The sequence below is a fragment of the Macaca mulatta genome, chromosome 7 (assembly GCF_049350105.2).
Source record: "Macaca mulatta isolate MMU2019108-1 chromosome 7, T2T-MMU8v2.0, whole genome shotgun sequence".
Taxonomy (NCBI): Eukaryota; Metazoa; Chordata; class Mammalia; order Primates; family Cercopithecidae; genus Macaca; species Macaca mulatta.
The window spans coordinates 131,502,546-131,790,903 of record NC_133412.1 but is presented as its reverse complement, the minus strand read 5'-3'; the positions used below and the strand labels follow the sequence as shown (position 1 = coordinate 131,790,903).

Genomic DNA, 288,358 nt, shown 5'->3' with positions numbered 1-288,358 from the left:
AAAATAACAAAAATTAACTAATCCAAGGCTTTGCACCTAGGCATTCAAATCACTTGGCACGGGACAAAAATGTCTAATTGTTATATTTTTCACAAACAATTTTACAAATAGAGAGCCTTTTGTGAAAGTGCAAATTATATGCTCTATAAACAAGGAACAATCTATAGAGTTTGAGGTGCAAATAACACACCAGTAATTTCTAAAGAATGAGGCTAAAACGCCCATGTGGCAGTAATAATAGAACTTCTAATCTATCCAACAAGACCCTAACATCCTTCCTACTCTGCATCCTGGAATTGCCTAGGCCCTTCAGGTGTCTGAGGAATAAGTCCAATACAGCAGAGCCCCATCACAAGACACAGACTGAAGCTGAGGGGTTCTGGTGGGGTATTTCTGATGAATTTTATTTCCCAAGTGCAGAAAAGCTGGGCAATGTTTCTAGTTCCAATAGGAAACATAGAGGCTAACGTGTTAGCAACTCTTCAGGGCTGGACTGTCTGCTCCCCAAATTAAAGTTCAATAAAGAGTCCTTCTGCCAAACTAGCTAATACACTCTCCATTCAGGCTTTTTCTTTCCTTACTCAGCTACATCCACCAGGAGCCAAGCCCTCCCAGATGAGTCTGACAGGGAGGACTCCTGTGACCGTTCTCACAGGTGTGGAAAAATAGAAATTCTGACTGTAGTCAACTAGGAAGATACTGACTAAAGGGAGAGGAAGTATCACCTGCACCAGGAAAACTATCCAAAAAGTTGGGTTGAAAGCAATATTTTGCAGCTAAGATCTCAGTTCAAGCTGCTACCATGAATGCCAAGGAGAACTCCATTATGGTCGCTCTTCAAGGTATGGTGATCCCTTCCTCTCCCACTGGACTCCATCCTCAAAACACCTGAAGCCCAGATGTTTGCCTCTTAGTGATCAGTTCACATGTATAGTCACTTCCAAGTGAGCAAGCCGACCCCAGGAAGGCTGGTTGAGAACTGGCTTCAGGATCTCAACCATCCCTCTTCCCCAGACCATGACAGCTACTCATTCACACATGCAACTAAGGGAAGCCATGAAAGCAATTGTTTTAAATAACAAGAAAAATGTGCTTCAGAATAATTTTTTTGGCCTCACCTGCATGTGAAACAGCTGGCAACTTCCTCTTCCTAAAGGAAGGGGAAGGAGTGGGAACAAAGAAATGAAATCTCTGACTAGAACCCCTCTGGTAGAGCAGCCCACCACACCACAGAGCTTCTATTCCCCTTACTGGGCCATGTTGGCATGGTGCCACCCACTGAACACACCAATTCTCAATTGTTCATGACTGTTTTGCTGAACAGTGAGATTCAGATTCCTGAGCAATCCTTGAAATGGCTTTGTGGTCCATATCGCTGGAGCTGTTCTTCACAGCCTTTGGCAATTTAATGTAGCTCACATTTCAAAAAGGAGAGTCAATCACAGTTCCATACTGTGCTTTGTATTTCTGTAATTGAGAGGAAAGATCTTCCAATACAGCACCTTAGCTGTTCTTTTCTCAGGCAGTGAGTTCCTTTATTAAAAGAGAGCTCTTTGCCCCCTCGGTCCTGGGTTTTTTTTTTCCTTCTGGAGCTACCGGGTGGATGCTGTTAGTACACACAACTTGAAGAAGTTAGAGATTGTTATACCTGCCTTTCTCAATTATGTTTTTGTGTTTGGGACTTCAAAATAAATCGCAACTTGTATGATCATATTTGAATCAGAATTCTTATTCCTGTTGGCAATTTTTCATGTCCCAAAATTTAAAAGAGAAAATCAAAGGCATACGTATTTTTTTAAAACAGCACTCTTGTTCTCATCCTACTCTCTTTTCTTTCCTCTGTCCTTAAGGAGAGGATTAAGACTGTGAATTTCCTTTGGGTCACCTCCTTGATGAAGCCTCTGATATGAACTCTGCCTTCAGGCCACTTTCCCAGGATGGAAGTCACCCTCCATTTCTCTCCTCCTCAATTACGTTTCATACAGAATCAAAAATTCCTTATGTTAGCTTTCCTTCTCTAGAATGACCGCATAGTGCCCTGGGATTTTTCTGTTCTGTGAAAGAGAAACTTAGTTGAAAACAATATCAAAACATTTTATACCAGTGATGGGAGATTCCTGAAGTAATTGGCAATTGCTTATAAAAATCAGTTAAGTATTCAGCTTAATTTAGTGATCTCCCCCAAAACTGGAAACTGAAAGGGAGCAATTTAACCTCTAGCAACTTTCAACTGCAGAGCAGCTGTAATCCAATTATTTTGGAATAACCATCAAGAGAATACACCTTGACAAAAGCATATATAATTGGAGAAAAATCAGTCGATTTTTGCCTTATCTGAAAAATGAAAACAGAAATATGATTAATGAGGAGAAGGTAAGTCCAATAATTCCTAATCCTTTCTAGATCAAGCTAGCAACACACAAATAAGTCAATAATGAAATCAGCGTGGTTGTTTGCCATCAGGACATGCATTGGCAGAAGGTGAAGCTGTCCAGTCATTTATTGAGCAAGTCATGCCTCTTTGATGAGTTATCTAATATATTCTAGTTACATGCTAGTCACTGTAGTGCTTCCTTAATATAGAAGGCATTATTTGGCACAGTGGTTAGGAATACGGACACTGGAGTTAGACTGCCCAGGTTCAAAGCTCTGCTACTTTACTCTGGTGTGTGCCATATGAACTCTGCTCTCTCTGCCCTGGTGCTAGATGGCATGGATGGCAACAGTGGTCTTCAGGACACTTGAAGGTCTACCAAAGTATGCCACTGAAGGGGCCTGTCAGGAGTGCAGAAGGAGGGCAGAGAAAGGGGTTAGGGTGTCTATTCCCTTGACTCCTTCTCTGCAAGACTGCTATAGACTGGGAGTGCACCTGCCCAGAAATCACTGCTCTGTGCAATGTGCAATTGGCTTCACACAGTTCTCTGTCTTTCTGGGTTCTGCTGATGGCTCCCTCCCTTCATCCATTCAGGCCTAGGGGCAGTAACAGCTTGCCTGCTCCTAGCTCCGTCAATGCCTCCTCTATACTCACATTTGTAGCCAGCCTGCTTTGTCAATAAACCTCCCAATTTAACTACTTTATGTGTCATCTCTGTTCTGTTTGGATCTTGATGGTAAACAGTATGACTCTGGATAAATGACTTAGCCTCTCTATGCCTGCACGTGTAAAATAGAGATAATAATAGTAATTTACCTCCTAGACGTGAGAATTAAATGAGTTATTCATATGTGTGAAATACTGAGAACAGTGCCAGGCATGTAATAAGCATAATTATTTTATTTTTATTTTTATCACCATCACCACCACTGTCATCATTATCACTAGGCAGCACGAGTGAACAAAAATGACTAAGACACAACCACTGTCCTCTAGAAGCTAAGTCAGGTTTCTAGCATACTGAGTTGGTGGTGGTGGTGGTGGAGAGCTGTTTTTTAAAGTTAGGTCCCAGAGAAATCTGACCAGCACTACAGAAAGCAGCTTATGGGTAATCCAGGAGTGGTTTAACAGCACTGGGCAGTTAAGATATACGGTCATTACCAGCAGTCCCGAAGGATTTTTACAGTCAGTTGCCTGCTCTGCTTTTTCTCAACACACTTCTGATGAATCTTACCCTAGATTCACAGACATTTTAGAGCTAAAAAAGGACTCTAACTAGAAACAAAACCCCTCGTGCAGCACTTTATTTAGAAAAGAAAACTAATTTAATCAAAAGAAACTTTTGGGCTATTTAGATGTGGACCCCGCATAAGAAAAATAAGTGGGAAAAAAAATATTGAGGGCTTTTAGTCTGGCTCAAGGGACTCTCCCCTAACCATCTGGAGGGATGTATTTCTAACCCAAGTTTCCAGGGTCTACGAAAGAATATTATTGTATTCTCTCCCTAGAGAAGGGAAATTGAGCTTAATAAAATAAAAAAGAAAAAAAGAAAAGAATAGAAAAGGAAGAAGAAAGAGACATAAGAAAACAAAGAGAAAATGGAAGTCCCTCATCCATTCTGCAGGCTGATTTATAGTACCCAGTAGGTTCAGGGGAACATAAGTTGCTATGTGTCCAAAGCATTTAACCAGGATTTATATACAACTCCGAAAGTGTTAGTAAATGGGGGGCAGGGGAACACCTCAAAAGAAGAGGGAAACTTCTAGAAGATTATGTGTATCTGAGTCAAATTATGAAAGTCCCATTCCCTTGGAGGAATGAAGAGCTAAATCCATCCTTTTAAAAATTGAAATCTTTAAGGAAAAGCAACTAGGTTTCAGCCCTAAATATTTTATTTCATCTCTCTGAGCTTCTATTTCCTGTAAAATGAGAGGGTTGAACCAGGTGGTCCCTATGGTTCCTTCTAGGTCTTTATTTCTAGAATTCACTGAATTTTAAATTGGATATTACAGATATCAAAGAGCCCCTTCTCAGCCTCAGATTATATTACCAAAAAAAAAAAAAAAAAAAAAAACAGATGAAGGCTACACCTCATGTGTGAAAGGATCAAAGTTGCTTTTTGGTTTCTTTCTTTCTTTTTAAATATAGCTGAGTGAATTTCTGACCCTTGAGTCTGAAAATTCATTTCAAACTCATCAAGTTGTCTCAAACCTCTCTTGAACAACTTTAGTTAAAAGAAATTGATTTATGAGTGCCATGCAAAAGGCCACTTTATTCATATGTCCTATTAGGAAACCCACTTGGAAGACTGAATTGAAGTTAAAAGGATGAAAAGACATTTCAAGCAATGTTAGAAGATAAGCCATTGACTGAGAGACAATACCTGCATCACAGATAACAAAGTGCCAGTAGCTGGAACTTATGAAAAACTACAAATCAACAAGAGGACAATAATCCAACAGAAAAATGGGCAAAAGATTATGAACAGCTTACAGAAGAGAAATGGCCAAAAAGGATGAAAGATGCTCAGCTTCACCAACAATTAAGGAAATGCAGATAAAAACAACAAATACAATTTCACTCCTACCACTTTGGCAAAAATTTTAAATGACTGACAGTACCAAGGGTTAATGAAGCTATGTAGACATAGGGACTCTCACATATCACTAGTAGGAGTACAAATTAAAACAACCATTTTGGAGACAAGATCTAATGAAACTGAAGACATACATACATACCCTAAGGTCTAGTAATTATACTTCTAAGTATATAACCCAATGAAACTCTAACATAATAGTTCAGGAGATAGCTTACAAGAACATGTTTATAAGGGCAAAAATTGGGTGCAGTCAAAATGTTTATCAAGTGATGAAAAAATACATTTGTTTTAATCTTACAACGGCATGTGATACAGCAGTTAAAATGAATGAGCTTTGGAGCCACACATACTGACATAAATTTGTTTAAAAAGTCTAGTTACATGCATTTATAATATTTCATTTACCTAGAGTCATAAATATGCAAAAACCCCTACTGTATTATTTATGGATACATAGACATGTAATCAATGTATGAAGTCATGGATGGAAATATATATAGGGTCGATAGGTCCCACATCAGGACAGTAAAAACATCCGCTGAGGGAAACAAAAAATAATTTGAATAAAAGCATTCACAGGTTACAGAGGATTTTTGTGATGTTTAAACAAAAAACAGAAAGAAAGAAACATTTCAGGGTAGAGTAGGGAAGGTACAAGGTGAGCCTGGAACTTCTGTGGTACCAGGGAGTAAAGAAGTACTAAAAAAAAATGAAAGGTCAGGCACGGTGGCTCACACCTGTAATCCCAGCACTTTGGGAGGCCGAGGTGGGGTGATCACTTAAGGTCAGGAGTTCAAGACAAGCCTGGCCAATATGGTGAAATCCCGTCTCTACTAAAAACACAAAAATTAGCCAGGTGTGGTGGCGTGGACCTGTAATCCCAGCTACTCAGGAGGCTGAGGCAGGACAATTGCTTGAATCTGGGAGGCAGAGGAGGTTGCAGTGAGCCAAGATTGCGCCACTGCACTCCAGCCTGGGTGACACAAACAGATTCTGTCTCAAAAAAAAAAAAAAGAGCATCTAGAAAGCACACATGAGTCATTGTAAAGAAGCTCAGTCTGGAACACCTTAAATAAAAAAATAGTGATAGCAATGGGTTATAGCTTATAGAATAAAGCAAAACAGTATACTTGCATAGTCTCAAAGTCTTTCTGAATGAGAAATTATTAATACTTACTACCTACAAAGAGGAAAAGAGTAACTTTACGTTGGAGAAACCTTAGCCAAGTGATCAAAGTGACCATCACTTTGTAATGGAGCATGTTGACATTGAGTACTTCCTGATATGATATACTGGAAAAGGCACAAAATCACTTCTGTGGTATCCTTGCTAAAAATGCGTAACTTGAATTTAAACATGAGAAAATACTAGACAAATCCAAATTGAGAGACATTCCACAAAATCACAGGCCAGTCCTCTTCAAAAATGTTCCATCATAAAAGATAAAAGAAGACTTGAGGAACTGTCCCAAGTGCGAGGTAGGATCTTGGCCCAGAAAAAAAGACATTAGTGGGACAATTAGTGACACATGAGTAAGGTCTGCAGGTTAGTTAAGAGTATTGCATCAACATTAATGTCCTCGTTTTGATCATTGTGCTGTGGTTACATAAGGTGTTAATATTTGAGAAAGCTGGGTGAAGGACATATGCCGACTGTGTATTATCTTTGCAACTTTTCAAAATCTAAAATTATGTCAAGATAAAGTGTTTTATAAATAGCTGAAGCAAACATGACCAAATGGTTAAGTGTTCGGTGATAATGAAGTATTCGTTATCTCATCTATACTTCTCTGTATGTTTAAAAGATTTCACAGTGAGACAAAAAAAAAAAGGAGAATGTGTAAATTTAAAAACTGAGAATAAGGAATTAGATAGTCTAAAGAGATATTGTTATCATACAGTAGTTCTTAAACAATGAACTGCAGTGAGGGCCCAGTCTTTGTGTCTGCTGGGCGGGAGCCTTGAAGGAAGACTAGAAATACAAACACTGGCATATTGAACAGTACTGGTCATCTGATTCCTTTCTAAGCAAAATGTTTATGTTGATTTCCTGTTCCCCTACCTGGCTTTCTCTTGTGGTTCATGTTAATTTCACTCTGATTGCTATTACCCTAATAGTTTTCCTGATTTGCTTTTCACCCAGTTCTTTGACAACCTAGAGACCTGGGTTTCAGTTTATTTTACAATTTAGAAGTAATTGTCAATTTACAGGAAAAGTTGTCTGAACAGAAATAGGGATATCAAGTGTACAGACCAGCTTTGAGGAGAAGATGGTAAGTTAACTGAAATATTAAGTTTGAATGGCTTCATTATAACCTTCATGTAGAGGTACCCTGCCAGCTATTGGTAAGGCAGGCCTCAAAATTGGGACTACAGTTGGGATATGACCTGAGTATTTGGTGATTATCCACAAAAGATGTGAGACTTGATGAGGTCATCAAGATTTGGGGACAGAACCTTGAAAGGCACCTGAATTGGAGGAGCAAGAAAAAGAGAAACCAGCCTTGACTGGGAAGGTGGGAATAAAAACAGAATTATGTTGTATTACTAATCGTGTTAAAAGTTGTAAGAAATTCAAGAAAGATGAGAGCTGAGTAAACATCAGTAGATTTGGTTATCAGAAAGTGACCTTCAATGAATCAGATTCACCTACCTGTTTCAGGGTAGTATGGGGAGAGGGGATGGGACTGCAAGAAGCTAAGGGCAAAGTGAGTGAGAAGGGAATGGAAGGAGCAGATATCTGGTGGTGTGGAGGAGAGAGATGGGATGAGTGGTAGCCTTCAAGAAATAGCTGTACTAAGGGAAGGATTTTAGAAAAAGAAACATGGGCACATGTGTAGAAGAGAAGGAGCCAACCAAGAAGAAAAAATATACCCTAAAAAGATGGACCAGCAGCCGGGTGCTGGGGCTCAACCTGTAATCCCAGCACTTTGTGAGGCCTAGACAGGCAAATTGCTTGAGCTCAGGAGTTCAAGACCTTCCTGTGCAACATGGTGAAACCTCCATCTTTACAAAAAATACAAAAATTAGCCAGGTGTGGTAATGTTCACTGTAGTCCCAGCTACTTGGGAGGCTGAGATGGGAGGATGGCTTAAACTTGGGAGGCAGAGGTTACATTGAGCTGAGATCATGCCATTGCACTCCAGCCTGGGTGAAAAAGTCAGGCCCTGTCTCAAAAACAAGGAGTAATGGAGCAACTTCAGGGAGGAGATTTAAAAAAAGAAGCAGGGCGTAGGTGGAAATGTACACCAGGATGAAGAAGTGAACCTAATATCTTCAGGGCATGTGTGAAAGGCTAAAAGTGAAGATTTTGGAAGCAGAGAACCTTGGATCAGAGCCTCCAAGAAGTCAGAATCAAATTCAGGTGCTGAATAAAGAGTACTAAGGGAAAGGTTGAAGAAGAGTAGGGAGGTTTGGAGGGGAATTGTGGTTTTAAATAGCATGAATATAAATCCACTGCTCTCCTATTTTCTCAGCTGACTGTTGAGTAGCCCTGGAGTAGAAAAGAATCTTTTCAGATAGCATTTGATAATGTTATTTCGCATTCGTTTTGTAACATTACTCCAATAACCCTGTGACATGACAGGAATGGATATCATTAGCCCTGTTTTATAATGAGGAAATCAAGGCTTCATAGTTAGATGCCTACCAAGATCATCCATCAGTAAAGGCAAGATTTAAACTCTGCTATTTTCACTATACTTTGTTAACTCTACGCACCTTGGGGAAAAGTGCGTAGAGTTTATCTGCAGCCAAAGCAATTTTTTTAAAAAGCACTCAAGAAAAGCTGCCAATGTGTGCACTGTCAACAGAAACTTGCCTAATAATCTTATTAGTTGAATGAGATTCTTCATTAAATGTGTTATATTGCTAGATAGGAGTTAGTAGCAGATGGCTGATATTGAAAGCAGCTCATCACAGCTAAAACCGTTGGCAAGAGACTTTCTAAAGTACGATGATAGATGACATGGCATTCAATTTAGAGAAGGTGGTTGACTCTAATAGGATGACCCACAGGTCACGCTCAGGGTTAATGTTACTTAACATCTATTATGATTCTTGCAGCACGCATAATAAAATGCTAGTGGAATCTGAAGATAATCATAACTGTTAGGTGATTAAAATACTAACAAGTCGGGGAAATAAAGTAAAAGGAAAATGGTTTGAAGAGAAGAGGGTAGGGAATTGCATAAGGTTTAAAGTAGGAAGAGATTTTTCACTAAAAGGAAATGCAAACATACTGTAGTGGGAAAGAATCCCTACATTCTCTGAATTGAACCCAAGGAGAACCTAGAAGATGATCAGGAGGGAGGTAACAAGTGATAATGCAGACAGTACAATAAACTATCAGCCAAAATATTTGACTCAGTCTCAGTCTCAGAGGTAAAATTGCAAATGACATGCTATCATTTGCTTAACAAAAAGGGCCAGAAGGTGAGGTGAGAATGAATTTGTGTGAGTGTGCACATCTAAAATATACACATACACTCACACATAGAATATCTCTGAAAGGATACAGAAGAAAATAATAACCTTGGTTACCTCCTGTGAAATCAGCTGGTGGCCCACAAGCTAAATCCTGCCTACATTGTTGTAATTGGCCACATATTACTGAAACTTTGAGATATCTTTAGGCAAAATATAAACTCTCCAGGTTAGCATAACACTCATCATTCTCCAATTCACCTTATATCCAGCTGATTTGACACGTTTATGTTATCGGCCTGGCTCTTGGAGGGAAATTAGTTGGCAGCATACCATATGCACATGCATGAACACAGCCAAATATAGAACAGATTAACATAGAAAAGGGGCCTATACAGATATATATGGATATATTTTGAAAGGTTAGTCACAATGATCTCAGAGTAGTTAGATTATGGGTGATTTTTCTTCTGTTTATCAGCATTTCTAAATGTTCTACTCTAAACAGATGCTATATTTATAAGATAAATTATAAAAGACAGTTTATCTTAAATTTACATTTAAATTAACAACCACTATCAGCCTGCAGCCAATGATGTGGTGGGATCATTACTGTGATGAATTTTGCTTTCTGTTACGACTTTGCAGTAATGTCTGTGCCTATGTATTTGCATCTGTCTTTATTACAACCCAGGGCAGGTGAATGTATACTATGAGTCCATCACATACTTAACAGAAAAAGCAAATCAGCCAGCATGGTGTCCCCTTTTCAATAAAGACAAAAGATATTTTAAAGGCACGTTTTGAATATTAACAGGTAATATTTTAATGAGTAGCTTTTACTTGTAATCTAAATAATAATAGCCCACTCTCCTAATCATCCAGATTCCCTTCAGAGACACTCAAAGTTACAGTTTCGTGTGTATTATTTCAAAGATCTCCCATATATATAAGTAATTATGAATATATAATCTTCAGGAAAATTTTGCTCAGAGCAAGTTCATTGTTTTTATCTGGGTATTATTAAGATGAATCAGAAATGTTTTTTATTTTTAATGATGTGAACAGACAATTGCTTTCAATTTATTGTGGAACATCATGGTGCTTGCTACGACAGGAATGATACGTTTCATTCTAAAGGTGGCCGCAGGGATATCTCCTCACCCTTCTTGCTGCAACTGCAGGAAGCAATAAGCTGAGCCGCCTAACCAAATATTTCAACCGGGCAAACAGACCACCTTAGTGATTTTAATGGTGTTCTTCTAATCTGATAATTATTATCCCATTCCTTCCCTGTTGCTGACAAGAAGCCTATAGAGAGTAGCTAGTTTCAAAAGTGAAATGGGCTTGACTGTGAAAATACGCAGCCTTATGATTTTAGTGACAATTTATCTTAGTCAGCGCTAAGTGAATTCAAATCCAATCCATCATATTTCTACCTCCAAATCTCCTAAACAATCCTGAAAAGACACGACTGTGTCTGCATCTCCTAAGTCATTTATCATTTTAAAAAGATAAAGTGGTTTCCTGCATAACTGAAAATCAAGAGTTCCCCACTGTGAATGTCTAGATTCTAAGCCCGGGTGCCTTTGCTGAGGAGGTTGGCAGGGAGCTGAGATGCATGTGTGGACGACGGCCCAGGCGAGATCAACGTCCCTTCTTTAATGGCCCATGCAAATGCCACACTCAAGGGAGTAGAGGAGAGACTTTCCACCTTATCATCAGGATGTTACCACATGACTGGTGACCTCTGTAACCTGGCCCTGACCCAGAGAGAAGGAGCTGTTTGGGAAGCAGGCGCAAGCTCTCTTCTCCCTCCTTCCTCCTCACTCCTGCTGTCTCCCTGGTGTGACTGAGGCGTGCTGAAAGGTGAGGCTGTCGCACAGATCTCTCAGACAGCCTGCCAGAATGCAGAAACGTGACGGGAAAGGTCATGACTCCCAAACAGAATGCTCCCTCGTGATTTCCAGCTGTCACTATTTAGGGTAGCAAGGCTTTCTTCTGCTTATTCCAAAGCCTGGGGATTGAGACTTTCCCAGGCTCCTCTTCTGGCAAACCCTTCCTCCACTGCTCCATATCAGGACCTCCTGCTGTCAGCTACTTAGAATGTGAGGCCACACTGTGCCCAGAACCCACCCTGGGGAGCCAGGCAGCAGGGGTCAGCCCAATTGCCGAGGATTCTCAGAAGCCTCATTAATTCATGTTGCTTTTATCCCTGGGCTGGCTGGCTCACTCCTCATCCACCCACAAGTGGCCCCGAGGACACTGCCCCTACCTTTAGCAACAAATCCTTGGCCTTCCTGAAGCCGTCTGACCCCATCATCTCAACACCTGTTTTAAAAGACGCTCTTTCTCTCCACCACTGTTCTCACTCTTAAAGTTTTGTCCTCTATCTTTGGCAAATTCTAAAACAGACCTCAAGAAGAGATTAAAGTTCCAGTCATCTTCACCCACACACCCACTCCCGTTCCTACTCTACTCTGTATCCTCAAGGCCCAAAGCCCCCAGAGCTGACAAGGAACACGAACATTGCAGACACGGTTCAGTGGTAGGACTTGGGAGAACTTGGGCAACGTATATAACCAGACAAATTTAATGAAAAGTTATGTCTTTTCAATGGCCAGGTGACAGCTCTCTCATTTTCTCTGTTAAGAGAAAGACCAAAAAAAGGTGCATTTCTATTTGGTGTAAAAATCTCTACAGAGTAGATTAATCTTAGAGTCTCCTACTTTTAACCAATTCAGGGAATAAATGCCATCTAAACTGTAAAGTGTCCAAGTGAACCTGCATGCTTTTCTCTCACTGAATGTGAAGAGCCACATGAGGATTCATAATCCTATCCAGTTGCTTCACACACAACGGATGTTGCTATCCAAAGACCTTTACTCTTAGATTTGGGAAGGCATCTAACTGAAAGCAGACTAACATAGTAAGGGAGAGGGAGAGCGTTGCCTGCACCCCAGGGTTGCAGGGCTGGATAAACAGAAAGCCTGGCACTCAGCTTTTGCCTTGGGCTATTGGCTAAAACAACATTGTCCAGTTAAGGAACATTATCATAAGACAAACAGGAGAAACCTAATGGTTTCAAGACTAGCACTTGGGGAGAATGTGAAATCAGGATGAAACAGCCCATCTAATGAGAGTACCAACATTTCTAAAGGACTTCAGGGTCAATCGAAGTGAAGGTTCATAGGGTAGACACAGCTCTGGATGCAGTCAGGTCCCCAACAATCATCTCAGTGGTTCCTCCAAAAAAGAAGGTCTGACTTGTGCTCTTTGGGCGTTTTCTGGCTTTTCACTGCCTGCCCGCCCTCACAGAGGAGACACCTCTACTCCCTCTTCCCATTCCCACCACATCCACCTGACTCCTGGATGCACAAGCCCTTCCCAGCAGCCCAGGCCCCTTGAGCCTCACCTGTCCACTGTCATCTTACTCAGCAGCATGTGGCTTCAGGCAGCACACCCTCTCCAAAGGTACCTCTCACCTGAGTGATAGGTACTGCAGAAGGCTAGCACACTTCTGAACCCAAATTCTTTATAATTTCACCCAAACCTAATACATAAAAATAAAACAAAACCATACCAAGTATAACAATTGGGGCCATAATAACTTTAGATATGAAATGTCCATCATTAGGAAATATAATGGGAAAGTCAGTAGTATGTGGGGGAAGGCATTATAGGGTGACTTAAACAGACATCTATCTGGAAGCAAAACAGTGTATAGGTGTCAAAATGTGTGTGTCATTATCAGATACAAATAGTTTCTTTTATTCAGAGGCCTTATTTTTAGTGACAACTTCATTTTTTCCAGAAAATAATCTGTTCATCACTAAAACTACTTCTGGCTGGTCAGAAACACCATCTCAGAGAAGGACTTGAGAGTGACATTAATGCACCAGAGAGAGGCCAGCAAAAAGTGAGGGTGACTTTTATTCTAATGGCTTTCTAGGGAATAAACACCCATAGCAACTCTTCTGCTCTTTCATTATAATTTTTCTGCCATGGTATATTTAGCTGGGAAACATCTGAAGTCATTTTTACTTGTTAAATACTAGATCAAACTTTTCATTGGCTTTTTTCTAGCATATGAAGAATGTCATTTAAGACGTAAGGCAGCCAACATTTAGAGCTGCTTTTGAGGATTTCATTACAAAATGTTACTCTTCCCTCCCCCCTCACACTATGAGCTGAGCAGCTTTCAATGCTTGAGTCACATGTACCTCAATGAGGTAAATGTTGAGTTTAAGGCAATTAAGGAGGAGGAGAAGGGATTAATTATTTTTCTTTTGTAATTGGAGGGTATATGTTAATTATTTTTATTTGAAAAGACAAATCATGCAATTTAAAGCAAAATAATTATCTCAAATAGCCACTGGATATCTTGAAAGCAAAAAACAACATGAACATCATATTTAATAATTTTCTAAATAACCAGCAACAAATATGTTCCAAACCTGCAAATAAAACATGAATGTACTTTGCCAGCTAGACACTGAAACTTGAGATGAGTGGCCAGAAAGGCAGAAAGTTACTTAATGGTATAATATAGTACAATATAAGCCTGAGAAAACACCAAAGAGCCTAAGAAGCCCCTTCAAACACTGCTTCACCAGAAAAAAATAAGAGCTGCTATGACCCAATCAAATACCTGCCCCCAAAATTAAGAAGGTTTGACAGGCCCTTCCAGGCCATCCTCCTGCCTGAAGACAGAGTGGACATCATTCCAGAGAGACACAAGTCACCTATCTGTCAAGTGGTTGCAGGAGAGGCCTCAGCTGTCTCCTGAAAGCCATCGTAATGCCACAGTCACCACTGCCATCACCTCTTTACTTTCATCTAGCCTGACTCCCTTTTGCTGTGCACAAATACCTCTTCCCTCTTGGTTTATCCTTAGTGAAAATAAAGAACAGTTGGTCATCATTTTCTTACACTAATAATCCACCATCTAATTAAGACCACTTTATGCACCAATAGCAGACTTTTCTCAATGAATTATCTCCAGCCCTCCAGCATCTCCTCTCTGACGTAATTTTATTTTTTTTTCTTTTTTAGGTCTTTAGTCATCCTACGGCTCTCCTTTAAACAGCCTTCATGTGTCCCCTCAGGATGTGAAGACTAGGTCTGGATACTGCATTTCAACAATGTTCTGATAGTGCTGACTAGAATAAGGTTATGCCTAACAGATCTGGCAGAGACACAGACAGGAAGCAAGACTAGAGATGGAAAGTTCCAACAGGCTTCCAGCCTTTGGTTCTAGTTGGTTCCCAAGGTCCCAGGCCACTCCTGTCTCCTAATAATAAGTTCCCCGATTTTGCTTAAGTTGTCACCACTGTTTTTTTGATACTTGCAAACTTCTCACAAATACATCTGTGTTTAACAGTTGCTCCCAGACGTGGCCGCTATAAGACTGACAAGGCTCAGGTACAAAGCCAGGCAGAAAGAAGGCCTTAAAAGCAAAATGTCAAAGCATTGGTCATTTGACTATGTCCAAGACTATGTCCTAGAAGTTCCCTCTTCCATCATTGACCTACCACCACTTAAGCTTCATGACTCCTGCAGATTTTGTACTTCTAGCTATCTCTAACTAGATGATTGGTCCATTATTATCTTAGATGATAACACTCAACTCCCCCAACAGCACAGCTCTAGCCACTCCTCAGTCTTTGCTAAAATCATGATCATGTGTTCCAAAGCCATTATTTTACAGGTAGAGAAATGGAGGCTGAGAAAAATATAAAGTGACAACATCACATGTATAACCCTAAAACAAGCTATTCACTTGACTCCTGCCAGTCGATCCACAACTTACCCTGGGGTCACTGAATTCTTCGGCAATACCTCCATTACGAAGCAATTTGCTATGCCAATATTGGCCAGTGTGACCTTCCCCAAAGTGTTTTGTGGTTCTCTATTTCCCATTTGCTTCTCAGAGTATTTTGTTTCTTCGAACACCAGCACCTTTGGACACCTAGGCCAATGGTCAATGGTTCTGACCTTAGTTCACCTAAAAAAAAAAAAAAAAAAGAGAGAGAGAGAGAGAAAGAAAGAAAGAAAGAGAGCTACACATACAGGAGGAATAGCTTCCAGGAAACCTACCTCAAAAAGATTGTCCACTAGAAACATGAGGCAGCTTTTCATTTCCCCTTTATCAAAAAATCATAAAATTGACACTTCTTCTTATTCAGAATTTATGAATCCTAATAAAACTCCTGTTTCCTAGTTGAAAACCCAAGTCAGAATTTTAAAATATCTTATTTCCACACTACATAAAGGTTATATGCATAGTTATGTCCCTTTCTTACTATCTTTTTTCTCAAGTTCACATCTCAGCATTCCCCTGTTGAATCTTTTGTTTTTATCTTTATTTACTTCCCCAGGTTACTGTTTACTACCCAGCCCTAATCTCTGCTATTCTGACTACCCTTGCCTTTTCCAAATTCCCGTTTTAGGGTCCCTTAAGAACTTAATCAGGTTTTATTTTAATTTAGTGCCCCATCAATCATGAACGCTTCTCCTAAGCATTCGCCTTATATTTTAATACTTGGTCATATCAGAGGAAAGCTAACTTGACTTTCTTGGGAAATTTTGTTGTACATGTTTTGTATCTTTTCTATTTCTAGCCTCCCGTCTGTAGGTCTACACATGTTTGCTGGAACATTACACCTAATCCATTATCCAGAAAATGGAAATATAATACTAAGTGGTTTACTGCAGCCCCCATTTTTTTCACAATGACGTAAAAATTTATGACACTTAAAAGCCAATGATCCCTGTGGTCATTTATCCTCAAGTAAGAACAAGTTTATTCTTGTGGAGCAAAATCTGTATCAGATATAGTTCTCACATTGTAAGATATGTACCCTTAATGGATAACATCAGGGCAGCCTGCAAGCACCCAGCATCCATTCTGCACCCTGATGGTGCAGAGCCCATTATCAGAAGGCAGGTGGGCTCTTACCATTCAGATGGAAGGGCCAGCCTTTCAGAAATTCACTGAAGCCTCAATGTCAAATGTGGTTTCACAGAGAGATAATGATTCCTTTCAAACAATGGGAAAATAACTGAGGAAAGTCATTATGTCACTGTTAAAAAATGTTCTCAGTGATCCTGCCCTAGCTGTTACCTAATCTGAGTTTTATTTCTAAAGGCTCCTGAGTGGGAAGACTTAAGCACTGCACATACCCAGCTCATGAAGTAATTGCTTTCTATGTAAATCAAATATCGGTAGCAGAATGTGAACAATGCTGGGGTGAAGGGGTGAGGTTACTGGGGGATGATGTAGCAGCTAAAGAAGTTTTAAAACTACACCCACTTTGACAGAGCTCTTAGTCTCTAACACCAAATGGAGAAAAGGCAAGGATCTGGCAGATGAGGGCTGTTTACAGAACACCAGCTGCTGGCCTGAGGTGATTTCTCCAGAGCCACCTGCTTTTAAAGAGGCCCTCACCTGGGCTGCCTGGGGGAGCCACAGACTATGAGAGATACCCATCCATGCTGACAGCCACATCTCCAGACAGCCTCCTTTGGGAGCAACCAGTTGTCCAGGTATTAGATTCAGTCTCTCAGCCTGGGGCAACTGTGCAACTAACCTTTTCTGATGACCTTCTTTCAAGCCTTCTGCTCCCACTTGGCTCCTGTGAGTTAGCAGCTCTCCCAAGTTCCTGATAAAAGAAGTACTGCAGACATCTTTCCTGCTACTAGAAATCGGTCTTGACATCCTCCCAATAAAATATTATGCAGCCATTTGAAATGATGACACGATTAGATTTATTGGTCCAAAAAAGTTCACACTCGATGATTAAATTTAAAATGCAGGTTATAAGACAGTAATTTGACAGTATTTTTTAAATCAGTGTTTAAGTGAATGTATTTATAAAAAGGCACTAAAAGGTCTGGAAGAGCTTACATCAAAATATTAACAGAGGCCATCTCTGGAGATTACAGGTTATTTTTTCTTTAAGTTTACCTTTATTTTCTAATTATTTAATGTACGTGTACTCTATGTATAATTTTTAAACTCATAAGTTAAGAGAAAGAAATTCAGCCTCTAAATGGACCAAAGTTTCACTCCTCCCTTTTTTATGTTACGTGTTTTTGAGACAGCAGTTACAGAACAGGGGCACTATAGTTTCCCAACTCTAAGGGAAATCTGCATTGGCCACAAGAGTCCCTTGAGTGCTCTGTGCCCTGCAAGAGAATAGAAGAGCCTTATAGAGAAAACTACAGCCTTGGTCAACCACCGATTAAACACAGCAGAACCACAGGAGGTTTGCAGGGGGAAACCTAAGTAACACGGCTTTAAAGATTTCTTTAAAGGTGGTAAAAATCTTTTTAAATAAAATATATTGATTTTAAAACTATTACTATGACCTTTTCTTGATGATCAAAAGCAGATTGAATTTTATTCTTAATCACCGTGCATTTTTTTTTTTTTTTTGGTATTTTTACCACCTCTATCTAATATAAAACATCTGTAGCCCTTGGACTGGACTCCAATTCTCCCCACTACTCTCCATGTATCTGGTTCACCCCCTCAACTATGATGCTGCCCTTCACTATATTCCTGCAGTTAATCAACCAATAGTTTCTAAGGATCTTCTCTCTCTGTGCTTCCTATCACCTGTACTACTTGTTTGATTTCAATAATATACAGTTTTATGTGGTTACTTAAAATTTAACGTGTTTATAATTTCACCTCCTAAGATTGAAGCTCATTATTAAGAGATGCCGGGAGTTGTTCCCAAAATACATTCTTTCTTTCATCCAGATAAACAGAACTCCTGATTTTACTTGGGGCACATGGCCACCCACAATAAAGTTCATGTTTCTTTTTTTTTTTTTTTTTTTTTTTTTTTTTTTGAGACGGAGTCTCGCTCTGTCACCCAGGCTGGAGTGCGGTGGCCGGATCTCTGCTCACTGCAAGCTCCGCCTCCCGGGTTTACGCCATTCTCCTGGCTCAGCCTCCCGAGTAGCTGGGACTACAGGCGCTCGCCACCTCGCCTGGCTAGTTTTTTGTACTTTTTAGTAGAGACGGGGTTTCACTGTGTAAAGTTCATGTTTCTTAACCTTGCTGCAGCTAGATGTGACAATGTAACTAAGTTCTGGTCAATGAGACATGAGTAAAAGAGTTGTGTGCAACCTCCAGGAAGTGCTGTGAAAAACAGGAAGCAAGCTCTGCTTCTTTTCCTTGGAAATGTTGGCGTGCTGGCTGGAGCTCACGCAGTCAGCTGAGATTCTGAAGTAAAAATTATATGCCAAGAAATCCAGGGCAATAAGACAGGAGGAAACTGGGCCCTGGTGGCATTAGGAACCTTCCCTGGCAGTCAGGACTGCTTTTTTCTAGATTTATTTCATGTGAAAAACAAACTTACATCCAGTTTAAGCCATTGTGATTTGGGGGTTTCTGTCACCCACAGCTGAACTCACCCTAACTGGTAAAAACAGTGCATGACCATATTTTCATTCATTCTAAAATGATTTCCTGAATATTCACTGCGTGCCAAGCATTGTCCTGGCTCTGGAAACACAGCACTGAACAAAGCAGAGCCCCTCCCCTTGTAAAGCTTTGTTCCAGTGCAGTATCCATACAGCTCCTAACACAGTGCTACACAACAGGTAGGTGCTGAAATATTGGATGAATGAGTCCACAGTGAGCCCTACTGTTTATTCTTTAGTATTAAACTGATTTTGTTTATAAATCTGAAATTCGGCCGGATGTAGTGGTTCACACCTAAAATCCCAGCACTTTGGGAGACCAAGGCAGGAGGATCACAAGGTCAGGAAGTTGAGACCAGCCTAACCAACATAGTGAAACCCCATCTCTATTAAAAATACAAAAATCGGCCAGGTGCAGTGGCTCACACCTGTAATCCCACACTTTGGGAGGCCAAGGCAGGAGGATCACAATGTCAGGAGTTCCAGACCAGCCTGGCCAATATGGCGAAACCTCATCTCTATGAAAAATATAAAAAAATTAGCCAGGCGTAGTGGCACATTCCTGCAATCCCAGCTACTCGGGAGGCTGAGGCAGGAGAATTGCTTGAACCTGGGAGGTGGAGGTTGCAGTGAGCTGAGATCACACCACTGCACTCCAGCCTGGGCAACAGAGCGAGACTCCATCTCAAAAAAATAAAATAAAATAAAATAAAAAATTAATTAATTAATTAAATAAAAATACAAAAATTAGCCCGGCATAGTGGCACACACCTGTAGTCCCAGCTACTCGGGAGGCTGAGGCAGGAGAATTGTTTGACCCTAGGAGGTGGAAGTTGTGGTGAGCCAAGATCACACCACTGCACTCCAGCCTGGGCAGCAGAGTGAGACTCCGTCTCAAAAAAAAAAAAAAGAAAAATCTGAAAATCTTTTGACTACTGTTCAAAAAAAGAATCACAACTGTTTTTTTAAAAGAAAGAAAATTATTTAGCCAACCTTCCCTGTTACCATACTCTCTGCCCCCCAAAAATAAACACATTAACAAAGTTCTATTCAGACCTTTTAAAATATAATGAACAATGATGACAGCCCAAAATAATGATTTGTAGTGTTACACAAACCCCCGTTTTTCTATTTCTTTCTTTTTTTTTTTTTTTTTTTTGAGACAGGGTCTCACTCTGTCATCCAGGTTGAAGTACAGTGACATGATCATGGCTCACTGTAGCCTTGACCTTCTGGGCCCAAGCAATCCTCCCACCTCAGCCTCCTGGGTTGCCAGGACCACAGGTTTGCACCACCACACCTGGCTAATATTTTTTTTGTTTATGTCTCCCTATGCTGCACAGACTGGTGTCTTGAACTCCTGGACTCAAGCAATCCTCCCACCTTTGCCTCCCAAAGTGCTGGGATTACAGATATTAGCTACCATGTCCAGCCCTCTATTTCCTTATCCATAATAGGAACATGTATAGGACTGTTGTGAGAATTAAATGAGATAATGTCTCAGAAAAGGTTAATAAATACTAGCTACATTCATTCAACAATAAATATTAACAGTCTTAAAAATAATCACATTCAGTAGTTCCATTTCTAGGATTCTATTCTAAGAAAATAATCCTTAATATGGGGGGGAAATCTTCTCCAAAACAGTTCATCCCAGTGTTATTTATAGGCAGAAACTAGAGATTTAGTGACCTTTTCCTTCCATCCAATGGTGAGCTAAGGCCTAGCACTCTGGCCCAAGCACAGATGTATAAACCCAGGACTAGCCAGGAAGAGGCAGACAGGATTGGAAAGAAGCAGAGAAGAAAGGAGATTTTTAAGTCCAAATTCCTGGCAACGCAGACTTACAAGAAGAAAAGTTCAAGATGTCAAGTGCATTGGGGCAGGGCCGAGCAAGAGAGCCAAAACAAAGCTTGACCCCTGAGATCAGGCCCCCCGAGGGAATGTTCCAGAATGTGGATCCTGGAGATATGCCCTGAGAATGGGTGGGGAAGAGACGGAAGGAGCCTCCGAGGAGCTTCTCAGTCCCAGTCAGTGGGTGGGCCAGTAGACACTGGGTCCTAAATAGAAATGAGAAAAATTTCCACTGAGAGAGGAATGGATAAATAATTGAATACTGCAATAAAATAGGATGTAACAACTACAAAATACTGATTAGAAAGACTATAGTAATCTGAGAAAATCCTTGACTAATGCAATCATATACGTTTATGTACATATAGTACATGTGGCATATATAAGGAATTATATGTGTGTATGTATAAGTGTACCTATATGCTTACATATAGGTACATACATATGGACATATGGTATGTACTTATGTGTAAGCATATATGTATAAACATATAAATCTCATATGTGTATATATATGAGATAATAACTATGGCATATGCATAGAAAAAAATACTTAGAGGAACCCTAGCAAAATGCTAATGATTGTTTGATTAGGAAAGTAAATGGTGATTTGCCTTTTCTGTGTATTTGTTAAATTTTATGTAACATATAGGTTTAGATTACTTTTATATTTAAAAACTTAAGTAGGGAGGCAAAAGGAAAATTAGGTACATTTATCTGAATCTAATAGCACCGCTCTTCCAGAAATTTGTTTCTTAAGAGTGAAATTTGTGTGTCTTAGGCAATGAGCCGTATTTTTAGCCTCCTAAATCCTTTCCTCTAAATGTCAATTGATGAGTTACTGGAAAAAGAATCTTTCTCTCTTGAACTAGTTGTGGCTCTTTTAGAAGAATTGTAACTCTTGACTAACATGGGACATTATTTGGAGGACAAAACTCAAAACTCATTTATGGGGTCCACTCTAATGGCCAGCAATTACCTAGGCCCTTTCCAAAGGTCCTAACTTGCTCCCAAGGTGAACCCTATTCACATGTTGCATGAGGTGTTCGAAAGAAAATAAAATGCCACAAATACAAGTATTATTACCTTCCTCTCGTTATATATTTTTTTTCATTTCTATTAGAAACTTACTGACAGAATGTCTCCTTTCAGTCCCTGGACTCACCAGAACCCAAGCAGTTCATTTGTGATTTTGGTAACTCTATAGTCATGATCAGAATCAATCTACATGACAGATTGACCATGTGATTATCAATACCAACTTTTAATTTAGAATTTTTAATTTGTTTCTAAAAGCTCCTCTAAACAATTGGGAAAAATGTGATCATATACTGGATGTTAGTTAAGACAAAAATGCATTTAAATAGCAGATATTCTTAACTTTAAAATGCAAGTGGCAAAATTCGGGCACAGTGACTCACGCCTGTAATCCCAGCACTTTGGGAGGCCGAGGTGGGTGGATCACTTGAGGTCAGGAGTTTGAGACCAGCCTGGCCAAAATGGTGAAACCCCGTCTCCACTAAAAATACAAAAATTAGCTAGATGTGTTAGTGCACGCCTGTAGTCCCAGCTACTTGGGAGGCAGAGGCAGGAGAATCGCTTGAACCCGGGAGGTAGAGGTTGCAGTGAGCCAAGATCATACCACGTACTCCAGCCTGGGGGACAGAGCAAGACTCTGTCTCAAAAAAAAAAAAAAAGGCAAGTGGCAAAATAGCAAGTAAAGTGTGACCTTATTCTCAGAAAAAATACATGTATGCGTAATTGGAAAAGGATGTGGGAGAACAGTAAACAGTTGGCAGGAATCATCCCTGGAAAATAAAAAGGAGTTTATATTCTTGCTTATATATATATATATATATATATGTATGTTGCTTATTTATGTTATTTTTACTTTCTACAATACACATATACTGTGTTTGTAATAACAAATGGTTATTTTCAATTGAAAAATAAAAGTTCCCCTTAGTCTTAAAAATTTAGATCTTTGCATTTCCTGGTTCTGTCTAGGTACCATATTCAAAATAAAATGCCAGAACCTACTACAATGCCAAAAATGTGGGAGCAACCTCTTCTTAAGTAAGGAATATAAATTTTAAAAGAAAATCTCATGGGAAAAAGTTGCTCTTGCAAGACTCCCTGCCCAACTTCAAAGGCATAATACATTTTGCATAAGATTTTGATAAATAAATATATTTTAGGGCTGTTTACTGAAACCAAATTCATACTCTGATCATTTTGATTTTGCCCACCATTAATCATTGTCTCCCAAAGAAACTCTGCAACTTTATATCCTAGTATCTATTTATAGTATTCCCTTTAAAATATAACAGCTAGATGAACTAGTGATAAGAAACACTTCCTCCTTTGGTAACCCTGAAATATTCATCTGTTATAGTTAAATATAAAAGTAAATTATTCATTGACCACTTCAGCTGTAATGATTCCAAAGCAGCTGTTGTTTACCTGGGCAACAGTCTTCAAATTAAAGTAATTCTCTGAATCAGCTTTAGGTTCCATGCTGTTAGTCCTTATGTTTAACAGATAGGTTGTAATAGCTCCAAAAAAATCCCCTGTGGGCCAAGAAGTAAAAAACCCTTTTCAAAAGCATAATTATATATTGTATTTATATTATAGTCAGAGATATTATGGTAAGGTAAATAACTAAAAGTAACAGTTCTGAAACCTAACAAAATGACTCGCAAGGAAACAAAAGGCACTTTTACACTACCTTTCCGGCAATATACATATGTATAGAGAATGTTATTTTCTTAGCCACAAAGAAAGAATTGTATAGGAATAAATGATTACATAGCTCCCCTCTACCCTCCAAATTAAAGGTTTGCACCTAGAAAAAAGTAAAATAAAACTTAATGTTCCAATCTTTGTCATTGATAAAGGATTTCCTTGCTTTTAATGACTTGCTATTACATCATATTTGAAAACCAGAATACAGAAAGCCTACATATGTTTTTCAGAGTAGGGTATGGAATCTGGGTGAAGCACATGGCTGGCTCTCCTGCAGGACTCTGCTGGGTCTTTGAATTGTATCCATATGAAAAATAAATGGGTTAGTAGAGTTCTGGTTCTGCCAGGGCTGTGTGAGCCCAAAATATCCTATCCCTCCTGCTGATTACAACTAAAGACTTGGAGAAAAACATGGGAGGAAAAAATTACCTGAGGACTGTAAAAGTAAACAAAAACAGGTGTATTGGGAGGGATTGGTGAGTTTCTACCGTTTTTTTTTTTTCTTTTCTGATGCAGCTTTATCCTGAGGGCAGGCCCCAGTGGCCTATTCATAGCTAAAATTCCAATAGAAACATGTCTTTCTGGCCAGAAGAACTGGGAAACGTTAACCAGATGGGGCAGAGTGAATGAGAGAAATTCCAAAGGGGAAAGAACTAGAGAAAGTGGTCCCCTAATTCTGTGTAGGAACCCTAGGCTCATTCTAGCATCTGAGTCAAGAATGCACAGAACAGACAGAAACTAGTATAGCAAAGACCTTGAAAATTTAACTGAGATATGAATCACCTGCATGAGTCTCAGACTAACCCCTGAACTATGCATGCACAGGATAGACCCAAAGCAGCACAGCACAGACATATAATTTAATTAAAATTTAAACCAATGCCCACAGAAGATCATCAGAACTTAGTCACAGCCTAACTGCACTGATTGCCTCCTAAGGCAAAAACATCATTCTTCTAAGGATTATAAAAGGACTTAGAACCCATGCACTATAACATTGACAACGTTCAAGATGCAATCCAAAACTCCTTGACAACCAAAGAAAGAGGAAAATGTGACCAATTTTTTTTTTTTTTTTGAGACAGAGTCTTGCTCTGTCACCCAGGCTGGAGTGCAATCGCACGATCTTGGCTCACTGCAAGTTCCACCTCCCGAGTTCACGCCATTCTCCTGCCTCAGCCTCCTGAGTAGATGGGACTACAGGCGCCCGCCACCACACCCAGCTAATTTTGTTTTTGTATTTTTAGTAGAGATGGGGTTTCACCATGTTATCCAGGCTGGTCTCGATCTCCTGACCTCGTGATCCACCTGCCTTGGCCTCCCAAAGTGCTGGGATTACAGGTGTGAGCCACCACACCCAGCCAAATGTGACCAATTCTTAAGGTAGAAACAATCAATACATGCCAACCCCAAAATAACCTCAATGTTGAAACTATCAAAGACTTTATAGGAGCTTTTATAACTATGTTCCATGAGGTAAGGGAAAATACATTTGAAGTGAATAAAAAGACAAAAATTCTTGGTACAGAAATAGAAACTATTAAAAAAAAAAAAGGAACTGTTTGGAAACTTTAGGACTAAAAAATACAATATCTATAATTTAAAAAAACTCATTGGAGGCACTCAATAGCAGAAAGCAGAATGGAGATAACAAAGGAAAGATTAAATGAAGGTGAAGATAGATCAATAGAAATTATCCAAATTATAAGACCAGGCATGGTGGCTCACACCCGTAATCCTAGCACTTTGGGAGGCCAAGGCTGGCAGATCACTTGAGCTCAGGAGTTCAAGACCAACCTGTACCAGCTACTTGGGAGGCTGAGGTGGGAGGATCACTTAAGCCCAGGAGGTTGAGGCTGCAGTGAACCATGATCACGTCACTGCAATCAGCCTGAGTGGGACACTGTCTCAAAAAAAAAAAAAAAAAAACATGATCAAGACCTCTACATTAAAAACTACAAAACATTGCTGAAGAAAACTAGAGACCAGCCAGGCATGTTGGCTCATATCTGTAAAGCCAGCACTTTGGGAGGCCAAATCAGGAGGATCACTTAAGCCCAAGGGTTCAAGACAAGCTTGAGCAACTTAGACCTCATCTCTACTAAAAATCAAAAATAGTAGCCAGGCATAGTGACATGCCTGTAGTCCCGGCTACTTGGGAGGCTGAGGCAGGAGGATCACTTCAGCCCAGGAGATCTAGAAAAAGAACCAAATAAATGGAAAGGTATCACATACTTAAAATGAAAGACTCATCTTTAAGGTAGTAATACCTTTTTTTTTTTTTTTTTTTTTTTTTTTTTTTTGAGACAAGGTCTCACTCTCACCCAGGCTGGAATGCAGTGACACAATCACAGTTCACTGCAACCTTGAACTCCTGGGATCAAGTGATCCTCCCACCTCAGCCTCCAGAGTAGCTGGGACTACAGATGCACACCACCACACCCAGCTAATTTTTCTTTTTCTTTATAACAGAGTCGAGGTCTTACTATGTTGCCCAGGCTGGCAATATCCTCATAGTAATGCATGCTCTATGGGATACCAATACAAATATTAGCAGGCCTTTATTTTTTGTAGAAACTGACAACCTAATTCTAAAATGTATATGATAATGCAAAGGATCTAGAATAATCAAACAAAGTAAGAAAAAGGAGGATTAGGAGGAAAAGGAGAAAGAGAAGAGCAAAATTATAAGACTTACCCTAACTGATTTCAATACTTACTACTATAAAGCTACAGAAATCAAGACAATTTGCTATTGGTGATATATAAACCAAAAATCATAGAACTTCTGAAAGCATAGCAGAAAATCTTTGCTAACTTGGATTAGGCAAAGGTTTCCTAGATAGGACACCAAAATAATAAACCATGTATAAAGAAATAGAAAATTGGACTTGATCAAAATTAACTTTTGTTCTTCATGAGGCACCATTAAGAAAGTAAAATGCAAGCCACAGACTGGGAGAAAATATTTGCAACATATATGCAAGGACTTTTTCCAGAGAACTTATAAAGGACTCTTATAGCTCAATAATAAGAAACCAAACAATCCAATTTTTTAAATGAACAAAATGTTAAATGGACACTTCAACAAAGAAGATACACAGACAACCAATAAGCATGTGAAAAGATGCTCATCATTAGGCATCAGGGAATTCAAGTGAAAGCCATAATTATATACCACTGATCATCCATTAGATTAGCTAAAAGTAAAAAGAATGAGCATGCCAAGTGCTGCCAGGGATATAGAGCAACTGAAACTCTCACAAACTGCTAGTAGAAACATAAAATGATAGAACCAGTTTGGAAGGTATTTTGTAGTTTCTCAAAAAGTTAAACACACACCTATGATAATACCCGGCATTCCACTCCAAAGTATTTACGCAAGAGAAACAAAGATGCCCGACCACACAAAGACCTTGCATGAATGTTCATCACAGCTTTATTTGTAACAATCCCAAACTGGAAATAACCCAAACATCCAACAAGAATGGATAAACGAATTGTTGTACATCCACAGAAAAGAACATAACTCAGCAATTAAAAGGCATGAACCACTGATACGTGAAACAACATGAGTAGATCTAAAATATTATGCTGAATGACAATTCAGGAAAAAAGTATACACTGTTTATTCCAATTTATATAGAATTCTAGAAGAGACAAAGTAAGCTATAATGACAGAAAGCACAGCAGTAGTTCCCTAGGGAATGGAGTAAAAGAAGAGATGGATTACAAAGTTCTCAAGGAAACTATTGAGAATGATGGAAATGCTTGCTATATTGATTGTGATAGTTACATCAATATAGCAACTATCTATAGGTGTGTACATATGTGATAACTGATCAAATTTTACACTTCAAATATGTGCATTTTATTGTACTTCAATTTAACATCAATAAAGTTGTACCAAAAAAGTGGAGGGAGGCGGGGCGTGGTGGCTCATGCCTGTAATCCCAGCACTTTAGGAGGCCAAGGCGGACGGATCACGAGGTCAAGAGATCAAAACCATCCTGGCCAACATGGTGAAACCCCATCTCTACTAAAAATACAAAAATTAGCTGGCCATGGTGGTGGGCGCCTGTAGTCCCAGCTACTTGGGAGGCTGAGGCAGGAGAATCGCTTGAATCCAGGAGGCAGAGGTTGCAATGAGCCGAGGTTGCGCCACTGCACTCCAGCCTGGGCGACAGAGTGAGACTCCGTCAAAAAAAAAAAACAGAAAGAGAAAGAAAAAAAACAAAGGAAGGAAGGAAGGGAGGGAGGGAGGGAGGGAAGAAAGAGAGAGAGATGGAAGGAAGGAAGGAAGGAAGGAAGGAAGGAAGGAAGGAAGGAAGGAAGGAAGGAAGGAAGGAAGGAAGGAAGGAAGGAAAGAAAGAAAGAAAAAGTGTGAGTGAAGGGAGGAGGGCCCAATTTATTGACAAAAGCAATGGGTGGCTCTATGGTTTCTGTTACCAGTCATACAGTGGAATAGAAAACCTGATATTTTCACCACTAAACATTTAGAAATGATTAATAAACTATTACAAACACCTCTTAAGTGTATACTTTGGGCTCCCCTTGAAGAGTTTGGAGAGAGGTTGCTGGTCCCTTAAGCAAGGAGCCTTGGTTTTGATAGTCACTCAGGAACAAAAACTTGGCCCTTACAGGGTAGGATTCAGGAATGAGACTGTCCTATATTCCTGAGATCTCTGAAGGGCTACACCCTTAGTGAAATACTGGACTAGAAAAAAAATTCACTCGCTGGTCCAGGATGAAAATAAGGAAGCTAGGCTGAGCATGGTGGCTAACGCCTGTAATCCCAACACTTTGGAAGGCCCAGGTGGGTGACCACTTGAGACCAGGAGTTGGAGTCCAGCCTGAGCAACATAGCGAAACCCTGACCCTACTAAAAAGACAAAAAAGAGCGTGGTGGCATGTGCCTGTAGTTCCAGCTACTGGGGAGGCTGAGGTGGGAGGATCGCTTGAACTCAGGAGGTGAAGGTTGCAGTGAGCCGAGATCTCGCCACTGCACTCCAGGCTGGGCAACAGAATGAGACTCTGTCTCAAAAAAATAAAAAAAAAAAAGAAGGAAGATTATGGGCCTTGTTTGCCTCTGGGAACATGTAACCACAACCTATCCCTCATATGCACTTAGGATTTGAATTTATACTACCTCTGTAGTCAGGCAAACCCACCACAGATAAATTAACTTAAAAAGTGGTCCAGCTTAGAAATATCCCTGAGGCACCTGGCAGAAAAAACACAAAATTTCTCCGTATGACAAAATCCTTAACCAAGCCTCACCAGATTCCTTCAATAATACCTCACTAAAAGCGAGCTCAAAATACAAAATAACCAAATACATAAGAAAACCAGAAAGGCAATAATGTGTGTATAACAAATGTATAACATTTGGGTAGCGCTTTGTTGCTAAATATTAGAATGTTTCTAAGCAGGGCAATTTCAAGTAACCTACAAAATCTGGTATCTTTTCCTCAGTGAGGAAATATTTGGAACCCCATTAAAAAGAATTGGGAATGATATTCTGCCATACAGGTCCAAGAAATGGAGGATGCAAGTTATAAAATAATAAACATAGCTTGAAACTTCATTTTGAAGAAAAACTATAGAGGTTATGTATTTGTATGTGCATATAACAGAGTATAGAAATGTATACACCAAACTTACCAGAAAGTAGGATTTGGGGAGGATTGAGGGAGAATTTTAAAAATTTACATATTGTTCAGATACAGTTTTTTGCTTTTGACAATGAGCATTTGTAATTTTTTTAATAAAGGAAAACATTTTTAGGAGCTCTTTTGCTTGTAACAACAATAGCAACTATTTTGTCATTGAAAATAATGGACAAAACCCAGTTTTCTGAGTGCAATACAACTGCTAGCTACAGGAAAGTAAGCAATGGACTAGGAGGACAAACCCAAGATTCTTTGAAAATCCTGTTTTTCACATTTCTCTTAATTTGGCATTCTGTCACCTACAATGTAATTACTCAGAAGGTGGTTCTTAGAAAGTGTCCCCTTCCAAGAATAATGCTTATTGACAACAACTTGGAAATGATTCAAGAACTGACTATAGGTCACAATTGACTTACACAATAAACTTTATAGCTATGCCCCAAAGAGATCAGATCACAGCATTAGAAAAGATGGTGAGATCATCCCCTCACTTGTGGTTGGCTTAGATCTAGTCAAGTAATCAAAGAAATTCTGAATACTAAAAGACTAGTAACTCTACATTTTGAAGAATTGAGTTGAGATGCCTTTAAAAAAAAAAAAAAAAAGTCTTGCTAAAAGATGTGCCCATTATAAGTATGGAGAAATAATTTGCTATGTTCCAAAGATAAAAGCCTTGCTAGAGGTAAGAAATATATAAAGTATAGGAAAAAAAGGAACATTTCCAAGACAAAATTTAAAAAACGAATAGTAAGGGATTTTTGCTGCCTTAAAACTTAGCATCTGAAATTTAGCATTTGAAGAGTTAATTTTAATTGGATATATTTCATAATAAGTATCTGAATTATGAGAGGCTGAACTGATTCTATAGTTTCCTTTTAACAAAATTTATCCTCCCATTGGCCAAATTTGGGACATGTTGAACATCAAAAAGAAAAGAGACTGTAAAATGATTGCAAAACATCAGATAAATAAAACTCCATGTGTCCGTAGTGATATTCAAAGAGAAAAAGAAAAAATAAAGGCTCTTTTTTAAGAATGTCAACTAATAAAAGTAGAGGGAAAGATATTTAGAAAACTATCACTTTGCATCCCCAAAGCAATCACTGATTCAAGCAAAGATCAGCCATGGCCAGGCACAGTGGCTCCCGCCTGTAATCCTAGCACTTTGGGAGGCCAAGACGGGCAGATCACCTGAGGTCAGGAGTTCAAGACCAGCCTGGCCAACATGGTGAAACCCCATCTCTACTAAAATACAAAAATTAGCCGGGTATGGTGGCGGTGCCTGTAATCCCAGCTACTCAGGAGGCTGAGGCAGCAGAATCGCTTGAACCCGGGAGATGGTGGTTGCAGTGAGCTGAGATCGCGCCACTGCAACTCCAGCCTGGGCGGCTAAACGAGACTCTGTCTCAAAAAAAAGAAAAAGAATCAGCCATGTAAGCTAAAGCCATTAAGTGGAATTTGTTGAGGGATAGGAGAGCCACAGTACCAAAGAATCCATCCCCAAGTACTATTTGCATAAGAAGACTTACTTTTATCATGAAGAAATCTATGTTCACCAACTTAATCAAGGCATCAAATAGTGGGGCAACCTGCTATTGTTTCTTGATGTGAAAGAGTAAGAGTATACAACATCATTAGAGAAATATTCTTGCCAAGAATGTTTAACCTGAATTCGATCAAGTCTCACCCAGTTTATAGGAAATAAAGGGCCCGGATTCTAAGACAACATAAGGAAACAACCAAATCCAACATGTTGGCCTTTCTACAAGAAAACTGTCCTTCCTCTTTAAAGAGCCAATTATCTGGCCGGGCGTGATGACTCACGCCCGTAATCCCAGCACTTTGGGAGACCGAGGCAGGCAGATCACTTGAGGCCAGGAGTTCAAGACCAGCCTGACCAACATGGTGAAAACTCATTTCTACAAAAAGTACAAACTAGCCGGTCATACTGGCGCAGGCCTGTATTCCCAGGTATTCGTGAGGCAGAGGTGGAAGGATCACTTGAACTTGTGAGGCAGACATTGCAGTGAGCCAGTATTGTGCCACTGCCCTCCAGCCTGAGGGACAGATCCAGACTCCGTCTCAAAAATAAATAAATAGGTCAGGCGCGGTGTCTCACACCTGTAATCCCAGCACTTTGGGAGGCCGAGGCGGGTGGATCACGAGGTAGGTCAGGAGTTCGAGACCAGCCTGACCAACATGGAGAAACTCTGTCTCTACTAAAAATACAAAAAAATTAGCCAGGCATGGTGGTGCACACCTGTAATCCCAGCTACTCAGGAGGCTGAGGCAGGAGAATCGCTTGAACCTGGGAGGTGGAGGCTGCAGTGAGCCAATATCAAGCCACTGCATTCCAGCCTGGGTGACAGAGTGAGATTCTGTCTCAAAAAATAAAAACCTAGTATCTTTTGTTTAACGTGGGGAGACTGTTCTAGACTAAAAAGAAACCTACAACCCACAACCAAATGCAATGCATGACATTGACTGAATCCTGCTTTGCAGGGGAGGTAGGAGGGCAGAAAGCCGCTATTAAAAGTTCTTGAAACACATTGGGAAATTTTCCATATAAAATTTTGATATTATGAATTACTACTGATTTTCCTTAAGTGCGATCATATTGTAGGTATACAGGAGAATCTCCTTGTTCTTGGGTAATGTATGCTTTTTAGAGATAAAATATCATACCTGAAATTTACTTTAAAATATTTTATCAGTGTGGGGTAGGGAGAGGGGAGGATTGCTATGATAGTATCTGTCTTTGATCTGAAAAATCAGTAATATAGTTAAACCTAATACATAAATACAGTTACAGCAAGCATGGCAAAATGCTGGCAACTGTTGAATCTAGGTGGCATAGAGTTGTTTATTATATTATCCTTTCAACTTTTCCATGTTTGAGATTTTTTGTAATAAAAAGTTGGGAGAGGGGATTATTTTCAGAAATATTTTCCTTAGATGGCACCTATAAAATGTATCCTAAATTTTAAAGTACCTTAACTAGAAGTTGTCTGCTTTCCTTCATTTGCTTGCTCATCGTCCATTCTAATACTAAAACCTATCTATATTGCACATATTCTAATGCTAGAATAGGTCGAATATAAATCTCACAAATAACACCAATAACCAGCACAAGATTTATAGGTGTAAACATCTGGTTTTATACCGAAATAACAAACTTAACAGCAGTAAAACAAATCGTTTATTACTGCATATGTGTTATATTAAATTTACACAATGATATATAAAAACACATACTGTTTATATTATATAGTAATTTAACATCAACAGGAATATCAACACAAGTACTACTCATGCACAAAACATGCATATATTGGTATACAAAAAGCAATTTTACACAATACTGTTTACCAAAAATTTTTTCTTAAAAAACAGCCCTTCCACATAGGATCAGCGGTCCAATCTGGACTGGATTGCACTAATATGTTCAGGTCAATGCTTAGGTGGCATAGCGCTCAGTGAGCAATTCTGGGATTGGAGTCATGCCCAAGGGTTACTTCATTAATAGTGAATGTCTCTGTGCCCAAGGACCCAAATTTTATCCCAAAAGTAAATCCTCCAAGGAATGAAAGGTTAGATTGGCTACAAATTAGGGAGGGAAAAGGCGGCATCAAAATGTTGGATAAACGGCCCTAGAAGGGGTTATTAGGAACAGGGCCTAGGCACCAAGTGTGGCAAAAGTTTTTGTGAATCCTTTTAAGGTCCCTATCCAGGCTGCCATCTCTGGATTTAAGGTCTGGCCTCCAAGTCATGAGTCTAGTAAAAAAAAAACAGTTCTGAGAATAAAGCCGAATGGGCATACATCTGAGAAATGTAGACTACATAAAAAACTATAGAATACAATGACTGCCCCTCGTACCTACTTCACACTATTGTATGTGGTGCCCCTCAACAGGAAAAGCCTCATGGAGACACTGCCCTGAAAACTCAAGGAGCAAATATAAATCCAAAAATTCCATCCACCTGACCTTGGGATCAAACGGTCTTATCCCAATAAAACTTGAACATCGAAACCTGTACCTTGCCGGATGCTCAGAAAGATTAAAATAAAAAACAGCTGGTACCACAAAACTCACTATCACCATTAAAACCTCAATATTTACTTCTAACTAGCAAAACATTCTTAACCTTCCATTAAAGGCACTAGCGTCCGTATGTGAAGATGAAACAATAATTTACCTTGGTTTTATCTTTTTAAAAAAGCATTCCATTAAAGTATTATACAAAAATGAAACCACCACCTTTTTTATTTTGGCAACTAGAAAAAAAAAAAAGACACTTTCTACACCAATGACGTCACTCAAACCGTCGTCATCAGTTTCAAAGAGCCAGACCGAAAGCGGAGGATCTTCTTCTTGAGGTTATGTGAGGCCTTAATTTTGACAAAGGTTTTTGCGTGGTGGTTGTGAAGGTCTGGCGCCGTTACCGTTTGAATGGGGAGAGTCTGGACAAACTGGGACCAAATCAAGCCACCGCTTTCTTCAGAGTCGCTGGTGGTTGTGCTCTCCCCCACGAACTCGCCCTCGCTCACACTCGACTCGCTGTCCCCGAAGCAGTTGGTGGTGTAATTGCTCTGCTCATCCTCACTGGTGTCCACCACGGTGGAGTGGAACAGGGACTCGCACTCCGCCGAGTATTCGGAGTCGCTAGCCACATAGGCGTAGGGACTGGCGTAGGGCAGCTGCACCGGCGCGGGGTACAGCCCCACATTCTCCCGGCGACCCCGCCGGGCCCTCCTCAGGGCCTCTTCATACGAAATCTCGGCCGAGGACTTCCACCGCCGGTAGTCAGTTCGCTTGTGCTTAGGTTTGGCCACTACCGCCTCCCGTCCGTGGCCGTGCGCCCTGCTCCCCGCCCTGTGGCCCCCGCCCGCGGGCCTGCCAGGAAGACCAGCCTCGGGCCCGCCCCCGCTCTTCCTCCCCTTGGAGGAGGCTTTCTTGAGTTTCTTATTTGTATCCAAGTCATCCGGGAAGCGACACTTTTTGCTCCCGGCCCGCGTTTTCTCCCTGACGGTGGGCAAGCCGTTCTCCAGCCCCTGGAGGGCTGGGCCGCGGTGCTTCAGGCTAGAGCTCTTCGCGACGCCCACGTTCCTGTGGCCCCGGTGGAGCCGGACACTGGGCTGCTGCCCCGGGATGAACTGGGCCTTGACCAGGTGCGCTTCCTCCAGGCTTTGGGAAGAAGAGCCCTCGCTCTTGAAATCCAAGGCAGGCCTCTCTTCCACCGGGAAAGCTGGAGACAGCAGGGGAGGAGCGGCCGGGGTAACGCCCTGCAGGCTGTTTTTCTGTGACATCTTTTTCAGAGGCTGGACAACTTTGTTCTCCCGCGGCGGGGCAGGGCCTATGCCGGGACTCTCTTTTGGAGAAGCCCCTGAGAGCTGAGCGTTTTCTTTAGGGGACTCCCCTGTCCCGATGGCGGGACACCGAGCATGTTCTTGGGAGGCTGGCTTGGCCGTTTTCGGCAGGTGCTTATTCTGAAGGTCGGAGGCAGCGCCTGAGGGGCAGCCCTCTGGCAGGGGCAACCTCTTGCTTTCGGCTTGTTCGGCCTTTGATTCTTTTGACCAGGGCTTCGGTGGGGAGAATGTCCCATTGTCCAGAGAAGGTATCCCGCCAGAGGGCAGACATGCCTGTTTCGAATTCTTAAGGTTCACACTGTTGCCCTGCGAGACACCGCCCGGGGCTCTGATACAAACGCTCCCGTTCCTCAGAAGCCCTTTCGTGGGGTCAGCGTTCACGCTGGTTCTTGGTTTGTTGGTCCTTACAGGGTGTGTTTTTTTCTGGACGAGGCTCAGAATGTAGCCATCCATTTTCTTGCTGGATGAAGGATGGGAAGCAGACCATAGACTGCTTGGGGACGGTAAAGAACTGTCTGTTTTGACGGCATTTAGCTCAGATCCACCGCAAATGTCATTGGCATGGTTTCCAAGCCTGTCCTCTTCCCTCAGAGGGTTGCCCGTCAGACAAAGGAGAAACATTGGACTCTGCACAGCCACAGCATGAAGTGGACTGGGATACCGATACACATCATTCCCGTTTTTGGACACCAGATCACACTGGTACTTGGGATTCACATCTGCAATGACATCAAGGGAATTAAATTGTGGTGTGGAGAGGGAACGGCAAACTGCCCCTGAGGCCTGGTCTTCACAGTGGCCTTCTTTATATTCCAACAATCCTATGAGATCTGAAAAACATTTAAAGGTACACTCTGAAGAAATGAATTGGTCAGCACCAGCTTGACTCTTCGGCCAATTTTTATGAAAAATCCATGGGTAGAGAGAGCATGCCAAGGATTAAAAAACGCTGCCCTACCATTTGACATGTAATTACTGCTACTGGATGAGGGGGAAATATTTAACAAATGTTTTGACAGCAGATAATAAATCCTCTGAAGGAAAAATACTCAGCCATTAAGAATGTTTTCAAACTGCTGCATCATAGAGGGAAAACACTTTAAAGTTTAGTGAAAATAATGATATAATACTAGAATATGATTATTTTACTATGATCACATGTATGCAAAGAAAAAACATCTGAGATGAAGCACACCAAGATTCTAGTAGTAGTATTTCAGTATGATGAGAAACAAGTGATATTTACTTTATTTTCTGTTTTCTGAATTTTCAATCATAACTGTACTGCATTTATAACTGGGAAAAATAAAATGTTTTGAATCACAGTTTTTCTAGGCTGCTCTCCCCTCTGTGTTCTATTCCTGGCTTTCTTTAGGATAAACTGTACGTTCAGTAGGCTTTCTCCTCATTTTGTGTTTTTTAAAACCTAATTCTTAATGACATTCATTCAAATATAATTGTCAATTGAAAGGTGATGGAAACCAATCAGACTTAAGTAAAAACATCAGATTTAAATAATAATTGCCTTATATTTTCAATAGTGACGCTAAAAAAATAAAACAGGGGCCAGGTATGATGGCTTATGCCTGCAATCCTGACTCTGGAAGGCTGAGGCCAGAGGATCGCTTAGGCCCAGGAGTCCAAGACCAGCCTGGACAACATAGTGAGACCCCATCTCTCTAAAAACAAATTTCAATTTAAAACTTTTTTTTAATATGATAAAGAATTCTTGATTTAAGATTTTAAAAGATTGAGTGGTAATATTAATGGATAAATTTCCCCATCTTGAAAATGTAGATGCCAAAGTACAACAAAATCAAGCTTGCTGTCTTAAATGATTTTGATCTCTTAAGTTGGCGAATATTATAAATAACAAATCCTTTTAATGACCTTCAGTTATCAGAGAAAATTAAAATTGAGTTTATCAGTAATAATTTGTCCTCCATTATATTTATTCATTCAAATACTGAGAATCTACATGTGCCTGATTCTATGTTGAGAAAGCTCCATGAACTTCAATGATAATTAGCAGTCTGAGGGAAAAAATAGTCTAGACCCAGAGATGATATGTAAAGAAAATATAATAAAACAAAAGTGCCATGTCCCCACCCACATGACCCTCCCCTCAATAAATAGCTTTTTCTAAAAGGAAACATCTAGCTAACATCCTTCCCTATCCTTCCTCCCCCAGCAACCTAAGCCCTATCTCTGCCTTACTTAAAGCCACACTGACAAACACTTCACTATTCATCCCTTTTCCCTCTTTAGAATTGAACAAAACAGATATCCCAGCCCCCAAGGCCTTGTGCAACTGTCTCAATTATGTGAGGATGTGGCATTTGGAAGAGCACAGGTCTTGAAGGAAAACCTAAACCAAAGTGCCTTTAATGGGTTTATAAAGTTTCCCTCTGAAACCAGATCTGCAGAATGAAGGGGAGTAATTACCAATGAACTTGAGGCCCAGATCCTCTAGATAACACAGTTCTGTGCTTCCCCAAATGATTGCTGCTGACAACACACAGATAGGAAGACACCAGCCAATTAGCTCCCTCAGCTGCTTAGTGTTGTCTGCCTTGCCCGGACTCAAAAATTCAGGCTTATACCCAAGTGGAGAACACAGACAAACCAGGAGAGTGATGACTTGTGCCAGCACCCAGAGCAATTCTAATCTTCATATTTTCTCTTATAAGAATTCACAATATAACAGGACTAAGGAAGAAGTCTTGAGTTCCAGCAGCAACCCTGCCATTCAGCAGATGGAGAACCTCTGACAAATGGCTTATAAGCCAAAATTCCTCTTCTGTTAGATGAGAAGTTTGAAAACAACAATTTCTGAATTCCCTTGGGATGATGGAAAACCATGGACCTGGCAGTTAGGCCTGAGCTTAACTTCTGCCTCTGCCACTCACTATCTATAGAGCCTTAAATAACATATCTAACCTTACTAGGCCTCATTTTTTTAATACATAAAATGGAGCTAACAAGACCTGTACTGTGCAGAACTACTGGGAGGATTCAGTGGAGATAAATGTATACAGAGCATCCAGCACAGTGTGCGACACATACTGGAAATGCAGAAACTCTTCTAGTATAATAGCATGATTCCTTCTGGGGGTCATTGCAAAGATATCCCAAAATAAGGAATAATGGCATGTGGGCACCCACTTACTAAAAGAAAAAACAAGCTGCCATCATGCAGAATATTCTGGAGAACATGAAGGGGCCACTGCATCCTGAAGTGCCAACCAGTTTTTGGCCAGGCTGATGGACATATTTAACTTAATGTGAGTGTTAGATTGATTGATTGAGATGGTGCCTCACTCTGTTGCCCAGGTTGGAGTGCAATGGCAAGATCTCGGCTCACTGCAACCTCCGCCTCCAGGGTTCAAGCGATTCTACTGCCTCAGCCTCTCAAGTAGCTGGGATTACAGGCACATGCTGCCACACCCAGCTGATTTTTGTATTTTTAGTAGAGAAGGTGTTTCACCACGTTGCACAGGCTGGTTTTTTTTTTTTTTTTTTTTTTTGAGCCTGAGTCTCTCTCCGTCGCCCAGGCTGGAGTGCAGTGGCACAATCTTGGCTCACTGCAACCTCCACCTCCTGGGTTCAAGCAATTCTCCTCCCTCAGCCTCCCAAGTAGCTGGGACTATAGGCGTGTGCCGCCATGCCTGGCTAATTTTTGTATTTTTAGTGGAGATGGGGTTTTACCATGTTGGCCAGGCTGGTCTTGAACTCCTGACCTCAAGTGATCCACCCACCTCGGCCTCCCAAAATGCTAGGATTATAGGGGTGAGCCACTGTGCCAGGCCAACCCAGGCTGGTCTTGAACTCCTGAACTCAGGTGATCCAACCGCCTTAGCCTCCCAAAGTGCTGGGATTACAGGTGTGAGCCACTGTACCCGGCTGAGTTTTAGCTTTAAATAATTAAAAGAAGAAAACAGTTCCAGAATGAAAGAAAATACAGACAAGTTAACCTAACAGCAAAGGCTCGGAAACAGAGCTCAATACCTACAATATTGGGACAGGATTTCTAGAGATAAACTGTCTTGCTGCTATCAGAATATATAACCAAGTAGCACCCAAAGGGTACTGGAATAGTTCTAGATACTCACCTAAATGAAACTATGAGTTCTAGCTGTAAGTATGGCACTAAATGCTGCAAACTGATGAACCTTCATTTTTCTACCAGTGAAAGGTGCTAGAGCCAAATAACCTTTTAAGGGCCCTTGACACCTTCCAATTAAAAAATTTCTATCAGTGCTAAAAATTCTTACCTGCAGATTTGGGGCAACCATCTGAGAGAGTCAAGGTCGCCTCCAAGGGGCTGCAAAAGCAGGTGCTGGAATGACAACTGGATAAACACTCACTGAACACCGAGTTAGAGGAATTGGAAAGGGATCCTGAAGCCCCATCACTCAGCTCATAAAACCCTACAAATAAAAACACCATTGGAATTAAGATCATGTCAAGGAATAATGCATATTCATGCTTAAAAGGAAAATGAATAATCATTTAGGGAAAGGAGATTTTTATTTGTTTGTTTTTTGGCCAATTTTGGTTCATTGGACTTTAGTGTCCTAATCTTATGGTCTTATTTCAAACAATCCTTAGGAAAAGGCAAAGAGCCATAAGCAGGGGTACATTTCAGAGTTACTCTCACCCTCAAACTGACCTTACTCCTTGGCCCCGCCTTTGAAGATGTCCAAGGAAAGAAACTTAGATCTGTCAAGCCTCATCTTTATCATGATTGTTTCAGAAAAATAATAAGAGAAAAATCTATTTAAGGAGCCAATGGTTTAAAAGAAAAAAAAAAAAAAACTTTTGAAGTGGTCTCAGGAAGTTGAAGTGTGACTAATTTTCTAGCCCAGTTCTGACTTACTCAAGTTTCAAAGGAGGGCAGCTCTTGCAGAAATTTGAATAGCTTTTATTTTTAAACTCGGGGGGACTCCAGTCACATCGATCTCATTACCAAAAATTTTGTTGTCTGAGTTTATTTCCCTCTTATTCCAATGAAACTGAATGGCAGGCTGCTTTTTTTTATTTTATTTTTTATCCTCTCTCTGTGCACTGGAAACAAACTCCATTGCCATTTGCAGGTCTGGGAATGTTAACCACAAGGGGCTGAGATATAACTCAAGAGTGCAGAATTCTGTCCTTGTGCTCACTCACTCACCTGAGCTAGGCCGACTGTCTGTCTCCAGGTGCTCTTCAGATGTCTTTTCTACATCCAGTCTCAGGTCACTTATCTGCTTGTCAAGCTCTTGCAACTGATTCAACAAACCAGCATCTCTTCGCCTCAAACAATTCTGATTAGGAAGAAACAAAGGAAACATGAATATACAGGGGTGACGTAAGAACCAGAAAGTCAAGTCTAAGGATTCAAATTACCCATCTGAAGAGTTCACTAAAACTTAGAAAACCAAAATTTTACTGGATGACCTGAAGTAAAGAAAGACTTCGAGAATTCAAGAATATGTCCTATGTTTAATTCCACTTTCTCACATTTTGTGGTGATATAAAGTTTCTTCATAAAAACAAGGCTTTAGTTTCAACTAATATATGCAAACTGACTTTTTATAGGTAGGGACAAGAAAAACGGACTGAGACTTTAAATCATCTGGTGTATAACCAGTCTTTTAAAAAACAATACTTCACAGTAGACTCTTTAATTTGAAGTGAGAGTAACAGATTTCCTATAATACGTTATAATCTTAGGTGAGATTTTCTGGCCAAATGTCTTGGCCTGCAGAGTTTTGTTTTCTATTAGTTGCTGTGTGGGGTTTAATCAGTCTTAGGGCCTTTGAAAGTGAGAAACTAATACTAATAGCCAGTGCCAAGTATAATGTGAGCTGGCAGAATCCAAAACCCTCATGGGAAGGCCCATCGAGATTTGAACGCCTCTGGGTTTCCAAAGGTGACAGATGGATTGTGCTAACTCACACTGCCACCTAGTGCTTCCTATTGCTGGAAAAACGGGAGAACTCAAAAAGCATCTGGTTCAAATCATGAATGCCAAGTCTACAAATGAAAATAGTACCATAAACACTGACTGGACTGGAATTCTCTTGACATACGGCTTTGCTCCCCTCAAGCGGACAATAGGAATGCACAATTACAATCCTGAGATTCGTGCAGACAAAAAGATGCAATTGCACAAGACAATAAAATGTAAAAGTCACCAGCCATAACCAGTGAGAACTGGCTCAAATCAGTGTTACACAGGAATCAGGTCTGTGACCAAAGCAGCATAGTAAAATACCAAAACAGAGATATTACACAAACCACAGTGTACATCCTTACAACACACATGCATATGAATATCTATGCCTCTTGTCTTTTGACTTAAAAAGCTTGGAGACATAAACCATATGTTTGTTTGCTACAACTAATTTCTTCAGGAAAAATGAACCTATCAAGTAAAAGCATTTGGGCGCTTAAAAAAAACACACACAGAGAGAGAAAAGAAATGATCTGAAAAGAGATAATAGACGAAAACATATGACAACCGCACAGCATCACCACTTTATTGTGGGAGGGCCACTACCCGGCATGTGTCTAGTTTGGATAGTATCACTTGGTCAGGTGAGGGCGTTTGCTGTTTCCAAAACTACATTTTAAGGTCAATGAAAACAAAGCTGCCGCCATTATTCTGAGGCGGGGTCAAAAGCTGTTCATCAATACATTAAGCTACAAAGTTCTTTTTCTTCCCCACTAATGAAGACTGCATAGAATGACTGAGACAAATCCAGTAAGATAAATGCTCCCCGAGAGCAGGTTCTCTTTTCTCCCACCTCCACCACCAATCACAGCTGGCAGAACGTATAAAATATGAGAGGAGGGGACACAGTCTCCAGCCAAATTTCCATCATTTCCATCTAGTTTGAGCTGCCTTATACAAAGGGCTTCTATTTGAAATTAAGCACCAGCCTGGGTGAAAGCTGGCATGCTGGGGAGAGCTCTCGGAGAGGCACGGCTCCCTACAGGCGCTCCAGTGTAATCGTAAAACTCGGCCTTGGACAGTTAAGCACGCCACAAACCCCCTCCTTGGCTTTTGGCCCCTCTCGGCGGGAGGAGATGAAGCCAAGAAAACCTCCAAATAAAATGGTATTTTAAGTGGGAGTTTGCAAACCTCTGGGGAGGGGGCATATACTCATCTAACTAAGGAGACCGAAGGTCAGAACTAGGCGACTCCAAGAATCCCGAAGGCAGAGGAGGAGGGAAGAGCGGCCACCCCCTTCCCGCAATCCGCGCGAGGTCGCCAGACACAAAGCGGGCACACGCCTGAAACGCGTGGGCGTCGGCAGCCCACGCGCCGCAGGCACTCAGAAACGAGATCAGGGAGGTATGGGGCGGGCGGGGGCGTCCCGGGGGCGTCCCATAACAGCGAGCATTTCCCCAGCCAGAGTTAACCTCGCGCCCGCCCCAGGTCACCTGCCCGACCTCCAGCCCCGGGGCAGGGACAGCCTTGCTCCACCTCTGGGCATGACCTACCAATTGCTTTCGTAGTAGCAAGATGTTCTCCTCCAAGAACTTCTCTTCCAGGCGGCTGCGCTGCGCCGCCTCCCCCAGTAGCTCCCCGGCGCGGGGCGCAGCGGCCCCCGCACTCCCAACGCCGCGCAGGGCGCCCCGGACCAGCAGCTCCTGGCGCTGGCGAAGGTACTCCAACTCCGCCAGCCCGGCCAGCGTGGCCTCCTGCCGCTCCCGGGTGCGCTGCCGCTCGGTGTCCGCCTCGCCCTTCTCCCGCCAGCGCCCCTCGGGCTCCGCCGTGCGCTGCTCGCCTCGGGCCGGCGCCGGAGGCTCCAGCTCCTTCGCCGTCCCGGCCGGACTCGGCTTCATGGCCCCCAATCCGGCAACGAGCGCCGTCACCGCAGCCGGGCCGCCCAGGCGGAGAAGTAGTGCGCTAGGGCTGCGGTCGCGGGTGGGCTCATGCCGCCCCGCGGCGGGGCGCGGCGCTGGCGGGGGCGGCGGCCAGAAGCCCTCGGGTCCTGCGCGCGGCAGCCGGCTGCTGCCGTCCCGGCCCGGGCGGCGCCGTCCGCTGTCGCCGCGCGTCCCTCGCCGCGGCCCGGCAGCTGATAACGCCCTGCCCGGCGCTACGTCACGCGCGGCGGCCCTGCAAACCCCCGCCTGGCTCCCGCCTCCCCGCGCGGCCCCCCGGCTGCGACGCTCGCGCCCCCAGGCTTCCCCTCTTCTGTCAGGCGCGCCGCCCGGCCCTCAAAGCCGCCTCCTCCTCGCTCGCCCCTCCCCGCCTCCTCCCCCGCTCTCTTCGCGGGCCTCCTCGCCCCCTTTTCGGGTTTACTGCACCCGATTTTGCCCTCGCTCCTCATTGGCTCTTTCCCGTCGCCCAAAGCTCGGGGCGAGCGCCTGGAGCCCCAGCATCCTGTTACAGTCGGCCGCGCAGGCAGGGGCCGCGACGGGACGCGGCAGTTGGGCTCTCCGGAGAACTTTCTGAAACTCGACCAAGTTGCAGCACAGTCTTAACCCTTTCCCCACATGGCCACTCTTCTTTTCCACTCACACCGAGTTAGGTTTCTTTCACTTCCCAGGCAAGGTATTGCGAGTGTATTCACAGACACTGTGGGGTTGGTTCCTTAACTCCACTTTGTAAAGGCAGAGCATAATGCAATGTTGTTCTAAAACTGTTAAGTTTTGTTGTCGTTTTAATTTTTTAACGTCAGTCTTAACGATGGACGGCATTTAAAATTAGGCAGGAGGATGTCGCTGTATAGCGAGAGGTTGCATCGATTCTTTTACAAGCTTACGATTTGAGTGCGCGCGCGTGCGCGCTTTGGTTTTTTGTTTGAGCTTTTATTATTACTTAGTCTGCGTTTACAGTAAGAGCTCTGACTCAGAAATCAGACTGTCTGGATTTGTATCCCAGTTTCACCCCTAAATAGCTGTGCGGGCAACTTATTCCCTTCTGTGTGTACGCTCCCGCCACTGTAAAAGGGGGCAGCTGCTATGGGAACCTGCTGTTGAAGAATTGTAATAATATGCAGCATATGATATATATTGTGCGGGCTGTGCCCTTACAACGTGGCTAGCACATAGATAATAAGGGTGATATGAGTTGTAGCTTTTCTCCAGAGGGATTTGTAAGTCTTCCCTCTTGATGTATCATGTGTTGGTCATCTCTGCTTGGAACACACTACTCCAGATCCCTATCCCACTGAAATTTCCGGTGGGATAGGGGTCTGGAAATGCCACTAGCTGGCTTCTCTGAGGAAAAGCACCACATATATCTTCAAAAGCATCCAAGAACCTCGGAAATTAAATCCAGCAAGTCACATTTGCTGAAGTTCAGGCAAAGTGTTGTGTGAAGGAGTGCATCCTATACCATTTTTTTAAACACTTGCACTTTTGCTCATCTGCTAACCCTTGCTAGGAATTCCTCTTCTTTCCTCCCCTCTCTGTGTGGTCTAACCACCCTTCCAACCTTTGAGTTCCAGTTAACTATATGAATATCTGATTCTGATCCCATGCTACCTGTGTGGTTATTTATCTGGCTGTGCACACACTTATATATGGGTGTTTATGTGTATCTCTTCTCTCCATCTACATTAGGAAAGCTTCCTGAAGGCAGGGACTGTTTTAATACCCTCTTAGTATCACTGTATTCAGCACATTACCTTGCAAGCATTCACCTGACAATTGCCAGAGAGAGACTCGAGAATGTAGATTGGTTGTAAATTGTTTTTTCATTAACATACTTTTAAACTTAATAGTACCCATTTAATCTCTACTACAAATAGAATTAAGTCGACTTTTACCAAAAAACAAAAACAAAAGAACTCCCTTGCCACCTTTCACTTTCCTCCCCATTGCTGCCTCCCACAGACATGAAAGGAACTACAAACTTGATTCATAATTAACGAGGTTGTATATTCTAAAAATGGAATTATGGTCAGGTGTTCACAAGCATACAAAATCGATTCTCTTCAGGTTATCTATTCTTTATGCCTACTGTTGCCAAACACTACTTTATAATATAGGAACTAATTTTCCTCCCTAATTTTAGTAAGGCATGAAAGGGTGATGACTTATCCTGCTTGCCAAATGCCACTCACCCATGTCCTCTGTCATTGTTTCATTCTGCTCATTTCTAAACACGCTGCTTGCTTTCTAGCTCTGAATTAGATTCCTCTGGCTGGGTGGAGTCTATTATTGTGGCCTGTGTTATGTCACACATGGACAACTATATATAGTTGAGGGAGAGAAAAAAGCTGAAACACATTTTTACACACTACTAATAAATCTTGTTAAGGCAGGCAGACAAGTCACTATGTCTCCAAACCTCCCCACCCTTCCAACCCCCCTCCTCACCAAATGGCACTTTGAGCTGGCTCATTAGTCCAAAGCAAGCCATTTGCCATAACAGCTTGTATATCTCCATGAAAAAGTGTTCTCAGCAAGTTTAAATACTAAAACTAATGTATTCAGATGGTTCCGCCAATAAAATGGTCACAAATAGGAAAAAAGGTTATGCTTTCCAAAGTATCCATTACACATTAATAAATAATGCTGTTCATTCACATGCCAATTAAAACAAACTCGGGCTGTCAAATGAAGTTAGAAGTAAGGAGCTCAATGCTGTAATTGTTTTTCCAGGAAAACTCCCAATGTCATCAGATTAAGTGAGACAGGCCGGGTTGCCCCTATTCTCTTTTTAAGCTAGCAGCCAAATTTTCTCCCCTCCAGTCTAGTTCCCTGGATTTTCTTTCCTCTTTGTTTTTCTTGCAGGTATTCCGGAAGCAGTTGAAAGTAATCGTCCACTGCTCCCTTCTGTTGCCAACAGAATCTCACTTCCCCCTACTGTTTTGATTTTTCTTTCCCTTTCTTTTTAAAGCAGGTGCTGGTACTTTTTCCTCCACTAGTGCTATTTTATTATCTCCTTTCTAATGTTGTTCAGCCCTAGTTGGTTCTTTTGCTTTCCCTGGACATGCCTATCTTCTCAGAAAAACTGTTAATTGACACTCAGAAAGTGTACCACTAAAGATGGGGTGGACCTGCTGCCTGGATGATCTGGAGTGTAAGATAAAGTTGCCAGCATGGAAAAGAGTCTTGGCTGAATATATTACAGTGGTGTAACATGCTTGAAGATCTTTCCTGGGCAGAGCCAGAACATGTCCCTCATATCATAGTCTGATGCTTTGCCCTTAGGCAGAACAGCTCCTAACAGCACCCCCACCAAAGTCTGAGCATCATTCTACAAATGCCTTGTCCAGCGGTGAATATTCTATTGCAGCCAAGCAAAGTAAGGAGCATTAGTTGCACATTTAGCCATCAAGCAAAGCAACAAAATGATGCCTTGCCACTTTTATGGCCAAACAAACACAAATGATGTAATTGGGAAAAGCTGTCTCCGAATAGAAGGAAAAAAGTAAAGGGCAATCCTTTGAGTTGGAGTGATGACCACCATTCGAGGGTCTGGGATCAAAGCCCCAGCCAGACATCAAAGCCCATTTGGGTCTAATGCCAAAAAAGCCACAGTGAATTAAACTTCATATATAAACTAATTATAGCTTGACCCCACAATCAGGCTTCAGTGAGCACACAGGGAAAAGAAAGCAGACATTGAAACAAAAGATCAAGAAAAAAGAAGCTTGGTAGCAAAACAGGGCAACATCATGGCCCTGAAAATTTTAAACATCTTTTGAGGGCAGAAGGGAATAGGGGAATAGCAGAAGAAGCAGCAAATGTTTGACAATGCTGGTCTTGTTTGAAAGGCGATGAAACAACTCCTTCCATCCTCTCTGGTGCACAACCAAACACTACCAAAGAAACCATCCTAGAAGAAAAGGTTACCTTTTAGCTGTGTTTTAGTGCTGTTAAAGAGGTTTTTGTTGAAGAAGGCCAGGGTGATTCCATGAAGTTTGGTGGTAATTTCTTCAGGAAGCTCCGGCTTCCTTGTGCAGAGCACTGTGGATTCCAAAGATTCTAGAATGTCTGGAAGTGAGTTGCATTCCCCACCGTCGTAATCACTGATTAAGGTGATTAAGGCTCCACCAGCCTCAGACTTTAGTCCCTTAGCTCTGCCGTTTCTACCGGTCATCTTTACAGATGGAAGGTGCAGAGTTCCACGTGTGCAAATACCTAGAGCTACATACTGTGGTACTAACACAATGAAAGGATTTCATTTCAAAGCAAAATTTAAAAGTGTTTCAGAGACAAGTGGCTTTTTTTCCCAGACACGGTTTTACTCTGTCACGTAGGCTGGAGTGCAGTGGCACGGATCTCAGATCACTGCAGCCATGACTTCCCGGGTTCAAGTGATCCTCCTTCCTCAGCCTCTCAGGTTGCTAGGACTACAGGCTAATTTTTATGTTTTTTGTAGAGATGGGATTTTGCCATGTTGGCCAGGCTGGCCTTGAACTCCTGAGCTCAGGCAGTCCACCTGCCTTGGCTTCCCAGAGTGCTAGGATTACACAAGTGGCTTCTTTAACCAATTGTATTAGGTGGATTTTGCTCTTACTCTGCTTTATTGGGACTACTTCTCCAATTATTTAAAAATTTTAATTTCAGGCCAGGTGCAGTGGCTCATGTCTGTAATCCCAGCACTTTGGGAGGCTGAGGGGGGCAGATGACTTGAGTCTGGAAGTTCAGGACCAGGCTAGCCAACATGGCAAAACCCCAACTCTACTAAAAAATACAAAAATTACCCAGGCGTGGTGGTGGGTGCCTGTGATCCCAACTACAGAGGAGGCTGAGGCAGGAGAATTGCTTGAACCTGGGAGGTGGAGGTTGCAGTGAGCCGAAATCGTGCCACTGCACTCCAGCCTGGGTGACAAAGTAAGACTCTGTCTCAAAAAAAAAAAAAAAATTTGATTTCACAAACTGGCAAACAATTGCATATATGATTTCATAATTCATAGAATCTTTTCAATCACATTTTTGTATATAGACATTAGTGCTTTCTTACAACAATGTCTAAATTTATAACCTGAATACTTAATAACTGAAATATTAATTTTTTTTAAAAAGGCATTTTCCTGGGATAAAAACACATATGTGCCATCATAATTACACTGCACCTCTTTGAATATTCACTCACAGATATTTATTGAGTACCTAATATATATACCAGGCACTGGGGATACAGTGGGTGAACAAGTCAGATATAGTCCCTATGTTCACAGAGCTTATGGTCTAGAAAGTAAACTGGTACAAATTATATAACCACATACATAAGTGTGTATGTGTGCATTTACAAATTGTGAAACTATCACAATTTGCAAAATAATATTTTAAAAGCAGATATATTCTATGATTATATCCAAAAAGTCATACTCAAATGAAATCACAAAAATATATTACTGACCTTTATAATCCTTAAGTTTTTTCCGGGGAAGGAGAGCTTATATTTTATTTTGTATTATCTTATTTTAAAAAATACTACTTCTTAAAGCCACATTTGAAATTTCTTTAGGAAGATACTTGCTGTATAGCAAAACGGTTCAATATTTCATCTAAATATCTTCCACTGAAAGGGAGTCACTAGTACATGTAAATAAGGTTTAAGATAACTTACTACCACACTGATCTAGCACTACCTTTTCCTCAGAATAATCCCAGAAAGGCGAAAGAGAAAGCGTCACTCCAACCCACTGTACTATGAGCAATTTCCAGTATGGTTTTCTGATCGTTTCTACATAGCATACAGAAATGATCAATAAGGTGACATTTTGTGGAAGAGCCCTAGATTATTAACATGAAAGTGGAGGATTCTGATTTAGGATATAGATATTTGGTCCAACTTTTCCATCTCCTTTGCTCCTGTGAACCAGCCTCTCTGAGGCCAGGCAAGAACTCTAAACAAGCTCTCATACTGATTTCCTGGCCGGTGTTTGCCTCCAAGACCCGCACAGCCTCTTTAATTAAGACCCCTCCGGGGCTTAGGGATCCCTGTGGAAAAGCCTGGGAATGCCATTATCACCCCGGGAGAGGCTGAAAGCGCACACTGCTGGCCCAGCTCGGGTCGCCTTGCCCCACGGGGCGCCGCCTCCTCTAATCCCGTGGCACATCCGCAGGGCGCAGTGTGAAGAGCAGCACATCCACTTCAAACAGAAGTCGGGCCCAGAGTGTATGTTTGGGCTAAGGGGAAGGATGGGGGTCGTGAAGAGCCTCAGATTCAAAGAGAAGTCGGCTGGGATGACAGTCAGTGGCTGCGTGTGGCTCAGAGACCTGAAGGGACTGATAGTAAGCCTATGGGCTCCATTTCCATCTCCCTCTGGCCGCCCCCGCCCAGGGACTTCTCCCTCCTGAGCCGAGATGCTTTGAAGTCCGGGAGGGTGGTTTTGACAACAGATGGGACAATTCGCTTCTGTTCAGTTTGGTTCTATAGAGGAATTTGGTTGACCCACTGTTGGCTTTAATAGAAGCTGTTTTCTTAGGAGAAAGAATCCGATTCTAACATGGCACTTACTGAGGTGGTGGAAAGATAGAGATTTTGGAATTTCGCCAGTTTGGATTAACTCCTGCTGCACCACATTCTGCCACTCCATTATGTTCACCATACACTGGTTTTGCCAACTTTGACCTCTCTCAGTCTTGTTTTTCTCATCAGTAAAATGGTGCCTAAATCACCACCAACCTAAGAGGGAGGTGGACCCCGAAGTTCCAAATGTTATACACACATGTGCACAAACACACTCACACAGACTATATACAATTAAGGACATTATTTTTTGTTTGTTTGTTTGTTTGTTTTTGAGACGGAGTCTCGCTCTGTCGCCCAGGCTGGAGTGCAGTGGCGCGATCTCCGCTCACTGCAAGCTCCACCTCCCGGATTCACGCCATTCTCCTGCCTCAGCCCCCGAGTAGCTGGGACTGCTGGCGTCCGCCACCAAGCCCAGCTAATTTTTTGTATTTTTAGTGGAGACGGGGTTTCACCGTGTTAGCCAGGATGGTCTCGATCTCCTGACCTCATGATCCGCCTCGGCCTTCCAAAGTGCTGGGATTACAGGCGTGAGCCACTGGCCCGGCAAGGACATTCTTATGAGATAAAAATTATCATTAGCCACCATAATTGTCTTGACAGTTTTCATAAGGCATGTATATTACATTGTTTAAAAAATAAATAAATAAATAAATAAACCTTTTTTTGAGCTATAAGTAGATCCATCCACTCAAGGACAGAAATGTGGGTACTGCATTGCTGCCGAGATAAAACACAGGGGTCCTGTTCTTTGAAACCATATTGCCCAGTAGAACAGCAGCAGGGTATATGGGGAAGAATATAAATTTTGGCCAGGGTTCAACTCTTTGAACAAGTAATTTAACCTGAACCTCAGCTGCCTCTTTTGTAAAATGGGCTTGCTCTTAATTCACAGACAGCTAATGTGAAGGGTTTGGCACAGAGTAGATCCTGGAATATGGTTTATGAAGTTTAGCCTCTTCCTTTTTTGCATAGCCTCTTATTATGGAAAATTTCAAAACAACAAAGTAGGGAAATTGGTATAATTACTCACCATAAACCCATCACCCAAATTAACAATTACAGATTATAAACAGGCCCCACTTAGAAATGAATATTTTGGCAATTTTGGTACTACCAGATATAGCTACAGATTAGAAATGTATTTTCATCATTAATTTAGTACCAGACATATAATAAGCACTCAGTGAATGCTAGATGGCATTATTATCATCATTATCTTTTTTTTTTTTCTAGAATTTATCCAAAACCTTTTTATGGACTTAATATAACACATCTTTCATCCAAAGAGCACAAGAAGATTTCCCACAATCCTTGCAATATATCATGGTGTGGGGAGACAAAGATACCCTAAAGTATAAAGCAGTGAAGTGATTCTCTCAGCCACTCAGGACGAGACTCCAGTTACTGCCCCTCTGCTTTTCATTGTTCTGTAGACAGTGAGCTCCTCTTGAGAGCTGGACCCACTGCTAATGCAGCTTTACTGTCCAAGGTGAGTGGCAGGACTGCGTGAATGCTTCATGTCTAAAATCATAGAGTCTGGGCTGGGCGCGGTGACTCATGCCTGTAACCCCAGCACTTTGGAAGGCCGAGGTGGGCAGATTGCTTGAGGCTAGGAGTTCGAGACCAGCCTGGCCAACAGGGTGAAACCTCATCTCTACTAAAAATACAAAAATTAGCTGGCATGATGGCCCATGACTGTAATCCCAGCTACTTGGGAGGCGGAGGCAGGAGAATCGCTTGAACCCAGGAGGTGGATGTTTCGGTGAGCCACTGAGATTGCACCATTGCACTCCAGCCTGGGTGACAGGGGGAAACTCTGTCTCAAAAAAAATAAAATAAAATAAAAAGTAAAAAATAAAAATAAAAATAAATCGTAAAATGTGGAACAAAGTACTTTGAGGAAAAGAACTCATTAAGCCAAATTAGCTTGCCAATTAGTTAAAGCATCCCTAAGGTCTAGATCGTGTTTCCTTTATTTGGGTGTTTCAGAGCCATTTTTCATGAACAACTAAATTTACTATTGTTAAAAGAAAAACTTTGGACAAATTAAATTTAATGGAGTGTGTTTTTTTGTTTGTTTGTTTTGTTTTGTGTGTGTGTGTGGTTTTTTTTGTTTGTTTGTTTGTTTGTTTTTGCAGGGGGGAATGGGGATGGAGTCTTGCTCAGCCTCTGGGTAGCTGCGACTATAGACACGTGCCATCACGCTTGGCTAATTTTTGTATTTTAAGTAGAGACGGGTTTCACCATGTTGGCCAGGCTGGTCTCAAACTCCTGACCTCAGGTGATCCACCCACCTGGGCCTCCCAAAGTGCTAGGATTACAGGCATGAGCGACTGAGCCTGGCATAACAGAGTTTTATTGAGCAAAGAACGATCCTGAATCAGGCAGCACCCCTCCCCACTCCATCAACACTGCCCCAACAAGAATAGGTTTAGAGGAACTCCTGGGGCTGCCACATGGTCAGATAACATTTATGGACAGAAAAAGGAAAGTGCCATACAGAAAAGAGAAGTGAGGTACAGAAACAGGGGGATTGGTTACAGCTTTGCTTTTGCCTTTCTGAACAGGATTTAAACTATTGGCTGCCTGTGATTGACTAAAACTGATCTGCTGTGATTTACAAGTCTGCTTGGACATCCAGTTAGGTTAAGATTCACTATGTAAGGAGAAACCTTTAGGCTGAACGTAAAATATGTAAGGAGGTTAAAACTCTGCTGCTAATCAGAAGTGAGATTGTACCTGTGAGTAGCCACTACACTGCAGCCTAGGCAACATAGTGAGACCCATCTCTATTTATTTAAAAATGCAAGGAGTCGGCTTTAGGCTAAAGGTAATTTAACACTATGTTACATAAATTAAAATTACGGCCATTATGCATAGAAACACTGAAGCCAAGAATGTGACTTCAAAAACTCAGAAGTGAATTCTTAGCTTAATTAATGTGGCCTCTCTTATTCAATTAAACTCCTCAAGGGCAGGGATACATTCTGTATCATCTCTAACTCTCTCAAAATGAAGCCCAAAACAAAGCAGACACTCAACAAAACCTTATTTAATGTTATCAAGTAGATTGAGATAGAATCCCCTGTGACACACCAGAAGGACTGATCTTGGAAAATTCTAGAAATAGACATTTAGAAACAAACCAAAATGGGTGCTTTTCCTGTCTGCTCCACTTTCAGGCATGTCTCTTGTGAGTTTGTGCCTCATAGGAAAATGTGAGGAAACAGGAAAAAGAGAAACAGTTCCATTTCTGAAAAGATAAGAATAAAGTCTGATAAAGACAAAAGGCATTTGGGCTCAGTGGAGTTAAAACAAACTCAGACGGCTCAGCCCCGTTTGAAGTTGAGGAGAAACAGAACGACCCATCAGTCCATTGTGGAGCACAAAGCAGCTTAATCAGCATTTCATCATGGGTAGCCCAGGCAAGGTCTACAGGCGCTGTGCAAAAAGCCCTGCCTATTTTTACCTAGAGGGCATTTCTACCTGAAAATATCTGTGTGTTGCGTTTGCGTGTGAGGATGGGGAGTGACCTTCTTATTGCTCCCAGTAATGGAATTAATTCCTAAGAACATTCTTGAACAACTGGTTCACTTTGGTTTGTCATTAATTCAAGTTTACCTCTTTGTTATAATTCCAAGCACCTCACAGAGTCCTAAGCACCTCCGAGAAGTTTAATAAATGCTTGTTGAATTGGAGGAAGGGGTAGAAATCACTAGCATAATATGAAATAAATACCATGTCCACTAAGGCGAGGGCTTTTCTAACTGTGCAAGCCCACCTGTCTGAGCACAGAAATATTTACATTAAAAAGTGTTCAAACTCCAAGCCCTCCTGTTCTGCTGAACAGGTACCCAGCAGACCCAAATATATTCTGACTGATACTGGGGTCTTCCCAGGATTTTTCCAGGAAGGCTAGATCATACCTTGCCAACTGCCAGCAGCTGCTTCAGTCAGAACAGAGGGAGGAAACCTTGGTTCTGCTGCGCCACGGGGGGTGTGCCTGTATGCATCACGCTGCACCATGCACCTGGAGGATTTCACTGGCTTAGAAAAACCAATGCAGAAAAGGAGGCCCGAGCTTCCATGCACACCTTTTCCTTCCCTTTTTAGCTCATTTCTATGTGAAGGAATTCAGTTTGTTTTTGGGTCCTTTTTTTTTCTTTTCTTTTTTTTTTTTTTCAGAGGGAGTCTCACTCTGTCACCCAGGCTAGAGTACAGTGGCTCAATCTCGGCTCACTGCAACCTCTGCTTCCCAGGTTCAAGCGATTCTCCTGCCTCAGGCTCCCCAGTAGCTGGGATTACAGGCACGTGCCACCACGCCTGGCTAATTTTTTGTATTTTAGTGGAGATGGGGTTTCACCGTGTTGGCTAGAATGGTCTCGATCTCCTGACCTCATGATCTGCCCGCCTCGGCCTCCCAAAATGCTCAGATTAAAGGAGTGAGCCACCGCGCCCAGCCTCAGTTTCTGTTTTTAATAGAGCTGAGCCCAATTTAGAATTACAGCACATACCACTCTTGTATCTATACCAGTTGTGTCTTCTGACATCCAAACCATATCACCCAACCCGTTCCTCCCTCCTTCCCTTTGGAGTATCCCCCCTCCTTTGAAGACCCCCAATAAGCATCTTGGCGATGGAAAGCAATTGCGAAATGAAAGAGGATCCTTGGCACACCAGCTCCTGTTAAAGAAACACAGAAAACTGAGAGCAGTTTAGCATGTGACCCACGTAAGGACTTTATTCGTGAATAACTCAATCAGGGAAGAATGCGGATACAAACAGTCTTTCTTCCTGTATATCACCAGGTAATTGCCCCAGGTTTCGGTCTTTACCAAAAGTCGTCATCCTGTCCAATTTATTTTCTAAAAGAACATAAAATTAGCTCTTTTTTTTTGAGACAGAGTTTTGGTCTTGTTGCCCAGGCTGGAGTTCAGTGGCGCCATCTCGGGTCGCTGCAGCCTCCGCCTCCTGGGTTCAAGCGATTCTCCTGCCTCAGCCTCCTGGGTAGCCAGGATTACAGGCGCCCGCCACCATGCCCTGCTAATATTTTGTATTTTTAGTAGAGACAGGGTTTCACCGTGTTGATCAGGCTGGTCTTGAACTCCTGACCTCAGCTGATCCACCCGCCTCGGCCTCCCAAAGTACTGGAATTACAGGCGTGAGTCACTGCACCCAGCCTCTAAAATTAATTGTTTTACCTTTCCCCCAGGTTATCAGAAAGAACAAAAGTCCAGAGCTAGGTGATGATGTTTCAGTCTTCTATGTATCCCTTCTACTCTGCATTCAGGCTGGAATCCTGTTAGAAGAATGTGAGTAATGAGGCTACATTTCCTATTGACCCAGCTGTTTATAAACAAAGCTCTTCCTTCTAGGAAAGGCAGTGACATTTAAATTGCTGCAAATTATCAGCCTCGACTCATCTGAATTTCTCTCATCTGAATTTCATCTGAGCACTGTGCTACTCTTTCAGGAAATGGGAACCACAAGAAGTTTCCCTTTTTTTCAAATTGCCTCCAGATGTGGCATACAGAGGAATCTTTATTAAAATATCACAGAGTAGCCAGGGCTCCATAATTTCTTCTGTCACCTTGGTCAGAAGATGAATAACAAACCAGTGATTGTAGAAAAGAGCTCTGGGTGTTGTCTGCAAAGGCCTCACCCAGCTCCAGCCACCTTATCTCAACTTGTCTTTGTTCCATAGTGCCTTATTACACTATATAATTTACTTATTTATTATATTGGTTGTTAATTGCCTGTCTCATCTGCTAGAATGCAAACTCCCCAAAGGCAGGGATCTTGTTTCGTTCACTAATATACCTCAAGGGCCTAGAACAGTGCCTCGCACACTTCGCTTGCTCAAATAAGTGTTTATTGAGTGAATGAATTAAAAAGCCAATCTCATTAGAGCAAGATCTCTAGTCTTGACCTCAAAATTGACACGAATGCCACATGTCCTATTCTATGTAGGCCCCTAGGTCTCATAGGAGCTCATAGTGTCATAGGATAATCCCAATATTATTTCCAAAGATCCTTCACTTTCTCTCACCCCCCATCCTGCTTCTCTTCCCAAAGCACCTATTTTTATCAATGATAACACAATCTGTTAGTCCTTACACTAAAATTCTTGTTCTTTCTGTTCCTTTTACCTCTTTTTTAATCCCCCATGTCACTAATTTATCAAATTCCTGAAGATGCTTCCTTTCAAATATCTCCAATTTGTCCCTTCCTCTCTATTCTCATTGCCCTTGTCTACACAATTATCACCTCAAATAGACTCTTAATTGGCCTCCTAACTCCTAGTCTCTCCCTCCTACAGGTTCTTTTGCATATCATAAGCATTGTTTTGATCACAGCTGTTCTCTTCCAAAGCCGTCTGTGATCCAGCCCACCTAGCAAACCCTACCTCCCTGAGTGGTCAAATGGTCAGGAGTTAAGTCTTGAAAAAATAGAAAGTGTTGCTTAGGCAAATGAGTTCCTGTGTGTAGGGTGAAGAAAAGGGGCCAGAGACAAGACCATAACTACCAGGCAAAAGCATTATTTGAACTCCGTCCTGGGAGACATGAAGGACAAACTGTTGGAAGAGGTCTAGATCAAGGGAACAACGGATGAAAAGGGTGATTTAGGAAGCATAATCTGGTGAATGGGTTAGAGATGCCATTTGAGGGAAGACTGACTGGAGGCAGAATTCATAGACGAATCATCAAAAATCAAAGATATTTGGTTATTAATTCAACAGTTACCTACTCAGTGCCCATGATATCTCAGGCAGTGTTCAAGGTCCTGGGGATACAGCAGGGAACAGTAATTTCTTGGGAGTCCAGGAAGAGATACAGACAGCACTGAAGAAGCCACCCACGGCCCTCTCTCCTTGTGCTCGCCTGGCTACTTTTCCTGGTCCCAGACAATCTCTCAGATTTAAAATAAGCTGCTAGCCAGGCTAGTCATCACTACACCAATTCTCTTGCTCAAAGATGTTGCTCTTGAAGAACTGGACCACAGGTTAGAGAGGAAAAATGAAGGAAATGTTTCCTCTCAGTCAAGAGTCAACAAACTTTTTCTGTACATGGCCAAAGAGTAAATATTTTAGGCTTGTGTACCCTACAGTCTTGGTCACAACTACTTAACTCTGTCGTTGTAGCACAAAAGTAGCTACAGACAAGTAACAAGAGAACATGAGTGTGTTCCAATAAAAGTTTATTTATAAAAATAGGTAGACGGGGCTGGGCACGGTGGCTCACACCTGTAATCCTAGCACTTTGGGAGTCCGAGGTAGGCGGATCACGAGGTCAGGAGTTCGAGACCAGCCTGGCCAACATGGTGAAACCCTGTCTCTACTAAAAATACAAAAATTAGCCAGGCGTGGTGGCGTGCGCCTATAATCCCAGCTACTCGGGAGGCTGAGGCAGGAGAATCACTTGACCACGGAAGGCGGAGGTTCCAGTGAGCCAAGATTACGCCACTGCCCTCCAGCCTGGGCAACAGAGTCAGACTCCGTCTCAAAAAAAAAAAAAAAATAGGTAGAGGGCAGTTCACTGACCTCTGCCCTAAGATACCATATTTGAATGCTCAGTTATAATTAAGAGAGGCAGCATTCGGTAGGACATAAAAAGAATCAGTTTGGGAGCCCAGAAAGCTGGAATAGAATCCTAACTTTACAACACACTATGTGGCATTAAGAAACTAAACCTGTATCTTAATGACTAAAATGAGAAATAGCATAGCAAAGTGGCCTACACAGAGAACCTGGGTTCAAATTCCAGCTCTGCCACTTTCTACCTTTGTAATACTGGGGTTCAGAAAACAATGCTCCAAAATGAAGGCCTCAGCAGCAGCTTCAGAAGCAAAAGGTTTTTTCTGACCACCTTCTCCCGTTCTCCTGTCTCTTAGTCCCATTCTCCCCCTAGCCCAGCCATAGAAACCAGAATCCCTTTTCCCCAAGGTGGGTCATACAAACCAAAACAGATTTTCCCCAAAACTAGCCATAAAACCTAAAGAGATTTTATGTAAAAACTGGCTGTAAAGAAATTATCTGACCTACTTTGTTTGACTGTAGGTCATAAGACCCCCATTCCAGGGAGGGCCCTACCCACACCCAGAAATCTCGACAGACAGGCCTTGCTGGCTTTCCCTATGCATTTTATTAGCATAAGATCATACACTTAATTTTTTTATTTAACTGTTTGTTTATTTTTTGAGACGGGGTCTCACTCTGTAACCCAGGCTGGAGTGCAGTGGTGTAATTTCAGCTCACTGCAGCCTCTACCTCCTGGGCTCGGGTGATCTTCCCCACTCCACCTCCCAAGTAGGTGGGACTACAGGCATGCACCATCATCCCCAGCTAAATTTTTTTGTATATGTAGAGATGGGGTTTCTCCATGTTGCCCAGGCTGGTCTCAAACTCCTAAGCTCAAGCAATCCACCTGCCTCAGCCTCCCAAACTGTTGGGACTTACAGATGTGTGCCATCATGCCCAGCTTGTCCAATCATATTAGGTATTTCTACACAGCTATCCATACTTCGTTGAGCCTAAGCATACAAATGGACAATTTCTTCTATATCTTGTCTTCAGTCTTTCTGTTTGTTTTTGTTTGTCTGTTTTTAAGACAGGGTCTTGCTCTGTTGCCTAGTCTGGAGTGCTGTGGTGGTCATAGCTCACTATAGCCTCAAACTCCTGAATTCAAATGACCCTCCCCGTTCAGTCCCCCATGCAGCTGGGGCCACAGGTGCATACCACCATGCCAGGCTAATTTTTCTTCTTTTTAATAAAGGCAAGGTCTTACCGTGTTGCCCAGGCTGGTCTCAAACTCCTTGGCCTCAAATGATCCTCCCACCTCAGCCTCCCAAAATGCTAGAATTGCAGGCATGAGCCACAGTACCTGGCTGGATCTTCATCCTGAAGGCTCCCGTGTAAACACATTAAATAAATTTGTATGTCTTTTCTCCAATTAATCAATCTGCCTCATGTCAGTGATTTCTCAGTGAACCCTTAAGGGGCTAAAGGCCATGTCCCCCAGTGTGGTCTTGGGCAGGCTTCTTAGTCTCTCTGAGCTCCTCTACTGTTTTTCATGGGCATAAAAAATATCAGCTTCCTCACTGAGAGGATTAAATGAGATTGTGTGTATCAAGTGCCTGGCACAAGGTAAGCACTCAATCACTGTTATCTATCATCAGTATTATATTACATGAAATTTCCCAAGGAGTGGTTATTGAGGCAATATGTGAAAGTATTCATTTTGTTATTTCAGATATTAAAAATGGAGAGGACTTGCTCTGTTTTTACACTCCTGTACTTCCTAAATATTTTTCATACAACCACAGGAAGCTGAAAAGTCACCTTGTAAGCCAGCCACTGCTTTTTCAGATGATTGCCTTTAAGTGGCTTTCAAATTCTGAAGATTATCATGCATAATGTATTATGCTTATGTCAGGATTAAATTTTTTCCATTGATTTTCTTCCTGCCTCCATCAAGGATTTTGTTGGACAAGACTCTGTCTCAGGAGGAGGCTGCTTTTGCTTCTCCAAATTGTGAGTACAAAGAGTTTCTTTTAGGGTTACTGTCCTTAAATCAATTAAGGTGATTTTTTTTTGTCTCCAATTACAGACAAGTTAAAATTCTCCAGTACACCCTAGACTTCCCAAGCATCGCAATCAGTCCAACCGTTTTAGGCGGACACTGAGGACTGGGTTATAGGTAGTTCCTTTTAGCATACCCTGTCCTCCCAGGGAAATGGTGCCAGGTCTCAGGAAAGAAAGCAGGTTCATGACCCTTAGGAAATGCTTCCGTTCTAAGGCACTGTGACCAGTTTAATTTGAATACATGCATAACCTACCCTAAAGCAAAGGTGGTCTTCTTTGAGTGAGAATCTCTAGGACTGTCTTTGTTGTCTGTTGTACTTTATTTACTAAAATGTGTCGCAGAAATCTTCATGGCTATTGACGTAGTGATCTTTTGAGCTGTGGGCATAGACTGTTTCCTCTGGTCAGGTCATCATTAGCCCAGTGTCCTTCTCATTGCCAGCTCAGAGAGTAGCAGGCTGCATTACAGGTTGTCTCCTTCTACCAGACAATCGGAGCCCCTGTATAAGTTGTGCTCTTTGATAGTTATGCTCTTAATCAGCTGCAGGGGCAAAGGCAGTAAACAGTAATTAATATGCAAATTTGCAAGTAACCTGCCTCTCTGTGCTGAGGCTTCTTTGTTTGTTTGTACAGTCTTGGACAAACTGCGGTTTGTCTTATTCGTAATTAGCAGGATAAATATAAAATTATGACATTAATTGTTAGCTAGCTTTTTAAAAATGGTAGTATACCCCTGCTGTGCCTGAGATGCTGCAGCTCAGTAGGGGGTTCCTTCAAAAATGAATTTTAAAATGCCGAAATACCCATTTTAATTAAAAGGCAAACACTGAAATGAGTTTGGAACTTCAGAAATCATAGTTACCGGGCAACAAATCATCGATGCATATATTAACAATTAGTATTTCTACGTGAGTTGACCTTATCTCAGTGCAAAAAGAGAGGATCACTCTTTCTAATAATAATAACGAAGAGTAATATTTATTAAGTGCTCTGTACCAGTTAGTGTGCTAAGTAAGCACTTTTCTTGCATTATTTCAGTGAATCTTCACAACCGCTAAGCTAGGTGGTGCTATTAATATCCACATACAGATGTAGAAGTTGAAGTTTTAGATAGGTTTTCTAAAGGTAAGCTTTTCTGGTTCTATTCTCTAATTGTGGTATCCTCATGACTACGTACAGCTCCCATTTCTTTTCTAGTTCTCACTTCTCTGAGAAGTCTACCATTTAACTATTTTCAGCTAATTCTTCATCAGCAAGCTGATGATGACCCAAACTATATCTCTAGCTCTGACCTGTCTCTTCAATTCTAGTCCACAACAGATGGTCACTTCTGCTACTGACTAAAGCCCAGATTTCGTAGCCTGACAGTGAACACTGTCCACAGTCTGGCCCAGCTACTTTCGAACTTGTATTTCCCATTTTACCCTTTCATTATTCATTTCAGCTCCCAAGGCACTAGATTTGTCCCTGTGGGTGAGGTGAGGTGGCAAAAAGGGGCAAGCGAAATTTTAAAAAGCACTTATTGTCAAGGAGTTTGGTGGTGGGGGGTAAGGGGGGAGAATTTGAAGGAAGCAAAGATCAAATTCCAAACTACAGACTCTTGATTGCCCTGAAGGTAGAAAAGTAGAAATAGGAAACCAAGGCCTCTCTCTTGGTAACACAGCCCAGTGCATTAAATATCGCATAATGCCCACAAAACGCTTGATAAGGGTTTTCTTCCAACCCGGTCTATATATCCCTAGAAGCAATTTCTTTCCTTCCAAGTCCTAGCTCGACGCTGCCTCACTCAGAAAGCCTTCCCGTGCTTCTCCAGAGCAGACTCAGGCATCCTTCTGCTCCACTAGTACCCTACAGCCTTCCTTTGCCAAGTTCAGGATGTTATCACACCTTGGTGTAACAATGTGTTTGTCGGGTCTGTCTCCCTGCTAGACAACAGTGAGCACTCTGAGGTTAGAAAGAGGGTCATTTGCCTTTGTGTCTCATGCCTAGCACAGGGCCTGGCACCCAGTTGGCACTCAGGAACTGCTGCTCTTTGCAAGCAGCCAGTGTCAGACCTGCTAACAAAGTTAAAATGCACCTTCAGAGAGGAAATTAACAATGCAAAGCAGAGGACAGTGAAAAGAGACCTGGGGGAGTAGCTGAGTAAAATCGACTCCTAGACTAGCCTTGAGCAAGTGATCTCTAAAAAACTTAGCTGACTGGTGAGGGCTAGGAATTAGAGTGGTTGCGAGATGAAGTGAAATGACTTCAGAAACCGTTTCACTCCAGGACTCTGAAACAAACAAAAAACCCCAGGCACTGCTCTGGATGCCTAGTCGTTGACTCTGGCCACTTTGGACAGGTTTTTTGGGGAGAGGAGGAGGTGTGTAATTTACTCTGGTTTTTTAGGAGACAAGGAAATAATGGCTGCACTAGAAAGCAATTTCCCCACTGCTGCCTTAGTAGTCATTAGAAATCTGTGGGACCTTGACTTCAATGCATGCTCAAACAGATACATACCATCAGCCTGAGAGCTGTGAGGTTTCTTTCTGGTATTGTCTGTGGCTCCAAATAGTTTGGTGGAGGCGGGAGGCAGGAGGAAGAAGTATGGTGAGATGCAAAGCATCTCCACGTTTTCTTTCTTTTTTTTTTTTTTTGAGACGGAGTCTCGCTCTGTCCCAGACTAGAGTGCAGTGGCGCAATCCCAGTTAACTGCAACCTCTGCCTCCTGGGTTCAAGCTATTCTCCTGCCTCAGCATCCCAAGTAGCTGGGATTACAAGCGTGCACCACCACGCCCAGCTAATTTTTGTATTTTTAGTAGAGATGGGGTTTCACCACACTGGCCAGGCTGGTCTTGAACTCCTGACCTCGTGATCCACCTGCCTTGGCCTCCCAAAGTGCTGGGATTACAGGCGTGAGCCACTGCACCCCGCCTTTTTGTTTGTTTGTTTTTGTTTTTGTTTGTTGTTGTTGTTGTTGTTTTAAGACAGAGTCTCTCTCTGTCGCCCAGGCTGGAATGCAATGGTGCGATCTCCGCTCACTGCAACCTCCACCTCCTGGGTTCAAGAGATTCTCATTCCTCAGCCTCCTGAGTAGCTGGGACTACAAGTGCATGCCACCACACCCAACTAATTTTTGTATTATTAATAGAGATAGGGTTTCACCATACGGCCAGGCTGATCTCAAACTCCTAACCTCAGGTGATCTGCCTGCCTCAGCCTCCCAAAGTGCTGGGATTACAGGTGTACGCCACCACACCCGGCTGCATCTCCATGCTTTCCATATGCCATCAACCTCCCCCACCTCCCTCCTTACGACCCTCCCCTATTAGCCACAGAAGATTGCCACTGCATCAGTTATCAGTTCTCAAAGGGTAGGAGATTGTCCCAAAACACACACTTTGGGGCTATAGCTTGAAAGCGTCCTGGGCCATTCTCCTAGGACTCAGCCCTCCTCCCTAGTGCTGACCTAGCCACTTTGTTCTCTAGTTTTCCAAGCTTCTACCCCAACTCTTTCTAGAACCTTTGCACAGAGTGCAAGGCACAGTGCAGTGGGGACTGAGGAGGAGAGGCCAGAGGGTGTTTGGGAGCAAGCATCTATTGATTCGATTTCTGCCACCTCCAGCAGCTACAGTCTGAATTCTCATTCTTCTGCCCTATACTCTTCATCCAGAGCAGGTCTACTTTTATTATTTTTATTTTTCGGTGTTCCACATAAAAGTTTATTTTTAAAAAGGAGAGTTCTTCTGTTTAAAAAGAGAGAAGGCAGAAAAACAAAAACAAAAACAAAATCAAAAACTGTGACTCTAACATCACTCATGAATCAGCAATCAGGCCAGGCGCCGTGGCTCACGCCTATAATCCCAACACTTTGGGAGGCCAAGGCAGATGGATCACATGAGGTCAGGAGTTTGAGACCAGCATGGGCAACATGGTGAAACCCCATCTCTACAAATATAAAAATTTGCCAGGTGTGGTGGCGTATCACTGCAGTCTCAGCTACTCAGGAGGTTGAGGCACGAGAATTGCTTGAACCCAAAAGGTGGAGGTTGCCATGAGCTGAGATCACATCAGTGCACTCAAGCCTGGGCAACAGAGCAAGACTCTGTCTCTAAATAAATAAATATAAAAAATAAAATAATACAATTAAAATATATATTAAAAAATCAGACAATCACGTGTAGTAGATAAGAGGAGGGATTGAAGGCCAAATAGCCAGCCAGAGCTAGATCCTGGTTTGGTTATTTACTTGCTGCATAGCTTTGTGCAAGTTACTTCATTTTTAGTAACTGTTCCTTAGTTTGTGTATCTGAAAAATGTGGCTAATGATCGTGCCTCCCTCACCAGGTTGCTGTGAAACTTTTACTATCACTAGAACCTGTCCTCCACAAGGGCAAGGATTTTTTTTGTTGTTTTTCTGTTTTGTTCATTTCTGTACCCCAAGCACCTAAAACAGTCTCTGACACATAGAAAGTACTCAATAAATAATCGTCGAATGGCCTGAATGAACACATTTTGCAACTCTCATTCCTTGTAGCTTTGGAGGTCACAAAATAGTATTACTTCCTTTGCTCCTGCTCCTATCAATTGGTCCCTGATCCTCTGTGTCCTGCAGCCTGTAAAAGTGATGCTTCAATAAAGAACATGACCTGGGAGAAAAGGCTCTGCATGAGAAGGATGAGACATGTTCTGGGACAAGCTTGTCTTTGCTTTATCTGTGGCCTCAGTTTCCCCTCACTATAAAATTCTAGGATTGGGCCAGGCTCAGCGGCTCATGCCTGTAGTCCCAGATTTTGGAAGGCCATGACAGGCGGATCACCTGAAGTCAGGAGTTTGAGACCAGCCTGGCCAACATGGTAAACCCGTCTCTGCTAAAAATATAAAAATTAGCTAGGTGTGGTGGCGGGCACCTGTAATCTCAGCTACTCTGGAGGCTGAGGCAGGAGAATCACTTGAACCTGAGAAGTGAAGGTTGCAGTGAGCTGAATTTGTGCCATTTCACTCCAGCCTGGGCGACAGAGCAAGACTCCGTCTCAAAAAAGAAAGAAAGAAAGAAATAATAATAATACAATTCTAGGGTTGGAAGCAGAAGATGCAACTATATAACTCAGCTAGGTGACTGACCATAAAAGATTCCTGATCATAGGCTGGAAGTGAAACTACATGGCTAGGCCGGGCACAGTGGCTCACACCTGTAATCCCAGCACTTTGGAAGGCCCAGGCAGGCGGATCACTTGAGGTCATGAGTTTGAGACCAGACTGGCCAACATGGTAAAACCCTGTTTCTAAAAAAAAAAAAAAAAAAAAAAAAAAAAAAAAAAATTAGCCGGGAGTGGTGGTGGGCCCTGTAATCTCAGCTACTCGGGAGTCTGAGGCAGGAGAATCACTTGAACCCTGGAGACAGAGGTTTCAGTGAGCTGAGACTGCAGCACTGCATTCCAGTCTGGGTGAAAGTGTGAGACTGTCTCAAAAAAGAAAAGAACAAAAGGAAGAAAAGAAAAAGAAACTAGATGGCTAATTTGGTAAAAATAGGTAGGCTCACAGAGTCATGGTCCCAGAAAATAATCATAAACATTTCCCAAAAAGCCATAAAAAATTATTTGAAAATCTGAAATTCTTTTCTCAAATCACAGTATGCTGCTTCTCCATTACAACTGATTAAATGTTTTCGTATATTTGTCACTCAAAATTCCAGGAAGGAAAGGGGTACTGACCTGAAGATGTAAGAGCTCTTTTAAGGAAAGCCTCCCTTGCCTCTCTGAGAACCTATTAAACCTGTGGATTCCATGTGGGCACAGAGTGAGGATGCCCATGAGCGCTGCCCTCACCTAGGAAAGAAGCTCGTCAATGCAACCACACACTCAAGCACACACTCAAGATTCATTACTGTTAGTTCAGGTGAAATTACATGTATTAGTAATTTCAGATTAGATTGTTTACATAATAATAATTACTATTGAAATATGCCTGTGGAGTTGACACCCATGAATAATGGAGAAGCACACACCATACTTGGTACACGTGATAGCCTTTTATCCAGGCATTCATGAAAAGACTGAGGAGTGGTACAAATTATTATTGATAGTAGGGCAAACAATAGTGCCTCATTGGACAATTGCATGTTGGTGAAGCCCAGCAAAGAAGCCAGTCTCCATTCTCCCCTTGCAATAAGCTGTTTTTAAATACCTGATATTTAGGAGTAATGATTTACTCCAAAACACCCTCAAATCACTTTTGAAACTTGCACAGCTCTGCTCTGGGGGATACAAAATTTCCTTTTTTTGTTTTGTTTTTGTTTTTGTTTACATCAGGAACTTGGCCTTTCCTTTTAGTTATGGTACCTATGCTTAGTGGGCTTCAGCATATTATAGACCTTGTCATCTCTTCATAATAGAAAGCAACCTTCTTACCTGCCATAATTGGGCTTACCAATTCCATGGATGTAGGTATGTTAGCGGCCTGAGGCTTATTCCGAGAATGCAGAGAGATCTTGGCATTTAAGTCTAGTGTAACACTTCTGACCTAGGTTTCTCCCACATTTGGAGGTTTATCAGCCCTTTTTTGTCAGATTTGTGATGTGCCCTAGCTGAAGTGGAAGCTCTCCTGTTGCTTTCTAGCCTCTCTCTCTCTTTCCATGTGCTCTGAACTCTATCTAGCATGTTTTGAGCATTCATTCTTTCATTCTTTAAGCAGTCCTTGAGCACCTACTAGGAGTCAGGCATTGTGCACAGCACTGAAAAATGCAGACCTTCTGGTGGCCACTGTCTCTGTTACTGCTTCTGCCCTCCCTCCATCAACCTGGACATTAGTAGTCCAACCTTTACTTTATTTCTTCATTATTATTATGATGTTAATAACACATGCTCTTTGCATAACAAATAGGACCTACAGATAGAAAAAAAAGATTTTTGAAATTTGAAATCATTTAATCATCACTTTTTCTCTCCAGGAAAGCAGAGATCATAATGCAAGATACAACATAAAAGGGGCAAAGAGTTCTTTATCTTCTTTAATTTTTTTTTTTTTTTTTTTTTTTTTGAGACAGTCTCATGCCATTACCCAGGCTGGGATGCAATGGTACAATCTCGGCTCACTGCAACCTCTGCCTCCAGGGTTCAAGCGATTCTCCTGTATTTTCACTCTGTATTTTCAGCGTCTGCCATGTCACACCTCATAGTATGTGATATGCATGTGAGGTGAACAGAGTCCTCATGTTAATCTGTGATTAAATGTGACAGACAACTGGTGACACTCTGTCTCTCTTCTCCTAACCCTTTCCATGTGACACAAAACTAACATTTCTCTCTTAAGGATACGTGCTTGGCACTCAGTGACAAAACAAAGCACACTGTGACACAGCAAGTAAGGGCTGCTGACTCCCGATTTCAGGTGGTGGCAGGGGAAGTATTTGAAACGGCAGTTCTGCTGGCCACTTGATGTGCCAACTATTTGTGCCGTGGCCAGTGCCAGAGCCTGGGAGATGCTGAGGTCAATGAAAAACATAGGATGTATGGACCCCACAGTGTAACATATGTGAGAAAGCCTAGAGATTAAGTTCTTTTTTTTTTTTTGAGATGGAGTCTCCCTCTTATAGCCCAGGCTGGAGTGCAGTGGCGCGATCTCAGCAACCTCCACCTCCCAGATTCAAGTGATTCTCCTGCCTCAGCCTCCCAAGTAGCTGGGACTACAGGCACAGGCCACTATGCCCAGCTAATTTTTGTGTTTTTAGTAGAGACAGGGTTTCACCATGTTGGCCAGGCTGGTCTTGAACTCCTGACCTCAAGTGATCTACCTGCCTTGGCCTCCCAAAGTGCTGGGATTGCAGGCGTGAGCCACCATGCCCAGCCAAGAATAAGTCCTTACACAGTGGTTTTGCCATTTATTGTAAATCTACAGCTATTTATTTTATTGATAATGTATTTATATGCATTAAATCCTTTGACAGCCATGAGAGCTATAGAACAAAATAGAAATCAATAGAGGTGAAATTTAATGAAAAATTAAGTACTAAACATCCAATTTAAGAAAGTTAATAGTGAACATGTTTCTTGGGCAAAAAGTTGGTTGATATTTGTCATTCTCCATGGGGGTCATAATGATACCATTGCCTACATGAGAATCAAAAGATTAAGTCTGCCAAGGAAGCAAAGGTATCAGTGGTTAATAGTTATTTTTAAGAATGTGTTGGCAGAAAAGTTAACCACTAAAGCTTCAGGAGGTCCGTTTACATATCACTTCGAAGCTTGACTTTTTGTTTCAATCAAATGACTGTTCTTCTAGAAATATTGTAATATGTTTTTTCATTTTAAGTTTCCTTGTGTACATAGAAAAAGTAAAACAAGAGATGTTATGTATTGTTTCCATTAACAGAAACACAGTTAATTACCACCAGTTTTATGTCAGCGTCATCATTTACTTTATTTGTTTATTCATTTGTTCTTGTTGTTGAGACAAAGTCTCCCTCTGTCGCCCAGGATGGAGTGCAGTGACTCTATCTCAGTTCACTGCAACCTCTGCCTCTTGGGTTCCAGTGATTCTTGTGCCTCAGCCTCCTGAGTAGCCGTGATTACGGCCATACGTCACCACACCCAGCTAATTTTTCTATTTTTAGTGGAGACGGGGTTTCGTCATGTTGGCCAGAGTGGTCTCGGACTCCTGACCTCGAGTGATCCACCTGCTTGGCCTCCCAAAGTGCTGGGATTACAGTCATGAACCACCACACCCAGCCTATTTATTTTAAATAGAAAATCTTTTAATGGCAATATTGGTTCGATTTTTTAAAATCTAATTCTTGGAATCGAAGTAGAGCTTTTAGATGTTTATTTTGTCACACTGATACCATTGTGAATGAGTTCAAAAATTCTATGTAAAAGTAGGAATTTGAAAATAAATTTACTTTTGTGGTAATAATAATACAAGTTTTGGTAGAGCAGAAAGTCATGATAAAAACAGTGTTCTCCAGTTGTGGAGCAGAAATATACTAAGAATTGGTATCGTTATCCTATAATTTATAGTTGTATTCAAACAAGTTGTGATACACTACCAATCAATGAAGAAGTTGTAGTTGACAAAGTGAACAAATATGATTAAATACACACAGTGTTATGAACTACAAAGCTGATGTTGAACACTCTTAATTATGCCAGCGTGGCATTATGTGCTTTCTCTTTTTTCTGTTATTTGTAGAATTTTAGAAATACTTGAGCCTTTGAAGAACTATTTTATATATTAACCTAAGTGCCTAGCAGTGATATTGAACATTTATATAGAAAAGTTTTCTGAATTTGGCCTGTATTTTATTCAAAATTATTTGGAAATATTAAGTCAAAGTATTTATTAAATAAAATGTGAAATATTTCAGGCTATTGATGTTTTAATAAATTGCAATTATTGAAAACAAAGCTTACAAATGAAAAATATTGAAATGTATTCTCATAAAAGCAAGAGGAAAGTGAATAAACTAGAAAAGAGAGTTCAAATGATCCAATATTATGCTTCAGAATATATCATCTTGTGGGAAATACCTTTTGATAACATTCCTGTTTTAACTGGATAAATTCTTATTCTGTACCAGAATGGGAAAATTATTGAGAACGTCTTCAGTTTGGGGGCACCTACATTTGGTATAACATTCAAGAAAAGATTCGTAAATAGAGACAACTTTATTCAATGAGTTTTTGTTTATAAAATTATTTGCTGAAATATTTATTTTATTTTTCATTTTTTTAGATGAAGTCTCACTCTGTTGTCCACGCTGGAGTGCAGTGGGATGATCTCGGCTCACTGCAACCTCCACCTCCCAGGTTCAAGTGATTCTCCTGCCTCAGCCTCCCAAGTAGCTGGGACTACAGGTGCGTGCCACCACGCCCAGCTAATTTTTGTATTATTAGTAGAGACGGGGTTTCGCCATGTTGGCCAGGCTGGTCTTGAACTCCTGACCTCAAGTGATCCATCTGCCTCGGCCTCCCAAAGTGCTGGGATTACAGGCGTGAGCCACCGCATCCGGCTTGAAATATTTACTTTAAATAGAGACAAGAATATAGCACTTGTGGAAATATTTGAGGTGAACTATTCAATTTGAAAATTAAATATTTTATTTGTGAAAATTCAAATAAAAAATTAAATTGAAAATGTGTATATTTTTAGCAGAATTCGTTCTGAGTTACCAAGTGCCTCAGCACCTGTACAGAGTTATTTTCTCAGACAAGAACCAACTAAAGGTGATAACAATTTCAAAATGTATTATAACCCTAAAATGCAATCTTTAAAATGAGTTGAGCAATTATATGTAAAAAATTAATTTATAGCCTGGGCAACACAGGAAAACCTTGTCTCTACAAAAAATGCAAAAAGTTAGCCTGGCGTGGTGGCGTCCATTTGTAGTCCCCGCTACTCAGGAGGCTGAGGCAGGAGGATCACTGAGCCTGGGAGGTCAAGGCTTCAGTGACTCAAGATCATGCCACTGCACTCCAGCTTGGGCACCCTGTCTCAAAAAAGAAATTTAATTTAATAAGACCATATTGAAAAAATGTATTTATCAGAAAAATACCAGTAATACATAATATCAGCACTGTGAAATGGCCTAATACACCAGAAGTTCAAGACCAGCTTGGGCAACACAGTAAGACCCCGTCTGTATAAAGAAAGAATAAGAAAAAGAAAAATATCAGTGGCATAATATTAGACAGAATACTATAAAACTGATTAAGGCACATTAATATAGCCAGAATAATTATTCTGATTATATCATTTTGAAAAACCAGATAATCATATAACTGATTTTTATCTGAGTAGCTCGGACTGCAAGCATGCACTTGGCTAATGTTTAAAAATTATTTGTAGAGATGCCCGGGTGCAGTGGCTCACACCTGTAAGCCCAGCACTTTGGGAGGCCGAGGTGGGTAGATCACAAGGTCAAGAGATTGAGACCATCCTAACCAACATGGTGAAACCCCGTCTCTACTAAACATACAAAAATTAGCCGGCTGTGGTGGCGTGCATCTATAGTCCCAGCTACTCTGGAGGCTGAGGCAGGAGAAGCACTTGAACCTGGAAAGCGGAGGTTGCAGTGAGCCAGGATCACACCACTGCACTCCAGCCTGGTGACAGAGTGAAACTCCACCTAAAAAAAAAAAAAAAATTTGTAGAGATGAGGTCTTACTATATTGCCCAGGCTGGTCTCAAAATCCTGGACTCAAACAATCTGCCTGCCTCGGCCTCCCAAAGTGCTGGGATTGTAGATGTGAGCCACCGTGCCTGATCATTCTACTCTCTACCTTCATGAGATCCACTTTTTAGCCCCCACATGAGTGAGAACAGGTGATATTTGTCTTTCTGTTCTTGGATTACTTCACTTAACATAATGGCCTCCAGTTTCATCCATGTTGCTGCAAATGACAGGATTTCATTCTTTTTTATGGCTGAATAATATTTCATTGTGTATATGTACCACACTTTCTTTATCTATTCATCCATGATGGACACTTAGGTTGATTCCATATCTTGGCTATTGTGAATAGTGCTACAATAAACATGGGAGTGCAGATATCCCTTCTAGCTAGTAGAATACAGCAAAGGTGAAGGGGCATCACTCTCACGAGTATGTTACATTATATTGCAAAGATGAAGGGATTTTCCCTATGTAATTAAGGTCCTTAGTCAGTTGAGTTTAAATTAATCTAAGAGAGATTAGTTTGAATGGGCCTGACCCAATCTGACAAGCCCTTTGAAAGGAGTCTAAAGTTCAGAGATGCTGGATTTGCAGTAGCAAACGGCCATGAATTCTATAGCTGCAAGAAAATGAATCCTGCCAACCACTACATGAAATTGAAGAGGATCTTGAGCCTCAGGTGATACTCTGGCCCCAGCTGACACTGTGATTTTAGCCTTGTGAGACTCTGAGCAGAGAAGCCAGCTAAGCAGTGCCCAGACTTCTGACCCATGGAACTGTGAGATCATAAGTGTATGCTATCTTAAGGCACTGTGTTCTTGGTAATTTGCTACAAGCAATAGAAGACTTAATAAAGAAGGCTTGAAAATTAGGGGTGAGGGCCAAATAGGAACCTACCAACCTACCAAAGATAAGATGAGCTTGATGATAATTAAAGCTAACTGGAAATGTACAGCTGCTAAGAGCCCCAGCATGGCACTGCCACTTGATGGGGAAACAGAAATGAGAAAAGCAGTACCAGATTCCTTTTCAGATCTGAAATAAAAACTATCACTCATTTGATTATTATCTGAAGCACATCCCTAGTCATAGCTGGTTTGCTATTTAATTCAGACTTCTTTTTGCAAAACAAAGAGAAAAAACTTAATCTTAAGGTTACTGATTATCTTCCGAAGTGTGTACATGCATTAGTCAGCAACTCCGGCTCCTTTGCAATGTCTTTGAAAGATAATAGTATTTACACTCTCTGTACTGCTCCCACCCAATTCTCCAACCAGCTAGAAAATGTGAAGATCTTTCAAATAGTTAAAGAAAGCAGTGTGTTAGCCCTGGGGTCACTGAAAAGCATTACCCAATTACTGATTTTTCTATCATTCTGATACTCCATTTTGAAATAGAATGAAAGGGAAGGGGAAAGAATTGGGCTCCACTGATGTGTGGACGCCTTGAAAAATCTCTAGTAATTTTTAGTATTGGAGATCCTAGGTTATAGGAAATATAGGATTATATTTAAAATTTTACTTAAAGCAGGCTGTTTATGTTATGCTTTAGCACTTAAAGGCTGTGAATAAATTTTGTCATCAATTGAACATCACTTTAAATACATCAGGGAGCTCGGCATTTGAAGAAACTCTGTAGTAAATCAAAGTAACACAAATTAGCTTTTTGGAGTGTGTATAATTAGGCAACCTAAAGCTTCTGTTATACTGATATGGATTTTTTAACATCAGGATTTCTTAAAGTGGAGAACTGGTAACCAAAAACTACTTTGGATTCATTTTCACCAAGTGCAGCTGTCCGTAGAAACCTCAGCTGATGTGGGATAGTCCCAGATGAGCCTTGCTGGAAGATAGCAGTATGAACAAAGATTGATCTAGGACACCAAAAAAGAGAGGCTGAGGGGCCTCTAGAAAGCTATGTCCACCAGGAGGGCTATAGACCCCGGAGGCTTCTGAATAGAATACAGGCCTACCTTCAAGCCAGGATGTTAAGGAAAGAGAGCTCAAGGTCTTATGAGACAGTATCTTGCATTTTGCAATCAGACTCTATGGGTTGAAGTTCTGGAACCTTGGCATACTACCTGTGTCCCCCAGGGAAAGCTCTTAACCACTCTGGGCCCACCTCTTCTCTGTAAAATTGGAATAATAAAATCCCAGTTTTGTAGGGTTAGCGTGAAGATTAAATGCAAGACTTTGATAAAGTACCCCCATACTTAGCATGTTTTTAATCATTGCTAGCTATTACTGTCTAGCACAAGATTGTTGTGGAGGCTCCAATTACAGTTATGTACTGCATTACGATGCTTGCCTCGATGACGGATTGTGCATATACAACAGTGTTCCCATAAGATAGTACCATATTTTTACTGTACCTTTTTCTCTGTTTAGATATGTTTAGACATACAAATACTTTCTACTGTGTTACAGCTGCCTACAGTATTCAATACAGTAACATGCTGTACAGGTTTGTAGCCGAGGAGCAAAGGCTATACCATATAGCCTAGGTATGTAGTAGGCTGTACCATTTAGGTCTGTGTAAGTACACTCTCTGATGTTTGCATAAAGACAAAATTTCCTAACAACACATTTCTCAGAATGCATCCCCATTATTAGGGAATGCATGACTGTATTAGAAAGACTGACACAACCCAGGAGAAGAAAAAAAAAAAGGATTTAAGGAAATAAGCATGTCATAGGGGAAGTGTTAGTTTCTCCAGCAGCGAATGCCTTGGGCATTTTTAGTTCAATGACTGCATACCATTTCTAATCATTATCTCATTTAGAATTATAATGAAGAATGTTGGGAATAATTAACCCTGTTCTATAGTCCCAGGAGCCTGTCACTGCAGTAGGAAGGATTAGGTACCAGCTCTGCGTGTCCTCAGCTGAGCAGACGCACAGGATTTCTGTCAGTCTTGGGCACACAAGCACATTTCCCCAGTGATACGATGTCAGCCAGACTCTCTTTTCAGGCAGTTGTAATAAATTCCCCACCCAGTGCATAGCAGCAGAAATAGTATCTTGCATTCGTCTCATGCCTTGACCACACTTTTACTGGCATAGAACAGCACCAGCTCCTAAAAACACCTAGCCCTTTAAAAAGCCTGGAAACTACAACAGCAATGAGTTGAGTGTCCCTTTAGAGCCCGATGTGGTAAATCCTCTCTCTGCTGAGCTGCCAGCTTAGAAGCCCACTCCCTCCTTTGTTAGGAATTCAAGTCACAAAAACCTACAATAAAATGCTGCAGGCACATCAATAAAGGATATAATGAAATCAAATGAGTCTTGTTCTCACATTTACATGCAAAGTATATCAAAGGATCATCCAGTGTGTTCCTGAGAGCCGCACAATGGATTCTTTGGTGTGAGGGGCGAGAAGATATATGAAGCTGAATTAGGAAGCAATTCCAATTAAAAGGGCTGTGTTTAAGGCTGCAAAGACAATGCAGCCTTTGCTAGACAGTTAGCGATTAGCAGTGTCTGGCTGCTGAGGTGGTTTTATGGTAATTGTCCCAGAGCTGTGTGGAAGGAGACGCAGCAACATGACCCCCAGTCCCAGGCTCCGAAGTCACACTGCCTTAGTTCCACTGTACTCCTGTGTGACCTTGGGGATGCTAACAGTACCTGCTAATAGGGTTGTTAGGGGAATGATAAGAGCTAAAATAGATAAATGGCTTTGGGCGGTGCCAAGCACATGTTAAGCACTCTAGCTAGGTATTATCTTTGTGACCTTCTTGACTTGCCCCCACACCAGTGCTGGCACCTTGCAAATGTGCATGGGTCAGAATCACCCAGATGACAAGGAAATGGATTCCCGGAAGCATTTCTGGGAGGCCACCTGCTGTGTGGTGAAGGGAAAGTTGTCCTTGGGCCCAAAGGCCCAATTTAAACAAACAGAAGTTCCGGGGTGAAGGGGCCCTGCTCTGAACTTCCCAGCAGCCGCTCAACGCTGAGTTCACTTTTTGTTTCTCCTGATGTCGATGACAAAGTGAAAGTTGAGTCCAGCTTTCTGTCCTACAGAAATGGAGTTCCTTTTGCCAATTTTGGATACCTGGACACGTATCACTTGAATGAGCTCTTCTGTTTCCTCCACGCTTCTCACATTGTGTTGCTTGGGAATCAGAGTTGGTAGACTGCACCTCAGAGAGAAGTTCTTCCCGGTGGCAGGTGGCCTGCAATTTTCCTCCGGAGTCTTCGTTCATCTTTTTTTTTTTTTTTTTTTGAGACAGAGTCTTGCGCTCTTGCTCTGTCTCCCAGGCTGAAGTGCCGTGGTGCGATCTTGGCTCACTGCAAACTCCGCCTCCTGGGTTCAAACGATTCTCCTGCCTCAGCCTCCCAAGTAGCTGGGATTACAGGCACATGCCACCACACCCAGCTAATTTTTGTATTTTTATTAGAGACAGGGTTTCACCATGTTGGCAGGGCTGGTCTCAAACTGCTGACCTCAGGTGATCCACCTGCCTCGGCCTCCCAAACTGCTGGGATTACAGGCGTGAGTCACCTCGCCCGGCCATCTTCATTCATCTTAAATGAGATTCACCTTCTTGAAATCGAGCATGAGGGCTGCCTGGTGTCAGCCCAGATCTGTAGCTGAGACATGGCAGCGGGTCTGTGTATGCAGAGAATCACACTTCTCAGGGAGTAAGGAGATGGGGCATTTGGCTGTTTCTCCCTCACCCAGATCACCAAAGGGCCTTTGGAGTTTCCTCTGGCACAGGCATATTGAAAATTCTTGGCTTTGTAACTTTTGTGTCACTCTTCATTTACCTTAGTAGAAGTGTAATAATTTGCGGTGGGGAACATGGGTCGGGGGAAGTTTGAAGTGTAAATGGAACACGGATGAAATTATGGAATACATGAGAAATTCAGAACCAAGGAAACCATGAAGGCTCTGACAGACATGAGGTGCCTGAGGACCCCCACAAGACACTGGAAACAAAAAGAAGAGCACAGTCCCACGACAATTAGTCCATCTGTAGGAAGTTGCAGTTGTCACTCTGCAAAGCATAGGCTATGTACCTGGATGCTCATTTCAAAAGTGGCTTTTATGATAGTGGAAATGTAAATGGGCCTAAATCATAATGCCTCAGATGTGAGAAAGCCCTGAGGAATAATGACATGAAGCCATCACTCGTGTGGTGACATCTTAAAACCAGTCATGAGGAAGGGAGAGGAATAGCAAAGGGGACGCTACAAAAGGGGCTTTATTTCCATCTGTAATATTGGGTTTCGATAAGGAAAGGACCTAAAGCCATTATGGCCAAATGTAAATATTTGTTAAACCTGGGTAGTAAGTCATCGGTATGGGTTATGTTGCTCTCTGCACTTGGCTAAAGGCTTGAAAGTATTTTAAAGTATTTTTTAACAACTATGTAGATTTTGAAGGAAAAGCAACATAGTTTTTGGCAACATAAAAGGGGGGAAGTCTTGGCTAAGAACAGCACAATTCAGAGCAAATACAATCAGTGTGCAAAGCTTCCCTCGAGGTAAGTTTCAGAATGGCCTGGAAGGTGCCATTCAACTGTTCATGTCAAAACCCTTCCCTCTGATGCAGAAAGATCTGTTTCATTTCTTTCTTTATTTATTTTTATTTTTTTTTCCAACAAAAACAAGTTTGGTTTATGTGAATGGTTTCATTAAATAAGTCTACAAAGGTAACAAACTGAAGCACAAAGCACAATCTTACAAGAAGCTCAACACCCAGAGTTAGTGCAAAATGTACAATTAACGGCTGCTGAGAAACCCCCGAAGTTTGAATTTGTATTTTTTTAAGCAGTGTACATTGTTAAATAATGTAGGGAAAACATTTATAATTCAGAAAGTTTTTAATGTGGAAAAAGATACTCAAAGTGTACTATTAACACAAAAATAACTTAAACAAACAGTTCAGTAGCACGAGTTCATTCCCCTAGGCTTCAGTTATTTCATCCACAGGAGGATGAAATCAACAGTAAATAAAACCAGTTCTGACTTTTTGTGAATGAGGGAAAAGTTGTCAAAATTATTAAACCCAAATAACAAATGATAATGTGCTGCATTAGGCTCCCTGCTCCTCTGGTATAAAGTATTGTTTCACTTTTAGGTGGCCCTTTTCTCAGCTACTCGGCGCCTTGTTGGTTCTATCCTTACTCTCTCCACAAGAAATATAAGCAGAGAATAAATAAGTAAATCATTTTAAAGTGGGGGTTGAAGCCCCTGCCCTTTTCCTTTCTACTTTTTAAAAACCTTCAGCTCTCATTTGCATACTTAGGGCCACAGATCAAGGAAATAAGGGAAGCAGGGCCCTTAAGGAAGGAACAGGGTAGGAGAGCCCCCAGCCTCTTTCTGTGGTGCTGGTGGTGATTCCCAGCGTATGCCACTGGCGTGGGTAAGAAAATTCTGTTTTAATTCAAACAAGCCGATGCTCTGGGATGGAGGGGCACTGTCCCAGAACTTCCCAGTCACTTAACCCAGAGTTCACTTCTTGTTTTGCTTAATATCAGTGAAGTAGTGAAATATAATTTTAAATAATCTAACAAATATCCAACAGCAACAAAACAATGATTGGGTTACGAATTGGTTCGGCCAGAATGGTGATCAAATGAGAGGTAACTTCGAAACTCCTTTTTTCTTACAAATACAGACCGACATAATCAAGAAAAAGTGCAGAATACAAATTTAAAACTGAATTGTTTTGTTTCTTCATGTGGGAAGAAAATAAAAGACAGCAAAACAAAGAGGAAACACCAGGATGGGGGAATGATTTAACCTGATTACGAGTGCCTCCCAACCCTGGCTTACTTGGCAAACAGTGAGACTGCCTGCTCTCCATCATCCCATCTGAGGCCAGGCTGCAAATGCCTTCCCTGCACACGAGAGGGAAATGAAACCTATGGACCCATAAAGTATTGATTGTGGGGAGTGTGTGTTGTTTGAGACCTTTAGTTCATTTACTTGTGATAGAAATTTCAGGGTTAAATGGCAAAATTAAGAACAACATCCTAAATCTTTTTTTTTTTTTTTTTTTTTTTGAAGAGATGGAGTCTCACTCTATGGCCCAGGCTGGAGTGCAGTGGCGTGATCTCGGGTCACTGTAACCTCCGCCTCCTGGGTTCAAGCAATTCTCCTGCCTCAGTCTCCCAAGTAGTTGGGATTACAGGCGCACGCCACTATACCCAGCTAATTTTTGTATTTTTAGTAGAGACGGGGTTTCACCATGTTGGCCAGGCTAGTCTCGAACTCCCGACCTCAGATGATCCACCCGCCTCAGCCTCCCAAAGTGCTGGGATTACCTGCGTGAGCCACTGCACCTGGCTAACATCCTAAATCATAGTTGTTCACGAAAAAGTCCTTTGACCAGTATTTCTTTGACAAATGAGACCATCTGGAATCAGACCTACCCTCCCCTAAATTGACCATATTAAAAAAAGATCTAGTTAAGTAAAATTTCCTCCAATGCAGAACTGTACACCACGTCAATTTTCGGTGTCCTTTCCACAGTCATTGCCCTAATAAGAATTTCAAACTTGTAGGCTGGATGTGGTGGCTCACACCTGTAATCCCAGCACTTTGGGAGTCCGAGGTAGGCAGATTGCTTGAGGCCAGGAGTTCGAGACCACCCTGGGCAATATGGTGAAACCCTGTCTCCACAAAAAATACAAAAATTAGTCAGGCATGGTGATGCACGCCTGTAGTCCCAGCTACTCAGGAGGCTGAGGCAGGAGAATCGCTTGAACCCAGGAGATGAAAGTTGCAGTGAGCCAAGATCGCACCATGGCACTCCAGCCTGGGTGACAGAGCACGACCCCATCTCAAAAAAAAAAAAAAAAAAAAAAAAGAATTGCAAACTTTGAAAAAGAAAATTGTTGCTATTCAAACCCACAGTTGCATTTTAACCTAATTCTTAACAGACTGTGACTTGAGAAAGACAAGAGAAATTACTGGTGCCAACCCTGATGTACATGTTTTTAGACTTGATAGACTGAATATGACTCAGCCTTCTAAACTTGCCCAAAGGATCCATACGAAACATTTTTGCTAGGTTTTTTTTTTTATGATTATAAATAATTTGAGAGACTATATTAAAACAAACGTGGAGGTTATGTTTGTTAGGGCACTTGGAGTTGCAAAAATCAACTCAAGTTAGTGAATATAGGGGAGGAAAATGTATTGTAAAGACACAGTGGAGTCTCACAGAACTAAAGGGCAAAAATCCATGAGACCCAGGAGGGGCAAACTCCAGGCAGTCTTCTCCCTTCCTCTGTCTCATCATGGCGTCTATCTGAGAAGTGGCTTCATTCTTCTTGCAAGAAGGGCTTTTTAGTTTTACTACTCATTCCTCATGGTGAATTGAAAATGGTTGTCCATAGCTTCCAAATTCACATTTTAAAGTACCAGTCACTCCAATTGCTAGCTTGTGCTCTCGCTGTGTCCCTCTCTCCCTCTCTCCAAACACATTGTCTCACCCAATTCCGTATGTGCAGTTCAGGGATGCTCCCTGGTCCAGCTTGAATCAGGTGTCTGTGGCCAGTGGGGTAGAGTCACACAGCTGCTGAGAAGGAAGCCAGCAGTCTCCAAGAAGAGGGATGTAGCAGACAGCAGGAGGAGGATGCCTTCATTCACTTAGTATTTACTGAACACCTCTGTGCCTGGCACTCTTCTAAGTTCTGGGGAGGTAGTGATGAATAAAAAGACAGAAGCTTCTATTCCATTGGCAGGGGTCAGGGGTGTGGAATAAGCAAATAATTAATAAGCATCAATTGTATCAGATGGTTATAAATGCAGTAAACAATGGTAGTGGTGTGCTGGTATATATGTCTAACAGCCAGTTTTCTGAGAGGGATTGGAAAATTTCTGTGGTGTAAATAGTTCTACCATGATCAATTTCAAGCTACCAATGCAATGTCATTAGACAGGGAGTTGGGAGAGTACACTAGGGCCTGACTGTAGAGTGTTTCCGCCACACAGATACTATAGACATTAATAATCTTAAGAGCATAAGTAAGAGAAATACGTAGTAAAAGAAGTAGGAAGTGATGAGCTTTGAGAATTTATTAACTTCGCTTTTAATATAGTTAATTTAATTGGAAGTTAAATCATTCAATTCCTGATGGTGGCTGTATTTAATAACTGGCTCATACAATTCTTGAAAATTTAACTTCCTGTGATCCAGTGTGAGCCAGATCCAAGACAGCACTCCTGGTAAAGAAAGCAAAGCAGGTTGAGGGTTCATGTTCCAATTATCTAGTGCTGGTAACACACCACTTCAAGACCTAGTTATTTGAAACAAGAACTGTTCTATGATATCTCACAATTTTATGGGCCAAGTATTCCAGCAGGCTTCAGTTGGGTGGTCCTTCTACTGAGTGGCATCAACTGGCAGATGGACCTATCTTGAGAGTCCAAAGTGGTTTTGCTCATATATCTGATGCCTTGGTGGAAAGCACCAGAAGGTAGGGCTCAGCTGAAACTGTTGACTGGAGTACCTACACTTGGCCGCTTCAGCATGGTGGTCTCAAGTCATCAAATTCAGGGCTCCTGGAGAAACTGTTCCGAGAGGCAGGAAGTGAGAGCTGCCAATCTCTTAAGGCCTCGACCTGAAAACTGGTCCAGCACCATTGCTGCTATATTCCATTGCTCAAACCACTGAACCTGCCTAGATTTAAGTGGACATAGACCTCCCTCTCAACAGGAAGAGTATTAAAGAATTTGTGGCCATCTTTAACGTGCCACAGACAGAGAATGGTCATGGTGAAGGAGCTGTGCTTTTTGAAATACAGTGGTTGAGGAAGACTTTTCTACTAAGGTCATTTTTTCCCCCTGGAAACTAAAGGCAATGAGAAGTGAGTCATCTGAACAAATCAAGGGGTTGTGCAGTTTTTTTAAGTCCAGCTCTTGCCAGGCAATCCAGATTAAACCCTCAGACACCACTCTGTTATGCCATCAGGATATCACAACAGAAAAGTTTGAGAAGCACCAATTAGACCAACTTCATTCCCCAGGTAAAGGAAACTGAAGCCCAAAGAACTGAAGTGCCTATTCCCAGCCACCAAATAAGGCCATGCTAGTGTCATGCAGGACATGGCTTGAGTTTGGCTCTTCTACTCAGATCTCCTACTTAAAAGTCCAGTGCTTTTTCTACACCTCCATATTTTTTCTTATTTTTGCGAAATTCTTTGTAAAGTCAGTGTTATTTCATGATTTAGCATTTAAAACTTTTCCATCTTAAACTACACATATTTTAGATCATCAATAAGAATGTAAATTCCTTGAGGACAGAGAGCTTACTTTATACTTCTTCAAGGTTGCTGTATACAATTGTATAGTTCCTGCACTGCACAAGATATTCAGCCAGGCTGGGGACGCAGTGGGATGGGAACCTGCACTTGGCCTGCCAGGCTATGTGTTGTGGGGTGGGGCTGCATTGTCTCAGGGGAGTGAGCATCTTTTTCCATTGCTTACAAAGGAGAGGCTGGGGGTAACTGTACCTCTCTTATAAGTTAGACATTGTGCAATACTTTGCTGGACATGCAGAAAAGTGTTCTGGTGTAGGGGAGGGGAAGTGGGGCATTCTGATTAATAGCCTGCTTGCAGATTCCTCCAGAAGTATCTCTTATGCGCATACTCCGATTATCTATTGCTGTATAACAAACGACCTCAAACTTACATAAAACAGCCATCTTACTGTGCTCAAAGATTCTGTGGGTCAGGAATTTGGATGTTATAGCAGGGATTAATTGTCTCTGCTCCACAATGTCTGGACCCCTGCTAAAAACTCAGTTGGAGCTGGAACTATCTGGAGGCTTCTTCCCTCATATATCCGGTGTCAAGGCTAAAATGACTGAAAGGCCAGATTCTGCTGAGACTGTTGACAGGAGCACCTGCATTTGGCCCTCCATGTGACGTAGATTTCCCACAGCATGACAGCTGGTCCTATAACAGAGCATCTCAGGAGGGAATGTCTGAAAAGCAAACCTTCCAGGACAGCCAGGAGAAAGCTGCATGGCTTTTTCTAGATTAACCTTGGAAGTCACACCACACCACCTCCACAACATTTTATTGGCTGCAGGTGAGCCACTGAGGCCAGCTGAGATTCAAGGGGCGGGAAATAAGACTGCATCTCGATGGGGGAGGAGAGGTCATATTGCAAATGAGCATGTGGGATGAGAGCTATTTTTGTGGCCATTTTTGGAAAATACAACAAGGCACGTGTCTTCAATAATCTTATATCACAAAAGAGATGAAGTAGTAATTGAGGGATTGAGCCCCCAAACTGCCCCACAGTGCTCACGATAAAGAGCCTCTAGGGCAGAGTTCAGATGTACTGCTCTCTGAGGCCAGCGCCTAAGTCTCCATAAGCCTCTGTCTTTTAAGTCTGTGGTCAGCGAATAAGCTCAGCACAGGCAAAGTGTGCAGCAGAAAAAGGCACCAGATGCTTTTTACCCTTCGGCTTCGTGGTTATGCCACCAAGAAACTTTGCAGACGAGCCTGATGACTGGAGGGTTTGCCTCCCTTTCAATCTGTGGGCCACCAATTAACTGCTAAAGTTGCCAGGGCTAACTCCAGAGCCAGATGTTCTTCACAGATGTGCAAAGGAAGCAGTTTCCTTATTACATCTCTTTAAGTTGTTTGATGCTATAAGATGCCTTTTTTAGTCTAATGGTGGGGGTGGGGGGTAGGGTTTGGACACCCCTGGCAAAGCAACTGTGGCCATTTCCTCTATTTCAGTGCACATAAAATAACTAGTCATGATCTCCAACCCCTTTTCTTCTTAACTAATTGGGTGGCCTTCCACAGACGGGCTATGAAAACCAAAGGGAAGTTGCAAATTGAATATGTGCATATATATTTTGTTATTGTTAAGTTCTGAAATGTATTCCACCTACCCTGCTCCATTTCACTATTCCTCTCATTAATGTAAGACTTACCTATTTGGCATAAGAAAGCAAGTAGGAGAATAACTCACCATCTGTAATTGGAAGTACATTATGTTAACCTCTTTACATGTATTAATCAGGTATCAACTCTCCCTGAACTTTATACTCGAAGGATTTCAGGAAAAGTAGAGTAGAGTTGCCATTTAGCTACACAATATCACCAAACACCACATATTCAGTCTACCCCTTCCTCTCCTTTCTTCTGATCTGGGTTGTCTGCAGTTGTGCTGAAATGAGTTGTCACCACATCAAACCAAGGAGAAGTAGGAGGAAGTTGCACACCCACAAAATAAATGTTCCTGGTGAAAACAGGATTTCTTTCCTCTACAGAGAGAGCTATCCAACTGCATATAAACAAACTGCTTTTGTTATTCAACTTACATAACATTTCCGCATGTGTTAGAGATGTATTTAGCTACAGTGCTCAGTAACATCTGCTAAAATGAGAAAGTCCTCTCACCCATTCCCATTTCTCCTCCCACCCTCGCCCCCCACCTCCAAAATTACAATGTATAGTCAAGGTGATGAAGACCTAAGCCTGAAATCAGGTACGTTTAGGAGAAGAAATACTTATGAAAGCACGTGGAACTATAGTCAAATATTTCTAAGGAATTAGAGCTTTTCCACATAGCATTTGTCGGGGACCCAGCCTGTGCCAAGCACTGTGCTGAGGCAGTTCTACGGGACAGAGCTGACTCAGTCCACAACACAGCTCTACAGTGTGCCCGTGTGCAGGCCTTAGGGGCCATAAGAAATAAAACATGGAACTAACTAGGTTTTGTGACCCTGACACAACAACTACTTTCCAGGAAACAATGTGGCCCCTGAGTGCCATGCATGCCCACACCCTCCCTCTACACCTCCAGCCTTAGAAGATGCAAAAGGCAACAACCAGGGCTCTGGGCTCTTCTGACCTGGTGAGTTCCTCCTCTGTATAAGCTGGTGAACCCACTGAACTCATCTCCATTGAATCCATTAGAAACAAACAGCCACCAGGCAGCCAGATCTGCTTGCATCTGTAACCATGTGTGATGGTTAATTTTATGTCAGCTTGGCTAGGCCGTGATACCCAAACACCAGTCTAGATGTTGTTGTGAAGCCATTTTTATTTTATTTTTTATTTGTTTATTTCTTTGAGATGGAGTCTCATTCTGTCACACAGGCTCAAGTGCAGTGGCACAATCTCAGCTCACTGCAAGCTCCACCTCCGGGGTTCATGCCATTCTCCTGCCTCAGCCTCCCGACTAGCTGGGACTACAGGCGCCCGCAACCACGCCTGGCTAATTTTTTTGTATTTTTAGTAGAGTCGGGGTTTCACCATGTTAGTCTGGATGGTCTTGATCTCCTGACCTCATGAGCTGCCCGCCTTGGCCTCCCAAAGTTCTGGGATTACAGGTGTGAGCCACCACGCTGAGCCTGTGAAGCCATTTTTAAATATGATTAGCATGTAAATCTGTAGACCCAGTTAAGCAGATTACCCTCCATAATATGGGCCTCATCCAATCTGTTGAATGCTTTAAAAGACTGAGGTCCCTGAGGAAGAAGGATTCTGTCTCCAGACTAACTTCAGATTTGAGCTGCAAACATCATTTCTTCCCTGGGTCCCCAGTCTGCCAGCCTGTGCTGCAGATTTTGGACTTGTTGGCCAATCACAGGAGCCAATTCCTTAAAATCTCTCTCTCTCTCTCTCTCTCGATATAGATATATAGATCTCTCTCTCTATGTGTGTGTATATATTTAGAGAAAGAGATAGATACATAGCAAAGATGTATGTATGTGTATATATATAAAGAGGGAGAGATAGCTTTGCTATGTTGTATATCTGCATGCAAGATAGATAGATAGATAGATAGAACATAGCAAAGATGTCTATAAACTTTGTACTGCTTATTTGCTGATTCAGTCATGTAGGGGGCACTGCAGTTTGCCTGCTCAGTATCCACTCCTTTCTTCTTTCTTGGCATCAGAATCCTAACCTTATCTGGGGTGGTAATGTTCTAGCTAAAAGACTATATTTCCCAGGCTGCCTTATAGCCAAGAATGGCCATGTGGCTCAGCTCTGTCCAGTGACAGGTGAGTGTACATTGTTACATGGGATTGTTACTCACATAACAGATGGATTCAATAGCTTTGCAGGTGGCAGTCCAATGATCATAACCAAGAAGGATTTAACAAGGGGATTGTATTACTTAGATCAAGTAAGGAGGATACCGGGGATAGTCCCACAAAGCAGCGCCTTCCCAAACACCGGTGAAAATAGGGCTTTTATTGGACTGGTTAGCTGAGTTTTTGTATGCAGAGGTAGAGTAAAGTCAACACAGTCACCGATCATGCTTCTACATACATCATGCATATAGAAAATAGTGAATAAGCTCCTCCCTGGGCAGGGTTTTTGATATGGTAATGAGGAGACTTCACTAAAGTTCATCTCCAAATCAGGCATCTCTAGATCCAACCAGTTTTTGTTTTTCTGGGGCTGAGCTTCTTTCTGGAACTTCTTGAAACAACAAGAACTCAAGATGCAACAGTTACAAGCAGGTACTTTTTCACAGTACATACCCAAAAAGCCGAGGACCTTGGGTTACAGGATTTTTAAGAAAGCTACTTGAATGGAAGACAGGAGCTAGCACGCACTCTTTCTGTCCTTTCTCTTTCTTCAGTTTCCTGTCGAGAACGCTGACATGGTGGCTCAGTAGCCATCCTGAGCCACAGAAACCAGAGACTAAAACTGGTGGAGCAGAAAAATGCCATCTCTGGGCAGCCTACTTCCCTTTCCCTAGAAAAAAAAAAAATCCTAGAGCTGCACAGTGGTGTGCATGCACCTGTAGTCCCAGCTACTCCAGAGCTGAAGCAGGAGGGTCGCTGGACCTCAGGAGTTCAAGAGCAGCCTGGACAAAAAAATGAGACTGCATCTCTAAAAACTAAACCAAAACAAACAAAAAACCCCTAAATTAGTTTCTGTAAATTACAACTGACCATGTTCCTGATTCAGGCAATACACAAAAGCTAAAGTAATTTTCTTTCCTTTTTTTTCTTTCTAGAGATGTGTTCTTACTATATTGTCCAAGCTGGTCTGGAACTCCTGACCTCAAGTGATTCTTCCGTCTCAGCCTCCTAAGTAGCTGGAACTACAGGCTCAGGCCACCACACCCCCAGAGAAAGCTAAAGTAAGTCAAGCCAAATCCAAGTCTTTATTCTCACCAGTCCTCAAACCCACACCAGCACATGTGGTCTGGTCTCGCTTGCCCTACATATTATTATTCTTCCCATTTTATAGAAGATGAAACTGAGGTAAAAGGAAGTTAGTTAAGTAATTTGTCCAAGATCACAGTAAGTAAGTGAGCTGAGATTTCACCTCAGATCTCTGCTGCAGAGCCTGCATCTGAGCCACGGTGTCTCTCAAAAGTAAAGCTGAGAATAATGGTTGGAAGTTTCAGGATGCAGATTTCACTTCAATATAGGGAAGACTCTTCTAAAGACAGCGGCTGTCTAATAATGGCATCACCTGCCTTATGAGGTAGTGAATATCCTGTCACTGGAAGTGTTTAATTAAAGACTAGACAGCCATCTATGAGGGATACTTGTTTATGGTCTATTTACTGTCTACTTCAATCAATCCAAGTTTATAGATATACTTTGACTGAACTAATTACTCCACACTAGAAGTTTTTAAAAAGAAAGAAAAAGGGTAAATGTCCTGCTACTGGTAATTTATTTATTTATTTATTTTTTGAGATGGAGTTTCGCTTTTGTTGCCCAGGCTGAAGTGCAATGGCTCGATCTTGGCTCAACCTCCGCCTCCCAGGTTCAAGTGATTCCCCTGCCTCACCCTCCCAAGTAGCTGGGATTATAGGCATGCACCACCACACCCGGCTAATTTTGTGTTTTTAGTAGATATGCAGTTTCTCCATGTTGGCCAGGCTGGTGTTGAACTCCTGACCTCAGGTGATCTGCCCATCTTGGCCTCCCAAAGTGCTGGGATTACAGGCATGAGCCACCATGCCTGGCGTTGCTACTGGTAACTTTCTAGTTCTTAGTTTGGGTCATGGGATTGCAGATGTCTATTTTGTCACTGCACTTTCTCATACGTTCCACATGTCTTTTAGTATATAGTAAATATTACACAATAACTTTTTTTTTTTTTTTTTGAGACTGTTTCACTCTATCGCCCAGGTTGGAGTGCCGTGGCATGATCTCAGCTCACTGCAACCTCCGCCTCCTGGGTTCAAGTGATTCTCGTGCCTCAGCCTCCCAAGTAGCTGGGATTACAGGCACCCCCCACCACACCCGTATAATTTTTGTATTTTTAGGAGAGACGGGGTGTCACCACGTTGGCCAGGCGGGCCTCGAACTCCTGACCTCAGGTGATCTGCCTGTCTTGGCCTCCCAAAGTGGATTACAGGCGTGAGCCACCACGCCTGGCCACAATAACTTTCTTTTGAGCAAAGTTAAGGAGGTAAATTTGTTTGGATGTTGTAAACAGAGGAAGCTGCAGCTGGTGCTCGTTCCCACACCTTTGGACCAAGGGTAGAGACTTTGTGGTCTGGGTGGATATGATGGCACCGTATCAGTTTTGACTCCTGGACCACAAGGAACTGAACTGGCCACTTGCGACTCATCTGTTTCTAGCAGAGGTGGGTCTCATGCATATGATGGGGACAGAGGCAGTGCAGCTGTATCCAGAGTGCATGTCTTTTACAGCAGCCATCCCATCCCCAACCTCTTTGGCACCAGGGACCGGTTTCATGGTAGACCATTTTTCCACAGCTGGGGCTGGGGGGATGGTTTTGGGATGAAACCGTTCTACCTCAGATCACCAGGCATTGGTTAGATTCTCATAGGGAGCATGTAACCTAGATCCCTCACATGTGCAGTTCATAATAGGGTCTGCAGTCCTATGAGAATCTACTGCTGCGTGAATCTGACAGGAGGCACAGCTCAGCAGGAATGCTCACTCATCTGCTGCTCACCTCCTGCTGGGTGGCCCAGTTCCTAACAGGCCACAGACCAGTACGGTTTTGTGGCCCAGGGGCTGGAAACCATTGTTTTATAGCACTCCCTATCTTCTCTTCTCTCCTGCCATGGCATCATCTTCTGTCCTATTAAACCTGACATTTTAGTCATTTCTTTTTCTCTGGAACCAGGAGACTTATCTCTCATTGATTTTTTTTTTTTTTTTTTTTTTTTTTTTTTTTTTTTTTTGAGATGGAGTTTTGCTCTTGTCGCCCAGGCTGGAGTGCAATGGTGTGCTTGGCTCACTGCAACCTCCACCTCCCAGGTTCAAGCGATTCTCCTGTCTCAGTCTCCCGAGTAGCTGGGATTACCAGCATGCACCACCACACCCGGCTAATTGTATTTCTGGTAGAGACAGGGTCTCACCATGCTGGCCAGGCTGGTCTTGAACTCCTGACCTCGAGTGATCTGCCCACCTCAGCCTCCCAAAGTGCTGGGATTACAGGTGTGAGCCACCGCACCCGGCCTTACTGACTTCTTTATATGATTCAGTCAGAGTTTCAGGGGCCCATTACTGATCTTCAGTTGCTGCATCTTATTCTGGAAACATGAACAGAAATTAATAAGTAAGGTGCTTAAATCAAGCCAGATAGTTTTGACCAAAATAAGAGGTTTTAAAATACATTATTAGCCAAAAAATATACTTTCTATTTGAATAACAAAGATGTCAGAATAACTTGTTTTTCTTTTCCAAAGGGCAAAAAATCAACAGTATTAAATAGATAAAATTCCTGTACACCAGCTGACACCTACGCATGCTTCTTCATTCCGGTTCTTTGGTTAGATAACACAAAAAGAACATTAAGAAAGGTCTTATAAAAAGACAAATACCATGTCGGGAAGGAAGTTGTGCATGTGACCTTCTCTTGCTAATATTCCAGAAGGCTTTTTGTTAAATGAGTGAGGGTTCTTGGTTGCAAACTGCAGAAAGTGACTCCAGAATAAGAACTTGTTGGAAAACTACCAGGTGACTCAAAGAATAATCTGGAGGGCTGGAGAATCAGGCTGGGAAAATGGCCAGAAGTCAAGGATAGACATCAGGAACCACAGCCAAAGATATATCATCTCTGGAGCAGATGGTAAAGACATCCTGCTGCCCTGCAGCCTCGGTCTCCAAATGCCACCACCATGAACAAATCCTAAACAGTCTTAGATGTTTACATCACCAGCTCAGGATTCAAAGACTTGAGAAATCATATCTGATTGCTAGGCCTTGACCATGTGTCTGCACCCTAGCCTCCAGGGGACTGGGAGAGGAAAATGTGACCTCTTTTCAGCTACCATACTGGGAAGCAGGACTCAATACAATGGGATGATTTGTCAAACAGTAAGGAGTTTTACATGCTGGATGACCAAAAGAATGATAATTATGCATTCCTATATTGCTGCTTTGCACGAAGGCACTGAAATGAGAAAAGAAAAAAAAAAACTTTTTGAAAGAGTCATGCCCAATTCTAGGTTGCTCCCCACCAAATTCTCTTCTATCTTTTAAAAATATTTCCAGTTTATCTTACCTGCAATCTTGCGACACTTACTCTGTCTCTAGTCTGCTCCCCTCCATGGCCATACCCAAACATATACGCTTCTGGAACATGTTTAGATTTGACTATGGCAGGGGTGTTTGGAGGGCGGGAGGTGTCCAGGCTATAACATCTTCAGCGTGGTTTCTAGATTTCATTCAGATCTGCTCAGATTTAAAATTATTACACACACAGTACTCATCATTTTGCCACACACACCCTCTTCCTATTCTCCAGAACCTTACCCACCTGTGACCACAGCTAAATCTCCAGGCATTGTTCAGCCTTGTCAGGCTCCTTCCAACATCCTGATGTTCTGTTCCCCTTGTCTCCATGCTGACCTGTTCTGAACCTCTGGGCTTGGATTCCTGCTCCTGTCCACTATGCATACATCATAGACTCTTCATAAGGGAGGTATAGTTACCTTCTGATATGAGGTGAAGGGAGCCTGCAGGCAGAGCCACACATATGGTTACTGAGGGAATGGGCACATAAAAAGAAGCCACTCTTCAACAATCTTCTTCACATAGTTCACAGTCTCACCACTGGCAATCCAAAAGCACATTTACATTGATGTCTTCAACATCTCTCTATCATGGTCTTAACAAGCATACTGTTGGCCAGGCAGGATAGTTCACACCTGTAATCCCAACACTTTGGGAGACCAAGGTGGGCAGATTGCTTGAGCTCAGGAGTTTGAGACCACCCTGGGCAACATGGAGATATCCCGTCTCCACAAAAAAAACCAAAAAAATTAGTCAGGCATGGTGGACGTGCCTGTAGTCCCAGCTACTTGGGAGGCTGAGGCATGAGAATCGCTTGAACCCAGGAGGCAGAGGTTGCAGTGAGCTGAGATCATGCCACTGCACTGCAGCCTGCATGACAGACCGAGACCCTGTCTCAAAAAAAAAAAAAAGCCACAGAAAACAAACAAGTGTACTGTCAACTCACTGTTAAAAACCTGCAAAAAAGTCACCCGAAAAAAGTTTCAGAAAATATGTTTCATCCACCCCTTTCCACCTCTACCAATTTCCATTCTTTTTCTGACTTCCTTCCTTCCTGTTTCCCTGGCCTTTTTATTTCTTATTCTTTTCAAGCCTCTCTAACCTACTGCCCTGGGTGCCATGTCCTGGGACCTCTGCCCAGATTTCACCTCCCTTGACTTACTTTTTTCTTACAACTTTATTGATACACAGTTGAAGTACAATAATCTGCACATATTTGAAGTATGCAATTTGCTCTGTTTTGATGTATGTGTTATATTGATTTTCCATTGCCTTATAACAATTTACCACAGACATTGTGGCTTAAAATAACATTTATTATCTCACCTCACAGTTTTGTGGTCCAGCATCCAGGCATGGCCTGACTGGGGCTTCTGTTCAGAATCTCAGGAGGCAGCAGTCAAGATGTTTGCCGGGCTGCACTCTCATCTGGTGGTTGAGTGAAGAAGAATATGCTTCCAAACTCATTCAAGCTGACAGAAAGCATTTCCTTGTGGATGTATGATTGAAGGCCTTGACTTTTCTTTATTTTGTATTTATTTTTTTTTTTTTGAGACGGAGTCTCGCTCTGTCGCCAGGCTGGAGTGCAGGGGTGCAATCTCGGCTCACTGCAGGCTCCGCCTCCCAGGTTCACGCCATTCTCCTGCCCTAGCCTCCTGAGTAGCTGGGACTACAGGTGCCCGCCACCTCACCCGGCTAATTTTTGTATTTTTTTTTTTTTTTTTTTTTTTTTGGCGGAGTCTCGCTCTGTGGCCCAGGCTGGAGTGCAGTGGCCGGATCTCAGCTCACTGCAAGCTCCGCCTCCCGGGTTCACGCCATTCTCCTGCCTCAGCCTCCCGAGTAGCTGGGACTACAGGCGCCCGCTACCTCGCCCGGCTAGTTTTTTTTTTGTATTTTTAGTAGAGACGGGGTTTCACTGTGTTAGCCAGGATGGTCTTGATCTCCTGACCTCGTGATCCGCCCGTCTCGGCCTCCCAAAGTGCTGGGATTACAGGCTTGAGCCACCGCGCCCGGCCTAATTTTTGTATTTTTAGTAGAGACGAGGTTTCACCGTGTTAGCCAGGATGGCCTCGATCTCCTGACCTCGTGATCCACCCACCTTGGCCTCCCGAAGTGCTGGGATTACAGGCGTGAGCCACTGCACCCAGCCTTGAAGGCCCTGACTTCTTGCTAGCTGCTGGCTGGAGGTCACTCTTAGGTTTTAGAGGCCACGCACAGTTCTTAGAGGCCATCCTCCTTACTTTCTGGGTTTTCCAACATGATCACTTCATCAGGCACACAAGGAAAGTCTCTAAATGCAGTCCACTAAGATGGAGTTTTAAATACTGTAATATAATTACAACAGTAACAGTTGATCACTTTTGCTATATTGTATTGGTTAGAAGCCAATCAAGGTTCCCATACACAAAGAGGGGATTACCCAAAGGGGTGAACATCAGGAGGCAGAGATCACTGTGTCATTGTAGATTTTTGTCTGCCACATATATACAACATGAAACCATCACTACAAAAAAGATAAAAATTTAAATTACCTCCAAAAGTTTTCTTGTGCCCTTTGGCAATCCACCCTTCCTCTACCCTGTCCCTGATCCATTTTTCTATCCCCATAGATTGTTCTTCATTCTCTAGAATTGTGTATAAATACAGTTATACAGTATGTGCCCTTTTTGTCTGACTTCTTTCACTCAGCATAATTATTCTGAGATTCAGTCATGTTGTTGTGTGTATCAATAGTTCATTCCTTTCTGTTTGTGAGCAGCATTCCATTGTATGAATATATCACAGTTGTTTACCCATTCATCTGCTGTCGGACATTGGAGTTGTTTCAACTTTGGGATATTACAAGTCAAGCTGCTATGAATATTTATGTGCAAGTTTTCATATGAACATATGTTTTCATTTCTTTTGAATAAATACCTAGGAGTGAAGTGGCTGGTTCCTCTGGTAGGTCTGTATTTAATTTTTAAGTAAACTGCCAGAGTCTTGCATCATTTTACATTTCCACCAGTAGGGTATGGGAGTTCTATGTTTTTGCCAGCATTGGTATGATCAGCCTTTATAATTTTAACTCATGAAATAAGTCTAAAGTGGTATGTCTTTGTGGTTTTAATTTGCATTTCTCTGATGACTAATGATGCTGAGCATTTTTTCATGTATTTACTGCCCATTAATATATCTTTTCTGAACTGTCTGTTCAATGCTTTTGTCATTTTAAATTGGATTTTGTCTTATTAATATTGAGCTATAAGAATTCCTTACACATATTGGGTATAAGTCCTCTGTCTGAAATATGACACAATATCGAAGATGGCTCTTCACAATGTCATAGGTGCTAAAACTGGACCATCCAAGGTTGTTTCTTCATTTATAGGTCTGGAATCCAACCTGAGTGGGCTGGAGGAGCTAAGCCTGGACAGGCATCTCTCTCTTCACAGCTTCTGAATTGCAGCTACCACAGGCTTCCTCACTGCATGGTGATCTAAGAGTACTTGGTCTTTTCACACAGTGGTTGAATTAACCTTGAGCAGGTTTTTCAAGAGACCAAAGCAGAAGCTATAGGCTTTTTATGATCTAGCTTTGAGAGTCCCAGACATCACCGCTGTTTCATTCTATTGGTTAAAAGTCATTCATTCTATTGGTCAAAAGTCTATTGGTTAAAAGTTCCTATTCTGGCAAGACGGCAGAATAGGAACAGCTCCGGTCTGCAGCTCCCAGAGAGATCAATGCAGAAGGCAGGTGATTTCTGCATTTCCAACTGAGGTACCCATCTCATCTCATTGGGACTTGCTAGACAGTGGGTGCAACCTATAGAGGGCGAGCTGAAGCAGGATGGGGTGTCACCTTATCTGGGAAGCCCAAGGGGTCTGGGAACTCCCTCCCCTGTCCAAGGGAAGCCCTGAAGGACTGTGCCTTGAGGAACAGTGAATTCTGGCCCAGATACTACGCTTTTCCTAATAGACCTATTAGCGGACCTAATAGACATCTACAGAACTCTCCATCCCAAATCAACAGAATGTACATTGTTCTCAGCACCACACCACGCTTATTCTAAAATCGACCATATAATTGGAAGTAAAACACTCCTCAGCAAATGCAAAAGAACAGAAATTGTAATGAACAGTCTCTCAGACCATAGTACAATCAAATTAGAACTCAGGATTAAGAAACTCACTGAAAACCTCACAACTGCATGGAAACTGTACAACCAGCTCCTGAATGACTACTGGGTAAATAACAAAATCAAGGCAGAAATAAATAAGTTCTTTGAAACCAATGAGAACAAAGACACAATGTACCAGAATCTCTGGGACACAGCTAAAGCAGTGTTTAGAGGGAAATTTATAGCATTCAATGCCCACAGGAGAAAGCAGGAAAGATCTAAATTGATACCCTAACATCACAATGAAAAGAATTAGAGAAGCAAGAGTAAACAAATTCAAAAGCTAGCAGAAGACGAGAAATAACTAAGATCAGAGCAGAACTGGAAGAGATGGAGACATGAAAAACCCTTCAAAAAATTAATGAATCCAGAATCTGGTTTTTTAAAAAAGATCAACAAAATAGATAGATTGCAAACCAGACTAATAAAGAAGAAAAGAGAGAAGAATCAAATAGACACAATAAAAAATGATAAAGGGGATATCACCACTGATTCCACAGAAATACAAACTACCCTCAGAGAATACTACAAACACCTCCACACAAATAAACTAGAAAATCTAGAAGAAATGGATAAATTCCTGGAAACATACACCCTCCCAAGACTAAACCAGGAAGAAGTCGAATCCCTGAATAGACCAATAACAAGTTCTGAAATTGAGGCTGTAATTAATAGTCTACCAACCAAAAAAAGCCCAGGAACAGATGGATTCACAGCCGAATTCTACCAGAGGTACAAAGGCACCGGAGGTACCAAGAGGAGCTGGTACCACTCCTTCTGAAACTATTCCAAGCAATAGAAAAAGTGGGACTCCTCCCTAACTCATTTTATGAGGCCAGCAGCATCCTGATACCAAAAACTGGCAGAGACACAACAAAAAAGGAAAATTTCAGGCCAATATCCCTGATGAACATTGATGCAAAAATCCTCAATAAAATACTGAAGCACCTCAAAAAGCTTATCCACCAGGATCAAGTCAGCTTCATCCCTGGTATTTAAGGCTGGTTTAATATACACAAATTGATAAACATAATCCATCACATAAACAGAACCAATGACAAAAAAAAAAAAAACCAAAAAAAAAAAAAAAAACCAAAAAAAACCGTGATCATCTCAATAGATGCAGAAAAGGCTTTAAATAAAATTCAATACCCCTTCATGCTAAAAACTATCAATAAACTCGGTATTGATGGAACGTACCTGAAAATAATAAGAGCTATTTATGACAAACCCACAGCCAATATCATAATGAATGGGCGAAAGCTGGAAGCATTCCCTTTGAAAACTGGCACAAGACAAGGATGCCCTCTCTCACCACTCCTATTCAACATACTTTTGGAAGTTCTGGCCAAGGCAATCAGGCAAGAGAAAGAAATAAAGGGTATTTTAATAGGAAGAGAGAAAGTCAAATTGTCTCTGTTTGCAGATGACATGGTTGTATATTTAGAAAACTCCGTAGTCTCAGCCCAAAATCTCCTTAAGCTGATAAGCAACTTCAGAAAAGTCTCAGGATACAAAATCAATATGCAAAAATCACAAGCATTCCTACACACCAATAATAGGCAAACAGAGAGCCAAATTGTGAGTGAACTACCATTCACAGTTGCTACAAAGAGAATAAAATACCTAGGAATACAACTTACAAGGAATGTGAGGGATTTCTTCAAGGAGAACTACACACCACTGCTCAAGGAAATAAGAGAGGACACAAACAAATGGAAAAACATACCATGCTCATGGACAGGAAGAATCAGTATCATGAAAATGGCCATACTATCCAAAGTAATTTATAGATTCAATGCTATCCCCATCAAGCTACCATTGACTTTCTTCACAGAATTAGAAAAAAACTACTTTAAATTTTATATGGAACCAAAAAAGAGCCTGCATAGCCAAGACAATCCTAAGCAAAAAGAACAAAGCTGGAGGCATCACACTACCTGACTTCAAAGTATACTACAGGAATACAGTAACCAAAACAGCATGGTACTGGTACCAAAACAGATATATAGACCAATGGAACAGAACAGAGACCTCAGAAATAATGCCACACATCTACAACCATCTGATCTTTAATAAACCTGATGAAAACAAGTGATGGGGAAAGGATTTCCTATTTAATAAATGGTATTGGGAAAACTGGCTAGCCATATGCAGAAAGCTGAAACTGGACCCCTTCCTCATAACTTATACAAAAACTAACTCAACATGGATTAAAGACTTAACATAAGACCTAAAACCATAAAAACCCTAGAAGAAAACCAAGGCAATACCATTCAGGACAGAGGCATGGGCAAAGACTTCATGACTAAAACACCAAAAGCAATGGCAACAAAAGCCAAAATTTACAAATGGGATCTAATTAAACTAAAGAGCTTCTGCACAGCAAAAGAAACTACCATCAGAGTGAACAGGCAACCTACAGAATGGGAGAAAATTTTTGCAATCTATCCATCTGACAAAGGGCTAATATCCAAAATCTACAAAGAACTTAAACAAATTTACAAGAAAAAAAATCCCATCAAAAAGTGGGCAAAGGATAGGAACAGACACTTCTCTAGAGAAGACATTTATGTGGCCACCAAACATATGAAAAAAGCCTCATTACCACTGGTCATTAGAGAAATACAAATCAAAACCAAAATCAGATACCATCTCATGCCAGTTAGAATGGCAATCATTAAAAAGTCAGGAAACAACAGATGCTGGAGAGGATGTGGAGAAATAGGAATGCTTTTACATTGTTGTTGGGAGTGTAAATTAGTTCAACCATTGTGAAAGACAGTATGAGGATTCCCCAAGGATCTAGAACTAGAAATACCATTTGACCCAGCAATCCCATTACTGGGTATACACCCAAAGGATTATAAATCATTCTACTATAAAGACAATGCACATGTATGTTTATTGCAGCACTATTTACAATAGCAAATACTTGGAACCAACCCAAATGCCCACCAATGATAGACTGGATAAAGAAAATGTGGCACATATAGTGCTACGGAATACTATGCAGCCATAAAAAAGGATGAGTTCATGTCCTCTGCAGGGACATGGATGAAGCTGGAAACCATCATTCTCAGCAAACTAACACAAAAACAGAAAATCAAACACCTCATATTCTCACTCATCAGTGCGAGTTGAACAATGAGAACACATGGACACAAGGAGGGGAACATCACAACACTGGGGCCTGTTGGTGGGTGAGGGGCTAGGGGAGAGATAGTATTAGGAGAAATACCTAATGTAGATGACGGGTTGATGGGTGCAGAAAACCACCATGGCACATAACAAACCCACATGTTCTGCACATGTATCCCAGAACTTAAAGTATTAAAAAAAAAAAAAAAAGTAAAGGTGAAGGGAATTATACATCATCCATCATCTCTCAATGGGAAGTATAACAAAGAACTTAATGACCATTAAATCTGCTACATCTAGTATAATCAGAGATCTCTACATTCGTGCAAGCTGCCAACTTATTCCGAATTCCTCAAACTCATTGACATATTTAAATGACACTTATTTGCAGAACTGATAGTTTTAAAGTGCTTGCATGTATTTTATTGTATGTAACTCTCATAGAATGTTTGATTTAGGCAGGCAGATATTAATATCCCCCACCCTAAAGAAGTTGCTGAGGCCCAGTGACACTGGTCATTTGTCCAAGAAAAAAACTCTAGAACTCAAGATCTTTTGCTTCTAGTGCAGTGCTTTCTCCATGATGTCATGCTGTTTTCACTTTAGTACATAAATCCTTTTAATTAAATAAGCCCTTTTTTTTCTGAGAAATATACTAGAACCAAAAGTTCTGTGGTTGGAAGGAATGAAAATGAATGAATGAACTTAAAATTTCACCTCTGTTCAATGTCATTATTATTCAGTTGATTAAAATTTTATTTATGGACACAAAAATGACAGTCCACTCTTAATGAGAAAATCTTTACAGAACCCTAAGTATGTTAATACACACACATACACAAACATATATATTTTCCACACATACAATTGTTATTATATGCACAAAAAGATCATCTGGGGGTTATATTACTGTTAAGTGTTATATCTTAAAGATTCTGGGCTGGGTGTGGTGACTCATGCCTATAATCCTAGCACTTTGGGAGGCTGAGGTAGGTGGATTGTTTGAGGTGAGGAGTTCAACACCAGCCTCACCAACATGGTGAAACCCCATCTCACAAAAATTAGCCAGGCGGTAACGATCGTGCCTGTAATCCCAGCTACGCGGGAGGCTGAGGCAGGAGAATAGCTTGAGCCCAGGAGGCGGAGGTTGCAGTGAGCCAAGATCATGCCACTGCACTCCAGCCTGGGTGACAGAGTGAGACCCTGTCTCAAACACATTCTGTATTGTTTGAATTTGAGTATATGTTATTCTTGAAATAATAATAAAAATGATTTAAAAACTCTTCAGTCCTTTCAGAAATACATGATAATGATCAGACTTGAAGCATTGTCATGACTTTTATAGTTCTGAGTAGAGTATAAGTACCATTGTCCTTTGGTAATGCAGGAGACTCGTTCCAAGACCCCCAGGGATACCCACACCCACACATACTCAAGTCCTGCAGTCCACCATTTGGAACTCACAGATATAAAAAGTAAGTCCTCTGCATAAGTGGGTTTCACATCCCATGAATACTGTATTGTTGATGTGCGTTTGATTGAAAAACTCCACATATAAGTGAACCTGTGCAGATCAAAACTGTGTTGTTTAAGGGTCAACTGTATAAACAAATGAACAAACAGAACTTCAGATAGTGTCACAGTAAGGACAGAAACTCTACATTTGATTTGTTCCTCAAAGAGAAGCTACTGTGAAACTACGTTTTCAGTAATCAGCATTGAGAAATTTATCATTTATTTATTGTTTCAAGGCAGCAATATTTGTAATAGTGAGAAACTTAAAACAACTTTCTAGCCAGTAGGCAATATATCACTATTATCCCATGATTTATAAGACCAATTAGATCTATATTAACCATCACAGATAAATCTTTAAAACATGCTAAATGAATAAAGAAAGTTCAAAAAGTATAAAACAGAATACTATAACAAATACATTTTTACATAATCTGAAACTAAAATACATATTATAATAAGGCATACATGTAAGTATTAAAAGTAAAGTAGAAAAACATTCACAAAAATGATAAATATCAACTTCAGGATAATGTTAAGGAGATTAAGAGATAGGGAAAGCATAGAATATAAAGCTTTATTTTATTTCATTAAAAAAAAGTTTAAGATCTCAAACAAGTACAGCAAGATGTTCACATCTATTATCTCCATGGTGGATATAGAACTATCTTTTACTTTATGTTTGAAATGTTTCATAGTTTTAATGTTTAAATTTTTAAAAAGTTGATCCTGCCAAGTTGTCTTCCATGAATAGACATTTTTAAACATGGAAGAAGACAGAATACGCAGCACCCATGTGTCTTTGAAAAAGCAACTATCCCACGATGAAAACAAGACAATTAAAAACTCAATCAGAACAAAAACCGCAGAAATAGAAAAGCCATGGAAAAGATATGATGGGAAGCACTGAATCCATTTAAATATAGAACTAAAGCTAAACACAGAGCTAGACTAACTTCTAGTAAACAGAAAGCAAATATTATATGCCCTGAAAAAGCAAAAATACAAACATAAAATTCAGAACTGAAGAAAGAGATGACAGACGTATGAATAGCACTCAACTTCATCTTTCACAATAGGGATTTCATATCTAACATCTAAATGTTAAACAAGCAGTTTTTTAAAATACTCCGATTTCCTACTGTTTTTAAAAAACTATTTTCTTAATTTTAGTGAAATCTTACAGAACCTAAGAGTTCTGTGGCAAAGAAACCTTTATCTAGAGTTCAGCATTTACCTAGAGTTTAAGATATTTTTCCCTTGTTATTAAATTTAAAAAAATCATAATTTAAATTTTTAGTTTTTAAAATAGCATAATCCTATAATTATGAAACTATTTCTGTCTGTCTACATGTAAGCATTAATAAGATGATGTTCACCAAATGTTAACATAGGTTATTACTGGTTGGTAGAGAAATTTATTTTTAAATAAAACAATAGGCCAGGCGTGGTGGCTCACGCCTGTAATCCCAGCGCTTTGGAAGGCCGAGGCAGGCGGATCACTTAAGGTCAGGAGTTCAAGACCAGTCTGGCCAACATGGTGAAACTCCATCTCTACTAAAAAATATAAAAATTAGCCGGGTGTGGTAGTGCATGCCTGCAATCCTAGCTTACTAGGGAGGTTGAGGCAGGAGAATTGCTTGAACCCGGGGAGCGGAGGTTGCAGTGAGCCAAGATCGTATCACTACACTCCAGCCTGGGTGACAGAGTGAGACACCGTCTCAAAAAATAATAATAAAATAAAATAATAAATAAATACATAAATACAAAATATCCTTTGAGTTAAACATAAAAGACTTCCAGATTTGAAATGCAAATCAAAACCACAATGAGATACCATCTCACACCAGTTAGAATGGCAATCATTAAAAAGTCGGGAAACAACAGGTGCTGGAGAGGATGTGGAGAAATAGGAACACTTTTACACTGTTGGTGGGATTGTAAACTAGTTCAACCATTATGGAAAACAGTATGGCGATTCCTCAAGGATCTAGAACTAGAAGTACCATATGACCCAGCCATCCCATTACTGGATATATACCCAAAGGATTATAAATCATGCTGCTACAAAGATACATGCACACGTAAGTTTATTGCGGCACTATTCACAATAGCAAAGACTTGGAATCAACCCAAATGTCCATCAGTGACAGACTGGATTAAGAAAATGTGGCACTTATACACCATGGAATACTATGCAGCCATAAAAAAGGATGAGTTTGTGTCCTTTGTAGGGACATGGATGCAGCTGGAAACCATCATTCTGAGCAAACTATCACAAGAACAGAAAACCAAACACTGCATGTTCTCACTCATAGGTGGGAACTGAACAATGAGATCACTTGGACTCGGGAAGGGGAACATCACACACCGGGGCCTATTATGGGAAGGGGGGGGGGAGGGGGGAGGGATTGCATTGGGAGTTACACCTGATGTAAATGACGAGTTGATGGGTGCTGACGAGTTGATGGGTGCAGCACACCAACATGGCACAAGTATACATATGTAACAAACCTGCATACTATGCACATGTACCCTAGAACTTAAAGTATAATTAAAAAAAAAAAAAAAAAGACTTCCAGAAACTTACTTGTTTGGAACTCAGAAGAGAGAGACAATTCTTTCCAAAACAAGAAGTAACAGTTTCTCGCAGATCTCAAAAGGCCAATAAACAGTCAAGAAAAAAGTGAACCAACTTGAATGAATATACACATGCACACATAAAAATATCACTTATAAGGAAAGCATTCCAGATTGACATTAAGTTACTTAAAAACTCTAAATCAAAAAGGTTGCCTCGCTAGGTCCTAAACTAGTCACAGGAGGATCTGGGGAACTGGCAAAGCTATGAGGTTGAACCAGTGTGAAAAATGCTTTTCAGTATGTGTTCATTTTGAGACTAGAATAAAGACCAAAGAGCAAAAGGCTAAGGTCTGAACAAGAATGCCATTTGCAGGACAGGCGCTCCAGTTGGGAGCATCCTAGATCCAGCCGGGAGCAGGGTTACCCAAATGTCAGTATTTGAAACGTCAATGGCCAGGACTGAGAACTAGTCATTGTGGGGAGTTACCAAAGACAAACTGGAAAGAAGGGCAGAAGACCAAAAATAGTGACAACAGCTGCCATTTGTCAAGTGCTAGCCAGGCTGGACCCTTTTCATACAATATCTCACTCACAGCCCATAGTCTACTTGCAAACAGGATATAATATGCTTTTCAGGTGACAACACAGACTCAGAAGGTTTACATGGCATGCCCAAAGCCACAATGCTAGGAAGTCACAAAACCTAAATTCAAGTCCAGCTCCTTCTCACCACAAAGTCTATGCTCTTTGCAGCATGCCAAGCTATAAAATCCAAAGGAGTAAACAGAAATATATGAGAATAGTAAAGTCAGGGGCCAGGAGACTCAAGAGATGTGAGCCAAGGTGTGAGGTCAGTCATCTCTACCTGCTGTGGACTTCTACCAACAGAGGCTCTCTCCTGATGTGTCCCTTTCGTGTGCTATCTGGCGAGTGCTGCAAGGTGGCAGCTTCTTCACAGAGTCAGGGGGCAGATAAAATAAAATTAAAATGAACATAATAACTGTTTTAAGGGTGGTCAGGTCAGCTTTGCCAAGCGTCGTGTTTGATGTAAGCAGCAGAGGGAAATGGAAGAGAGAGGGTGACAGAGTCAATGACTGAGTAATCACACATTAGCCAGGCTCTGTCTGGATGCTCATGAGAGCCTCTTTCCTAAGAGGAGGATCACTCAGAAAGACATGATGAGAACCCAGGGATCCAGCACCCACCACCGAGCAGGCAAACAGAGAGAGAAATGCATTTCAAGAAGGATGTCATCAGTGGTGTCAAGTGTGAAAGAAAGAATAAGCTAGAGGAAGACTGAGATAAGGCCTGGATTTGGTCTTGAGGAGGACACAGTTGGCTTTGGAGACGGCAGATCTGGGGCCTTAGGGGAGTGTGAATCAAATGACAGTGGCCTGAGGCAAGCGTGGAAAGTGCTGAAATAGAAGCAGCATGCAGTTTGACTTTGTCAAGAAGCATGGTGGCCAGAAGTAGATGGTGAGCAAGTCAGAGACATGTGGTCCGTTTAGAGAAATTGCAAGGGGAGTCATAGGTTAGGGAGGAAGCGCTAGTCACAGGTTAGAGAGGGGTGATTCTAGGATGCAAGAGGGAGAAGTTGATTTGTGGAGTAAGGACCCAGATGGGTGAAGAGGGGACAGGATTCTGCCCATTGACAGAATCTTTTCTTAAAAGGGAAAGAGGAGAAAAGGAAGACTGATGATAATACAGACATTAGCAGGGAGTGTTAGGCATTTCTTCTTGGTGGTTTGCAGATTTAGTTTTTAACTATTCCACATAACATGAAGGATAGACTTACTTCAGCAAGAAAAAGCATGCAATAGCAGGTACAAGTTCAAGTTCCTAGATTTGCCTCTCACTAACTCTGTGACCTGGGACAAAATTTCTGAGCTTCACTTTGCTTGCCTTCAAATCAGGATGATTATACCTGTCCTGCCTCCAAGGGTGTGCTGGAATCCACCCACACCAGCTCCCCTGAGCCAGTTGTTAAATATCTAGAAATTCAGAGTTGTTAAATCATTGGTGGTATGAAACTGGTACAAACCAGGGATTCTTTCTCCCTTTTGAGTGCTTACCACATCACTGCCTGCTTCTCTTACAAGGTACTGTCAGGCTGAAACGAGACGCTGGTTGTGAAAACGCTTTGCACAAGCCCTGGATAAAGGTAAGGGATTTTTATTATTAATATTAACAAGTGTGACGGCATGGTTTCTTATGTATTAACTTGAGTTTTATTTTCTATTCCCCACTGCCCACCTTTCCCAACAGGTAACTTTAGTATTTCCTGTCTCAGCAGTTTTTGCAGGGCAGAAGGCCGAGTTACTTGAAGGTGATGGCTCCTCTAGTCTTATTGAAGGACTCTACTCACCACAGAGATCGTGTTAAGAGCAGGAGGGAAAATGGGATTATCAAAAAGGCCTCAAGAAGACATTCAGAGGAAGAGATTCCCTCTAGATCTGGAAGGGGAGAGATTTGTGAGTTCTACAAGAAGGAAAATGGGTCCATGTCTGGCTCCCAACAAGCCTCTGGAAGGGACATTTCTTAGGAAATGGCTGCAGAGTGGATTTGCAAAACCCATCGAGGGGTTTCTTAGACTCAATACATATTCAGATGTACAAGACTACAGTCAACCACACTTGGTATCAGGATATAAGCCAGGATATTCTATTTACTAGCAGTGAAGCATCAGCGCTCGTTTTCCTCGGAAGTAATCTATGCAGCAATCCATACAGTAGGAGATGACCTCTTTGGCTTCCCAGGGTTCTAGTACAAGAAAATGAGACCACATCAAGCACATGTAGAATCCTCCCTAGCCCCGGAGCCTCATGCCCCACAGGAGCCAATATGTCTTTGAACAACTCCACAATAGCTCTTAGCATCACCTCAAGGGACATACCCTGTATCAAGAGTCACTGTTCTCAGGCAAGCCTAAAGCTATGGTTTCCTCTCAGGCATTTAGTTCTCCCAGTCCAGGTGCAATTTCCCAGTAAGGAGTCATTTTTGACATCACTATACCTAATAACACAGTTGACATACTACCTTTGTCGGGTTTCTGGGGGAAACAGAGAAAGAAGTTAATTGAAGGTAAAATTCTCACGTAGAAGGGGAAAGGGTTATGTGACAGCCTTTACCCCCCGTGGACTCAGGAGCCAGGACTCTCTACTCTCAACCCCCCCCACATAGGGACTCCCAGCCTCACCGAAGGTGTCCACACCCCACACATGGCCTAGAAGTAGAGTCCTTTAACACAAAGCATAAAGGACATCATGCCGGTGATGAAACAGAATTTCTTGTCTTCCAGGCCCTCACTATTTCACCAACTGCTAAATCAACCCACACAAAAATCACAGTGAAAAAACCCCCTTGGCCAGGCACGGTGGCTCATGCCTGTAATCCCAGCACTTTGGGAGGCTGAGGCAGGAGAATTGCTTGAATCCAGGAGGCAGAGGTTGCAGTGAGCTGAGATCATACCACTGCACTCCAGTCTGGGCAACAGAGCGAGACTCTGTCTGAAAAAAAAGAAAAGAAAAGAGAAAAGAAAAGAGTCCGCTTAAGCTCTATATATTCCTCAGGTTCCAACTGCAGCACTGCAGCAAAGAACTTCTTCATACCACTTGAGAGTGAACCAGTTAACATTTGTAGAGCAGGCGAAGATGACAGATATATTAATAACAGTACCAGGCACGCACCGAGGGCTGCTTGGTCTCTGGGCACTTAGCAGTCACAAATCATTCCACCACTGTGAAGTATTATGGGTCCATTCCCAGTACAAACAACCTCTGGAGAAGGGAATTCCAATCCCAAACTATCTTGTCATTTGAAACATTTATTTTCAAGACATGACATTATGTTAAATTGTACTTTTAAAAAGAGTAATGAGATTCCCATAATTGGAAATAATTGAACTCAAGAACCACTTTTAATACATATTATGGAAAGGATTTTTTCTTTCTAGAAACATTCAACAAATGTTGACGTTGTAGAAGTAACACATTAGTACAGATTCATTATGAAGAACAATTCGAACAATACACTTAAAGTAAAGGTCTTCCTGACGCCCTTCTCATCCAGCCTCCCTCATTGGAGGTGGTGAGGATGTTGATTTGTGGTGCTTCTTTCCTGCCCTCTTGCTCTATATTTACAGTTAATGTATTTCCTTTGGCTTTCAGTAAAATCATCATAGTGTAGATTCTATATTTCCTTGGAAACATTAGATACATAGAGAGTCTTTCAGAAAGCTTAACACCAGGAAATGTTAATCATTTCAAAATTAGCTACCCACAGGTTAGAGGAACGAAGACGTTGTCACTTTTCCCTTAAGTCACAGGATATGTCTACAGTATCTGAAACGAACTTGATCCAGACCCAGTAGCTTCACTCTACAAACATCTTGGAATCCCTGAGCAATTCCAGCAACCCAGGTATCCCCCTGTGACTAATCTAAAGAGAGCTGGCATTTCAAAGTGGTGCAGTTCAAGCTCCAGAATATACAGAGTAAGACATTCAGCTAAGTGGGCGCTGTAGGCCCGGCTGCATGGCACCACCCTCTCTATCCCGAGGTTTCCATTACCCGCAGGCTTTGATCTGGTAAACAAATCTGCCTCCAATCATGTGGCAAAGGTTGCCGTTCTCTCTTCTCCTCCCTGCGCTAGGGAAAACTGAACAATTAACACATAGAAAGTGTTCTGTCAGTTCATTATTTTGTACCTGATTTGGAAAGACTGAAAAACGGCCTTTTCAAGCAGTATCTTTTGCCAATTTCCTCTCTTCCCTTCCCCAGAACCTAAACCCTGGGATTCTCCCTAGGGATTTTATAGAAACCAGCCCATCTGGAATATTCTGCTGACAGAAAGTCAGTCATTGATGCCAGCCGGAGAAAACACAATTTCTGCCACCTCTGTAATTCCAGCAAAGCCTTGCCTTCCCTGCAGCGTTCACCACAGCCAGACCTTGCCTCACGTGGCTTTGTAGCCCCAGCACCTAACAAAGTATCCGGAACACAGTGCCCAATACATGCTTGTCAAATTGAATTAATTGTATTAAAGTCAGTTGATCTGTCTTAATCTCATTTAAAGATGGGAATTGCCACACATCCCACCAAGGGGGTGGGGAAGGCGCAAGGATAAATGAGCGTTTTCTCTTGGACCAGAAGTGGGCAATGTGGGAGACAGCCCTGCCAGAGACATTTAAAACTGGCCCAGTGGCCAGGCGCTGGGGCTCACGCCTGTAATCCCAGCACTTTGAGAGGCCGAGGTGGGAGGATTGCCTGAGGCCAGGAGTTCCAGAACAGCAGGTGCAACACAGGGAGACCCCTGTCTCTACAAACATGTTTTAAAACATTATCTAGGTATGCTGGCACACGCCTGTGGTCCCGGCCACTCGGAAGGGTGAGGTGGGAGGACTGCGTGAGCCCAGGGCAGGGGTCGAGGCTGCCTAACAAACAGAGCGAGATCCTGTCTAAAAAAGAAAATAAAGAAAGAAAGAAAAAGAAAATGGGAATAATTACATCTACTTCACAGTGTGATTATAAAGATGGAATTTGATCTTTCTCAAAAACAAAAAACAAAAAAACAAAGAAAAAATCGTATGGGTTCCTATGCCCTAAAGAATAAAGTGAAATTTCTTTTTTTTTTTTTTTTGGTGGGGGGAGACAGAGCCTCGCTCTGTCGCCCAGGCTGGAGTGCAGTGGTGCGACCTTGGCTCACTGCAAGCTCCGCCTCCTGGGTTCATGCCATTCTCCCGCCTCAGCCTCCCGAGTAGCTGGGACTACAGGTGACTGCCACCACGCCCGGCTAGTTTTTTTTTTGTATTTTTAGTATAGACGGAGTTTCACCGTGGTCTCAATCTCCTGACCTCATGATCCGCCCGCCTTGGCCTCCCAAAGTGCTGGGATGACAGGCGTGAGCCCCCGTGCCCGGCCTATAAAGTGAAATTTCTTGCAGTTAAGTGTCAGAGAGGCTTTGGAGCTTATTACATGGGTGCTGTTGAGTGTATTATTTCATCTGAGTTTCAGTTTCTTCATTTGTAAAATTAGGAAAATAATATCTACTTTGGAGGGTTGTGGTGAATACAAAATGAAAAGACATGTAAAGTTCTCAGCATAAGCATTGTATGTAATAAGTATTCCATAAATGCTAGCTATTAGTGTTATGAACATAGTCTGTACATTGCAGGCACATGACTAAAACTAAATAACTGGTGAGTGAATAAATGAATGAATGAACATAGCTGTGTCAGTTGGGAGTGTATGTGGCTACGTGTAATAGAAACCCTACTGCGGTGAGCAAACCAAAAGCTGGTCTTGTTTGTCATGTAATAAGAAGTCCAGGTTTGGGCAGCCCAGGGCTGGCACACTACTCAAGGAAGTCATCGGGGACCCAAGCTCCTTCTTACATGCGGTCCTCATCCTCAGATCTACAAGACGTTCTGCTTCCTGTGCTCCATTTAGGAGCTTCGATTGCCTCATCTGTAAAACGGGAATAGGCTGAATCCCTTTTCGGTGAACCATTCTATGATTCTCCAATAAACTCACTACCAAATAAGCACTGCTCATTTGGGATCATGCCTTTTGGAGATAGCTTATTTGATATCCCATAAATAAACCACCTAGGCCTCAATCCCACTCACGCCCGTCATTCAAAAACATTGTAAGAACATTTGGCAACATGAAGAAATACTTAAAAAAATACTAAGTGAAAAAAGGCAGACTATAACATTTGATCTAGGTACTGACATGGAAAGTTCTAAGACATATTAAGTGAATAAAAGGAAGTCACAGACAACACTTGCAGGTGATTTCACTTTGGAAAAAAACAAAATGATAACAAAACTAAAACTGATTTGGATGAGGTAATGAAGACTCACTTTTAGCTCTATAGACTTCTACTGTTTTGAATTTTTACAGGACATATATATTCATACATTGCTTATCTAATAAAATCAATCTAAATATTATAACTATGTAATAATGTAATTATATAAAACCATGCGCAGCATAAATCTTGGGGAAGATTATAGGACAATGAAACTGTGTGTGTCAGGCTGGTGAAATTACAGAAAAATTCCTTATTTGTGCTACTGTTATATTATGTGTGTAAGAAATATAATTCCCCCCCCACAAGATGTTCACATGAGGCACAGGTGGATTTCTGAAACAATCTGAGTGGGACAATTTTTAAAAGGTAACCATGGGTTTTGCTGATTGAGAGATCAGACCAGTAGAGGCTCAGTTAGGACCAAAGTTTGGCGGAGATTATCTGGGATGCTTGAAACCAGATTATTTCAGCTAAGCTTGGTGGAAAGGGCTGTCTCTCCAGTTTCATGTTTTTCTTTCACCTCCAGCACTGACGGCCAAAATCATGGGGCAAGAACCAGAATGCTCAGTTTTTCCTCTCTCTCTGCGATCCCGTCCAACATGGCTCCACAGGGTATTCTATGCTCAAATCGCATCACTAAGCTGGTCATTACTGACAGGCAAGGAGCTGGCTCAAGTAAGACAGGGCCTGCTGGGCCAGCTACTTAGCACTGCCCTGCAGCTCTGCTTTATGATTTCCAATTAGGAGGACATTATCTGGATCATCAACCATGACTCCTATATAAACCCAGTCACTCAAAGCAGCTCAAAGTAATTATTTTGGGAAGATTCCAAGTTGGTTGTAGAAATGTTGGTCAGGAGTTCCCTGTTGCAACATTTGTAACTAGCTACCATTTATTGGCTCATTAGGGACCAAGGACTAAGTAGTCTACTTTATATGTTCAATCCCAGGTCATCCTTTACAGACGATGGTAGATATCACATACACGAATACTTCCCACTTCACCAAAGGTCTGAATGACTGACTTGCTTAAGACCACATAGCCCATCAAGCGAGACAGCTGGCATTCAAACCCAGGTGTCACTCCAAAATCCATGATTTTAACCTGTGTTCAACATTTTTCACATGCATTTGCACTTACGGAGAGTTTTGGTCCTTTGGAACAAAATAATCATGCAAATTGAGAAGTATGTCACTGGCGTTGTGGGGAAAAAAAACAAAAGTTCTCTGACCATGCTCAAAGTTGCAAACAGATTCCATGGAAAAGCAGCCAGGCTTAATCCTACCCAAGGGCACACAATATGGCCTTTGGGTAGTTGGGTATGTTTTTCCCCCAAGTAATATATCACCTGAGCCACAGTAGCCTGTAATGAATGTCTGATATATTACCACGGGGAAGTGTTCTGATGATTTACTGGGGTACACATCATTGGCATTATGAGGCTGCATTAATCAAAGCTATGGGATTGGCTTCTGAAAACCATTAGGTAAATCTGAAGCTCTACTAATATATTCACCTTGGACCACAGTCCGGAAGGAATGGAAAGATTTCATTGCCTTTGCCTTAAAGCTGCCTTTCCATTAGTAAAACTAATGTATGTGTGTGTGTATGTCTGTGTCTGTACAACACAAGTTACTTGAAATTTTTAAAGTGTGTGTTATAGAACTTTTTTGTTAAAAAGGTCTCTTAATCAAGTGTCTCTCTGAAGGAAGAAAGGCCCTAGTTTTATGCTCCAAGGAGGAAAGCTGTCCTGGCTTTCTAGTTCAGTTGCCAATCATAAGAACCAATGTATAAAATCAGAAGTCATTCACTTTTCAAGAATAGCTTGAAATCACTTGTTGGAGAGAGAGTTGATGAGCACAAAGTTGCTGAAAACAAATTCTGATAGAGGAAGCTGTAAAATGGGAATCCACAGATAACCAGATAAAGAAACAGGATCTTGAACTAGGTGCTCTGCTTCTTTAGGAGTTATGTCTCCTTATTGCCTGCTCCCTCCTTAAAAGGAAAAAAATAGTCTGCTTACTCTTTTTTGCTTTTTGAGACAGGGTCTTGCTGTGTCACCCAAGCTAGAGTGCAGTGGTTCGACCATAGCTCACAGCAGCCTCTGCCTCCTGGGCTCATGTGATTCTCCCACCTCAGCCTCCTAAGTGGCTGGGACTATAGGCATGCACCTCCATGCCCAGCTAATTTTACTTTTATTTTATAGATGCAGGATCTCACTATGTTGCCCAGGCTGTTCTCAAACTCCTGGCCTCAAGTGATCCTCCTACCTCAGCCTCCCAAAGTACTGGAATTACAGGTATTAGCCACCACTCCTGGCCTTGTTTACTCTTTTTTGAACGGAAGGAAGCCTGGCAGAGTTGTCGGTGCTAACAAGGAGAAGAGCCTCCAGTATAAAGAGCAAATGCTGGTGCTCATTTCTGCATTTGATTTTTTCAGATGTACTAATCAGCCCTGGTACAACGCAAGCGCTATATTTGAACGTTCCCTCCAAAACTCACGTTGAAAATCAATTCTCAAACGTGACAGTATTGAGATCTGGGTGCTCAAGAGGTGATTGGATTAATCCATTTATAGATTAATGGGTTATTTTAGGAGGGGAACTGGTGGCTTTATAAGCAGAGGAAGAGAAACCTGAGCTAGCATTTTCGCACACTCAGTCCCCTGGCAGTGTGACACCGTGTGCCACCTCGGGCCTCTGTGGAGAGTCCCCACCAACCAGAAGGCTCTCACCAGATGTGTCCCCTCTATTTTGGATTTTCCAACCTCCAGAACTGTAGAAATTCTGTTTCTCTTTTTGAGATGGGGTTTTGCTCTTGTTGCCCAGGCTGGAGTGCAATGACACCATCTCGGCTCAATGCAACCTCTGCCTCCTGGGTTTAAGTGATTCTCCTGCCTCAGCCTCCCAAGTAGCTGGGATTACAGGCATGAGCCACCATGCCTGGCTAATTTTGTATTTTTAGTAGAGATGGGGTTTCGTCATGTTGGTCAGGCTGGTTTCGAACTCCTGACCTCAGGTGATCCACCCACCTCAGCCTCACAAAGTGCTGGGATTACAGGCGTGAGCCACAGTGCCCGGCCTCTGTTTCTTATAAATTATCCAGTTTCGTGTATTCTCTTACAAGCAACAGAAAACAGAATAAGACAGTAAGAATGTTTACATTTGTTTTTAATCTCAAGTATGCCTTTACCAGTAAACATTTATCAACCAAAATTAAAGGGCTATTCCCTGAAGTCCAGTTACCACTTCCGGATTTGCTCAGAGAAGCTAGGCTTTTCCCTGGGCTTGAGAAGACATATGACCTCCAAGGCTCGAAAGGGCCTGTATTTCCTGACCTCGTTCATCCTGCAGCATGCGTGTATATGCCTAAGCAAGCCTCACTCCCTATGTCCTGAGAAGCTGGCAGTGTGATTAGTCCGGGTGACCAAATGGGAGAAGTTGTTGATGACAGGGAGAAACAGAGAGACAACAGGCAATATTCTTTTCAGGGAAATACTTTTGATAATGAAGGGAAAAGAAAGAAAAGAAATCAAAGGATTGTACACTTGAACATCATTTAAAACCTAATAGACAGTGGATCCTTGCTCTCATGAAGCTGAGTAGATGAGCAGGCATTAATTAAATAAAGACACGAATAAAAATGTGAATTATCAGACACCCTGCAGCGTTTGTGCTAATCACCATTTCCTTAAGGGGACTCCCTAAACTGCAGAGAAATGATGCTTTTCAAGCGCTTCGCAGAGGTTGGTTAGTCTCCTTCTTCCTCCTGCATGAACAACTTTATCTTTACTTACGATTTATTTTACTAGTTTACATTCCTCAAGAACAGATGGTCCACCTGACCTGAGATAGCTCCGCTCGCCAGCAGAGTGTCACTGTTCTGAGCTGATTACCTTGTCATGTTCTAAGGAAAACCACTTCAGAAACAGGTTACTAACGGGATGTTTTAGAACTTAACACATCATTAAAAAAACAAAACAAAACAAAACAAAACTACAAGTGATCTCATAAAGTGCTGGGAAATGTTTGAAATGAGACTTTATTAAAGTAGCAGTATGCCTGCCATCAAGAGCTCTATATACGTGTCTTCTACTGCATAAAAATAGTAATATTAATTTGTACTTCTAGATTCCTACCCTCTGGTAGGATGATTGCTAAGAAACATAACTCCATCCTGGGCAAAGCAACATTTAACATATAGTCTGTGAATCTTAAATAGGCTGCATTGTTTCCCTTCACTTTTGTGTGTGCTACATTCTCTAATTACATTCTCAGCGGCTCCAGAAATCATTTATTTGATCATTTATTTACCCCAATTCACTTCAGGAGCAGCAAACAGGTATGCCAGGTGTGGGAAGAGAGACGTCCAATGTCTTTTACAAAATAATTTCTCAAATCTCCCTGGTACATTGATTGAGCAGAACTGACTCAAGGACTGCTACAATCAGAAAACAACTTTATTCCTGTCCAACCCACTGCCCATCCAAGCCCACTGTCTGAGGCTAATTGTTCCTTGACCCCTGGATGAAATCTAAAGCCGATAGCTTATCCACTCCTCTTAGGTAGTAAGTAATATCATAATGGCATTACTAATTATTCAATTCATTCTTAGATGATAGGCAAAATCATAAGCACTGTAGGAAGACCTCACAGGAATCCACTTATTCCTAGTTAACAAAAAGTCCTTTGATCACTTACAATCACACAAAAAAACAAATCACAAAAACGGAAATGTCCACTTTTACCTAATAGTGAGAATCTGAGCTGCATTTAAGAGAACTTTCTCCTCGCCTAGAGATCAGGGCTCTGCAGCAGGAAGACCTGCAGTGGAGAAAATCCTTCTCCATTTCTCTGTCTTCTTCTCCTGCTTCTGCTCTCCCTGACTCACTAGTCTGGCTCTGGCTCCCAAAAGGTTGTAAGGTAAGAGAAGTGAAAGAAAAAGGCCATGGAAGATCTTCCTTGACTATCACCAGTTTCACCCAGGGTTGATTTCCTCTGGCTGGATAGGTGCTTTAAGCTGCTCCTCCCTAAACTAGGTGACTGGTTAAAGGTGATCACTTTTCATAGGGTGCATCTTTGGGTTCTTCAGAGATCGTGGTAGGAACATCAGACTATAATTCTCTTTTATTTTTCCAATAAAGGTCTTTTATTGCATCATTAATATATCATGAATAGCTTTTAGGAATTATCTGGCATCTAGTTTCTGTTGGTAGACAACTCTTGGGTCTTACTCGTCAGCCGGCTGAACTGTTTGTTTTCAGAAATATAGATACAATCCAAAAATATTCTGAAATTCTTGTTTTTAACTGTTGTGGCTTGCCAAATAAAAGCAGCTGAATGTGAAACAAGCTCAATGTTATTTCCTTCAAGGATTAACTTACCTTTCTGGGCATGAGATATTGAACAAGCAACACCTGGCCTCATCCAAACCCATTGGATGTATTTTTCACCCAATAAATTTCAGATGTCAATAAGAGACCCATTCTTCTGATAACAACTTTGTTGGGGAACTGAGCATACACAGAGCTCGCCTTGTAACGGAAACCCAGTGTAACACCCTTGATCATGTTCTGTGCATGACTACAAAGAGTGTGAATGACAGCCAGTTCCTATTTTCCTACCATTTGTCAACCGAGCCTCTTCTTTTTCTTTCCAAGAAGACTGAGTTCTACACTTAGATTGTGATTGAAGTCCCTCTGCAGGGTTCCTCTGGAGGTCTTCACAATAACTGTTCATCCCTTTCAGAGTGATGTCAACATTCATTACTGAGAATGGCCTTCATTCTTGCTATAGACGTGGCAAAAAAAAAAAAAAAAATCATACCATGATTCTCTTAACATGAGTAATGCATTTCCCTCTGGCTGTTTTATTTCTTCCTTCAGCCCCAGGGAATTTAATGGTCCAATCCCTGGTTGGGTTCACATCACCCCTCTAGGCAGTCCTCTTGGGCTGATTTTATTTATTTATTTACACCAGATCTTGATCTGTTGCCCAAGCTGGAGGGCAGTGGCGTGATCACAGCTTACTGCAGCCTCAACCTCCCAGGCTCAGGTGATCCACCTGCCTCAGCATCCATGGTAGCGGGGACCACAGGCACACACTGCCAAACCCAGTTAATTTTTAAATCATTTTGTAGAGATGGAGTGAGGGTGGGGGGAGGGGGTCTCCCTATGTTGCCTAAGCTGGTCTCGAACTCCTGGCCTCAAACGATCCCCCCCACCTCGGCCTCCTAAAGTGCTGAGATTACAGGCGTGAGCCACTGTGCCGAGCCATTGGGCAGATTTTAAATGTCTCTAGCAGGGCTGCCTCCCCCATTGCCCACTTCTGGTCCAAGAAAAAAACTCGCACCTATTCTTGCATCTTCTCCTCCCCCTCGGTGGGATGTGTGGCAAATTCCTAAGCTGCATAGATGCTGTCACTCTCTCTACCCTACTGCTTCAGGGGAATAGCCACAGCATCCCATCTTTAGATTCCTGAGACAACAGTCCAGTGGGTCCTCAAACTCCTGGGGCACAAGCTCTCCAAGTGATCTCGCTGTTCCTTCCACTGGGCTCCATCAAACTGGCCACCACAAGCCAACCCTCCTCCAAGAAATTCTCTCTGCTATCCAGCAGCAGCCTTTTCTGTGTTTGAGGTGGGTGTCGGGCTTCTGGTCTTCATCATGCCCTTTGTAGGCCCCTGTTAGTTTTCTAGCAACTCACTTTGGAATGGAGGCATACCTACCATCTATTGCCTGGGACTTTGACTAGGAAAGAGTTCATCTTCTCTACCTGTGACAGAAAGATTCATTTATTCCACAGTAAGCACCTGGGCCCTCCTAGCCATTATCAGTGCTGCTGCCATACCCAACCTGAGTCCCAGAATGCCTTGCTGCACTGCCTGCACCCTGTGGGCTGAATGTTGGGAATTCACTTGGACCAGATAAAACAAGAAAAAAATCACAGCAAAATTCATTTTCTTTGGAACAAAGTTCACTTTCTTGCCCTTTCTCAAACAGACTCCAAGAGATACCTGAGTTGCCTTAAGAGGCTCACAAACCCAACATTCACACAAGCCGGCCCCTATCTCATCCCTGAAATAGACACATAAAAGGGCTCCCCCAGCTGCTCCTCTCTGAGGCCTCCACCACTTGTTTCAATGACTTTTATTTTGAACTACTCTGTACCAATTAAAAGTCACAGCCAATAACCCGGGCCAATCCTGGCCACTGAGTGCCAGCCATTATGGTTTAACTTTTATGGAAAGAAGACCTCTGAGGCCAGGTGAGCTTTAATTACACCTCTTTTGTTAGTTCAGAGTTTCATGTTATGCCAAGAAAGCATTAGCCTCATACCTTGTTTATAATACAGAGGAATGAAGGGGGCAAAATTGCTCCTTTTCCCTTATTTCCAAATCACTCTTTTCTTAATAGGTTAAAGTTAACTTCTTATAAAACCTTCACAATAAAACATCATGCTTAAAAAAAGAGAGTCTCAGGTTCTTGGCACTGAGCATTGCCAGCACTTCACGGTTAGATTTTTCCTCTTAGCTAGCTGTTCTTTTCCTTTCAGCGGAATGCTTTCTGGTTTTTATAGCTAAATGGGATGAGAGAAGCAAAACAGCAAGAGGTATTCATGTAGTCATGTTACATTAAATTTCTCTAACATACAGTTCCATTAGAGTTTCTTTCTTACTTACAGAATACCATTGTGTATATTTAGGATTTCAGTCCTCCAAAGCAGGCCTGCTTACAAGAAATGGGAGATTAAAGAACTGATGTCTCTATAGAAAGAGAAATAACATGTCAATTGTGTTTATTTGTTGGGTTACATGATTTATGCTTTCTCATGTGAAGATGGAACAAAGAAAAGGAGACACGTGACTTTGTTTAGATAATTCCCAAGGAAAGTTGGAGTCCCTCCTTCATGAAAAGGGTTGCCTTTCATTTAAAATATAAAGGGTACTGACGGCTTCTGGGGAAGAAAAAAGATTTCTTGTCTAATAAATGAATTCAAGATGCACCTAATTTAGTCTCCAGAGGAGGAGGATATTTAACATTCTAAGGGAAAAAGAAAAAAAAGTGGAATGAAGGAAGACTCCCATAAAACAGGAAATTTAAGGGCCCTTTCATGAAACTTTATGTTCATATAGATGTGAAAAGGAACAATGTAATCTGAGTTTAAAGTATCCATTTAAAATTCTTTGGTTACCCAGGACACATTCCAGCCTCATTCCACTTCTCTGTATCTTAATTAATTCTCATCCTAGGTGGATAATTAAATAAAACAATAATACTGGGCAAAAGCTTTAGAAAACTCTAATATGAAAAAAGAAAATATGTTAATAAAGTTTCCAAATAGATGTTCTCTTATCTTGTTTTCCTACTGGAAAAATAGGTGGCAAAGAAGGGCCAATTCTAACTCTACTTATATAATTTGTGATTTCACAAGGCTAGAAATTAGTGCATGCAATTAGCATTAATGAGTATCAAAAAAAAAACCCTTCTGTGTATTAAAAGATTATGGCCTTGCACTAGATGTTCACTTTTTCTTTAAAATCATCATCACTGCTTCAGAGAAAGTTGTATTTTAAAAGAGAAAATCCAGATGTAAATGTGTAGCAAGAAAAAGGAAAACTAACTAAAACCAAAACTATGTTTATTGACTGTGCTTCAGAAGAGAAAAATCTCAACACACACACACACACACACACACACACACACATGCTTTCTCTGTGGATTAATGTGAATGCAATAATCATGCAGTGCAAGTGACGATACAATGATGTACTTTCTAAAACTCTATTAGGGGACAACTTGTCATCTTTAGCGCTTGGAAAATGGGAACCACATTCCGTCACCCCCATATAAGCCCTTCTGTGGACAGTCTCCCTGCCCTAACCCACAGGACTTTAATTCAGCCACAGAATGAGGCTGTCAATTCACTGGGAACTATATGCCCCTCTTGTTATTGGGAAGTTTCAAGTCCCTGAAACTTGACGTATGTTCATCTTAAAAGCAAGAGCTTTGTTTACAACATATAATGACAAAAGAATCTTAGTTTAACGCCAAGAACCAGATTATTGCCTCAGAAAATTACCTCCCAAAGGAGAAAGATTCTTATTAAAAGGGGAGGATTTCAAAGTCACTTTAGAACTGTACCTCTGGGTGTTATTTTCAGGTATCATAAAGCATTCGAATTCAGCTGCTTTTTGATCCAAGTAAAACACTTCTAAAGATAAGTGAGATTTGTTTCCTGAGTTGAGGATATCTTTAAGTGACAGATGCAAGACAATAAAAGGCCTTTTTCAGGCGCATATAAACTGGAACAACGACAAACAAATTTCAAGACTGGTGAAAGATTGAGAAACCTCACAGACACCTCGCATTTAACACATTCTCAATGGACTTCAGACTTCCTGGCTGTTCCTGAACTATTTCCTGTGAAGTAAGACATCATATATCAGTGTCAAAATGCACTTCAGCTGATACTTTCCACAGCTCTCAGACAAGTCCTCAACAATCCGGCATACATGAGAACCAGCCTGTGAAAGAGGAGGAAATTTTACCATGTGAATGATCTCACCATTGTCCAGTTATGCATATGCATTCACTCATTTGTTCATTCAAGAAACATGTGAGGCTTCCTGTCCTCTAGTAATGGTTCCCAATCCCAGCTAACCATCAGAATCACCTGGGCCCTCCCACCAGCTGTTGGTTTGGTGGGTATGGAGTGGGACCTGTGTATCTTTTTTTTTTTTTTTTTTGGGATGGAGTCTTGCTGTGTTGCCCAGGCTGGAGTGCAGTGGTATAATCTTGACTCACTGCGACCTCTGCCTCCCAGGTTCAAGCGATTCTCCTGCCTCAGCCTCCTGAGTAGCTGGGATTACAGGTGCACACCATCATGCCTGGCTAATTTTTGTATTTTTAGTAGAGCCGGGGTTTCACCATGTTGGTCAGGCTGGTATCAAACTCCTGACCTCATGATCTGCCCGCCTCAGCCTCCTAAAGTGCTGGAATTATAGGTGTGAGCCACCGTGCCCAGTTGGTGCCTGTGCATCTTAGTTTATAAATGGTCCACAGCCAGATTTGGAACCACTCCTTTTGTATTTCATGATCTCATTGATGAGAGGTTTACAGGCAGTGGGAGACCATCTTTATTCTCTAAATTCTTAAGCTACCTCTTCATCATGACATCCTATTCTGCTCCTCTCTTGTTACTGAAGTTCCCAGGCCTTCTCAGGCCGGGGCCAGTGGTGGAAAGATTGGTGATGGACAGAGGAAACAGAAGAAAGGAGAAGAATGTTTAAAAATGAAAACGTGATTCTCTTTCCCTTACCATTTTACTGCTGCTTTTATTCCAGCTGCCAGGAATGGTGAGATTCCTTATGCCAGACTATCCCTCCTGCCAGTAACAGTTATAAGCTCTGGACAAAATATAAAAACCAGTTGTTTGAAGGCACTGGAGAATGATCAAAAGCAAGCAGAAACTGAGAATATTTATACTTTGAAAGGAGGAATACAGTTGGTGAGACCCACATTTATCCAGGGCACTTGCCATTGCCCGCATGCATGGAGGACACACTCATGCAGTAGTGACAGTGTTGCTGGGCACAACAAGCATCCAGAGCTCCCAGAAAGGCTGAAAATTGAGCAGGAAAATCACACAAAGAAGGCAGCTACAGATCGTGGGCTCCCCAATATCTGCATGCTGACTCTCTCAAATTCTTAGCTACTATGTGAACTGCACATGTGCTGGGTGAAAATCCAGGGAACCCACTGCAAAGCAACACCTGGAAGCCTGAAAGAAATGTCAACAGTTGGCTGATACTGGAAGGACAGAGTTTAGGATTCATGTCCTTCCAATCTAGAGGGCCTTGGTAAACAACTTGAATATTCCACTGAAACCTTAGGACTGTAGCTTAAGAATAAGGACCACATCCAAAGGCTAAGAACTGTGCTTATTTATGCTGACCTACTAAGATTCAGATTGATCCTTATAAACTCCTGTCTAAATTACCCAAGACTTACACAAACCTAAAGAGATATCAGGGGCCAATCCCATTCTATTGCTGCTGTTGTTGTTGTTAAGAACAAGGACTACTTCTACTTGTACCAGTCCTTGCAATGCTCAGATTTCTGATTAATAAACCTAATGGGAAAGACTATAGATTTGTTTAAAAACTCAGAGCAATCAATAGAATTATGATTCTTAGATTCCCAGTGTTTCCTACCCAAATACTATCTTGTCTTCCATCCCCTCCATGAGTCAATGTTTTATGGCAGTACGTAAACATGCAGCTTTATTTTAGTAACCAGTAGTTAAAGAGAATCAGTGCTTGCTTGTTTCATATGCAAAAATCATCAGACTTGAGGACCTATAAAATCACCTTCATATTTTTCTCAATGTCTAAGTAAATGATCTTAAGGATCTAAATACTCCACGAAGATCCACCCTTATACAATTTATTGCTGTGTTCTCCTGCTATAAGACTTCAATTATTTCTTAATGAAATTGGCAGAAAAGGGGCATAAAATGTCAACTGAAAAGTTACAACTCTACCTGAAAATTTCTAACTACATAATTTCAAAAGATCTACAAAATTTGAAATGAAATGATTTTGGTTATGATTGGTCTGTAGGCAGATACTCTCTGTTATCCTCTAGAATGAAAACTATTTCATTTTATCTAAGCTCCCAAAATCAAAGACAATTAAGATTTTCAGGGCCTGGCACAGTGGCTTGCCACTGTAATCTCAGCACTTTGGGAGGCCAAGGAGGGCGGGTCACTTGAGGCCAGGAATTTGAGACCAGCCTGGCCAACATGGTGAAACGCTGTCTGTACTAAAAATACAAAAAATTAGCTGGGCATCGTGGCACGCACCTGTAGTCCCAGCTCCTCAGGAGGCTGAGGTGGGAGAATCGCTTGAATGCGAGAGGTGGAGGTTTTAGTGAACCGAGATCACACCACTGCACTCCAGCCTGGGCAACAGAGCAAACCTTGTCTCAAAAAAAAAAAAAAAAAAGAAAAAAAAATTTCTCAGGATTGCCCTTATAAGAGCTTCCTAAGACAAGATTACAGACTCCCTTGCATGGGATGAAAAGGCAGAAAAAGTCTACCCCTCTCTGAAGGTCTCCCCCAGCAACTCTATACTTTGTATATCCCTAACTGTGCCAAACAGAGGAAAGACAAAGCTGCCTAATAGGAGCATTAATTCGGCTGAGAGAAGCTTCACACCAGTAGTGTATTGGCTCTCTGAACAAATCTCCCGGTCTGGTGGCTACAATGTACTCTCCCTGCCTACACGGGCGGGGGAAGCAGCTCAGGGGTCACAGCTCCTGCAGCAGGTTGACTAGCACTTACTACTGCACCAGCTCTTTGCATTCCACATGCTGTGCAGTCCCTGCTACTTCTAGGCAGCACTCAGCATTTCTCTGTCAGCTGCCTCACTGATGATGAAATCCTTCTACTGTCAACCTCACAACTGCACATCATTCAGATTTTAATCTCACCACTGACTCCCTCTTCTATATAAGGAGGAATCCGTGACTTTTGTGGCACCTGGGAGATTAAGAATGCCTAGCTCCTACTAAACACATGCCTACCCTATTACCTAGAAATGCCTCCAAAACAAATCAGCCCATCTGTCTACTAAAATAAATGTACAACAATATTCATAGCAGCTTTATTTATAACAGAAAGTGGTAAGACCCCAAATGTCCATCAACAGTAGAATGAATTAATGAATTGTGCTATAGTCACACAATGGAATGCCACACAGCCATAAAAAACAACAAACTGGCTGAGTGTGGTGGCTCACGCCTGTAATCCCAGCACTTTGGGAGGCCAAGGCAGGCAGATCACCTGAGGTCGGGAGTTTGAGACCAGGCTGACCAACATGGAGAAACCCCATCTCTACTAAAAATACAAAAGTAGCTGGGCGTGGTGGTGCATACCTGTAATCCCAGCTACTCAGGAGACTGAGGCAGGAGAATCGCTTGAATCCAGGAGATGGAGGTTGCAGTGAGCCAAGATCAAGCCACTGCACTCTAGCCTGGGCAACAAGAGCCAAACTCCATCTCAAAAAAAAAAAAAAAAACAACTACAAAAATATATATGAACATCACAGATATTATACTTACAAAAGAAACTAGAAAGAAGAGTACATACTCTGTAATTCTACCTACATGAAATTCAAAAATAAACAAAAGTAACTGATGGTGATAGAAGTCAGAAAGGTGGTTACTTCTAGGGGAAGAGGGGTATGTATTGACTAGGAAAGGGGCACAAGGGAACCTTCTGGGTTGCTAGGAAGTGTTCTAGTTCTACTTGGGAGACGTTACACAGGTATATATAGACAAAAGTAGAAATTCATTGAGCTCTCCACTTGATTAGTACTTTACTATATAAATTATATTTTCAGTAGAAAGCAAAAACTAAACACACAAGAATGCCCAGATCAAATCTTAGTCAATTCTGACTTAACAGTATTTGTAGATGACTTACCTTAAAATAACAAAGGCATTTTCTGTACAGAATACACCGTCGCTACCTAACATGCAGCTATCAAAGCTGCTCCATGGGCTAATGTTCAGTCTGCCCAAGCGGATGAATGAATTCCTCTGACTTGGTCTTGCACTTTGGCAAAGAAGAAATTGTAAACACTAAATAGATAGTAGATATGCATTTGGAATTGCTCATAACTGTGGGATACTACAGAAACAAAGTGGATATTTTTACTTTTTAAGTTACTCTTAACGAAAATGGTAAAGACACTAAAACTACCAAAAACGGTAAAGACATTGAAAATTCATTATAAGCTATTCAATATGAAAAATGTGTGTCAGTTAAGTTAGAAACTCACAAACTACAACACTGAAAACCAATGACAATGCCTTTGCTAACTCAAATGCTAAACAAGTAGCTTTTATTACCCCAACTACAAAGAATTCCATCAAATTGACATCTATCCCCACTTGGAAGGAAAATTGGCTCAATTTAGACAAGCTATAATTGGCTCATAACAATCAATCCAGCCTTCTGAGAAACAATATTGGCAATTACAGGGACATTTTCTTCATAAAGCTGGGTGCTAGCAGTCTCTGACAGCGGCCTGGGAGTGCCATGATCCATCAAATGGATGCTAACTTGACCCATGATTTTTTGCATCATGAAAGAATCAAATTAAGCTCCATGGTAAATAATGAAAAAAATCAAAATTTGATCAGGAAGTGGTAGAATAATATCTCATCTATAACTAACATTACCCAGTTATAACTGAAAAGGCAAAACAAAATACAGTAACTCCTCAAAGCCCTTTCAGCATTTACAAATGAGTTTTATACAACCATCCAGGTCATTAAGCTGTAAATATATATTAGTAATAGTCTGTTATCAGGAGGGATAGAACCTGTTCCTTGATGAAAAGCTACAGATATGCCAGGTGTGGTGGCTCACGCCTGCAATCCCAGCACTTTGGGAGGCTGAGGCAGGTAGATCACTTGAGGTCAGGAGTTTGAGACCAGCCTGACCAACATGGTGAAACCCCGTCTCTACTGAAAATACAAAAATCAGCCAGGTGTGGTGGTGGGCGCCTGTAATCCCAGTTACTTGGGAGGCTGAGGCAAGAGAATTGCTTGAAACTGGGAGGCGGAGGTTGAAGTGAGCCGAGATTGTGCCACTGCACTCCAGCCTGGGCGACAGAGCAAGACTGTGTCTAAAAAAAAAAAAAGAAAAAAAAATCTACGGATGTTTCAGAAAGAAAACATTGCTAGACTTTGTTCCCAATACAGGGAATTCCTACTTCTTTTCAGTGACTGTGGAACTCATTTCACCATAACAGTCCTATAGGACTCTGCAGAATTTCTCTCCGAATGCAGAAACTGTACTCTCCATTCAGGAAAGGTAAAAAAGAACAAATGGAGGCACTGAAACAAAAGCTGTCCCAATCAGGGGCTGGCACACTATACCCCATGGGCCAAATCTGGCCTGAAGTCTTTTCATGCGGTCCATGAGCTAAAAAATGTTTCTTACATATTTTAAAAGTTTGTAGAAAAAACAAAGAGGGATATGGACTATGTGACAGAGACCACATGTGGCCTTCAAAGCCAAGAATATTTACTCTCTGGCCTTTTACTGAGAAAATGTGCTGACTCCAAGTCTAAAGTATCAAAAATCCCTAATCTGCCTTAGCCTAATGTTTTGCCACTAGTGTTAATGGCCACAAGACTACCTTCTCAGAGCTCATACAGATTTTCTCTCTAGGACATCATTTATAGCATGCCCTATGTGGTTAGGAATAACTCTACCAAGAACTATTTTTTGTCACATGCAGATTTAGCTAAATATTGTCAGAAGTTCATTAGTATATGGTTTTGTGCCCAGTATGTACAAACCGCCTTTCTAAAGGAGACATCATTCAAACCTTTATATCAATTCGATCTTAGTGACCAGTTCCACTAGAAGAGAAATCAATGTTTGTTAAGTTGCAAAAATGGCCACAGATTCTTCCCATCCCATATGCATGCTCCCTAGCATGCGACTTTACAGATCTACCCACCAAGAAATGGAGTCTAATTATCTACTGTTTGAATCTGGGCTTGGACACATGACTTAGCTTGGGCAACAAAGCATTAGCAATATGACACAAGCAGAGGCTTGAAGGCTGCTTGCATACTGAAGCTTGCCCTCTCTTACTGCTCATAGGAACTCTCAGATCAACATCACATAAATGAGCTTGGGCTAGCCTCTTGGATAATGAGAGATACATGACCCAGTTACCTCCATTTCCCTGCCAACAGCCAGCAACCACTAGATATGTGAGTGAGGCCATCAACTATCAATTAAGTGTAAATGCATGTGTGAGGATCAGACAACATCATGTGGAGCAAAGCAAAGTTGTCGTAGTTGAGCCGAGCCCAAATTGCTCATCCCCAAAATCATAAGTAAATAAATGATTGTTTTATGCTACTTAGTTTGGGGTGGTTTGTCCTACAGAAAATGCTAATTGACACAGACACAAAAATGCATTAGAACGTTATTGGAAGGAGCCACTTCAGGTCCTCTTGACAACAGCTACAACTGACCCACAGTTACATATGTCGTATTGAAAATGAACTTTCAACTAAGACGAATGGACTTCTACTCCCATGAGTGACCACAAGTTGAGGCTAACCAACAAGCCTCCAGAAGCTGGTTTCAAGGCACACAACTTACCTGAGATCTTCAGATCAAGCAGACAACTTTGTAAGTGCAAATTACACCCAAGACAATGAAAAAACAGAAACAAAAAACAACAAAACCAGATCTTTTTGTTATACCCAATCAAATGAACTGACTCCTGTGTAAAATTGGTATGTGTAACTAAAAGCTATTGCTTTCCTTTTCTATGACTGTACTTTTCATTTTTTCCCCTCCCTTTTTTGAAGCAAAATACGTTTCCACTACCTTGTTTTTAAGAATGAGAGACCATAGCTTCATCTGCTAACCTGCCTCTTGCTGGACCTGTTATCCATTTCTATCTTCAGACAACACTCAAATCATAGGAATACTTCTGCTTAATGCTAGCAAACAATCCCACCAACTTTAAGATCTGAACATCTGTATACTTTAGAGCATACCACAAATATGTCTAGACTCAGTTACTCAGGCTGTTGTTTTAATTACATAGAACTACACACAGTCAATAATTTATCTGGAGAGAAAAGTCAACCCAATCACATTTTTAAATTATCTCGAGTGTCCATGGTACTTTTATAACCTGTCCGACTATTGGGGAATGTGAGCAAAGGAAATAAAAATACTTACCAAGCTTGACAAGCAATCCCATATAACTATCCTGATGATAGAAATACCTCTTATATTACAATTTACATATTTACTCATAATGTAACACCTTGTAAAAAATAGAAAAATGTCCAATCCAGGAAAAGCAGGATACAAGATGCCAACTCAAATAGTTTGTCATCATAATTCTGGGAAAAAGACATACACTTTTAACTCTTCACATATACATCATATTAATTATGGGGCCAGTGGGCCTGTTCTTTATCTGTGACCTCTATGTATACTGAGAACTACTCCCGGGGAGCATGTATTCCTGGCAGATAGACTCCTTCCCAGCTCCTTTGAAGATCTTAAGTCCTGTTCAGTCTCATCATTTGGGTCTCTTCAGAAGTCTCGTAGGAGTGACCTCCCAGGAGATGGTAGGAGTGTATTGAACTGCTTGAGGATTTTTAACTTTGGTTAGGGGTCCCTGAATTCCAGAGATGTATCAATAACTTATTCCTCACTATGGCTGAAATTATAAATGTGACTACTTATACTATAAAGACCCAGAAAAAGAGCTCCGATTTGCTTGCTGTCTTGGTAATTACTGGGCCATCAAAGCTTTACAATATTTACAGGCCTCATAAAGGGGCATCTGTACTCTGGCTAATATTTCCTATTGTTTCTAGGTAAACACTTCAGGACAAGAAGAAAAAATATTTTAAAAAGATTACAGACACAGGCTGATGACTCTCAAAGGTTTGACAGTCTACCCCCCATTCTCCTACCTAGGTCAAATAAAAACACTGCCTTCATGAAATTCCCTAAACTATAATGATCAGATTTCTCATTAGAAAGTTTGCTTTTCTCTACTGCATTTCTAATAGTCTTAAAACTACTGTGCAACTGATGTTTAATGATCAAATGATGATTCCATATTAGGGAGAGACAATTTCTTGTGGTTAATCTCTGTCCTCCAGGAGAGGCGTATGACCAAAAGCAGGAATGACATCCTGAGGTGACTGCCCAGCCTCCCCCTGAGGATCCACGCCGCACTGTACACCCCACGTCCTTCATACTTCATGTTTGTTAAACAGATGCACATATGGATGTATGATAGAAAAGAATGCTTCAGTGAGTTTTCTCTTAGTAACAGCACAGAAATATTAAGGACTGTACTCTTCATTATTGTTCAAGTTACTCATATATAAGGAAATACCACAGTATCAGGACATCTTTCAAAAGATAAGTATATTTCAATTATATAATAATAATTTTTTTTTTTTTGAGAGTCTCGCTCTGTCACCCAGGCTGGAGTGCAGTGGTGCAGTCTCAGCTCACTGCAACCTCCACCTCCTAGGTTCAAGCAATTCTCCTGTCTCAGCCTCCCAAGTAGCTGGGACTACAGGCACATGCCACAACACCTAGCTAACTTTTGTATTTTTGGTAGAGACGGGGTTTCACCATGTTGGCCAGGTTGGCCTCGAACTCCTGACTTCAGGTGACCCACCCGCCTAGGCCTCCCAAACTGCTGGGATTACAGACGTGAACCACTGCGCCCAGCCAGTTATAGAATTATTTTTTGATTGGGGGTGGTAATACACTATGAACTTAAAAATGCTACTTTACTTATTTTTAAAATGTTTTGAGTTAATAGAAAAACAATAAAAAATCTAAAGATATATGTTAACATTTTAAAGAGTTATTAAGGAATCAGAAACTTGTAAGTAATAAGAAACATATTGAAATAATCTTCTAAGAATAAAAATATTTATTCAAGATTCTATTAAAGTATACAAAGAGCGAATTTAGGATTTAAACCAAAGGAACATTTTATTTTTTATTTTTTTTTTGAGACAGAGCCTTACTCTGTTGCCCAGGCTGGAGTGAAGTGGTGCAGTCTCAGCTCATTGCCACCTCTGCCTCCTGGGTTGAAGTGATTCTCCTGCCTCAGCCTCCCAAGTAGCTGGGATTACAGGCGCGCACCACCATGCCTGGCTGATTTTTGTATTTTTAGTAGAGACGGCGTTTCACCATGTTGACCAGGCTGGTCTTGAACTCCTGACTTTGGGTGATCTACCTGCCTCAGTCTCCCAAAGTGCTGGGATTACAGGTGTGAGCCACCTGCGCCTAGCAGAAAGGAACATTTTAAACACATGTTAGCCTAGTGTTAAGGCATATTAGCTCAGCGTTGGTTTTTGTTGTTGTTGTTGTTGTTGTTTTGAGACATGGTCTCATTCTGTCACCCAGGCTGGAATGCAGGGGCACAATCACGGCTCACTACAGTCTTGACATCCTGGGCTCAAGCAATCCTCTCACCTCACCCTCTTGAGTAGCTAGGGCTACAGGTGTGTGCAACCATGCCCAGCTAATTTTTTGTATTTTTGGTAGAGATGGGTTTCGCCATGTTGCCCAGGCTGGTCTCAAACTCCTGAGCTCAAGTGATCTGCCCTCAGCCTCCCAAAGTCTTGGGATTACAGGCATGAGCCAGCGTGCCCAGTCATAGCCCAGCAATATTAAAACAGCCTTGATCTTGATAGTCTACCTCTTAATAGCATGCCTCATAAATAGTTTATTCCAGAAGTTGGAAATTGTAAAATTAAATATAAAATAAAAATTTTAAAGCTTATAAAATCAAAAGTGCCATTTAGTTTGTTTTTACATATATAGTCTTATTCCAAAAGGATTTGAAGTGGTTGGCAGAGGAATGTGTACAGGAGTAACCCTGAACAGAAATAATCCTATAAAGCAAAATACTGATGAATGCTGGGCTTGGTGGCTCACGCCTGTAATCCCAGCACTTTGGGAGGCTGAGGCAGGCAGATCACCTGAGGTTGGGAGTTTGAGACCAGCCTGACCAACACGGAGAAACCACGTCTCTACTAAAAATACAAAATTAGCTGGGCGTGGTGGCGCACGCCTGTAATCCCAGCTACTCAGGAGGCAGAAGCAGGAGAATCGCTTGAACCCAGGAGGCAAAGGTTGCGGTGAGCCAAGATTGTGCCATTGCACTCCAGCCTGGGCAACAAGAGCGAAATTCAATCGGACACTAATTTTTTTTTTAAAAAAGCTCAAGTGCACAAGGAGTAGAATAAATCCAAGATTACAATTCTACCCTAAAGTTAGAAAAGGCAGGCTTTCTATGGTTAGAGAGAAAAATCTACCAACACCTTTAAATAAAAAATGCTTTAGCTAAAATAAGATTTTGCTAATATCCTTCCAAGGCAGAAAAAACTATGAAAACCAGAAACCAAGGTTGGGGGTTAGGGTGTCACGTTTAAAATGAAGCAGCACTAGGCAACATTTCACCAGCTTTCACCTTGCCCAGAGACTTGTAGATGAGTATCAAAAACAAATTAAAATCCACAGAGCAGCATTTCTTCCACTTGTTTAAAGGAAACTATTATAAGCAGAACTGTCCAAAGGGCCATATCAAAGAAAATGTGTTCTAAAGTGAAACCTAAAACATTCCAGTAACCAAATACCTGAGAGAAGCTGTGAGGAAGTGCATGTAGAAGGCTGACACATTTCTGATTTTCCACAGATTCTTGCAGCTTCTATGTTCAGTGAGAAAAAAAATCCCCAGGCAATGGCCCCTACTAGAAGTTAAAGGAATTCTAAATTGCTCTTCAGTAATTCTCAGCCTTGAGTGCCCATTAAAATTACCTGAAAAGGTCTTTTTTTTTTAAATACCAATGCCTGGACCCCATCCAAGATCAATTAAATTGAAATCCCTTGGTACAAGGCCCAGGCATTAGTATTTTTTAAAGCTCCCAGAGGTTCTAATGTGCTGCCAGTGCTGAGACCCACTTAGCAACCTACAAAAAGGCTGAAAAAGTCAAGGATGACTATAATTACTGTGTGTTTGAAATTCAGTTGTGACAGAAAATGATTTTTCCGGGAGGTAAATTTTTTTCACTAGTGCTAGGCTGCCTGTCTTTTCATGCGCTTATACCCTGTACTATACAGTACTGAAATCCCTCAAGATAATAAGAACATCACCATCTAGTGAGCACTTACATGGTATCAAGCACTGTGCTGGGCACTACCCAACCCCATCTCCACACACAATCACTAATGCCCATTATTCTGCAAAAATAAGTATTAAACCCATTAACCTGAAACAGCTGATAAAAAGGGGCTTTGCTGGCCCCTATCACAGAGCAAGGAGTTACAGAAATTGGGATTAGAACCTACATGTATCTGATTGCAAAGCAATGCTTTTTATTTTCCTTTAATTTTAGGTATTTATGTTGCAAAAGTTAATAGAGTTACATGTTTCACAGGTTTATAAAGGTTTATATGGTATACATAAGACATATAAAAATTAATCTCACTGATAATTTTTTTCTATCACAACTGAAGTTCAAATACATAGTAACCTCGATTATCCTTGATTCCTATCACTTAGCCTCTCCTATGACCCAGCCAACAATTCTCCTCCCTGGAGACAAACTTAGCAGTTTCTTGTTTCTATAATACATTTACAAGCAAACAAATGTAAGAATATGTGACATACCATACATCTGAATTCCTCCCCACCCCATTTTAAATAATTTCAACAATTGCATAGTTCACACACTGTTTCGCACATGGCTTTTTCACTTTAACAGTGCATCTCAGAGATTATTCCATATCAATACATAAACTTTTTAAAGTCTTTTTTTGTAATACATAGTATCCCATTGTACTGATGTACCACCACTTTAAAACCAGTCTATTATTGATAGACATTTAATTTTTTTCTATTTGCTGTTATAAAAATGTCAGAATGAATAACCTTGAACTACCTAATTTTATAAATACATAGATAATTACACCTATAGATTAAATGCCTAGATGTCAAAAGCCATGCCTTCTCCACTACTCTGTGCTATCTCAGGATTCTAAGAAACAACTCACAGTCAGACTTATGATGACTTATACTTATTTTATTTAAAAACTTTAAATACCCAAATTATGCTTTTCATTTTATTTAAAAAATTGGAAATGTTTTTTTTCAGAATATGCTCAAAAACCGAACAGTCTGAGAGAGGGTTTTAAGCGAAGGTAAAATGACTTTAAAATCAGTGGCATAAACACTGTGCTGGCTGTCCCTTCCCGTTCAGAAGGTATCTGCCCCCGAAGACTCCACGTCCTCCTGCATCGTGCTGATGCTCAGAGACTGAGAGCAATCCTCGAGGTTCACTGAGGGCAGCGTCATGGACACCTTGGCAGGGGGCATCTGTGAAGCGGAGAGTGGCATTGCTTTCCCACCTGCACAAAGGACAAGTTCATTCAGCTCAACATGCATATCCTGAGTATTCACGTGCTTTATACTTTGTGAAATAATATGGCGGGGGGAAGGATGGGGGATGGATTCCAAATAAGTATTGCATATGAGGGAATCTCTTGTCCCAAGGTGCTCGAACTTGTCAGAGAGGTAAAATACACCTTCCTCCTTTCTACCATCACTCCTAATCAGTCAGAGACAACATTTCAAGAGTATATTAAACTAAAAGTTGTGATACAAATGATAAATGCTAAGTAAGATCAAGTAGGGTTAAGGGCCTAGTCTCTGAAATCCAGAATTAACTTCTTGCTGGCTGTGTGGCTGTCAGCAAGTTATTTTACCATTCAAAAGTTCAGTTTCCCATATGTTAAATGGGATAATAGTACCTACCTTGCACAGTATAGTGAGGATAAAATAGTGTCAGTGAAGAGCTCAACAACAGAGCTTAGCACTCAGTAAGTGGTCAGAAACTAAGCGCTCCCATTACCACTAAAAGATGGCCATTATTACTACTGTTACCATTAAGTAAATAGCTAGGAGAGCAATAAAACACTATAATAGCCAGAAATTAAAGGTTTGTGGTTAGCACAAGAACGTGTGTTTTGTTTTCTTTTGTTTTTGTTTTTAAAGAGGTAAGACATGAGTCATGTAAAAGGCATTTGAAGTCAAAGGTTGCCAAGGCACTTTGCTCTTCCTCCTATTCCTAAAAAATGGACTCAAGAGCATGCCATTAATAGTGATTTACTGAGTGCCTAAGGGTGTTATGCTATTAGTTAACAGAAGTGATATAAGGTTAGCAATGTCAGAGGAAAAACATACTGCAGTGGTCATCCAAGTATTATTGACACTTGACTTTGGAAAGCGTTTTTCTCTGTAAAATAGACTTCTCTCTCTACTGTAAAGCAGACATTATCTCTACATTTAATGAAATATGAAAAAAAGTTCCCATTCCATGGGTTGAGAGTAATATTATAATGTCTAATATGAAAGCTGGCTGGTGGTAGAGGGCAGGCAGTTTGGGATGAATAATTCATTAATATGTAAAAAATTCAAAGTTGACTACGTTAAGTGTATGTATCTGCCTATACCTGAATTCACCCCTGTAAGTTTAAAGCACAATGCCTAAGAATATAAAGACTGTCAACTTGGTATTATTTGAAACAAACAAACAAAAATGCCCATTTAAAATTTCATGGATTTACCATAGACATAAGAATAATAAATACCTTAACAATAAATTACCTTAAACAATCTAAAAGACATATTTCAGACAAGAAAGAGTCATAGTAATTTTTCTAAAATCCCTTTATGTTTTTCAAGTAGTTTCTACAGTAATAACATAGAATCTTTCATTAAATTTGTATAGGGGCCACAGTACAATTAGACAGTTCTGGAGATTTTAATGATGACTCAATCACAGCTGTCCAAGATTAGAATACTTATAAAAGGAAAATTCCTTTCATATAAGGAAATTTAACAAAGACTATTTTAAATACTATACCATTCCTTTTTTGTTACTTGTATCAATTTCATTTTTTTATAAAAAGGGAGAGGAAGATTTGGCATCATTACAGCAATATCACAAACTATAATACCATAGTATTTAAAAAGAAAGCAAGTTTTATGTGAATTTAAATAGAATAAATATTTTAAATAGGAAAAGACTTTAGTCTTTTCAGTTTGTCAGGATATAATAAAAATGAAATGAATAGACACTAAAAACTATTTTTTTTAATCTTTTTTTTTTTTTTTGAGACAGGTTCTTGCTCTGTCACCTAGGCTGGAGTGCAGTGGCATGATCATGGCTCACTGCAGCTTCAACCTTGCAGGCTCAAGTGATCCTTCCACCTCAGCCTCACAAGTAGTTAGGACCATAGGTATGCACCACCATGCCTGGTTAATTTAAAAAAATTTTTTGTAAAGGGAGGGTCTCCCTATGTTGCCCTGGCTGGTCTTAAACTCCTTTGTCTCAAACTCCTTGGTCTCAAGTGATCCCCCTTCTTCAGCCCCTCAAAGTGCTGACATTACAGATGTGAGTCACCATGCCTGGCCTTAAAAATGTATATAGGACATAAGCATTAATAATATATAATATTTAAATATTCTTTTTTTTTTTTTTTTTTGAGACAGAGTCTTGCTCTGTGCCCCAGGCTGGAGTGCAGTGGCGCGATCTCGGCTCACTGCAAGCTCCGCCTCCCCGGGTTCACGCCATTCTCCTGCCTCAGCCTCCCGAGTAGCTGGGACTACAGGCGCCCGCCACCTCGCCCGGCTAATTTTCTTGTATTTTTAGTAGAGACGGGGTTTCACCGTGTTAGCCAGGATGGTCTCGATCTCCTGACCTCGTGATCCGCCCGTCTCGGCCTCCCAAAGTGCTGGGATTACAGGCTTGAGCCACCGCGCCCGGCCTAAATATTCTTATATTTTACAAAGCCATGATGCAGAATACACAAAATAACTCAGGGAAGCAGCCAATATCAGAGCTCACCTCATCAATAAAGTAAAAACTAACACTGGATATAACTAAGTTCTAGAGCAAATTAATTTTCCACTCATACAAACAACTTAATGTTACCTTCTAATTATTATTAAGAAAAACTCCATTCCTTGAGTTATGCATCTGCCAAAAACAACAGTGATACCAAATACTCTTTTCTCTGTTATTTAATTTCACAAAACCACTTTGTATATACCTTCTTTTTCTACTTTGTGCATGAAATTACTGATTAAATTGCTCAATGCTGTAACTAGAGCTATAACTTTTTAGGGTGGGGGGATCTCCTAGAAGTTTCCAAGTCTCAAGGAACATACTGAATTCAATCACTATAAGCATTTCTTGCAATTATTGCCTTATATTTGTATAACAATTCAAATTTTGTAAATACATTTTCCCCATCATATAATCTGATCCTAACAGTAAATCTGGGAAACAGACAAGGCAATTGAGGCCCAGAGACGTTAAGGTGGGCTTCTCCAAAAGCATATATGCACTAACTAAACATCTATATGAATCTTCTGCATGTATGGAGCTAAGAGCATATGCAGATGAAGAAGACAGAGTCCTCATCCTCAAGAAGTTCATCACCTAGTAGGGGAGATAAACATGTATAGGAATCCTTAGTTTAAAGAAGTGGAAGGTAGCCATTGAGTTGGGTCTGAAAAGATGGTGGGAAGGCAATGAAAGAAACAAGAACAACAAAATAAAGTCAAGATAAAGTTAATGTGTTAAGGGAACTCTGAGTATTCTGATATCAAATATTGTTCAGATAGGAGGAATGGTGAGATGAGGCTATAACGCAAGGCCAGGGCCAAGTCCTGTAAAAGCAGTAAGGAGTCACAAAAGATTTTGAACAGAGGAATAATTTGAGCAAATGTATGGTCTAATATCCACCATCTACCAGGAACTTAAACAAATTTATAAGAGAAAAACAACCCCAAAGGACACAGACACTTTTCAAAAGAAGACATACATGAAGCCAGCAAGCATATGAATAAAAGCTTACTATCATTGCTCATTAGAGAAATGCAAATCAAAACCACAATGAGATACCATCTCATACCAGTCAGAATGGGTATTATTAAAAGGCCAAAAAATAACAGATGCTGGTGAGATTGCAGAGAAAAGGGAACACTCATTCACTTGGTAGGAGTGTAAATTAGTTCAACCATTATGGAAAGTAATATGATGTATTCCTCAAAGAGCTAAAAGCAGAACTACCATTCGACCCAGCAATTCCATTACTGGGTTTATACCCAGAGGAATATAAATCAGTCAAACATAAAGACACATATACGCAAATGTTCACTGCAGCACTATTCACAACAGCAAAGGCATGGAATCAACCTAAATGCCCCTGAATGACAAACTGGATAAAGAAAATGTGGTACATATATACCATGGAATACCATGCAGCCATAAAAAAGAACAAGATCATGTCTTTTGCAGGAACATGGATAAAGCTGGAAGCTATCATCCTTAGCAAACTAATACAGGAATAGAAAACCAAATACTGCACGTTCTCACTCATAAGTGGGAGCTAAATGATGAGAACTCATGAACACAAAGAAGGAAACAACAAACACTGGGATCTACTTGAGGTTGGAGGGTAAGAGGAAGAAGAGGAGCAGAAAAAATAACTATTGGGTACTAAGCTTAATACCTGGGTGATGGAATAATCTGTATGACAAACCCCCGTGGCCCAAGTTTACCTATACAGGAAACCTTCTTCACATGTACCCCCAAACCCAAAATAAAAGTTAAAAAAAAAGGTAAAAAATCATACTAATAGCTGTGTGGAAGATAAAGAGAGAGGAGACGGATCTATAAAAATAGTCCATGGAAGAACTAATGGTCCTCAGCAGTGGAAATAGGGTCAAGATATTTTGGATGGAGACTTAGTACTTATAAAGAACCAAGTTTCACTCTGAAATGACAGATTTGGTTGACTGACTAGGCAGTAGGAAGAACGCCAACAAACTTGGGAGCAGGGATGAAGTTTTAAGAACACGTCTCTTTATGACAGGTCAAGAGTAGGGTCCAAATCAGGTCACTTAGGAACGGCCCCACCCAGACTGCTGGTGTGAGGCTTCTGTGTGGGAAGGAGTAAAAGGCAGAGGGGATTAAGAGAATGGATTCTGGAACAGGGCAGAGCCGAACTCATTCATCCATCCAACAGATATCAATTGTGCACCTACTATGTGCCTGGTACTGTTCTAGACTCTGGAGAATACAGCAGTGAAGAAAACAAAGGGTCCAACCTCACCGGCCGCACATTCTGTTGGGTTTAGGGGATGAATGACAAGTAAGGAAATAAACATCAAATATAACAGGAAGTGATAAGTACTGTAAGGAAAAATAGGTAAAAGGTAAGAGGGATAGAAAATAATAAGAGACTGAAAAAGTTATGTAACTTCTCTGAACTCCAGTTTTCTCAACTATAAAAAAAAAATGAGTACCAACTTCAGAGGTTTTTATGAGGATTCAGCGAGATAATACATTACAAAGTGTTTGTATAGTGCTGGAACATAGAAAGCACTCAAACAGATCAGCTCTTACTTTTATGTAATTGGAAGCCACTATCTAAAAGGCAATGAGGCTCAGGGTGGGCTGCAAATGGTACTCTGCTTTAGAAGGAGGAATAAGAATGTTTCATTGAAATACAATTAAGAAAAAAAAAAGGGAGTGGGGAAAGAGAGAGTGCACTCTGGGAGGCCTCCAAATAGTTATGCTACTTTAAACTCTAGTTAACTGTGTTTTAATCAAGAAGTTATAGCAATACAATGTACCGTCTTATATAAAGGTATTTGCTAATGTACATTTTGGGAACTTTTTTTTTTTGAGATGGAATATCGCTCTGTCACCCAGGCTGGAGTGCAATGGCGTGATCTCGGCTCACTGCAACCTCCACCTCCCAGGTTCAAGCGATTCTCCTGCCTCAGTCTCCTGAGTAACTTGGATTACTGGCATGCGCCACCGCACCCGGCTAATTACTGTATTTTTAGTAGAGACGGGGTTTCACCATGTTGTTCAGGCTGGTGTCAAACTCCTGACCCTGTGATCCACCCACCTCGGCCTCCCAAAGTGCTGGGATTACAGGTGTGAGCCACTGCGCCTGGCCGAAATCTTTTTATTTAAAGTATTCATTTACACAAGCTAAATCACAGTTTTAGAATTTTGTAAGAGAACTCTTTAGACTGGGAATATTTAAAAAAGCATCACTTAGATTACTGTGAGCCGGCGAAAAGGTAAATTCATAAAAAAATTTAAATTTTTTTAAAGAAAAGATGTAACATTTTAATAAATCACCATGAAAGCAAATATAAATCTTCTACCTCTATTAAATATAGTTTGATGCTTTTCAAGTTTGACTTTTTAAATTTGCACAGTCAAGTCATTACTCTATGATGTAATTGTTTCAACAGCTGTTTTCAGGTCTATAAAAAAGACTATTCCTTGATTCCATGGGTTTGCAGTATGTCATTTAACCTGGCATGCATTTAAGTGGGGCATGCCATGGAGTCAGACCATGCATTAGAAGCTTCCTGAGACATAATACACGTTTTTGACATTTGAAATTCCATTTTTTTGCTTTAAAAATATTTAAAATTCATAACAAAATTTTATATTTTCTGGTTTTGGATGTCAGATTTATAAAACTAAGTAAAAGAAAAACTATAATTGATTCTAAGTAATAAGTTATGTAATGAATGGTAGGATTCCATTCTCTGAATTGTTTTTCCAGTGATAGTGGTGAAATATTAGTTCCTCTCCTGTTAATTGTGGCTGTCTTATTCTGATTGCAGCACTTACCAGACTGCACTGTAATTATTTATGGATCTGTCATTTCTACCAGACAATGCATTCCTTAAGAGCATGCGAAGTCTCTGGAACTGACAGTCTTTGTGTTCTGAGTGACTAGTACAGCAGGTACACAATAAGTATCTGTGACCTTATCACCTTGTATTATTGTTACTAACTTGTAAGTCTGTTGTTTCTGTTAAAGATGTGCTCCACTAGGACAGTGACTTTGTCTGATTTATCTCTGCATCCTACAAAGCCTCAGCATGATGCTGGGCAAATAGCGGACCCTGAAATCACTGCTGAACCAAATTGATTTGTTTCTACCTAGAGAGTCTGTGGTTTCTCTTTGCTAACAGCTTGCTTAGATTCACGCTGACCAGATCTTGTCTTTAAAATCAGCCCTGAGTTCCAGCAATGCAGTTGCTTCCCAGCTGTCTGTGAAAATGTCATAGTATTTCAGCTGTGTTTTATTGAGTTCTTGAAGCATTTTTCCTGTCCACCCCGGGCTCATCCACTCTTGCTCCAATCCCTGCGTAAGCAGCTGCTAAACTATCCTGCTGTATTCAATTCTCCTCACATACTTAACCCAGTCGTACAGATTTGCAACATCATAGTCCCAGTGTTTGAGAATAAATGAAAGTCTTGATGAAGAAGGTGCCTTATCATTTGATGTTAAGTATAGTATGCAATATTTTATTCACTTCTGCTTTCCAGAATTAGTCACTATTAAACATTTCTTTCCTTACTCATGTTTTAGAAAGGGTAACTTAAAATGTTACAATGATCTTATCCCAAAATATCTTTTAGGCATATGAATCCTATTACTTTTTTTGTTTTTCAAATGAGTTGACAAATGCTTATTTTAAAATTTATAATTTAAGGTAAAAACAAAGCAGTTCTTATAGGAAGAATAAATGTTCCGACACCTGTAAAAACAACTCCAATTCTTTTTCCTCTAAAAAGCAATCGTTAATGTGAAAGGTCTGTTTCTTCTTATGCCAGGTTCCAGCTGCTTCACTTTGTTTAAAATGACTTCAAAGTTTAAACACTGTCCTGTCCCAACAAATAACCTCCCCCAGCTGGAATTATCTCGAGTCCTATCCTTAGTGCGCTGAATACCACACCTGCGGCCTTTTAATTCATCATTTTATAAACTTTCCAAAGCCAAAAGATAGGTTTTTTTTCCTGTCCCCTAACTTACACCTTTTGGAGAGCTGAGTTTATAACCTGGGGTGAATTTACAGATATTACAGAAGAATTAAAAATTGCTATTAGTATTTCTACTGTGTTATTATGAGAGAAAGAATCGTAAGGCAATGAAAAAATCTGAACAGCTCCAAGTTCAAGAACTTTTAAAGTAAAACTCTTACCTGTAAATACACATGTGAGGTACGGATTGAGCTCATTTTGTGTCTGATCCATATCACCTGGTGAAACTACAGAAAAATTTATTTTTTCAGAAGGAAATCAGTTAAGCATAGAAATAATCATGATTCATTCCTATTCACTAAAAGAACACAAACCAAATGCACTCCCACCGTTATTCTCATAAAACCAGGTAAACAGAAGTTTGATCTAGTGGCTTTAATGTAAAGAAGGAAGTTAAACAGCTGAATTTTAATGACTATCAATAGAAAATACTTTAATGGATTATTGTCTTTATGCATCACAGATGAGAAGGGGGGAAGCAAAGGGTCATGAGAAAATCTGAAATTTGTATTAAATAAAGGAAATTCACGGGCCATTTCTTTCAAGGTGAAAAGTTTTCACAGATTCTCTTACGTAAGAATTTAATAATTACAAAAAGAGGTTTAGAATCTCCCTTCTTCCTAGGCCAGCCTGGAGCATATTACTCAATGCAATCATAGGAAACAACCCATAAAGCTGTCAGGGAGCACAGAAGAGCAATACACTATTATACCAAAGCAAATTGTTAGTACTGAGATAAAATAGGCTGAGGTTTTACTCTTTTTTTATGGCCAGAGAGTCGGAAAGTTAACTGAGCGAAACCTATAGCACATATAAGTCTCAGGCCAAAAAGATACCCTGGATACCAAGGGCACGGCTCTGTTTTGAGGCTGTTAATCTGTGCTGTGAAGTATAGTCAATTAACAACCTTCTATAACTTATTTCAAACAAATTCTTGGGGTAGGGTGATATGAAAAAAATTATAACGTTGTATAATCAGTATTTCTTTTCTAATTTTCTATAAGATAAAAATCAGTTATCTCTTAAGCTTCATTTATTTCACAACAATTTCAGGTGGTACATGTACACGATAGAGTGTTATTCAGCCATAAAAAAGGATGAGATCCTGTCTTTTGCAACAATATGGATAGAACCGGAGGTCATTATGTTAGTGAAATAGGCCAGACACAGAAAGACAAACTTTGAAGGTTCTCATTTATTTGTGGGAACTAAAAAATAAAAACAGGCCGGGTGAGGTGGCTCATGCCTGTAATCCAAGCACTTTGGGAGTTTGAGACGGGTGGATCACTTGAGTTTAGGAGTTCAAGACCAGCCTGGGCAACACGGTGAGACCCAGTCTCTACAAAAAATACAAGAAGTAGATAGGTGTGGTGGCTTGCGCCTGTAGACCCAGCTACTTGGGAGGCTGAGGTGGGAGGATGGCTTGAGTCTAGGAGGCAGAGGTTGCAGTGAGCCAAGATGGTGCCACTGCACACCAGCCTGGATGACAGAGCCAGACTGGAAAAAGAAAAGAGAAGAGAGGACAGGACAGGAGAGGGGAGGGGAGAGGAGGGGAGGGGAGGGGAGAGGAGAAGAGAAAGAAGAGAAGAGAAGAGAAGAGAAGAGAAGAGAAGAGAAGAGAAGAGAAGAGAAGAGAAGAGAGAAGAGAAGAAACAATTTAACTCATGGAGATAGGCAGTAGAAGGATGGTTACCACAGGCTGGGAATGGTAGTGAGAGTGGGAGGGAAGTGGCAATGGTTAATGGGTTTAAAAAAAAAAAAAAGAATGAATTTGGCCCAGTAATTTGCTAGCACAACAGGGTGACTATAATAAAAAATAATTTAATAGCACATTTTAAAATAACTGAGTATAATTGGATTGTTTGTAACACAAAGGAGATGCATACTCCATTTACCCTGATGTGATTATTACACGCTGCACGCCTGTATCAAAATATCTCATGTAACCCATAAATACATATACCTACTGTGTACTCACAAAAATTAAAAATTAAAACAAAATTACACTAAAAATAAAAAAAAATTGGGTGGATTTTCATAAGAAGGTATTTAAATGAGTAAATTTATAAGCATTCCACATTTCATTATGCTGGGCCATACATGCTCACTGGAGATAAACATTCATGTTAAACTATTATTGTTATACTGTAGAAAACTTACATAGTTTTATAAGGACAAGAGTGTGGACAAATACAAGTTACATATATTTGATATCCACAAATAGACCAAAATTGAACATACAACCAAAAATACAGGTTTTGTTTGTTTGTTTTTTAAATAAATGGGGTCTCATTCTGTTACCCAGGCTGGAGTGCAATGGTACAATCATAGCTCACCGCAGCCTTGACCTTCTGGGCTCAAGGGATCCTGCCATCCTGCCACCTCAGTCTTCCTAGTAGCTAGAACTACAGGTGTCTGTCACCATGCCCAGCTTAACTGCGATATGATTTAAAAAAATCTTTAAATGTATTAAAAGTGCTCACTATGGGCCGGGAGTGGTGGCTCACAAGGTCAGGAGATCGAGACCATCCTGACTAACATGGTGAAACCCCGTCTTTACTAAAAATACAAAAAATTAGCCGGCCGTGGTGGCGGGTGCCTGTAGTCCCAGCCACTCGGGAGGCTGAGGCAGGAGAATGGCGTGAACCTGGGAGGCTTAGCTTGCAGTGAGCCAAGATTGCAACCACTGTACTCCAGCATAGGCGACAGAGCGAGACTCCCTCTCAAAAAAAAAAAAAAAAAAGTGCTTACTATGATGTTAACATTTAAATGCTATCTGTGTTCACTTCTCACTCTGTTTCTAAATTTCCAAGAGTTAGAGAGGGAGAGAAACTATTACTGCTTGGTCCCTCCAGTTTAATAGAGCTCCCTTTCAAATTCTACAAAGAACAAACAGTATAAACATGAAAACAAAGGTATCAATACCACCCCAGAGATCCCTTCCATTGAAGAACCACTTGTTTATAGAAAGAATATTACCTACCTAATTGCGTTTATAAAGGATTTTAGCAGAGTATGCCACATAAAGGAAGGGTACATAAATGGTAACTATGACATAAACAAACTCTCCTCAGTCAAAACTGGGGGAGAATCTTGACTTCTGCAGTGATAACTCTTAACAGTTAAAAAAAACAAGCCACTATCACAATATCAGAGTTGACCACTTTTATTCTTAGAACAAGTAGTGGCTTCATAATTCTCTCTTGTTGATTTACGGGGTTTACTGGAAGGGTGAGTATTGTGCTCTGCAGTTGATGATTAAAGTAGCAAACATGGTCTACAACTAGATCAATACAACTTGAAAACTGCTTCTCAAGTTTGTTTGTTCTTACAATTCTTTATCCTGCTGATCAAAACTGAAAAAAAACACATAATACTGGTATTGAAGTCAAAAGAAGAGAAGGAAAAATTTGGAATTATTTGATCTATAAATTTCCATTAACATTTCTATGGAAATTTTGAATCAGCAATGCTGACTAGAAATTGAGTTATATATTAACTATAAATATAATTGATATTTTTATCTTTACCACTAAAAGCTGACTTGTTAACTGTTACTTAAATGTTTGAAGATACTACAAAATAAAGAACAAGTGATCTTAGATTTGGAAATAGAATTCCAGCCTGGAAAAGCAGGAATACTGGCTGAAAAACCTTTAATTGAAGGCACACAGTGGGTACTGGGATTGCACTACTTGTACATACTGTGCCTTTTCCAAATACTCCCCCTTATTTCAATATTTTAGCTTTTTATTTCAAATAATCATTCAAAATATTATTGCTATATCTGGTGCCAATTGAAAGTAAGCCATGTTATAGTTAGTGTAGAAGCTTTTCAAAAATTAGTATTTTTCAAGGAATACTACACAGCCATAAAAAAGAATGAAATCATGTCCTTTCCAGAAACATAGATGGAGCTTGGAGGCCACTAACCTAAGTGAACTAACTGAGAAGCAGAAAATCCATTACCACATATTCTCACTTGTAAGTGGGAGCTAAATAATGGATACACATGGACATATGGATGGAAATAACAGACAATGAAAACTCCAAAAGGTGGGGAAAAGGGGGCAGGGTTGAAAAATAACCTATCAAGTACAATGTTACTATTTGAGTAATGGGTACATTAGAATGGGTACAATCCCCACAAGTAAGCAATATACCAATATATCCATGCAATAAACATGCACATGTACCCCCTGAATCTAGAATAAAATAACATTTGTAAAAATTGGTATTTTTAAAAAATAGAAATTTGGGCTTTATAATAGTTATACTCTTATATTAAAAAAAATTATTGTGGGCTTGAAAGCTTACCTTCTGACTCTTTAATGCTATTTTCAGTAAGAGTCACTGGTATAGCAATACTTACATCTGTAAATCTTTATAGTATTATTTTAAACAAATTCTTTATGGATTAAGAAAACAGCATAAAACTATAGGGCTGTTAACGGCAAAACAAGGATATAAAGATAAAGCCCCCCAAAATGTGAATTTTTTAACCCACAAAACAACACGAATTTTTAAAGGGATGATGTCCAGAATTTAAAACAAAACCTAATAAGGAGACATCTAAAATTAGTAACAGTCAGAATAGCTGCATTTTTATACTAATTTGAGTTCACTAAAAAAAAAATTAAAAATCCAATAAATTATTAGGGTACTTAAAAATATATAAAAAGAAGTTAGTACTTGTTAAATAACCTGGCCATATCCTCCAAATTAAGTTACTCATTGGCTCTAGTAGGTATACCAACTCTCTTAAATAATAGCATTTTCAGAAATAGGATCCTGGCAGCATAAAAGTATATATCCCACTGCCAAGAAGTTGACAGTTAATTCAGAAAATAGATGACCCACCTATCCTGAATGCAAATCACAATTAAGTGAGTAATGTACATTCAATTATTAAAGCTCATTAAAAGGCATTTAAGTACTTGACTGTATTCCTGTTGGTGTTAAGACAGAGAGAGTGCCTGCCTTTTAGGGGCAAGAATGTCTAGAGGGACATTCCAGCATTAAAATTTGGTTGAGAACTGAGAGACTCTATGTTTTAATAGACAACTTTATCTACAACTCACTTCCTGTTAGTTGAACAGCCTGTGAAACAGCTACTAAAACAAATTCCTCTCAGATCATTCTTTATAAAAGCATGCCATAATAGTTTAAAAACTAAAAGAACCTTAAAAACTACAATAGGTTTGCCTGGTGAAAGAAGCCATACATACCGTATGATTTCATTTATGTGAAGTGCAAACAAGGAAGCTAAGCTAGGTTGTTAGAATAGTGGCTTTACGCTTGTGGGAGTGCAGACTGTGGCTGGGGTGAAAGGAAGCATGAGGGCCTTTGGGGTTTGGCAGTGTTCAATTTCTTGAGCTGGATACTACTTGCACAAGTGTACTGTATTTGTGAAAATTCTTTGAGCTGTACACTTATGATATGTGTACTTTTCTGAATGTATATTATTCTTCCATAAAAAAGTGAAAATGGAAAAAACCAATAGGGTAGTTTCAGCAATTAAAAGGTGATACCTTTGTAGTTTTAAAACTTTTTTCCAATGATAAAATTAAGCCAAATTACTGACATTACTAGGTAACCTTTAATATCAAATAGTTACACTAAGTCAGAGGCCGTGCTGCTGACTACAAAGATGAATTCCTTTCTGTTTTTTCTCTTGAAACCTTGAAATACCAGTGCACTGAAATTATTCAGAAGCGGAAGGTGAGATTTTGTGGTTGCTGTAGTTTAACTCTCACAGGGCTTACTATCTAGGATACTTCATGCTCTATGAGAATCAGCCACTTGATTTAATTGAAAGCACAAACTATAATCCAGTTTTAACTAATCTTGACAGCATTTAAAAAATCTTAATACATTGTAAATTCACATTTAATTCCTTTCTTTGGTACAAAAGAAGTTTGCTGTTTCAGTTTATGTCTATTAAGCAATAAATCATAACTACACTTAAACTCGACCATAGCTTTGTCAGTAATAATGCCCATAATTCTAATACATGTATATGACACCAGGCCACAGACTGTTAGAGAAGGCCACTATTGTAACATTCTTATCATGACATCTGATAATTACCAAAGCTGACGGCAAAGTAACTCCCTAATATTTACTAAACAGTTTGAAGCTAAGTGCCTCTATATCTACACACAGAAAATCTACTTTCTGAGATGGAAACCCTTCCGAAATATGAAGACTTCTCTCAAATTATGGCTTGTGATTATCACTAAAAATACACGGTACTATCTGTGTAGCCTTGACAGTGGGTTTTGACATCTCTAGCCATTCCTAACTAAATATGAAAACAAAAATTAAATGTGACATAGTGACCAGTTCATTTCCCTAAGGCCAGACCTGCTAACTTTTGAAAGAGTGAAAGAATGAAAAATGAGCTTTCAAATACAGGAAGCCACTAGAAAATAGGAACACCACCATTCCACATCCTAAAATAAGAGCTTTAAAGATTTTCTGTTGAATAGCAAGTTTCGGGGCAAGGGGGAGAGAGGGAGAGGGTGGGTTTCTGCTCACTGTACACACGACACCAGTGGGAATAAGGGCCAGTCCAAGTTCTACGTTACCATTACTCTGGGTAATAGTTCCAAGCTGTGAGGCACAGCTGTATAGGCCCTGCCAGCAAGGCCATCGCAGCAGTGCTTTGATAGCGTGGGGCCCTGAAGTGTCAGGATATAGAGAAGGCAGCAGTTGTTGGCTGTGAAAACAGTCTGATACAAACCAGATGGGAACTTACTAGATGGGCAACACAAAGGAAAACAATTGGCTCATTCAACAAAGTCAGGCCCCTGCCCCAGAGAATTCACAGAAGACAATAACAGTCACCCAGAGTTGATGCAAACAAGAAACAGCCATGTGGTTACAGTTTAAAGAACTGTTTTTCCTTAGACTAAACAAAGTTTTGATTTCTAATTCTTGTACTCATTAATTGAAGTTTGGTGTACAGGTCTTTTTGCCAAAGATAAATATTTCATTTCTTTTGTGACACCGATAGAAACTAATTTTGCACTGCTTCCTCTAAAGTGCTATGAACATAAGCTAAGCTATTTCAGGAAACTGGCAAATTTAGAAAATGATTGATCATGCTGACACAATAATTAGAAAATATCCAACATATTATTTCCAGGACTTCCTAAGTCCTAGTTTGTGTAATGTAGGCAGAATGACACAAAAGGCAGTAATCACGAGGCTCTCAGAACTGTATTTCTATATAAATTGTTTTTTATGACTTCATTAGATGGTACAGTATTACTGCAATTATATTCCCAAGAAAAAAGTGCTCCTATTTTCCATAGCCTCTGTGAGGCTTATCACACAAAAAGGTTCCTGACCATTCTGAGCTGGCAAGTGTAACAAAGACTAACAATTAGATTTTAAGACACATTTTAGCAATAACATTTTACTGAAAGACTTTTGTGGGTATATATTCCATAACAGAGTAACTTGTTTTACCATTTTAACAGATAGCAAATAGCATTTGAGCTTAAAATAATTCACAAGTAATTGCATTTCTTCTTACTAGAAACCCAAGAGTAATTTTGACCTCTGTATTTACTGCAATTAAAAAGTATACCCAAGAAAGTCTTAAATTTGGAATCACCATTTTTAGGTCAAGGATAAGGAGCCCATCAGGGACACTCTGAAAATAATGAGGTGTATTACACAGCATTTGTCATGCACATATTTAAAAAAATTTGTAATTATATAAAACAGTGATCCTGTTTTATTTTGCTTTTATAGTAATAATAATAAATAGATTTCTTAAAAGACATATTTTCTGAAAATGATGGAGTTGGTTTCATTTCATTTTCATCTGTGGAACTGTAAAAATTACTATGGTATATGAGATATAAGACTTGGGTTTCCCAGTCTGCACATGCAGGATTGCCCAGATTATTCCCATTGGCTACTCCCATCCTAAAAGCTGAGCCTGAACACAAGGACCCTTTCCTGTTTCATTAAGTCTTTCATCCTGTGCAAGGTAATTCTGAAGTAAGCCAGAGAAACAGAAGTGAAGTAACAATTTGGTATGTAGTTTGATGCCATCTTAAGTATTATCAGCCATAGGTACTTACCTCCTCTTCTCTGCTGCATACACATACCTGTTCATGCATACTTTTTCTTTTTTTTTTTGTATTACACATTAAGTTATGGGATACATGTGCAGAACGTGCAGGTTTGTTACATAGGTATACACGTGCCATGGTGGTTTGCTGTACCCATCAACCCATCATCTACATTAGGTATTTCTCCTAATGCTATCACTCCCCTAGCACCCACCACCCAACAGGCCCTGGTGTGATGTTCACTTCTCTGTGTCCAAGTGTTCTCACTGTTCAACTCCCACTTATGAGTGAGAACATGAAGTGTTTGGTTTCCTGTTCCTGTATTAGTTTGCTGAGAATGATGGTTTCCAGCTTCATTCATGTCCCTGCAAAGCACACATACTCATCCTTTTTTATGGCTGCATAGTATTCCATGGTGTATATGTACCACATTTTCTTTATCCAGTCAATCACTGATGGACATCTGGGTTGGTTCCAGGTCTTTACTACAGTGAATAGTGATGCAATAAACATGCATGTGCATATGTCTTTATAGTAGAATGATTTATAATCCTTTGGGTATATACCCAGTAATGGGATTGCTGGGTCAAATGGTATTTCTGGTTCTAGATCCTTGAGGAATTGCCACAATGTCTGTTACAGTGTTCTTCTACAATGTCTTTACATTCCTACCAACAGTGTAAAAGCATTCCCATATCTCCACATCCTCTCCAGCATCTGTTGTTTCCTGACTTTTTAATGATCGTCATTCTAACTGGCGTGAGATGGTATCTCATTGTGGTTTTGATTTGCATTTCTCTAATGACCAGTGATGATGAGCCTTTTTTCATATCTTTGTTGGCCACAAAAATGTCTTCTTTTGAGAAGTGTCTGTTTATATTCTTTGCCCACTTTTTGATGGGGTTTTTTCTTGTAAATTTGTTTAAGTTCCTTGTAGATTATAGATACTAGTCCTTTGTCAGATGGATAGATTACAAAAATTTTCTCCCATTCTGTACGTTGCCTGTTCACTCTGATGATAGTTTGTTTTGCTATGCAGAAGTTCTTTAGTTTAATTAGATCCCATTTGTCTATTTTGGCTTTTGTTGCCATTGCTTTTGGTGTTTTAGTCATGAAGTCTTTGCCCATGCCTATGTCCTGAATGGTATTGCCTAGGTTTTCTTCTAGGGTTTTTAATGGTTTTAGGTCTTATGTTTAAGTCTTTAATCCATCTTGAGTTAATTTTTGTATAAGGTGTAAGGAAGGGGTTCAGTTTTAGTTTTCTGCATATGGCTAGCCAGTTTTCCCAACACCATTTATTAAATAGGGAATCCTTTCCCCATTGCTTGTTTTTGTCAGGTTTGTCAAAGATCAGATGGCTGTAGATGTGTGGTGTTATTTCTGAGGCCTCTGTTCTGTTCCATTGGTCTATATATCTGTTTTGGTACCAGTACCATGCTATTTTGGTTACTGTAGCCTTGTAGTATAGTTTGAAGTCAGGTAGCATGATGCCTCCAGCTTTGTTCTTTTTGCTTAGGAGTGTCTTGGCTATAAGGGCTCTTTTTTAGGTTCCATATGAAATTTAAAGTAGTTTTTTCTAATTCTGTGAAGAAAGTCAATGGTAGCTTGATGGGAATAGCACTGAATCTATAAATTACTTTGGGCAGCATGGTCTTTTTCACAATATTGATTCTTCCTATCCATGAGCATGGAATGTTTTTCCATTTGTTTGTGTCCTCTCTATTTCCTTCAGCAGTGGTTTGTAGTTCTCCTTGAAAAGGTCCTTCAAATCCCTTGTAAGTTGTATTCCTAGGTATCTTATTCTCTTTATAGCAATTGTGGATGGGAGTTCACTCACGATTTCGCTCTCTGTTTGTCTATTATTGGCATATAGGAATGCTTGTGATTTTTGCATATTGATTTTGTATCCTGAGACTTTGCTGAAGTTGCTTATCGGCTTAAGGAGATTTTGGGCTGAGATGACGGGGTTTTCTAAATATACAATCATGTCATCTGCAAACAGAGACAATTAGACTTCCTCCCTTCCTATTTGAATACTCTTTATTTCTCTCTTGCCTGACTGCCTTGGCCAGAACTTCCAATAGTATGTTGAATAGGAGTGGTGAGAGAGGACATCCTTGTCTTGTGCCAGTTTTCAAAGTGAATGCTTCTAGCTTTTGCCCATACAGTATGATATTGTCTGTGGGTTTGTCATAAATAGCTCTATTTTGAGATATATTTCATCAATACCTAGTTTATTGTGAGTTTTTAGCATGAAGAGGTGAATTTTATCGAAGGCCTTTTCTGCATCTATTGAGATAATCATGTGGTTTTTGTTATTGGTTCTGTTTATGTGATGGATTACGTTTACTGATTTGTGTATGTTGAACCAGCCTTGCACCCCAGGGATGAAGCTGACTTGATTGTGGCAGATAAGCTTTTTGATGTGCTGCTGGATTTGGTTTGCCAGTATTTTATTGAGAATTTTCGCACTGATGTTCATCAGGGATGCTGGCCTGAAATTTTCTTTTTTTGTTGTGTCTCTGCCAGGTTTTGGTATCAGGATGATGCTGGCCTCATAAAGTGAGTTAGGGAGCAGTCCCTCTTTTCCTATTCCTTGGAATAGTTTCAGAAGGAATGGCAGCAGCTCCTCTTTGTATCTCTGGTAGAATTTCGCCTGTGAATCCGTCTGGTCCTGGGCTTTTTTTGGTTGTTAGGGCTATTAATTACTGCTTCAATTTCAGAACTTGTTATTGGTCTATTCAGGGATTTGACTTCTTCCTGGTTTAGTCTTGGGAGGGTGTATGTGTCCAGGAGTTTATCCATTTCTTCTAGATTTTCTAGTTTATTTGCATAGAGGTGTTTATAGTATTCTCTGATGGTGGTTTGTATTTTTGTGAAATCAGTGATGATATCCCCTTTATCATTTTTTTATTATGTCTATTTGATTCTTCTCTCTTTTCTTCTTTATTAGTCTAACTAGTGGTCTATCCATTTTGTTGATCTTTTTGAAAAACCAGCTCCTGCATTCATTGATTTTTTGAAGGGTTTTGTGTGTCTCTATTTCCTTCAGTTCTGTTCTGATCTTAGTTATTTCTTGTCTTCTGCTAGCTTTTGAATTTGTTTGCTCTTGCTTCTCTAGTTCTTTTAATTGAGATGTTAGGGTGTCGATTTTAGATCTTTTGCACTTTCTCCCGTGGGCATTTAGTGCTATAAATTTCCCTCTACATACTGCTTTAACTGTGTCCCAGAGATTCTGGTATGTTGTGTCTTTGTTCTCATTGGTTTCAAAGCACTTATTTATTTCTGCCTTAATTTCATTATTTACCTAGTAGTTATTCAGGAGCAGGTTGTTCAGTTTCCATGTAGTTGTGCAGTTTTGCATGAGTTTGTTAATCCTGAGTTCTAGTTTGATTGCACTGTGATCTGAGAGACTGTTATTTCTGTTCTTTTGCATTTGCTGAGGAGTGTTTTACTTCCAATTATGTGGTCAATTTTAGAATAAGTGTGATGTGGTGCTAAGAAGAATGTATATTCTGTTAATTTGGGGTGGAGAGTTCTGTAGACGTCCATTAGGCCTGCTTGGTACAGAGCTGAGTTCAAGTCCTGATTATCCTTGTTAATTTTCTGTCTCATTGTTCTGTCTAATATTGACAGCAGGGAGTTAAAGTCTCCCACTATTATTGTGTGGGAGTCTAAGTCCCTTTGTAGGTCTCTAAGAACTTGCTTTATGAATCTGGGTGCTCCCGTATTGGGTGCATATACATTTAGGATAGTTAGCTCTTCTTGTTGCATTGATCCCTTTACCATTACGTAATGCCCTTGTCTTTTTTTTATCTTTGTTGGTTTAAAGTCTGTTTTATCAGAGACTAGGATTGCATCCCCTGCTTTTTTTGCTTTCCCTTTGCATGGTAAATATTCCTCCATCCCTTTATTTTGAACCTATGTGTGTCTTTGCTTGTGAGATGGGTCTCCTGAATACAGCACACTGATGGGTCTTGACTCATTATCCTATTTGCCAGTCTTTGTCTTTTAATTGGGGCATTTAGCCCATGTACATTTAAGGTTATTATTGTTATACGTGTATTTGATCCTGTCATCAGGATGCTAGCTGGTTATTCTGCCCATTAGTTGATGCAGTTTCTTCATAGTGCCAATGGTCTTTACAATTTGGTATGTTTTTGCAGTGGCTGGTACCAGTTTTTCCTTTCCATGTTTAGTGCTTCCTTCAGGAGTTCTTGTAAGGCAGGCCTAGTGGTGACAAAATCTTTCAGCTTTGGCTTGTCCCTGAAGGATTTTATTTCTCCTTCACTTACGAAGCTTAGTTTGGCTGTATATAAAATTCTGAGTTGAAAATTATTTTCTTTAAGAATGCTGAATATTGGCCCCCCATTCTCTTCTGGCTTGTAGGGTTTCTGCAGACAGAGCAGCTGTTAGTCTTATGGAATTCCTTTTGTGGGTAACCCAACCTTTCTCTCTGGCTGCCCTTAACATTTTTTCCTTCATTTCAACCTTGGTGAATCTGATGACTATGTGCCTTGAGGTTGCTCTTCTTGAGGAATATCTTTGTGGTGTTCTCTATAAATCCTGAATTTGAATTTTGGCGTGTCTTGCTAGGTTGGGGAAGTTCTCCTGGATAATATCCTGAAGAGTGTTTTCCAACTTGGTTCCATTCTCCTTGTCACTTTCAGGTACACCAATCAAATTTATGTCTTTTCACATAGTCGCATATTTCTTGGAGGCACTGTTCATTCCTTTTCATTCTTTTTTCTCTATTCTTGTCTTCACACTTTATTTCATTAAGTTGATCTTCAATCTCTGATATCCTTTCTTCAGCTTGATCAATTTGGCTATTGATACTTGTATATGCTTCACAAAGTTCTCGAGCTGTGTTTTTCAGCTCCATCAGGTCATTTATGTTCTTCTCTAAACTGGTGATTCTAGTTAGCAATTCATCTAACCTTTTTTCAAGGTTCTTAGTTTCCTTGCATTGGGTTAGAACATGCTCCTTTAGCTCGGAGGAGTTTGTTATTACCTACCTTCTGAAGCCTACTTCTGTCAATTCATCAAATTCATCTGTCCAGTTTTGTTCCCTTGCTGGTGAGGAGTTGTGATCCTCTGAAGAAGCAGCATTCTGGTTTTTGGAATTTTCAGCCTTTTTGGGCTGGTTTTTCCTCATCTTCATGGATTTATCTACCTTTGGTATTTGATGTTGGTGACCTTCATAAGGGGTTTCTGCGTGGATGTCCTTTTATGTTGATGTTGATGCTATTCTTTTCTGTTAGTTTTCCTTCTACTAGTCAGGCCCCTCTGCTGCAGGTCTGCTGGAGTTTGCTGGAGGTCCACTCCACACCCTGTTAGCTTGGCTATCACCAGCAGAGTCTGCCAAACAGCAAAGATTGCTGCCTGTTCCTTCCTCTGGAAGCTTTGTTCCAGAGGGGCACCCGCCAGATGTGCTGCTGCCTTTCTTTCAGAGATGCCCTGCCCAGAGAAGAGGAATCTAGAGAGGCAGTCTGGCTACAGTGGCTTTGATACGGTGGGTTCCACCCAGATCCAACTTCCTGGTGGCTTTGTTTACACTGAGGGGAAAACCGCCTACTCAAGCCTCAGTAATGGCGATGCCCCTCCACCCACCAAGCTTGAGTGTCCCACGTCAACTTCAGACTGCTGTGCTGGCAAGCGAGAATTTGAAGCCAGTGGGTCTTACCTTGCTGGGTTCCATATGGGTGGAATCCGCTGAGGTAGACCCCTTGGCTCCCTGGCTTCAGCCCTGTTTCCAGGGGAGTGAATGGTTCTGTCTTGCTGGCGTTCCAGGTGCCACTGAAGTATGAAAAAAAGCTCCTGCAGCTAGCTCGGTGTCTGCCCAAATGGCCACTCAGTTTTGTGCTTGAAACCCAGGGCCCTTGTGGTGTAGGCACCTGAGGGAATCTCCTGGTCTGCAGGTTGCGAAGACCATGGGAAAAGCATAGTATCTGGGCCAGAATGCACTGTTTCTCACAGCACAGTCCCTCGGGGCTTCCCTTAGCTAGGGAAGGGAGTTCCCCGACCCCTTGTGCTTCACGGGTTAGGCAGCGCCTCACCCTGCTTCTGCTTGCCCTCTGTGGGCTGTACCCACTGTCTAACCAGTCCCAATGAGATAAGCTGGGTACCTCAGTTGGAAATGCAGATATCACCCACCTTCTGCATTGATCTCGCTGGGAGCTGCACACTGTAGTTGTTCCTATTCAGCCATCTTGCCCAGGTCCCTAAGATATATCTTATACATATAATCTTAAATATATTCACTGAAAAGAAACAATTTTGTTGAAAGTTAATTTATCTCCCTAACACTATATTGAACATGTGCCATCTTTAGCATTTCCTCACCAGCATCCTTTAAAGCTTAGGACAAATATAGGTTCATTTCCTATCTGTTAAAGGAGAGTTGATTATAACATGAGTATTCAAAAAGGAGAGATTTCCTAGAAACAGTCATGCTAATAAAAGCTAACACTTTCAGGGCCGGGCATGGTGGCTCACACCTGTAATCCTAGCACTTTGGGAGGCTGAGGTAGGCAGATCACAAGGGCAAGAGATCAAGACCATCCTGGCCAACATTTACTAAAAATACAAAAATTAGCTGGGTGTGGTGACATGAGCCTGCAGTCCCACCTACTTGGGAGGCTGAGGCAGTAGAATCACTTGAACCCGGGAGGCAGAGGTTGCAATGAGCAAAGCTAACACTTTAATAGCTCTTAATATATGTCAGGTTCTAGTATAAGTGTATTTTATGTCTTTAATTACCATGAAATATCTATACTATATTACAGATAAGAAAAGCACAGAGAGGTTAAGTATTTTGTCCAGGGTCACCAGCTAGTAAACAAATGAGCTAGGATTTGAGCTCATGCAATTTGTCTCCAAAGTGCCTCTAATTCTAAATAGAAGAACAGAATCATCAAAAACAACTGGAGTCCTTAATCAGTGTTTCTCAAAGGGTGGTCCTCCCTCTTCAGCATCCGAATAACCAGGGGTACTAGTTTAATGTTTACATTCCCAGGCCCCACCACAGGCAAACAATCACTTTAGGATCTACATTTTATTAATAAATAAATACTCCCGGAAAATTCTATGTCTGTTAAAGTTTGAGGAATACAGTATTAGAGACTAACAGTCTAGTAGTGGTTCATCCTACATGTATGATAAGACTATATCACTTCCCTGTTCTAATTTATTAATTTATTTTAGTTTTCAGTCAAGCTTTTAATAAAAAGATCATGAAATAACAGTTTCTCACAGCCATACATTAAGACTGCACACTTCTGAATGGAGAGATCACTCAATGGTGAATTGCTTTTTTATGACACTGGACGGCTGCGTAGCTGCATCTCTGGCCTGAATTTATTTGAGGGTAATGTATTCTGAACTGAAAATAATCAAGCTTCTCTTTTTATTTTCATTATATGAACAAAAAGGGTAGAACCGGTTTAGTGGAATAATTCACTGTTATATGATTGAAATAGTCTGCCTAATTTCTATAAAATTAAAATCACTAAAAAATTTTTAGTAAATGATTACTAGGTTGATTAGAAGGACAGCATTTGTAATATATCAACTTGCAGTTAATTTGGAGGGCACTGTGGTATAATAAAAATAATACTGAGGTTGAGAGTGGTGGCTCATGCCTGTAATCCCAGCACTTTGGGAAGCCAAGGTGGGAGGATCACTTGAGTCCAAGAGCTCAAGACCAGCCTAGGCAACATAGCAAGACCCATCACAATAATAACAATAATAATAATAATAATAACAACAACAATAATAATGTTCAACTAGAAGTAAGATCAGATGCTACTCCTAATTGTGATCGCAACCTTTGGTTCTGTTGAACTGGAGATGGTTCCCCTGCTCCCAAGTCTTAAGTATTTACCTCATTAATATCAAAAGGTAAAGATTTTTATCAACTCTATATTTACCTCTGTGATTATAAGGTTAAATTATTTGTAATAGCTGTTGAATAAAAAGGTTACTGATTGATCTAACAGTTTAAATTATATTTTATATCAATTTGATTTCTATTTTAAAAATTGTAATAAAAACTTTAAAGTCAAGTTTCAGGAAATCTGGTAAAGAACAATGAAAGGGTTGAAGAGGTTTTTGGAATGTTGGCAAGTCTTCAAAACAATCCTTGTGTATGGTTTTGGTGAGATGTGTTTAATGTCAAAAAGACAAGAAAAACCCAAGCTCTCCATATACGGTGTATAATTGATTCTACAAAAAGGAAATTAAATAATTCCCACAATTAAAATGCTTCTATATTGAAAAGGAAATTATTTTTAGTACCAATAAGTAAAAATGTTATAGAAATCCTTGCATAATATTCAATGTCTTATTTAACAGATTTTCCATGTCAATCCTTTATGCATTTTGCTCATTGTGAGGGATCATCCTTAGTTACACACATTTGTCTGTTTGATTTTATATATACATATATATATATATATATATATATATGTGACATAGATATAGACATTATATATAGAGAGATATGCATATATATATTCTATCTCTTAAATCAAAAGTACAAATCCTTTCACACTGGAACAGTTAAAATAATCACCTATGTTTAAAAATCCATTATTACACCAGGGAAATATTTTTTCTCATATGGATTATGCCTCTCTCATGCAAACATCCTCACATAAAATGTAAGAAATGTATATACATAAAAACAATCTGCAAGTTGACCTAACACACTTGTTGCCACATTTATTTTTCAACACCATAAGAAAAAAGTGACAAGTTGACAGTATAATTATAGAAAGATGTTTGTCTTTTCATATTTAATAGTATTCTAACAAATTATTTCTGAGGTGCAGTGTTTTAAAGAAATTATCCTTCTCAACTACCCCTTCTTTTTTTTTTTTTTTCCTGGTTTAATTTGGACTTGTTTATTTTGAGAAAAAAAGGTCCCAAACATCAGGGTGTTCACAAAAATAACCCACAGTATCAACTCTAGAAACAAATCTTCAGACTATAACACTAATTATTTTTCTAGAGGATGCATTTGACATGCCAGCTCTCATTCACGAAAATACGTTGTTGCATTTGTGTTGAACTGCCTCACACAGCACACTAATGTGGGGGTATAATACACATACTTCTAACTCAAAGCTGCTTTCAGGAGCTACTCAACTAAAGGAGATTGCCTTTGCAGTTAGGGAAGCAACTACTGAACTTATGTATGAATGAAAAGAACTGTACTCCCTACATAACAAGAGATTATTTTGGAGACAGCTGATAAAAACCATATATCCTTTTTATTGTTAAGTCATAAAGAGGTATCAAAATTAAAAGCAAAATTTACAGGGTAAGACTTAACAAAACTACTAGGAGCATCAAAGGAGGTGAAAATGGAACTAGGCACAGGGCAATATGAATTGATGAACATGGGAAGGACAAGGATTGGGAGAACAGTGAGCATGTGCTGAAGATACTACGGGAGAGGATTTGGTGAAAAATTTGATCTTAGACAAGCACCCACGTAAAGAAATAATGGGGTAAGATTTCTAAACCCCACTATGTGCTTGGTCATCTTCGCCGCTGGCACTGTCTCTGTCACCCTCTCCTTCAGCCTCTTTTTCATTATCCTTGGTCAACTCCAGTTGGTCATCTCCCAATCTTCATCGTCATCATCATCCAGTAGGACCCCCTCCTCAGCAAAGGCATCTGCACCCACCTCAGACTCCATCTTCACATTAGTCTCATCGTTCTTCATGGAACTGCTGCTGTGCTCCCCTTCTGATTTATCATTCTTCATCTCTACTGCTTGTTTCCTCTGTTCCTTTTCCATTTTTTTCCAAGTTTTCTAAGAGAGAATCCACTTTTTGTTTTATCTGGGTCAATTCCTTCTTAATGGCCTGAAGGTCATCTCCTTTCAACTTTCCAGACTTGGAAGATCCCTGCTGTCCTCTCTTAAAATTGCAGCCACTTTTTCCCCTTCGTGAGGTGTTTCCTGATACATGCTGACGTTTCGAGGGCACTACAGTCCGAGCAATAGAAGGAGGAGGAACACGGGCTGGGTAATTGTACACCCTATCATCATAATCCCACTGAAAGTCATGGTCCAAGTCAAAAGAGGAGCTGTACATCTCCGCCTACAGCAGCCTTGGCATTTCTTTCATTAACACGTTGAACGAAGGCAAAGTCCTTATGAACAAAGCAGCCCACAATTTTGCCATACTTCAAAAAGATTGCCTCCACATCAGATTTCTTGAGCACAAGAGTGTTGAGATTCCCAATGAACACATGGGAGTTCATGGAGTGAGGATCTGTCTTGTCAGTAATGTTGCTGGCCACTGTGTTAGATGATGAGGCTTCTCACAAAGCTGAAAATGTAGCTGAAGATCAAAAAAATCTCACAGAAGTGGGGAGGCAGAAGAGATTCGATTCTGAGACTCCTACTCCCGGGTTCTATGTAGAGAAGCCGACTGCTGCTCGAGGTCGGCAAGGCAGCCACAACCGCTCAGTCTTCATCTCTTCACAAAATGGCCTTTCTTCCTTTTATCCCTGGAGAGCAGATGCTTTGTTTCATCCATCTCTCTAGGGCCGCAGCACTTTCTATGGTACTTTATGTAAAGGGATGCTAAAAAAGATTAACCTAAGAATGAATGCACAATGGAATATTATTCAGCTATAAAAAGGAAGAAAGTAATGATATCTGCTACAACATGAATGGACCTTGAAAACATTATGTTGCCAGGTGTGGTGGCTCACACTTGTAATCCCTGCACTTCGGGAGGCTGAGGTGGGCAGATTGCTTGAACTCAGGAGTTCAAGACCAGCCTGGACAACAGAGTGAGACCTTGTCTCTACAAAAAAATAAAAACAAAATTAGGTGGGCATGGTGGCACACGCCTGCCATCCCAGCTACTCAGGAGGCTGAGGTGGGAAAATTGCTTGTGCCTGGGAGGTCAGAGGCTGCAGTGGGCCATGATCACACCACTGCACTCCAGCCTGGGTAACAGAACAAAATTCTGTCTCAACAACAACAACAAAAACCCCCCAAAACTAAAAGAAAACATTATGTTAAGTGAAAGAACCCAAAAAGAAAAACCACATCTTGTGTATGATTCCACTTATATGAAATGTCCAGCATAGGGAAATCCATAGAGACAGAAAGTAGATTAGTGGTTGCCAGGGATAGGGGTGGGGAGGGCAGAATGGAAAATAATTACTAATAGATATGGAGATTCTTTTTAGGGTGAAGAAAATGTTCTGGAATTAGAAAGTTATGATAATTCAGCAACTTTTTGAATATACTAAAAACCACTGAGAATTTAAAAGGGAGAATTTTACAGTATGTGAATTATACCTCAATTTAAAAAGAAAGAGTGAATGAATGTCCACACTATTTTTCTCTCTCATCTAAAGTTCAAAAAGATTGCCCATGAACTAATATCTAAGCTGATTTAATTTTCCCCACCCTTGGGCGTATTCTTGGCTGCCCCTACCCTCTATTCAACTATTATGTCCTCAAACAATAAAAATTTATGTTAATACTATAAAAGAAATCAATCTTTTGGAAAAGCAAATAAAAATCACTTTAGATTAGTCCACTGTGGCTGTCTGCACGACTGTCTACATTAAAAAGAGACAGTAATGGAAAAATGATTGTAATGAAATATTCTCATTTTTCTCTTCCCTTCCTTCTTCCGTCTTATTACTAAATAACAGAATTAAATGTTGTTGGGGGTTAATAGCAAATGATGTAATCATCAAATTCAATTCCATGAGCATTTACTGATCACCACAGTGCTACACTGGGAAACAAGCTCTCTTAAATAAGAAACAGATAACATATCTTAAAAACAAATCACAAAACTATCCCATAGATCACTTTCTTTGGAATATTAAATAATCAGTCTGGGGAACACAGAGATGATAAAAGCAGCTCTTGTCAACAAGCTGTTAAGTCACATGATAAATATTTGTTAAATGCATATTCAATAAATAGTATTACATAAGGAAAGGAGCATCAGCTTTGCAATCGAGTGGATCTGGGCTGGAATTCCAGATCTCCATTTTCTAAATTGTGTGCTTTGGGAAAATTAGTCAACCTTCATGAATCTTTTCATTCTCTCTTGTAAAACACGAATAAAACTACCTGAGCCAGGCATGATGGCACATACCTGTAGTCCTAACTACTTGGAAGTTGAGGCAGGAAGATTGCCTGAGCCCAGGAGGTTGAGGATGCAATGAACTACAATCATACCCCTGCACTCCAGCCTGGGTGACAGTGAGACTCTGCCTCTATAAAACAAACAAACAAAACTACCTGCATGGCATGGTATTGTGATGAATAAATGAAATAATGACATAGAACGCACCTAGCAAATCTCTGGTAAATGTATTCCCCTGTTTTTTGTTTTGTTTTGGTTTTGAGACAGCGTCTCACTCTGTCATCCAAGCTGGAGTGCAGTGGTGTGATCTCAGCTCACTGCAACTTCCGTCTCCTAGGCTTAAGCAGTTCTCATGTCTCAGCTTCCCAAGTAGCTGGGACCACAGGCATGTGCCACCACGTCCTGCTAATTTTTGTATTTTTAAGTAGAGATGGGGTTTCGCCATGTTGGCCAGGCTGGTCTTGAACTCCTGACCTCAAGTGATCCACCTGCCTCAGTCTCTCAAAGTGTTGAGATTATAGATGTGAGCCACTGTGCCCAGCCAAAAACTATTGTTAAGATTATGATTATGTTCAAGGCAGAAAAGAGCTAGGGAAAGAGAGTGGGTTAAAATGAATAAGACGTTTTCAATTGGAGGTTCAGTAAGGACTCAAAATGATGGAGCTGAATGTGAAGAATAAGTAATTTGTAGGCATATAAAAGTGGGGAGAGAAGGAAACTCTGGGTGGAAAGAAGATAATACAGAAAGGCATTGAAGCTTAGAAGCGTAGAGTGTGAAGGGCCCTCAATTAATATGCACTGAGTTAAACTGGGTTGATTACACATTATATTGGATGTGCCAGTGAAAAACACAAGTTTTTGAGCTGACAGTTCTTCCCTTTCTGACATCTAAACAAGAAAATTTTAAACAAGAGTATTTCCACTGTAGATTTATTAGCACATACAATTTTTCTTTGTTTCTAGTTAGTAACTATTAATTATACAACATAAATGTTTCAGACTTCTAGTCTAAATGGAATGTATTTTTAAATAAACACCTAAAAATCCAATTTACATTGTATTGAAGATATAATGTATTATAAAATATGTCAAACTATCTCCTCCTAAAGTGTTAACATAAGAAAAAGATGTAAGAGTAAATAAATGTAATACAGTGTCACATTTACACACCTTTTAACAACAAAACCTTTTATACCTTCCCAAGTGATAAGCTTTTAGTACAAGCTAATAAAGAAAATTCATAATAAGCAAAGTGTCATAAACTCAGTAATATGTACATCATTTTATTGAAGTATAATTTATAACCAGTAAGACTAACCATTGAAAAATTCATAGTTATATAGACACTACCCCAATCAAGATATATAATATTGCCATCAAAATGGAAAAAAGTTCCCTCTTGCCATTTGTTGTCAAACTCTTCTTCGAGGCAACCTGTTCTCCATATCTATAGTTTTGCCTTTTCCAACAAATTTTGCCTTTTCCATATAAATGGAATCATACAGTATGTAGCCTTTTGAGTTTAACTTCATTCACTACATTTAATGCAATTGAGATTCATCTGTGCTGTTGTGTGTGTATCAGTAGTTCATGTCTTTTCATTGCTGAGTACTATTCCATTGTATGAATGTATCACACAGATTGTCCATTTACTTGTTGAAGGATATTTTGGTTGATTCCAGTTTGGGGTAATTATAAAGGAAACTGCTAAAAAAAATTTGAATATAGGTTTTGTGTGAAAATAAGTTTTCATTGTTCTTGAGTGAATACATAGGCAATGGACTGCTGAGTCATATGGTAAATTTATGTTTAATTTTATAAGAAACTATCAGTTTTCCAAGGTGCATGTTGCATTCTTCATTCCCACCAGCAATGTATCAGAATTAGAATTGATCTATATCCTCATCAACACATGGTAGTATCAGTTTCTTTGCTTTTAGTCAACCTAATGGGTATTCAGCAGTATTTAATTTTTAATTTGCATCTTCCCAATTACTAACGATGTTGAACAATTTTCCATGTGCTTATTTGCCATACAAATATCTTTTTTTGGTGAAGTATCTGTTCAAATCTTTTATCCATTTTAAAAATTGGGTTGTTTGTTTTCCTAGTGTTGAGTTTTGTAAGGTTTAAAAATATATTCTGGACGTAACTACTTCATCAGAAAGCAAATTTGCAAATATTTTCTTCCAGTCTGTGATTTGTCCTTTTTCATTCTCTTAACACTGTCTTTTGAAGAACAGAAACTTTTATTTTGATTAAGTCCAGTTATCAATAGTTTCTGCAATATCTTAGAAATCTCTGCCCAACCAAAGGTCACAAAGAAAAATTTTCTCCTATATTTTCTTCTAGAAGTTTTGTAGTTTTAGGCTTTACATTTAGATCTATGATCCATTTTTTAGCTCATTTTTGTATGTTTGTGAAATGCAGATTGAGGTTCATTCTTTTGTATATAGATGAGCTCTGTCCAAATACCATTTGTTGAAAAGATTATCCTTTCTCCATTGAATTGTCTTTCCCATTGGTAAAAATCAATTGATCAACTGATCATAAATGTGTGGACTTTTTTTTGAATTCTCTATTCTATCCCATTGATATTTATGCCAGTACCCCACTGTCTTGATTACTGTAGCTTTATAATAAGTCTTAGAGTTATATAGTATAATCTTCCAACTTTATTTCTCTTTTTAAAAGTTATTTTGGCTATTCTAGGTCCTCTGCATTTTCTTATGAGCTTTAGATTTAGCTTGTCAACTTCTACCCAAAAATCCCTGAGGGAATGTTTTTGAGATTGCACTGAATCTATACATCAATTTAGAGGGAACTGACATTTTAAATTCTGCCTTGTCCCTTTGGCAAATTTTGTGCAGGACAGTTTCCAACCACTCCCCCAACAATAAGAAACTTCTAATAGTGCTGATAAAAGATTGTGGGACAAGACTATTTCCTTCTTCTCCACCAGGAGTGGATTCTTTTTTTCCTGTACCCTTCCCCCAGCCACAATAGGTTTTCACCTATACCCTAGAAATAACAGATGTGTTGGCCCTTCCTCAATGGCTTAAGGCTTTTGTTCTTAAAGGAGAAGGGTCAAAGTGGGCATCCTGCCTTTCTGGCAGTGACAGTCACTTCCTTCATTCAGGCCTGCACCAGTGAGGGAGACTCTCTGCCTTTCCCCACAATCTTTCTCTAGAGGTCTGTGCAGAAGATGCCTACAAGTGGGTGTGAACTCCACTTGTATCTGTGACTACCAGTGGTTCTATACTTGGCCTTTAGCAACCCACTACAAAGTTTAACCAAATACTTCTTATCTGCTTGATTGGTGCCTGGTGTCTCTTTCTGTGACTGTGCTCTGTCACAAGTGAGACAGTGCTTGTGTCTCATCTCTTTTTGGAGGAGTCTGTCTTTCCTTGGACTTTAGGCTACTTAGTTGCTCTGCATCAGAAGCTCTCTGATAGGTTCAAGAAATGTTAATGATTTTGAAGTTTATCTGACATTTTATTATAGTTAGGGTGAAAGTGACACTCTTTCCAATTTCCTCATCCTAAGTGGAAACAAAACTACCAAATTCAGCAACATTTCAAAGTGAATTTATTTTTTGTTAATCAATAGCATGGATTTGTGGAAAACACATTTATTCAGACAATGCTTGTTACACATCTGGATTCACATATTTTTGGCACATTTATTAGTCTGTGCCCCAACCCCTCCCTATCAGAGATCTACACAAATAGTTTTGAAATCCCTATCATATCTTAAGATTTTTAAAAATCAACGTAAAACTCTTTTAACTATGGTTTTGAAATTACTAAGGTCAACTATAGTTCTGATCGCTATTGTAATTTAGCTAAATTTCAAATACAAAGGCAAAAAATGCACCGTTCTATTAAAAAAGAAAAATTATTTGCACACGTGGTCAAAAATAGCTTCTAAGAATATATAAGTTTGAATTTTCTACTATTTACACATTTAAAGTCATCATCACAGTTATATGAGTATAAAAGGTGCTAAATTGGCTCGAATTTAACTCAGGACACATTGCCAGAAAGAAACATTTGTGATTCTGTGTTTCCCACAAAAATGTAAACTGATTTTGACAAATAACAGCAATTACACCTATTACTTTTAGCACTTTGATACTTATTTTCTGAGTAACATGTGTAATCTACAAATAAGAAAAACTGAAAACTGCTGTGATTTTTTTCAAGCAAATTTGACAATCCAACCTATGGCAGCATTTTATCATAAAACATATGACTTTTTTTTCCCCCCACTGACTGGTAGTAGTATATAGTATGTCTGACTTTGTAATGATAATGTATTATGATGGTCTTAAAATTTAAAGAGAAAAAAAGAAGGAAAATAATTTTTAAAGTATACTATTTTAATATATTACTTCATAGAATTTAATTATTCCTGGGCTCATCACAAATAAATTGACTTATAACTAGCCTCTCATTTGTACTGATGAAAGTTAACTTGTATAGCAAAAGATGAGTAGAAATTAACTTGCACAGGAAAGGGGGAAAAATAGAAATGACTATTCAAATACTTTTTTAAAAAAGCACTTTCACTGTAAAACTGTTAGATACATTAATCAGTACATAGAATCAGATAAGTGGTATCATGTGGTCAAAGATAGAACCAATAAATTCAATACCAAATAAAAAGCTTTTACTCTTAAAGGCTTCAAAGATATCGTTTGTCAGAACAATGAATTCCTCTCTTTTATATTAAAATCTGAAAGTAATAGTCAAGGGAGAAAAAAACTAAGTACTTTACTAAGTTCCTAGCAATACGGTGCTAGAATCTGTGTCCTACCATTCTTCAGTTAATTTTTAATGGATGATCATTAAAACAGCTGCTACTGCTTCTTTCTTTGTAGACATATATTAAACTACACATTTCAAGTGAAATACATGATACTTCCCCCTGAAATAGCCAAAATTTGGGGTTCTAGTATTCTTGGAAGCATTTATCTGCTAGAAAAGATGTGGTTTTAATTCCCTTGTGATAAGGTGAATTTCCTTCATTATCTTCAAGGTTTCTATGTATGAGAGGATTGAATTCCTTCAAGGTCACCCAAAGTCCTGAGAGCTCCAGAGAATTATTTTAGCACTCTGACTTCTATTTTCTGGAACATCTGGCAATGTCTCAGAGTTTCATCAGAGAAAAAAAAATAAAACCCACAAAATCTATGGGAAAAAATGTCATAACTGACTATATTTGCCAAGTCAATCATATTCATTCAAGAAATTTTCAGTATAAAGATATGTATCATTATAGAGTGAAAGACTTGGCCTGTATTTAAAATGCTCTCTTTATAGCCCACTGCTATTTATTTGTCTTAGTCAAGGCTGGTAGAGGTCTGCTCTCCTAACTTTTGTACTAGATGTAAAATGCAACGCAAAACATTTCAAATGTATTAAATCCAACTGTTGTAAACCCTTTCCACATAAAACTTCCTTCCACCAGCTAACATTTTACCAGAGATATTTTCCTATCAGCTGAGAAAAATAATTATTTCATTACATATAACATCCCCAAGAAAATGAAATTCATTTATAATGTCAAAAATGATTAATTTTTAAAAACATTAAAGAAACTATCATTGACTGTGAAGGATAGTTCATAAATGAAGACTCAGTTGAAGAACAAGAAGTAAATTCTGACATTACCTGAGAAACATTTATCTTTCCATATCGATATACTATCATGATTAATTTTTAAATCACCATAAGAAGAGTTTTATAGGCAATTTTCCACAGTACATTAATATTAACATACTACGATGAGGTTAAAAAAAAAAGGGTCAGGAGGACAAAGTTCTGAAAACTTGGAGCAAGAGGGGAATAGACAACAAATGGAAGACTGAAAACCTGAACCTTAAGTGGCATAATCTTACTCTCTTGAGCATATCCTCATTTAGGTCCTTCCCAAAACAACAAATGCATAGTTACATTTGCAATTATACTGGCATTCAATAATATGCATTTGCTCAATTAAGTATTATTTGAAAATTAAATAAAAATCACAGTTATAAAAGCAAAAAAGAAAAATTCTACTTCTCAAACTATTCCTAATACTTCTTCCAGGATTGTGGCAGAAACTTTTTAAACAGAAGATATCTTAATTTCTACTGTAAAATTTCAGATTTTAGGTTATACAAAATGTAAATAACTAAGAAGCAAGATGGCAAACAAAGCACGAGGCCAACAGCCTTGCAGAAACATAGAGACAATATCAAAATGCTTATACGCTGGAATGAAAGGTAACCACACAAGTTTGATAAACAACAGTTAAGGTCATCCATATCAATAGTATGTAACATGAGAGGCAATTGTTTTTAAGTTACACTTGGTCAACAACACCATGCACTAAATAATGTGCTTTACAAAGCATATTAACAGCCATAATTCCTGTCTTTAACATATTATAATTTCAAATAGACCTATGTACAGATAAAAAGACCTTGGTATTCAATTGAACAAGAACTAAAAGGTAAGGGTAAAGGAAAGACACCAGCTAAGAGTTTTAAAAATCTACTAGAAATAGTGTTTACTGGTAAAAATAACAAACTAATTTACAGTCAAATACAATACCGATTCTTCATCTAAATGGACTAAATGAGAGAAAACTAAAGAAAACAAAAACCTAGAGAGCAGTGGGATGTATACAAAAGTAAAGAATTCTCATATTTGTTCAATATCCAGACAAGTATCAAACTATTATATTACTACATAAAAACAAGTCTTACCTTGTTGCTGTGATGGTGCAATATCAGATTTATTTGTAACATGTAGGTAACTTTGTGATGGTTTGTGTTCGACTTGCTTAACATCCTGATTTCGCTTTTGTTGGTACTAAATAATTTAAGATATGAAGTCATAATATTTTTTAGTTACTTAAAACATCTGAGAAGTCAAATTATTCAAGTGTTTATAAAATTTTAATAATATGCTTGCTGTCTAGTTGCTTTTTATTGCCATTTATGTATTAGCACTTCTACCGATAAATAGGTGATGAGGTACATATCACAAAAGAAAAGATGTTGCAAAAAAAAACTTTAAAAAGATTAGGATCATATATACAGATTTCAAATATTCAAGTCATTTCTATTTTTATTAGAAAATTCAGAGCTACTTATGAATTAAACTACTTTATATACATATAATGGATTTAGACAGGATAAGAACTTAATTTGGCAGCAAACTCTTCCATATAACCACTTTTTGCATAAAATGAAAATCTGCATAATGCACTGCAATTTTCGAAGAGCTTTTATATATAGTAACATCATTTAATTCTCAGAAGTGTGAGTAGGTATTGTTATGTTCCATTTGCCATTCAAGAAACACACGCTCCATCATAAGCACTATCATGTCTCTCCCTTACCTATAACATAATCAAATTTGAAATTTACATTAGTCACAAATCTCTTCATAGTCACACATCACAAATTGTGTGATTTTCTTTCTTCTCTTTCCTGTTTTATGAGCTTAATTATAAAGAGCCCCTGAAAACAGCTATTACAGGAGCCCCTGAAAACAGCTTTAACAGGAACTTAAAAAGAAATCCCTGAACCCTTGTCAATAAATACAACCATAGAAGAATCTGAAACATCTGTCCACATGGACACAATGTAATCACCGCACCTTTGACAAGCATCCTCTTTATCTAGGGGTAAAAATGAGTAGCTCTAAGCTACAGTAGTAATAACTAGTCTTAACTCTGGTCTTTCAAGTTTAGAGCTGTTAGTCATGTATGTTTCTGCCTCGAAGGAAATATTATCTTGGTGTGTATTTCTAAGATGGGTACTAGGACTACCTCTGGCTCTGGCTGCTGAGACTTTGAACGTTTCTAGTGGTTTCCTTGCTTACTCACAGTGAATAAGAGCTATGAACACAGGAGCTAACCTGCCTGTGTTCAAATCTGGGTAAGGCATTTTCTAGCTTTGACCTTGGGCAAGTTATTTAACTGCTTAATACCTCAATTTCCTCATTCATGAAATAGGGATAATAATAACTACCTCATTAGGCTGTTATAAGGATTAAATGAGTTAAAATACATAAAAAACTTAGAACAGCATTTAGCACTATAAATGTGTGCCATTATTACTAACCATACGTCCCTGTCAGCTAAAGAAATCTAACAAAGGAATTTTTTGAGGCCCATTCTTCTGGTAACACTTTATAGTTTTATTCTAAAACAAGCCATCAATTAAAAGGAAGTAAACTTTTATTTTGAAAGTTTTATTGAGATATACATAACAGACAATAAACTGCACATATCTACAGTGTCCAATTTGCTGTTTTGACCTACCTATAAACCCATGAAACTATCACCACAATCAAGATAATACAATAAACATATCCATCAATCTCAAAAGTTTTCTCACACCCTTTTATCTTCTCCCTCTTGCCCTTCCCACCTCTACCTCCTACTGTCCCCAAAAAAGAACTGAAATGTTTTCTATTACTATAAATTAGTTTGCATTCTCTAAAATTTTATATAAATAAAATCAGAGTGATTTTTTTGGTTTGTTTTTGGTATGGCTTCTTTACTGAACATAACTTTTGTAAGAACCATCCATGTTATTGTTTGTATTCATAGTTCATGCCTTTTGATTGCTAATATTCCACTGCACAGCATACACCACAATTTGTCCATTTACCAGTTGATGGACAATGTGTTGTTTCTAGTTTTTGGTTACTACAAATATAAAGTTGTATGAACATTCATGTACATGTCTTTGTGTAAATATATGTTTTAGTTTCTCTTGAGAAACTAGGAGTGAAATGCGTGGTTCATATGGTGGGTGTGTATTTTTTAAGAAATGGCCAAGATCTTTTCCATAGGGGTTGGATCGTTTTACATTCCCAATCAGCAAAGTATGAGAGTTCAGTTGCTCCACATCCTTGCCGACACTTGGCATGACAGTCTTTTAGATTTTAGATATTCTAATGGATATGTAGTGGTAGCTCATTGTGGTTTTATTTTGCATTTTCCTAATGACTAACTCTGCTGAGAATCTTTTTTTTTTTTTCTTTGAGACAGAGTCTTGCTCTGTCACCAGGCTGGAGTGCAGTGGCGCGATCTCGGCTCACTGCAACCTCCACCTCCCGGGTTCAAGGGATTCTCCTGCTTCAGCCTCCCAAGTAGCTGGGACTACAGGTACAAGCCACCACACCCAGCTAATTTTTGTATTTTTAGTAGAGACAGGGTTTCACCATGTTGGCCAGGATGGTCTCGATCTCTTTACCGCATGATCCACCTTCCTCGGCCTCCCAAAGTGCTGGGCTTACAGGCGTGAGCCACCATGCCCAGCTGAGAATCTTTTTATGTGCTTATTTGCCATTCATATATCTGGGTAAAGTACTGGTCCAAATCTATTGTTCATTTTAAACTGGATTGTTTGTTCTCTTAATACTGAGTTATGCAAGCTCCTTATATATTCTGAACACAAGTCTTTGATCAGATAAGAGATTTGTAAATATTTTCTCCCAGTCAGTGGCTTGCCTTTTAATTCTCTTAACTGTGTTTTGAAGAACAGAAGTTCTTATTTTTGATAAGATCAATTTAAAAAATTATTATTCACAGATAGTACCTTTGGTATCATATCCCAGAAATGTTTGCCTAATCATGGTCACAAAAAATTTTTTCATACTGAAGTTATTAACATACTTTTTCATTATTAACTAATTTTTCCTAATCATTGCTTGGTCACAGGTTGGTAATACTGAACCCCACATAATCATGTGTTCCACAATCTTTATCTTACATATTTTTTGGTTTCATCCTTAACATATGTACTGCTGCACAATACCATGAATACTTATTCATAAATTACTTCAAAATGAGTAATAAATTGCCAATACACAAATAAAAAACTATTTAATATTGAACTTTTTTAGATTAACATCTTGGTGAGTAACCTATTTTTTCAGTACATGAGATTGCATGGGCCATTGGCTTCACTCAGTATTAAATTTCTTATGCAATACATTTCTTATGAAACACTTTTTACAAATTTCAATGTAATAAACAATTATCGAGCACTTACTATGTGCAAATTACTAAGCTAGGTAGTGTATGCAGATACAGAGATGTAAATTAAATAGCTACCTTACTTTTATATATATTATTTTTATGTTTTATTTATTTATTCACTTTTTTGAGACAAGAGTCTCACTCTGTCACCCAGCTGGAGTACAGTACAGTGGTGTAATCTGCTCTCACTGCAACCTCTGCCTCTCGGGCACAAGCAATCTGCTGCCCACATCAGCCTCCCAAGTAGCTGGAACTATAGGAGCCTAGCTAATTTTTGTATTTTTTGTAGAGATGGCGTTTTGCCACATTGCCCAGGCTGGTCTCAAACTCCTGGACTCAAGTGATCCGTTGTCTCGGCCTCCTAGAGTTTCTGGGATTACAGGTGTGAGCCATTGCACCTGGCCGTTACTTTTATTCTTTAATTTAAAGATAGGGAATTAAGGCTTAAAAGGGGCTAATATGTTCAAGGACACAGCTTAGGTGAACTAAGATTTATATTCAGGCTTGAGTTAGGAAATAAACGAGGCATGATTTGAAGCTATCTGACTTCAGAGGCTTGGCTCTTGACGGGGTACCATGCTAAGGCAATATTGTTTCAATTCTCATTTTAAGTAAAATATAAGTGCTACTAATTTGGTACCTGGGAAAAATCTTCAGCGGCTACTGGTAAATTAACATCATTTTCTTGTAATGTCAGAAGTGTTGTGGGAAGAACAAGGTTAGAATTTGGCTCCAACTCCAATTCTCCCAAACTCATTGGACCATGACTAGCACATGAATCTTCATAAATACTACCTATTATCAAAAATGTAAACAAAAAGTTAAAATAAGTTGTTAAATTTATCTTCAAAAATGAACAAGTAGTTGACTAAAACTACCAAGATGTCTCACCTGCTGAATTAGAACTAGCAGTGTACTTCAAACAAAAACACCCGGACCAAGCCTTCACTGCAGTTAAAACTGAAACTCAGAGAGAATGCAAAAAGTACCTATGTTCAAACAAATCCATGCTATATTCTACGTAAAGTTTCAATCAACAAGTTGTCCATGCAGTTCATCTGAAGCCTCCTTCCCACATACGAACTCTTAACACTCCTGCTTACCGTTCCTATCTCTAAGAGTCAATAGAATACTTTCTATCTAAAAGGTAATCTTAAAGCAAAGGGCAATTTCCTGCCTGGAAAATGTTGGTACTGCCTAGCTCTATTCTGTGGATTTTTTTATTCAAGTGATCAAGCTCTTCTTCTTTTTTTTTTATCTAAACGGCACCTCTGGCCGGGCGCAGTAGCTCATGCCTGTAATCCAGCACTTTGGGAAGTTGAGGCAGGTGGATCGCCTGAGGAGAGGAGTTCGAGACCAGCCTGGCCAACATAATGAAACCTGTCTCTACTAAAAATACAAAAATTAGCTGGGTGTGGTGGCATGTGCCTGTAATCTCAGCTACTCAGGAGGCTGAGGCAGGAGAATCACTTGAACCCGAGAGGTGGAGGTTGCACTGAGCTGAGATAGCATCACTGCACTCCAGTCTGGGTGACAAAGTGAGACCTCGTCTCAAAATAAATAAACAAACAAACAAATAAATAAATAAATGGCACCTCAGTCAAATCAGTAAAAAGAAGACAAGAGCAGAGATATCTATGTAATAATAACATCACTCTACCTTTGTATTGCACTATATACTCCAAGCACTTTCATATACAAGTACATTATCTTATTACATTTGAACTTTACAATCATTCTGTAAGATAGACAGGTTACAATATTGTAACTGTCTCTCACAGACATTACTAAGGTTCAGAGAAGTTAACTAACTGTCCAAAATCAGAGAGCTAGTAAGAAGCACAAAGGAATTAAGTCACTGCTCTCTGTTTCACAGTCTTGCTAGATAATCTTTTAAAATATAATCAATAGAAATAGACCTGGAGTTATATGCAAATCAAGTTGTTTTAAATATATATATTTAAAATTTATATATTTATTTTATTTTATTTTATTTTTTTAAAGACAGAGTCTCACTCCTGTTGCCCAGGCTGGAGTGCAATGGCATGATCATGGCTCCCTGCATAATTGACTTCCCAGGCTCAGGTGATTCTTCCACCTCAGCGTCCCGAGTGGGTGGGACTACAGGTGTGCACTACCACACCTGGATAACTTTTTGTATTTTTAATAGAGACAGGGTTTTGCCACGTTGCCAAAGCTGGTCTGAAACCCCTGGGCTCAAGTGATCTTCCTGCCTCAGCCTCCGAAAGTGTTGGGATTACAGGCATGAGCCACTGCACTGCACCCAGCCTGAAAAAATATTTTAAAGACGCCATAGATATTTTCCATTTAAAGGCATTCTGTTGACAATTTCCTAGATATAGCAAATAATCACTCTGATTGATCTTTTATGTTAATCTAGGTTTTCAATGGGGTTTTACATAAAGCAAAATACATCTATTGAGTTCTAATTTTTTTTTTTTTTTTGAGATGGAGACTCACTCACCCAGGCTGGAGTGCAGTAGTGCAATCTCGGCTCACTGCAACCTCCGCCTCCAGGGTTCAAGCGATTCTCCTGCCTCAGCCTCCCGAGGAGCAGAGACTACAGGCATGTGCCACCACACCCACCTAATTTTTGTATTTTTAGTAGAGACAGCGTTTCACCATATTGGCCAGGCTGGTCTTGAACTCCTGACCTCAAGTGCTCAAGTGATCTACTTGCCTTGGCCTCCTAAAGTGCTAGGATTACAGGCGTGAGCCACCATGCCCAGAGGCATTGAGGTTTGATTTTTACTATTATAGTATTAAATCTGTATAAAACAATTTATCAAAATTATTACCTGATTAATTCTCATTTAATTATCTAACATGAGATTAATTTAAGTAATGGTAATAATACCTATAATTTAAAGTAACTCATGTTCCAGGCTTTATTTGCCTCTTTATATTCTGTTATGCCTTTTTCTATTCCTATGTGACTTCTTCGACATTTTTCTAAGATAAATTAAGAGAAAAGAATTATATATAATGTTAAAAACGAAGATATTGAAAACTCTTTTGCTGATAATACGGTATATGCCTAGAAAATTCCAGAGACTCTAATGAAAACAAAAGAACTTGCCGGGCGCGGTGGCTCAAGCCTGTAATCCCAGCACTTTGGGAGGCCGAGACGGGCGGATCACGAGGTCAGGAGATCGAGACCATCCTGGCTAACACGGTGAAACCCCGTCTCTACTAAGAAATACAAAAAATAGCCGGGCGAGGTGGCAGCGCCTGTAGTCCCAGCTACTCGGGAGGCTGAGGCCGGAGAATGGCGTGAACCCGGGAGGCGGAGCTTGCAGTGAGCTGAGATCCGGCCACTGCACTCCAGCCTGGGCTACAGAGCGAGACTCCGTCTCAAAAAAAAAAAAAAAAAAAGAAAACAAAAGAACTCTATTAGAACTAATACGAGAATGTAGTAATGTGACTGGATATCAGATAAATAGATTAAAATGATTAGCTTTTTTCTATAGTATAGCAACATGATTAAGCCATGAAAGCACAGAAAGTATAAAAGATAGAAATATCTATATATAAATTTTTAAATTATATGGCAAAAAAAGATCAACAATGTCAGTGAACAAAATATAAATTTGGATAAAAATATTTACAATACAAATAGTAGAAAACATCTAAACTATAGAAACAGCTTTAAAAATAACAAGTGTGAACCTCCCAGATGGGAAAAGAACTTTATAGGAGCACATACAAATGGCCAACAAACATATGACTGAAAAGACATATAAACTCACCAGGAGTCAGAAACATATCTTCATATTTCTACTGAGGCATATAAAAAAACTATTCAACACAATTTCAGGAGGGGATGTAAGGAAAGGGCACTAATAAATTGCTGATAAAAATACATTGGTTTAAACTTTCAAGAAAGCAACTTGGCATTATTTATTTCCAAACTAAAGATATATTTGCTCATGTATAGAAGAGCTTCCCAGAAGTACATACACTGGAGTAAGGAGGAGTATATAAAACACAACAATCTGGTAGGATACGTGTGTGGATACTTACTCTAGCATTGTTTATAGTGCAGGGAAATGGTAATAAACATCCATCAATAGAGAAACAACTAAATAAATTATTGGAAATCAACACTATGAAGTTGTATGCAATCATTAAAATGAACAAATTTAAGTAATACCAGTTGACCTGGAATAATCTACAGGGTTTACTGCGTAAAACACAAAATGCAGTCAAGTGTGCAAGATATGATTTCAAGTTGTAAAATAATGGCAATCACACACACTATATATATTGTACATGCATGTGTGCATAAAATTATATGTGTGAGGTAAAAAACAGGAGGGTTATATGCCAGAATCTTAACACGGGTTACTTGGGATAAGGCATACATGGGACAGGAAAAAAGTGGTGGTGGGAAGCACTCAAAAAGTGTGTAATAGCTTTCACATCATATACCATCCTATAATTTAACAGATATTTACTATGATCTGTGTACTACATAACCTGCTAGGTGACAGGGATATGACAGTAAACAAGGTAAAGTCCATACCGTCACGTGAGATTACAAATCAGTGTGATAAGAGCAACATTAGGCAGGTGACATTAGAGAATTATACATATGACAGGTATTTAACCCAGTGATAAGGGTCAGGAAAGGATTCCATGACAACAATCATAACAGTGCTGAATTTGCTGTGTCTTCTAACAAGCAGGCTCACTGAGTGTGGGTGTCTCACCTGTATAATGCAAGTTAGACCTTTAAAAGAGGGATTTTAAAATATTATTTCAATCAAGTCAAATTTAATTTAATTTAATTAATCATAACTAGAAATCCCTAATTTTGCTTTCCTAGGATTTTATTGTAGTGGAGAGCAACCATGGCAGACTTTTAGAGAACACTAAATTTGCCTAAAATTGCCAGTCCAGCAAGAATTTTTGGTCTGGCATATCTAACAGATTTTTTTTTCATTTGTATGAAAGTCAAAGGCATCACACATTCAGTATGTATAAACTCCACTCCACCTCTTTCCTCCTAATTCTGTCCTTCCTCCATATTCACTCTCTCTCAGTGACTGAGATGATCATCTATCCAATAATTCTAGCCAGAAACCTAGGTATTTCTTAGACTTTCTGCTACTTTTTTACTGCTCACACTCAAATGAATCCCTGTCCATCTCCTTAATTCTCTCTCAAATCTCCCTTTTTATATATCCTCCCTACTGAATAATATCTCATCAGGTCAATTTTAATGGTTGTCTAATCAGGTTCCTTGCATCCAGTGTTAACTCTTCCAATCTACCCATCACATTGCACCTCAGATGATCTTGCTAAATAAAAGGTAAATATGATCATATCACTCATTTATTTATAATCTTTAGCAGACTGATGAATATCACACAACATTCAGAATTGACAGAAACTTAAGACTGAACTGTTCATGGGAATAAGTATAAAGTAAGACTTACTATTTCCCATTTTGTATACAAAGCGATCCGTACTGTACTCCTTAACAGATCATCCAGGGCTTTTCATGACCTGGTTTCTGCTCCCTGCTGCAATTTCATTACATATTAAGCTCTACTACTTTGACAAAAACACCGCATTTCTGTGATTAACCCTTGTTTTTTTTGTTTGTTTGTTTTTTGGGGTTTTTTTTTTTTTTTGCCTTTGTTCCCTGTCTTATTGCATATTCTGCCTGAAAGGTCCCTCCTCACTCACCACATGGCAAGCATTTATTAATCTTTGAGGAGTCACTTCAAGCAAGACTTCCCTCATCTATGAAGTCTTTCCTGAATCCCTTCAACTACAATTGACCTGAACATCCATCCTATATGGACTTCTTCACAATAACTACAGTAATTTATTGCATGATTTTGCTTTCTTATCTACTATGTCTACTAGAGAAAAAACAATCATTGTGAACAGGGCCTTACCAAGTTTCATATTCCTAGCACCTAGCACATGCTCAGCACATAGCAGGCACTCAAAAATGTCTTCTGAATAAGGTAAATGAACAAACAGGAATATTCTTACAATTTGCCATCTGGCTAATTCCCTTAAGATTCAATTTCACATTGGCTCTTGCAGAAAACCTTTTCTAAGCCCTCACAAATGAGTTGAATTCCTCCTCTGCACTCCCACAGCCGTATGTTGTACTAGTCATACAATATTATAATTGTTATTTATTTCTCCCACACTAGTTAGTAAATGTCTTGAGAGCAGACATCTATCATCTTTGAATCTTGAATGCTTAATGCAGTACTTACACAGCTCTAGGTATACAGTGGGTATTCAATACAGGTTTTTTGAGTAAATAAAAAGCTGTAGTTGGTAGTATATCCCAGGGTCCACATATAATTCATTCAAATTATAGCTTACATTTTAGGGTCCCCAAGACAACTCCTCAAAGCCAATTTTGCATCATTCAGTTACTCAACCCAACCTGAGAGCCTAAGGCATGGAGACAGTGATAGAGAACTATAGGAAATAGGACATTTCCTGAAAATTAGCAGGGGTGGGGAGGGGCAAAGTAAGAATAGATGACCCTCTGTAAGCAACGTTGATGAAAAGCAATACCAATCACTAGCATATATAGTTGATTCTCATCTATGGACCACAGTTATATTCTGTGGTCACCAGGAGAAAATCTTGAAACAAGAGGAACAAATTAGTTTTCTATAGGCAAAGTCCTTTTAGTCAACTGTTGATAGTTTCTGATTCTATGAAGTACATATAAGATAGTACTTTTCATGCTCCAAGCATTATTAAAGAGAACACCACCATGTGCCAAGCACCGTGCTTACTACTTCACATGCATTGTCAAATACATGTACCTAATAACCGTAATGAGATAGACACTATTACCTCCAAGATAGCCCCCAATGATCCCTGCCCTCTTGGTATTCACACCTTTTTAAACTCATCTCTTAAGTTGTTCCATGATTGGTCTGTGTTATCAATGGAATATGACAGAAGTGATGGCATGTCACTTTGGAGATTAGGTTATAAAAGACATTATTAGCTGGGCGCAGTGGCTCACACCTGTAATCCCAGCACTTTGGGAGGCTGTGGCAGGTGGATCACTTGAGTTCAGAAGTTTGAGACCAGCCTGGCCAACATGGCAAAACCCCATCTCTACAAAAACATACGAAAATCAGCCAGGCATGGTGGTGTGCATCTGTAGTCCCAGCTACTCAGGAGCTACTTTCTCTCAAAAGAAAAAAAAAAAAAAAAAGACATTATGGTTTCCATCTTGATTGCTTACTTTCTCTTGGGAGATGCCTGCTACCACATCACTCATGGCCCTATGGAGTGTTTAACATGGTGAGGAAGTGAAGCCTCTTGCTAAGGGCACATGAGTGAGCTTGGAAAGTGGATCCTTCAACACTAGTCAAGCCTTCAGATGACCTCAGTCCAAGCCATCATCTTGACTGCCACGTCAGGAGAGATCCTGACAACCACCCAGGTAAGCCACTACCGGATTTGTGACTTTCAGAGTTCTGTGAGATAATAAATATTTGTTGCCTTCAGCTGTTAAATGTGGGGTAATTTTGTACATAGCAATATTATCCCCACTTGACACATGAAGAAATTTGGGTTCAGGAACATTAAGTTACTTGACCAAAGATATACAGAGCTGGAATTCAAACCCATTTTGGAAACTCTCAAAGCCTAACTCTTAGCTATTTTGCTATACTGCCTTACATATGTGCTCAGTCTTATGTTATACCATGTTACTTATTTTTTCCAATCAAACAAATACCTACAATGTATCTAACATTAAAAATTCACTGTCCTATAGGTAATCTGCTAGGGTTACCAGAAATTTAAGAAAGGACCAGAGAGGCTATCTCCTCAGGGAGTTTATTCCGTAACATTTCAACTAAGTGCCTAGTTGCTCTCAGGTACCTAGTAGCTCTTAAGTACCTAGCAGTTCAAGTGATCTGCGAGAGCCACCTAGTGTTAACTCTGTTTAATTGCATTCTGCACATTTAGCTGGACATAAATGTAAGTCACATTTCATGCTATTTGAATCCTATAAATTTTAAAGAATGTAAAACATTTAATACTCTCCTTATGTGTACAAAATGAGAAATGAGGCCAATCTTTACATTTATTCACATGGGAAATTCAGTCTCGAACTTCTCCCAATTCTGAACGATACAAGGTATTCACTCAATATGAAACTAAATACTCTAACTTCAGGCTTTTCCTTTTCTGATTTCTGGCAAATCTGCATGCCTCCAGAAGTTTCTTTTCACTTAAGAGAAAGAAGCAATGGGCATTTAAAAATCAATAATAAGAATATAGCAGATCCTCATTTATTTGTAAATTACATATTCGCAAATTTATCTACTTGCTAAAATGTATTTATAATCCCCAAATCAATACTTGCAGCACCTTTGTGGTCATTTGTGGACACGTACGAGTGGTGAAAAACTTAAATTGCCTTATATGCATTTTTCCAGTTGATGCTGAACAAGGATACATTCCACCTTATTTCAGCTTTCATACTGTAAACAAGTGACCTTTTCACAGTATATGTAAAGCTGTGTTTTTCACATTTCACGTTTTTGTTTGTTTTTTTGTTCGTTTGTTTTTTGGTGATTTCACTGTTTAAAATGGCCCCTTAGCGCTGAGGTACTGTCTAGTGTTTCTTTCTTTCTTTTTCTTTTTTTTTTTTTTTTTTGAGACAAAGACTCACTCTTGTTGCCCAGGCTGGAGTGCAGTGGCGCGATTTCGGCTCACGGCAACCTCTGCCCTCTGCACCTCCCGAGTTCAAGCAATTCTCCTGCCTCAGCTTCCCAAGTAGCTGAGATTACAGGCGCCTGCCACTATGCCTGGCTAATTTTTGCATTTTCAGTAGAGATGAGGTTTCACCATGTTGGCCAGGCTGGTCTTAAACTCCTGACCTCAGGTGATCCGCCCACCCTGGCCTCCCAAAGTGCTGGATTACAGGCGTGAGCCACCGCACCCGGCCTGTCTAGTGTTTCTAAGCACAAAAAGGCTCTTCTGCTATGTCTTATGGAGAAAATATATGTGTTACATAGGCCTCCTTCAGGCACAAGTTACACTGCTGGATAGTTCAATGGCTGTGAGTTCAATATTAATGAATCCAAAATATATATTAAATAAGATTTCTTTAAACAGAAACATAAATAAAACCAGGTTATATATTGATCAATTGATAAAAATGTTATGACCAGAGGCTCACAGAAACCTAATCCTGTATTTATCCTAGGAGCAATGGTTCAATATTTGTTAATATGTTTGTGGTAACCACAGAATATAACAATGGTCCATAGATGAGAGTCAACTATACATGCTAGCGATTGGTATTCTCTATTCTATCCTTATTTCTAACGTGTCACAACAGAAAGTTTATTTAAATTCTAAAATAGTCCTGAATGCACTAAGTGCTACTGAAATCCATATAGTATAAGGAATAAATGTCTACAGTATTATCTAATTTAACCTTGTCCTAAAGATCTGTTATGTCAGTTTTCATGGACTCGTTACATTTTTCTAGTACATATTAAAATAAATGCATCGGCTGGGCACGGTGGCTCACGCCTGTAATCTCAGCACTTTGGGAGGCTGAGGCGGGCAAAATACCTGAGGTCAGGAGTTTGAGACCAGCCTGGCCAACAGGGTGAAACCCTGTCTCTATGAAAATACAAAAATTAGCTGGGCATGGTGGCACACGCCTGTAATCCCAGCTACTCGGGAGGCTGAGGCAGGAGAATAGCCTGAACCCGGGAGGCAGGGGTTGCAGTGAGCTGAGATTACGCCATTGCATTCCAGCCTGGGCGACAGAGCAAGACTCCATCTCCAAAATAAATAAATAAATAAATAAATAAATAAATAAATAAATAAAATAAAATAAAATAGGCCAGGTGTGATGGCTCACACCTGTAATCCCAGCACGTTGGGAGGCCGAGACGGGCGGATCACGAGGTCAGGAGATAGAGACCATCCTGGCTAATACGGTGAAACCCCGTCTGTACTAAAAATACAAAAAATTAGCCAAGTGTGGTGGCGGGTGCCTGTAGTCCCAGCTACTCGGGAGGTTTAGGCAGGAGAATGGCGTGAATTCGGGAAGTGGAGCTTGCAGTGAGCCGAGATTGCGCCACTGCACTCCAGCCTGGGTGACAGAGTGAGACTCTGTCTCTAAATAAATAAATACATAAACAAATAAGCAAATAAAATGAAATAAAAGTATCACAGTTAAAAAGTTTTAAGTGTATGTATGTGTATTACCAAAATTAATTCACATACCACCCATTGGTTCAAGTACCAACATTGATATATGAATCACATTTGGGGAAACACTGCTATATATACTATTAAAAAAGTTATCACCAAACTTTTCAATTATTAAAATCCCTTTTAATAAAGAAATTTTGCAAGCCCCCATCTGAAAATAGGTATACTTTTCTCAACTTAGATTAGGGATACTACTATGACACATCAAGAAAAAATATTTTGGTGTATACCTGAAACTGCGTCAAACTGCCGAGATAATGGTTTAGGATCACACTGTTGATCCAAAGGCTGTACATTAGTGACAGGTGGCTGCATACAGAGAGAATGTCCCATTAAGATGTTTTCCGCTGCCGCTGTTAGCTGGGGTCTTTGTCCTTCACTAAGTTCACCCACACTGTTTTCCAAGTCCTTTAAAAAGTAGAAACAATTGTTAAAACCATTATATTAAAATCAAGTCAACACAGGAAATGTTTGCCAAATATCATGAACAATACCCTTTGACTCCCTGGAAGGTATTTTACAAACTGTCTTCTATGCCACATATACGTTACATGCAAGAAAAGTTCAAGAAGTTAGTCTAATAAGCCTAGTGATAGGCTTTGTTTTCAACATAATAATTTCATATATTTTATGAAATTAACCACTATTTTTCAAGCGCCAATTAAATACCAATAAAACATAAAATAAAAATTATATTACAATTTAAAATACTCAGTGGGGCCAGCACGGTGGCTCATGCCTATAATCCTAACACTTTGGGAGGCCGAGGTGGGTGGATCACTTGAGCTCAGGAGTTCAAGACCAGCCTAGGCAACGTGGCAAAACCCCATCTCGACAAAAAATACAAAAATTAGCTGGGCATCATAGCACACACCTGTAGTCCCAGCTACTTGGGGGGCTGAGGCAGGAGGCTAGCTTGAACCCAGGAGGCAGAGGCTGCAGTGAGTGAGATTGCACCACTGTACTCCAGCCTGGGTGACAGAGTGAGACCGTGTCAAAAAAGACAAAAAATCAAAACCACTAAATGCTGGTATGCATTACACATTGTTCATACAGCTTAAAATGGGAATAACAAAATTTCTCTCATTCTTCAAATGAATAAAAATTGCCTAAAGTTTGTTAGTGGAAACTTTACAATTAAACAACTGATGAGAATAATATACTTTAAACAGCATAAAGGTTACCCCATATATCAATAATAAGATTTTTATAAAAGTATAGAGGCCTGGATCACACCACCCAGCACTTTGGGAGGCCGAGGTGGGCAGATCACAAGGTCAGGAGTTTGAGACCAGCCTGGCCAATATGGTGAAAACCTGCCTCTACTAAAAAAAAAAAAAAAAAAAAAAAAAAAATTAGCCGAGCGTGGTGGCAGGTACCTGTAGTTCCAGCTACCCGGGAGGCTGAGGTAGGAAAATCGCTTGAACTTGGGAGGCAGAGGCTGCAGTGAGCCAAGATCAAGCCACTGCACTCCAGCCTGGGCGACAGAGTGACGCTCTGTCTCAAAAAAAAAAAAAAGTATAGATATTATAGAAGACTACTTTAGTCATATTTAATAATGCTCTTTTCCCTTGGAAAAATAAAAAATACAAAAAGCACAGAATTGTTGGCCGGGCATGGTGGGTCACGCCTGTAATCTTAGCACTTTGGGAGGCCAAGGCGAGCGGATCACCTGAGGTCAGGAGTTCCAGACAAGCCTGACCAATATGGCAAAAACCCATCTCTACCAAAAATACAAAATTAGCAGGCGTGGTAGTGCATGCCTGTAATCCCAGCTACTCGAGAGGCTGAGAATCGCTTGAACCCAGGAGGCGGAGGTTGCAGTGAGCCGAGATCCCGCCATTGCACTCCAGCCTGGGCAACAAGAGTGAAACTCTGTCTCAAAAACAAAACAAAACAAAACAAAACAAAATTGTTTTAAATGAAATCTATGAAATAAATGAATAACTGAAAAAATATAAGACTCCTATTTTCTTTCTGTATTAAAAAATTATATATCCTAATCACTAGTACATTTTATGACTTGAGATACTCTAATTAATGAATTTACTAATTAAGAACTGAAGAAAAATTCCAATATCTGAAAGCTCCCATGTTTCTCATTTAAAAGGGGTTTAATTTCAACCAACAAGTGTTTTTATTTTACTAGAATATATGAAGAAATCACTGCTGAAACATCTTTGATGATTCCATTGACTATAAAATAAAAGCTAAACTTCTTAGCTCAACATTCAAGACTCTCTTTAATTTGTCTTCATTCTCCTATGTACATCTCTCTCTCTCCTTATTCTCTTAGCCTGACTCTTCTTTAGGAATACTGATTGCCTCAACATCCTTTAAATTAAAAAATACTGTTTCATAATTAATATGAAATCCCTTGGAGACTCTTGGGCAGTGTTTAGAATGATGGCAATTATATTTTCTCCAGAAATTGAGAAATATTTCACAATGCATATACTACTCTGACAATCTACAGTAACTTCTCTGTTGTGAATCTGTTTTCTAGGATACTTGTAACTGCTGAACTATTTAACACCTTAAGAATACTCTATGACCCTACTGAAGATTTATCTTGCCTATTTACAAAATGCCCTCATACTCACAAGTATCTCTGAGTTTTGGATTATACTCAGTGCTTAAACTCATGTCAATTTAAGTCAGGCTGCCTATAATACAGAGTAATATACCTAGCCCATCTACATATATGTACAAATTACAGTTTGCCATCAGCCAGCTCTCACTGACCTAATGCCCCTCTGAGCAAGAAGTTTCAAGCACAAAGAAAAGCCATTATTTTCTTAGCAAAACAATATTTTAACTTACAATGTATCACTACTACTAGTTCTTATTACAAACAAATGTAATAGTCCTTTAGACAGGAAAATATGCAAAATGTCACTGTTAATCCGACTGGCAAAAATTTAAGATTAAAAGCATTATGTGTGACATGGGAAAGGGATCTCATACATTAGGGCAATTTTTCAGTGCCTACTTAAATTATGAATGCTTATATCTTTGAGCCAGCAATTCCATGCCTTAGTATCTAAATCTAGAAAAATAATTTCTCATGAGTACAAAAAAAGGATTTTATACCTAGTATAGTTTGATTAGGGAATAACTGGAACCAATCTAAAAATCCTTCAATAGGAGAATAATTAAACTATGGTATACTACATGGTAGGTAAAAAGAATACAGATCTTCAGGATTTATGTTAAATTTTAAAAAGCCTTTGCAACTAGCTTTTTAAAATTTAAAATTGCACAACAAAATATACGCACACCTCAAAATTATATACTAAGCCAGAAATGGTGGCTCACGCCTATAATCCCAGGACTTTGGAAAGCTAAGGTAGGAGGATCACTTGAGGTCAGAAGTTGGAGATCAGCCTAGGCAACAGAGTGACACCCCATCTCTACAAAAAATAAAAAATTAGCTAGGCATGGTGCATGCCTATAGTGCCAGCTATTCTGGGGGCTGAGGTGGGAGGATTGCTTGAGTCCAAAAGTTTGAGGCTGCAGTGAGCTGACTGAGCCACTGCACTCCAGCATGAACAACAGACTGAAACTCTGTCTCAAAAAAATTCATACATATATATACACACACACATATACATATACACAAATATATTTTTATACATATACAAATGGTTAATGCTTAGAAAAAGATCTGGAGAAAATAGAATTCTAACTTCCGCATTGCTGGTCTAGCCAGGACAGCACAATAACAGGCTGACAGCTCTCAAAATCAACACTAGAGTAACTACAGAGGTGAAAAAGAACCCATAGATTCTGAGAACTAAAGTAAAAGTTGTGAAAACCCGCTGGAAAGACAGACAGTTAACTTAAACTGGTATGTGTGGAAAGAAAGGGGCTGCATCCTAGGGAAGAGGCTGTGTGGAGGAGCTTCGTGACAGGAATGACTGGAGAAAACTGCTTGTTTCTTCCTCCATTAATTTGAGATCACTGCTTGCCCCGCAACCATAAAAGTCTTCTTGTCAACAACCCCAGCTGCAAATGCTGGCGCCCCAGAGTAATATCAGGGAACATGAAGGCCTAGCTATGGTGACAACTATAGATGAAATCTGTCCAGAAGCCCATCCGTGGGCATTCATTCCTTCACCTTCTTCCCCTCCAAACCCCAGGACTAGCGGATTATAAACCCTCTCAAAGCAACTTCTTCCTAAGGGCTTAAAGACAATAATCACCAGAAGAGCTATATAGTGGAGTAACAGCAACCAGCAGGGACAGTGACCAAGGGTGGCTCTGTGCTACCTGAGGCTCTCCTCCCTAGGGCTCTCTCCTCCCCTCTTCTTCAACTCTCTGAAACAGACCATGGACTGGTTTTATCCTTACCCAAATTCTCAGACAGAATAGTTGATCCCATCAGTGAAATATGAACTCACAGGTCAAAAGAACCAGATACCTGAGAAGTCAATAAGTTTAAAAAAGAAAAAAAAACAGACAACAAAGTGAATGATATTAATCAGACAGACAGACACAGAGTAGGTGATAAGAAAATACATTAAAATGCAAAGCAAAAAAAAAGAAAACAAGAATGTCAAGTACGAAAAATACAATAAATGGGATAAACAGTATGGTAGAGAACAAATTAATAGTTAGCAGATCAGATTGGGGAGCTCTCCCAGAACGGAGAAGAAAAGAAAGAGATAGAAAATTTAAGGTATAAAAATAGAAATAGAAGTGTCAATATCTAGAAATAAGAGTTTGGGAGGCGGGGGGTGGAAATGAAAGGGAGAAAGAAATAATGAAGATAAATTTCCCAGCATCTAAAAGATAAAAAGGTCTGATAAAATTGAACAAATAAATACAGATATTAGTGATTTTCAAAAAGAAAACTGGGATTAGTCAGTGGAATTTATAAATTATGCAGATACTTCTGCTATTTGCCATCTCTTTTTGTACCATTTGCTTGTCTCATTCTCACTCCCTCCTTCCCTCTCCCTCTTTCTCTCTCCTTTTCCCGCGTACATGCACTTTCTCTCTCTGTACATGCACTTTCTCTCTCTCCCGTCCCTTCTTTCTCTCTCTCAACTTACTGGTTTCGATACTAAGCACCTTAGTTTCTGCAGCTATGAGAGTACGTTTTTGAATTTAGCAACACAGACATCACAACTAATATTTTTCCGGTGAAATCAATTTTTGGTCTGCTGCTAACTAAAGTTACAGAAAATTTAATTATTTTAAATTTAGAAGGAATATGTTAAGGAATATGTTAAGCTTTCATTTTTTCCCATTACTAAATTTTATATCTTCTCCTATCTTTCCTAATCATTTAAAGTTTTAAGAATAAAAATAGGGGCCGGGCGCGGTGGCTCAAGCCTGTAATCCCAGCACTTTGGGAGGCCGAGACGGGCGGATCACGAGGTTGGGAGATCGAGACCATCCTGGTTAACACGGTGAAACCCCGTCTCTACTAAAAAATACAAAAAACTAGCCGGGCGAGGTGGCAGGCGCCTGTAGTCCCAGCTACTCAGGAGGCTGAGGTAGGAGAATGGCGTGAACCCGGGAGGCGGAGCTTGCAGTGAGCCGAGATCCGGCCACTGCACTCCAGCCTGGGCCACAGCGGGAGACTCCGTCTCAAAAAAAAAAAAAAAAAAAAGAATAAAAATAGGAAATAAAACCAACCATCTCCTTGGGCCCTATATAGTCTTTAGATCTCCAGCTCATCTAAAGCCAGTTAACATTTGTTCATGCAAAGACAACCAGATATGATAGAAACAGCACTATAGATCAAGAATCCTAGTCCCAGCTCCATCATTAACCAGTCTGAATGACAATGTTGTATATTTCTACCTGGAATTTCCTTAAGCACCTTAAATTTGATGTGTATATCAAACTCATTACTTTCCCCATAAAATCTGGCACTCTTCTCTCTGCACTTCTAAGCCAACAACTCTACAATCACCTACCCAGGCTCCCAAGGTAGGAACTTCAAGATTATCCTTAAAAAAAAAGCTTCTTTACCTTTCTCAACCAATGACCAATTACTGTCAATCCTATGCCCTTAAATTTAAATCTCTCTCCTCTCTATTTCTGCTGTAACTGTCTTTGTTCATATTATCATTCTCTCTTGCTGGGTCTACTACAGTGGTGTTCTGACAGATCCCCCCCGTCTCCCTCATTTGTTTATGGCTTCATACTCCTTCCTAAGGCAACTCCTTTGCCCAAAAACCTTCATGGGCTCCACAGTGCCCAAGCCTTAACATGGCCTAAATAAAATGTTCTTTATGATCATCTGGTTCAATCTACTTCTCCACACATATCTGATTCTTTATCTAAAGTTCTAGCCACACAGAAATTTTCAATACTTTCCAAATATGCTTTAATATTTCTTGGCTCTCATCCCTTAACAAATGGTATTTCTGCTTCTGAAATGCCCTTCCCCCCTTTCATTGCTGCCTGCAAAGTCCTACTCCATCTTTAAAGACTGACATCAATGTAATATTGTGTATGAAGTGTCATCTAACTTCAAGCAGAGTCTTTTCTCCTGTGTGTTCATATAGCTTGTAAATACAGCTTGTAAATACAGCTATTTGATCAGTTATTGCACTGTTGAATAATTACTTGTGTAAGCCCTTATCTTCCTTCATGACTGTAAGCTGCTTAAAGGTAGGGGTCATGTCTTATTTATCTTTGTATCTTTTCCCAGGTTGTGTCTGGCATATAACGGATACTCAATAAATAATTGCGTAATGAATGAATAATCCTCACAAAGCTTTAGCTTTTTTAGCTGTAGAATAAGGTGGTTGGAACAGATGGTCTAAATTCCTTTCAGTTATAAAACTCTACAGTTCTATGACTCCAAGTTAAAATTGCTATAACACTGACCCTTGAAAAAACAAAATACTAGCATGCTTTAACTAGTAGTAAGAATATTTTAATTTTTTTCCTGTATTTATATCTAACCAAAAAAAAAGTCATTAAAGTTAAAAAGTACCTCTGAATGACAGACTGCTTGCTGTGAAACTGCTGACTCCTGGTTTTGTTTAGCAAGAACAGAAAGAATTGCATCTGCATGAAATTTTTTATGGGGCATCCTAATCACTTGCCCTTCACTAGGAGGATCATCTTCCTAAAAGAAATGTAAAGACAATTAATAAAAATAAATTATTTCGAACAATTGCATTTTTCTCAATTTAAGATTAATAAAAACTTAGCAGTCATGAAATGACAGTATTAGCATTTTTGGAAAGGAGATGAACTCTTTATTTTCATCCAGTTCTCATTTCCATTTGTCTATAATAAAAGCCCTCTACCTTTGCCTCAAATATAAACCACAGTATAATTCGGTAACACGTAAACTGGAGATTATAAAAACATAAAAATCAAACCGTCTGTCCCATGCAGTTGAGCTACTATGAATCTTAAATGTTTTTTACGATAGCACTGTTTTTGGGTCACAGCCTCCTCTTGGTATTTCTGCAGTAAAGCAATGCCACAGTGTGGCAATGGGGGCAAAGCATTGTAATGCTGCAACCTGGACCACAAGCAAAAATGAAAAACTGCAGAAGTATGGTATGGCAGCGATAGACCTCAATGTCCCTTTGCCTTTGGGCTGACATCCGGCTTACTTGGTGAGGGCGCTGGTATTGAAGACCCTCACTGGAGCACTCTGTATAGGCTTGTTCGTGCCTCAAAATAGGCTCGTCTCAACAATGAGGAACAGTGTGGGCCTCAGAGTCCAACAAAGGAGACTATCTTATAAATACAGGTATTAACATGATTTTAAATTATAAGTACCTATCCCCTAGCTATGTATAGATAAATGCCAACTGGTACATGACTTCGAGTTATTTGGGGTTTTTCCAGATTGTACTTTTGTATTTGACTTTATTATGAATTTGTAGCATAAGATTTAGGCGTAGTAAAAATAGCAAAATTAGAATTTAGTTTCAAATGTAGAAAAACAGAAACAAGTTATAATTTAGTCTTGGTTCGGTTTAGCTATTTACTTTAAATAAATTTAAACATGCTTTGCCACTTGAAAAAGTTCAAAGAAAGGAGAAAAGTGCTATCATGGTACACTAAATAGGCCAAATGTTAGTTATGCTTCTCTGAAAATAAAGATATCTCATTTATGCCTTCTTCCCATATTATTTCATAAAAGTGATTGCTGTGCTCTCTTCACAATTAACTCAACCAATTACTTGCAATAAATAATTACTGTTTAAAAATTGTTTCATTAAAATCTTATCAAAAACTTATTAATGAAGTATTTTCATAGGCCTATGTGAAATAATTTTAAAAAACAGCAACAATGCTTTAAAAAGATGTGAATAAATATAGATGACAGTTGAGTACAATTATCTTTCCTTGCTTAGGTTGTTTAAAAATATATAAAGATTTCTATTCCTTAATGATTTTTTCAAAAGAAAATTCTTACTATCATTTCTATATATTTATATATAATGTGATATTTTTAAATACCAACTTTTGCTTCTACAGAGATAGATAAAAACTAGAAAGGGTTAGCATCCCTGGACCTCATTTTTCTTTTTAAGCCATTAAATTTAAACATTTATTTGCACAAAGAATTATAATCATGGTTAGGGAAAAATAACAAATGTATTATAAGAGAGTTGGTTGAAATAGGTAAGAGCCTGCTTAAATATTGTAAAGACAACATACAGAGGTAACAATTTGCAATCAGCTAGATTTCATTACCTAATTACATTAAATGTATTTTTTTTCCCTAGAGCCACAAGGGTGAATAATAACTTTTTTTCATTCTCACAATTATAAGATTATATAATGAAATGTGCAAGAAGCCCTAAATTATTTCATGGTTATTTTACTAAATTTTGTGTCTATAACTCAAAAAATTGAGAAAAAACCTGATCAATGGCAACCAATTCATAAAGATATTCTTCCTATCAGAATTCAGTGTTGGAGTCGATCGTTACTTACCATTTCAACAGCATCATGCAGAGTGCTGGATAAGCTATCATTAAGGTTTGTCAGGTACAGTCCTACATCTTCTAAAACTAGAAATTAAAATATAAAAATTTAGAAAAAAAAAAAGAAACACAAATTTAGTAAATAATCTGACCACAAAGCCATAGCATATTAGATTCAAAATTATACTGCAATGGAAATATTGGCAAAGTTTATAAACAAGTAATTCACAAACTACTCAATCTTACCAGTTTTTTAAAAGTACAATTTATAACAAAGATGAGAATTTTGTTTAACCTACAAGTTTGTTAGAAATTAAAAACTATAAATATCAATTGTAGTTATGAAATTGAGAAACGGGTACTCTCATATACTGTTGATATAATTAAAACAGATTAAGAGCTAACAATCCTTTCTAGAACTTAAAGCAATAAAGTAGACTAAGCAATTTCACTTTAAGGCATGTATTCTAAGGAAGAGACTAGATAAGTGCACCAAAAATATATATACATGAAAGGATGGTAATTAGAGAGTTGTGTATAGACTGAAAGCATTGAAAACAATCTAAATGTCTTCTATTAAGGGAGTAAATAGACTACACAGCCATAAAAGAAAAATAAGAAAACTATGGAGTCATATTAAAAGATATCCACAATACATTATTAGGTAAAAAAAAATTCAGCTTTCAGGCTGTGTGTGGTGTTTCAGGCCTACAATTTCAGCCCTTTGGGAGGCCAAGGCGTGCGGATCACTTGAGCTCAGACATCTGAGACCAACCTGGGCAAAATGGCGAAATCTCATCTCTACAAAAAAATATAAAAGTTAGCCCGGCATGGTGGCACATGCCTGTAGTCCCAGTTACTCAGAAGGCTGAGGTGGGAGTATTGCTTGAGCCCAGGAAGTTGAGGCTGCAGTGAACCATGATCACGCCACTGCACTCTAGCTTGGAGGACAGAGTGAGAACCTGTCTCAAAAAAAAAAAAAAAAAAAAAAAAAATTCAGGTTTCAAAACAATATGCATAATAAGATCCTATTTTTAAAGGTAAACATACATCCATAGAAAAAAAGACTGGAAAGGTCTACCCAAAACCATTAATAGTGATATTATTTCTAGAGGGTGGGATTATGAGGAAGATTTTACTTTCTGAAGTTAAGACCCAGAAAAGTTAACTAAATTGCATTGAGCCCCCCATTCTTTCTACCGTACCATGTTAAATCTTGAAAGTTAAGTAAAAACACTTTAAACAGGAAAGTATTACTTAGGGGATTACCATAATCTAACAAGTGAAATCAATTAATACAAATTAACTTACGCTTGGGGGCCAATTTTTGACCACAGCTAAATAAAATCTCTCCTTCAGAGACGGGTTTATCTAAAGTTTCAGTTTCAGTGACAGTAACACTCAATGTGCTCTCCAGTGTTGATGAATCAGAACCTGGCATCTGTGAAGGGGAAGGGGCCTTGGTGCCAGCAGGAAATGGCATAAAGGAAACTGGCTCTGGAGGTGGAGGCTGAGCAGGGAAATCCATACTCTCTGGTTCTTCATCCTTAGCCACAGACATTACACTAAGAAAATAAACACATATTTTGAGCTTGTTAGGTCACTGAAGGCCTGTATTCATTTTGATATAAAAAATAGACTTGAAGACTATGTCTCCTTTAGCGAAATATTTTCTTAAATCTGCACTACTATAATTAACAAGATTTTTAAAAATTGTTTTCATGCTTTAATCATAGGCCATCTTGAAAGCTCTTCCAGACATCAAATAAATCTACATAGAGATATATAAAAATATAAAAGTTAACTGATGATAGTAAACAATGACCCACAATAGTGAGAAATTGTTTTCTATTTTATTAACAATGTAATAGATACCTTTATTTCTATCTGTTTCAAACCTTTTAAGAAAAAAGGTGAAGGTATAATTTGATAATTTTTCAAAACTCAAAATTTATGAAAGTTCTTTCTTTCAAAGTATAAGGTAGTTTATAAACTATCTGTGGTTTATAAAGCTTTGTATAATATTTCTATGTTTTCAACGGATTACAGAAGTCAAACGTAAGTTGAAATGTACAGTTACTAGTGAGTATGTTCTCATTTACATAGCTCTTGGATGAAGTTCTTCTTGAGGTGAGTTAGGGTTCTCTTCTTCCAGTGGCAGGTCTCCATCACCCCATGGCTTGGGAAGCTCTGGGCTCGATACCTTCAATTTATCAATGGAAATATCTGACAAAGTTGGGGTAAAAACTGCCACCGCTGGAGGAGGTGTAGTAGTAGGGGTAACCGTTGGAGTTTTAACAAGCATGATGGCAGGCATATCATCTCCTAAAGATTTTTTTTTTAAAAAAAGAAAAAGATAGTAGTCAGTAAAGAACTCCATAGGATGGCATGATACATTGCTTCAGATATCCTTTACCATTTTAGCACACAAATAATGGCAATTATAATTAATAATAATAATGACAATGGTGGTAGCCATTAATGTGAAAATCCCTAAATTTAATAAAGCATTAAAAAATACCCTTGAGAAGATATAATTTTTAATACTTAAAGTAGTCTAAGCATCTATTCAATTATATACTTTTTTTTTTTTTTTTGAGACAGAGTCTCACTCTATCACCCAGGGTGGAGTGCAATGCTGCGATATCGGCTCACTGCAACCTCTGCCTCCCAGGATCAAGCAATTCTCCTGCCTCAGCCTCCTGAGTAGCTGGGATTACAGGCACATGCCACCACGCTTGGCTAATTTTTGTATTTTTAGTAGACAGGGGTTTCACCATGTTTGTCAGGCTGGTCTCAAACTCTTGACCTCGTGATCCACCTGCCTCAGCCTCCCAAACTGCTGGGATTATAGGTGTGAGCCACCATGCCTGGCCTCAATTACAGACTTAAAGAAGTTGCAATCAATTCTTAAATTTCCTTGTGAGAAAAAAATGATTTACTAAAACCTAGTAAGCAACAAGTACATATACAATAATCTCAAAAAGCATCTTATAAGACAATCATGAAACTGTATTTAATAGTTGCTAATATTAAAACTGAGTTATAGAAATAAAGTTTCTACCTTTTTCAGCATATATTTCTTTCACAGGAAAAGTCATATCATGATCTGAATCACAGGGAGAAGAATCTGGAGTCTTTACCAAAACACACTCCTTAGTAGGTGATGAAGGTGAGCAAGGAGGCGTAGGCTGTGGAGTAGCCAGTGGGGTACACACTCTTGCCTAAAATAAATTAATACAGTAAGATAAACTGTGTTTATAATCACCCAAATAAAAGTAATTTGAAATAATAACATGAACTCATTCATAGGCTACATATAATTTAAATTGATGGTGGGGTTAAGTACCCTACCTCTTGAACCTCTACCTGTTAGTCTACAACTGGCCTGCAGAAAGTCGCAGGCAATTGAAATAACTCTGCCTCTGAAGTGGTCTCCACAGAATTCTAAGGCACCCTCTTTTAAAATAGAGAAGAGGTAATTTACATTCCTACCAACAGTGTATAAACATTCCCTTTTCTCTGCAGCCTCACTAGCATCTGTTGGTGTGTATTTTGCTGTTATTAGTTTGTTTTTAAAATTTTTAATTTTTAATTTTTGTGGGTACATAGGAAGTGTATATATTTATGGCGATCTTTTTTTTTTTTTTTTTACTTTTTAATAATAGCCATTCTGACTGAAATGGTATCTCACTGTGGTTTTAATTTGCATTTTTCTGATGATTAGTGATGATGAGCATTTTTTCATATGTTTGTTGACGGCTTGTATGTCTTCTTTTGAGACCATACTGGGTATATACCCCAAGGATCATTATACCAAAAAGACACATGCACTCATAAGTTCATTGCCACACTATTCACAACAGCAAAGATGTGGAGTCAACCTAGGAGCCCATCAATGGTGGACTGAATAAAGAAAATGTGGTATACATACATCATGGAATACCACACAGCCACAAAAAAGAACAAAATCATGTTATTTGCAGCAACATGGATGGAGCTGGAGGCCATAATCCTGAACAAACTGAGGAAGAAAAAAACAAATACCACATGTTTTCACTTATAAGTGAGAGCTAAACATTCAGCACACATAGACATAAACATGAGAACAGTAGACACTGTGGACTATGATGGCAGGGGGCAGGAGGGAAGAAGGGGGGAATGGGTTGAAAAACTACTTTTGGGTACTACGCTCACTATCTGGGTCCAATATATCCATATAACAGTCCTACACATGTACCCCCTATACCTAAAATAAAAGCTGAAATTTTAAAAATAAAGAAGACAGAAAGATTAAACAGACAAAGCTGAAGATCAAACCCAATTACAAACATGAAGGAAAGGCATAAAACAGAAAGGAAGCATTTTAACTGATTGACAAGATACCAAACAAAAAATCAGCCTTTTGGAACACACAAAAAACTGAGTATATAAAAAGTAATGGAAGGATAAGAAAAAGTGGGAGTTAGAGAGAAGCGAAGACAGCAGGGAGATGGAAAGTACTGGAGAAGGAAAAATGTAACAATTTAATATTAATTTGTTGAATAGGTAATCATTCAAATGGTTCAAACTTCAAAAGGTACAAAAGGATAGTGAAAATTAAGTGTGTCTCCTGCTCTTGTCCTTTCTACCTAGAGCCCTTCCTCAGAGTTATCAAATAATCTTGACTTCAGTCATTTCATGTGTATGATATATGGATATATCTATGGACTAAGTTCCCAGAAGTGGGACTGCTCAATTAAAGAACTAATTATGTTTTTAATTTGAATAGATATTGCCAGCTTTCCTGCTACAGGATTTTACTATTTTACACTACCACCAGAAGGTAGGAAAATGACAACTTCCCCCAGAATTATCAAACTTTTAGAGTTTTGCCTATTTGACAGTAAAAATTGCATTTCAATAACTTGTTTTCTTATTATCTATGAGGTTGATCATCTTCATCTTTTTATATGTACACGGGTGATTTGTATTTCTTCTATGTGTATGAACTGTCTGCTCTTGTCCTCTGACCATTTTAAAAATACATTATTTGGGCCAGGCACGGTGGCTCACGCCTGTACTTCCAGCACTTTTGGAGGCTGAGACAGGTAGATCATGAGGTCAGGAGTTCGAGACCGCCTGGCTAACATGGTGAAACCTCGCTTCTACTAAAAATGCAAAAATTAGCTGGGTGTGGTGGCGGGCAACCGTAATCCCAGCTACTTAGGAGGCTGAGGCAGGAGAATCATTTGAACCTGGGAGGCAGAGGTTGCAGTGAGCCAAGACAGCACCACTGCACTCCAGCCTGGGCGACATGAGTGAAACTCCGTCTCAAAAAAAAAAAAAAAAAAAAATATATATATATATATAAAAAAAATATAATTTGACTTTTTCTTCATTCTAAAAAGTCTTTATATAAGGTGATTATGCTTTATTTATTCTGTATTATGGGTTGCAAATTAAGATGCAATTTAAAACCATGAAGCATATTAGAATTTCTATAGCATTGCTTAATAATTAGTGTACTCTTAGCCTTCATTTTAAAATGAAAGAAGTACACTATGTCTTTTTTTCTTCTTGACTGCATAAACATAGAGCATGGAAGTGTTGTTTTCAAATATAACACTATATTTAATATATATAACTCAGCATGATTAAAGAATCCGAAGGTATTCTTCTAGTATTGGTAATGGATAATAAAAATGATAAACTATTAGTAACTGAGTATTTATTTACCAAGTTCTAGGCACTAGATTAAGCTCTGTCCATATATCATCTCACTTAATCTTCCACAAAACTTTGGCTAAGAAAACAGTACCATAAAGATGTCAATCCTTCTTAAATGAAACCAGTCAAAATTGGTTTAATTCCCACTGAAATCTCAACAATATTTTTTATAGAACTTAAGAACTAACTTTAAAATATATGTAAGAGATTAAAAGGCCAAGAAAAGCCATGACAATTCTGAAGATAAAGAGTTAATAAGTCGCAGGCTGGGAGTAGTGCTTGCCCTACTAGATATTCAGTAAGCAGATTTTGGCAAAGCCATGGTCATTTAAACTAAGTATTCTATCTTTATTACAGAGATAAAACTAAAGTAGTGGAGCTTGGAATTCAAATTCCAAGTTTTACCAACCCCAAAGTCCAAGCTCTTTACCCTGGTTTTCCCACATTTTCTCATCCAATTACCCTCCTGAAAATACATGCAATACATAGGCAAAAAGCAAACCAAAGTAATTGGCATAGAAAAAACCATAACCCTGACCACATCTGTACTGCGTATATTCCCAATGAGCTCATAAAGCACAGATCAAAACTACAGATCAAATCTTTGGCACACTAATCACATTATACCACAACAATCTCTACAAAAGTAAAATATAGTATATAACTTTATGTTTATACATAGAATGATGTTTAAATGTTTCACGTACGTAAAATGATGTCCTTGTGATCTATAGGATCAGAAGTAACTACAGTTTTAAATAGCTGGTAATACAGAGTAAATTTTGGCTTCGTATAATAGGTTATAAATTCTTTTTAACACAAGTAAGGTTGATTAAACAAGCAATAAAAGTTCCTGAAATGTATTTTCTCTTAAAGATTAAAAATATCAGTTTATATAATAACGCAAAGCAATATATGATCCTTGGCTATATCTTGATTTAAAAAAAACTATAAAGGATATTTTTCAAACAATTAGGGAAATCTAAATATAGTCTCTATATTCTATATTACTAACATGTCAGTGTTAAATTTGGGGGGTCTGATAATGTTTGGTTATGTAAGAAAGCAACTTGTTCTGTGGTGATACTGCTGATGCTTCTGAGGTAAAGTGTTATGCTGTCTGTAACTTTCAAATGGTTTTTAAAGGATATATAATACATAGCAGATATAAAGAGATTTTTATAAGTGTGCCAAAATATTATCAATCAATAAATATGAATGACCCTTGAATAAGTAACTAAATAAAAACATAGGTTTGAACTGTGAGAGGCCAATCATACAAATTTGGTTTTTTCAACCAAATGTGGATCAAAAACAGTATTCATGAGATAAGAAATGCATATATATAGAGGGCTGATGTTTTATATTCTTCAGTTTTACAGGGCCAACTATGAGACTTGAGTATGCAAGGACTGGCCAATTTTCCATGTATACCAATAACTGTATAGGTAAAGGGTGTACAGATGTTCATTGTATCATATTTTCAACTATTGTATAGATTTAAAAGTTTTTAAAATAAAATGCTGGGGGAAATGTTACTTTAATCATAGCAACAAGGAATAAAATTCTACCACAAGTTGGGCATGGTGGCTGGTGCCTGTAATCCCAGCTACTCAGGAGGCTGAGGCAGGAGGATCACTTAAGCCCAGAAGTTCAAGACCAGCCAGGGCAATATATAAAGACCATGTCTCTAAAAATGATAATACTTCTACCACAAACCATGATCTTATGGTATGTGGCTTAAAATTCATCTATTTTACTATTCTTCAATAAATGTATCCAAAATTCCCCATACCGGCAAATATGTTTCATTTGTTGAAGCATCCCCAGAAACACCTGTAGCAACAGGACCTTGCTTCTTTGCTTCTCTGTCACCCAGCATGACCTCAATGGTCTCAGCAAGGGCTTCGTTCACAAAATGGTTAATCACGTCTGAGTTCACAGGAACACCAGCATCGACAAAAAGCTGGAGGGTGCCACTGCTTGTTCCTTCCACTAAAAGTAAAAAAAAAATCAGAATGAGTGGGCAAGAAACAAGTTTGCAATTCAAACTTTCATTATTATTATTATTATTATTATTATTATTATTATTACTTTTCTTGAGATGGAGTCTCACTCTGTCACCCAGGATGGAGTGCAGTGATATGATCTTGGCTCACTGCAACTGCCACCTCCCAGGTTCAAGCGATTCTCCTGCCTCAGCCTCCTGAACAGCTGGGACTACAGGCATGTGCTACCATGCCTGGCTAATTTTTGTATTTTTAGTAGAGATGGGGGTTTCGCCATGTTGGCCAGGCTGGTCTTGAACTCCTGACATCAAGTGATCTACCTGCCTCGGCCTCCCAAAGTGCTGGGATTATAGACGACAGCCACCACGCCTGGACCAAACTTTCATTCTTAAAAGTTCAGAGATGCCAATATATGTGTATGGAGGTGAGTGGTGGAGGGTGGAAAGAGGAATAAAAATGAAAATACAAACATATCTACTTATGAAAAAGACTAAGTGGACAACTTACATAACAAATATTCTCTGTAAATAAAAAAAAAAGGGAGACGAAAATTTACTTAGGTGGCCTCTTCTCTACTACTATAGAATTTAGTGATAAAAATGGGCACATTAAATGCCCTCATCTGAATACAACTCACATTTCCAAGAGTATAACAAGAGGAAACTCTGTGACAGATCTCAACTAAAACAAAAGAATGCACTAAATATGAAGGCAAATCTCCCTTCCTTCTAGTTCCAGATACATCAGTTAGTAACATCTACTGCAGTTGAGGTGCTTGTTATCATATGTCCTATAGGTATATTAATTTCTGAATGGGTTGTACTTTTCACTTACATTAATGTACATCAAATTAAGTAAAACTTCCTGAATAGACTTTACTTGACTTAAAGTAGTGATATTTATAAAGCTCCATGTGGAAAATAAGTGGATACTAATCTGTACAACCTGATGGAGATGTGACCTCATCAAAGAGTACTCCTTAAGTAATACAACTATAGTAACAATATCCAGAATTCCCTAAAAAGTGGGTAGAAGTGTAGTGGGATCACTTGTTGATGGGGTAAGTAACAGCAATTTGCTCTTGAGTTACCAGAGCAGAGACTATCACGATCCCAAATTTATATTCAACAATATATGTTGATACATCTCCTTTTTAGTTTCCATAATTCACTCTTTGAGCATGGCCAAAAATCAGAACATCTTTTTTATAAGGCCTAAAATCCCTACCCAGACACTGGCAAAACAAAAGCAAACACCAATCTTTTACAGGGAAGAAAACAGGATCTAAATAACCAATTTGTAAATTGTCTGATTTTCACCAGGAAAACAATTTTCTCATAAATTTGTTGTTCATTTTTGTCCTTCCCTCAAAGATGAGATGATAAAGAAAACCAGGATAGTAACAACAGAAGGCATGTGAGCTATGCTAAACAGGAGAAATTAACCAAATGCAACAATAAACTCTATGAAGCTGGGATATAGGGTATGGCTGAGTGGGGAATGAAGAAGAGTAAAGCAAAGAAAATAGAGCAAATAATAACTCCAAGGCTTTAGAGATTATGCGTGCTGGGAGAATTGTGATATCAAAAATGAGAAGCATTTTAGACATACTAAGGATGAGATGCCAGGGGAGCATCAAGCAGAATATTCACCAACCAGCAGAACTGCAAGTTGTCGGCCCAAATACATGGCTTAGGGTTCATCAACTGACACAGGATAACTAATGTCAGGAGGAAACTGGAAAAAACAGAAAAGAGGGCAAAGCATGGGAACTAGTGAAATAAATGTATTCAAGTAGCAGAAAATAAAATGAGAAAATGAAGGTCTTAAAGAAGTTAAAAAAAAAAAAAAAAAAAAAAACAAGAGGAAGAATAACAGAATGAAGTTTAAGAAGCCAACACCAGGAGAAGAGTTTAAGAATCAGAGATGGTCAATAGTGCCTATGCTTGAGCCATCCACTAAAACAAGGATTTGAAAAAGGATTTGAAGCATTTTTGACAAGCAAATGCTGTGAGAAAGGAGTTTCCTGAAGGAGAGGGCAAAAGAAGGCCAACCCATAAGGACTAAAGAGGAAGTGGGTAATGAGAAATTAAAGTGGTGAATATAGACTCTGAAGTCTAGGATTCGGGCTGTTAAAGGATAGTCTACGAGGGAGAAAGAATAGCTTATCCTGAGGCTGGAAAGAAGAAAAAAGTAGAGATAATGGTAAACAGGAATGAAAAAAAAAAAAAAAAAATAACAAAGTTAGAAAAACTTTCACTATCCGATTTCAAGTCTTACTATTAAATTACAGTAATCAATAAGTATGGTATTAGTATAACTTGCAGGTGAATGGGATAGGATACAAAGCCCAAAAACAAGATACACACATACATAACCAACTGATGCTCAACCAAGGTGTTAAGGTAGTTCAATGGAGTAAGGATAATCTTTTCAACAAATGATACTAGAACCGCTGGATATCCATATGCCAAAAAACACCCAAACAAAAAAGAACTTGATCCTTACTTCACACCATAAAACTTAACTCAAAATAAACTAAAACCTAAATGTGTAATCTAAAACCATACATCTTCTAGAAGAAAACATAGAAAACTATCTTAGTGATCTTGGGTTAGCAAAGATTTTTTAAAAACAGCATGCAAAAATCCCTACAAACTACTAGAAAAAGCCTGATAAATTAGTCTTCTTCAAAATCAATCTTTTTGTCTTCAAAATATAATGCTGAGAAAACAAAAAGGCAAAACACAAAGTAGAAGAAAATATTTACAAAACATATTCAATGAAGGACTTGTATCCAGAATAGATAAAATACTTCATACTCAGTAATATGAAGACACAACTCAAACTTAAAAATGGTCAAAAGATTTAAAAAGATTTCACCAAAGTAAATATACAGATGGCAAATAAACACATTAAAAAGTTGTACATCATTAGTAATTATACTACTCAGTTATTAGTAGTTAGGGAAATACCTCCACATATGTTCAGAAATGGCAAGAATTATAAACACTGACAACACCAAGTCACCAAGTGTTGGGGAGGATGTGGAGCAACTAAAGTCGCATACACTGCTGGGTGGAATGCAAAATAGTATACTCACTTTTGGAAATGTTTAGCAGTTTCTTATAAAGTTAAACATTTACTTATCATATGACCAAGCAAAATTAAAAGATTTCTACGCAAACATTTGCTTACAAATGTTCGTAGCAGCTTTATTCATAATAGCCAAAAACTGAAAAGACTATGAACGTCCATCAACTGGTAAATGGATTGACAAATTATGGTATATCTATACATTATAGTATTACTACATGCAATAGCATGATTGTCAAAATATTGTGCTAATAAAAGAAGCCAGCCAACAACGGGCTACATATTGCATGATTACATATGTATGAAATTCTAGAAAAGGTAAAAATACAGTAATAGAAAGCAGGTCAGTGTTGTTTGAGGCCAGTGGGCATGAGTGAGGTTTAGGAATTAACTGCAATATAGCATAACGAAGCTTTTGGAGAAGACAGAAATGTTTTTCTATCTCATGATTATGTGGCTAATATATAGCTGTGTGAACTTGTCAAAACTTGTCAAACTGGGCCAGGTGCAGTGACTCACTCTTGTAATCCCAGTGCTTTTGGAGGCTGAGGCAGGAGGACCACTTGAGGCCAGGAGTTTGAGATTAGCCTGGGCAATATAGCAAGACCCCATCTCTACAAAATGTACTGATTGATTGATTGAGATAGAGTCTCACTTTATTGCCCAGGCTGGAGTGCAGTGACGTGATCTTGGCTCACTGCAACCTCCACCTCCTGGGTTCAAGAAATTCTCCTGTCTCAGGTTCCGGAGTAGCTGGAATTATAGGTGTGTGCCACCATACCCAGCTGATTTTTGTATTTTTCATAGAGACAGGGTTTCACCATATTGGCCAGGCTGATCTTGAACTCCTCACCTCAGGTGATCTGCCCTCCTTGGCCTACCAAAGTGCTGGGATTACAGGCGTGAGCCACTGTGCCTGGCCCCAAAATTATTTTTAGCTGGGCATGGTGGTGCATACCTATGGTCCTAATTACTTGGGAGGCTGAGGCAGGAGAGTTGCTTGAGCCCAGGAGTTAGAGGTTACAGTGGGTTATGATCATGTCACTGCAGTCCAGGCTCTAGCCTAGATGACAGAAGGAGACCCTGGCTCTAATTAAAACAAACAAACAAAAAACTTGTCAAACTGTACACTTAGAAGTGGTGACTTTTATGGCAAGTAAACTTACCTCAAAAAAACAAGAAGGAGGTGGAAAGGAAGAAAAATATGAGGAAGAGGGAGAAGGAAAAAATGGGGAAGAGAAGGGGGAGAAGAAAAGGAAAAGGGGGAAGGAGAAAAAGAAGAGGAAGAAAAGAAAAAAAATGGAGAAGAGAAAGGGGGAGAAGAAGAGGGAAGGAGGGAAGGAAAAAAAGAATGGCATAGGCTCCATAAAGAAAGGCTCATTTTAACCATTCAATGAATAATTAAACTCTTGTTGGGTTTCAGGCAAGGACTAGGCACAAAAGGAGAAACATCCTTAAATCCTAAGTAATTTATAATCTAAAGGGTGAGACAGATATGGAAACCAACTTTAATATAATCTGATAATTACTATAACAAAAATATGTACAAAGTACTATGGGGATAACAGAGATTTGGGGTGGGAGGTATGAAGAGTGGTTTAATAATCTGAAAGCTGCAATATGAAATAAGAGGATGAGAGAGAACTAACCATCACCAAAGAAGTACTAGGAAGTAAGGTTAGAAGAACTTACCTTTTGTTACTGGAGAATTTACTTGACCTCTGGAATATATAAATCCACAATGAACTAAAGCTTTTGTCTTTTAATAAAAACAAAAAAGATTCCATTTCACTTACCAATGTCAGAAGTCAGTGGGTTACTTGTCTCACTGACTGAAACACTGATATTAGGTGCAATCTGTTGCTGGATTGGAAAGAGCCCAGAGATAATTCTTGACATTATTTCTTGCTCTACCCTGAGGGGATGGTGGGGTAGATAAAAGTTAAGATTCCTCAATTTGATTGAAATGTAAAAAATGTCAGACGTACCACCCTTAAAAATAACCTTTATCAATGTCACAAACGTGTTGGTGTGAAAGCAGTCATTCTGAAAGTTAAATCTAGAAGAAAAAAAATAAAATGGGCTGGGCATCATGGCGCACACCTGTAATCTCAGCACTTTGGGAGGCCACGTTGGGCAGATTGCTTGAGCTCAGGAGTTCAAGATCATCCTGGGAAACAGGGCAAAACACTGTCTCTACAAAAAATACAAAAATTAGCTGGGCATGGTGGTACGTGCCTGTAGTCCCAGCTGCTCAGAAGGCTGAGGTGAGAGGATGGCTTGAGCCCAGGAGGTCGAGGCTGCAGTGAGCCATGATCACACTATGCACTACAGCCTAGGCAATAGAGTGAGACTCTGTCTCAAAAAAAAAAAAAAAAAAAGTGCCTCTGAAGAAGATAAACCACAGTAAACAGAATCTCCTTGTGGGAGAGAGTTTACGAAATCAAATTAAAATCTTCCAGATTAGTCTAATGAAAAGCTTAAAAGAACTCCTAAACTCAAAATAAGACTTGGACCAATGACTATCTGGCATATCATGTACCTAAACTGTTTGATTTCCACTCTGAGCGCACACATAAAAACCATGTAAGATCAGAGCTAGAAAAGAAGTCTAGCTGCCCTCTCTTCAAGGCAATACACATATAGGCTATATTATAGGTAGTTTTCCTCTTAAAATGTAAAGAAAAAATCTATTTCCAAGGTCATCTTCAGGAAGGAAAAGGGGAACAGGAGGCTTCTAGAACATTTCTTTAGTGCAACTAATAGACTTCTTAAAAATTATTATATAAATAATAGGCATTCATTGTAGAAAATTTAGAAAATATCTAAGAGTTTAAAAAATTGATAAAGCTTGCCTATAATCCTAGGTTCAGGGACAAACACAGTCAATTTGGTATACATGCTTTATCAAACTTTTGTTTTATGCACACATTTTTGTTTTGTTTTGCTTTGTTTTGAGACAGAGTCTCACTCTTTCACCCAGTCTGGAGTACAGTGGCGCAGTCTCAGCTCACTGCAACGTCCACCTCTCAGTCTGGAGGTTCTCCTGTCTCAGTCTCCCGAGTAGCTGAGACCACAGGTGTGCGCCATCGCACCTGTCTAATTTTTGTATTTTGTTTTTTCAGTAGTGACGGGGTTTCACCATGTTTGTCAGGCTGGTCTCGAACTCCTGACCACAGGTGACCCACTCGCCTTGGCCTCTGGAAGTGCTGGGATTACAGGCGTGAGCCACTGCACCGGCTATATACTTACTTTTGAGTAAAGTCTTGTAAACTGGGGTTACATTGTTAGTATCCTGCTTTGTTTATATGCCAGTACATTATTAATATCTTTTTATATCACTAAATTTATTCTAAACCTAATTTTCATAATTATATTAATATTCAGCCGTTTTACTTATTCCATAACTTCCTTAAGATTTCTTACAAGTAAAAATACAAAGAATAGAGTTCATTTCATATTCATATGTAACAAGTTACATTTGTTATTGTAATATGTAACAACAGTAACATATTACAACTTGTTGTTATCAGAATGTAACAAACCTGAACAGTGCCTTTTTTGTAGTGCTAGGTATTATATGGCCTAGTATAGCAGTCCCAACCTTTTTGGCATCAGGGATTGGTTTTGTGGAAGACAATTTTTCCACAGACCAGGGCAGGGGTGATGGGGTAGGGGGTGGGGGCATGGATTTGGGATGAAACTGTTTCAGCTCAGATCATCAGGCATTAGATTCTCATAGGGAGCATGCAACCTAGATCCCTCGCATGCACAGTTTACAATAGGGTTGGTGCTTCTATGAAATCTAATGCCATGGCTGATCTGACAGGAGGTGGAGCTCAGGCAGTAATGCTCACTCACCTGCTGCTCACCTCCTGCTGTGCAGCTTAGTTCCCTAGTTTCTGACAGGCCACAGACCGGTACTGGTTCGTGGCCCTGGGGTTGGGGATCCCTGGCCTAGTAGCAAACCATAATTACTTCCTTAGGATAAGTTTCTGGAAATGAATCACTGGATTAAAGAAATGTACATTTTTTAAGGTTTCCTAATAGTCTACTTTGCCAGAGTAGACAGACCGAGTACAAATATTCAAGGACAAAAACAATATCTCCAACAATAGTTAAGCCCTCAGCATTGTATCAAACACTTTCCAGTGACTGAAGCAAAGAAAGTTTAATAAACAAAAGAAGACAAGGAATACTTTCAATCACAATTTAATACTTTCCATTTATATTTGCTACTATGGTTCTATTCACACCAAAAACATTGTAAACTTACCATTGAATTAAGCTATTTTCCAATGTTTCTTTTCTCTCAATTACTTTATCCAGAATATTGGCAGTGGGCTGAAAAGTAGAAGCAACTGGCGGAAATGGAGGACCATTATATTTTGTAGAATCAGCTTTAACACTTCTGTTAAACTCCAGAATTGGTTCAAAGTCTGGAATTTCATCACATTTTTCCTCTTCCTAGTAGTAACAAAACCAAAACTATTATATTCATGTATTTGTTCAACACTTACTGAGTACCAAATATAGGCAAGGAACTAGGTGAATTAAGAAACACTTCAAAGTTAACCAACAGCATTTCTATTTAGGTGGTATCACATTAATTATAATATACACATTAGTCATACATATCATATTGAGCAACCCTTAACTACACAATCAGTTTGTCTTTTTAGAACCCAATATTCATTTTATGCAATCATAAAATAAACTAGAAAATATAATTATTCCTGCATAAAACACTATTACTTCTCTCAAGAAATGTATGAACTTAATAATTATCATTAAAAAACTGATGCTTCCTGATATGGTTTGGATATTTGTCCCCTCCAAATCTCATGTTGAAGTGTGATCCCTAGTGTTGGAGATGGGGGCCGATCTCTCATGAATTGCTTGGTGCCCTCCCCATGGTAATAAGTTAGTTTGTGAGAGAGCTGGTTGTTTAAAGGAGACTGGCACATCCTCCCCTCTCTTTTGCTCCCTCTCTTGCTTTGTGACACATCTGGACCCTCACAGCCTTCTACCTGAGTAAAAGCTTCCTGAGGTCCTGACCAGAAGTAGTTGCTGGCACCATGCTTCTTTTACAGCCTGCAGAGCCATGAGCCAATTAAATCTCTTCACTTTTTTTTTTTTTTTTTTTTTTAAGACATAGTTTCACTCTTGTCACCCAGGCTGGAGTCCAATGGTACCATCTCAGCTCACTGCAACCTCTACCTCCTGGGCTCAAGCAATTATCCTGTCTTGGCCTCCCGAGATCTGGGATGACAGGCGCCCACCACTATGCCCGGCTAATTTTTGTATTTTTTGGTAGAGACAGGGTTTCACCATGTTGGCCAGGCTGGTCCTGAACTCTTGACCTCAGGTAATTCACCTGCCTCGGCCTTCCAAAGTGCTGGGATTACAGGCATGAGCCACTGGCCTTAAATCATTTTTCTTTATAAATTACCCAGTAATTCCTTTACAACAATGCAAAATGGACTAATACACTACCAAAATCACTATTTGCTCTTATATAACTTACAATTTACATTTAAATATGCAATTAGGTCAGTCATCTTACAAATTATTTGCATTACCACATCATAATCAATAGAGTTATTTCTGGAATTGTTAAATTTTTTATTACAAAATATATCATATGTGTTTAAAAGTAAACAGGGTCCATGTACTGTATCTGTTACATAAATAACATGAATTGCATTTATCTGCTCCCCAACTTTAACAATTATCAACTTATGATCAATCTTGTCTCATCTAGCCACTTTCGCCTTCACATATCATTTTGAAGCAAATCACAGATATCACATCACTTTATCTATAAATAATTCAATCAAAAACACTTTGGGTCTCTCTAAATACTACAACTCAGTAATATTATTCCATTGAAAAATGAAGTCCACAGCTAATAAATGGCAGAGCTACTACAGGAACACTTGTCTTTGAATGCTAAATCCTCTCCTACTTCTATAACCATTTCTTTCACTTGTATATTGCATAAACAATTACCAAGTACCTTTGCTAGGCATTAGGAATATAAAAATGAATAAGGTCCCTGCCTTCAAAATTATCATGTGGCACTCACATAAGAAAAGATACATCGGGGAGCAAATAACATTAATATACTGCACACCTCTGCATATTCTAAAATTGGATTTCATTTTATGATTAACAGAACTGATCTTAGCTCTAAAAGTCAAAGAAACATGATCAAATGTCTTCTTTAAAGTCTAATGACATAATAGTCAAGTAGTTTCAATGCTCTATGATCTTTTCTCCCATCCTTTATAATTTACTTCTGCCTATTTTTCCCTCTGTTTCATTATTTCTATCATTTCTATAACTCTTCCTTCCATATGGGATATTCCTTTGGATTGTAGATTCCTCACAACTTTTTTCTCAATATTAATTAACTGGTCACTTCACCACAAATCCAAAAATCAAAATAGATAAACGTAATAGAATGAAAAAAAAGACAAACTGGAGGAAAAGAAGCCAAAGGAAGTGGAAAGAAAGAAGAAAGCAAGAAACTAGATAGACAAAATCTAGGTGGGAAACGGCAGATAATCATGAAGGCAGATAGGTGATACAGACGAAAGACATTCTAGAATAACAACTTTATAATTTTTAAAATAAAAGTATATTTAACTCAAAAGTAAAAGAAAGTATCTCAAAGCACTGTAACATGATATTGATAGTTCAAAGACAGTCAACAACCTGGAAACATACTGGTAGAAAAATAATTTCTCATGGTTTCTAAGGTTTGTTACCTGTACGACATCGATTATTTCATCAAAGTTAGTTCCTGGAAACTTCACCTCTTCTTCATCTACCTTCATAATTTCTGGAGTCTAAGAAAGCATTTTCAGAAAGTGTTTGTTGTGCTTAACACTTTTAAAATTTATAAGTTATCATATTTCCACCTATAGTATAAGCTTATAATTACATGGTCCTTTTTTATCATTTTAATACCCTATTCAGAATTGATTTAATTAGTAAATGAAATCCAAGCTAGTCCCCAAGCCATTAGGTCAACGTTTCAATAGCTTTAAAAAATTAATCAGCTATTTTTCTGTAAAGGACTCCATCAGCAATATCACTTAATTGGTCAACAGGTTGATATAATTGAGACTTCTCTTCTAGAATTAAGATAAAGAAAAGTGTTTACATGTGTAGATATCTAAGTATAAACAAACACAAACTCACACAAAGACAGATACAGAATCAAATAATTCAGGAAAAAAAACCAAAATAGTCATTTTACAAATCTAACCTTTAGGCCTCATTATATAAAATATAGTCATGCAATAGCCTTTTACTGAGAGCAGAATGATAAACAGTCTAAAAATTTATTACTTGTTATCACAGAAGTTTCAATAAACAGAAGGCTAAAAAAATTACTGATGAAAAAATTCAATTAAGCACAAATGTCACTTAGGGTCAGTTCCATTTCATTACTTGTGATCATGAAAGATTGCTGGTGTTGCCTCTCCTTTTAAAACTGTATCCTCGGCCAAATTTGCTTACAATAAACAAAATAAATAAACTTAACTGGGGTAAGTTACAGTGCTATTTTGCTGTGTAGTAAAGCCATAACTTCATTATTCAAAAGCAAATAAATACCAGAAAGAAATGCATATTTTTGTATCATGTCAACAGTAGGGTAACAAGGTAACATTCCAAAATATAAACTCCACCTGTCACTATAAAATTCACACTTAGAAAATCTATAATTCCCATGTAAATCAAAGATTCATCACCAAAGAGACAGAAATTCTTTCTTCACATGAGAGTTTCACAACTTAAATTACCAAAAAGTTTACACTAAAGATTATCACTTTCCAAATAGTTACAAATGTGAGGATCTGAAACAAACAAGTTCATAAACAACTCAAAATTTGTTTTGGGCTGGTGTGGTGGCTCACGCCTGTAATCCCAGAACTTGGGAGGCCGAGGCAGAGGGATCACTTGAAGTCAGGAGTTCAAGACCAGCCTGGCCAACATGGTCAAACCCTGTCTCCACTGAAAATACAAAAATGAGCTGGGCATGGTGGCAGGCACCTGTAATACCAGCTCTGAGGCAGAAGAATTGGTTGAACCCAGGAGGTGGAGGTTGCAGTGAGCCGAGATCTCACCACTGCACTCTAGACTGGGCAACAGAGCAAGACTCTGTCTAAACAAACAAAAAAAAAAATTGTTTTGAATCTTTCCCTCAAAATATAAATTATTATAATAAGTTATCATTATGATAAAAGGCTTTAAACAGAGTAACATTAGCTAAAATCTACAGTCAGACATTACATTACTCAAAATAATATGATAAAATTCTAAAACATACCTTTATCCAAGCTTGCACAGGAGGAAGAGATGCTTCTTTGGGACTAGACAGAGGTGAACCGACATCAGTGCTACCATTTGAAATGCTGTCAATATCTACACTGGGTAATACCTACAACAAAATACAACATTCAGTTTTCTGTTTATCATTTTTACTCAAATACTTTTATAAGTATGTATATATACATGTACATGTATGTGTGTGTATATATATACATACACATAAAAACAAAGCATGCCCTTTAAGTTTTTATTGTGAAGCCAATGGATAACAAAATTTTTAAATTATGAAAGCATATTTTATAAAATATGAAAAAAAGAAAAACACAAAATTCTATCTGAAGATAACTTCATTTTCACTATTCCCTTTGTCTTTTACTATCTACTTATATGTAACTAAAATTTAAAATAGTTTTCATTCTTGATTTTTCATTGTGATTACAATGAAGAACCATAAACACTTATCATGCTTTTGTATAGACTTCATAATTATATTTTTAAATGACTATATAACATTTCAACAAACATGTCTTAATTATTTAATTATGTTTCAATTAGAAAAATTTAGAAAATTTCCAGTTTTTCCACTATTTTATATATATATCACTACAAAAAAAACTTACACACACACAATCTTCTTCCTAAACTCTAAACTCTAAATTAATTCACTATGCTAGATAGCCAGATATTGGATTAACTTTCTGGGCCACAGGACACGAATACTTAAGATTCTTGGAAGTACTGGTGAAATGTAATCCTAACAACCTCTATTTACATCATCGAAAACATAATTAATTCTAAGTTTTACCCAACCCTCACCAAAATTAGATAATATGATTGTTTCAGCAATAACAGTTTTTAAATGGATGCATATTACTGTTATTTTAATTTGCATTATCTTGGTTACTGGCAAAATTTATTTAGTTTGCTTGCTGATAAACTGTACTTCCTCTTTTGTAGAGTCTTATTCATGTCCTTTGAACATTTCTAGACTTGGATCTGTGTTTTCTTATTAATTTATGGAGATCTTTATATTTAAAAATTAATGCTTTACTAGCATCTTCCTTTCTTTTTTTTTTTTTTTTTTTCAGACGGAGTCTCGCTCTGTCGCCCAGGCTGGAGTGCAGTGGCCGGATCTCAGCTCACTGCAAGCTCCGCCTCTCCAGTTTACGCCATTCTCCTGCCTCAGCCTCCCGAGTAGCTGGGACTACAGATGCCCGCCACCTCGCCCGGCTAGTTTTTTGTATTTTTTAGTAGAGATGGGGTTTCACCGTGTTAGCCAGGGTGGTCTCGATCTCCTGACCTCGTGATCCGCTGGTCTCAGCCTCCCAAAGTGCTGGGATTACAGGCTTGAGCCACCGCGCCCGGCCGCATCTTCCTTTCATATGTTCTTACTGTGTGTTGTTTGCCTTTTAATTTAGGATTTTTCCCCCGATCTAGATCCTCTAATTTCCTCCATGAACTGACTGTGCTAGTGATGCTCATTCATTCAATACACATTGACTGGGTTTGCACTTGGCTCAGGTTGCTGTCCAGGTTAAAGTGTCCCCAGGTCCCCCAAAGCCTCCATAGCTGCTGCACGGCTGGGTTAGTGAGCCTACACTGTCAGAAGGATGCCCAAAGACTGCTGTAAGTGAGGAACACATTTGGGTTCATGTTGGGAGTTCCTTGCCCTGCAAATATGACTGGGAGTTGAAAGGTTCTGCTCCAGGCCAGGGCTTTATTGTGTGTTTGCTCCTCTCAAGCACAGGGCCAGGAATCTTCCTGAGACCCACTGGCTGCCTCAGCCCTAACAACTTGGCTGTGAAAACACACTGTCAATTTTAGCTGCAGGGCAGAAGTCACTCTATGAGAATGAAGTGTTTGTGGAGCTACATGGGCGATTTCTAAGTCCCTGGGAATCTCTCAAGCTGGTGGGTTGAGGCTGTTCTGTATAAATTTGTGCAGAAGAAATGGATGGTTCGTTTGTTCAGGGAGGAGTGTCCAGTCAAAAATCAGTACTAAGAGGCTGTTGACTGTTCATGTGGTGGCATCTGACAGCTCCAGGATTATCTTCTCCTCAGCGGTCAGGATACAAGAATGAGGCAAGTCTTCTCTCTTCCCAGAGGGCATACTAAGTTGCCCAAGAAAACTCATTTGTCCTGGCTCAATCACAAGAGGAACCCAGGAGCAGTCTAAGGACTGGAGTGTTCTAATTATTTGTAAGTAAGCAAGGATGGTAAGATGAACACAGGGGTTGGAGTAAATCAGCCAAAAAGTTTACCATAGTTCATGAACACTTTCCTACAGTTGCCTCCTGACTGGTCAATAGAAAGTCACATGTAAACACTCCTGTTCATTTTTGTCCAGACCTGGTGAAGACCTCAGCTTCTACAGCTGGATCCCAGGCTGAAGGGCAGATGTTTGAATGTGAAATGTCAAAGGGTTTCTTCCCACATGAGGCTGTTTAAGTCTTGCATTCATTCAAATCTTCTAACATATGCTAGTGTAAAGTTTGAAGTATTAATTATATAAGTCACATATATTAACTTTTTAAAATTAATTATAATACACGGTTAAATTGTTCCCTTTGGAATATCATCAAGCCACTTGTATATAAGTCATTGGCCTAGAAGAGCAGCTTAAATCATGCAAAACAGGATAGAAACATCACATTAATATTACAGTTTAAAAAATAACAGAGCTGGCTGGGCACAGTGGCTCATGTCTGTAATCCCAGCACTTTGGGAGGCCAAGGCAGGTGGGTCACCTGAGGTCAGGAGTTTGAGACAAGCCTGGCTAACCTGTGAAACCACATCTCTACAGAAAAAAAATACAAAAAAATTAGCCGGGCGTGGTGGCAGGCGCCTGTAATCCCAGCTACTCGGGAGGCTGAGGCAGGAGAATCACTTGAACCCAGGAGGCAGAGGTTGCAGTGAGCTGAGACTGCACCATTGCCCTCCAGCCTGGGTGACAAGAGCGAAACTCTGTCTAAAAAATAAAAATAAATTTTAAAATAAAAGGAGCCATGATAAAAAGCAATATTTTCATGAAGCAATATAATGGATTTCTGTACTAACATTAAGCAAAAAAAATTTTTCTTCCTTAAAATTTTCTACTCATGCACCCTGGCATACCTGTACAGTAAGCTGAGGAGGATCCTTTTTTTCTGACTTCATTTCTACAACAGCTATGTTAGGTTTCTTTACTCCAGTTTCTACTTTTCGAGATGATGGAGGAATAGAAGTAGTCACAGTTACAGGGTGTGGCTTGCTGATAATCACTCCAGCAGGTGGCATGGTATCACTATTACTTTGGGTTTGTCCTAAGAAGTTTAGGGGAAAAAATAAGTCAACTAGTTCAGAAAAAAAGGGAAAAGTCTAATACACCAGCTGGATCTTAATGGCTATATTCTCATATTTTAAAAAGCCCTATCTGACAATCACCTCTCCCTCCATCATCAGCATTGTCGACATACTCACCATACCCAGTGACTTTTATTAGGCATTTATACGTACTAAACACTTCACATCACTATCTCATTTAATCCTCAAAATAAAGGCTAATAGAAAGCTATTAATATTATCCACATTTTAAAATGTCAACAACTTTCACTTCCAAAGTCCCATTTGTTTTCTACATATCAAAAGTAAAGAGGGGCAGTACAGTGTACTTGTTGAAAACACAGACTATAAAGCCAGACTGTCTCTGCCTGGGTTTGAATCCTGGCACCACTCTAGCTGTGTGGCCTTTGACAAAGTATGTAACCCTTTTGTGCTTCAGTTTCCTTAGGTATACAATTTGTATATTACCATGTGCTTTATAGGGTGGATTAAATGAAAGAATATATGTAAAATGCCCAGAACTGTACCTGGCACACAGTAAGGACTTTAAAAGTGTTAGCTATTTTATTACTAGAATATATGTTTAAACAGAGAGCTATTATGTTGACATGCCATTAACCCATAATATCAAACATAAAAAATTCTCTTATGTTAAAAAATATTCATACTTACTGTTAATCAAAACAAAAGAACAGCAATAACAGTAAAGGGCAAAAAGAGCTAATTAGACTTGAAGAGCTGGTGTGAGGACAAAAATGATCTGTTCAATTTTTAACATGATGACTCAGAGAGAAGGCAAGTAAGTAAACAAACAACTATTGGCTTAGATTACACACCCACACAGCTTTCACTTATGACAGCCTAGTTCAAAAGTACCAAAAAAAGTACCTTAATACTTCCCCAAAGACATAATGATATTAACAAGACAATCAAACCTCTTGAATTATTATGAATGTCCATGACATATTTAACTTTTTTTTTTCAAGAGACAGGGTCTTGCTCTGTTGTCCAGGCTGGAGTACAGTGGCATAATCATCACTCACTGCAGCCTCAAACTCCTGGGCTGAAGGGATTCTCCTGCTTCAGTCTCCAGAGTAGCTAGGACTACAGGTGTGAGCCACCAAGCCCAGCTATTTTTTTTTTTTTTGAGACAAGGTCTTGCTATGTTGCCCAGGCTGGTCTCAAACTCCTGGTCTCAAGCAGTCCTCCCATCTCGGCTTCCCAAAGTACTGTGATTAAAGGCATGAGCCACTGTGACCAGCCAAAACATTGTTTAAAATTTCATTTCATCTACAATAATATACCATAACACACCAAAAGAATTTTTCCTGTTGGTGAAACTATAGCAGGAACCCATCATTTCAGCGATTGCTATTACACAGCATAAAACATATTCTGAGGCCCTCCCCCAAAAAACAAGTAACATTTACAGGAAAAGGTAGATGACTATCATGTTAGTACCATTTTGTAAGTTCTGCTACTGCTGATAAGAATTTAAAATTCACTGGCTGGGCATGGTGGCTCATGCCTGTAATCCCAGCACTTTGAGAGGTTGAGGTGGGCGGATTGCTTGAGTCCAGGAGTTCCAGACCAGCCTGAGCCACATAGCGAAACCCAGTCTCTAATAAATAAACAAACAAACAAATAAATAAATAAAATTAAATTCATCCCACATATTTTGTTGATTCTTACCTAAAAGAATTGCCATGGGAATCAGATGACCTTCCAGTGTACCTGAAAAAGTAGGCATTTCTCTACTTGGGCTAAACAAATACTGCTGATCGCCATGAGGTAACATAGGAACGGAATGTTTCATTTTAGAATCTATCTTCATAGGTTTTGTTGCATAGGAGTCAGTCTGTGTTCTTATTGACTTTACCTTAGTGCCTAAAATAATCACCAATGGCAGATATTTTAAAATATTGTTAGAATATCTACTATCCAGACATCTAGAAATACAACAGCTCTTCACAGAAAAATCTTAATTCTATATATAAGGTTACAAGGCCCCAAAACAGAAGTAATATATAGACTAGAGGTGGCAAACTTCTTAAATGGCCAGATAGTAAATATCTGTCTGGCAAGCCACGTGATCTCAGCTGTAATGACTCAGTTCTGCTGTTGTATCATGAAAGAAGCCATGGACAATATATACATGAATGAACACAGTTAGAGGCAAAGGAAACTTTATAAAAACAGGCAGCTCATGTGTAGGCCACAGTTGCCAGCCCCTGAATAGATATACAACTTGTACAGCTACTATGACAAAATAGATACAATAACTAGAAAAAAATTTTAAAGATTCTGAAGAATATTCCAACGACGTTTGAATTCTTTAAATTTTTTTCCATAGGTACGAAAGAGTTAACGATCATTTTTGGAATTGATGATTTTCATTTTCTCATTACACCTTTACACACAACATAATTCTGAATAACCAGCTTTTATCCTTTTAAAATATGTACAGATAATCGGTTTCTATACTTACTTAAACCTTACTAATAACATTATACAGTAGTTTCTCCTTATCTGTGGTTTCTCTTTCCCTGTCTCAGTTACCCAAGGTCAACCTTGGCTGGAAAATATTAAATGGAAAATTCGAGAAATAAACAATTCATAAGTTTTTAAAAATTATTTATTTATTTTTAGATGGAGTCTCACTCCACCCAGGCTGGAGTGCAGTGGTGCGATCTCAGCTCAATGCAACCTCTGCCTCCCAGGCTCAAGTGATCTTGCCACCCTAGCCTCCCGAGTAGCTGAGACCACAGATGCATGCCACCACGCCTGGCTAAGTCATAAGTTTTACAGTGTACGCTGTTCTGAGTAGCACGATAAAATCTCATGCCATCCTGCTCCATCCTGCCCAGGACATGAATCATCCCTTTGTCCAGGGTCTCTACACTGTAGACACTACCTGCCCATTAATAACTTAGTTGCCATCTCAGTTGTCAGATTAAAAGAACATAGTACATGTTAGAGCTTGGTACTATCCAGTTTTAGGCATCCATTGAGGGTATTGGAACATATCCCCCATGAATAAGGGGGACTACTGTACATTTTTTTTCTGTCCTATGATGTATACATACACATATAGTCATTATATCCTAAATCTTAAAAAAAATAAAAATTTGATTTTATTTCTCTTTGGAGAAGTGGATAAGTGTCTATGGAACACACACACACACACATAAAATAAAGAATAAAGTAAAAGGGCAAAGGAAAAGAGGCTAAAATATTTTCTAAATAATTTCCTAACATTACATTTTTACTTTTAATATGCGGGTGCTTTCAAAAAAAAAAAATGCAGGAACTGCCAAAGTTTTAGTGTTTAATAATAGCACAACTGACCAAGGTCCAAGATGTGAAGATACCATGTTCAAGAAAGTGGTGGGTAAACTGCTCTATAAACTAACTATATAGTATGTGATAAGAATGTATGCTTTATAATATAAAACCTGTCTACACACAGTAGTTAGCTGAAAAAAGTCATTCAATCTTCTCTTGGATCAGAAAAATGATATTCCAGATTCCATTATAAATTATTAGCAACTCTCAACTCTTGTGTGTGGCAGGTATCTTGTTTTCACCTTCCAGTTCTTCCACCCCAGCCTGTGTCATGGGGTTTGTGATGTTCTTCCTCAGATCATCAATGTGACTACTCATATCATCAATTCTCCCCAATGATCTGGTCAGACATAGTCTGAAATTTATCTTGCGTCTGCTGCAGCGGTGTCTACACCACTGAGGTGAGGTCCTGCAAGGTCTTGGGGTCAGTCTTCACCATCTCCCCAGTGCCCAGGTTGGTGGTGATGTCTCAGACCATCATCTATGCTTCCACTTCACATGTGGGTGTTTTTATGTATCTAATTCTTTTTTAGAGACAGGGTCTTGCTCAGTTGCCCAGGCTGGAGTGCAGTGACACTATCATAGCTCACTGCAAACTTGAACTCCTAAGCTCAAGTGCTGAAGCAATCCTCCCACCTCAGCCTCCCAAGTAGCTGGGACTACAGGCATGCCCGGCTAATTTTTTTAATTTATTGTAGAGACAGGATCTAGCTATGTTGCTGAGGCTGGTCTTGAACACCGGGTCTCAAGCAATCTTCCTGCCTCAGCCTCCCAAAGTGCTGGGAATACAGGCATGAGTCACTGTGCCCAACCTACACACCCAGACTTTTAAATATTGTTTCCTTTTGTTTATGATCCCAGGAAGAAAAATTGTCATACCATGTCTATATTCTTTCCTCTTGTTCTCTGATACTCATTCATTCTATTGAATGAATATTTTTCTTGAGTATTTAAAATGTCTGTTCAGCATCTAATATGTGTTAAACATTGTTTCAGGCACAAGGAATACAGAGATGACTAAACCAACTGTACTCATAGAGCTTATAGTCTAGTAGTGACAAATAAATAATATAAATAATAAATCAAACAAACAAAAATATAACACAGGAAGTGTGAAGTGCTATGAAGAACAATATGGCAGGGTGAGGAGATAAAGAGGAACAGAAGATAATTCTTAGAATAGAATGGTCAGGGTAGAGCTCTCCAAGGAGCTATCATCTAAGAGCAGAGACGGAAGAATTGAGAGGGAGAACCATGCAAGTGCCTGAACGAAGAGCTCTCCAGACGGAGGAAAAAAGAGGGACTGAGGCCTTAGGATGAGCATAAGTCCCTAGGTTCTGATATGGCTTGGCTCTGTGTCCCTACCCAAATCTCATCTCAAATTGATCCCCCTGTGTCACGGGAGAGACCTGGTGGGAGACGACTAAATCATGGGGGCAGTTTCCCCTAATTTGTTATTGTGATAGAGAGTGAGTTATCATGAGATCTGATAGTTTAAAAGAGCATGGCTTCCTTTGCTCCCTCTCCCCTGCTGCCATGTAAGATGTGCCTTGCTTCCCTTTGCCATTACTGTAAGTTTCCTGAGGCCTCCCCAGAGATGTGGAACTGTGAGTCAATTCCACCTTCTTGTCTTTATAAATTACCCAGTCTCAGGTAGTTCTTTATAGCTGTATGAAAATGAACTAAATACAGGCACTCAATCACTTCTGATCATTAAAAGGGCTACTGAATAAAGTTATTTTTGGATTTGAAAGCATTTTAAAGTCTCAAATTATTTTTTGCAAAGACTTTCAAAACCCCACATATAAATTAATAGCAAAGCTACACTAGGCCGGGCACGGTGGCTCATGCCTGTAATCCCAGCACTCTGGGAGGCTGAGGCAGGTGGATCACCTGAGGTCAGGAGTTCAAGACCAGCCTGGCCAACATGGCGAAATCCTGTCTCTAATAAAAATACAAAAAAAAATTTGCTGGGTGTCATGGCTACTCGGGAGGCTGAGGCAAGAGAATCATCTGAACCTGGGAGGTGGAGGTTGCAGTGAGCCAAGATCGTGCCACTGCACTCCAGCCCGGATGACAGAGCAAGACTCCATCAAAAAAAAAAAAAAAAGCAAAGCTACACTAAATAAGAGAAAACTTTAGGGTAAATATCATCCATTAGGATAAATATCGCCCATAAGCTATATGCTTTCTATTTTAAATTAGTAAAATTTCTATATAACCTAACACTCTATATGATCGCATAACCTTTAGAAAGGAAAGGGAACCAAAGTAACCACCAGAGCTCCAACTTCTAGAAAGGATAAAAGAGGAAAATGGGTTTGTATCTACTAGTTATCACATATTGTCAGCTTTAGTTTACTGATTGCCAAGTAGAAGCTGAGAAACTATAATACATAACCAAAGTCAACAGACTTAGTATATAACCAAGAGTTGTATTTAAATATACAGTACCAGTGAAACAGTAGATGTGACTCAAAACACACAGTGATAAATGAAGATGTTTTCAGTTGTGCACAAAAGCAAAACAGTTTTCACCTTTCTACCTAAGTTTCTTTGAAAACAAACAAAACTGCAAAAATGCTCATCAACACTTTTACGATAATAAACAGTATATGGCTGATCTTTCTGTTCATAACGGACCAAGGTCTTCAGGGAAATGTCTCCTTTCCTAGATTATAATTTAGATGCTCAAGATTCATCATCACCCAGCCCGGGCAATGTGGCAAAACTGTGTCTCTACAAAAAATACAAAAAAATTAGCCAGGCGTGGTAGTGCGCGTCTGTCATCCCAGCTACTTGGGAGGCTGAGGAGGGAGGATCGCTTGACTCCAGTAGGTTGAGGCTGCAGTGAACCATGATTGTGCCACCGCACTCCAGCCTGGGGGATAGAGTGAGACTCTGTCTTTAAAAAAGAAAAAAAAATCATTTTCTCCTAAATAAAAATTTTATGATGCTTTATCTGAAGATGCCATTTAATTCTACATTTCTTCCCAATTATACCTATGCTGTGTCTGATTTTTAAATGTTGGTGTATTTCTTCCCACCTCTCCAAAGAGGAACTATTTTTCCATCCCCAAGCATTATATAATTTGAACAGCAAGTATAAGCTATAAATATAAAAAACGAAAAGAAACTTTATGTATTAAACTGATACTATTAAGAAATGAGATTAAACATAGAAAATGAGATTCCTTACCTTTAACTCGTTCTATTACTTTTGGTCTCTGTGGTTTGGACTTAGGAGATGGAGAATTAAATCTGAGATATGGTCCTTTTTTAAGAGTGCTTCGATGGCCCTGATAAACTGGCTTTCCATAGACTTGTAACATATAATCTTCATCTTGTATTACTGTGGTTGCTTTCAAAAGCCCCTATGTGTACAAAGTTATTCAACTCACCACGAAAATAGTCATCAAACACTTATCTCATTTTTCTAAAGCCTCCTTTTGCTAGCTTAAGTATTATAATAAGAATGATTAGGTCAAACATAACCTCTATTTTAAACAGCCCTTAAGTTCTAGATACAGGTTTCAAGTATTAGTTTGAAAAGCTTTAAATACAAAAATCATCCACCTAAGAAACATGAAAATTTTTACATTACTAAGTATATTTTCAGCACCAACAAGAAACATTTAAACACATTTTACATATTTACTCCAGTACAATAAAAATACAGTAACCTTAACCTTTAAATAATTTTATATATTTCTGAATCCGCCTTCAACCATAATCTAAATGTCACAGAAAGGTAGCATTTATTGAGCATCTACTAAGTAGCAAGCATTGAATTAGATGCTTTACTGATCTGCTCAACAATCCATGTTTGGCACTTAGAAACTTATAGCCTAGGGCAGTCAAAAAAATTTCCTCCATACCATCTAGTACCATGCCTTGCATATACTAGGCACTAAACATGCATTTGTTAAACTGAAACATAACACACACAAATGAAACACAATTTTGGGTACCATAAACTAGAGAATCTACTTTTTGGACTAGATGATCTCTAGATATACCTTTATACTTGCTATAACTACAAAATGATGATGTCAGGGTGTGAGATCTCAGAAGAAAGGAACTATCTATTTTGTTCAGTGCTTTTCACATTATAAATCCAAAACCCTAAATATCAATAGTGTAAAGATACTTACATTTGTATAGTTCTTCATGTTTTTAAAACACCTTTAACATTCGCTTCATTATTTCTCTCAAAGGAAATGATCGATTATAACACAACAATTATGTTAAAAGAATAGATTAGGATCTTACTTCCTTTCTCTCTTTCTGTAAACTTGAAGTAGGCATGCCCCTTGTAGGTAGATTTCTAAAATGCTCTTCTATTTGCTTTTGAGAATGTTTTCTTGGAATTACAGATTTGTTTACAGTTTTATCTTGTGTGTTGGTTCTAATATCTTTAGTCATATTCTGACCTTTCTTGGTTCTCTGATTCTTCTGATCAAATCTTTTTTGTTCATAATCTGTTCTTGACAGTTCATCCTTAACATAACCAAAGTTAAAATTACTTAAAATATATACAAATAGTAATGCTTTCACATCAGAAACTATTAGAATTTATTTTTTGCTGTTATATAAATACAGTTTAGCAGTTTTAAATGTGTTAAAAATAAAGGATATTGGCTTTATTGGATACATAAAAATAAAAATTCTCTGGAAAAATAAACAAAACCCTAAAAATACTAGTATCTTTTGGAGCAGGGAATGGAAATAATAGAAGGGTTGCAGGGGTAGGAGGACAACTTCGCATGACAAACCTTTTTACACTTTTTGATGATTGAACCATATGAATTTTGCTACAGTTTAAAAAATTAAAAATACGTTTCAAAAAAGGCAAACAATTTTGTAACAAAACTCTGAGATAAATATAAATTAAAATTATGTGAAAGTTTAAACAAATACATTTTACATGGGATTGGTGGCAAAAGAATAAGATATATTGCCAGTTAGCTGTAGAGTGCAAACTAGACTCCAAATCTTCTGACTCTTAGTTCAACTTTTTTGTGTGTACCACATAGTACCTAAAATAAATTTTTCGTAAGTTCATTAGAAGTAGATATATATATATATATATATATTTTTTTTTTTTTGAGACGGAGTCTCGCTCTGTCGCCCAGGCTGGAGTGCAGTGGCGCGATCTAGGCTCACTGCAAGCTCCGCCTTCTGGGTTTATGCCATTCTCCTGCCTCAGCCTCCTGAGTAGCTGGGACTACAGGCGCCCGCCACCGCGCCCGGCTAATTTTTTGTATTTTTAGTAGAGACGGGGTTTCACCGTGGTCTTGATCTCCTGACCCTGTGATCCGCCCGCCTCGGCCTCCCAAAGTGCTGGGATTACAGGCGTGAGCCACCGCGCCCGGCAGAAGTAGATATTTTTAAACAACAAAGTTTTAAAATATATTTCTGTGTTTATTGCTGTGGAAACAGTACTGACACTTCACCTTGCTACCTTTGTAAGTAGCACGTAAGCTCATCTACAGTCAAAACAACACACCTTGTACCCCAGGACATCATAACAGCTTAGCCTGTCTAGTTCTGCTCACTCAAATATAAAAAAATTTTAAATTTCCTTTACATTATGGACCCTCTAAGAAAGATAACTCCCAGACTTTTTCAATGCGGATGTTTGAAGATGTACCATGCCCATTGTGGATGTGAGAAAGAGGCTGTTTTTCCATCTGGTATTGACTTCTGTAAACTTAGTACATCTAGTTGTTTTTTTCCTCTTTGCATTACTCTGGTATTTTTACTTTGCCAGGCCAATGCTTCTAAATCTGTTGTTTTCAAATATCTTTGAAAGTATAATTCTTTTTCCAAACACTTTTGCTAAATTTTCTTTCAGATTATTCACGTTTTAGTTTTTGTCCAACAATTTGCCAAATAAGAGCCAGAATATAATTGGAGATAATGTACTTGTTAAACAAAGCTAAACTTATTACTAAGTAAATATAAAGAGTGACAGTGAAATTAAAAATAAGTAGATTTTTATATAAGAAATATTTTGAGAACAAATGTAATGCCTACAAATCGGAATCAATATTATCTTCTCAGAATTCACTTAATTTTCAGTTTTTTTCCAAGACATACCTGAATTTCCGCAGAAATAGTTTTAATCCATTCATCCACTGTCTTTCTGATCCTAATTTTCTCTGACATCTCTCTACGAAAGAGAAAAAGGAATTTTCTTAAATTAGCACTTACTGTCCTGAGCAGGACTTGGATCAGATCTAACTCTTATGTAGTTGTGAACCTGCTATCCTAATATCCTTCATCTGAAAAGGAAAGGATATTAGGATAGTAGGATGGGGGCCGAATATCCTTCATCTGAAAAGGAAAAACCAATGGTATTAGTTTTCATCAAACATTTGAAGGATAAATGTTTGAAAAGCACATGTGGACCCAAGAAGATATGTACCAAAGAAAGAAAAAATTAAAAGAAAAATTTCCACCAGAAAAAAGTAGTACCACCATATATATATCCAAATTCCAACTTTATAATAAGTTCCACATCTTCAAAGGCAATAAAGAACCTTTAAAAAATATTAAAACATATTAAGGAAAATAAAGTGCTTAGAAAAAAATTGTGAAGAAAGCAGAACTGGCAGACTCATAAACAGCCTTGGCTGCCAACATCCTCTTACCTGTTGGTAGATAAAGCATTGATAAGCGAATACATGGCAGCTCCATCTTTTGCACGAATAATAGCTTCCAGGTTTTCTTCAAGTACTTTTTTATTGTTTTGTACTCCTCTCAAAATCTTCTCAGCATCTTTCAATATAGATCGTGTTGTATTGGTTGTGTGAAGCTTAACAGAATTCTGTGGTAGATCTGGAAGCTTCAACATACTCAGAGATTCTTTTGGCTTAAAAGAAAAAAAGACCAGAAAGTTACTAAACTCACATTGATTCCTTTAATCAAAACAACAGCTATCACTATTGTTGAGGCCATACATTGTACCAATATATACGAAGGACTCAATTTGTCAAACTGAAGACTTACAAAAGAATACTTGGCAATCAAAGTGTTTTTCCTCCATTTAGAAATATTAATATGGGCCAGGCGTGGTGGCTCATGCCTGTAATCCCAACACTTTTGGGAGGCCAAGCCTCATCAGGTGGATCAGGAGTTTGAGACCAGCCTGGCCAACATGGTGAAACCCTGTCTCTACTAAAAATACAAAAATTAGCTGGGTGTGGTGGCACACGCTTGTAATCCCAGCTGCTCAGGAGGCTGAGGCAGAAGAAGTGCTTGAACCCGGGAGGTGGAGGTTGCGGTAAGCCGAGATTGCACCATTGCACTCCAGTCTGGGCAACAGAGTGAGACTCCATCTCAACAACAACAACAAACTAATGTGAGTGTTAAGTAAAATAAAGGTGGGAAATCCATAGCAGTGCTAAGCAGTCCAGCGACCAATAATAATTTCTCTCTCTGCTGAAGAAAGCTAAAATAAAATAAAAGCAAGTTGGCTCTTTATGTATGGAAGGTAGGGCAGACACTGTGGATTGGATAAATGATGTCCATTCATTCACAGGTCTCTTTTCCCCTTCCTCCCTTTCCAACAGAAGCTGGGAAGCCAGAGGTGGCTATATGACTCAGTCCTGGTCAAGGAGCGATAAGCAGAAATCACTTGGTGAAGGCCTCTGGAAATACTTTATAAATGGAACAGACATGGCTGACATGTCTTTTTCAGTGCTTTTTCTTCATTCTTCCTCCTAATTTCTATCTTTATAACTTTTTTTATTCCTTTATAATTTTTATCTTAACTAATCATCAATTTTAAGACCATTTCCATTTTACCTGGACCACGCTATTTGTTTCTTTCTCCTTTTGGCCAAGGTCATGAAGAACATCATCAGACTTCTGCAGAGTCACTTTAGTTGTTCCTAGCTCTTCACAGGAAGGAAATCTTTGAGAAGGTAGAGTTTCAACGCTATAGAAGATTTTTTAAAAAAGTTTCCTAAATTGTTGTAAATTCAGTAAACATTTCATTAAACAAATCTTTGATACAGTCTTAGCTATAGATTACTAAATGGTATCCTATTAAAAAATTGAACCATGGAATTAATCAGTTACGTGATTAAACAAATGAAACAGAAAATCACAAGAGACAAAATGATCTAACCAGAAAAGTTTAGACGTAGCAGAAAAGGAACAGGAAAAGGTTATGCTTTCAAGAAGCTAACATCCAGAAGCACTTCCAGATTGGTGAAGAACTTCTGAAAATCTGCTTCTCCATAAGCACAATGAGAACTCTAGAACTCTAAAAATCATCAAAATCAAGTTTCTCTAACCTCTGGAAATTAAACACTTGCAAGAACCTGAGGAGCATTTATTCAAGAAAAATGTCTGACTCTAGGCAAGAAGAGCAAGTTTTATGGAATTTATTTAACTTGCCTCATCTTCAGGACCCTATTCCCAACTCTGTGGTGGCCTTGAAAACCAACAGCCTCACAACCACTAAAGACAATAGAATGGTTTCAAGCTCTCCTAAAAGTCTCATTCATAGTATTTGTCTTTATTTGACCTGACTCAACTTTAGCGCAGTGAGTAACTATCCCCAGGGCATTTTTCAAAAAACAGTGGCAACTGTTTAACATCTCAGCAGCCTGAGGTAGTGATACTAGTTGGGGCAAACAAGACTGTGGTCAACAGATGTTAAAAATCTAGGTAATAAGATGTCCATAGTGGAGTTTTGAAAAGCTCCAACATATTGCTAGGAATCTAGAAAGTCATGCCTTCTAGTCCACATACAGGGCTATGTACATGTCCAAGAGGGACCTGGGAAGTTCCTAATAACTCACTTCTGGCTGACCTTGAGGCTCTGCGCAAGTAGGAAGTGAAAGGCTAAAACAGACTCATAATCTGCCAGGCACTGGAGGCATGCTCTAGCACATGTGTGTGCGCACGCATGCATGCATGCATACACACACACACACACACACACACACACACACACACACACACACACACACTCCATGGCAAAGAGAGGGAGAGTTATCAGTTCAAGGCAGTTAAGGAAATCTCTTTCCAATCATTAGCAGACTAAGCTAACAAAACAGAGACTTCAGTGGGAGCACATGACAAAGAACACAGACTTCACAGAATTAGTCCAGGAAAGTCACTAAACAAACAGCAACAACAATAAACTCTGGGAGGTGAAAGAATCTAATTTCCAGAGCTGCCACACTGTATTATTTAAAATGCCCAGTTTTCAAGAAAAATTTATGAGACATACAAAGAAACAGGAAAGTAGAGCCAAACACAGAAAAAAGCACAGTCAAAAGAAACCGCTGTTGAGAAATCCCAGATATTAGACTTACTAGGCAAAGACTATAAATCAGCTATTACTAAAAGAAACCAGTTTTAAAATTAAAAGAAAGTGTAAGAATGAAGTCTTGCCAAATATAGAATGATCAATAAAGACATAGAAAATATTTTTTAAAAGACAAACAGAAATTCTGCAGTTGAAAAATAGAATAACCGAAATGTATAATTCACTAGAGGGGCTCAACACCATATTTGAGTTGGCAGAAGAAAGAATCAACAAACTTTAAGACAGGCTAATTGAGATTATCCAGTCTGAGAAATGGAAAGAAAAATGGATGAAGAAAAATTAACAGTCTTAGAGACCTGTGGGACACCATCAAGCACACCAACATACAACTCCTCATCAGAAACCATAGAGTCCAGAAGGCAGTCAGGTGACATATTCAAAATGCTGAAAGAAAAAAAAACATCTACCAAAAATTCTACATGTAGCAAAACTATCCTTCAAAAGTGAAGGAGGGGACACCAGGGGTGTGTGTGCAGAGAGGGATGACCATGTGAAGAGACAGCAAGCGGGAGGCCACCTGTAAGTCAAGAAGAAAGGCCTCAAAAGAAACCAACCCAGCTAGCACCTTGATCTTGAACTTCCAGCTTCCACAACTATGAGAAACCAAATGTCTGTTTAAACAACAAAAAAAAGTGAAAAAGAAATTAAGACAATACCAGATAAACAAAAACTGAGACAATTCACTGCTAACAGACCTACCCTATAAGAAATACTATCAGGAATCCTTCAGGATGGAATAAAAGGATCCTGAATCCATATGAAGAAATAGAGTACTGGTAAAGATGAACTATATAGGTGAATATAAAAGCTAGTATACATATTTTTGTTGGTATCTCTTTTCTTTTCCTATTTGATTTAAAAGACAGCTGCATCAAGTAATAATTATCAGACTACATAGATGAGCTTATAACGTATAAAGATGTAATTTGTATGATAATAATAGAAGAAAGAAAAGGGGAGGGAACGAGGCTTTACTGGAGCAAAGTTTCTGAATAATACTGAAATTAAATCACTATTAATCCAAATTAGATTGCTTTAAGTTAATATGTTAATTGTAATTCCTAGAGTGACCACTAAGAAAATAACTCAAAAAATAATAGTAAATGACAAAAGAATTAAAACGGTGCAACTAAAAAATGTCTAATACAAAAGAAGGCACTAAGGAACAGTGAACCTAAAAGACCTAAGGCATATAGAAAGCAACACGGTAGACATAAATCCTACCTTATCAGTAATTACATTAAATGTAAATAGACTGAAATTATACAGTATCTCCATATAAAATTACTCAACATATACTCCTCTAGTTTTTATTACTGTAGTTTTCAAGATGTTGAAGATAAATATAATTATCATGGCCCAGATTTGATTTTTTAAAAAATTTTTATTATGTAAAACTTCAAATATACACAAATATATAGAAAATACTAAAATGAACCTCATATACCCAATATTTAACTACAAAAATCATTAACTTTTGGTTGGCCTCATTTTATCTATACTCCCCAACCTACTTGCCCCTACCCTATATTGGATTATTTTTTGAAACAAATCCTAGATATCATTTAATCAGAAATGAATGATCTGCATACATTAGAAATTAATAATCTGCATTTTGAAAAAATGAGATATTCATTTCATAGCTACATTATAGAAAGGGGGAAGATATATTAGCATCAGAAAATAGTAACTAAATCTAAGTTAAATTTAAGAAGCAATGCTATAATTTATTAAAAGTCCCAAAGAAATGTGAAAAATCTGAAGAAAGCTCTTTTCAATCTAGTTTTCATTCCAATCTCTTGTTGTCACCTGTTTGTCTTCTCAGGAGTCCATCCTATTTTTGACCTAGTTAGTGAGGTGGTATTTGATGATTCACTTTTTCTTGTCAAAGAATCATTATTATTCAAAATTTGTTCCAATAGTCTTACATTTCCTGAAATAGAAGAGATGTAGTATCATTTTCCAAATACTAATTCATTTATCTTGTATATAACATCTCATATATTCGTATTCTGGCCTAAGTTAGCTTCTTATGATGATTATCTACTCAATTTATAGCCTACAAGCCAGGCGTGGTGGCTCACGCCTGTAATCACAGCACTTTGGGAGGCTGAGGCGGGTGGATCACCTGAGGTCGGGAGTTTGAGACCAGCCTGACTAACATGGAGAAACCCGTCTCTACTACAAATAGAAAAAATTAGCTGGGCGTGGTGGTGCATGCCTGTAATCCCAGCTACTTGGGAGGCTGAGGCAGGAGAATTGTTTGAACCTGGGATGCGGAGGTTGCAGTGAGCCGAGATCGCGCCATCACACTCCAGCCTGGGCAACAAGAGCGAAACTCCATCTCAAAAAAAAAGAAAAAAAATTTATAGCCTACAATGTAGCCTACAATTTAGGCTATAAATACACTCATCCAATAAAACTAAATATTTATACCTCATAAAAACTATACCGCAACCAGGCGCAATGGCTCATGCCTGTAATCCCAGCATTCTGGGAGGCCGAGGCAGGAGGATTGCTTAAGGCCAGGAGTTTGAGACCAGCCTGGGCAACAAAGCAAGACCCTGTCTCTATAAAAAAAAAAAAAAACATAAACAAGTAAGTAAAAGTTTGAATTAAGAGAAAAACCCCTAAATTTATTTCCATCACAGAAAAAAGGAATTTGAGAAGTCTCATCATCACAAAGTCCAGTAAAATAGATGATTTGTACAAATTAGTAAAGAAGAGATTTATCTTTTTCTTCAAAGTACCAAGTAAGTGGATCTATCCTTTAGCCTTGTTTATATGTAGTAAGACTACATAGTAATTTTTGGTGTGAGGTTGCCTTCTTTATTAAAGATTTTATTATTTTGTGACTTTCTTAAAACTCTTTAAATGTGCCTAAGACTTGCATGCATTTAAATTATTCCAAGAATAAAAGTGTTTAGTTTAATATTTCACTTACTTTTGTTAGAAGGGGTACATTTTAAGACTGTAACATACTATTTTCTTTTAATTTATTTCCATAGATTTTTGGGGAACAGGTGGTATTTGGTTACGTAAGTAAGTTCTTTATTGGTGATTTGTGAGATTTTGGTGCACCCATCATCTGAGCAGTATACACTGAACCCAATTTGTAGTCTTTTATCCCTCACCCCCTTCCCACCCTTTCCCCACAAGTCCCCAAAGTCCATTGTATCATTCCTATGGCTCTGCATTCTCATAGCTTAGCTTCCATTTATGAGTGAGAACATAAGATGTCTGGTTAATACACGTCCCTTATGAAAGTTCCTGTTCTGTGTTAAAAAGTTCATATATGGCCGGGCACAGTGGCTCATGCCTATAATCCCAGCACTCTGGGAGGCCAAGGCGGGTCAGGAGATCGAGACCATGCTGGCTAACACAGTGAAACCCCGTCTCTACTAAAAATACAAAAAAATTAGCCTGGTATGGTGACATGCGCCTGTAGTCCCAGCTACTCAGGAGGCTGAGGCAGGAGAATCCCTTGAACCTAGGAGGTGGAGGTTGCAGCAAGCTGCGATCGTGCCACTGCACACCAGGCTGGGTGACAGAGAGAGACTTCGTCTCAAAAAAAGTTCATATATCAGCACTTTTTCCAAGTGAAAATGGTGATAAATGCTGTTTCTCTACGTTTTATTATTGAAATTCACACCTAAAAACAATATGAGGAAGCACACTCTAAAAATGATCAGCCTTACCTTCAGCAAAGCATTGTTTTTTGTTTATTAATAACAAAACTTGGCCAAGCGCAATGGCTCACATCTGTAATCCCAGCACTTTGGGAGGCTGAGGTGGGCAGATCGCTTGAGCCCAGGAGTTTGTGACCAGCCTGGGAAACATAGTGAAACCCCATCTCTAAGAAAAATACAAAAATTAGCCTGGTGTGGTGGCGTGTACCTGTAGTCCCAGCTACTCAGGAGGCTGAAGTGGGAAGATCAATTAAGCCTGGGGAGGTAGAGGCTGCAGTGAGCCATGATCACACCATTGTACTCCAGTCTGGGTGACAGAGTGAGACCCTGTCTCACAAAAAATAAATAAAAATTAACAAAACTTGTTCATTAAAAGTTTAAGTAATAACCTGTAAGAGATAGAATAATTAATTATAAATGTATACCTCCAACTCCTTTCACGAGGAATCTAAAGAAGCTTGATTTTCCCAGCGAGTATCATTTAAAGTAAAATATTACAAATACAGATCCCACTTCAGTTTCTACTAGGCACAGAAAATCTCATGACAATTTCCTAATTTGGGATAGGTCTAGTAAAAGTCTCTATTACCTCTGTGACAGGACACTTCCATATTTTCTTTTTCTTCCAAAAGATTTTCCCTCTTTGATAGCTCATCATCCCTTGAAACAGGTACAGGAGCAAATCTGCGAGGTGCTGGTGTCTCCAAAGGAGATTTCTGTTTATCAAAACTCATATCTTCAACTTCTTTTAAAGATGCTTTAACAGAAAATTTTTTTAAAAATTAACTTGCTTTTAAAAAGCTCTAAAAATTATAGCATATTACTCTTCCCTATACTTTAAAAATAAAGCCAAAATTATAAATTATTAACAAGTATAGAGAAATAACTTCACCCCCATTAAAAATCAAAAGAAATGAAGACTACAAACATTTTACACTTACATCTAGTAAATATGAATCTATATGATAGTATTCAGAACTATTGAAGCAGTGATGAAACAGGAAGAGCCAGATACTTTTCATGGCAGTGAAAACTGATAAAGCATCTGGCAACAAGTATAGGAAGAATTAAAGTTTTATATAATTTAACTTAGTAATCTTAATCTTGTGAAATTATTATAAGGAAGTAACGTAAAAGAAAATGTGCTTAAAATATGATGATGTTTATTACAGTATTATTTATGAAGACGCAAACCTAAAAACTGTCTGAGTATCTGAAACAGGATAATGGTCAAGTAGATTGTGAAATAGTTATTCAATAGGCCACCCTTTAGTCATTACAAGTTAAAATTATGAAGACAACTATATAAAATATGGCAGATGTTTTTATGTGCTAGTAAAAAAGCTGTATAAAATGCTACAGTTACAATTATGTAAACACGATATATGCCCAAGAAAAAGCATAGAAAAATTAAGTTTAATTTACTGAATTTTTAATTTACTCATTTCTTTTATTTGTTACTGTAACATATATACAAAGAAACAAATTCAATTTACAATCAATAAAATAGACACCTTTTTCATGAAAACTCGAGTTTAAGAAAAACAAAATTATAAGCAAGAAATTCTCTGGAATTGAGTTATGAAAAAAGTGTCCACTGCTATTGAAGGCACTCAGGTGGGTCATACTGAAACATGAGTTCTGGCCCTAGCTCTGACATCCTCCCTCTCAAGTCAGGTAACCTTGAGCAGGCAAGTCATACCATTCTATGCTTCATTGTCCTCTCTTCATAACTTAAAAAAGGATTCATATTACTTCACAACAGTTCTTTGTTGTTGTTGTTAACAATGAAGCACAGAATGATATGACTTACCTTGAGCAGGCAAGTCATACCATTCTGTGCTTCATTGTCCTCTCTTCATAACTTAAAAAGGGACTCATATTACTTCACAACAGTTCTTTGTTGTTGTTGTTTGCTTTTTTGTTTTTGAAACAGCGTCTTGCTCTGTCACCCAGGCTGGAGTGTAGTTGCATGACCACAGCTCACTGAAGCCTCAACCTCCTGGGCTCAAGCAATCCTCTGACCTCAGCCTCCGAAGTAACTAGGACTACAGGCATGTGCTACCACACCTGGCTAATTTTTTTATTTTTACTTTTAGAGACAGGATCTCACTATATTTCCCAGGTTGGTCTCGAACTCCTGGGCTCAAGTGATCCTCTCATCTTGGCCTCTCAATGTGCTGGGCACAACAGTTTTGTAAGGACCACTCATTTACTGCAAAATGTAAAGCACCTTATAAGCGTGAGCAATCTTTAATGACTGTAATACAACAATGTTCTAACAAATCAAGTGTTGAAAATATTGTACTATATAGAGTTGTATATCATTAAAGGGATAGTCCCTCGATTTTCTTTAGTTCATTATTTAAATATCAATAACTTAGAAACACATTTATTCATTTATTTTAAATACTAAAGTTTTAACAAATAAGCTATGTATTCCTTTGTTAGATAGTCGCTCTGACAGAATCAAGAAAGAGCAAATATGCAGTTTGTCAGAGAACAGGAGAATTGATTTATTTACAAGCATTTTTGTAGTAAACAAGTAAATTTTTCCTAAATTTATAAGTGCTTCTGATAATTTATGAAGGTTATTAATTAAAACCACAGATAAGAACATAATCCATAATTTTAAAAAATTTCAAAATAACCTAAAAATTACTTGACATAAAAAAAAGAACGCGTTTTATCTAAGACAAGGTAGCCTGAGAAAGAAAATTTTAAAAAAAAGAACATTAAAAAAAAACACCACATAGTTTTATAAAACAAAAACTCCTATAAATAAATTTTATAAAACAAAAACTCCTACTGCTCAGGAAATATGTTTTCAGTTTATGCAGCACAAAGAAAATTCATAGCTGACATTTTTTATTCAGAGAACGACATATTTTTACCTTGTTTGGAAGCAAATGTGTTATATAAAGATGCATTACAGCTACCAAGATTAGGGTATTCTGGTTTTACAGAATACTTTTCCACTGCTCTGGAGGAGGGCATACCAACAGGCTGAAAACTACTAGTCTTGAGTGCAGCACTAATAAAATGCGTCTAAAAGAAATAAGATTATTTCATTATTTTCAGATATCATTTGAAAGAGTTAGATGATAAAATACATTGAAATATTAGAGTTAAACATAATTTACATGTAATAAACAATGAAAAAATATATATTACGTTGCAACTATCCACTATAGTAGCAGCAGCGATGCCATTAGCAAGATGTAGAATCACAAAGATGTGACTAAGCCTGACTCTGCTGTGTGACCTTAATCATTTTCCCTAACCATTCTAAACCTCAGTGTTGTTCTTTCTACCTTAGACATGGCTAAGGGGCCACTACAGCTGGCTAAGAGAAGACCAGGAAGGAGAGGCCCTTGCCCTAAACCTCTACTTGAATCAGAGAATTTTAAACCAAAACATCCTATCTTCTATATCCTAAATGGTAGGATTTTGTTCGAGGTCAAGGTTTGAAAATCATTGATAGTGAGTACTCAAATAAATACCCATGCTTAGCAGCAGCAATAAAATATGTGTTTGTATATTAATGGAAACTACACTGACAACACAGTTTTCAGCACTATTTATTAAAATACCTGAAATGGGGCCAGGCACAGTGGCTCACGCCTGTAATCTCAGCACTTTGGGAGGCCAAGGCAAGTGGATCACCTGAGGTCAGGAGTTCCACCCGTCTCTCCTAAAAATACAAAAATTAGCTGAACGTGGTGGCGGGAGCCTGTAATCCCAGCTACCCAGGAGGCTGAGGCATGAGAATCACTTGAACCCGGGACACAGAGGTGACAGTGAGCCGAGATGGTGCCACTACACTCCAGCCTGGGTGACAGAGCGGGACTCTATCTCAGAAATAAAATAAAATATCTAAAATAAGCAAGTATCTTAACTAATAAAACTGGTTTCAAAAGAGAGGGTTTTATTGTTTTGTTTTAATTTTTGTGGGTACATAGTAGGTGTATATATTTATGGAGCACATGAAATATTTTGATACAGGCATGCAATGAGTAATAATCAAAACAGAATTTTATGCCAGGCCAAGAAAAACTTAAAAAGATTCATAGTTGTACAGAATTTCTAAAAGTGTGTTGAGATTCCTCTACATAAAACAGATGAAACAGACTCAACTAATTTCATTTCATTAAGCATTTACTGAACAACTAATATATCTAGTATGTAACCAAAACTTCAACTCTCTCTGTAATTATAAGCTTTATAAGTAAGACATCTAAATTAGCAAAGATTCCATTCTTCTAAAATTAGAAAGTCATTAAGTTATAGATTTAGTTATGGAAGGACGGATGATGGCAGATAAGTACTTAGGACCAGTAGGAGTCTCTCCTTAAGGGATAAATGTGCTTTTCAAATGTGTCATCTCGTTTTATCCTGAACAACAGAAAATATTTTCTAGGTAAAGAAATTGAGGCTTAAAATAGTAAAGTTATCTACAAACCAACAGATTTATAGACTCATTCCTGGTCTCTCACTAGATAATTTGCTGCATACTCAATTTTAGTCATGCAGGGAGTACTTACTAAACTTTACTTGGTATGCATATAATCATTCCAATAAAATATTATCTTTGACCACATGAAAAGCTCAAGATAAACCGTGTTAAGTCTTGAAAATTATAGCAAATTAATGTCTACTTTATGATGATATATTAAGTATAATAAACTTATTTTAGTACATTCTTCTGAATTTTTGTCTTAACAAAAAATATGTAATTTAGAAAATCATTAACAGACATATACACATATGTATAGATACACATGTATATAGATATACAATATATATATATTCGTCGCTGTTGTTGTTGTTGTTAAGACAGAGTCTCGCTCTGTCACCCAGGCTGGAGTACAGTGGCACAATCTCAACTCACTGTAACCTCCGCCTTCCGGGTTCAAGTGATTCTCCTGCCTCAGCCTCCTGAGTAGCTGGGACTACAGGCATGTGCCACCACGCCCAGCTAATTTTTTGTATCTTTGGTAGAGACGAGGTTTCACCATGTTGGCCAGGCTGGTCTTGAACTCCTGACCTCAAGTGATCCACCCACCTCAGCCGCCCAAAGTGCTGGATTATAGGGATGAGCCACCGTGCCCGGCCTGAATGTTATATTTTAATTTTTTAAAGTTTTTAAATTGCACAGTAGGCCAGGCGTGGTGACTCACGCCTGTAATCCCAGCACTTTGGGAGGCCAAGGCAGGCAGATCGCCTGAGGTCAGGAGTTTTGAGACCAACCTGGCCAATATGGTGAAACCCCATCTCTACTACAAATATAGAAAGTTAGCTGGGCATGGTGGTGGGCATCTGTAATCCCAGCTATTCAGGAGGCTGAGGCAAGAGAATCGCTTGAATCTGGGAGGTGGAGGTTGCAATGAACTGAGATCTCACCATTGCACTCCAGCTTGGGCTACAAGAGCGAAACTCCATCTCAAAAAAAAAAAAAGAAATTTCATATTAATTAGAAAAAAAAGTAAATTAAAACCAACGCATTTACAATGCTGATCATTCCCTCACTCACTCAAAAAAAAAAAAAAAAAGTTTACTGAGTGCTAAGTAGTGTTCTAGGAATTGGAAATTCCAAAATAGGCTGAGCATGGTGGCTCACGTCCATAATTCCAGCACTATGGGAGGCCAAGATGGGTCGATCACTTGAGGCCAGTGGTCTGGCCAACACAGTAAAAACCTGTTTCTACTGAAAATACAAAAATTAGCTGGGTGTGGTGGCGCAGGCTGGCAATCCCAGCTACTCGGGAAACTGAAACATGAAAATCACTGAACCTGGGAGGTGGAGGTTGCAGTGAGCCGAAATCACACCACTGCACTCCAGCCTGGGCGACAGAGTTAGACTCTGTCTCAAAAAAAAGAAAAAGAAAAAAAAAGAAATTCCAAAATAAATACAAAAGTATGCTATCAGCTCCTTGTGAGGATAATGCTTTTTATAATAGCCCAGTGCCTTATTCTCAAAAGGCATTAAAAAATGTTCATTATTTTAATTAATTAAATGCAAAAGCAAATATGTACACTAGGTAGTTCTTATCCAAGGGTGTGCATCAGAATCATTATGAAGCTTTCAATGATTGCCAGGCACTACCTCGGAATCACTGGCTCAAAATCTCTGAAAGGCCTAAGTGTGTGTGCTTGTGAATGTGTATATGTGTGTGTGCGCGCGTGTGTGTGTCTAGGTATGTGTGTATATACACAATTTTTTTTTTTGAAATAGGGTCTCACTCTGTCATCTGGGATGAAGTGCAGGTATATTATCATAGTTCACTGTAACCGCAAACTCCTGGACTCACGGTCTCCTGCAGTCTCAGCCTCTCAAGTATCTGGGACTACAGGCACATGCCATCATGCCAGGCTAAATTTTTTTTTTTTTTTAAGAGATGAGGTTTTGCTACATTAACCAGGCTGATCTTGGACTCTTGGCCTCAAGCTATCCTCTCAGCTTGGCCTGCCAAGATCCCAAGCACAAATATTTTTATAAAGCTGTTCAAGTAATTCTAGTGCACATTTCCAGACTAAAAACTGCTGATGTAAACCAATAGTTGCAATGTGATACAAGCACTTAAAAATGTGGCTGTGCATGGCAGCTCATGCATGTAACACTAGCACTTTGGGAGGCCGAGGAAGGCAGATCACTTGAGGTCAGAAGTTCGAGACCAGCCTGAACAACATGGTTAAACCCCACCTTTACTAAAAATACAAAAATTAGCTGGGCGTGGTGGTGTGCGCCTGTAATCCCAGCTACACGGGAGGCTGAGGCAGGAGAATCTCTTGAAACCAGTTGAGTGGAGACTGTACCACTGTACTTCAGCCTGGGCAACCATAGCAAGATTCTATCTCAAAAAATAAATAAAAATAAAAAATAAAAATGATATGAACAAAAATAGTGTAAAAGGAGGAAAAGCCAACTAGAGGGAGAGGTCTCACACAACTAGTAACATTTGAGATATAAAATGCAGAGTTACCCACATTACAGGAGAAGAAAGATAAGCAAATCATGATTTCATAACTAAAACTGTTACAATCTAATGAGCTACTGCAATTATCAATGAATATTAGCTGAGAGAGCCAAATGATAAAAGATTATGGAATCTGTACTGGCTTTATTACAGATACCTGAATATCTATTTGTTGTTGTTGTAATTTTTCAAGATGCCTTATGTGCTGCTCCATAAACACATTCATTTGCTTTTCATGATCATGACAATGTAGTTTCTCTTGTTTACTCTGAATGCTTGTTTGCTGCTCTGTAACACGTTGCAGGTGTTTATCAGTCTCCTGTAATTTACTAAGTAATTCTGTAACAGAATTGACTTTTGCTTCCAAATCACTCTGCACCTAAAACAATAAAAGTATTTTTAAAAATTCACATTATAGGATACCAAAAATATGTCTAATTACGAGAAATGTTATTTAAATCAATTGGCATTGAGAAGTTATCAAATTTGAGCTTATACTCACTAAATGTCTAATGATTTAATGCCTTTATTTTTAGAGTCACATAAATGAAAGGCAGATGATAGCTATCTTTAGGTAAATGTTTCCTCTCAAAAAATTAAATAAATAAATAAATAAATAAATAAATAAATAAATAAATAAATTGGCCAGGCGCGGTGGCTCACGCCTGTAATCCCAGCACTTTGGGAGGCTGAGGCGGGTGGATCATAAGGTCAGGAGATTGAGACGATCCTGACCAACACGGTGAAACCCCGTCTCCACTTAAATACAAAATTAGCCAGGCAGGGTGGCGCATGCCCTGTAGTCCCAGCTACTCAGGAGGCTGAGGCAGAGGAATCACTTGAACCTGGGAGGCGGAGGTTGCAGTGAGCCGAGATCGCACCACTGCACTTCAGCTTACAGAGCGAGACTCTGTCTCAAACAAATCTGCCACAAAGAATTTTATGATGCCTAAAACAAGATACTTAAATGGAAATTAAAAAGAAGAAAACAGAAAAGCAAAGTAGCTTTTGATACTTTACTAACTTAAGGCTGAGTTAGGTCAGCAGCCTTGAGTTCTAGTTTTGGCTCTGTCAGTTACTCGTTCCAGACTTACCTGCTTACTCTGACCTGTTTCTCTGCTTCCCCATTTACAAAGTGACAGCTAAGGCATAGATTATCTCTAAGGTTCCTAAGGTTCCTCTAGCTCTCAAATAAGAATAACCGATTATCCAGGTTGCCAGGACCAAGGTGTTTCCCAGGATGTAGGACTCTCAGTGCTAAAACTGGGGAAGTTCTGAATTCGCTAGTGCCATCACAGTATTAGAGGGTAACTTTCACAATTCCTGAGAAGTAACACACAACCACAAATGGGAAAATGTTTTCAAATTGAGAGCAACAATGTTGCTAGTCTATAATTATATACAACCATTTATAGAATCAGTTCTTAATAAGTACTTCTATATTTCACAAAGTAGTTATGAATATCTGGGAGGAAAAATATACCTTTATCAATGGAGCTGCGGTTGCAATGGCAGCAGCAGTTGCTGCAGCCACAGTTGTAGCTGAATCAATTCCACTGGGTGAAATTCTGGTCTCCTGAGTAACAGCATCCTTCTCTATGCCTGCATCTTCTAACAGATGTACCTTTACTTCCTTAACAACAGGCATGCTTTGAGCTCTATAAACAAAAAAGCAATAAAAATGTATTCAGTAAACTACATTGAACCATTTCAAGAAATACTTAACAAATGGTAATCTGCTGAAGGTGGTTTTGATTTTTTTAAAATTAAATCACCTATCAAACAAGGTCATTTGGTTAACAAAATTTATCAAGGTCCAGGTCACTAAGGGCTAAAGAAATAAGAAGATAATTCCTTGAAGGTAGCAATATTATTTTGGAAAATAAGAATTAAACATATGAAAAAGGTATAGCACAATTATAAAGATACATTATCAAGAAGTACAAGTTTAAAACACTCAGAAGGCTGGGCACGGTGGCTCATGCCTGTAATCCCAGGACTTTGGGAGGCCAAGGCGGGAGGATCACCAGGTCAGAAGTTAGAGACCAGCCTGGTTAACATGGTGAAACCCCGTCTCTATTAAAAATACAAAAATTAGCCGAGCGAGGTGGCATGTGCCTGAGTCCTAGCCACTCAAGAGGCTGAGGCAGGAGAATTGCTTGAACCCGGGAGGCGAAGGTTGCAGTGAGCCGGGATCGCACCACTGCACTCCAGCCTGGGTGACAGAGCGAGACTCCGTCTCAAAAAAAAAAAAAACCACTCAGAAAAAGCTCCAAGAATTAAAGTACCAAGCTTTACTCCCAAAGGCAGACAACCCAAGAAACACTATGGTTTTCTTTTTTCTTTTATTATTTTTTTAAAGACTAGTCAAGTACAGTAGTGAGAAGGGGAGAAAAAGTGGAATAAGTTTGGTCTGGGCCGGGTGTGATGGCTCAGGCCTATAATGCTAGCACTTTGGGAGGCCAAGGCAGGTGTATTGCTGGAGCTCAGGAGTTTGAGACTAGCCTAGGCAACATGGTGAAACCCCATCTCTACTAAAATACAAAAAATTGGCTGGGCATGGTGGTACATGCCTGTAATTCCAGCAACTCGGGAGGCTGAGGCAGGAGAATCGCTTGAACCCGGGCAGCGGAGGTTGCAGTGAACCTAGATGGCACCACTGCACTCTAGCCTGGGTGACACAGCAAGACTCTGTCTCCAGAAAAATAAAATAAAAAGAAAAGTTTGGTCTATAACTTATTGTGAACAATCCATTAAGATAACGTATTACTTCCAGACAAGCTGCTGTGGTTTTTAAATTATTGATAATTTTATCCTCCAAATATTTATATAAGAATTACAAAATTATTGGCCAGGTGCAGTGATTGGCACCTGTTATCCCAGCACTTTGGGAGGCTGAGATGGGCAGATAGCTTAAGGCCAGGAGTTCAAGACCAGCCTGGGCAACATGGCAAAATCCTGTCCCTACAAAAAATACAAAAATTAGCCAGGCGTGGTGGCACACACCTGTAGTCTCAGTTACTCAGGAGGCTGAGGTGGGAGGATCTCATGAGCCTGAGGAGGTAGAGTGTGCAGTGAGTCGTGATCACTCCACTACACTCCAGCATGTGAGACAAAGTGAGACACTGTCTCAGAAGAAAAAAAAAAAAAAGAATTACAAGAATTATAGCACTATTGATGTACACTTTGTGACTATTTTTTCTCCTAATTTATTGAGGTATAATTGAAAAAAAAAATGTATATATTTACAATGTGATATTTTGATATACGTATACATTGTAAAATGATTACAGTCAAGATACTAGCATATCCATCACCTCATATAATTATCTTTTTATGTGATGAGAACATTTAAGATTTACTGTCTTAGCAATTTTCAAGCATACAATTCATTATTATTAACCATAGTTACATGCTGTCAGTAGATCTCTAGAATGTATTAATCCTGTTTAAGAGAAATTGCACCTTTTGACCTCTATCTCCCACTTCCTCCCCACCCCCAGCCCCTGGCAACTACCATTCTACCTTCTGCTTCCATAAATCTGACTTTTTCAGATTCCACATGTAAATGAGAATACATGATATTCATCTTTCTGTGCCTGGCTTATTTCACTTAGCATAGTGTCTCCAAAAGGGATTGTTAACAATGCTGAAGAGAATTTTCTGAATTCTAGCTCATTTAGATTTACTTAATAAATGTCACTCAGGCAGGCCGGGCACTCCCAGCACTTTGGGAGGCCAAGGCGGGTGGATCACCTGAGGTCAGGAGTTTGAGACCAGCCTGACCAACATGGTGAAACACTGTCTCTACTAAAAATACAAAAAATTAGCCAGGCATGATGGCGGGTGCCTGTAATACCAGCTACTCGGGAGGCTGAGGCAGGAGAATCGCTTGAACCCAGGAGACAGAGGTTGCAGTGAGCAGAGATCGCACCATTGCATTCCAGCCTGGACAATAAGAAGCTCAGTCTAAGGAAAGGACAAGACAGGACAGGAAAGAGGGAGGGAGGGAAGGAGGAAGAGAGAGAGAGGGAGACAGAGAGAGAGAGAAAGAAGAGCAGAGCAGAGCAAAGCAAGACAGAAAGAAAGGAAGGTCATTCCATTTATTAAAATGTTCACAAAATACACTATTAAGAAGCCTGAATTAGCTGGGTGTAGTGCTACATGCCTGTAATCCTAGCACTGTGGGAGGCCAAGGCGGGAGGATTGCTTGAGCCCAGGAGTTCAAGACCAGCCTGGGCAATATGGCAAACCCCGTCTCTACAAAAAAAAAAAAAAAAATCAAAAATTAAAAATAAAAAAAGACCCTGAAATAAAAACAAGTCCAGTAAATAGATAGATATTTGCAATAAGGCACTTAATTAAATACTAAAAGAAAAAAGAAGGCTACTCAATTTGCTTGATATGTGGTCTCAAAGACAACAATGAAAGGAACCACTGACAAAATTGAAGAGTCCCTAAGAAAGCCTAAGCAAAATCGTTAGCAATATGTTCCATCTCCAGCTGCTGGACTTCCCCCTTGACTTTTAAAAGCATTACAGAACTATTAAACTTACTCCTCTTTGATATTTCCCCATTTCTACTAAGAATAACATTTTTCTCTCAGTCTCAAAATGTTGAAGTCACCTTGACTTCTCTACTTGCTTACCTTCTCATATCCAATTGAGTCATAAAGTGTTGTCAATTATTTCATCACAATTGCATGAAGAGTGTCACAGAATTATAGAGCTGGGAGAAACTTATAGGTCAACCATCCTAATTTTCTAATTTTATAGATGAAAAAATTGCAGTCCACAGAGGTCACAGGATATCCTAATTTCCTAATTTTACAGATGAAGAAATGGCAGTCCACAGAGGTAACAGGATTTACTTGATCATTGTCATAGAACCATTTATTAAGTGGTAGAGTTAGGGCCCAATTCCCAGAGGTCTTACCATGACACCAGAGCTTTTTCTCTCAGTTTGGCACTTTTCTCTTCTCACTTTTCTCTCTCAACTGTAAAGTTTCATCATCCATTACTAACTATTCCATTCTTCCAGTTTCTACTTGCTTAGAAGCTTCCTACACATATGTCACCATTCAAAAATCTAAAATTATTCCTTAAAAACAACCGAATTGGCTAATTTCCTCTGTTTAGCTTTCCATACACAAGGCTGTCCTCACTAATTACACATACCATGTCATGCCCACAAGTGACTCCACGCTTTTCCTCACTCTGCTCTCTCACCCTTCTTCCACCCAACTTATTACATCCTTCTCCTCCTTTAAGGTGCAATGCAAGTATTACCTTCTTCAAGAAGTCTGTTCTTCTAACACTTCCTCTTGATCCCTCCCTTCATTAACTCCTTTTGCATTTACTACCTATCAATGGAGGCTTGCTACTCAGCCACCCCAGGGTTTACATATCTGTACGGGACAATTTAATAATATATTGAATGTATTTAATCACTAATTCCTCCGGGGTTGGGAAAGGTAGCGGGACTTCTTTCATAGCAAACAGCAACTAACAAGGATTAGCTGTGTAGTAACTGCTCAATATATATATTTAACTGATTGAGGGGTAGAGTATGAAAATATAATTCAGGAATTCCTTATCTTTAAGGTTTCTGCCTGAAGTCTGAAAGTGACTTACCTTTGCCCAACAAGAGAAACAACATTATAAGGCTAGACATAAATTTCTTTATAGGCTTTTAAATTTTATTTTTTCAATTATTAAATTAATAAATGCTCAATGTGGCAAATATAAAGAGCTATGAAATATAAATGTCAAAAAAATGCACATAACCCTACCATTAAGAAGCAATTATTTCATTATAGTCTTCTTTTTTAGCCAGTTTTTCTTTATTCTTAAATCCACTGAATATCCCAGTGCTGTGCTGCAACTATTCTCACCAAGGCCACTAAGAACCCTGCTTGCTCAATTCAGTGTACATTTTTCAGTCCTTACCTTTCATTACCTCGGAGCAGCACATCACACTTGGAACCTAATTCCCCTTGGCTTTGTTAACACCATACCCTTACATCTCTGGCCAAACTTTCTGAGCAGCATTTAGAAGCTAGCTTGCTTTCTCCACATACTCCTTCAATGTTTGGTATTCTCAGAGTCCATCCAGCCCTAGCCATCTTTCTTTTCACTATCTAACCTCATTGAATCACTTCAACTATTCCCAGAGCTTAGACTTAGACTGCCACTTACATAATGATGACTTCTGCATCTTAATTTCCAGCTTAGATCCCTTTTGTGAACTTGGCCTTTTTTATTTTTTCGAGACAGGATCTCACTGTCACCCACGATGTAGTATAGTAGCACAACCACAGCTCACTGCAGCCTCGACCTCCTAGGCTCAACTGATCCTCCTGCCTCAGCCTCCCAAGTAGTGAGGAGTACAAGCACATGCCACCCTGTGTGGCTAATTTATTGTTTTTAGAGATGGGGTCTTGCTATGTTGCCCAGGGTGATCTCAAACTCCTAGGCTCAAGCCATTCTCCCACCTTGACCTCCCAAAGTGCTGGGATTATAGGCATGAGCCACCGCTTGGCAACTTGACCTTTATATTCCATTTTTTCCTGAACATTTCTTACCCACATTTCTCATAGGAACCTCAAACCCTTGACCATGCCCAGAATAAGCTATTCGCCACAAGAATTTCCTTTCTCAATGAATATACTACTGACCATGTATTTGTGAAAGCCAAAAATCTGGGATTCAACCTTAGTGCCTTCCTTACCCTCGTATCTAATTAACAATTCCTGTCAATTCAATCTCCTAATCATCTTCCAAATTTGTCTTTTCCTCTCCAACTGAGCATGATTCCCACTACCATACCACCACTTCCCAGTGTATTCAGGACCAATCTAATTCACTCCTCCCTGAAAACTCCAGAGCCAATTCATTTGCTGGACTATAGTCTAGCCCTCTTCCAATCCATTTTTTCATATGGCTACCGGAGTATTTTAAGAAATATATCTAATTCTTTAAAACTTTTAAATGATTTGCCATTTATCTTACATTAATGACCAAATTCCTTTACAGGAGTTCATAACCTAGTCCCTTGCTTATCTCTCCAGTCACACATAAGGGAGTTCTCCCTTGTTCTAGACACACTGGCCAGATTCTTCATTCCTCTAAGGCTTTAGAGTACATTATAATATCAATTAAGGCAAGTTCTCCATCATTCCATTTTTGTTTTTGCTTTTCCAAATTCATCTTAGCTATTCCAAACTGAATGTATTCTATATGGATGTATTCTTAATTTTGTGTCTATGTATACACACACATATAGCATAAATATATACATACAGTATACACACAGGCACACACATTTTTTTCGCAACAGTATGTTCTTCCAGGTAAGTTTTAGAATTACGTTTCCAATTTACGTCTACCACTTATTCTCAAAATAACAAAAAATTTTAAGACTGACCACAGCAAAACATATGCTAATTTTGTTATAACTTATATTTTTACAGAGCTTGGTCTTCCCATCCAAGACCATGTTGAGTCTCTTAATTTATCTTAGCCTTTGGTTATTTCCCTTGACAAAATTTCATACTTCTTCAGATAGATTCTATAGACTTCTGATAATGAGTATTCCCAACTTTTTTGGGGGGGCGTGGGGACATTGCTATGGTAATTGTTATTCCATTTTATGACTGAATAATATGCTGATTATCTGGTCACCTTCCTGAACTTTCATTAGTGTAAACATTTCTGAGTTAGTGGTCTCTTGGATATTCTGAATACACAGTATTTTCTATAAATTATAACTTTGTCTCCTGTTTTTCAATATCCATACCTGATTTCATTTTCTTATCTAACTGCTCCAACGAAGGCTTCCAAATTAAGTTTAAAAAATAATGGACATCTTGTCCTGTTCCCAATTTTACTGTTAAACAGGGTATTGACTATAGGTTTACAATAAACATCGTCCTTCACGTTAAGAATGTATCATTCTGGCTGGGCATGACGGGTCAAGCCTGTAATCCCAGCACTTTAGAAGGCCAAGGTGGGCAGATCACCTGAAGTCAGGAGTTTGAGACCAGCCTAGCCAATGTGGTGAAACCCCGTCTCTACTAAAAACACAAAAAATCAGCTGTGCGTGGTGACACATGCCTGTAATACCAGTTACTAAGGAGGCTGAGGCAGGAGAATCACTTGAACTCGGGAGGTGGAGGTTGCAGTGAGCCAAGATCACACCATTGCACTCCAGCCTGGGTGACAAGAGCGAAACTCCATTTCAAAAAAAAAAAAAAAAAAAAAAGAATGTATCATTCTATTCTTAAAGAAGTTTGTGGGTATTACGTGTGTGTGTGGTGACTGAGTATAAAATGGGTATGGAAGGGAGGCATATGGAGAGATTTGTGAAAGGATACAAAATTACAGCTACATAGGAGGAATAAGTCAGGAATATGCTACAGCTAGATAGGAGGAATGACTATAGTAAGATGAGTATAGTTAAGGATAATGTGTTACATGGTTTCAAATAGCTAAAAGGAGGATATTGAGGGTTCCTAACACAAAGAAATGATAAATGTTTCAGATGATGGATATGCTAATTACGATGATCTGATCACTATACATTATAAGTACAGCACTATGTACCCTACAAATATGTACAATTATTTGTCAATTTAAAAAATAAAAAAATTAAGAAGATATAGGCATAAAATGTCACTAAATGTGACTGTAGTGCTTGTCACATATACTTTCTTATTTGATCAAATGATATAAATATAGTAATAGATCATGAATTATTATAGTGGTGCAATAGTTAAGAGCACTATCTCTGGAGACAGACTGCATTGGTGACTTAAACCCTTCTATTCCTTATTTGTAAGCTTGAAACGTTATTAGACATGCCAGGTTTTTGTAAAGATTAAGTAGTATGTAAGAAGTGCAGCCAGGTATGTTGGCTCATGCCTGTAATTCAAACACTTTCAAAGGCTGAGGCAGGACTTCTTATGCCCAGGAGTTTGACACCAGCCTGGGCAATATAGTGAGACCCTATATCTACAAAAAGTAAAAACGTTAGCTGGATGTGGTGGCAAATGCCTGTAGTCCTAGCTACTCTGGGGTGGGGTTAGGGGGACCTCAGGTGGGAGGATTACTTGAGTCTGGGAGGTCAAGGCTGAAGTGAACTGTGAACCTGCCCCTGAACTCCAGGCTGGGTGACAGAGCGAGATCCTGTCTCAACAAAATAAAAAACAAAAAGTAAAACAAAAATAAACTAAAAAAGTGCAGAGAACAGTGCCTGGTGCATAAGCATTACAACAGAATTTGCTATTACCGTTTTTAAAACATTACTGCATTCCTGGGCTAAACTCTACTTAATCATTGTGTATTATCTTTTAACATATGATAAGATATAATTTACTCATAACTTATTTATAGTAATGATATATCAATACAATTGTATCTTTTTCTTTAACTATTAGAGTGGTATTAGGTTTAGTTATTGTATTTCAAGAACTACGTTTGTTTAAATTACAATAGTATGACGAAAATATCTCTGATGGAACTAATGTTAGGTATGGATACTTGGGCTAGGTTAGCATCATAAAATGACATGAGTGGCATTCTTTGCTTTTCATTGCTCTGGAGCAGAATATATAGCATGATCATAATCTGTTTCTTAAAATTTTTCAAGAACTCAAAGAAAATCATGACTGCTTTGGAGATTGCTCTTTGAAGGTTTTTTTTTTTTCAATTTATTTCCCAGTAACTGGTCTACTAAAATCTTCTTAGTTATATGGTTATTTTTGGTGAGTTATTTCTTTCATCTAGATTTCTTAATTTGTAGCATTCAAGTACACAGTATTCTTAATACACAGTATTCTTAATACCTTCTATCATTATGCCCTCTTTTTATTTATAACATGAATTTTCTCACTAATTTTCTGACTTGTCTAGGATTTGCTTATTACACTGACATACTTCTAGAACTAGTTGAAAACATTCTACTGTGTTTTATGTTTTCTTTTATCTGATATACTTGATTTCTTCTGCTTTCCCTGCTTTTTTTTCCTATCATTCAGCATCTGTCTGACTGTCTGTCTCTCTATTTTTCTGTTGAGACGGGGTCTCATTCTGTCACCCAGGCTGGAGTATAATGGAATGAACATGGCTCACGGCAGCCTCAAACTCCCAGGCCCGAGTGATCCTTCCACCTCAGCCTCCCAAGTACCTGGGACTACAGGCACATGCTACCATACCCAGCTAATTAAAAAAATTTTGCTATATGGCCCAGACTGGTCTCAAACTGCTGGGCTCAAGTAATCCTCCTGTCTTGGACTCCCAAAGTGCTAAGACTACAGGCATGACACACCATGCCCAGCTTCCTTTAGCTTTTATAAGAAATTATTTTCCTGCTAAATTTCTAAAATTGACTGTTTAGACTCTGTCCTCAAATTTCCATATGCTGTAATCTGATACAAAAAGGTGGTGTATTAACAGATCAATCCTAATTTCACAATAAGAGATATAATCAGACATCTATGTATCCTGATGTATTACACAGGAAGTATACAACATCACCTATCAAGCATTCTTGCCACTTGACAGAAATTCAAGGTTGAGAGAAACATATTAAAGACAAAAAAAGGATACATTCAGCAAAATCCAGAAGGTAGAAAATTTCTTAAGACAAATAAATTATAAGAAAAACAAAGTGAGGGTAAATCTGTAAATTAAAACAAACTGAAGGCTCAGCATGGTAGCTCACACCTGTAATCCCAGCACTTTGGGAGGCCGAGGTGGGCGGGATCACCTGAGGTCAGGAGTTTGAGACCAGCCTAATCAACATGGTGAAACCTCGTCTCTACTAAAACTACAAAAAAATAGCTAGGCATGGTAGTGCATGCCTGTAATCCCAGCTACTCAGGAGGCTGAGGCAGGAGAATTGTTTGAACCCAGGAGGTGGAAGTTGCAGTGAGCCAAGATTGCATCACTGCACTCCAGCCTAGGCAACAGAGTGAGACTTTGTCTTAAAAAAAAAAAAAAAAAAAAAAACAACTTAAGAGACATATCATTCAAATGTAAAGTGTGGCTCTTCCTTAGATTCTAATGCAAAATTAAATTAACCACAGGGTGCCGTGGCTCATGCCTGTAATCCCAGCACTTTGGGTGGCCAAGGCTGTGGATCACTGGAGCCCAGCAGTTCGAGACCAGCCTGGGCAACACCGTGAGGCCAGTCTCTACAAAACATTAAAAAAAAAAAAAAAAAAAAATTAGCCAGGCATGGTGGTGCATACCTGTAGTCCCAGCTACTCAGGAGGCCGAGGGAGGAAGACTGCCTGAGCCTGAAGTTTGAGGTTGCAGTGAACTACAATCACGTCACCGCACTCCACTGTGGGTGATAAGAGTTTGAAACCTTGTCTCAAAAAACAAAAACAAAAACCAATCCCAAAACAAAACAAAAAGTAACCACAAAAAAATTATGAGACAGTGACAGAAACTTGAATACTGACTCAATATTTTATAATATTAAGAAATTATTAATTATTATGTTTCAGTATGATAGTAGCATTATGGCAATACCTTTTTAAACAATTATCTTTCAGGTACGTATATTAAAATATGTAAAGATAAAATGAAATGACTTCTGGGATTTGTTTTATAATAATTCATGGGTATGCGGGGCGGTTATGAATGAAACAAAATGCTAATAATTGAAGCTAAGCTATGAGAACATGGGAGTTCAAAAAATTATCCTCTCTACTTCTGTAAACATTGAAACTTTATAAAGTAAAAAAGTTTTTTACGTTTACGGCTGTTATATAAATCAATACAGAGTAATTATAATTAGAGAAAGGGAGAAAAAGTAACTTAAGACAGCTAAAGCTTATCATAGTAGAGTAAGTGCAGTCTACGTTTATTCGTTGTTGTTGTTTTTTGTATTTTTTCACAACCCAGTATAGACAGATTTTTTTTTTAAGAGAAGGGGGTCTCACCATGTTGCCCCAGCTGTATAGAAACTCCTGAGCTCAAGCGACCCTCCTGCCTCAGTCTCTCAAGTAGAGAGGATTGCAGGTATGTGCCACTGTGCTTGACTTAAATTTCATAAACCAAAAATAGTACTGTAAGCATATTACTTTGATTTATGAAATCACCTCTCAGAGGAAAGAGGTAAAAGAATTAAAAGCGGCTGCCACTGGGGAATAGGCCTAGTGGTTAAGGAAATAGTGGGGTAGAAGATGGTGGTTTTTCATTATAAGCTTTTCATAGTATTTGATTTTTTAAAACTCTTTACATTTATTATTTATTAAGTTTTTGTTTTGTTCTGTTTTTGAGACAGAGTCCCACTCTGTCCCCCAAGCTGGAGTATAGTGGCACAATCTCTGCTCACTGCAACCTCTGCCTCCCAGGTTCAAGTGACTCTCCTGCCTCAGCCTCCCGAGTAGTTGGGACTACAGGTACATGCCACCAAGCCCAGCTAATTTTTTGTATTTTTAGTAGAGACGGGGTTTCGCTGTGTTGGCCAGGCTGATCTCGATCTCCTGAACTGGTGATCTGCCTGCCTCAGCCTCCCAAAGTGCTGTGATTACAGGCGTGAGTCACCGCACCTGGCTACATTAAAGATTTTTAAAACTAACTAAAAAATTAACTTTGCCCAAAAAATTGGTCCTATTTAGTCTATTTAGCAGATATGCCTTGAATTTTACTTCAACTAGAATTAATATTGCTAATTCTTATTTCTTTTTATCTGTTTTCTCCTCAAAATACTTTTGTTGTATTTTTATTTTCAGCCTGCTTCATTTTAAAGGTATATCTCTTGGGACATAATTAGACATGAGAGTCATTTCTATAGTTTGATTCAGTTATTATTCTCTACATTGTAATTACTTTCCCATAGAGCCTCCTTAGTTGTTTTGTCTTTTAAAAAATTCTGTTCAGGGTCGGGCACGGTGGCTCACGCCTGTAATCCCAACACTTTGGGAGGCTGAGGCAGGCAGATCATGAAGTCAGGAGATCGAGACCATCCTGGCTAACACAGTGAAACCCCATCTCTACTAAAAATGCAAAAAATTAGCCAGGCATGGTGGCGGGCACCTGTAGTCCCAGCTACTCAGGAGGCTGAGGCAGGAGAACGGCGTGAACCTGGGACGGGGAGGTTGCAGTGAGCCCAGACTGCGCCACTGCACTCCAGCCTGGGTGACAGTGCAAGACTCTATCTCAAAAAAAAAAAAAAAATTACGTTCATTCATCCTTAGGGAGAGATCTAGCAACAGATAAAAGAGGCAGTGTTTGCAATTTTCTCTCACTGTCCTGTTTATTAACAACTTCTCCCTCTCAGATTTGAAAGTTCTGAGATATTTTAGTTCTGAGAGTTCTGACTGGAAGGGAAGTTTATAAAGTCCCTATTGTGGTTGCAAGCAGCTACTTCGTCCACTAAGGGTCTGCTGGATAGAAGTGGTGATTGCTTTCTATCCAACTGAGTCAGATGTAATCTGCAATTTTTAGTTCAAGTAGAGAAGATGACAGATAAGACCATGCCATCACTAGGGCTTTTTCTTATATATTTAGAAACCTTCTGATATAATTTACCATCCAAATGCCTCTCCTAACTGCTATATTATGTATTGAGAATTTTAGTGTGAACAAATATAAGAAGTAAAAACCTGATAGGACCAAAGAACCCGCTGTGAAACTCTGGCTGGCTCAGATTATACCTTTGCAATTTAGGGGTAGTATTATTTTTTTTGTTATTCCGGTGCTTCCCAGAACATAATATGTATACCATGGAAAACTGTTGGTGGAAAAAGAATAAATGTTGTATTTTAATAGTTGTATAGTTATTTAACTAATTTATTTGAGACAGGTCTAGCTCTGTTGCCCAGGCTGGAGTGCAGTGGTGCGAGTGGCACCATCTCAGCTCACTGCACCATGCTCTGCCTCCCAGGCTCAAGAAATCCTCCTACCTCCTGCCTCCCAAGTTATTGGGATTACAGGTGCATGCCACCATGCCTGGCTAATTTTTGTATTTTTTTGGGTACAGATGGGGTTTTGCCGTGTTGTCCAGGCTGGTCTCAAACTCCTGGGCTCAAGTGATCCACTCACTTCAGCCTCCCAAAATGCTGGGATTATAGGTGTGAGCCACCACACCTGGCCTGTATATTTATTTTTAAACGTATTCTAAACAATACAGATTTTCCATTTGCAGAACTAATATATAATTTCCTTTTGAATAAAATGAGAATTCAAAAGTAAGTAAAATTTTTTTCTATTTCCTAAGGGGCCTTCTGTAGTGCTCTGGTTCAGGAGTAGAATACATGTAGCCTAGGAATATGATAAAGATAATATTAATTGCCTCCAGACTAGTGAATTTGTTCTTCCTTCATGTTTCTCATGTGCTGTTGTCAAGGTTAGTTTTAGATTTCATTGGTATTTAAGATAAAGTTGGGAGGGGGCATTTAGGTGGAGTAACCATGGTCTCTCTTCACTGCATCCAGGTGCTAAACTCATCTCTTTCTGAGATTTTGACCAGGAAAAGTCTAAATGTCTTCGGATAATAAATAATAAGTATTATGTATAAGGAACTATTGAGCACTGCTATAAGCAGTATAGTAAAGTGGTTAAGAGAGATGGCTCTAAAGGCAGACTTGCACATTCAAATCCCAGTCCAGTAACAACCTGGACCTTGGGAAAATCAATCTCTCAATCTCCCAATGCCTTAGTTTCCTTATCTATAAAATGGGGATTCTGGCCGGGCATGGTGGCTCACTCCTGTAACCCTAGCACTTTGGGGGCTGAGGCAGGTGAATCACCTGAGGCCAGGAGTTCAAGACCAGCCTGGCCAACATGGTGAAACCCCATCTCTAGAAATATACAAAAATTAGCTCAGCATAATGGCAGGTGCCTGTAATCCCAGCTACTCGGGAGACTGAGGCAGGAGAATCCCTTGAAGCTGGGAGGCGGAGGTTGCAGTGAGCCGAGATCATGCCACTGCACTCCAGCCTGGGTGATGTGAGACTCCATCTCTAAATAAATAAATAAATAAAAGAAAATGGGGATTCTATAAAATTGGGATAGTAATGAAATCTATTTTATAGGTGTGTTAAATGAGTTAATACCATAGCACTTCCATAATAACAACTGCTAACTGCTACTGAGTATTTTAAATGTGTCTAGCACCATGAGAAACACTTTATACATATCATCACACAATATATATTTCACATAGTGAAAAGACAGTTTTTCATATGTCCAAAGTACAAATGAAGCTGATTTTAAACATAAGAAATGGTCCAATTATTTTCTGTAAATGACACTTACTTTTGCTTTAAAACTGTTCTGAGAGCATCTTTCTGTCCCACTGTATACTGAGAAATGAAGATGTCATTTGCTGCAGAATCAAGACACAAAAATATATATTAAATTCCTGAATATTTGTTAAATTTTAATAAGCTACTAAAAAAATCTTTTTTAACTAAAAGAATGTTTAGGAACTCAGCCATAGCACTCCACAATTGAAAAGGACAAGGAACAAATTAAGTGATTAAGTAATAATATAATCCTCATAATTCCAAACCCACAGCCAACATCATACTGAATGGGCAAAAGTTGAACACATTCCCCCTAAGAACTAGGACAAGACAAGGATGCCCACTCTCACCACTCTTTTCAACACAGTAGTGGAAGTCCCAGCCAGAGCAATCAGACAGAGAAAGAAATAAAAGGCATCTAAAAAGTAAAAGAGGAAGTCCAATTATCTCTGTTCACTGATGACATGGTCCTATACTTAGAAAACCCTAAAGATTCCTCCAAAATGCCCCTAGATCTGATAAATGACTTACATAAAGTTTCAGGATACAAAATCAATGTACAAAAATCAGTAGCGTTTCTATACACTAATAATGTTCAAGCTGAGAATCAAATCAAGAACTCAATGCCATTTACAATAGTGGCACACAAAACATAAAATTCCTAGGAATACATTTAATCCAGAAGGTGAAAGATCTCTACAAGGAGAACTACAAAACACTGATGAAAAAAAATCACAGATGACACAAACAAGTGGAAAACATTCCATGCTCATGAATTAGAAAAATCAGTATCATTAAAATGAGCATACTGCCCAAAGACATCTACAGATTCAATTCAATCGAATTACCAACATCATTTTTCAAAGAATTAGAAAAAACTATTTTAAAATTCATATGGGGTCAGACACGGTGGCCCTGTATTTCCAGCACTTTAGGAGGCTGAGATAGGCAAATCACTTGACGTCAGGAGTTTGAGACCAGCCTGGTCAAGATGGTGAAACCCTATCTCTACAAAAAAAAAAAAAAATACAAAAACTAGCTGGGTGTGGTGGCGTGCACCTGTAATCCCAGCTACTCAGGAGGCTAAGGCAGAAGAATTGCTTGAATCTGGGAGCCGGAGGTTGCAGTGAGCCGAGATCACGCCACTGCACTCCAGCCTGGACAACAGAGGGAGACTCTGTCTCAAAAAAAAAAAATTTATAAACATATATAATACTAAACCTATGCAATAGATTGGTAATAACAAGATAACCTTCACCATTGCAAACCTTATTCTGGATTTTACAGATTCTAGGAATGGCTTAATTTGGGAAGAAAAACTAATTAAAAATGAAAATAATAAAAACTGTAAGACTATGTAATAAATGCTTAAAAATAAATTCTACCCTTAAGAAGAAAATTCTGACACATGCTACAACATGGATGAACCTTGAAAACATTATGCTAAGTGAAATAAGCCAGTCACAAAAGGTCAAATACTATATGATTCTACTTATATAAGGCACTTAGGGTAGTCAAATTCATAGAGACAAAAAGTAGGATGCCCAGGGCTGAGGGGACGAAAAATGAGCAGTTAGTGTTTAATGGGTAGAATCGGGAGAGATGACAAAGCTCTGGATATGAAAGGTGATGATGATTGTACAACAATGTGAATGTACTTACCGTCACAGAACTGTACATTTTAAAATAGCTAAAGTGGTAAACTTTATGTTAAGTATATTTTATAACAATAAAAAAATCAATATTATTCTTTTACCTTTTTGTTTGTTGTTCTCTTCTATTTTATCCAAAGGCAACACTTGCACTGCAACGTCTTTAGAAAAATCCTTTGGGATATGAAAGGAAGAAATAGGATAAATAAACTTCGGATTTATTATTTATCAAGAACCATTTACTAGCTATGTGACTACTGTGTTCTGGGAGGGCAGGACTGTGTATTTCATATGCTTCATTTCCATCACCACGCAATGCTGATATACCTTAAAGCTACTCAAAGATTTGTTGAATGGGTAACACACTATCAGACAAGCAAATGAATGAGTAAATGAAGCAGCAAGCAAATGTAGCACTGAGATTCAGACTCAAACCAGTATACCAATTCTAGCAGAGCAAGTCATTTAACATCTCAGTTGCTTCAGTGAAACGTAAAAATCTGACTCACTGTGAGTCAAATGGAGTAGATAAGGATGGCACAATATCATGAAGATCACAGATTTATCCTCAATTATACAATAACAGTGTATCCATACATTTGAAAAGTTTAGATATCATTAAATAAGGCCTGCTTAAAAGAAAAAAAAAAAAAAGACAAAACAACAATAACAAAAAACCACTCCAAAGTCTAGGCATTTACATAGGGACCAAGTACAGCACAAAATTATACAAAATGTATAAATTGTGAGCTTTTGACAAAATTGTCATATAGCTTTAATTGAATTATTAGTTTACCTGCTTCAATTTTCAAAATAGTATATTGTGAAACTCTCATTATACAGACTTATTAAACTGACAATACATAGGTCAACACTATGATTAGCTATCAAAGTCTAATTAGATCTCATAACCAAAACATTATATTTATCAAATACGTTCGGCATTGTAAAGTTAAGATGATAATTTCATGTTATTCTTAAAGAACCTCTCTTCTAAAAAAACCAAAACACCTTACAAGTGTTAGAATGACATGCAAGCACACCTCATGTTAAAGAAAATTGTACTGTTAGTTGTTCCTTTTCTTTTACCTAAAAATATGTTAAGTCTCTGGGCAAGAACACCTTTTCCCTGAATAGTAAGAGAGCTTCTTTTCAGTTATCATATCTCTTTCAGCGGCCATTATTTTAATAATCGGTATTTTTGATTCTAGGGAAGGCCTTTTGTTTAATGTCTCAAACACCATTCAAAGTCACAATTGTAGTATATAAAACATTGGTCTGGTAAGTGATATTTAAATAAAAACAAGGCATGTTGCTAATCAAACATAATTTAAGAATACATTATTTGACAACACTGAAAATTTTAATGTGAGCATAATTAAGAATCCTTTTGCTTACACTTTCTGACACCATGGGATTTTCTTTTAGAGGCTGGTGACAATTTCTAGCAGAAGTTAAGTCTGATGAACCTAACAAAACAAAGGAATAGATTTTAGTGATTTTAAAATCAGGTCCTTAGCTTTAGAAACTGTATAGGCATGATTCAAGACCTATAAACTCCATATAATGCAGACGTTGGAAGGACAATTTGCGTGCAAAGAAAGTTAAGAAAATGTATTTAAACATATCTGAATGAAGGCTTTTACAGTTGATATTTGGGAAAATAAGGTTCGGTACTGACAATAAAGTGAGATAAGCATGAAATATTTTAAAAGATAACCATACACTATTGGATGTGGACAATCTATGGGTAGAAATATGTATACGATGTAAAGGTCTAATTTAACAGCAGGACTATTTGAGTGTCACCGCTGTATCCCCTAACAAGCAGCATTATAAAAGCATTTTGCTGTTTTTGCTCACATATTCATTAATTTGATCCTCACAATTAGCAGCGAAGTGGGTAAAGCATATGTTATCCTTATTTTCACTGAGGTTTAGACAGATTAAGTGAACTGGAATACAGAAGCCATCAACTGGCAGAAGTCCTGCTTTTCCCACTATTAACAGAAAGTAGTGCATTAGGTAAAAAGTACTACTTCGGGGGAAAACTATAAAAAACACTAGGGGGGAAAATAAAGCACATTATACAAGTTAAGTGTATCCACCATAGATATAAACAAAAACAATATGCAAAAGTCAATGCCAAAAAAAAAAAAAAAAAGCACAACAGGAGACGTTAAAGTTTCATTCATTAGATCTATTCAAACATTTTATAGGCTTCCTGGCCATTTTCCCGGGAAACAGGGTCAGTTTTCAAACATCTGTACAAACTAGACTTATATCTTACGTCTGGGAATTTAAACAAATAAGGACTAAAGATTTACTAAGCTAAAACTGTTTGAAAAATTACATGGAATCACGTACCACATGATGTTCCATTCAAGCTAGTCCCCGTTCCAACAGGAAGACGTTTATTTGCAGACAATGCCGGAGGAACACAGGGCAACTCATCTTTCAGCAAAACCAAATGATCTCCATGATTTTGAGAAACTACCTCACGAAGTCTCTTCGCTGGCATCTTAATCCTTTTTTTCTTCTCCAAGCTGACCTCAGAGCCTTTCATATTGTTGGTCACAAAACAAGTCCCACACTTATGGACGGAAAAACTTTCTCTGTGTCCTTAAGACTTCAGAACAAAATTTTCACCTCTTTGCAATGAACTGTTCTTAAAATGTCGAAATAGAACATCCACAAAGCTGAAAATCTAAATTTTGGTATTGAATCCAGGATTAGAGATGACTATAAAGTCCTATTTACCCATTAATCCCACTTAGTCTATTAATACACCACGCCAAAATGTGAAAGTGGGGATGCCAAGAGAATGGCCACAGGAGCAACAATAACCATTAACAGTGCACTCCCCAATCCCAGAGCTGGTAGGGCAAAACCAAACAGATGTAGAGGAGGGCTTAAAATTTGTTAAGAGGCAGTCAAGCAGATAAAACTGAAATGCTATTTTTAAAATAATGACCCACATAAGAAGCGTAATAGCTTTCTTCAGCCACAGAGTCTTACACACCCCTCCAGATGCAATCGTCGGAAACATAAATTCATCCCTACGTGTCTCCAGGACGCCAGAGACCCGCGCAGTCACGGGTATAATCTGACAATAACTTCAGTTGCCCGCAGGTCAACACCCACTTCCCTTCAAACCCGCCCTTGAGACACAACACGCATGCGCGCCAACAAACTCACCCAAAACATCCAACCAGAAAGCTAAGCGCTCGCTGGTGCTCTTCCATCCCTCTCCGGGCGGAAACAAACTCCGGACATAACGGAGGCTTATTTATTTATTTATTCATTCATTCATTCATTCATTTATTTATTTAAAGGTAGCACATTGCCGCACAAGATCGCGCTACAGTCTCATCTGAAACTTGAAGAGCTCCCGACTTGTAATACTACTTGTGTTTATCGGGGGCTGTTTACACTGCTTCGCTTCCGAAGACCGTTAGGGACGTGGGATTAGGTAAATTAGGCTTCCAAATAATTTCGACAGATTCGGGTCGTTATTGGAGAGGAAGTCGGGAATAGAAAGCATTGTCTAAGCAGACAATCACAGAGATCAATCCTTAGCAGATTTTAGAATTCGCTGATGGTACGTGCATTTTCTTCTAGATTTCCTCTCGTTATAACGAATCGGCGTCTAAGGGTTTAAGTGTCACTTGACATCACTGCTCCCACGTGTTCTTTCCCATCTGGCGGCCGCGGCTCCTGTCCTGACCCTGACCCGCCCTCCCGAGGCTCAGCCGTCCCCCAACGCCCCCCAGCCTTGCACTGATGTCGGATGCGAGAGCCTGTGCTTAAGTATGGTGCCTGTTCTCTGCCGTGAGAATCCGGGATTCCCGGGCGGGGGGTGGCAGGCTACGCTCCAGAAAATTGGCGGGGTCTCCCGAGGAGGCCGGCGCATGTACTTGGGGCAGTGGGGGGTGCGAAGCGGGACAGCGCTTCGCCAGGTCCGGTGCAGACCTTCCTGGGGATGGTGTCACCTGGGCGAGGGTAGGAACTTTAGGCCCTGAGCCACCCCCAACCTGGATCTGGGGAGTCGGGGGTCTTGTTTTGGGACACTGAATTAGACTATAAGATATTTACGCTGTGACCTTGAGCTGCCCGGTGGATGATCCTCCTTTAAATGAAAATCGTCTCTAGACATACCAGGTCTAACAGCCCTTACCTGATCTGTTCATTTCCCAGCATGCGCTACTTAGAGTTTTCCCTTTATGCCTTACTAGAGGCTTTAGAATAATCAAAGCAAAAAATGTAATCCGATCTAAAAGCTAAATGACGAATTTTATTTCTGTTACATCTCGGCGATCTAGTTTCATAGAAGTCTAGACTTAAAATGGAATTTCAGGTCCGAGCGCGGTAGCTCACGCCTGTAATCCCAGTACTTTGGGAGGCCAAGGCGGGCGGATCACCTGAGGTCAGGGGTTCGAGATCAGCCTGGCCAGCATGGTGAAACTCCGTTTCTAATGAAAATACAAAAAATTAACTGGGCATGGTGGCGCGCGCCTGTAGTCCCAGCTACTCAGGAGGCTGAGGCAGGAGAATTGCTTGAACCCGGCAGGTGGAGGTTGCAGTGAGCCGAGATCGCGCCGTTGCGCTCCAGCCTGAGTGAGAGAGCAAGGCTGTCTCAAAAAAAAAAAAAAAAAAAAAAAACTGTAAGGGCTCAGCGTTAAAGAACCTTTTAATTATTTGTACCTTGCTGAGTTTCTCTAATTAATGAGGGGGTTTTTTTTTGAGACAAAGTCTTGCTCTGTCGCACAGGCTGGATTGCAGTGGCGCGATCTTGGCCCACTGCAACCTCCGCCTCTCAGGTTCAAGAGATTTTTCTGCCTCAGACCTCCTGAGTAGCTGGGATTACAGGCGCCCGCCACCATGCCCAGCTAATTTTTTTTGTATTTTTATTAGAGACGGGGTTTCACCATGGTGGCCAGGCTGGTCTCGAACTCTTGACTTGGTGATCCACCAGCCTCGGCCTCCCAAAGTGCTGGTAATTACAGACGTGAGCCACCGCGCCCAGCCATTACTTTTTATTTTAGTTACATTTTCCCTTCTTAATTGGGCTCATAGCTGGTACCTGTTTGTTCACAATTTATTGCATATTATGAGTGTACTGAAAGAACTACAATGTCACAGCTGCCAGAGACCTTGGAGATAGTTTAACTCTTACTTTCTAGGTGATACTTATTTGAAAGAAACAGTGACCTAAGATCTGAGTGTAGGCACTCTGAATTATTAAAATGACAACTTAATTTGGATCTTACAGCTCTTTGTCATGACTCTTTAGTTCCTCTTCCCCCAACCCCTGCGCCCCCACCCCCCACCCCCACCCCCCGCCCAGAGACTGGGTCTTGCTCTGTCATGATCATAGCTCACTGCAGCCTTGAACTCCTGAGCTCAGGCAATCCTCCTGTCTCAGCCTCCTGAGTACCTAGGACTACAAGCACTTGCTACCACACTGGCTAATTTTTTACTTTTTGGTAGAGACTAGGTCTTGCCTTATTGCCCAGGCTTATTTTCTTTCCTTTGTGTGTTTGTTTTTTTTGTTGTTTTTTTTGAGATGGATCTTTGTTGCAAAGGCTGGAGGGCGGTGGCACAATCTCAGCTCACTGCAACCTCTGCCTCCCGGGTTCAAGCGATTCTTCTGCCTCAGCCTCCCAAATAGCTGGGATTACAGGCACCCGCCACTCCGCCCAGCTAATTTTTGTGTTTTTATTAAGATGGGGTTTCACCATGTTGGCCAGGCTCGTCTGGAACTCCTGACCGCATGTGATCTGCCTACCTCGGCCTCCCAAAGTGCTGGGATTACATGCATGAACCATCGTGCCTGGCTTTATTTTCTTACCCCAAATCAGCCCTCTCAACCCCTTTTCTTTATGACTGATACTTTTCAAAAGACCAGTCAGGTTGTCTTACAAATTGTTCCATGTTGTAGATTTTCCTGATTATTCCCTCATGATTAGAGCGTATCAAACTTTTGGCCAGAATACCACATAGGTGATGCTATCTTACTGCATCTCACCAGGAAACACCTAATGTTGGCACCCATGTTTGTGATGCTAGGTTTTATGACTTAGCTTATACTTTTTTTCTTTGAGACAGGGTCTCTTGATCTGTCACCCAGGCAAGAGAGCAGTGGCTTGATCATGGCTCACTGCAGCCTCGAGCTCCTGGGCTCAAGTGATCCTCCTGCCTCAGCCTCCTGAGTAGCTGGGACTACAGGCACACACCACCATGCTGGCTCATTTTTGTATTTTTGGTAGAGATGGGGTTTTGCCATTTTGCCCAGGCTGGTGTAGAACTTATGGGCTCAAGCTGTCCACCCAACTCAGCCTCCCAAAATGCTGGGATTGAGCCACTGCACCTGGTCAGTCACTTAGCTTATAACATATATTTGGCTATTTGGAAAATATTTTTAGATAGATGATATATGCCATAATAGCTTATAAGACATTTCATAGGTCTTAAATAGGTCATTTTATAGGTGCAATGGGGAAAATACTGGATTTTGAAGTCCAAACACCTTAGTTAGGCTGCAGCTGCCCAGTTACTATCTGTATAAGTGACCTCATGTAAGTTTCTTAAGATTTCTGAACCATCCCTCCCAGAATTAGTAGGAAAATCATAAGGGAAGTGTAATGTATACTTATACCTGGACAAATAAGGATAGCATGACATTAAGTATTTTTTTTAATAGTAACACATATGCCAAAGAATTGTAACCTCAGACTAGAGGAAACTAATTTCACTTACTAAAAAGGAAGAAACTTAAAAAAAAAAAGATTAGCCAATAGAAGTTTACATTTCATTGAAAAGACTATTAGAACTTGAAGGAGCCGGGCGCGGTGGCTCATGCCTGTAATCCCAGTTCTCAGGGAGGCAGAGGCGGGAGGATAGCTTGAGCCCAGGAGTTCGAGACCTGCCTGGGTAATATAGCGAGACCCGTTCTCTACAAAAAGGAAAAAAAAAAAAAGGACAAAAAAAAAAAGAACTTGAAGGGGACTTAGTAATCATATTACCTCATTTTTCAGGTAAGAATCAGGCCTTACTGGAGACATTCAAGCAAAGGTTGGACAACTACTTTTCCAGAACAGAAACGAAACTCATGCATCAGAAAAGGTTTGAGCTTGATGACTGAAAAGATCTCCCATTATTCTTAAGTTCTCTGGTTCTATGATATATTTTGTTTGTCACAAGAATAACAGCATCACTGTAGTCATTCCTGAGATCTAAGCCAGTGATTCTTGAATTCGCTTCTTTCTTCTCTCCTCCAGGTTTCAGGGATATAATCAGAAGGTAACCCCTGATGGGTCTTTGCTGCTATAACAGCAAACATTTGCTGTAATATCTGGAAACTAGGATCAAATAAAAGGACAACCACATTACTGCTATCTGTTCTTACCATCAGGTGGTTTATGTGGCTGGTGGAATTTGTCAGTCTAAGCTTACTATTAAATAACTGCAAAGTGAATAGTGAAAGATTTAGAAGACCTCAAATTAGCAAGTAACTCTGAAAATCATTTATTTACTCAGTCATCTCCAGTATTTTCTCTGAACCAGTTGCCTACAATTATGTATACCATAATCTTTTTTTTTTTTTTTTTTTTTTTGAGACAGAGTCTTGCTCTGTCACCCAGGCTGGAGTGCAATGGCACAATCTTGGCTCACTGCAGCCTCTGCCTCCCAGGTTCAAGCAATTCTGCCTCAGCCTCCCGAGTAGCTGGGACTACAGGCGCCCACCACTATGCCCAGCTAACTTTTGTATTTTTAGTAGAGACGGGGTTTCACCATGTTGACCAGGCTGGTCTCGAACTCCTGACCTCAAATGATCCACCCGCCTCAGCCTCCCAATGTGCTGGGATTACAGGTGTGAGCCACTGTGCCTGGCCTATACCGTAATCTTGATAGATACTGGTGACTACAGAGGATAGCTTTAGCGATTTAAGCAGACATAAGAAAACTGCTGATTATTAGCTCTTGAGTTCAACTGTAGGTCTGGAAAAAACAAAACAACAACAACAACAAAAATGAAATTGGTCTGGGCGCGGTGGCTCATGCCTGTAATCCCAGCACTTTGGGAGGCTGAGGTGGGCGGATGACCTAAGGTCGAGAGTTCAAGACCAACCTGGCCAACATGGTGAAACCCTGTCTCTACTAAACAAAAATTAGCCAGGTGTGGTAGTGCATGCCTGTAATCCCAGCTACTCAGGAGGCAGAAGATATAGTGAGCTGAGATTGCGCCACTGCACTCCAGCCTGGGTCACAGAGTGAGACTCTTGTCTCAAAAATAAATAAATAAATAAATAAATCTCAAAAATAAATAAAATACACAATTGAGTGATTCTAAAGAAAATAAATCATAATGTTAACATAGTGGTCTGTGAATGGTAGAACTATTTATCTTTTGTTTTTCAAATTCTCAATAAATATATTACTTTTATAGTATGATAAACTTTATTTCACTGAAAAGAGGAAACATACACTGTTTAAGTAATATATATATTAATACATTATCTAATGAATAAAGAAGATCCATACCAAAAGCACTTGGGCATTCCTCATACATGTCTTTTCAGATTTTTTAGTAACAACCATCATTTGTCACCATGAGGTGTATAATAAGGACAAGATGTGTGTAGAGGCAACACAGGGTTCCAGTCTGAAACTTAGAGAACATTTAAAGATTTCACACTTTCGGCCAGGCATGGTGGCTCATGCCTGTAATCCCAGCACTTTGGGAAGCCAAGGCAGGAGGATCACCTGAGGTCGGGAGTTCGAGACCAGCCTGATCAACATGGAGAAACCCCCGTCTCTACTAAAAATACAAAATTAGCCAGGTGTGGTGGCGCATGCCTGTGATCCCAACTGCTTGGGAGGCTGAGGCAGGAGAATCGCTTGAACCTGGGAGGTGGAGGTTGCAGTGAGCTGAGATTGTGCCATTGCACTCCAGCCTGGGCAACAAGAGTGAAAACTCCATCTCAAAAAAAAAAAAAAAAAAAAAAAAAAATTTCATACTTTGTCTCTCTGACCTCTGGTTGATAACCCAAAGAAATACAAGGATGGAATTTTTTTAAAAAAGAACAACAAATTTTGGCATTCCAGGAAGGAAATCAAATCTGTGTTCTTTTTTGATGTGAACTATAGAAGGGAAAGGGAAGGGAAGGGAAAGGGAAAGGGAAGGGAAGGGAAAGGAAAAGGGAAGGAAAGGGAAAGGGAAGGGAAGGGAAAGGGAAAGGGAAGGAAAAGGAAGAAGGGTCTTAAATCAGTAATCCAAGCTCCTCCTACCTCAAGCACCTAAAAAAGAAGAGCAAAATGAACCCAATGAAGGAAATAAAGAGCAAAAATCAATTTAAATGAAAAGAGAAAAAAAGAGCTGGTTCTTTGAAAAGATTAATAAAACTGACAAACTTACTAGCAAGAGAGAAGTTACAAATTACACTATCAGGAATGAAATGGTGTACATTATTATAGGTTTCACAGATATCAAAAGGATACAGGAATATTACAAACAACCCCTCCTGGGTTCAAGCAATTCTGCTTTCGCCTCCTGAGTAGCTGGGATTACAGGCACACGCTACCACGCCCAGCTAATTTTTTTGAATTTTTAGTAGAGATGGGGTTTCACCGTGTTGGCCAGGCTAGTCTTGAACTCCTGACCTCAGATTATCCACCCACCTCAGCCTCCCAAAGTGCTGGGATTACAGGCGTGAGCCACAGCACCTGGCGTGATTGAAGAATTCTATTTTCTGGCTTCCAATTCTCTGATTCCTCTGTCCCCTCCATTCTCCTATTGATTTTATTCATTTAGTTTATTTTGGTTATTGTATTTTTCACTTCTTAAACTTTCCATTTGGGTCTTGATATTTCTATTTCTTTGCTGAGACCTTCTATTTTTTCATTTGTTTCAAGCGTGTTCATAATTGCTCACTGAAGTATTGACAAGGTCCTGTTTAAAAATCTTTGTCAGATAATCCTAACACATGTTCCTCAATGTTGAGCATCTGCGGATTGTCTTTTTTTAATTCAGTTTGAGATCTTCCTAGTTCTTGGTATGATGAGTGATTTTTTAATATATTGCAGCCTGGACATCTTGCATATCATGTTATGAGGCTCTAGATTTTATTTAATCCTTTTATCTGGCTCCTTTTGACAATGCTTTATGAGGGGAAGTGGTGGGAGGTACCACTTCATTACTGCCAGATGGAAGTAGAAATTCATGTTCCTCACTCTGACACTTGAGGGGAGGGGCAGGGAGTTTCTTGTTACTGCTGGGTAGAGTGGGCATTCTGGCTCCTCACCAGGCTTCCATTTTCATTACTCTCCCCATGTGGCCTCCACTGACATTAGTAGGGCATGTGGCCTAATTGTCATGAGGCAGTAATGCAAGTCCTGAATGTCAAGTAGGCCTCCTTTGATACCACTCCAGAGTAGATGGAGATGGGCACCTCATTACTGCCAACTTGGGCGGAAACCAGGCTCCCTGTGTGGTTTCCACTGACACTCACTGGGGAGTGGGGAGGCTTTTCAGTGCGTACAAAGGAAATCACATTTTTTTAAATGTCAGTAGTTATCGTGATTTTTTTTTTTTTTTTGAGACAGAGTCTCACTATGTGGCGCAGGCTGGAGTGCAGTGCTGCAATCTCGGCTCACTACAACCTCCACCCAAGGGCTCAAGCAGTTCTCCTGCCTCAGCCTCCTGAGTAGCTGGGATTACAGGCATGAGCCACCACGCCCGGCTAATTTTTGTATTTTTAGTAGAGATGGGGTTTCACTATGCTGTCTAGGCTTGTCTCCAACTCTTGACCTCAGGTGATCCACCTGCCCCAGCCTCCCAAAGTGCTGGGATTACAAGCGTGAGCCTAGTTACTGTGATTTTATAGGACAAGGAAAAAAAAGGAGGGAAGAATAAATGCAAAAAGGAGGCTAGTATAGGTATGATTGAGACTGGTGGAATGGAATTACTGTTGATTGTATGTGTTAATCAAAAGCTGAATGTTAATTTTTTTCATGATGGTGGCATACACTTTGTCCTAAACTTGAATTTACTACTAGTTTCAACAAAGCTTCATAAAAATTTTATGTGTTTCACAGACTTTAATAATTGATAAGCTAATAAAGATTTGCACATCCAGTTTATCATTTTTGTCTTGGTTATCAGAAAACTCTGAACTAAATAAAATGTGTAGCATTTATGTTAGTCTATAGTGTACATGATTCGTGTTTTCCTTTTACATGCTGTTTAATTTCTATTTTAAACAGCTTTATTTTATACAAATATTTTGTTTTGTTTTTGTTTTTGTTTTTGAGACGGAGTCTCGCTCTGTCGCCCAGGCTGGAGTGCAGTGGCGCGATCCCGGCTCACTGCAAGCTCCGCCTCCTGGGTTTACGCCATTCTCCTGCCTCAGCCTCCTGAGTAGCTGGGACTACAGGCGCCCGCCACCGCGCCCGGCTAATTTTTTGTATTTTTAGTAGAGACGGGGTTTCACCGTGGTCTCGATCTCCTGACCTTGTGATCCGCCCGCCTCGGCCTCCCAAAGTGCTGGGATTACAGGCGTGAGCCACCGCGCCCGGCCTTTTTTTTTTTTTTTAAGACGGAGTCTAGTTCTGTTGCCCAGGCTGGAGTGCAGTGGTGCGGTCTCAGCTCACTGCAAGCTCTGCCTCCCGGGTTCATGCCATTCTACTGCCTCAGCCTCCCAAGTAGCTGGGACTACAGGCGCCCGCCACCACTCCCAGCTAATTTTTTGTATTTTTAGTAAAGATGGGGTTTCACTGTGTTAGCCAGGATGGTCTCAATCTCCTGACCTTGATCTGCCTGCCTCAGCCTCCCAAAGTGCTGGGATTATAGGCGTGAGCCACCACGTCCAGCCTGTACAAATCTTTTATATGAAACGCTCAACCTTTTTAGAACTAGCCAGGATATAGTAAATAAATAATGTGATACACATTCTTACATCTAGATTAACTGAACCTAAGTCCTACATTTAGGATATGTGAAAATCTCAGTAATTCAGAAAGGCTTTTTTACTTACTTGTCTTCTCTTCCCTGTTGCCGCTAGGTTAGATTATAATTAGAAGTTTCTGATTAGTCTCTGTGATTGCCCTTTCTGAACTATAGAATGTGTAGTAGAATGTATAATTCCTATAACTGTCTTTTAAAACTCTGAATATCTTTCATGAGGGTTGTCTATTTCTAAGCAAATGGTGTTTGTTAACTGGTGTTTGTTAACTATTAATAGAACGTTTGTATTTATATTGTAAAAGGATCATTAGTAGTAAGGGTCAGAGTTAAATTAGCAACTAATTTTAAGTGTATTTGGAGTGGCTCAGATACGTGAATCCACTTTTTCAACTATAGATTTTATTAAACCTAAATATAGGCCAAGTATTTGTGATGAAAATTTAGCATTCAAATTGAGATGTGGTATAAGTGTAAAATGCTCACCAAAATCAAAGACTTACTGCAAGGAAAGGAATGTAAAATGTCTTATTAATACTTTTTATGTTGATTGCATGTTGAAATGTGAAAATTTTTGATATTTTTGATATATTCGATTAAGTATAATAGTAAAAAATTTAAAATAAGCAAATTGGTGACTAGTGGAATAGTTAAGTAATTTTATGAAAACAGCAAAAATCTCGATTTGCTTTATTTTTCTTTATTATTATTATTATTATTATTACTATTTGAGATGGAGTCCTACTTTATCACCCAGGCTCTATTGCAGTGGCGTGATCTCGGCTCACTGTAACCTCAACATTCTGAGTTCAAGTGATTCTCCTGCCTCAGCTTCCCGAGTAGCTGGGACCACAGGCATATGCCATCACGTCTGGCCAATTTTTGTATTTTTAGTAGAGCTAGGGTTTCACTGTGTTGGCCAGGCTGGTTTTGAACTCCTGATCTCAAGTGATCCACTCGCCTCGGCCTCCCAAAGTGCTGGGATTACAGGCGTGAGCCACCACTCCCAGCTTTTTTTATTGTTTTTTTTAAGCCCAAACCTCACCATCTTGGTTTCCTTTATAATCCTCCTAGGAATGGGGCTTTAAACAAGTAGCTTAGCAAGGTAGCAGAGCAAACTATCTTAAAATTGGAGATTTCGAGAGACAGGGCCTTTGAGTCCCAAACTAGCATTAGAAAATATAATTCTCTGGCCGGGCGCAGTGGCTCACGCCTGTAATCCCAGCACTTTGGGAAGCCGAGGTGGGCGGATCACGAGGTTAAGAGATCGACACCATCCTGGCCAACATGGGTGAAACCCCATCTCTACTAAAAATACAAAAATTAGCTGGATGTGGTGGTGTGCACCTGTAGTCCCAGCTACTTGGGAGGCTGAGGCAGGAGAATTGCTTGAACCCGGAGGTGGAGGTTGCAGTGAGCCGAGATCATGCCACTGTGCTCCAGCCTGGTGACAGAGTGAGACTCTGTCTCAAAAAAAAAAAATCTAATTCTCAACTGTAAGGTTCTATGGTCATTAATGATCTGAGAAATTGGGGGTGCCATACAGTTACATACACAGATTTATAAAATATGAGCAGTGATTCCCTAACTTCAGTTAGACTAAAAACATCTGTTTATAGATTGACAAACTTTTTTTTGAATTTTTAAATTAGGTGACTAATAAAGGTACCAGAAGAATATGGCTGCACAAATACCAGAATCTGATCAGATAAAACAGGTAAGGTATTCTTAATAAGGGGAAAATATTTTGCAAAAAAATGTAAGATGCTATTAATGCCACTGTGTCAGGTTGGGTGCAGTGGCTCACATCTGTAATCCCAGCACGTTGGGAGGCCCCAATGGGTGGATCACTTGAAGTCAGGCAAGACCAGCCTGGCCAACGTGGTGAAACTCCCATCTCCTAAAAATACAAAAATTAGCTGGGCGTGCTGGCACACACCTCTAGTCGCAGCATACTTGGGAGGCTGAGGCACGGGAATTGCTTGACCCAGGAGGCAGACGCTGCAGTGAGCCGAGATTGCGCCATTGCACTCCAGCCTGGGCAACAGAGCAAGACTCCATCTCAAAAAAACAAAAACAAAAACATGTCAGTCAGTGATTTCACAAAACAATTGTTTCTATTTCATTTCCAGAATGGATATTAAATGTTATAAAGTGTGTGTATTTTTCTTCTTCTTTTCTTTTTTTTTTTGGTTTTTTTTTTTTTTTTTTTTTGAGACAGTCCTGCTCTGTCGGCCAGGCTGGAGTGCAGTGGCACAATCTTGGCTCATGGCAACCTCCATCTCCTGAGCCCAAGCAATTCTCCTGCCTTAGCCTCCCGAGTAGCTGGGATTACAGGCATATGCCACCACGCCCAGCTAATTTTTGTATTTTTATTAGAGACGGGGTTTCACCATGTTGGCCAGGCTGGTCTCAAACTCCTGACCTCAGGTAATCTGCCCACCTCAGCCTCCCAAAGTGCTGAGATTACAGGCATGAGCCACCGCGCCCAGGCAAGCATATGTATTTTTCATTTGACTGATAATCAAGAAAAAATTAAATATTCAACTAGAAAATAAAACTGTTCTGTAGATCATATTGTACCCATTTAAGTAGCATAACTATGATTTCAAGTGTTATAGTATATTTTGTCTAAATATAAAATACTAGTAATTGAAGCTTCAAAGCCTCTTTGTTTTAAAAACCAAATAGTAAAGAACATTCTGGTTTGTTTGTAGTTTAAGGAATTTCTGGGGACCTACAATAAACTTACAGAGACCTGCTTTTTGGACTGTGTTAAAGACTTCACAACAAGAGAAGTAAAACCTGAAGAGGTATGAAAAGTGTTACTCACTGAAATTCTCCAGGCCTGTCATAAACACTCTAAGTAGCATTTCACTTGTTCCTACTTATTACAGGAATTTAGACTACCTTTTATGTTCCATTGCTTAGAAGAACTGAAGCAGCCACTGAACCACGGCATTGAGTTTAACAGTGCCAAATTTAATATGATAGTTACATTGTACCAAGTCAGACCATTTTAGAGAAGATGGCTGCAGCTGCTGAGTTACTGTTTCACAACAAAGATTCTTACTAATTAGCTTTCAGTCAAGATGGCCTACCTAGAGAAACTTGGCACAGCCTTTCTGTATGGCCCTGGGAATTCTGGTTGGCTTTGGAAAAAGCAAAGCTTGACTTTGATGGCTCATATTGAAAACCTAATCCTATTAGAAGTCTTAACTTTTTTTTCTAAGACAGGGTCTTGCTCTGTCACCCAGGCTGGAGTGCAATGGCATAATCATAGCTCCCTGTAACTTTGAACTCCCAGCACTTTGGGAGGCCAAGGCAGGTGGATCACTTGAACCCAGGAGTTCGAAACCAGCCTCAGCAACATGGTGAAACGCTGTCTTTACAAAAAATACAAAAAAAAAAAAAAAAAAATTAGCTGGACATGTTGGCACATGCCTGTGGTCCCAGCTACTCGGGAGCTGAGGTGAGAGGGTCACCTGAGCCTGGGAGGCAGAGGCTGCAGTGAGCTGTGATTGCACCACTGCACTCTAGCCTGGGCGACAGAGCAAGACCCTGTCAACAAAAACAAAAACAAAAAAACCAGTCCTCGTCTCTACTAAAAAATAAAATGAAATACTAGCTAGGCATGGTGGTGTGTGCCTGTGGTCTCAGCTACTCCAGGGACTAAGGTAGGAGGATAACTTAAGCCCAGGAGGTTGAGGCCGCAGTAAGCCACAGCACTCCACCCTGGGCAACAGAGAGAGAACCTGTCTCAAAAAAATAAATAGGCCAGGCACAGTGGCTCATGCCTGTAATCCCAGCACTTTGGGAGGCCGAGACGGGCGGATCACGAGGTCAGGAGATCGAGACCATCCTGGCTAATACAGTGAAACCCCGTCCCTACTAAAAATACAAAAAATTAGCCAGGCATGGTGGCAGGCACCTGTAGTCCCAGCTACTTGGGAGGCTGAGGCAGGAGAATGGTCTGAACCCAGGAGGCAGAGCTTGCAGTGAGCCGAGATCACGCTGCTGCACTCCAGCCTGGGTGACAGAGCGAGACTCCATCTCAAAAAATAAATTAATTAATTAAATAAATAAAAAGTAAAAGGTCGAGAATTAAGAATGTTGTTTCTCATTAAAAAGGAACAAACTTACTACTGGGTCTACATTTTAACAATCGAAACAAGAGGACAGGAATGTGGGCTTTCACTTAATACACTTGCAGAAAATCTAGTCCAGAAGCTTCTTGAAAGCAGAGATTTACCATTGCTCTTAGTGACTACAAACTGGCAGGCATTCGGTATATATTAATGCTTGTAAGTGGATGAAAGTATCAATTAAAAGCTATGGTCAGTTGCTGCCAATTAATACTATTTAATTCTCAGATATAGAAAAGCAAACTACACACTGTTCTTTTGGAATACATGCATTTTTAAAAATTCATATTTTTGTGTTGCCTCTTGGATCTTCCCTTTTCATTCCTAGACCACCTGTTCAGAACATTGCTTACAGAAATATTTAAAAATGACACAAAGAATATCCATGAGATTTCAGGAATATCATATTCAGCAGAATGAAGCCCTGGCAGCCAAAGCAGGACTCCTTGGCCAACCACGATAGAGAAGTCCTGATGGATGAACTTTTGATGAAAGATTGCCAACAGCTGCTTTATTGGAAATGAGGACTCATCTGATAGAATCCCCTGAAAGCAGTAGCCACAATGTTAAACCATCTGTCATGACTTTGGCAAATGGAAACCACTGGAGAAACAAAATTGCTATTTACCAGGAATAATCAAACTAGAAGGTCTTATTGTTCAATGAAATAATAAGATGCAACATTTGTTGAGGCCTTATGATTCAGCAACTTGGTCACTTGATTAGAAAAATAAACCATTGTTTCTTCAATTGTGACTGTTAATTTTAAAGCAACTTATGTGTTCAATCATGTATGAGATAGACAAATTTTTATTACTAAAAGTAAAATAAATGGAAATATCACTGAGTAGTTGTTTATACTGTATGGTACCATAGTATTCTCACTGGACTGTGGATACGTTGAAATGTTTTTCAATCAGGATCATCCTCCAAGCATTCCTGTTCATTCACGTCTGCCTCAAATTGCTGGTGAATACATAAAACAGTTACTTGCTAATCATTTCAATGCACGGTCCTTTTCTTGCCTCCCTTGTGTCAGGGTGGGCATTATTCCTTTTTTTTTTTTTTTTGAGATGGAGTTTTGCTTTCGTCACCCAGGATGGAGTGCAATGGTGCGATCTTGGCTTACTGCAACCTCCACCTCCCAGGTTCAAGCAATTCTCCTGCCTCAGCCTCCCAAGTAACTGGGATTACAGGTGTGTGCCACCATGCCTGGCTAATTTTTGTATTTTTAGTAGAGATGGGGTTTCACCATGTTGGTCAGGCTGGTGTCAAACTCCTGACCTCCAGTGATCCGCCCACCTCAGCCTCCCAAAGTGCTAGGATTACAGGCATGAGCCACTGTGCCCGGCCACATATTCTTATCTTACCTACATTTTCATATATCTTCAGGAAACCATCCCATCTGCCCTAGTTTGGGAATGTTTAAGAGTTGAATGTTACACTGTAATGGAGTTCATGTTTGTGTTTTTTTCAAAAGCTGACAGTTAAATATGATAGATTCCAAGGCTTGCCAATGATAAAAAGTGAACCAAAGTAATGTCTTATGGCTAATGAATCCTGAAATGAATCCAAGCATTTGCAGGAAATTCTAGTTGATGCATATGTATACCAAGTAGTTTAGTAAAATGCAAGTGGACTAAAACTTACTAATCAACTGGCTTATGAATGGATTTCATTCGATACCATTTTAAACCTATATTTAAGAGAATGCTAATTAGCCTGTATGTTTAAATTTACCAAAGCGATTTTTATGTTTTGTATGTTAATGGAAGTAGAAGTATTGTTCTGCTTTAAAACTGAAGTGTTGAAATACAGATAATACTCAAGAAAATATACAATTTATTATAATCAAAGGAACCTGAAAGAACAGGCTTGCTTCATGTTAAAGCAGCCAAAAAGTCAGAGATTTCACTTATTTAAGATTCTGGGCAATTCACACACATACTTTGATATTTCTGTGTAGTCAAGCATAACATAGCTATTTACTGTGTACATTTCACAAAGATAATTAAATATGTGCTCACCTGGCAAATAAGGGGAATTTTGTGCAACAGCATCTCAAATACCTTGGGAGGGAGTGTGTGTTTGAAAACCTTCAGAAGTTCCTGTGGTTGCCCACACACTAAAAGGGCATTGCTGAGGTGTCGAACCCCCATTCTATGCTCTCCTGAAACAGAATGACAAGTTTTGAGCAAAATTTTAAAGTTCTTTAAAACAGACATTCTACAAATCCAAGAAAGCAACAAGCATTAAAAATTAAACAGACATTCTACAAATCCAAGAAAGCAACAAGCATTAAAAATTAAAAGCATATCCAACTAAAGACTACTTAGACAAGTCTTGTGAAGAGTACAGTACAAATATGAGGGAAGACGTTGAGTTTCTTAGTGGTGAAGCTGCAATATTAATAATTTTGAGCCAAATTACAGCAAGTATACTCTTACTGTTTAGAAGTGCACTTTTGCATTGGAAATGCTCGTGTTCTATAATTCGGGTATGGAGGGAAGAGGATACTGAGGTTTTTTGTAAGCAGTTGCCTGCTTTTATTAATATCTGAAGGTTATCTTTACATGTGTGATTGATAAAATAGGATAGATTAAACATGTTCCAGCTAAATAGAACTTAAAAAAAAAAAGATTTCACTATCAAAGAGTTGAAACAAGATTTAGCGTAACATGAATTACATACCCCAAGGAAAAAAATGAGAGATTTATGAACTCTGATTTTTTTTTTTTTTTTTGAGACTGAGTCTGGCTCTGTCGCCCAGGCTGGAGTGCAGTGGCCGGATCTCAGCTCACTGCAAGCTCCGCCTCCCAGGTTTACGCCATTCTCCTGCCTCAGCCTCCGGAGTAGCTGGGACCACAGGCGCCCGCCACCTCGCCCGGCTAGTTTTTTGTATTTTTTAGTAGAGACGGGGTTTCACCATGTTAGCCAGGATGGTCTCGATCTCCTGACCTTGTGATCCGCCCGTCTCAGCCTCCCAAAGTGCTGGGATTACAGGCTTGAGCCACCGCGCCCGGCTATGAACTCTGATTTTTAAGCACAGTTTTAAAATGAGTTTTAGGATAACTGGCTTTGAAGTAACAAAGAATGAAAATATGTGAAGAGTGAAAATCATAGCATTTCTGTTTAAGTTAGAACATGGAATGACTTTAGTCTCCCTTGTTTTACTTTAAGGAAACTGAGGCAAAGATCAGTGAAATGATGTATAGTTTCAATGCTGATTAATGTCAGCATTAGGAATATAATCTAATTTTTTGACCCTTGAGACTAGAGTACTGCCTCTCTTCAGGTATTCGGTAATCACAGGAGTTGAAATCTTGACATACTTAATATAACTAGGTAGAAAATAAAATATGGCCCTAAAAGTAAGTATAATAATAGATTTTTATTAGCTGAAACTAGTTTTCCATTTATTGGTTGAAATACATGGTCATATGAAGAGAAGAGTGCATGACAGAAAAAAATGCTTTCCAAAGATTCATATTAAGCTTAAACTAAAAAACAACAGGGATATGTCCTGACTTAAATACATTAATTTTACATTTTCAACATAAGATATAATAGTGCCTGTTCTCAAGATTGGTGGTGCTAACAATACAAAACAATCAATTTGGTCAAATAATTTAACCAACCAATAAATTAAATCATACCAGCTCCTCAGAAATTTCAATCAAAATTATTGGCCCTATGGTCTCATACAGACATAGCCACCATTGAGATGGCTACAGAACTATATTTTACCTGACAGCAAAATGATGAAAATTGTGGGTGATGGCAAATGAGAGTGGAGAAAGTTAAGAAGACTGCAGAAAACTGGGTGAAAAATTGCCACATTGGCCGGGCGCGGTGGCTCAAGCCTGTAATCCCAGCACTTTGGGAGGCCGAGACGGGCGGATCACGAGGTCAGGAGATCGAGACCATCCTGGCTAACACGGTGAAACCCCGTCTCTACTAAAAAAATACAAAAAATTAGCCGGGCGCGGTGGCGGGCGCCTGTAGTCCCAGCTACTCGGGAGGCTGAGGCAGGAGAATGGCGTGAACCCGGGAGGCGGAGCTTGCAGTGAGCTGAGATCCGGCCACTGCACTCCAGCCTGGGCGACAGAGCGAGACTCCGTCTCAAAAAAAAAAAAAAAAAAAAAAGAAAAATTGCCACATTGGATAGAATACTGTACTGGTTGGTTCTCAATGTTTTAGAAACCTAGGGAGATTTTAAAAAAAATGTTGACATCTGGGTTCCAGCCCCATAGATTCTGATTTAATTGGTTTGGGGTTTGATGAAGAATTAAAGAATAAGCAGCCAAGACCGAGAACTGCAGTGTATGTAAAATATGGAAGTATAAAACTTCTGTAAAGAGCTATTAGGGGGCTGGGCGCGACGGCTCACGCCTGTAATCCCAACACTTTGGGAGGCTGAGGAGGGCGGATCACTTGCCGCCAGTTCGAGACCGGCCTGGCCAACATGGCAAAACCCAGTCTCTACCAAAAATGGAAAAATTAGCCAGGCATGGTGGCACACACTTATATAATCCCAGCTACTTGGGAGGCTGAGACATGAGAATTGCTTGAACCCAGAAGGCTGAGCCAAGATCACACCACTGCACTCCAGCTTGGGTGACAGAGTGAGACACTGTCCCCCCAAAATAAAAAAGCTATTAAATAGCAGTTAAAAATTTAAAAACCCAAGTTTGCAACATGTGTTCAGATCACTTCTAAATCTAATTGAACATTACATCATAGCTCTTAAGCATAAAGTGAATAGGAATAAAATGTGATAAAATATGTTATCTTTTTTCTTTTGACTTGTAATTCAGAACTTTCTTTCCCACAATTTGAGGGCCCTTGTTTACAAAAAAGAATATAAAATTATGAGTACAAAATTACTAGGGGTGGCTGGGCACGGTGGCTCATGCTTGTAATCCCAGCACTTTGGGAGGCCAAGGCAGTTAGATCACTTGAGGTCAGGAGTTTGAGACCAGCCTGACCCACATGGTGAAACCCTGTGTCTACTAAGAATACAAAATTAGCTGGGTGTGGTGGTGTATTCCTATAATCCCAGCGACTTGGGAGGCTGAGGCAGGAGAATCGCTTGAACCTGAAAGGCAGAGGTTGCAATGGGCTGAGATTGCGCCATTGCATTCCAGCTTGGGCAACAAGAGTGAAACTCCATCTCAAAAGAAAAAAAAAAAATTGCTAGGGGGCCTTAGAGGCCTATGCATATAAAGGTCTTTAGACATAAGCTTCACTGGTTTATGTAAAGTCACTTCTGTTTATATCATTTAAGTCAGTTCTAACTGTACATTTTGTCATCAATATTTAGCAGGTATTTTTAGTCCATTTCAAAAATTACTCCATCTAAAAGCAAAAATCATTAATATTTAGCAGGTATTTTTAATCTATTTTAAAAATTACTCCATCTGAAAGCAAAGATCAATACTAAATAAAATACTAAAATACAAATTATAGTGATTAATGTGCAATGATTTTGAATGCCTGCAACTTTTTCATTTCTCAAAACCTTTATAATGGTTTTAAGACACTGAATAAAAATCTTGGCAATTGCTGTGAGTTGCCTAGGATTTTGACTTCCTCTTTGTTTTTATAAATCCTGGAGGAGGCTGCTTACAGATTGAAAAACAAAACCTTTTGGAAAAAAAAAAAAACAGAGGCAAAAACAGGTACAGGCACTGTGATATGCAAGGGAGTTTGCAACACTTAAAAAATATATATACATTGTACTGATGGGTTTTGTAATGCTGATTTATCCAGCAACATCAGTTACTTCTTAAATTAAGAAGCCTCAAGACAAATTTTCCTTTCCAGGGTTTAACACCAGAATAAGGACATTATGATTATAGTATTTATACAATAATAATATTATCTACCATCATTTTGCCTAACAATATTATGAAGTTTTCTCAAATCCATCTGGAATTAGGTAGGAATAAATTATAACTCAAAATATGACCATTAAGTGTAAGATAGCCCCGACAGGCATCACTCCATTAAACACAGTAAAAGAATGGACATTCATAGGGAATTTATTTATCAACAAAGCAAATAAGTATTAAGAATATTCTAAGAAAGCAGGAACATTTTTATAAAGCAGTTAGAATTTTTAAAAGTTGTTTTGTTTGTTTTCTTGAGACAGAGTCTCTGTCTCCCAGGCTGGAGTATAGTGGCAAGATGATGGCTCACTGCAACCTCAAACTCCTGGGCTCAAGTGATCCTCTCACCTCAGCCTCCTGAGTAGCTGGGACTACAGGCACATGCCATGGTACCCAACCAATTTTTGAAGTTTTTTGTAGAGACAGGGTCTTGCTTTGTTGCCCAGGCTGTTCTCAAACTGTTGGCCTTAAGCAATCCTCTTGCCTTGGCCTCCCAAAGTGTTGGGATTACCGGTATGAGCCACCACACCTGGCAAAAAGTTTTTATTCTTAACATTTAGTCACTTGGAAAACTCACTGACTTAGAATTTTATATAACCATAAATGAGGTATTTTTGTATTTGGCTTTGCTACTCTGCCCACTTCCAAGTCTGCAACTTGAACACTAAACTCTAACATAATGCAAGAGTACAGTGTGATGAAGTGAACATGCTGGGATAGTTTTTCTTTAGTGAGGGAAGTTGGCTAACACATCCAGCTAGTTATACAAATACTAATCAATAAATATTTCTTAAGAATAAACTGTCGTAAGTAACTCACAAAAGAACATTTACATTCTTACCTCTAGATAAACAAAGTTCTCCCATCCGTACCTCTTGCAAGAAAAGTTCTTGCAATTTTTTATTCTTCGCTGGATCCCACAACTAAAATATTCATAAAATATTTAACAATGAGTAATGAATGTAAGGTATATGGTTACTGATCAAATTATTTTTTATTTAGAAAGGACATCTTGGGCTGGATGCGGTGGCTCACGCCTATAATCCCAGCACTATGGGAGGCCAAGGCGGGTGGATCACCTGGGGTCGGGAGTTCGAGAACAGCCTGACCAACATGGAGAAACCCCGTCTCTACTGAAAATACAAAATTAGCAGTCGTAGTGGCGCAGGCAGGAGAATCGCTTGAACCTGGGAGGCGGAGGTTGCAATTGGCTGAGATCACACCGTTGCACTCTAGCCTGGACAACAAGAGTGAAACTCTGTCACAAAAAAAAAGGAAGAAAAAAAAAATGACATCTTGAACCTAGTCTCTAAATCTAAAGTTATGACAAATGTAGTTGTTCTTTATAATATTTAAACCAATTTTCTAAAATGGGATTATTTTAAGTGATTTAAAAAAACATGACATATTTGTTAAGTTGAGATGCTTATAATAAGTAACTCTCATCCCATATTTTACCCACCCACATATAGCAGAAATCCTACTGTAATTAATATAACAAAGGTAGTTTTGCATGTTGCAAAATTATTTTCTTGCCCGGGATATTAACAGTGCCTGTTGATTTGGTTGCAATGATTTCTCTGGCTTACAAGGTCATTTTGGTCTTTTTAGTAGTGAAACCTGTTCATGCAACAGTAATTCTCTATTAGGGGAAACAAGAAACTATGCTAAGCCTTCTGTACTCACACCCTCAAAAGGAAAGGGACAAAGGACCTGGTGGGGGGTTGGCAGGGGAGTGAGTGTTCAGAAGGATGCTTTGGTTTACTGCGGTTGGTTCATGAAGGCTACCATGGCCACAAGATGGCATCATCATTGGTACTACATCTAGGGCTAGTCTTTCAAGGTACACTGAGCAAACCCTAGCCCGAAATATCAACTCCACTGCCATTTACTTCAGCTCCAGTGTTTCAAATCTGTAAGGTTTTTGTTTTTGTTTTCCCCCAAGAATTTTCTTTTTAAAATGCAATGTGCCTGGAAAGGGGTCACCTTTTTTTTTTTTTTGAGACAGAGTCTTACTCTCTTGCCCAGGCTGGAGTGTAGTGGCGCAATCTCGGCTCACCGCAAGCTCCACCTCCCGGGGTCAGGCCATTCTCCTCCCACAGCCTCCCAAGTAGCTGGGACTATAGGCACCCACCACCACGCCCAGCTAATTTTTGTATTTTTAGTAGAGACAGGGTTTCACCTTGTTAGCCAGGATGGTCTTGATCTCCTGACCTTGTAATCTGCCCGCCTCAACCTCCCAAAGTCCTGGGATTACAGGCATGAGCCACCGCGCCCAGCCAGGGGTCATCTTTTAAGCTTGTATCATCAAATATACTAATAATCAGTAACATCAGAGGTTTTACTCAATAGATGTTTAGTGAGGACTGGCAAGGGCAGGACACTCCAGGAAAAGCTGGAAGGAATTGGAGACCAAGAACCCTGTGCCCATCCCCAAGGACTCACAGTCTAATAAAGGGAAAGGGATCATGTAGGTACAACAAGAAGTCCAATGTCCTCTGGGGCTCAAAGTACAGAGACATTACATCTAGTTGGAGAATTGTCAAAGGCTTCTCAGAAAAGATAGTGTTTGAGATGTGGAGAGGTTCAGTGAAAGTTTGATGAGGAAAGTATAAGCAACGCAAAATTGCAGGGAACATACCAAGTGAACTTAATTAGCTGGATTATGGTAGGGTAAATGTTTGTTTGCTGGAGTACAGTGGCACAATCTCGGCTCACTACCACCTCCGCCTCCCGGGTTCAAGTGATTCTCCTGCCTCAGCCTCCTGAGTAGTTGGGATTATAGGTACACACCACCACGCCCAGCTAATTTTTGTATTTTTAGTAGAGATGGGGTTTTACCATGTTGGCAGGCTGGTCTCGAACTCCTGACCTCGTGATCCACCCGCCTTGGCCTCTCAAACTGCTGGAATTACCTGCGTGAGCCACTGTGCTGGCCATGATAGGGTAAATGTAGCAACAATATAACCATTATTGAAGGCCAGCTATAAACTAGGAACTTTACATATATTATTTCCAATCCCTAGGAAAATAAGGCAGTCAATTGGAATAGGCACCCATCGAAGGCATAGCACCAAGCTGAGGCTGGTTTTGTTTTTTGTTTTTGTTTTTGTTGTTTTTGAGATGGAGTTTCACTCTGTTGCCCAGGCTGGAGTACAGTGGCATGATCCTGGCTCACTGCAACTTTTGGCTTACTGCAACCTCTGCCTCCCAGGTTCAGGCGATTCCCTTGTCTCAGCCTCCCGGGTAGCTGGGACTATAGGCATGTGCCACCATGCCCGACAATTTTGTATTTTTAGTAGAGATGGGGTTTCACCATGTTGGCCAGACTGGTCTTGAACTTCTAACCTCAGGTGATCAGACCACCTCGGCCTTGCAAAGTGCTGGGATTACAGGTGTGAGCCACTGCGCCCAGCAAAGCTGGTCTTTAATCTGCGGAGTAGGGAGCTACTGCAAGGAATTACATACTCAGAGCTGCCATTTAGAAGAAATTTACTCTAACAGCATAAGAATAGAGGCAGGGCGACAAGTTAGGAAACTATTCAATAACCTGGGTAAAAGGTAATAAAAGCCTTTAGTCGCAGGGAAGCAATAGAAATAGACAAGTGGGATGGATATATATATATATATATATATATATATATATATATATATGTAATAGAGCATTTGAAAATAAGAATTGGTCATTGTTTATGATGGATGAAGCTGACAGTTAAACAAGATGAATCAGGGTCATAGCAGGGAGGCTAGTGACACCAGGAGCATCATAAGGAAACAGGAGTAGGTGCAGTGGCAAGGGGGGAGATGATGAACTTACTTCTGGACACACTAAGGTGAGGTGCCAATAGAACGTCTAGATGACAGAGTCTGGTAGACAGATGAAACTTGGGACACCAGGTCTAGAGTAGCACATTTGAAATCACTTTTGGAGAAGGCAAGGATCTTCTAGGGAGAGGGGGAAGGGTACAGAACCCAAGGCCCATGTTTCACAAAGCATCACCTGAAGGAGCTGTTAAAACTGCAGTTTCTTGGGCTCCACCCAGACCTACTGAATCAATCTCTGGGAGTAGGGCCCAGGAATTTGCATTTTTAAACAAGCTCTTCAGGTGATTCTTATGGATCCTAAAGTCTGACAGTCACTGTGCCAGTAAGAATTCCCCGGGCTACTGGATCAGAATTGCTGGGATCAGGGTCAAATAATCCATATTTTAACAAATGCTCCAGGTAAATCTAATGCAGCAATGGACCATACTTTGGGAAAGTCCTGGGAAGAAGAGGAAGAAAGACCTTAGAAAAGGTGAGAAGAGATGACTTTCTCTGCTTTGGTTTATTCATCTGTAAAATGAGAATAGAGGCCAGGCACAGTGGCTCCCTCCTGTAATCCCAACACTTCAGGATGCCAAGGTGAGCAGACTGCCTGAGCTCAGGAGTTCAAGACCGGCTTGGGCAATGTTGTGAAACCCGTCACTGTACAAGTACAAAAACTAGCTGGACATGGTGTGCACCTGTAGTCCCAGCTATTTAGGAGACTGAGGTAGGAGAATCACCTAAACCCAAAAGGGTTGAGGCTGCAGTGAGCTGTGATCATGCCACTGTACTCCAGCCTGGGCAACAGAGTGAGACTCCGTGTCAAAAAAAAAAAAAAAAAATTAGAATAGAGTTGTGACAATTACATGAAAGAACATTTGAAAAATCCTGCTTGTGCTGCTTCCTCACTTGAAATAATTTATTTCCTATATGGGAAATAATATAATATTAACAATTTATTATTAATAATTATTGATTTATATCAATAAATTATAGTATGACTTAGTTATGGCTTAATATGAATATAATTAAATTATATTATAATTAAAATATGATATTAATATAAATCATTCATTATTTCCCATATGAACTGTCATTGACTGATTTTCCTGTCTTCAACTTCCTTTCTCCACACTAGAACCAGAATTGTCTTATTTAAAAAATAAAACCAAAATAATTGTGTCTTTTCTCTGAAATAAAGTCACCATCATTAGTTATCCACCACAACAGAAAAATGTCCTGACTTTTCAGTTTGGCATGCAAAGTCCTCCACAATAAGACACTAAAGTGACCCTCAGCTATCTCTCTGGCCATAACACTCCTTGAATACTACAATTTCATGTTCTTTGCCTCTGCACAAGGTATTTCCCTCTGCCTACAATGAATAACAATATTCAACAAACATTTGCTGGGCACCTACCGCACTAGACTCCGTTCTAGGCACTGGAAACAATGGAGAGTAAAAACAAAGTCTGCCCTCACAGAGTTTAGTGTAATAAACAGAAAGCATTAATTAAATAATTACATAAATGTGCAAGTGAAACCATGGACAATGAAGAGGGACATGCAGCTGTAACAGGCTCTGTCCCAATCAAGTCAGGGAAGGCATCTCCACTCCCATGTCCAGCTCTTTGGACACTCCCTACCCAGCTAACTATGTCAAATGGGCTTTTATTCTCTACTGTGATTCCATTTTGAAACCCCAGAAGTGTCTTTGACTCTGCCTCTCCATTACCCTTTACTCAGTCGGCATGAACTGTATTCTTCCCAGTTACCACTAACACCACCATAGTTTAGGATTTTTATTACCTCTCATCTAAATCGCTGCAATAGCTTGTTTTCTCTTCTTGTCCATTAAGTACACTCCTGCCTGATCAATCTAAGAATGGTTATCTTCTGCCTTTCTTTCCTTCTTTTTAAAAAATTCCTGCTTAGAAATCTTCAGTAATTCCTCCATTGAATCTCAATTCCTTAACCTGGCCTTCAAAGCAAGCCTTCCTTAATTCAATCCCTACTTTCGCTTTCCAACCTTACCACCCACTATTCCTCAGTATGACTCCTTTGCCAAACTGGTTTACTGAATGTGCTTGGCAGATGCTCCACTTTGCATCTTTATGCACATGCTGTTCCCTCCATCCTGTGTCCTCTCCCCTGAAACCAAGCTACAAATTCATCATCCTTCCAGGCTCAGTTCAATGTCACTTCCGCTACAAAGTCTTCTCCGGAAAAACTGCATGTTTCAAAAATGGCTACCGCAATATTCCCGGTCACACAAGTGCTTTCAGAACCTTGCCATCCCTGTTGAGAGGCAGAATCTATTTCTTCTCCCTTTAAATTGAGGAGGCTTCAATGTTGCCAGAAGTGGTACCATCTGCTCTCCCACATGAGCACATGTTCTAGTTCACATGCATGTGCGTGCTCTCTATACACACACACACACACACACATATATGTGTTTGCTTGCCCCTTGGGACACAGCCCACCACACAAATGAATCTCAGATCACACAGACACGTGTAGGTGCTCTGGCTAACAATCTCAGCGAAGTAAACATCCAGAATCCACTGCGGACTGCTTGTGGCCAGGAGTTCGAGATCAGCCTGGGCAACACAGGAACACCCTTGTGTCTTTTTTTATAGGTAGCATCTTGCTCTGTCGCCCAGGCTGCAACTGTCGCCTCCTGGACTCAAGCAATTCTCCTGCCTCAGTCTCCCGAGTAGGTGAGATACAGGCACACACCACCACTCCCGGTTAATTTTTGTATTTTTAGTAGAGACAGGCTTTCACCATGTTGGCCAGGCTGGTCTCGCACTCCTGACCTCATGTGATATGCCCGCCTCGCCTCCCAAAGTGCTGGGACTACAGGCGTGCACCACCGCGCCCGGCCCGTCTCTTAAAAACAAAAAAGTGACTAATCAAATTCTGCTGCAGACTTAGAAAACATGAAGATGCCTTCTGCTTCCGAGCTACAAGAAAGGCCCTGCGGGAGAACAATCTAGAAGTTACTGCCAGGTGACCGTGGCCAGTCTGGGTTTCTAAGTGTCCTGCGCGGCTCTGAAAGGGCAAAAGCCTCCTCTTCCTTCTTCCAATTAAAAGAAGTGCCTGTTGTACAATGTTTTGCTTTACAGCTGCCCTTTTACAACTCCAACTTCTCCCTCCTTCCTTCCCTCCCTTTTGTGAGAGGAGAGTGACTGAGCCTGAGGCGGTGCTTGGGGCGCGAGGGCAGGCCTGTTCCCTGGCGCGGGAGGCGGGCGGCGGGCGGCTGAGGGAACTACTTGCTGCCGAGCCCGCCAGGAGCCAAGAAACCCGCCAGGAGCCAAGAAACCCAGCGAGCCCGGACCTGCGTCTACTGAGCTACCTGCGTGGATCGAAAGCACTGCACCTGCGTGCCCCGCTCCTCAGGCTTTTGAGGCTTGGCTCTTCTTTCTGCGAACACAACACAGCACGTGCTGGCTGGGAGGCGTGGGCCCAGTGGTCCTGCCCGCCCGGGAGCCGCGGGCCCCTCGGCAGAAGCTGCGGCACTCACGGCCCGGCCTCTCACAGGGGGGCCCTCCCGGCCGGCAGCCCGCCCGCGCTGCCCGACCCGGCCGCGCCTCCGCCTCGGTCCCACTCACTATCCCGCAGGCGGCGCTTGAAGGCGGGGTCCCCGCGCCGCTTCCGGTCGAGGTAAACACAGTAGCCTAGGAAGGCGAAGGCGCCACAGACCGCCGCGGCCGCCAAGAGGCCGAGGAGGGAGCGGACGGAGGGCATCCGGCCGCGGGCGTCCCACAAGCGGAGCGTTGGGCGCGGGCCGGCCGGCAGGGGGCGTCGGCGCGGCGGCCCATCCGGCCTCGCGGCCTCCTGCGCACTCAGCGGCGCGTTGACGCCTCGCACCCAGGCTTGTGGACTGGTGAGGAAGCCCAGCGTTCGGGAGGATGTGTGCGGGAGCCTGCGCAGCCACCGAGTAGCAGAGCTCTGTTCCAGCCTACGTCTGTCGCACTCCAAATTCTGAACCCTTTCTCCAAACATGCCTCTGCCCCTGTGTCTACAACACCAATTTGGGCAAAGCACAGTATGCCGCGAATCTGCTTTACTGGGAGCCGGTGGTCGTTTAGGCCTCTGTTCCCTCACCTGCAAAATTAAGTTGACTCTAAGGTCAACTTTGGTCACCTCCTAGTTCACATTGTTTAATACCAGCCCGTACTCCCCAACCTATGTTTAGTTTTATAAGAAACTGAAGGCCGGGCGCGGTGGCTTATGCCTGTAAACCCAGCACTTTGGGAGGCTGAGGTGGGCGGATGACGAGGTCAGGAGGTCACGAGGTTGACCATCGTGGCTAACGCGCGGTGAAACCCCGTCTCCACTAAAAATACGAAAAACTAGCCGGGCGTGGTGGTGGGCACCTGCAGTCCCAGCTACTCGGGAGGCTGAGGCAGGAGAATCGCGTGAACGCGGGAGGCAGAGCTTGTAGTGAGCACAGATCCCACCAGTGCACTCCAGCCTGGGCGACACAGCGAGACTCCATCTCAAAAAAAAAAGAAAGAAAAGAAGAGAGAAAAGAAAAGAAAGACTGAAGACAGTAACACTGTCTTCCAAAGTGGCTGTAGCATTTTTGCATTCCTACCAGCAATGAGAGTTCCCGTTGCTCCACATCTTCCCCAGCATTTGGTATTGTCAGTGTTTTAGTTTTTTGCATTCTAATAGGTGTGTAGTAGTATCTCAGGGTTTTCATTTGCAGTTCTCAAATGACATATACATATGATATTGAACATTGTTTCCTATGCTTTTTTGCCATTTGTATATCTTCTTGGGTGAGATGCCTGTTGAGATCTTTTGCCAATTTTTAAATCAGGTTTGTTTTCTTAGTGTTGTGTTTTAAGCTTTGTATATTTTGGATAACAATCCTTTATCAGGTATGTCTTTTACGAATATTTTTTCCCAGTTTGTGGTTTGTCTTCTCATTCTCTTGATGAACATGTTTTTTTAATGTGCATAATTGCCATCCATATATCTTCTTAGTTGAAGTATATGTTCACATCCTTGGTCTATTTTTTAGAAATTGCATTTTTTCCCTGTTTTGATAGTTCTTTATATATTCTGAAGTCCTTATGTGATGTGTAATATGCAAATAGTTTCTCCCAGTCTGTTTCTTGTGTTTTTATTGTTTTAACAGTGTCTTTTAAAGTACCAAAGTTTTACATTTTGGTGAAGTCCAGTTTATCAATTTGTTACTTTATGCTTTTGATGTTGTATCCAGTAATCTTTGCCTAACCCAGTTAGGCAAAAGGTCCCAAATATTTTCTCCTATTTTCTTTTAGACACGTTATAGTTTTAGGTTTTCTGATCCATGTTGTGATCTATTTAAGTTTGTGATCCACTTTGTTTTCATATATCTTGCAAGGTAGGGATCCAAATTAATTTTTTTGCATATGAATGTCCAACTGTTTCCCCTCCCTCCCTCAATTTTTTTTGCATATGTATGTACAACTGTTTCCCTCCCTCCCTCCCTCCCTCCTTCCCTCCCTCCTTCCCTCTCTCCCTTCCTTCCTTCCTTCCCTCCCTCCCTCCCTCCTTCCTTTCTTCCCTCCCTCCCTCCCTCCCTCTTTCTCTCTTTTTCTTTTTGAGGCGGAGTCTCGCTCTGTTGCACATGCTGGAGTGCAATGGCCTGATCTCAGCTTGCTGCAACCTCAGCCTCCCAGGTTCAAGCGATTCTCCTGCCTCAGCCTCCTGAGTAGCTGGGGTAACAGGTGCCCACTACAATGCCCGGCTAATATTTGTGGTTTTTTTAGTAGAGACAGGGTTTCACCATGTCGGCCAGGCTGGTTTCTAACTCCTGACCTCAAGTGATCCACCTGCCTTGGGCTCCCAAAGTGTTAGGATTACAGGCGTGAGCCACTGCGCCCGCCCTGTACCATTTCCTTAAAAGGCTGACTTATCTTTACCATATTGCCTGGGCACCTTTGTCAAAAATCACTTATCCATATATATGAGAGCTTATTTTTGGCTATTCGGTTCTATTGCTATATTTGTCCATCTTATTCCAGTACCACCCTGTTGTTGATTACTATAGCTTGATGATAATTATTGAAATTAGGTAATGCTAGGCTTTCAACTTAGTTCTTATTCAAAGTTCTTTTCGGCTCCTCTAGGTCCTTTGTATTTCCAAAAGAATTTTATAATTAGCTTGTCAATTTCTACAAGATGCCTGCTGGTATTTTTATTGGCATTGCACTGAATTTGAGGAGCAAAGAATCTCAACAATACTAAGTTTTATGATCCATGAACAAGGTATAGTCCCTCATAAAGACTGTCTTTGTCTCAGCAATATCTTGCAGTTTTCAATATAGAGGTCTTTCCCATCCTGTCAGATTTATCCCAATATATTTCATATTTTTATGGTACTGTAAATGGTATTTTAAAATTTCCAATTATTCACTCTTTATTGCTAGTGCATAGAAATCCAATTGATTTCTGTATATTAAACTTGCATCCCACAATCTTGCTAAACTCGCCAGATACCTATATGGTTTCTTTTTCTTACCTGAATGCTCTGGCTAGAACTCCTAGTACAATGTTGAATGGAAGTGGTGAGAGGCCAGGCGTAGTGGCTCATGCCTGTCATCTCAGCACTTTGGGAGGTCAAGATGGGAGGATTTCTTGGGCATAGGAGTTCAAACCCAGCCTGGGCAACATAGTGGGACCCTATAACTATAAAAACTACAAAAATTAGCCAGGCATGGTGGCGCGGGCCTGTACTCACAGGTACTTGGGAGGCTGAGGCGGATGGATGGCATCAGCTCAGGAGATGGAGGCTGCAGTGAGCTGTGATCCAACAGCTGCACTACAGCCTGGGTAACAGAGTCAGACCCTGTCTCAGGGAAAGAAAAAAAGCAAAAAAAAAAAAAAAAAAGGCAGCAGCCAGTTAGAGTAGGTATCTGTCTCATTCCTAATCTTGAGGAAGGCCTGCATGGTGGCTCATGCCTGTAATCCCAACTCTTTGGGAGGCCAAGACAGGCAGATCACTTGACGTTAGGAGTTCGAGACCAGTCTGACCAACATGGTGAAGCCCCGTCTCTTCTAAAAAAAAAAATACAAAAATTAGCCGTAGTGCTAAAAAATAGGGTGTAGTGGCAGGTACCTGTAATCCCAGCTACTTGGGAGGCCAAGGCAGGAGAATCACTTGAACCAGGGAGGCAGAGGTTGCAGTAAGCCAAGATTGTACCACTGCCCTCCAGCCTGGGCAGCAGAGTGAGACTCCATCTCAATCAATCAATCAATAACTTGAGGAAAAACATTCAGTCTTTCATCATTAAATATGATGTTAACTATAGGTTTTTCATAGGTGTCCTTTATCAGTTGAAGAAGTTCCATTCTATGCTTGCTTACTTTGTTGAGAGTATTTATTGAGAACAGATAGATTTTGTCAAATGTTTTTTCTGCCTCATAAGGTTTTTCTTTTTTAACTTATTAATATGGTAAATTACATTGATTTTTATTTTGTTTTTGAGACAGGGTCTCACTCTGTTGCCCTGGTTGGAATGCAGTGGCATGACCATAGCTCACTGCAGCCTTGAACTCCTGAGCTCAAGCAATCCTCCCACCTCAGGCTCCCAGGTAGCTGGGACCACAGACATGCACCACCACACCTGGCTAATTAAAAAATTTTTTTGTAGAGACTCATTCTCATTATGCTGCCCAGGCTGGCCCTGAACTCCTGGGCTCAAGTGATCCTCCTTCCTCAGCCTCCCAGAATGCTGGAATGCCGGGCGTGAACCACTATGCCTCACTGATTTTTAAAAAATATTAAACCAATCCTGTATTCCTGGAATAAATCCCACTTGGCCCATGTTGTATTATCCTTTTAATATGTTGTTGACTTTTATTTACTGAAATTTTGTTTAAAATGTTTGCATGTATTTTCGTGAAACATATTGGTCTTTAGTTTTCTTCTCTTGAAATGCCTTTGTCTGGTTTTAGTGTCATAGTAATGCTGGTCTTGTAGAGTGACTTAGAAGCAATCTTCTTCAGTTTGAATCACATTATGCCTTCATTAAGTGTTTGGTAGACTTCACTACTGAAGCCAGCTGGATCTGGAGTTATTTTGTGGGAAGTTTTTATTAACATCAATTCCATTTCTTTATAGATATAGGGCCATTCAGGTTATCAACTCCTCAAGTGAGCTTTGGTAATCTGTGTCTTTCAAGGAATTTTTCTATTTCAGCTAAGTTGGCAAATATATTGGCATAAAGATGTTCATGACATGATATTCCCCCTTTTTTTTTTAGACAGAGTCTCACTCTGTTGCCCAGGCTGGAGTGCAGTGGGGCCATCTCAGCTTATTGCAACCTCCACCTCTTGGGTTCAAGTGATTCTTGTGCCTCAGCCTCCCAAGTAGCTAGGACTACAGGCACATGCCACCATGCACAGCTAATTTTTGTAATTTTAGTAGAGATGGGGTTTTGCCAGGTTGGCCCGGCTGGTCTCAAACTCTGCTCACCTCAGGTGATCTGCCTGCCTTAGCCTTCCAAAGTGGTGGGATTACAGGCATGAGCCATCACGCCTGGCCGCCCTATCTTTATAATAGCTATAGATACAGTATGTAGTGATCACGACCCTCGTTCCTGATACTGGTAGTTTATGTCTTCTTCTTTATTTCCTGATCAGCCTGGATGTAGGTTTATCAATTTTATTGATCTCCTCAAAGAACTATGGTTTATTTTTGAAGTCTATTGTTACTGTTACATTGAGTCCATTGTGCTAAAATGCTACTATGCCAGAGCAGTGTATGTATATAGAAAGCTCTCTATCAGTATTCATTGAAGGAGCCAGTGAATGAAAAAAAAGGAACCACCGATTTCTCCATGTAAAGTCCTTTCTAGGACTGTCTTAGACAACAGCAATTAGTCTTTAGACATGAGACCAATCGGTTTTGAAATCAGCAATTTCCTTATCTCTTATTTATGTCTTTATTACTAGTAAGATAGAGCTCAGTAGAACCTTCAGAGGCCAAGTGAAATGAAAGGTTTGAGGAAGTGCCCCAAGAGAAGACTAAAAGGAGATGAAACTTGCTACGGGCAATGAGGGAGGGAGGGAACCTTGAGAAGAAAACAGATGGGGAGGCTGGAGACACAGTGGATCAGAGAAAGCGTAATAAAACTATGGGATATTAAAGGTATATGAAAGAGTTTAATAACAAATGAAGGTCATACCCAAGAGTGATGACTACCTCAGTCATTACAGTAAAAATTTCAACTTAATAGCATTGGTGTTTCAAAAAGTTACGTGAGAAGTGCTCAGATATTAAAGGAGAAGGGGTACATAAATTGACTTAGGTAAATTGTCAAAAGTAGGATTTCCATTTATATTTAACACTGAAAAGAAATATACTGGGCCTATCTACTTCCTGACCGATTTTCTTTCTTTTTTTTTTTTTTTTGAGACGGAGTCTCGCTCTGTCACCCAGGCTAGAGTCCAGTGGCTGGATCTCAGCTCACTGCAAGCTCCGCCTCCCGGGTTTATACCATTCTCCTGCCTCAGCCTCCTGAGTAGCTGGGACTACAGGCGCCCGCCACCTCGCCCGGCTAGTTTTTTGTATTTTTTAGTAGAGAGGGGGTTTCACCGTGTTAGCCAGGATGGTCTCCATCTCCTGACCTTGTGATTCGCCCGTCTCGGCCTCCCAAAGTGCTGGGATTACAGGCTTGAGCCACCGCGCCTGGCCAAAGGGAAGATTTTAAGATTTCTAGTGAAATGAAGGAAGTGCAAAAGGGCCCTGACATACCTAGGTGGCGAAAAGTAGAAATCTCTCATTGTATTCACCAGGCTAAAAAATCACCAACTTGATTAAACTTGAGTTCTAGTCTCAGTACCAGCCAACCACAGTGGCCTTAGGTTTGCATGTCTCCTATGCTGTTTGTATTTTGGAAGGTTTTTTTCCTTTAATGTTCAAACTGCACACATTTAGAAATATATACTTTTTTGCCCCCTATCTTCAGGTATTTCTTTATAGAAGTACATACTTTTATTAATTTTCCTATATGTATTCACCTGTGAAACCACATGAATCACCCCCAAGGTTTCCTCAGGCCCCTTTGTAATCTTTCCCTTTCATTCCACCTCCTCCACATACCCCACTCCAAGTTTCCAGGGAACCACTGATTTATTTTTTTTACTATACATTAGTTTGTATTTTCTATTTTTGTATACATGGAATCAGAGTGTATACTTTTTGTCTGACTTCTTTCACTCAACATAAGTATTTTGAGATTCATCTATTTTGTTGCTTATGTTATCAATTTGTTCCTTTTGTTGGTGAGTTGTATTCCATTGTATGGCTATGCAACAATTTACTTATCCATTCACTTGTTGATGGAAATTTGGGTTGTTTCAAATTTTTGCCGTGATTTATAAAGCTGCTATATGTAGACATATGCTTTCATTTCTTGGGTAAGTACCCAGAAGTGGAATGACTGGGTCACATGTTTAACTTTTTAAGAAATTGTCAAAAATTTTCCAAAGCGTTAACTCTTCCCTGAATTGAATCAAAAGGAAAACAAAACAACATTTTCCAAAGTAGTTGTACAATTTTGCATTCTCACCAGCAGGCTATGACAGTTCTAGTTCCTCCACATCATCCTCAACCCTTGGTATGGGCAAAGAGAACCTTTGGGATCTGGGATTCTTCTTATTGGAATTTATAAATACAGTCATTTATAACTTAACTATTTGTACATGGACAAATCACTTTACCGCTGTGTCAGTTTTTTTATGTAAAGTGAAAGGTTTAGATTCTAAAATTGTGTTTTTATTGTTTTCATTTCAGTGACATTTAAGAAGTTTCAAATCTATTTTTGAGTGGATAATACCTTCTTTTGGTTCAAAACATAAAGGACACAAATGACTACAATGAAAATTCTCCCACCTCTGTTCCCCAGTTACAGTTTCCCCTTCCCAAAGGCAACCAGTGTTATCAGTTATCTTTCTACAGATACGGTATGCTTTCTCATTCTTTTTTCAGATACATAGCAATCTGTTTTATCAGTGTGCCACAATTTATTTAGGTATCCTGTAGAGATGCCATTTTGGTTAATTCTAATTTTTATGACAAACAGTCCTGCCACTAATAGCCTTGAACATATATTATTATACACATGGCTGAGAATACCTATAGGATAAATTCCTGGAGGTGGAATTACTGGATCAGATATATGTGCATTCTTAATCTCAGTAAATACTGCCAGAATATCCCCCACAAAGGTATTCTAAATTTATACTCACATCAGTACTCAAAAAGTTTCAGAAAATACCATTAGAAGTTTGCATACTTTTTGACTTGGTAGTAATTCCACTCCTATGGATTTATTCTACAGAATGCTGAAGAATGGAAGGTTCAAAGAAATACCTAAAAGTTGGTAACCTAGAATTGATTTTCAGGGAAATGCAAATCAAAACACAATATGATACCACCTCACTCCTGCAAGAATGGTCATAATCAAAAAATTTAAAAAATTAATAGATGTTGGCAAGGATGTGGTGAACAGGGAACACTTTTACACAGCTGATGGGAATGTAAACTAGTACAACCACCATGGAAAACAGTGTGGAGATTCCTTAAAGAACTAAAAGTAGAACTACCATTTGATCCAGTAATCCCAGTACTGGGTATCTACTCAGAGTAAAAGAAGTCATTATATGAAAGATACTTGTACACGCATGTTTATAGCAGCACAATGCACAATTGCAAAAAATATGGAACCAGCCCAAATGTCTATCAGTCAACTAGTGGATAAAGAAACTGTAGTACATACATACTATGGAATACTACTCAGCCATAAAAATGAATGAAATAATGGCATTCGCAGCAACCTGGACGGAATTGGAGACCATTCTTTTTTTTTTTTTTCCTTTTTGGAGACACAGTCTTACTCTATTGCCCACGTTTGAGTGTGGTGGTGTGATCTTGGCTTGGTGGAACCTCCGCCTTCCAGGTTCAAGTGATTCTCTCACCTGGGCCTCCCAGGTAGCTGGGATTATAGGTATGCATCGCCAAACCTGGCTAATTTTTATTTTAGTATAGACAGGGTTTCACCATGTTGGCCAGGCTGGTCTCGAACTCCTGACCTCAGGTGATCCACCTGCCTCGGCCTCCCAAAGTGCTGGGATTACAGGCGTACACCACTGCAGCAGTCCTGGAGACTTATTCTAAGTGATGTAATTCAGGAATGGAAAAACCAAACATTGTATGTTCTCACTCGTAAGGGGGAGCTAAGCTATGAGGATGCAAAGGCGTAAGAATGATACATTGGACTTTGGGGACTTGGGGGAAGGGGTGGGAGGGGGATGAAGGAAAAAAGACTATACAATGGGTACAGTGTACACTGCTCAGGTGATGAGTGCACCAGAATCTCAGAAATCACCACCAAAGAACTTATTCATGTAACCAACCACCACCTGTTCCCCAAAAACTTATTGGATAAAAAGAAATCCGTGATGGGCTGCCCATGCACATTCATTCCTGGAAACCAAGAGAAAACCTGAGCAATTTGTTACCCTCCAACTGGGACCAAAAAAGTTCTTTAAGGATAATAAATGTATGTTTTGTGTTATAGCAGAAGGGCAACTAGTATAGGGTTTACAAATAAAATACAGGATACCCAGTTAAGTCTGAGGTTTTTGTGTTTGTTTTTTGAGACGGAGTCTTGCTCTCTTGCCAGGCTGGGGTGCAGTGGCACGATCTCAGCTCACTGCAACCTCCTAGTTAAAGCGATTCTCCTGCCTCAGCCTCTCAAGTAGCTGGGATTATAGACACGTGCCACCATACACAACTAATTTTTGTATTTTTAGTAGAGATGGAGTTTCACCATGTTGGCCAGGATGGTCTCAATCTCCTGACCTTGTGATCTGCCCACCTCGGCCTCCCAAAGTGCTGGGATTACCGGCGTGAGCTACTGTGCCCGGCCTTTTGTTTTTTGGAGATGGAGTCTTGCTCTATTGCCCAGGCTGGAATGCAGTGGCACTATCTTGGCTCACTGCAATCTCCGCATCCCAGGTTCACGTGATTCTCCTGCCTTAGCCTCCCAAGTAACTGGGAATACAGGCATGCACCACCACATTCCACTAATTTTTGTATTTTTTGTAGAGATGAGGTTTTGCCGTGTTGGCCAGGCTGGTCTTGAACTGCTAACCTTAGGTGATCCACCCACCTCAGCCTCCCAAAGTGTTGGGATTACAGGCATGAGCCACCATGCACAGCCTAAGTGTGTTTTAATAAATAACCATTTTTACATGGGACATCTTTATATGAGGAAAGTATCTGTTTTCTGAAATTCACATTTAACTGGGTATCCTGTATTTTTATTTGCTTACTCTGGCAACCCTAAAATGATGGGATTCTTGAATCAGATTGTCTTGCTTAATGTAATTTAGCCTCGAGAAGAAATCCAATTACTTGTACAGAGTAATCATTTATTGTATCTATGTGGAAGTTCCTTAAGCTTTTTACAAAAGAACTTTTCAACATGAATTCTGCATGACACAGATTACAAAATGAAGATAGCTTCATAATTATGTTAAGTACAAATACCAAAATTATAAGCACTGCCCTTGTTCTGTTTAAAGAGATACATAATGGAGCTATATGAATAAAAGAAGTTTTTTGTGCTTGTCAACATGGAAAACATTTGATTTTGTAATAAAATTTAAAGAACTAAAAAAATTTCTACTCTTAAGCATGTATTTGTTACAAATTCCTCATGAGGGCGAACTCCATTCTAAGAGTCAACCAACCTTCACTAATGATGGATGTCATCACTTATTGTACTCTTCCTTTAATGTGATAAAAATCTGTGTGTAACCACATGAAAGTAATGGGAAAAGGAGGAACAAGGAGAGAAGGAAAAAAAAGCTCATCAATTTAGGAATATTTTCAGATCAGAAGTTAAACAAATCTACTTTAATACTTTTGAAATGATTTTTTTAAATTACTTTGTGAAAAGAACATTGGCTGGCACGATGGCTCACGCCTATAATCCCAGCACTTTGGAAGGCCGAGGCAGGTGGACCGCTTGAGCCCAGGAATTCGAAGACTAGCCTGGGGAACATGGCGAAACCCCGTCTCTACTAAAAATATAAAAAAATTAACCAGGCAAAGTGGTGAACGCATGTAGTTCCAGCTACTTGGGAGGCTGAGGTGGGAGAATCACCTGAGCCAGGGAAATAGAGGCTGCAATGAGCCATGATCACACCCCTTCACTCCAGGCTGGGTGACAGTAGTCAAACGTAAGACCCTGTCTCAAACAAAAAAATTACCCTAAACACCTCTTTTAAATGTCTGGCTTTAGGCAGGGCGTGGTGGCTCACACCTGTAATCCCAGCACTTTGGGTGGCCAAGGCAGGTGGATCATTTGAGGTCAAGAGTTTGAAACCAGCCTGGCCAACGTGGTGAAACCCTGTCTCTACTAAAAAACAAACGTCTGGCTTTAAGAACTCAATCATCTAGTAGGGTAGAAACACACATGCACAAGTAAACATCAGGTAAATTGTCACA

The 288,358-nt window shown here is 39.7% G+C and overlaps 4 protein-coding genes and 3 pseudogenes across 23 annotated transcripts; 1 reads left to right on the top strand and 6 right to left on the bottom strand.

Annotated features, from left to right (window-relative positions):
• Positions 1–32,241: 32,241 nt before the first annotated feature.
• DACT1 (dishevelled binding antagonist of beta catenin 1) lies at positions 32,242–42,704 on the bottom strand. Of its 2 annotated transcripts, none has more exons than XM_002805100.4 (4): positions 41,967–42,704; positions 39,649–39,781; positions 38,750–38,905; positions 32,242–35,194 (listed from the first exon to the last, which is right to left on the bottom strand). In XM_002805100.4, the coding sequence occupies exons 1-4, from the start codon at positions 42,309–42,311 to the stop codon at positions 33,426–33,428; spliced, it is 2,403 nt and encodes an 800-aa protein (XP_002805146.3). In that variant the 5' UTR covers positions 42,312–42,704; the 3' UTR covers positions 32,242–33,425. The 2 variants fall into 2 exon arrangements, with proteins under 2 accessions (XP_002805146.3, XP_001092593.3); XM_001092593.5 differs by having other exon boundaries at positions 32,242–35,305; positions 41,967–42,697.
• A 68,825-nt stretch (positions 42,705–111,529) lies between these two features.
• On the bottom strand, positions 111,530–112,065 carry LOC144329785 (large ribosomal subunit protein uL6 pseudogene; annotated as a pseudogene).
• Positions 112,066–127,957: 15,892 nt separating this feature from the next.
• Positions 127,958–251,170, bottom strand: KIAA0586. 12 transcript variants are annotated; one of them, XM_077941071.1, is made up of 32 exons: positions 251,011–251,170; positions 250,400–250,739; positions 249,431–249,501; positions 248,137–248,206; positions 246,391–246,460; positions 232,602–232,776; positions 231,276–231,497; positions 227,036–227,189; positions 224,731–224,898; positions 222,262–222,385; positions 218,916–219,048; positions 217,760–217,980; positions 217,206–217,278; positions 215,376–215,603; positions 214,303–214,477; positions 209,451–209,645; positions 207,552–207,739; positions 204,437–204,547; positions 202,869–202,949; positions 200,372–200,562; positions 197,892–198,010; positions 192,786–192,985; positions 188,346–188,505; positions 187,384–187,606; positions 186,593–186,846; positions 185,292–185,368; positions 183,322–183,456; positions 176,594–176,771; positions 166,741–166,895; positions 162,808–162,913; positions 135,988–136,053; positions 127,958–128,303 (listed from the first exon to the last, which is right to left on the bottom strand). In XM_077941071.1, the coding sequence occupies exons 2-32, from the start codon at positions 250,596–250,598 to the stop codon at positions 128,152–128,154; spliced, it is 4,674 nt and encodes a 1,557-aa protein (XP_077797197.1). In that variant the 5' UTR covers positions 250,599–250,739; positions 251,011–251,170; the 3' UTR covers positions 127,958–128,151. The 12 variants fall into 12 exon arrangements, 8 of the variants coding, with proteins under 8 accessions (XP_077797197.1, XP_014999271.3, XP_077797196.1 ...); XM_015143785.3 differs by having other exon boundaries at positions 251,055–251,170; XM_077941070.1 differs by having other exon boundaries at positions 250,400–251,170.
• Positions 153,441–154,420, bottom strand: LOC106999449 (heterogeneous nuclear ribonucleoproteins C1/C2 pseudogene; annotated as a pseudogene).
• Positions 211,213–211,673, bottom strand: LOC144330262 (heat shock factor-binding protein 1 pseudogene; annotated as a pseudogene).
• Positions 251,171–251,527: 357 nt separating the features above from the next.
• TIMM9 (translocase of inner mitochondrial membrane 9) lies at positions 251,528–274,470 on the top strand. Of its 7 annotated transcripts, none has more exons than XM_015143795.3 (5): positions 251,528–251,633; positions 255,070–255,157; positions 261,647–261,711; positions 262,712–262,807; positions 264,468–266,174. In XM_015143795.3, exons 3-5 carry the CDS (start codon positions 261,673–261,675, stop codon positions 264,600–264,602), a joined length of 270 nt encoding a protein of 89 aa, XP_014999281.1. In that variant the 5' UTR covers positions 251,528–251,633; positions 255,070–255,157; positions 261,647–261,672; the 3' UTR covers positions 264,603–266,174. The 7 variants fall into 7 exon arrangements, 5 of the variants coding, with proteins under 5 accessions (XP_014999281.1, XP_028707408.1, XP_014999279.1 ...); XM_028851575.2 differs by lacking the exons at positions 251,528–251,633; positions 264,468–266,174 and adding exons at positions 251,699–251,842; positions 274,255–274,470; XM_015143793.3 differs by lacking the exon at positions 251,528–251,633 and adding an exon at positions 251,699–251,842.
• Positions 255,180–280,720, bottom strand: TOMM20L (translocase of outer mitochondrial membrane 20 like). Of its 2 annotated transcripts, none has more exons than XM_028851573.2 (5): positions 277,452–280,720; positions 277,220–277,263; positions 270,872–270,953; positions 266,167–266,309; positions 255,180–255,393 (listed from the first exon to the last, which is right to left on the bottom strand). In XM_028851573.2, exons 1-5 carry the CDS (start codon positions 277,843–277,845, stop codon positions 255,328–255,330), a joined length of 729 nt encoding a protein of 242 aa, XP_028707406.2. In that variant the 5' UTR covers positions 277,846–280,720; the 3' UTR covers positions 255,180–255,327. The 2 variants fall into 2 exon arrangements, with proteins under 2 accessions (XP_028707406.2, XP_014999277.3); XM_015143791.3 differs by lacking the exon at positions 255,180–255,393 and adding an exon at positions 264,340–265,105.
• Positions 280,721–288,358: the final 7,638 nt, after the last annotated feature.

Coding starts and splice junctions, on each gene's coding strand:
- DACT1 (XM_001092593.5), bottom strand. CDS start 42,311: ATGAAGCCGAGTCCGGCCGGGACGGCGAAGGAGCTGGAGCCTCCGGCG. Junction 39,782..41,966: donor TGCTACTACGAAAGCAATTG/GTAGGTCATGCC, acceptor CTTCCTAATCAG/AATTGTTTGAGGCGAAGAGA. Junction 35,306..38,749: donor TGGTTGCCCCAAATCTGCAG/GTAAGAATTTTT, acceptor AATGTTTTTCAG/ATCTCATAGGATTGTTGGAA.
- KIAA0586 (XM_077941070.1), bottom strand. CDS start 250,598: ATGAAAGGCTCTGAGGTCAGCTTGGAGAAGAAAAAAAGGATTAAGATG. Junction 185,369..186,592: donor TCAAAAATTGGCCCCCAAGC/GTAAGTTAATTT, acceptor TTTAATTTCTAG/TTTTAGAAGATGTAGGACTG. Junction 128,304..135,987: donor CCTCACATGTGTATTTACAG/GTAAGAGTTTTA, acceptor TCCTTTGTGCAG/GTGGGAAAGCAATGCCACTC.
- TIMM9 (XM_015143795.3), top strand. CDS start 261,673: ATGGCTGCACAAATACCAGAATCTGATCAGATAAAACAG. Junction 261,712..262,711: donor AATCTGATCAGATAAAACAG/GTAAGGTATTCT, acceptor GTTTGTTTGTAG/TTTAAGGAATTTCTGGGGAC. Junction 262,808..264,467: donor GAGAAGTAAAACCTGAAGAG/GTATGAAAAGTG, acceptor TTTCATTCCTAG/ACCACCTGTTCAGAACATTG.
- TOMM20L (XM_028851573.2), bottom strand. CDS start 277,845: ATGTTTGGAGAAAGGGTTCAGAATTTGGAGTGCGACAGACGTAGGCTG. Junction 277,264..277,451: donor CAAGCGCCGCCTGCGGGATA/GTGAGTGGGACC, acceptor TTGTGTTCGCAG/AAAGAAGAGCCAAGCCTCAA. Junction 255,394..266,166: donor AAATTCCCCTTATTTGCCAG/GTGAGCACATAT, acceptor ATTTGATCCTAG/TTTCCAGATATTACAGCAAA.